The 243,793-nt window shown below is 47.6% G+C and overlaps 1 protein-coding gene across 1 annotated transcript; it reads left to right on the forward strand.

The window, feature by feature from the left end:
* Positions 1-109,912: 109,912 nt before the first annotated feature.
* On the forward strand, positions 109,913-243,403 carry LOC146772276 (uncharacterized). Its single transcript, XM_085639888.1, has 11 exons — positions 109,913-110,065; positions 126,348-126,455; positions 143,977-145,011; positions 164,874-164,982; positions 193,146-193,633; positions 197,377-197,488; positions 201,935-203,394; positions 208,647-208,702; positions 226,843-226,949; positions 242,536-242,625; positions 243,207-243,403. The coding sequence occupies exons 1-10, from the start codon at positions 110,023-110,025 to the stop codon at positions 242,588-242,590; spliced, it is 3,573 nt and encodes a 1,190-aa protein (XP_085496014.1). The 5' UTR covers positions 109,913-110,022; the 3' UTR covers positions 242,591-242,625; positions 243,207-243,403.
* Positions 243,404-243,793: the final 390 nt, after the last annotated feature.

The raw sequence follows: 243,793 nt of genomic DNA on the forward strand, positions 1-243,793 counted from the left end.
GGGTTTTGCGCACAATCTCAATTTTTTCTGAGAAATGGAAGAAGCTGCATAAGGGTTAACAGGAGTGGAAAATAGACTACGTGGTATAGGAGGAGACTGTTGAAAAGGCAGAGCGCGGGTGACCTAGGCCAGGGATACACATTAAAAAAAATATATAAGCAAGCGCGCACACACGTGTATTGTGCTTGGCTGTACGAAAAATGAGCGAACACCGTGACAGGAGGTAAGGCAGGGTGTAAATAATATTTGCACATGGAGCATTCCGCACAAATGTGTGCGTAAGCAGAAGCGACACATTTACAATAAAGCACAATTGAATGAAAAAAGTTTTATAGGAGGAAATGAAAGTGCAAAATAGAGAAAGTTGTTAATAAGGAGAAGTTTAAGCAGCATAGGCACAACGCGAACGAACCGAACACGAGTGGTTGCAGTTCACGTCGTGTGATTTAGCAAACCACGTTTTACTTCCAAAATGAACCTAGGACGGAATTCACGGACAAAAATTGTTTTAAATGTCAATTTGGTATTTTGCAGACGTGCACAGACTTGATGTGCACGTACGTATGTCGAAGTGTTTTCTTTCCATACACACCTAACAGAGCCACAGGTGGACGAGGCTGGTGGATATTATCAGTTGAGTAGAATAGATGCCTCTTGGCTCCAGCTATCTCCTGAACTGCATGAGTGATAAGCCACACCCTTCCAGCAGCAGAGTGGTAAGTGTGTGGTATGAGGCCGAGGGTGCATTTTGGAGCATACATTTGCACATATATCACTTAGGCATGGCATGGAAGTGCACTGAATTTACAAACTGCACATTTTCTTTGAAATGCCCAGTAACTTTGCACAACATACAGTTTTACTGAAATGTATACTTTCAGCGAATATTTGTTATTTTCGCACCTATCAGAAACTTTGTGTTGGAGGCATATGAGCTGCAGATTACACATTGTGCATAGATCGCCATTTGGTGTTGGGCTCGGATGTTTGCAGTTGTTTTTCCTCTTGGAAAGTCTTTGGAAGTCACGAGGTCTGGGACTCCTCCTTTGGATCGTATTGCGCATGGGCTTCGGCTCCATCCTCAGATTGTTCTTTTTCCGCCATCTGGCTCGGATGTGATCTTTGCGCTCCGGTTCCGAGCAGTTCCCAGTTTTTCAATCGACGCGCAATCCTCTCACATTTTTGTGGTATTTTTTGGGATCGCTATCTCCACACTCATCGATCCAGATCTTTGATTCCGGTCATCGAAGACGGCCTTGGCGCCTACCCAAGCTCCGGTCCTGGCTAATGGAAAGGACTCCATTCAAAAAGTGCCCTTAATGTGGGTCCAAATTCCCCCACTCCGATCTCCACGGGGTATGCAACCTTTGCCTCTCCCCTGAACACGAGGCTCGAGACTGTCCGGCGTGCAAATCCTTCTGGTCCAAGAAAACCATTCGAGACCGAAGGGCGAGAAGAACCATGGAACACTCGTCGACAGCGATCCTGGACGACATCTTCGGAGAAAGCGTCGACTCTCCAGAAGGACAGCACACCGAAGATGGCCTCGTCAGCGCCTCCGAGGCCGACGACTCGGATGTTGAGAACATCACTCCGGCACAGAGGGTCGTGAGTACCAATATCCACCCACACCCTCGACGGCATTGAGAAAGACTTTGGGCACACCTTCGCCCTCGCGCCTAGGCACGACCAAGGACACTGCTTCCCACACCACGCCTTCGGGACCGGTAAAGAAGCCTATCCAGCCTTCAGGCGGCTCGGGCTCGAGCTAGCCCACTGTCGGTGCTGAGAAACACTCCTCTGCACCCACGCCGAAAAAGAAAATGGCCTCCTCCTCGGCACCGAGCTCCACACCGAAGCACTCTGCGCCGAAAACCAGCACCTCGGTGCCGACACAGTCTTCAGAGCAGACCAAAAAACACAAAGCCATCGACACCCACACCTCGAAGCCGAAAAGCATCTCTGAACCGAGTGACCAACCGGCCCTTCCAAAGCCGCACAGTTCAAAACCGCGAACTTGTGCAGACTCCAAAACAAAAAGACCTATGGCCCCGATGCCTTCGGCACCGACGGAGCGGGCACTCTCTGAAGAACTATTAGGCCTGATCCATTACAAAAAACACTGGTCAAGGACCCTAAGACTGGACATTTGATGCTCCGCATCAAAAAGAGACAGCTGCCCTGCATCCACTTCCAAAGAGGAAGGTCTTTGCAACCTCCCCTATGAGAATACCTTCACCCCCTTCTCCACCTACTCCCCCACCATTCCCCCACACCCTCTCTGGATGATGATGATGTATATGATGACACCGGGGACGATCCCCATGACCAACCTACAGGGGACCCCACTCCTACAGGCTCCCCAGACCCATGGGATGACTATAACATTCCAGACATCCCCAACGTCCCACAGGATGATCTCTACCCTTCGAGACCATCCCCACCAGAAGACTCAATGGGGTTCAACCAACTACTCCAAAGGGCTGCACATTACCACAGTGTGGATCTCCATACTGACCCCGTGGAGGAGGACTTCCTCCTTGATACCTTCGATACAACACACAGGGCCACTTCCATCCTGCCCATGCTCAAAGGCGTTATCAAACATGCGCCGGAGGTCTTTAAAGACCCGGTCAGAGCCGGGATCATCGACCCTCGCATCGACAAAAAATATAAGGCCGCCCCTACAGATCCTACCTATGCCACTGGTATCAAGCTATCCTGGCTGAAGAGGGGTGAAGCCCCGAAACCGGTCCTAGGATGCTTGATTCCAGTCCAGGGAGGACCTGGCTTGGCAGCTGGGCTGGACTGTTCCCATGAGGCACAGGGTCAAGACTGATTTGCATATGGCTGGGTTCAAGCTGGAACGGCATGGTGAGCAAAAAAACGATGGATTTAGGCCCAGATCTCTGTACTGGGGTGAATGTATGACATTGTTCTGCATTCTGTCCATCAATTGTTTTTTTTGCATTTGTCACCCCGAGTGGGAAGGGTATGCCCAGACGTGGGTCCCGTGCTCTCCATGCCACTGGAATCAAGCTATCCTGGCTGAAGAGAAGCGAAGCCCTGAAACTGGTCCTAGGATGCTTGTTTCCAGTCCAGGGAGGACCTGGCTTGGCAGCTGGGCTGGACTGTTCCCATGAGGCACAAGGTCAAGACTGGTTTGCATATGGCTGGGTTCAAGCTGGAACGGCATGGTGAGCAAAAAAACGATGGATTTAGGCCCAGATCTCTCTACTGGGGTGAATGTAAGACATTGTTCTGCATTCTGTCAATCACTGGTTTTTCTTGCATACATCAGAGGGCCAGCACCACTAGATTCCCTGGTAGTGTCTACTGCAAGAAAGCGGGCAAACTCCCAGGCATCAGGCAAGGCACCACCACCTGACAGAGTCCAAACTCTTGGACGCGTCGGGCAAGCGCACTGCATCCCAGGCTGCCAACATATGGCGCATCGCCAACACACAAGCACTTCTGGCAAGATATGACAGGGCACATTATGACGAACTAGAAGCCATAATGCAACACCTTTCTGACAAATACAGAAATAGAGCCACTGAGCTAATCCAGGAGGGGAAAACGGATGTATGTCGTTACAACGCACACTTTTACAATGCATGCACTTACAACGCATTTTTTACAACGCAAAATCCATTACAACGCATTGCATTACAACGCATGACACTACAACGCATTTTTAAAAACTACCTTTACAACGCATTCCATTACAACGCATACTACCTTTACAACGCATAATATTAAATTACATTTAAGGGAAGTATTAGATAGTATAGGGGTAAAAATTACTTAATAAGTGTTGGATAGTATAGGGGTAAAAATTACTATTCTAACTCCAGGGGGTGCAACAGTAGGGTAAGTGTTGGATAGTATAGGGGTAAAAATTACTATTCTAACTCCAGGGGGTGCAACAGTAGGGTAAGTGTTGGGTAGTATAGGGGTAAAAATTGCTATTCTAACTCCAGGGGGTGCAACAGTAGGGTAAGTGTTGGATAGTATAGGGGTAAAAATTACTATTCTAACTCCAGGGGGTGCAACAGTAGGGTAAGTGTTGGATAGTATAGGGGTAAAAATTACTATTCTAACTCCAGGGGGTGCAACAGTAGGGTAAGTGTTGGATAGTGTAGTGTAATATTATGCGTTGTAATGGTATGCGTTGTAAAGGTAGTATGCGTTGTAATGGAATGCGTTGTAAAGGTAGTTTTTAAAAATGCGTTGTAGTGTCATGCGTTGTAATGCAATGCGTTGTAATGGAGTTTGCGTTGTAAAAAATGCGTTGTAAGTGTAGTGCGTTGTAAAAGTTGCGTTGTAAAGGTTGTTCCCCGGGGAAAACCATCACCATCACCTCCATCCGCTGTGCCCTAGATGCAGCTGAAACCGCCTCTAGGGCAATTAACACCAGCGTCCTCCTCCGTCGCCATGCCTGACTACGGATTTCAGGTTTCAAACCAGAGGTGCAAGCTTCCATTGTGAACCACCCCTTTGACCAGGAACATGTGTTCGGCCCAAAAGTGGATGAGGCTCTAGAAAGAATGAAGAAAGACACTGATACGGCTAAGTCTATGGGAGCCTTACAATCGCATCCCCAGACGCTCCTTTTGCCGCTCTTCCTTTCGAAGCGCATCCAGAGGCTACTCCTCCGACACCTCTTCCACTTCCTATAAAGCCCTTACACAATCCACCTTTACAAGGGGTTACCAAAGAGGCGGCTACAGAGGCAACAATAGCAGAGGCAAGACAAACACCTCCTGCTCTGCCTCCACCCCTACCCAATGACTTCCCTCCACTCCCCCCAGACCATCCCACTCCGGTCGGGGGAAGACTCCAAAATGTCCTTCCTGTCTGGACTACAATCACCTCAGACAAATGGGTAATCCAAATAATTCGATCCGGATACTGCCTCGAACTAACATCTACTCCCCCTCCCAACATTCCACCGAACAACGCCCAAAGTCACAGGAACATTTAACATTACTAAAGCAGGAGGTAATCTCCCTCCTACAAAAAGGTGCGATAGAACCAGTGCCTACCAATCAACAAAATATGGCAGTTTACTCCCTATATTTTCTCATCCCAAAAAGGGACGACACCCTAAGGCCCATCCTAGACCTCAGACCCCTAAATCAATATATACACTCAGACCATTTCCACATGGTCCCACTCCAGCAGGTACTTCCACTGCTCTCCCAAAACAACTTCCTGGCCACTTTAGACCTCAAAGACGCCTACTTCCACATTCCTGTTCACAACGCTCACAGGAAGTTTCTCAGATTTGTGGTGGACGGCCAACACTATCAATTCAAAGTGCTCCCCTTCGGAGTCACCACAGCACCACGGGTATTTGCCAAGTGCCTAGCGGTAGTGGCAGCACACCTGCGACGGCAACACATTCATGTCTTCCCATACCTAGACGACTGGCTCATAAAAGCCAGCTCATACAACCAATGTGTACAATGCACCCAAGCCACTATCCAATTACTTCACGACCTGGGCTTCACATTAAATCACATGAAGTCCCATCTACAACCATCCCTCGTAAAGCTATACCTCGGTGCCACCATAGACACCGCAAAAGCGCTAGCCTACCCCAGTACGGCCAGGATAGCAAGCATTCAGGCTCTCTGTGCCAAATTTCAGCCAGAGCACTCTCTTCCAGCTCGAGTGTTCATGCAACTAATAGGAATGATGGCCTCTTGCATATTCATAGTACCCCACGCAAGACTCCAGATGCGTCCTCTCCAAGAGTGCTTAGCGCGCCAATGGAACCAGGCCCAGGGTCAATTTACAGATCTGGTGTTGGTAGATGGTCGGGCCCATCGCTCTCTGCAATGGTGGACCACCACAAACCTTTCCAAAGAGTGACCATTCCTGGACCCGGTTCCTCAGATAGTACTGACAGCAGATGCATCGCTCTCCGGCTGGGAAGCTCACCTATTACATCACACCATACAGGGCAGGTGGACACCTCAACAAAAGTTACTCCACATGAACTATCTGGAGTTACTAGCCATATTCTTAGCACTAAAAGCCTTTCAAACACACGTCTCAGGCAAGACCGTCTTAGTCCGCACAGACAACATGACAGCCATGTACTATATACAGAAACAAGGCGGCACACACTCTCCACAGCTCTCTCAGCTAGCACAGAGCATATGGAGATTGGCCATACCCCCAAAAAATCTTTCTCCTAGCTCAACATGTCACAGGGGTCCAAAACACTATGGCAGATCTGCTGAGCAGACAAACGCAACAACTTCACGAGTGGGAACTCCATCCACAAGTTCTTCACCAGTACTTTCAAATGTGGGGGCATCCACAGATAGAACTCTTTGCCACCACGAAAACACCAAATGCCCAAGCTTCACCGCGAGATATCCACCCCCATTGTCCAAAGGCAATGCGATATGGATTAATTGGTCAGGCAAATTTGCATGTGCTTTTCCACCTCTCCCACTCATTCCATTAGTGGTGCGCAAACTACAACAGCACTCCCTCACTCTCGTACTAGTAGATCCAACTTGGGCCAGACAACTGTGGTACACCACACTTCTGGAACTATCTGTAGTACCGCACCGAAAGTTACACCTCTCTCCGCGCCTCTTAACCCAGAACCATGGAGAGATCAGGCACCCGGACCCAGCTCAGCTCAACCTTGCTATCTGGCTCCTGAGATCCTAGATATCGGTTATCTAAATCTTCCCCCTGACTGCATGAACGTCATTAGAGAAGTGGAAACGTTTTGTAATCTATTGTCACAACAATAACTTCAATCCCCTAGATGTGTCCATTCAACACACCATAGGCTATTTACTACACCTTAAAAGAATAATTCCCCCCAGAGTGCCACCCTCACCTGTGTGGAACCTAAACATCGTTCTCACCAGACTAATGGGGCCTCCCTTTGAACCTCTACACAAATGTGAACTTCAATTCCTGACATGGAAAACTGCCTTTCTTGTAGCCATCACTTCCCTCGGGAGGGTCAGTGAGATACAAGCACTTACCATTCAAGAACCTTTTCTCCAAATGCACCATAACAAGGTTGTTCTCCATACCAACCCAAAATTCCTCCCTAAAGTCATTTCTCCCTTTCACCTAAACCAATCTGTGGAACTACCAGTGTTGTTCTTGCAACCACAGACTGTTGCAGAAAGAGCTCTCCACACATTGGATGTCAAACGAGCCTTGCTCTACTACATCGAGAGAACACAACCCTTTCGTAAGACCAAATAACTGTTTGTGTCTTTCTCACCACCACACAAAGGCAACCCCATCTCCAAATCTGGGATAGTTTGGTGGATTGTCAAATGCATTCAGATTTGCTACCACAAAGCAAAACGAACGCTATCTGTTCCCCCTAAAGCCCACTCTACACGTAAGATAAGGGCTTCCATGGCATTTTTAGGAAACATTCCCTTAGATGATATCTGCAGAGCAGCTACATGGTCAACGCCGCACACTTTCACTCTACACTATTGTGTAGATGTGCAAACTAAGCAACAGGCTAGTGTGTGCCAGGCTGTACTCAAGACATTGTTTCAAACCACTGCAACAGATACTGGTGGTCGCCGCTAAGGATGGGTACTGCTGTATAATCTATGCACAGTGTGTAATCTGCAGCTCCTATGCCTCGAACGGCAAATGCTACTTACCAGTATGCATCTGTTCTTGGCATGTAGAGCTGCAGACCCACACAAGCCCACTTGGCTTCCTTTATCTGTTCCAGTTTATCTTATTTAGATACAACATACATGGGCATCTTCACTGTTATTACTACGCTCCATCTTTCCCTGCTGGCGAAAAACAATCGGAGGGTGGAGCCGAAGCCCATGCGCAATACGATCCAAAGGGGGAGTCACAGACCTCGTGACTTCTCAAGAGGAAAAACAACTGCAAACATCCGGGCCCAACACCAGATGGTGATCTATTCACAGTGTGTAGATCTGCAGCTCTACATGCCAAGAACAGATGCAGACTGGTAAGTAGCATTTGCCTTCCGTCACACTTTAGAATTAAAAACGTGCCTCGTGTGCACTTTCCTTCATACTGACATATTTTTAATTATGTGTACAATTTATTTCCAGGTATTCAAATGTTGCTGTGTGTTAGGAAAAAAAATCCCAACCACCTACCCTTTCTTTCACACTCCCTGACACCAGATAGGTCACTTTACAAAATCCTCTTTTTGCAGTCACAGAACAAAAAGTTAACAGCAATATCTCTTTGCCATAAGCCGTTTGAACCCTGACGTTGAATGCATTGCAAACGCTCAAGATAACATCAAAATGAAAAGCCTGCTCATTTGCTTCCTGAACTGCAGCATGGCAATTCTGGGGATGCTGCGGCAGTCTTCGCACCCCTACTGCCACCGCCTATGCTTTCCCATGCAGGTCATTGGGGCTGGGGTGGAGTTAGTCACACTCGGTCCGAGGAGCAGCAGGGGTCTGGCTAAAGAATGTGAGAATTCAGAACAGGCCCTTTTCGTATCTGTGAAGGGTCAGTGGAACCGGTAAGCTCTCTATATTTAAGTACGAATGACTGCAACAGCCCCGCCGTACTTTTACCCATCCAACCCGCCACATAACCGACCATTGCTGAGGGCGAATTGGTTCATTAAAATAAAATATGACGAAAATGAGGCGGTGGAATGGCTGCTAAAAAAAGCTAACAGGCGGGGAGAAACCATTTAGGAAGAAGATTGACAATGATCTCCAACGATCAGAATGAGGCTTTAACCAGCCAGAAGATGGAGCGAGTTTGAATAACTAGAAAAAACAAGCACACGAGTGGTGCGCATGCGCGCCACAGCAAGCGATCTGTTTTCAATTATCGCGCCCATGTCTGGGCACGATAAGGCACTGACGCTTTACTTTTGATGTTAAAAGTAAAGCGTGGGTGCCGCGCTTATATCAAAAGTAAAGAAATGTTTTTTTCTATTGCTTTACTTTTGGTATAATCGCGGCACCCGTGCTTTACTTACAACCTTGAAAGTAAAGCGCGCGGGTGCCGCGATTATACCAAAAGTAAAGAAAACATTTGCTTTAGTAGGTGTGTTTTCAAAGTGCTGCTGAAGGCTGGCAGTTTGTGCGTGCACGCTCATGTGAATGCAAGCTTGTTTTTAGCCAGCAGCACTTTGAAAACACCTACCAAAGTCTCTCCGAGCAGCGCATGCGCGCTGACTCAGCGAGACCTAAAAACCACAGGATGACGTACTCTTTTTTTTTTTTTTTCTTTCTTTTTTCTTTAAATAACTCCACTGCAACCAAAAAAATACGTAAAAAATGTCATTTACAGCAACGATCGCTCTAACTTTCACAAATGCGAGACTTCTTGCATTGTAAATGCTTGCTTTAGCTGTCATAGCCTAGGGGAAGATTAGCTTGTAGAGCATGAAGTGCTCCAGATTGTCTTGTACTTTGGAAGCCTGAGACTGGGTCACACAATCCTATTTTTGCACACAAGCTTGGGTGGATGGTGTTTCAGCATTTCCTTGAGGAAGACTAATATTTAGCCTGCTTTCTCGGACATTTCAGATATGATTAACATTGAGTTTGAACTTTCGGAGGCAAGGTACTACACATGTGGATGCCTCTAACTGGTGATAGTTAAGCCCATTAGTGTCACTTGCCACCCCAGCCAAATTGGTGATCTTCTAAGGTGTTATGATTTGTAATGCACCCCAACATACGCTTGGGTAGTCACCTAACCTTTCACCTACATTTTATTGTGCCATTGTATGTTATAACTGGTTTGTGCTGACATTTTGCCTAGTTAGGTGCTGCATAAATGTTGTGTGGTTTTCCCCGAAAACGAGCCTCATTTATTGCGCATAAGGATTCTCTGACTCACAGGATGACACCCATCTTGTGCATAATAACAATGTTTAAGGGTCATCCATTTTGTCATCCTCGGCTGACATGACACAGCACGGTAGAACCCCTGAGGGTACCTTTTTGGGTATATAAACACCATATCTTTGCTGGGGCAGGCAGAGGAGAAATAATTCCATGCTGACACGAGACACTGAAGCTCCAGCACGCAGTGGTCCGACGTCCCTTGCGGGTTGTCATTCCCGAGACCAAGACAGGGTCCTACAGTTTCTCACTTCAGGTAATAGGGTTGGCTTCATCCTAGGGGGGATTCTTGGCTATATACTTAAATACATGCTAGGTATATTTAGGTACATCTAGTTAGGGTTGGCATCGTAAAAGTACGCATTATTATTGTCATGTATCTATATACCTACATATATCTATTATTTTAGCAGGATGGTAGAAATCTACCATCCATTTACTTGTTTGGTGCTTTTAACTGTTTAGATCTGTTTCTGTTTTATGGTTGTTGCAGCACACATTTTTTACACTAGAATGACGTTGGCGCAAATGCTTATTGAAAAGGTCCCCATCATTTATTCTGTGTATCTCTCTGAGACAAAGTGAGCACAAGTGACTGAGCGAAAAGTACTGTACTGTTTTCACGATCCCTGAGGAGTCCGGGTTGTCATGTTAGATAGTTGCCAGAAAACCATTTCCTCCTTCGTAAGAGGTGTTCATAGTGGCTCTGTGCTAGCTGGTATACAGGCAAACCTATTTGGTGGGGTTGTCTAGCATCAGTCTGGACACCAGTCCCACAGTATGTTGTCTTTACGCATTGATAACCATAAACACGGATTAGTCTGGAGCACCCTTTACATAATATACACAGGAGTGGTTTTTCTTTTGGAAAAGGCAAATTGTGAAAAAACGAGCACAAAAACTTGTAAAGTTCACGAGGGCCGCATGCGACATCCGGCCCATATTGAGTATCACTGCTTTAATGCATGGCCTTCTGGAAACTACCATGGCCCTCTTCCTCTCTCCAGCATCAGCTTCACTGTCCCAGTGTGCCCCAAGAACTGAACCCTCTTTCTGAGAGCTGATCCTCCCCTCAATTCAGTCGTGGTCTCCGTGACTAGACAGTCATGCCATAGATTCTTTTACTGAGCCATGACTCTCCAACTTGGACGTAACAGACCTCAATCCCCAACTGTGACAGGCTGGTTAAATCCCTTAGATTCACACTCTACTCTAACCTCTCACTCAAAGAATATATCTGAAAGAAACACGTTAGTTAGATTCCTCACCTTAGAATATCCCCAGGCGTCAGACTGGATCCGGAAGATTTTTCGTCAGCAATACCCCTTGCGTGTCGCTAGGCGTCGTCTGCGGCTCCGCGTCCGTCGTCGGCGTCGTGCGCCGGGATGACGTCGTCGGAGTACTTAGACGCCGCCCTCGCGCGCTGACGTCAGTTCTTCTTTTTTCCGCGCCAGTAAGCGCAGATCCGGGAGAGCTACCCCTTTTAGTCTTTTTTGACTAAATCTTTTTTGATCACTTTTGATCCTTGTCTGTCGACATCTGGTGCCGGTAGGATGCCTGGGTTCAAGGCTTGCGAGGATTGCCATCGACTGATGTCGGTGACCGACCACCACCGCCGGTGCCTCTACTGTTTAGGCCCCGACCACGACGCGGAGTCGTGTTCCGATTGCCAGGCCCTGACTTCGAAGGCTCGGCGGGAGCGGTCCCGCAAGCTTCTCGAGCTTCGCCACTCGGCTCCGCGTCGTGCGTGATCCCGGTCCAGGAGGAGGTCCAAGGATCGCTCGCGGAGCCCTAGCCGACGCCACCATCGATCGTCGGGCTCCAAGTCGTCGGGTAAGTCCAAACGCTCTAAGAAGTCCAAGCGGCGACATCGCTCTTCGGACTCCCCTCGCCGGTCGCGCAACTCGGCCGAGGGTCCCAGTGGTTCCACCCCCGCGGCTCCGGCGGAGCCGCAGGCGCCGCGCCCGTCCCCATACCCTCCGGTCCCTGGGACTAACGCGACGCCGGCGGAGGTCAGTGCCTTCCTCTCGGCCATGAGGAGCCTGGCCCCGCCGTCGACGCCCGCTGGCGCGCCTTCGGGCCCCGCGGGCTCGACTGGGCGACCCTGCCTGCCGGCGGCTTCGGCCCCGGCGCCGTCGACGACTCCGGTCTCAACGCCGCAGGTCCCCGCGGGGCCCATGCCTGGCCCCCGTCGACGCCGGTTGACCTAACCACTCCTCCACCGGCGCCGGTGCATGAACCACCGACGCCGTCACCGGCGCCGCCGGCGCAGACGCCTACACCTCTGGTGCCGCCGACGCCGCTGCCGTTGCTGCCGACGCCGGACGGCGTCCAGCCCCAGTTTAGCCCTATTCCGGACCCGGCGCCGCAACGGCGTCGACCGACGCCGCGTCCGGCGCCGCTTGAGACCCTTCATCTCTACAGTCCGGCTCCGATCATTCCTCCTGTTTATCAGGAATCGGACGACGGGGGCGACTGGGAGGGGTTTGAGGACCCTCTGGCTGTTCAGTCGCAGCTTTCACAGGACTGGGCAGATGAACTGGGGGAGGCCAGTGGTCTTGATACATCACCAGACACTGGATTCACTTCTCCTCCGACTGTGGCTTCGGAGGAGGGTGCAGCATTTTCTGTGGTGCTGCGCAAGGCGGCCGCAGCCCTTGGGCTCGAGCTGCCTGCCGTGGCTGTGAGGACTAACATCCTCACTGAGGTGCTTCAAACCGCAGCAAGCTCCACTGAGCCTCTGCTGCCGTTCAATGAGGCCCTCACTGACGTTCTGCAGGGCACCTGGTCCAAGCCCTCCACAGTTCCTCCTGTGGATAGGAACGTCGCCAGGTGCCACCGCCCTGCTCCGGGCGACCCCAGTTTCCTGTCCCAACACCCCACCCCCGAGAGTCTGGTTATCCAGGCCTCTACCTCCCAATCCTCCTTCCCGACCGCTCCGCCGGACCGGGATTCCAAGAGACTCGAGCAGTTTGGCAAGAAACTGTTCTCGTCCCTTAGTTTGGGCCTGCGGTCCTTAAATACCGCCTGTCTCTTGGACCGTTATTCCCATTCTCTGTGGGATACGGTGGAGGACGTGCTGCCCCTGTGTCCGGAGGAGGTCCGGACACGTCTTAACCAGGCTTTGGCCGATGGGAGGGATGCAGCGCGGCACGCCATACGATGTGGGCTTGACACCACGGATTCGCTGGGCCGGGCGATTTCCACCACGGTGGCACTCCGTCGCCACGCCTGGATGCGGTCCACGTCATTTTTCCGGGGATGTCCAGAACACCCTCATGGACATGCCCTTTGATGGCACTCGCCTGTTTGGTGAGAAGGCGGACAGTGCGCTGAACCGCTTTAAGGACTCCCGGGCTACGGCCAAGTCCTTGGGCCTCTCGGCTCCGCGGGCGCACACCTCCGCTTTTCGCCCCTTTCGTGGCCAAGGAAGGGGCGCCTCCTCACGTCCGTCCAGCCACCAGCCGCAGAACCAACCTGCGCGCGGTCGCGGACGTGGTTTCCGCCGTGGCGGATCTGGAGGACGACGTGGTCAGCCCACATCCACCCCGGCAGCATCCGCCTCAAAGCCTTCCTAGTCCGAGCTTTCAGGCCCATTCCACGCCAGTGGGCGGCAGAGTTCGCCATCACCTGCTCCACTGGCGGTCCATTACATCGGACAGGTGGGTGCTGCAAATCGTCCGAAGGGGCTACTCCCTCCCCTTCGAGACGACCCCTCCAGCCATGCCACCGCAGCTCCACCGTATCTCGGGGGATCATTTGAATCTTCTCCGCGAGGAAGTTTCGGCCCTCTTGGCCAAGGGGGCCGTCGAGCGCGTTCCGAGTCCAGAAGTAGGTCGTGGTTGCTATTCCCACTACTTTCTGGTTCCCAAGAAGGGCAAAGGGGGCCTACGCCCCATCTTGGACCTCCGGAACGTCAATGCCTTCCTCCGAAAGGAAAGGTTCAAGATGTTAACCTTAGCTCAGGTTCTAGCTGCCCTAGACCCCGGAGACTGGATGGTAGCGTTGGACTTGCAGGATGCATATTTCCATATCCCCGTCCTGCCGGCCCACTGGCGTTACCTGCGGTTCACGGTGGGCCACGAGCATTTTCAGTTTACCGTGCTCCCCTTCGGCCTCACCAGTGCCCCTCGGGTGTTCACGAAAGTGATGGCGGTGGTCGCAGCTCATCTGCGCAGATCAGGGGTTCCAGTCTTCCCCTATCTCGACGACTGGTTGTTGAAGGCGGGCTCGCCCCAGGCAGTCGTCTCCCACCTCCAGACTACGGCGGATCTCCTGCATTTGCTGGGATTTTCCATCAACGTGCCGAAGTCACACCTGAGTCCCTCTCAACAGCTCCTCTTCATCGGAGCAGTTCTCGATTCGGCGCAGTTCCGGGTCTATCCCCCGGAACAGCGGGTCCGGGATATACAGGCCCTGATTCCCATCTTTCGGCCTCTATCCTGGGTTTCGGTCAGGCTAGTGTTGCGGCTTCTGGGGCTGATGGCCTCCTGCATCCTACTAGTGCATCACGCCAGGCGGCGCATGCGGGCTCTGCAGTGGGACCTGAAGTTTCAGTGGGCCCAGCATCACGGCAACCTGTCCGACCATGTCTTGATCTCGGAGGGCACTGCACAACAGTTGCAGTGGTGGCTCACGGACCGCGATTGGGTCATGGGCAGGAGCCTCTCCCTTCCCCAACCGGAGCATATCGTAGTGACGGATGCGTCCCTCCTGGGCTGGGGTGGCCATATGGGAGAGGCGGAGATCAGAGGCCTCTGGTCTCCGGCGGAGTCTCGTCTCCACATCAACCTGTTGGAGTTGAGAGCGATCCGACTTGCACTGAAAGCCTTCCTTCCCTCTGTCAGGGGCAGTGTCGTGCAGGTGTTCACGGACAACACCACCGCCATGTGGTATTGCAACAAACAGGGCGGGGTGGGGTCGTGGACCCTTTGTCAGGAGGCTCTGCGCCTCTGGACGTGGCTGGAACACCAGGGCGTCACCCTAGTGGTTCAACATCTGGCGGGCTCTCTGAACGCCAGAGCGGACGAACTCAGCCGCCGGTGCATGATGGATCACGAATGGCGTCTGAACTCCGAAGTGGCGCAAGGTCTCTTTCAGCAGTGGGGAGAGCCTTGGTTAGATCTATTCGCCACCGAAGAGAACGCGCAATGTCAGCAGTTCTGCGCGTTGGAATTTCCAAGGCGGCACTCGCTCGGCGACGCTTTTCGTCACGAGTGGAGTTGCGGTCTGTTGTACGCCTTTCCGCCTATACCACTTCTGCCCAGAGTGCTGAAGAAGATCAGGCACGACCGTCCCAAGTCATCTTGGTGGCTCCGGATTGGGCACGAAGATACTGGTATCCCGAGCTACTCAGTATGTTGACCGATCCTCCGATACGTCTGCCCCTTCGGGAGGATCTTCTGTCGCAGCAGCAGGGGACGGTCCTCCACCCGAACCTGTCCAGCCTCCACCTCCATGCGTGGAGATTGAGCGGCGGCAGTTGATGCCATTCGACTTGCCTCCTGAAGTCTGTGATATCATTCTGGCAGCCAGGCGTCCCTCCACAAAGACGGTATACGCCTGCCGGTGGAACAAATTTGTGGCATGGTGCACAGCAAAGGCTGTGGATCCCCTTTCCGCCCCTCTTTCTGAGGTTCTCCTCTTTCTTCTTTCTCTGGCCCGGCAGGGCTCTGCCCTGGGCACCCTGAAAGGTTATCTTGCTGCCATCTCCGCCTTCTTGCGGCTTCCTGATCAGCCTTCTCTTTTCAAGTCCGCTGTGGTTACACGCTTTCTGAAAGGCATTACTCACACGTTCCCTCCTGTCCCTTTTGTAATGCCTCAGTGGGACTTGAATCTGGTCTTGACCTTCCTGATGTGCGTTCCCTTCGAGCCTCTTCACAATTGTCCTCTTCGTCTTCTGACTCTTAAGACTGCTTTTCTGGTAGCCATCACCTCGGCTAGACGGGTGAGTGAGCTCCAGGCTTTATCTTCAAAGCCTCCTTTTCTATCTGTTCATCCGGACAAGGTTATCCTTCGGCCTCGTCCCTCCTTTCTTCCGAAAGTGGTGACTCCATTTCATCTTGGGCAGTCTGTCACCTTGCCCACCTTTATTCCGCCTCCGCATCCTTCCAAAGAGGAAGAGAGGCTCCACCGTCTGGACCCAAAACGTGCGCTCTCCTTTTATCTGGACCGCACAAAACAGTTCCGGGTGGACGACCAGCTTTTTGTTGGGTACGTGGGCGCTAAGAAGGGGAAAGCTGTGCACAAACGGACCATCTCTCGGTGGGTCGTTTTGTGCATCAAAATTTGCTATTCTTTGGCAAAAAAGGACCCTCCTGTTGGGCTGCGCGCCCATTCTACTCGGGCCACAGCGGCTACTACTGCCTTGGGACGGGGAGTCCCTTTGCAGGACATCTGTCAGGCGGCGACGTGGGCTTCGCTACACACGTTTGCCAGGCATTATTGCCTTGACAGCCAAGTCCGGAGGGATGGCTTCTTTGGCCGTTCTGTCCTCCAAGACTTTCTGGTGTGATCTTGGTTCGCAGACCCACCACCGGGGACGGCATTGCTTGGGTATCTATTCTAAGGTGAGGAATCTAACTAACGTGTTTCTTTCAGATGAACAAGTTACTTACCTTCGGTAACGATGTATCTGTAAGAAACATTAGTTAGTTAGATTCCTCACCGACCCACCCATCCTCCCCGTTCTGCGAACTGACATCTAGGGTTAAGGTTGTCCTTTTCAGGCCCCTAGATTTCATTTTTGGCACCAGTGTCGGTCTTTGCATGGCTCTGCGTTCCTGGCGCGGAAAGCTATGTACAAGAACTGACGTCAGCGCGCGAGGGCGGCGTCTAAGTACTCCGACGACGTCATCCCGGCGCACGACGCCGACGACGGACGCGGAGCCGCAGACGACGCCTAGCGACGCGCAAGGGGTATTGCTGACGAAAAATCTTCCGGATCCAGTCTGACGCCTGGGGATATTCTAAGGTGAGGAATCTAACTAACTAATGTTTCTTACAGATACATCGTTACCGAAGGTAAGTAACTTGTTCTTTGCCAAGAAGACTAAAGCAACGCTGGTCCAATTTATGTCTGGGATAAAGTGTGTTTTTCTGGAGAAAGGTTCAGTTCAAGCCCTGGTTTCTGTTCGTAGATGAAGCATACACTCTTGTAAGACATCCTGCGTCCAGCGGTATGACTTATCAAGGCATTAAAGAAATGTTTCAACCGGCCTTGGTAAATCATACATTAATTTCCCTGGAAATGTGGATTAACTCAAAAGCAACAATGTCACTTAAAAGCCTCTGTACACCAAGACCCCTGTTTATTTAGCTTACAGACTGACACTATCTGTAAGGCAGTTCAAGCCTAGGAACTCAATTGTTGCCTGATTAGAGACTAAATACTGCAGGAGCGAAAAGACAAGCCACCTAAGCATCAGGATCTGTGTGAAACAAGACCCCTTCCTACATCAAAACAGCACCAACTTTTACAATTCGTGAAGAATCTGAAAACTCGCTTCTTAAAAGTAATATTACTGTTGTGTAGTTTCCACTAAACCGTAGGATCTGTACATATGTTTGGACAGCAAACATTGGGTGAGGTGCCTAGACTGATTCCGGGCACCCCCACAGGATATGTTGGCCTAGAGACCAGCCAGCTCACAGTGCCACCATAAGCCCCTCTAACACTACCAAGGAGCGAACAGTTTCTGGCAACCCCTGAGCAGGACAACCCTGACTCCTCTGGGATCGTGGTAACCGATTAGAACCTCTCGGTCAGTCACTTGTGCTCTTTATTTCTCTGAGAAATAGAGAATACACAGTGGGACGTTTTCAATATATTTATTGAACCAACATTATTCTTGTATAAAATACATTTGCTGCGATAATCAGTAGAGACCGAAGCAGATGAAAGGGATTACAAGCACCAAAATAGTAAATAGCAGATATAGTTCTACCATGGTGCTAAGACCATCTATATATGCAGGCATATAACACAAGGTAGTAATCAGGGGTCCTCCTACTATGCAAATTCTACTCTGCGAGTTCCTAGAGTGTGTGTAGGTGTGAAGCCATGCTTACTTACTTGGGCCTAACTCGGGCATATAACACTAACTTAGATCGAAAACTATTCATATTGTGGGAGCTCAGAATTGTTGCATAAAGCAAATCATCCTCCTCCTCTATTACATTTTCTCTTATTTCATACAAATAAGACAGAATTCTTCCATAAAAAGATCTTTTCTATATTGAATACCTCCATTATATTCTTAATTGACAAAAAAGGTATGCCCATTACAATACCAGTTTTTTTTTATATAAACTTCTTACTTTGTGTGTCTTTGATTTCTTGATCAGCAGTCGATGAAACCAAAAAGAACGACAACCGTGAAGCCCATGGGAGCCATGCATGTCTACTGCAACATGAGAAGGGAAATTACCTCAATAAGATGATCGTCTGGAAGTGTAGGTTTTCAAACTCAACCCTGCAGACCTACCAACCAGCAGGTTCATAGAACCACACCACCGCAGTGGAAATTTCAATCAGCCCCTCTGCAGCCCTTTTGTGGCAGAGCCAGGGGAAATGCTCAGCCCTATATGACTTGATCAATAGACAAACCCACAACATGACTTCAGTGGGGGTAGAATGGGAGCCTTCTTCCAGAAGTGGGGGTTGCTCACCTCTGCCTGAAGTGGATATTGAACTTTGTGCAGCATGGTTACTCTATTGAACTCTTAAAACATCCTCCAAGTGTTGAACCAAAAAAGAGAACACATACAAAGGAGTAGTAACAATGCTTGTAGCAGGAAGTGGAGGAACCCCCACAGAATGAAGCAGTAAAAATTTACAAAGGGAAGAGATAAACAAGAGCATCTACTGTTTCTCCTGATGCCCAAGCCAGACAAAACACAGACCCATTCTGGCTCTCCGGTTATTGAACAAATTCACAAAGACAAAGTTCAAGAGATGGAGATTTCAAAAGGTAATTCCTTCACTTTGTCATCAATCAGATGCACCATGGATTAAATGTACTTATAAAGTCAGGACCCAGGGTGTTTACAAATTGTCTTGCTGCAGTAGCGGCATATCTAAGAAGACTGGCTACATGTGTACCCACATCTAGAGTTCTGGTTAATAAAAACGATCTTGTTCAAACAGTGGGAAAGGATCAGAGAGACAGTTGTTCACACTACACAGATTGGGGCTTTCAATACAATTAGAACAAGCATTGGCATAGCCAATAGGTCTTGCCTTTGGGACCTTAGAAGTGTTTAGTTATCCAGCATAATATCCTTGGTGCAACAACATCAACTGTTGCATGGCTAAACACTTCTAAGGTCCCAAAGGCGAGACCTATTGGCTATGCCAATGCTTGTTTTCACTTGCAATTAGGTTGCATGTGCAAGGGCAGTAGGTAGGAGCGGACACCAGAGAACGGTGACCACTATTGCAAAGGAGAAAGATGACCTGTGCCTATTCTGCAACTGGACTCCTATGCCAGCTGCAAACCCGGTCTCACAACAAAAAAACTTAAACCCCACTAATGAACCACTTTAGGGGCTGCCCGCAGGCCTGGAATGAGCCACAGGTACTCCAGATGTGGGACCAGAATATTGTTGTCAGAATACCGCGCACTGAAACATCACTTCAATGGAGTTCATAATATAAACCCTAATTTCAGCTGAATTATATTTGTGAATACAATATTTAGGGCACAATATTTGTCATGATATTTCTGCATACAATATTCTGACGTAGAACCCTCATCCACCAGGAACTTACAGACAATGAAAGCCCCTAACATTACAAATGATGTAGTGTGTAGCTTTTGACAGCCCTCTGCTTTCCCTTATGGTAACTTCAGATAGGGTGACAATAAGGAAGAGCAGCTTGACTGCTGGAAATGGAGGTCAGCACCCCGAGCCCTGTTCAATGGTCTCCCTCGTGAGTGACCTTTGATCCTGGACTACAGTATCAGCGGATGCTGAGCCCGAGACATGTCCTGGAGGTCCCTGAGCTGCTTGTGGCGGGGTCGCGTCTCCAGCTGTGCCGAGGGCACTCCAGAGTCCGCCTGCAAAGGACGCAGTGGACTGAGCAGGAACATTAGCACTCATTCCAGCCCAGCAATGGGGCCTGGAAATAAACACACAGAGGGCTCAGATGCAGAGTGTAACAACCCTCAGTACAGAGGTATCTGATAGAGACTACTAGCCGCAGATTCCTTCACGTAGAATTGTCCCTAGGCGTGAGACTGGATCGGGAAACTTTTTGCCACAGCATTCCTGTGCGCCAGGGGTCGGGGTGACACCACGTGACTCCGCCTAGGCATCGTCCGCGTACGTGACATCAGCGAGGTCACATAAGCCCCACCCCGGCGCGCCTACGTCAGTGTTTTACTTTTCCGCGTGCAACGCGGATCCGGTCTTGCTGCGGGCCTGTTTGGGGCCCTTTTTTCTTCATCATTGTCCTTCTTTTGGTGGAACAGTGTGTGAATGCCTTCGGGCTTTAAAGCTTGCACGTCGTGTGGGCGTCTTATGTCGGCAACGGACCCTCATCGCATTCATATGTGGTGTTTGAGGTAGGACCACGGATTGTGAGGCATGCCAACAGTTGAAGCCGAAGTCGCAGCGGGAGCGCCGATGGAAACTTCTCTTGGTGCGTCTCTCCAGGTCGACCTCCTCCCCTCGATCATCCTCAGCAGACGGCTTCAGATACGGACGTGGTCATCGTCATCACCCTTCCCTGATGTCGCGAGGGCTGGTTTCCGACTTACCGGGGGGGGGGCGTGGACTCTACGCGGGTGATGCGGCCCAGCGTGTCGTCCTATCCACCGTTTCCTGGTGTTGGGGCGTCCAGAGTTCAAATGGAGACATACGCGGCGGCTTTGCAGGCTTCGCTGGCATCTCCTCCTCCTTTCCCTCCTGGGTCGTCGGTGGATCCCTCGCCCTGCGCAGGGTCCTCTGCGGCGGCGCCGGTGGCTCTGGTCCTGCCGCCGACTGGTTCGTATCCAGGCTTGGAGGATGTGGTACTGTTGGGGTGCGGCTCCTCTGGGGCACCTCCTTCAGGCCACGGCCTCACTGCCTTGCCGCAAACTCCTGCGGGGGTCCCTGTGGTGTCGTGGGAGGTCTCCGGGACTCGGGTCGCATCCCTGAGCCCCCCTCGGTCCTTTGACAAGGTGGTCCTGTCTAAGGCCGAGGTGACGCCGCTACGGCGCCAGCAGCAGCTGCTGGACCGTGTGGAGCCACGGGTCAGTGGACCCTCCTCGTCCCACTCCGGATCGAGGCTGAGGGACCACCCCTCGTCCCTCTCTGGGCCCCTCTCATCCCTCCCCACAGGCGGCTGCCTCGTCGGAGGGCAAGTCGGAGGTTGAATCGTCCCAGGTGCCGCCACATGGGTTGCTGAGCGATCTTCGCCTCATTCTGGGCCGCAGAGGGCTTCATGGCACTCCCCAGACCCATCTCGTTCCCCCAAGCAGGTGGCTGCCTCAGCGGGGGTCGGGTTGGCGTCATTCCGGCGCCGCCCTGAGACCGGTGCGGCTCCAGCTCTACTCCGGTCTCCACTGCGGGGTGACTTGGAGGTATCTTGTCCGGTGACGCCGGCTGGTGACGATGTCCTACCTCGGGCAGCGGACTCTACGGCTCCGCACAGGGGTCGTACCGCGGATTCGTCTTCGGACGCTCCTTCTCCGGAGGCAGGCTGCATATTGGTGTCTTCCTCCCCGGAGACTGGTCGCCGTGTGATGTCTTTTTCACCGGCATCGAAGGGCGGCTCCCCACCCTTCCTGAGGCAGAGGTGTTCGTTGGAAGAGCGGCAGGTCCCTCATTCTTTGGCTTCTTCTGACTTCCAGGTCTGGCCCTTGCCCGTCCCGCTTGGCCTCGGGGACGGCCGCCTTAGTTTGCAGCTGTCGCCCACGGAGGAGCTGCTTTCTCCACCGTGGGGCCCTACGGAGGCGGGGGCGGCCTTCGCTCAAGCGGTGTCCACGGCTGTGGGCATCCTGCGCATGGGTGACCCGGTGCCTCACTTTCCGGCAGACCATCTATTGGATGTCCTCCACCAGGGCTCTGGTGGGAGGGAAATCTTACTTCCCTTTGAAGGTTCGCTCCTTTCTTCCTTGATGGGGGCTTGGAGGCTTCCTGCCTCAGGGGACCCGGTGCCTCAGCATCTTCTGCGGCGGCACCTCCTGGCACTGAGTGACCCGGTGTGTCTTTCCCTGTCCGCCAACCCCCTTTTGCGGACTGCTTTTCCCCCCCCTGCTGCCACTGTTGACCCCACCGTCCTTAGAGGCCCTCTGGCTGGACTCTTGGGAGTGTAGCATGTTTGCCTCGACCAGCATGGCCCTGTGGGCCCTTAAAACCTTGTGTGTGCTGGCTAGGACCTCCTCCTGTTTGTGGGACTCGGCTGAGTCTCAGGAATCTGCGGCGTCCCAGGATTCTGGTCCAGTGGACTTACGGCATCACACATTGGATGGCCGGGAGCTTGCGGCGTTTATTCTCCGCTCCGCTCTAGACATCTCGGGAGGTGCTGGGCAAGGCCATGGCTTCCTCAGTCGCTCTCCGTCGCCATGCTTGGCTTCGGGACGGAGTATTCCCTGAGAACATTCGGGAGCGACTCATTGACCTTCCGTTTGATGGCAGCCTTTTGTTCCATGCCCCGGCCGACTCCGCCATCCAAAGACTCTTGGCAGGGCTCCATCCTCCTCCTCCGTCCCCTCCTCAGTGACTTCTGAGTTAGGTTGCTTCTGGGCCTTCTTAGGCCGGTTGTTCTGGCTGTGGAGTGTTTTCTGGCCTTTTACGTTCTTCCTTGGGACTTTGGCATTGTTGGCTGCTGGTCGGCCCTTGTGTTGATGGTGTGTGGGTTCTGCAGGAGTTGTTGCGCAGACTTGGCCCTGAGATTGGGCTTTCTGCTTTGCTTGGGCTGCTTGGCAAGCCTTCAGCAGGGTGTGTTCTTTTCCCCGTGGCTTTTTTGTATTTTCCTCTGCTGCGGAAGTTCTTCCAAAGAGGGTTCCCGTGTCTTGGGACTTAACGTACCGTATGTGGGGTAGTGGTAGCTGTCATATAGCTCTCCATGGCGTTTAGGTAGGTTGCTTTTGCTTCCTGAGGTCGTGTGCGCAGCCACTCGTAGTGGTGTGCCCGGACATCTCCTCCTCTCCCTGCTCCTGTCCTGAGTTCTGGGATGATCCAGTGTTCTCCCTTTCCAGGAGTCGCCTACTCAGCCTTCCTTTGGCCTCGGGCTGTTCTTCTTGCTTCTGGCAGCTTTGACTGCCGGCGCTGTTCTGGCTGGCAGGCTGCTCTCCATCTGGAGTGGGTTCGCCTTCTTTTCCCTCGTTTCCTTGGGCCCTCTAAGCTGCTGCTTCTTCCGCCTTTCCTGCCTTGGCATTGGGCGGAAGCTATGCTGCCTTGTGGGGGGGTGGGGTGCTTCGGCCACTCAGTCCTTGGCCTTGGTTCCTCTGCTGTGAGTGTACGAGCCTCTTCAGCCTTCTTTCCCCTCATACATCCCCTTGGGGTCGGTTGGGTTCTGCTGGTGGGGGTTCCTTGGCCTGGCAGGGGCGAGGTTCTACCTGGTCCACAGATTTGGTCCCCTGTGGGGCCCTCTGTTCTGCATTGGCTGGTAGGGTCCTTTCACAGACCCCCCTTCCCGGGGGTATTGCTAGGGTATCTATTCTACGTGAAGGAATCTGCGGCTAGTAGTCTCTTTCAGATGTAAAAGTTACTTACCTTCAGTAACGATGTATCTGGTAGAGACGATTCTAGCCGCAGATTCCTTCACGGCCCGCCCTTCCTCCCCTGTTCTGTGAGGACCCTTGGGTTGGTCTTTGGTACTCGCCTCCCAGTGAGGGGGCTGTGTCTCTTGTGAGTGCCTTCCTTGTTCTTGACGGGTGGCTCTGTCTAGGGGCGGTTCATTCTTCCTTTGGTTCTTTGGAGGATGGGGTTCCGGTGCTCCAGTGCCCTGCAGCTCTGGCTGCTCCAGGTTTGGGGTGAATTGCTTTCTATCCCTGTCCTCCCTCCCCTCCTTCCATTGCTATCCTCTGATTGAGGGTCCTCTGGCCATGTCTTGCCCTTGTGGGTGGTTACCCTCTAGGTTGGGGTGGCTGGAAGTTTGTTGTCCCTGTCTGTTTTGGGACTGGTCCCATTCCTTGCTCAGGATGGGGGGGGGGGGGGGGGGGGGTTTACTACGTGTGCCATGCATTTACGCATGTTCTTTGCCTCCGGGACACAGGGATGGGAGGCTGTCTATGTTGCCAAAATGAGTTGAGAGAACGCTCGAGCAAAATTCGCAGTTACAGCGCTAAAAAGTCAGACGTTTGTCTCGTGATACACAACAGCCCAGAGTGTGTCAGATTCCAAACCCACAGCCCGTGCAGGCTCCTGAACACCATCGCAGCATATGGAGCATATTTTTTCTTTTTCTAGTTTTTCTTGTATGCTGACTAGCATTTCACCAACTCTGGGATGTTCTAAGCTCCGTGGCAATATTACTCCTGTAGGACAATATGTAAACATCTCATGGTTCACCCTGATCCTACATGTGCATTGGAAGTTGGCGCTCCAGTTTCTCTTAGTATATATGTCACATAACATAATAACAAAACCTAATTCGCTGACCCGTGGAAAGGTCTGTGGTGCTGAACTAGTTTAAATCCTGTTGTAATCCCTTGTATTCTATCACATGATGTAAAATCCAACAAAAACTATTTGGGAGAGCGGGGGGGAAGCAAGTATGGATATGAAATTCTTTGAAGTGTGTGATGTGTTTTAATAAATGAGAGATATTGTTTCCTGCCTCCGCAGCACATGCTAAGCGGACGGCTGAGTGAAAATCATGTACAGTGCGTGATAACTGTTGTCAGCGGTGTTTCTTCGTGCTCTAAATGGACTAAATGACAGCAGAAACCAATCTGACCCAGATCTTCTTGCTGTGAAATAAACTGATCAGTATTACACCGTAGATCTAAAGAGTAGAGGTGGGCGAGCCCGGAGCCTGGCTCGGCTCAAGGTCCTGTCAGAACCCCGAGCCCAGAACGAGCCGAGCTTTCCTTTGGCTTATGCCTGCCTGCCTCCTCTACACAGGAAGTGGTGTTACAGCCAGAACTGACGACCAGGTTCGAGTCTGGGCTTCGCTCAACAGCCTGAGTTTCTCGGCAAATCACATATTCTCCCACTGGCTTCAAACAAGGAGTGTGACCTTGTGTAATGTAACTAACGCGCATGTAAAGCGCTTTAATACACTTAGGGTCGCGTTAACTCTGTATAACAAGCACATGAGTGGTGTGCGCACGCACCACAGCGAGCAATCTGTTGTCAATTATCGCGCCCGTGTCTGGGCATGATAATTGAAAACAGATGTGGCCTGTGCGGCTAACCGCACGCAGTAGGCCATGGGCGGAGCAAAGGCGAGACATGCACCTGCCTTTGCCCAATTGCGTGCTGTCTTTCTTAGAAAGACGCACGCAAAGCCCAATAGCCTGGGCCAAATACATCACCACACACACGAGCATGTGGTGAGCTTTCTATAGCCCATTACTAAAAGTCAAGCAAGCAGCGCATGCGCGCTGCTCTAAGATCGACCTAAAAATCATCCCCAATGCTGGAGAGAACAAGCATTGGCATAGCCAAAGGTCTCACCTTTGGGGCCTTATAAGTGTTTAGCCAGAGCTATTGACTTTGCCACTGTCTTTAAGCTGTGCTGTAGAGAAGTGTGGCTGCTGTGCAGTTTACTGAAAAGTTTTAATAAAAAAGTGTTGGAAGCGTTTTTGTTACCTTATATATGACCAAGAAGGCATTATGTACAACTGAAAGACCATATTAAAAAAAGTATTTACAATAAAAAATGTCCTCGGTTTTTTTTTGTTCTTTCAATGCTGGCAACTTGTTTCTGCCTATTCCAATGGTTGTTTGTTAAACCTTTTTTTTTTTTGAGGGGGCAGAAACAATCGGAGGGTGAAGGTTGGGAACTAGTACCTGTATTATAACACTAGTAGCAGGCAGACGCTAGGGGACAATCAACAGATGCCAGATTCCTAGAGCAGGCTGAGGTGGTAGTGGTTGTGATGGTGGTGACTGGTGTGAAGACGATGCTGAGGTGATGCTGAATGATACTCCGGTCTTGCTGAGTGATGATGATGATGTGGTGGTGTACTAGTGCAAAGGCGATGCTGAGTGATAGTGATGTGGTGCTGAGTGATGCTGTGGTGATGCTGAGTGATGCTGTGGTGGCGCTGAGTGATGCTGTGGTGGCGCTGAGTGATGCTGTGGTGGCGCTGAGTGATGCTGTGGTGGCGCTGAGTGATGCTGTGGTGGCCCTGAGTGATGCTGTGGTAGCCCTGAGTGATGCTGTGGTAGCCCTGAGTGATGCTGTGGTGACCCTGAGTGATGCTGTGGTGGCGCTGAGTGATGCTGTGGTGCCGCTGAGTGATGCTGTGGTGGCGCTGAGTGATGCTGTGGTGGCGCTGAGTGATGCTGTGGTGGCCCTGAGTGATGCTGTGGTAGCCCTGAGTGATGCTGTGGTGACCCTGAGTGATGCTGTGGTGGCGCTGAGTGATGCTGTGGTGCCGCTGAGTGATGCTGTGGTGGCGCTGAGTTTGTTGCACTGTGCTTAAAAACTCTTGTGTAAGGGGAGCTGATTTCTGTGTGAAGCGCTATAATCTCCTTGATTTAAGTTTGTGCTATACTTATGCGGAACAGGCAAGCGGGTGTGGTAATGTAATCGGACAATATCAGGTGAAAGCACTATGTATTCACAGCTCAGGGAGTGCTTCTTTTTATGACAAATCTCCTAATATCACACCCGTTGCGGCTAGGGCTGCGGATGTTAGAACTGGGTAACTAGGTTAGAATCTCGGCTCAGGCGCAGCATCTTGTGATTCCGTGCAAATCGCTTCGTTACACTGTGCTTAAAAACTGTTGTGTAAGGGGAGCTGATTTCCATGTGAAGCGGTATAATGTCCTTGGTTCTAGTTTCCGCTATAATTATGCGTAACAGGCAACTGGGTGTGGCCTAATGTAATGTAATCGGACAATATCAGGTGAAAGCACAAAGCATGGGAGTTGCGTGCGCGTGCTAAAAGGAAATTAAAAAAACATGTGAGTGATGCGCGTGCGGCGGCAAAAGTGAAAGCAGCTGCAGCGTCCCGCGAGTGTTAGGGTGCCTGCGAGTGAGCGAGGAAAGCCAGGTGGTGGCTGTGCGCGTACCCGCAAGCTTTAGGCCACAAGCAAAAGCTTATGGTCGGATTTCTGAAGCCTCCTCACTAAATGTCTCGCCAGACCAGCGCATGCTCTGGCTCAGGCGAGACCTAAAAAGTCTTTATGGTCAAGATTCAACTCCAGAGAGGCAAAATTATTCCCCACTACCAAGGGAATTGTGGCATTGACAGAATAAGCTCATTCTTACCAGAAAGGTTAATCTTTCGACAGTTGGCAACTAATAGTCATGAAGGCTTCTCATATTCCATTAATACCACATGCAAGATTACATATGCGACCCATTCAAGACCAATAGATTCAAACAGGGAGTTGGGAGGATCTAGTGGTTGCTCAAAAGTACAAAAGGAAATGTAGCAGTAAGCAGAACTTTTGTATTGCCAGCTCCTTCAGTGACCATCATTGTATATGCATCTCTTTGGTATGGGGGCAGACGTACATGTGGACAAAACTACTACAGTGTTTTATCTCAACAAGCAAGGGTAGATAAAGTTGTATTTACTGTCAACACAAACCCCAAAAAGTTGTAACTAGTCATTTTAGGAAGGTGGATATCTGACTATGGTTACCCCCAACTTTTTGCCTAGTGTCTAGCTGGTTTTTCGACTTAGTTGGCCTGAGATCCTGCCATTCAGGGTCTCAGGCTGTCTGCTCTCTCTTTAAAATGGACTCCATGTACCCTAGGTACATAACCAATTGGTAAGGATCACCTTATTGGACCCTGTACAGTGTACCCTAGGTACCCAGGGCATAGGTGTACCCTAGGCCTCCCAGGGGCTGCAGCATGTATTAAGCCACCCCTGGTCTGGCCTTCCAATCAGACACAACTGGCTGATCACTCAGCTGGGGCAAGGTCGTGTAATCACCCCTTGCTTAGATAAAGTATACCTATATCTACCCTTAAAATAGACACGTGTACCTATCAGCCACTCCTATGGCAGGCCTTAACCATCCTGGAGGCAGAGTGCTTGGTAACACGTGAGATGGTGCTCTAGCATGAGCTGAGCCTGTCTGCAGCTTTCGGATCCATGTCCTTATAGCTGTTCTATGATATAGCCTACCATATAATCTTAAACGGTTATGGTAACTATGGTTTGGCATTATCAAAACATGTCGTGTAAGGTGTCTAACACTTAGGAATAATACCCCCATACCATTTCTGGTGATGAGGATATTATTCCTCCCTTCTAGAGGGAGAGACATGTTAAAATCCTACTTTGCTGTTTAACTCTGACCAAAGCCTCAGCATCACAAAATGGATGCTGCTGCCACAGACACGAGTCTGACCTCCTGCAGCTGGGAGCCCTCCCAGCCAGGGAGGCCTGGACAATAGGTTTCCTGCTTGGGGAGGTGCTAGCACCTCCCCAGACAGACTTTAGTGTATTGGGGCAGGGAGGGCTGAAAGGAATGAGACATGCCTGGGGCACACAAGGTGCTCCATGCATAGTCCAGTTCAAACCGGTGCTGGGGCACTCCAGCCCCAGCTCTGGCGTGAAACTGGACAAAGGAAAGGGGGTGTAACCACTCCCCTTCCTGGTCCCACCCATAGGAGGGACCTTGCAGGTAGCCCAGCCCACTAGCCCAGTATATCAGTAGCTAGCTGAGCCCTGCTAAATTAGATTAACCTGAATCTGCAACTTGAACAGAAACTCTGGACCTTCGACATTCGACCTCAGGAAGAAGACTGAAGAAATCTCCCTTGTGGCCAAGGAGTGACCACCCTGGGCAACCAGGCACGATCCAGCGACCGCTGCTTGCTTTGCGACTGATCCTACGAGGGACGACTGCAGAGACTGACCAGCGCCGAGACTTCCAGACACCTCTGAACCAGATCCACATCTCCAGCGAAGCTGAGACCCGTGGAGGCGACGAGGGACGTGGGACCGGCGACTTGGGAAAAGTGGCTAGTAAGTGACTAGCGCGACTTCCGAGGCTCCCTCGAGGCTGTGCTTGGGGAATTGAGAAGCCCCACTCCCGAGCACCATCTGCAAAGAAGACCAGCTCCCCACACTTCACGTGTTCTGCGTGGGGCCCTTCTGCACCTGTGTTGCTCGACGTGTTGTCCGGTTGCTGGCCCGTTGGCTAGTAGCCTCTGCGACGACGAACCTTTACTTTCATCTTGCTGGTCCGGCTCCTCCAGACTGGCACCCGCTCCTCTGTGAAAGAGAAGCACCCCAGACCTTCCTGGTCTGCACCAGAAGCAAGTCCTCCATCCTGCGTGAGTTCCGCTTGCCAAGGCTTGTTGGGTCCTGACTCGACTTCGACGCCGCCGACAGCAAGAGCCTTCGTGGGACAGCTCACCTCCTGGTCCTGGTCGTCCTCGACATCTCCTGGTACCCGTGGTGGATGCGACAAGCTTCACCTCTTCACCTGCATCTTCACGACATCGCCTGGTTCCTTCCTGGTTCCTTCCCGGCTCCTGGCTGGTGACCTAGACTCTGTCCCTTCTGCTTGCAGGTTCCTTCCTTCCTGATCCCCACCTTGGGATCCACCGGACACTCTTCACTGACTGCCTGTCAGCAACTTTCCTTCAGGCATCCATAGAAGTCAATGACGAAACCCGACGCAAGTTCACACCTATGCACCCGCAGCCCGTGGGCTAGGTAACTTGGGTACTTCGGTGCTCACAAGGGTATTGACTATCCTAGGGTCTAGTTTCCGAGTCTCGACTTTCTAGCTATACCAGAAGTGTCCTAAAACTGTTAATTTCTAACTGCTAGTAATTCTATCGACTTTTACGCGTGAGTGTTTCCACTTTGTACCTGAATCCCGTGGGCCTCCCACTTCCTAACTGTTGGTAGTGTAGTGTAGCCACAGCGATTCCCTAGGCCTATCCTGTGTTCGTGACAGTGGCCCTTATACCACTTACTTAGTATATGGTTTGCGTGGCCCCTAGGGCCTAACTGTATTACTTACCTGTGTGACTTAATGTATGCTTAAATAAGACTGTGTTGTACTTACCTCGAATCTCATAAAGAGTGCTGAGGGTTTGCTTAGAATAAATACATTCTATTTTTATATATATCTGTTGTGGTGTCCTTTCATTTGGTATTCAAGGGATTACATATGGTATAACAGCTGGCTTCACATGCCATTCAGAGTTTAGCCTAAGACTGCTCTTGTCCATGCTACCACTAGGATAGCTGGTCTATAAGGTTGACTTTACAACCAATCACCATAAGGGTTGTTTGGACTGATACAAGGTGTACACTAGAATTAGTGACATCATAGATCAGGCCAACTTCTCACAGCCATTTCAAAGGAAAATCATTTTGATGGTAATACACCTACCAGGTTTACAAAACTTAGATGCAGGAAAACTAAGCAGTCACACAACCATTTCACACAAATGGGAATCAAAACACCAAGTATTAGACAAGGTCTTTCACCACTGGGGTGCTGCAGAAATAGATCTTTTTGCAAGACCAGAAAACTCAAAATGCTGAACCTTCATTTCTGGGAATCCAAACCACTGGTCTTAGGCAAGTGCCCCATCAATAGACTGGTTAGAGAAATTTGGGTATGCTTTTCCTCCAGTACCACTCATAACGCTTGCAATAAACAAGTGCAGACAATCCTGCAGCCCCCGCCTCATTTTAACAGCACCACAATGGCAAGATGGAATGGTTTTTCAGACTTCATGGGAATATTGCTGAAGAAAGTCACGAAACTACCAACCCTAACAGATCTCCTGTCATTGCAGAAGGGACCGATTCTTCACCTGGAGCCAACCAGTCTCAGTCTTGCAGCTTTGCCCTTGAAGACTGAGGAAATGCAATGCGGCTAAGTGGAAGAGATGTATGCATTGGTGCATCTAAGAGGGTGTTTTGGACATTCTATCACTTAGCATCACAGTATCAAAAGGTTTTTCTGTGCACCACTCATCAAGAGATTCCTGGAATGGACAAAGAGAATAGCTCCACCCTGGTTTGCTATAAAACCCATGTGGAAACTAAATCGGGTACTCGTACCCTGGTGATGGAGGTGGTTAAACCACTGCAGGATTCAGGTTTTCAGACCTGAAAACGGTAATCTTAACCGCTTCAGTGCCCATGACGAGATGGTCTCGTCATGGAGCGCGGTTGCGCTGTGCCCATGACGAGACTATCTCGTCATGAACCCCGCCCGCTAATGCAACGCCCGGCACAGGGCGGGGAAAGGGCGTGGCACTGAAGGGGTTAATAGCAGTAACATCACAGTGCAGGGATAGCAGTCATTTTCTATATAGACCGAATTAAAGTCAGACAATGCAAACAATTCTTTGTCTCCTATCACACAATGGATAGTTCAAGCAATCCAAATATGCTATGTAAAAGCAGGAGTCCACTATTCAAGACAAAAGGGGCAACCTTTGCCTTCCTAGCTAACGCTTCTGTTAACACAATTATGGCAGCCACTTGGTTGTCTATACTGTTGTGTAGTTCTTGTACATCTATATAGGATCTGCCTGTTTAGACAACATACACTGCAGGATTGGTGTCCAGACTGATTCCAGACATCCCCACCGGGTATGTACGCCTGTATACCAACTAGCTCTCACAGTTCCACTATAAACTCCTCTTACCAGGGAGAGAATAGTTCTTGGCAACTATCGAACATGACATCTCTGTCCCATCAGGGATCGTGGATACAGTACTTTTCGCTTAGTCACTTGTGATTACTTTGAGATGCACAGAATAAACGGTGTGGCCGTTTTTCAATAAGCATTTATAAAACAGTTGTTATTCTAGTGTAAAATAGGTGTGCTGAAACGACCATTAAACAGTATCAGATCTAAATGATTAGAAGCACTAAGAAAGTAAAAGGATGGTAGATTTCTACCATCTTGCTATAATCATGAATACTCGCAAGTACATAAAATACATGACAGTAATTATGTGTACTCCTACGATGCAATCCTAACTAGATCTACCCAAGTGTACCTAGCATGTATGTAGGTGTAGAGCCAAGAATCCCCCTAGGATAAAGCCAACCCCATAACCTGGATTGAGAGACTATGGGACCCCGCATTGGTCTCGATGGAGGGATGTTGGACCACTGCGTGCTGGAGTGTCTGCGTGCAGGAACCTCAGTGTTTTGCTTCAGTGTGTCAGCATGGAAGTCCTTTTCGCCTCTCCCTGTCTCAGCAGAGATATGGTGTTTATATACCCAAAGGGGTACACCCTCAGTGGATATACCTTGCTGTGTCATTTTGGGCTATGATGACAGGAGGAATGACCCTTATAAATAGTTATTATGCAGGAGATGGTAGTCCTGCTGAGATTCCAGGAATCCTCATGCATAATGAATGAGGCTAGTTTTCAGAGAAAAACCCTACGTCATTTAGGCATTACCTTAACTAGGTCAAAGGTCAGTACCAAGAACCAATATGTAGTGTAATGGTAGGGGAAATGTAGGTGAAGGCTGTATTCACTACCTCTGTCTATATCTAGGTACCTGTATGAAACATAACAATACACACCTTCATAAAACATTGTGTGAATATTCAAGTCATCAAGGAACCACAAGTGGGTCAAAATGTAACACAAGCTTATTTCAACCCATCCTCCAAGAGGGAAAGAATACCACTACAAAATCCATGCCCAGCAGGTACAGCTAGAAAAAGATTCACAATGCAGAATAAAGCTGTAAACTACCTGTACATGTAGTTCTGCAGCTTGAAGCATTTTCTGGATTCACATGCAACCCACCTCCTTAGAAATTAGGTACCATACAAATAATGTTAGGTGGGGGATATAAGATTTAGACATGTGATATGCAGGCAGCGCAATCAGACATGGACACAGGAACACCAAAAGGCAAAAATCTAAAGATTGTAACCACACTCAGGGACTTCCAGGACGCAAGGGAACAGGAATTCGACGAAATGGTGTCTGACGACTCCCTAGGGGAAATAATAGAGATGAACATTCTGGACCCAATCACTAGAGGGTGGAATAATGCACAGCATGTGAATCCAGAAAAATCTTCAAGCTGTCAACAACACCTACAACATTGAAGTAATCATTTTGTTACTAGTCAGTGCTGTGCGTCTCTGCTGAAGAAGGAAAAAATACAGTGAAACACATCTAGAGATGCACAGCACAGGGGATGTCCACAATGGTGAATACTGCATAAACTTTCAACTGAAGCTGTTCTATGGGGTTATGTGGCCCATAGATACATTGTCAACATTGATAAGTTAGCATGAGTTTTCCCTGCCCTATGCTGCTGCTTTTTGTGCACGCCTCTGCTACAATTTGTTTTTGCGACACTTTGCCTCTGTCCTGTACATGATAAGATTGTTTTTCACGTTCTCAGCTTTCCCTCCAAATTCTATCTGAATATAATGTGCAAGGTTGATCAACAATGTCTTTGTTGTTCTGTTCTGGTCAGGCCCTATTACCTACACAAAACATGTTACCAACAGCTGCAATATGGAAGAATCGTGCTTTGATATAGCGTTGTTGAATGTTTTTGAAACACACTCTAAGAAAGCCATTCCATGGAGCTGAGCTCTGCTGTTCCTATGATGTAAACCTTTGCATTTAGGCTTTTAGGTAGGGGATCAGCAAATAACGCCTAAAGATCTTCTGTTATATAAAATAACTTCTTATTGCCGAGGGGAGGGTGATTAGGCCTGGTTATTTTGCCTTTTTCACAGTCTTTTATAAAATGACAACCTCTTTTGTATTCTTTGGGATTGTAACAATGCTAATGATGCTAGCTTTATGCATTTTGCTGCTGGTCGTGGTTTGCATACTGTTTCATGAATTACTAGTCAAAATAAACATTTTGAACTTATTTAGTGACTCCGATTATTCTTATTGTGGACAAGTACGAGAGAGCGAAAGATTGCCTTGTTCTCGCGACTCCGGGGTGAGTCGGGAGTGCTCGTGTTCTGGGTTGTCTAAACATTCGTAGCTTCTTGATATTTGTAGGAGACCGAATGAGAGACTATTGCTAGTCGGTTGGGATTTTGGGTACTAATGTGGTAGGAGGTACACCCCTATTTACTGAGGTCCTGTTTTCTTGTGCCTAGTTCTGTGTATAAGTAGAAAACCCGCAACATGGCGCCACCAACATTTGGTCTGGTTCTTATTTGCGAGACGCTTGAGTAGTGCTCGTACTGGTCCACAATCCCCTCACTTCTGTTTCTGGAGACAGCTGTGATGGCGAAACCTCCTATATTGACGTTTTTATAGGTTTATTCAAGCTTGAAGTTTTAAAAGGTATATCTTTTCTTATAACCCGAGTTTGCACTGCCACTCTTTGAGTTGTTCTACTGTCTTCTCTATAATGACTGTAGTTGATATTCCGGCTCATAGCTGAGGGCGCACTTGACTCACCTACCGAAGAAAAATTCTCTGGATCCAGTCTGACGCTTGAGGGTAATTCTAAGGTGAGTAATCCATAACTAATCTATGTCTCTTACAGATATATTGTTACCAAAGGTAAGTAACTTGTTTGTTATGTATATATTTGCAAATTACTGCATAGTACTTCGCAGTGTGTGTAATAAATGTTATTTTCCTTTTCCATTGAAATAACACAGATTGGAAAAAATATATTGAGTGTTAGTATTGCGTACTAGTGAATGGTGATTACTAGCCCTTGCCATCTACCCTGAGTAGGCCCTGGACTGCTCTGCGTCACTACCTTGAGTTGAGCACTACAGTGGGCTGCTGTGTTTACTTTGAGGGGGCAATTGTGAACCTATTACTTGCATGGGCCTCTCATCCTGCACAACTGCATCTTGGAACTCCTGAATGTCCTCAGAAGATACATAGCAGACTTCTTCCCAGGATGTCAGCCAAAGGTCTGATACTGGTGACCCTCATTCTGTTGAATCACCAGCAGTGTTTCCCTCATAGTTAGCCATGTTCTCCTCATACGTAAGCATATGTCTCTCTTCATCCAGACTGGGTGATGAATGCTGTTGAGATCTATCACTTTCTCGAGGAAGGCTGCCCTGGAACCTCATAAATCATGGTCATCTCTGGAATTGTGCCAGCTGATCAAGATAAGGTTTGCTCTTCTCTTACCATTTAAAGACTTTCAAGCCTATCGGAGTGATGCACATCACAGCACAATTCTAAGAGTGAGCGGTTACCTCGTTCTTATCTCTCTGATGATTCACCAAATCTTCCAATTTGGTATTTATCCTCCAAGGAATTGGACCGTGGATTCCACAGATGCAACTTGAGTGAATATATTGTCCAGTCTGCTCTCCAATGCAGTAAACCTAGTCTCCATACTGCACACATTTTTACGCAGACTGTCAAAGGAGCTTATCTATACCTTTGCATCTGCCCAAGACCTTCACTAAATCGTTGACAGATTCATCCCCAGAATCTGGCCCCAGAGGATGTGGAATGAGCACAAAAGGGGGGCTGTACATTTAGACCAGAGGTCTTCACACTTTTTTAGGCTGAGCCCCCCCATCTAAACTTTTTTAGACTTCGAGCTCCCCCTCTACCATCACCACTTGACAACAAATTCTGGAAGCTGGTACTCTGCATCAATGCTAGTCATTCCCACCTGCAGAGTCCAGGTCGTATATGGCAAATAATATGGAAGTAAGAGTGTTTAGTAAGCTGCAGTTTTTATACTGCCTGTGGTTAGGTGACAGATGCTTATTACAAACTTCAAATGAAAAGTCTCCTAGAAAAGATGCGCACAAAAAAATTACAATGGTGCATTCTTTTACATATAAAACAACATTTTGCATAGATCAATAAAAACAATTTCAAAACTAATGAGACAGGTATACCAAAGAGACAGCCAATGTGTTAATGGATTCTTGCTACTACAATCCTGAGGTTGTGCTCCACTTCCAGGGGATTATTTGCAAGCTCCTTGCGCCACCAGCGCATCACTTTATGTGATGCACCGGCAGCGCATTTTGTTGCTCCATATTTACAAGGATGGGAAAAGCCACCCTGAGTGGCTTTTCCTGTCCTTGTAAAAACTGCCCCTTTACACGCAGCACTTTGAGGGAAAGGTGCGTTGCACGGGTGTTGCTGTGGGTGTTCCCACGCAACAACCATGGAACCTGACACATTTCCAGATTTACAAAAACCTGGAAATACATCTGAATGCTACTCCTCCCCATGGGATAAATGTATTTTTTTCTCCTAGTTTTTTATCTCTTTCCATGCATGCTGCATTTTGCAGCACACATAGAAAGAGGAAATCACCTCCTGTGATTGTTTATGTGCAGGAAGGTGTCCCTTCCTGCACATAAACAATCATTAAAAAAATGACGGTTTGCAAGTTCTATGTGTGCTAATGCAGCACACATAGAAGTTGAAAAATGCAATTTCAGATTGTTTATGTGCAAGAAGGGACACCTGCACATAAACAATCATCCCCGTGACGCAGGCATACTTGCACCATGGTACAAGGGTGCCTGCATTGGCGCATGGTAGTATATTGTGCGCCAGCGCAGGGGAGAGCAAAGGGATCCACCATATCTGTAGATATGACACATCCCTGTGCTTTCAAAGTGCTGCAGCACGGCACAGCCAAAGGGATTGCGGTGCCGAGCTGCAGCACTTGCTTGTAAATGAGGACCCCAGTTTTGAGTGGTACTTAGAAACTGGCGCGCTCACAAACATTTGTAATATATTGTAATATATTGTTTATATATATATATATAGCATAAACATGACCCAAAGGGATTGGCGCGCTTTACAGGATCATCTTTCACATTACACAAGGACACATTCATTTTTTGTAAGCACAGGGAGATTAAGTGATTTGCCCAGAATCACAGGACGTTGAGCAGATGCTGAGAACTGAATCTGGTTCCTCAGCTCCAAAGTCAGCAGCTCTGGCTGTTGTGCCACATCATTGCCCCTAGATAAGATATAAGGAAAAGGGGGCCCGAAAAACATGCTTTCTGACACAATTGAAAAATCAGTGAATATGTGGAGTATGGCCAGGTGTCGCCGGTAGAAGGTCATCCACAGTTTTTGAAGGAGGCCTAGGGGACATCTACATCAGACACATATGCGATATAAGTGATTCAGGGGGATATACACCTTTCTTCTCTAGCAGCGTCAAGAGCCATTCAGTTGTTAACATAGTTGGCTTATAAAGAAGATAGGCTTCCAAAGATGCAGAAACATGTCATAAGAAAGCATTTATATTTGCCCTACGAAAGACAGATGGCATATTTCATGATATGTGCTAGTATATGAACATTTTAAATGAGCACCAGTGACTTTAATCAAAGGTAGGAGACTTTAAAAAATAAAAAAAGCTCTTCAGACTTACCTGCTGCTGAATGGAATCCTCAGGAAGAATGCACCCGTTAGTAGCAGCGAGGTTACAAACTATGATAACCTTGCATGGGAAGGCTTCAAAAACGAGGTGCAGGTCAGCAACCCGATCTGAAGTTAAGCAATCGGGAGGCAAAAGGCAGCAGTGGTGAAACGCTGCTTTATCACAAAGTTAAAGTATTTTACAGCTTTTTTATGCAAAATTCGCGCCACTCCCTGGCATCTGTACTGCTGTCTATTTCTATGGAGGACGTCAGTGTTGACGGAACTACATGCTGATTGGCTGTTCTGAATGCTCCAATCAGAGAGAGCCTTAACTCGAGATGGGGGCCTGCAACACAGGAAGGAAACGTACTTCCAACGTGGGAAGCAACAATGGAAGGTGAAATGGCGAAGTGAAGTGCGCGCCCCCCCTGAGGTGAAGCTGCGCCCCCCCAGACTTTGAAGACCTATGATTTAGACAGTCTTGTTTAAGTACTGGGCGCAGCAACTTCGGGAATTCCCTGTTATTTCTGCACTTGGAAGAAGCACCAAAGGAACTGCTGACCTACTGTGATAACTCTGATATCACGTCTACTGTAGGAAGCTGTGTTTCTATTGCAGTACTCCCCCACTTTTTGCCAGATTTCTGATGCACTTTGACTTGATGGGCCCTGATGTGCTCTGGGACCCTACCAATCAGGTTCCCGAGGGTTGTGTTCTTTCCCAAAACTGTACCTTTGTAGCCCCAAATGGCACATCTCTGACCACATGTAAGAACCTTGTAAAAGGTACCATGGGTATCTGAAAGAAACACGTTAGTTAGATTCCTCACCTTAGAATATCCCCAGGCGTCAGGCTGGATCCGGAAAGATTTTTCTTCAGTAATACCCCTTGCGCGTCGCTAGGCGTCGTCTGCGGCTCCGCGTCCGCCGTCGGCGTCGTGCGCCGGAACGACGTCATCGGAGTACTTAGACGCCGCCCTCGCGCACTGACGACAGTTCTTCTTTTTTCCGCGCCAGACCGCGCCGATCCGGGAAGAGCTTACCCCTTTAGTCACTTTTTGACTAAAACTTTTTGAGACTCTTTTGTCTACTCGTCGACTCGAACTGGTGCCGGTGGGATCCTGGTTTTAAAGCCTGTGACTCCTGTTACCGACTGATGTCGGTAACGGACCACCATCACCGGTGCCTTTACTGCCTTGGGGCCGACCACGATGCGGAGTCGTGCCCCGACTGTCGGGCCTTGACCTGGAAGGCTAGGCAGGAGCAGTCCCGCAAGGTTCTCGAGCTCCGACACTCGGCTCCGCGCCGTTCATGGTCCCGGTCCAGGAGGAGGGCCAAGGACCGGTCGCGGAGCCGCAGCCACCACCACCGATCGTCGGGATCCAAGTCTTCGGGTAAGTCGAAGCACAGTAAGAAGTCCAAGAGATGACATCGCTCTTCGGACTCCCCTCGCCGGTCGCGCAACTCGGTCGAGGGTCCGGGTGGTACCACCCCCGCGGCTCCGTCGGAGCCGCAGGAGCCGCGTCCGTCCCCATACCCGCCGGTCCCTGGGGCTGACGCGACTCTGGCGGAGATCAGTGCCTTCCTCTCGGCCATGAGGGGCCTGGCTCCGCCGTCGACGCCTGCCAGTGCGCCTTCGGGCCCCGCAGGCTCGACTGGGAGGCCTAGCGAGCCGGCGGCTCCGGCCCCGGCGCCGTCATCGACTTCGGTCCCGATGCCGCAGGTCCCCGTGGGATCCAGGTCTGGATGTCAGTCGATGCCGGTCGACCTCACGATGCCTCCTCCGCCAGCATCGACACCTCCCCTGACACTGGCTTCATCTCTCCTCCAACCGTGGCTTCGGAGGAAGGTGCTACCTTTTCTGTGGCGTTGCGTAAGGCGGCCGAAGCCCTCGGGCTGGAGCTACCTACTGTGGCCGTGAGAACTAACCTCCTCACTGAAGTGCTCCAACCGTCAGCAAGCTCCTCGGAGTCTCTGCTGCCGTTTAGCGAAGCACTGATGGACGTTCTCAAGGGCACCTGGTCCAAGCCCTTCACAGTACATCCTGTGGATCTGAACGTGGCCCAACGCCACCGCCCTGCACCGGGCAACCCCAGTTTTCTGTCCCAACACCCCACCCCTGAGAGCCTGGTTATCCAGGCCTCTACTTCCCAGACATCCTTCCCGTCTGCTCCCCCGGATCGGGAATCCAAGAGACTGGAGCAGTTTGGAAAAAAGCTGTTCTCCTCCCTTAGTTTAGGGCTGCGGTCGATTAACACCACTTGTCTCTTGGACCGTTACTCCCACTCTCTGTGGGATACAGTGGAGGATGTGCTGCCCCTGTGCCCGGAGGAGGCCAGGACACGGCTCGCCCAGGCTCTTGCCGACGGGCGGGACGCAGCGTGGTATGCCATCCGATGTGGTTTGGACACGAAGGACTCACTTGGCAGGGCAATGTCGTCCACGGTGGCGCTTCATCGTCACGCCTGGTTGCGGTCCACGTCTTTTTCCTGGGGATGTCCAGAGCACCCTCATGGACATGCCCTGTGATGGCGATCGCCTCTTTGGTGACAAAGCGGACAGTGCGCTGGAGCACTTTAAGGACTCCAGGGCTACGGCCAAGTCCTTGGGTCTCTTGGCCCCGCGCCCGCAAACTTCCACTTTTTGCCCCTTTCGTGGCCAAGGAAGGGGCGCCCCCTCACGTCCGCCTAGCCACAGGCCGCAGAACCATCCTCCACGCGGTCGCGGATGTGGATTCCGCCGAGGCGGTACAGGGGGTAACGTGCCGGTCCATTCACATCCACCCCGGCAGCATCCGCCTCAAAGCCTTCCTAGTCCGTGCTTTCAGGCCCATTCAACGCCAGTGGGCGGCAGAGTTCGCCATCACCTGCTCCACTGGCGTTCCAGCACTTCGGACAGGTGGGTGCTGCAAATCGTCCGAAGGGGCTACTCTCTCCCCTTCGAGACGAACCCTCCAGCCATGACACCGCAGTGTCACCGCATGTCGGGGGATCACTTGAATCTTCTACGGGAGGAAGTTGCGGCCCTCTTGGCCAAAGGGGCCATCGAGCGCATTCCTGGTCCAGAAGTAGGCCGTGGTTGTTATTCCCACTACTTTCTGGTTCCCAAGAAGGGCAAAGGGGGCCTACGCCCTATCTTGGACCTGAGGAGCGTCAACGCCTTCCTCCGGAAGGAGAGGTTCAAGATGCTCACGTTAGCTCAGGTTCTGGCTGCCCTAGACCCTGGAGACTGGATGGTAGCGTTGGACTTGCAGGACGCTTATTTTCACATCCCCGTCCTGCCGGCCCACCGGCGTTACCTGCGGTTCACGGTGGGTCAGGAGCATTTTCAGTTTACTGTGCTCCCCTTCGGCCTCACCAGTGCCCCTCGGGTGTTCACGAAAGTGATTTCGGTGGTCGCAGCTCATCTGCGCAGATCAGGGGTTCCAGTCTTCCCCTATCTCGACGACTGGCTGTTGAAGGCGGGCTCACCCCAGCAAGCCGTCTCCCACCTCGAGACTACGGCCGACCTCCTGCATTTGCTGGGGTTTTCCATCAACGTGCCGAAGTCGCATCCGAGTCCCTCCCAGAAGCTCCTTTTCATTGGGGCGGTTCTGGACTCGGCGCAGTTCCGGGCTTATCCTCTGGAGCAGCGGGTCCGGGATGTTCAGGCTCTGATTCCCATCTTTCAGCCTCTATCCCGGGTTTCGGTCAGGCTGGTACTGCGGCTTCTGGGTGTGATGGCCTCCTGCATCCTGTTAGTGCATCACGCCAGGTGGCGAATGCGGGCTCTGCAGTGGAACCTGAAGTTTCAGTGGGCCCAGCATCGGCGCAACCTGTCCGACCATGTCTTGATCTCGGAGGGCACCGCACAGCAGTTGCAGTGGTGGCTCACGAACCGTGATTGGGTCAGCGGCAGATCCCTCTCCCTACCCCACCCGGAGCACGTAGTGGTGACGGATGCGTCCCTCCTGGGATGGGGGGGGGCCACATGGGGGAGGCAGAGATCAGAGGACTCTGGTCTCCGGCGGAGTCTCAGCTCCATATCAACCTTTTGGAGCTGAGAGCGATCCGACTTGCACTGCAGGCATTCCTTCCCTTTGTCCGGGGAAGTATGGTGCAGGTGTTCACGGACAACACCACCGCCATGTGGTATTGCAACAAACAGGGCGGGGTGGGGTCGTGGACCCTTTGTCAGGAGGCTCTGCGCCTCTGGACATGACTGGAACATCAGGGCATCACCCTGGTGGTTCAACATCTGGCGGGCTCTCTGAACGCCAGAGCAGACGAACTCAGCTGCCGGTGCATGATGGATCACGAATGGCGTCTAAACTCGGACGTGGCGCAAGGCCTCTTTCGGCAGTGGGGAGAGCCTTGGTTAGATCTATTCGCCACCGAAGAGAACGCGCAATGTCAGCAGTTCTGCGCATTGGAGTTTCCAAGGCGGCACTCGCTCGGGACGCTTTTTGTCGCGAGTGGAGTTGCGGTCTGTTGTACGCCTTTCCCCCTATACCACTTCTGCCCAGAGTGCTGAAGAAGATCAGGCGCGACCGGGCCCAAGTCATCTTGGTGGCTCCGGATTGGGCACGAAGGTACTGGTATCCCGAGCTACTCAGTCTGTCAATCGATCCCCCGATATGACTGCCTCTTCAGGAGGACCTTCTGTCGCAGCAGCATGGGACGGTCCTCCACCCGAACCTGTCCAGTCTCCACCTCCATGCGTGGAGATTGAGCGGCGACAGTTGATGCCATTTGACTTGCCTCCTGAAGTCTGCGATGTGATTCTGGCAGCCAGGCGTCCCTCCACTAAAACGGTATACGCCTGTAGGTGGAACAAATTTGTGGCATGGTACTCAGCAAAGGCTGTGGATCCCCCTTCCGCCCCTCTTTCTGAGGTTCTTCTCTTCCTTCTTTCTTTGGCCCAGCAGGGCTCTGCTCTGGGCCCTCTTAAAGGTTATCTTTCTGCTAACTCTGCCTTCCTCCGGCTTCCTGATCAGCCTTCTCTTTTCAAATCCCCTGTTGTTTCTCGATTCCTTAAGGGCATTACTCACATGTTTCCTCCTGTCCTTTTCGTAATGCCTCAGTGGGATTTGAATCTTGTTTTGACATATCTGATGTGTGCTCCCTTTGAGCCACTTCATAATTGTCCTCTTCATCTGTTGATGCTTAAGACTGCTTTCCTGGTAGCCATCACCTCTACTAGAAGGGTGAGTGAGCTCCAGGCTCTCTCTTCTAAGCCTCTTTTCCTTTCTATCCATCCGGACAAGGTTGTGCTCCGCACTCGCCCTTCCTTCCTTCCTAAGGTTGTGACTGCCTTTCACATCGGGCAGTCTGTTACGCTGCCCACCTTCTTTCCGCCTCCGCATCCCTCGAAAGAGGAAGAGAGGCTCCACCGTCGGGACCTAAAACGTGCGCTCTCCTTCTATCTGGACCGCACAAAACAGTTCCGGGTGGACGACCAACTCTTCGTTGGCTACGTGGGTGCTAAGAAGGGGCAGGCGGTGCACAAGCGGACCATCTCTCGGTGGGTCGTTTTGTGCATCAAAGCTTGTTACTCCTTATCTAAAAAGGAACCTCCTGTTGGGCTGAGGGCCCATTCCACTCGGGCCACGGCGGCAATGACTGCCCTGGGTCGGGGAGTTCTCTTGCAGGACATCTGTCAGGCAGCAACGTGGGCCTCGCTGCACACGTTTGCCAAGCATTATTGCCTGCACAGCCAAGTCCGGAGAGACGGCTTTTTGGCCGTTCTGTTCTCCAGGACTTTCTGGTGTGATCTTGGTTCGTAGACCCACCACCGGGGTTGGTATTGCTGGGGTATCTATTCTAAGGTGAGGAATCTAACTAACGTGTTTCTTTCAGATGAACAAGTTACTTACCTTCGGTAACGATGTGTCTGTAAGAAACATTAGTTAGTTAGATTCCTCACCGACCCACCTATCCTCCCCGTTTTGCGAACCGACATCTAGGGTTAAGGTTATCCTTTTCAGGGCCCTAGACTTTTTTGGCACCAGTGTCGTTCTCTTGCATGGCTCTGCGTTCCCGGAGCGGAAAGCTATGTACAAGAACTGACGTCAGCGCGCGAGGGCGGCGTCCAAGTACTCCGACAACGTCATTACGACGCCGACGACGGACGCGGAGCCGCAGACGACGCCTAGCGATGCGTAAGGGGTATTACTGACGAAAAATCTTTCCGGATCCAGCCTGACACCTGGGGATATTCTAAGGTGAGGAATCTAACTAACTAATGTTTCTTACAGATACATCGTTACCCAAGGTAAGTAACTTGTTCACCAAGGGCGCTGTGACCAGGGAAGGCCACTAAGGGCTGCAGCACATATTGTGCCACCCTTAGAGGCCCTGTACCTTAACATCCACACACTGCCATTGCAGGCTACGTATTTTGTTGCAGAGAACAATTAAGAGTTGGGTGCACTATACCACTAGTGAGGGTACAGTTGCATGAGGACTGTGCCCCTACAGTATCTAAGTCCGTTCTTAGACATTGTAAGTGCAGTAAAGCCATAAAGAGTATATGGTCTGGGAGTTTGTCATTACGAACTCCACAGCACCACAATGGCTTTACTGAATTCTGGGAAGTTTGGTACCAAACTACTCAGCATAATAAACCCACGCTGATGCCAGTGTGGAATTTATTATACCATGCACTAAGTGGGCATCTTTGAGATGCCCACTGAAAAACGACCAGCCCCCGGTGGGTTCCCTGACTGGTATACACCAGCCTGTCAACACGAGACATGTTTATGGATCCCTGGGTTGGGAGCCTTCACTCCCTGTGCCCGGAAACAAAGCTGTTTCTGGGCAGAGGTGGTTACTCCTCTCCCAGGTCAGGAAGAGCCATCTGTGGCAGGGGGGCTTCAAAGACCTTGCCGCCTTTGTAACGCGAACCCCAGCCTCTTCTGCTATAAGGATCAGGCACCCTTCCTGTCTCCCTTCCTTTTTCAGTCTGGAGACAGGCGGGAAAATTAGCACTGCCTAGAAGGTGTGCCCACCTCTGCCAAGGAAGAGGAGGTGAAGGCCACTCTTTAGTGCCCGCTATGTTGCAGATAGAAGGCACTCTTCAATCAGTATTAGGGATTTTGCCCACTCCCCGACATGGGATGAGCACACCTAGGGTGTAGTCACCCTAAGGTCAGTAGCCTATTGGCTACTGACCTCGAGACCCCTAAAACACCCCCTAAATACAGTATTTAGGGGCAGCCCTGAACCTAGAAGGCAGATTCCCGCAACCTACGAAGAAGAAGAATGAAAGAAGACGCCCAGCAGAGGAGACTGCAGAAAAGAACTGACTTGGCCCCAGCCCTACCGACCCGTCTGCAGCTTCCGGAGATCCTGTGCCAAAAATAACCTTGTCCTGCAGTTAGCGACCTCCAGAATCCCTTGGGGGACTGCCTGCCTACAACAAATACCGGATCTCCTGTGAAGAGCAGCTCTGTTCAACAGAATCACCAAAGAAAGACCCTGAGCCTGATGAGGATAAAGATACCCGACACCTGGTACCACCACTGCACCCAACGCCTACGGCCCAAATAGGAGTGTCTCACCAGTCCCAGCGAGGTCTCCCAGCACTCCAGAGTCAGAGTCCACCATAGCTTGACCCCTCCAGGAATCCCCAACGTCGCCTGCAACCTCTGCACAAAGACCCCCCCCCCCAACTGTGTGTGGCCTGGTAAGGTGAAATCCGACCTCAAAAAGCACCCCTGCTTCCGGCCACGCTGAGCACTGGAAAAGAGAACCTGAGGTGCACCTATGTCCCTGAGCCCTCCAACTTACCTGCCCAGATGTTGGTTCCTCCCGGAAGACTTCCTGGATGGAGCCTGCAGCCAAAACCCAAAACAGGCAAATCCCATTGAAAACAACAGGGGACCCGACACCAAATCAGCACCCTGCACTTTGTGTGCTAACTCGATTCCCTCTTTGCCTTGAGCTTAAGTCCAGGAGCTTTGCTCCCACAACCTTGTGGCCTGCTCATGAGCAGCCACCAACAGGATGTCTCCTATTCCACATTGGATAACATTGGGCCTCAGCACTCTGCACCCGGCCGCCCTAGTGCCACTGAGGGTGCTTTGAGAGTACATCTTTGACCCTGGGGGAACCCTATTTCACCCAGAATATCAACTCCCACAAACTTGTACTTAGCTTCAAACCGATAACTCATTTTTCCTCCCTAGGATTGCATTGACTATTTTCCTCTGAAGAAGTTAAAAGTGTTGAGTTGTGTTTGTATGGAAACCTAAGTAACTGTGTTTTAATGCCAAACAGTATTACTTACCTTTTTTCTAGGAAATGTCCCAGTGTGAGATATAGGCATGTCACACTGAGTAAAAACGTAATCCAAAAGTACTCCAAAGAGTAATCTGAAAAGTAATCATAAAGTAACTAGAAATGCCTAATGTCTTGAAATATTTAACAAACCTATAACAAAGTCAATTTCATTCAGCTTGCTTGTTTTTTTCACTCTGGCTTGAAAGTACAATTCCACTTACCTGTGACAAGTCTTGCTTGGTTCTAAAAATAAAATACAACTAAAGAAATACTTTTGATACAAACAATTGATCTGAGTTCAGTCTTTCAGTGTGTGACATCATTTATTGCCTGAGTGTGTAGAATAAATGCTTAACACTACCCTCTATCTGAAAGAGACATGTTAGTGATAGATTCCTTACCTTCGAATATCCCCACGCGTCAGACTGGATCCGGAATGTTTTCGTCAGCAGTACCCTTGCGTGTCGGTAGGTGTCGTCGTGTGGCTCAGCGTACGTCGCTGGCGTCGTAGCTGCCGAGATGACGTCATCGGAGCTACTTAGACACCATATAATTGATAACAAACAAATGCTATCAGTTAAACATGTATTATACTAGCAACCAAAAATACAACTGTCAACAAAAAACAAATTAAAGGAGAAACTATATATTGGGAAAGTAAAAAATCCATATGAAGTGTGAGCACATTTCAGTAGAAAATTTACACACAAAAAAATTGGAAGAATGCTATCTAAGTACTGCGTTTTGATCGCGAGTCAAACCCCAAAAAAACAAATAGTGCCTCAAATAAACCATAAATAAACAAACAAGTAGACGACATGTAACAGGGGCAGGCTCCATAGAAGGGAATCAAACGCCAAAAGGCAGAACAAATATAACAAATGCGACCGAAGAAAAGCACAATTTTACGAACGAGGAGCACTACAAGGAACGAATGACAAGCATTGGCATAGCCAATAGGTCTCGCTTTTGGGACCTTAGAAGTGTTTAGCCATGCAAAACTTGATGTTGTTTAATCAAGGATATTGAGCTGGATAACTAAACACTTATAATGTCCTAAAGGCGAGACCTATCGGCTATGCATTGGGTGGCCTTATAAGTGTTTAGGTAGAGCTATTGACTTTGACCATGTTTCTAAGCTGTGCAGTAGATAAGTGTGGCTGTATGCAGATGCTAAGGGGCTCCCATGTGTTTCCTCCTCGTGCAGAAGATAAAACCATAGCTTCACTCGGAGCGAAACACAGCGCTTCACTGGGAGAGAAACATGGTGCTTCACTGGGATGGGAATATGGCAGGTGCACAACAAGATGACGGAAAAGCAATGCACTGAAGCAGGAAGAGGACAAACAGGAGTACATGACAACGACTGGGAATGGCGACATAAAACAATACATCGAGAATAAGGGCAGGACAGCAAGAGGTCTCAAAAATACATGAATACCAATTCAGGGAATTTTGAGCAGGACAGACAATGGATAGAACTACAAGAACAATAGTTCTCTCAGATAAAGACAGGACAAACACGGGACAGAAACACAAATAAAGCAACGTATTGGGATAAGAGCAGACCAGGAGTACAAGTAAAGAAATGTACTGCGATAAGAGCAGGACAATGACGAAACCAGGTGACGAGAAAAGTAATGCATGGGGGGTGTGGGGGGGAGGATTTACCCCAGACTGCAAGACAAACAAAGAAAAACACGTGGAGAGGGGTACGACAAACGCACGGCTACAAAAAAAGCAATGGCGTGTGAGTTGGACATCCTAGGAAAATAACATGCACAGGAAGGAGCAGCGCATTTCAATGTTAAACTTTACAAATGAAAATCTAGTGCATTAATAGTTTAACTGCATAGCCTTTTTTGAAATATGTAATCTATAACCCAGAGTTTTCCTATGTAATAGAAAGCTAGAGGCAACCACTGGAGCAACTTTAAGCAACAACAAAAAAAAAGTAACCAACTTTGCCTTACCGAGAAAATACAAAACACACGTTAAGGCTCTGTAAATTGAAAGGCACAATGTCTGCTGCCATTTTCTTTAGCACAGAAAAGGACATTGCACAGCACTGGCTTTGTAGTACTGCTGACAGAAACAGGTATTGCCCAGTTCAATGATGCTTATTATATCAATCAATCAATGCATTTATAAAGCGCACTACTTACCCGTGTGGGTCTCAAGGCGCTGGGGGGGGGGGGTGGTGGGGGGGTGCTGCTGCTGCTGCTACTGGTGTTCGTTCGTGGAGCCATTTCTTCTCCAGTTTCCGGCAGGTGCGTTTGGAGGTCTGGAGTTCTTCGGTGAACCAGGTGGCTATCTTGCTGTTCGGCTGGCTGGGGGTTTCTTGAGTGGGGCGAGGGTGTTGGCGCAGTCGTCGATCCAATGTCTGAAGTTGCGGGCGGCGGCGTCTGGGTCGGTGGGTTCGGTGGGTGGGTTCAGGGCGAGGGTGGTGGCCAGCTGGCCCTTGGTGACTTTGCTCCAGCAGCAGCGGGGCAGCTGTTGGGCGCGGTGGTGCGTTGTGGCCTTCTTGTAGGTGAAGTGGGTGCAGCGGTGGTCGGTCCAGTGAAGTTCGGTGGTGTTGTTGAAGGAGATGTGGTTGCTAGCGAGAAGATGGGGTCAAGCGTGTGGCCGGCGGCGTGGGTAGGGTCGGTGACGAGCTGTCTGAGGCCGAGGTTGCTGAAGTTGTTGATCAGGGTGGCGGAGTTGGCGTCGTTGTTGTTCTCGAGGTGGAAGTCCAGGTCCCCGAGGAGGATGTAGTCCGTGGAGGCGAGTGCGTGGGTGCTGACGAGGTGGGCGATGGCGTCGCTGAACTGTGGCCGGGGTCTGTAGACGAGGGTTCCCCTGAGGGTGGTGTTGGGATCATTGTGTATCCGGAAGTGCAGGTGTTCGGTGTAGGAGAGTAGGGTCTGCTTTCTATGTTCACCCCCACTTTTTGCTTTTGCTTCACTGGTTTTCGACTTAGATGTGGCTGTGGGCCTGCTAATCAGACCCACAGCCCAGCTGTTCTCTCTCTAAATTCATACTATGTACTTTAGGTACATAACCCAATTGGTAAGGATCACCTTCTAGGGCCCTGTACAGTGTACCTTAGGTACCCAGGGCATAGGTGTACCCTAGGCCTACCAGGGGCTGCAGCATGTATTATGCCACCCCTGGCTGGCCTTCCATTATGACACAACTAGCTGATCACTCAGCTGGGGCAAGGTCGTGTAATCACCCCTTGCTTAGGTGTAGTATTCCTATACCTACCTTATATATAGACACATGGGTAACCTATCAGTCATTCCTATGGCAGGCCTTAACAATCCTGAAGGCAGAGTGCTTGGTAACATGTGAGATGGTGCTCTAGCATGAGCTGAGCCTGTCTGCAGCTTTCGGAACCATGTCCTTATAGCTGTTCTATGATATCGCCTACCATATACTCTTAAAGTGCCTTATAATCCTCGCGGTTATGGTAACTATGGTTTGGCTTTATCAAAACATGTTGTGTAAGGTGTCTAACACTTTGGAATACTACCCCCATGCCATTTCTGGCAATGAGGATAGTATTCCTCCCTTCTAGAGGGAGAAGACATGTTGAAGACCTACTACCCGGTTAAGGTTAACCAGAGCCCCAGCATCACAAAATGGATGCTGCTGCCACAGACACAAGTCTGACCTCCTGCTGCTGGGAGTCCTTCCAGCGAGGGAGGCTTGGACAATAGGTTTCCTGCCTTGGGAGGTGCTAGCACCACCCTAGACAGGACTTAGTGTATTGGGGCAGGGCGGGATGAAAGAAACGAGACACTGCCTGGGGCACACAAGGTGCCCCATGCATAGTCCGGTTCAAACCGGTGCTGGGGCACTCCAGCCCCAGTCCTGGCACGAAACTGGACAAAGGGAAGGGGGTGTAACCAATCCCCTCCCTGGTCCCACCCATAGGAGGGACCTAGCAGGTAACGCAGCCCCCCAGATTAGTATAAGAGTGGGAGCTGAGTCCCTAGGACTTTGGATTATCTGAAAACTGAAACTTGAACAGAAACTCTGGACCTTCGACATTCGACTACGGAAGAAGACTGAAGAATCTCCCTTGTGGCCAAGGAGTGGCTACCCTGTGCAATCAGGCACCATCAAGCGACCTGCCGTTTGCTTTGCCCAAGTTCTACGAGGAACCGACTGCAGAGCCCGACCAGCGCCTTGACTTCCAGACTTCTCCGACCCTGATCCACATCCACAGCAAAGCTGAGATCCGTGGAGGCGACGAGAGACGTGGGACCGGCTACCTGGGAAAATTGGCTACTAGCTTCCAGCGCAGCTTCTGAGGCATCCTCGAAGTTGTGCTTTGGGGATTGAGAAGCCCCAACCCGAGCACCATCTGCACCGAAGATCAGCCCTCCACACTCCACGAGTTCTGCGTGGGGCCCTTCTGCATTTTCCTACTCGACGTGTCTGTCCGGTTACTTGCCCGTTGGCTAGTAACCTTTGTGACGGCGAACCCTTAACTTTTCACCGCTGGTTTGGCTCCTCCAGACTGGCCCTTGCTTCCCTGTGAAAGAGAAGCACCTCAGGCCTTCCTGGTCTGCAACAGAAGCGAATCCTTCATTCTGCGTGGGTTGCGCTTGCCATGGCTTGTTGGGTCCAAACTCGACATCGCCGCCGCCAATAGCAAGAGCCCGCGTGGGACAGCTCGCCTCCTGGTTCTGGTCATCCTCGACGCCTCCTGGTACCCGTGGCTGCTGCGACAAGCTTCACCTCTTCACCTGCATCTTCACAACATTGCCTGGTTCCTTCCTGGTTCCTTCCCGGCTCCTGGCTGGTGACCTAGACTCTGTCCCCTCTGCTTGCAGGTATCCTCCTTCTTGATTCCATCCTTGGAATCCACCGGACACTCTTCACTGACTGCCTGTCAGCATCTTTTCTTCAGGCATCCATAGGAGTCGATGACGAAACCCGACGCAAGTTCACACCTATGCACCCGCAGCCCGTGGGCTAGGTAACTTGAGTACTCCGGTGCTCACAAGGGTATTGACTATCCTAGTGTCTAGTTTCCAAGTCTCTAACTCCTAGCTCTTTCCAAAGTGTCCTAAAACTCTTTAATTCTAAACATAACTATTTCTATCGACTTTAACGCATTACGCGTGAGTGTTTCCACTCTGCACCTGAATCCCGTGGGCCTCCCACTGCCTAGCAACTGATAGGATAGTGTAACCCCAGTGATTCCCTAGGCCTAACCTGTGTTCGTGACAGTGGTTCTTATACCACTTACTTAGTATATGGTTTGCGTGGCCCCTAGGGCCTAACTGTATTACTTACCTGTGTGACTTATGTATGCTTAAATAAGACTGTGTTGTACTTACCTCGAATCTCATAAAGAGTGCTGAGGGTATTTTGACTAGAATAAATACATCCTATTTTTATATATATATCTGTTGTGGTGTCCTTTCATTTGGTATTCAAGGGATTGCAAATGGTATAACAGCTGGCTGCACATGCCATACAGAGTTTAGCCTAAGACTGCTCTTGTCCATGCTACCACTAGGATAGCTGGTCTATAAGGTTGACTTTACAACCAATCACCATAAGGGTTGTTTGGACTGATACAAGTTGTACACTAGAACTAGTGACATCATATATCAGGCCAACTTCTCACATTGGTGAGCAGCGGTTGGGATCTGACCTTGCTGTTGTAATACCATTGCAATCTTGAGATATCAAATTGAAAGATTACAAGGATATTTGTCAGGTACATATAACATAGCTTATAAATACTTAAGTTCTACTGTACTTAGTTGTTGTAGATTGAAGGGCCTAGCACACCCTGACTACAACTACTAGAGAGGTTTTAGTAGACACAACTAGTGTAGGTAGGTGCACACACCACACCCTCACTAGATCATGTCTCTGAGAGGAGATCAAGATGATTCTCTCTCAGGAGGGGTATATCCTAGAAAGATACCCTACAGATATGATACCCTAACTTTTCAGGAGATGAGACAATTGTGTACCTCCAGAAAGTTAAAACAGGGTTCAAACCCTACCCTCATTTATCTAGTGGAGATCTTAGAAGAGTATGATGCTCAGAGAGCCTCCCAGGATGGTACCTTAGGTACCAATGAGGGTCTACCCTCTACAGAAGACTCCCCTCACAATACTGATCTAGATGAGTCAGCAGGGACTTCAGAAGATGAGGTAGATAGCCAGGTCCAAGTTAGGAGACTTAGCCAGGCTAACTTAAGCCTACATGGGAGTCAGAATGGGGTCCCCCCTATTCAGACCCTCAAGTGGACTTAACCAGAGAAGCAGGAGAGGAAGAACCCCTTCAAGGGAATCTATCCACTCCCATGTCTCTAATAGCTCCAATGCCTCTTCTCACAGGGGAATGACTTCTCCACAGAGAAAAGAGCATCAGGACAGAATGAGGGAAGTCAATCTGAGGATTGAAAGGGAAGAACTTGCCCTTGCCAAAGAGAAGCTTGCTCTGGCCAGAGAGCAAAAGTTAAGTGGGTTAGGACCCACTGGTGGCAGCACTATCCCTAAAGATAGAGACAGGTCCTATGACAATAGAAACCTGAGCAAGATTGTCCCTCCCTACAAGTGTGGGGATGACATCCACAAATGGAGAACTGCTTTGGAGAGGGCTTGCAAAGTACAGCAGGTACCCCAAAGTCAGTGGGCAGCTATCTTGTGGCTCTCCTTCTCTGAGAAAGGTAGAGACAAGCTCCTCACAGTTAGTGATGAGGATGCTGACAATTACACTGTCCTGAAGAGTGCTCTGATTGATGGGTTTGGCCTAACCACTGAACAATACAGGTTGTTGTTCAGGGATACCCAGAAGACACAGACTCAGGACTGGACTGACTTTGTAGATTGTGCCACTAAGGCTTTGGAAGGCTGGTTATTGGGTAGTAAGGTTAAGGACTATACAGGATTGTATAATTTGATCATGAGAGAACAAATCCTTAACAACTGTCAAAACCAGCTGCTGCATCAACACTTGATTGACTCTGACCTAACTTCTCCCCAGGAATTGGGAAAGAAGGCAGATAGGTGGGTCAGGACTAGAGTTAAGCTGAAAAACCAGAACCAGGGCGGTGATCAGAAAAAGGCAGACCAGAAGGGTAATGAGCAGAAATCAAAAGACCAGAAGTCTTCACCAGGCCCCCAAAAGGCTCAGGGGGAGGGTGGTCCCAAAAAGGATAAAAAGAAAGATGGCCAAAAGAAACCTTGGTGTAACTATTGTAAGTCCAATTCCCATTGGTATAGTGAATGCACCAAAAAGGACAAGGCCCCAGCCACCATTGCACCTAAGGCAACTGTACCCCCTAGTCCAGCTGTAAGTGGTGGTTCCCAGCAAAAGGGTGTAATAGGGTTAACCCTGGGAACTGAAGTGGATTCTGGCCTAGTCAGAATACCCACTCAGGCGTTCTGATCTGTGATGGGGACATAGCTTTGTCCTCTACTGTGGGTCCCAGTAACCTGGGCAAGTACAGACAGACTCCTTTGATCAACCAGAGAATGGCTCGGGCCTACAGGGACACAGGTGCTAGTGTCACAATGGTGACACCTGCCTTTGTGGACCCTGGACAGATCATGCTAGGTGAGAATTACCTAGTGACCAACGCTAGCAATGCCACTACATCCCATAGTGTGGCAATTGTTAACTTCTCCTGGGGAGGGGTAACTGGCCTCAAGAAAGTTGTGGTGAGTTCAGACCTTCCTGTAGAGTGTCTGTTGGGAAATGACCTTGAAACTTCAGTGTGGGCTGAAGTGGAGTATAGGACCCATGCAGAAATGCTGGGAATAGATGCACATGTCCTTGCTGTGACTAGGTCACAGGCCAAAAAGTGCAACACTGAACAAGTGCTGGATCCTGGGACAATGGACCAGACACAACCCAAGAGAAAGAGCAGTAGAGGTAAGGCTGTGCCTTCCCCCCTGCCTCAGGTAGAGAATCAGCCCTCACAGGAGGATGATTCTGAGAGCCCTGAATGAACTGTCCTAGAAGAACTGAAACCTGACCAGGTTGAGTTTCTTGGGACAGGGGGACCTTCAAGGGCAGATTTGAGGCAGGCACAATTAGACTGTCCTTCTCTTGAACCCCTCAGACAGCAGGCTGCTGCTGAGGCTGCAGGGAATGCTCAAGGTACCCATAGAGTGTATTGGGATGGAGGGCTACTGTACTCAGAGGCTAGAGACCCCACGCCTGGTGCGTCCAGGAGGTTGGTCATACCATTGAGTTTCAGAGGCTTCCTTCTTACCTTGGCCCATGATATTCCCCTTGCAGGACACTTAGGCCAGAATAAGACCTGGGACAGACTCGTCCCTCACTTTCACTGGCCTCACATGTCAGAAGATACCAAGGAGTTTTGTCGCTCCTGTGTCACCTGCCAAGCCAGTGGCAAATCAGGTGGCACCACAAAGGCCCCCCTCATACCTGTGGTGGGGGTTCCCTTTGAGAGAGTGGGGATAGACATTGTTGGACCAATGGACCCCCAAACAGCATCTGGGCACAGATTCATACTGGTGATAGTGGACCATGCCACCAGGTATCCAGAAGCTATACCCCTAAGGACCACAACAGCTCCTGTTGTGGCAAGGGCCCTACTTGGAGTGTTCTCCAGAGTGGGTTTTCCAAAGGAGGGTGTCTCTGACAGAGGTGCCAACTTCATGTCAGGATATTTGACTGCAATGTGGAAGGAGTGTGGTGTTAACTACAAATTCACTACACCCTATCACCCACAATGCAATGGGCTTGTGGAAAGGTTCAACAAGACCCTAAAAGGGATGATAAAAGGTTTACCAGACAAGCTTAGGCGAAGATGGGACATCCTTTTACCCTGACTTCTGTTTGTTTACAGAGAGCTCCCACAAAAGGGGATTGGCTACAGCCCTTTTGAGCTTTTGTTTGGGCATCCTGTAAGGGGACCCCTGTGTCTAGTAAGGGAAGGATGGGAGAGACCTCTCAGACAACCCAAACTGGACATAGTGGATTATGTACTTGGCCTCCGCTCCAGGATGGCAGAGTATATGAAGAAGGCTTCTAAAAACCTTGAGGCAAGCCAAGAACTCCAAAAAGCTTGGCATGACCAAAAGGCTGTGCTGACTGTGTACCAGCCAGGACAGAAAGTGTGGGTGTTGGAGCCAGTGGCCCCAGCAGCACTCCAGGACAAATGGTCTGGACCCCACACTATTGTTGAACAGAAGGGAGAGGTCACCTACTTGGTGGACCTTGGGACTCCCAGAAGCCCCCACAGGGTGCTTCATGTCAACAGGTTAAAGGCATATGTTGACAGGGCAGACATGGGCTTACTCATGGCTACAGATGAGGGGCAGGAGGAAGAGAGTGACCCTCTCCCAGACCTGCTGACTCAGAACCCTGATGATGGCTCAGTTGATGGTGTGGTCTTTTCTGACAGCCTCACTGATCATCAGCAACAGGACTGCAGACATGTTCTGCAGTCCTACAGACATATGTTCTCTCTGACCCCAAGTCAGACAAACTGGTGCACCCATGAGGTGGACACTGGTGACAGTCTGCCTGTGAAGAGTAAAATCTACAGGCAACCTGACCATGTCAGGGACTGCATAAAGATTGAGGTGCAAAAGATGTTGGAGCTGGGAGTCATTGAACCTTCAGAGAGCCCTTGGGCTAGTCCTGTAGTTCTTGTGCCAAAACCTCACACCCAAGATGGTAAGAGAGAGATGAGGTTTTGCGTGGATTACAGAGGTCTCAATGCTGTCACTAGGACAGATGCCCACCCAATACCTAGGGCAGATGAGCTCAGTGACAGATTGGCAGCTGCCAAGTTTTTGAGTACATTTGGCCTGACAGCAGGCTACTGGCAAATCAGACTAGCTGAGAGTGCAAAGGCCAAAACTGCATTCTCAACCCCAGGAGGACATTATCAATTTGTGGTAATGCCCTTTGGCTTGAAGAATGCACCTGCCACTTTCCAAAGGTTGGTGAATCAAGTCCTTACAGGCCTAGATGACTACTGTGCAGCTTATCTTGATGATATTGCTGTCTTTAGCTCCACCTGGGAGGATCACCTGGCCCACCCGAGGAATGTTTTAAAGGCCCTACAAAAGGCAGGCCTCACTATCAAGGCCACTAAGTGCCAGATAGGGCAGAGCAAGGGTGTGTACCTGGGCCACCTAGTAGGTGGGGGTCAGGTTCAACCACTGGAGAGCAAGATCCAGACCATAAAGGACAGAGCTTTCTTGGGCCTGACTGGGTACTACAGAAAGTTTGTTAAGAACTATGGGTCCATTGTGACACCACTTAATGACTTGACCTCTAAGAAGATGCCAAAGAAAGTTCAGTGGACAGTAAGCTGTCAGAAGGCATTTGATGACCTGAAGCAGGCCATGTGCACTGCACCTATTCTGAAAAGTCCAGACTACTCGAAAGAGTTCATTGTCCAGACAGATGCTTCTGATTTGGATGTGGGAGCTGTTCTTTCACAACTGAATATAGATGGTCAAGACCAGCCCATTGCTTTTATTAGTAGAAGGCTGACCCCTAGAGAGAAACGTTGGTCAGCTATTGAGAGGGAGGCCTTTGCTGTGGTTTGGGCCCTGAAGAAGGTCACATTCGGCGGTGCTGAGGGTGTCGTCTGAGTGGGTGGAGACCTCAAGGGTGGACTTGTGGACGATGGCGATTCCTCCTCCAACTCCATTGGTGCGGTCTCTGCGGGCGATCTTGTAGCCGTCCGAGATGGCAATGGCGATGTCGGGCACCGAGGCGTCGTTCCACCAGATCTCGGTCAGGAAGGCGACATCTGGGGCGGAGGTGTCGAGCAGGTCCCAAAGCTCGACGGCGTAATTGCGTGCGGAGCGAGTGTAAGCAGCAGAGGTGGTTGGGTACTGTCCTGGGTGGTCTGTCGCAGGTGAAGCTGCAGGTGCGGCAGGAGAAGGGTCCGTGGGTGCGTTTCGAGGTGGCCTGGAAGCAGCTGTGGTCTCGGCTGGTGTTGAGTGCGTTTGGGCACTGGCGTTGTATCGGAGTCTAGCATCGTGGCGTTTTCGGGGGCAAGGGGTTCTGGCGCTGGGCGCGGTCCAGGCGCAGACGGGCTTGCCTCTGGCGCGCCTCTGGTGTGCCAGCGGCCGCCATAAGTAGGGAGGTGGGAGGGAAGAGCAGCTGGGAGGAGGGTGGGAACAAGCGAATGGGAGCGGGGGGCGAGGCCGCAGGGGACGCATGGCGGGAAACAGCGAGGGAACAGAAGGCAAGGGGCGGGGCCGCAGGGGAGGCAGTGGCGGGAGAAGGGACGGGGAAAGGGGGCCGAGGACAAACGAGGGCACAGAAAGGAAACAAGCAGTGAAATAAACAAGCAGAGTGAAATACAAAAAACAATTTACAATTACAGTTCAGGCAAAAAAACAGAACCTGCAGTGACACAGCAGCCCAGGGGGGCCTTGAACACTCTACAGCAGCGGCACGGGGACGGGCGCAGTCAGGTGGGGCTGCGCGGCGTGGGGAGCGACCTGTCTGAAACCAGGGTCAAGGGTCGCTCTCACTGCCGCGCAGCGGCCGCCATAAGTAGGGAGGTGGGAGGAGCAGCTGGGAGGAGGGTGGGAACAAGCGAATGGGAGCGGGGGGCGGGGCCGCAGGGGACGCAGCGGCGGGAAACGGTAAGGGAAGAGAAGGGAAGGGGGGCGGGGCCGCAGGGGAGACAGTGGCGGGAGAAGGGACAGCGAAAGGGGGCCGAGGACAAACGAGGGCACAGAAAGGAAACAAGCAGTGAAATAAACAAGCAGAGTGAAATACAATTACAGTTCAGGCAAAAAAACAGAACCTGCAGTGACACAGCAGCCCAGGGGGGCCTTGAACACTCTACAGCAGCGGCACGTGGACGAGCGCAGTCAGGTGGAGCTGCGCGGAGTGGGGAGCGACCTGCCTGAAACCAGGGTCAAGGTTATACCAACATTAGAAGGATAAAGGCTATCATAACAAGGATAGAATCTTTTGATGTGTGAGTTAAACACAGATCTCATCAGTAAATCCTTATCATCAGGCCTTTAAGTGGGCCGGGTCCTGTTGGGTCTCAGACCCACTGGTAATTAAAATGGACTTTGAAATGGGTTCCTTTCAGGCCCCAAATATATATCCTTAAATGTAAAAGTTTTAAAATTTTTTAAAAAAGACTGAAAACCCTCATGGTAAGCCATATCAGTTTGCAGTTTTTATTTCACATGTTTTATATAACCTTGCAGAATTTAAGAATATTTGCTTTTTCTAGATACATTTTTTTTGAAGTTTTATTCATGTAACTTTGGAGTCTTGTATAGTGCGTGCTGTGTACTGAGCCGCCTTTGAAAGGCCTGGATAAGTTAAGATTGTCCGTCGGTGTTTATGATAAGGACAACTAATAGCTCTGGAGCCGAGGCTGAAGGCAAAGTGAGGGTCGAAATATTGACAGCACTTTTAGAGGAAAGATAATGGGTGGTTTGTGTGGTTGCGGGAGTAGGTTATACAGAGGAGCTGAAATACGGCGCTGAAGAACAAAGATATGATGTGTGAGGTCTGCAGAGGGAGGATTTCAAAATGATGAAAGTTGAAAGTAACAGAGGGACTGCATAGGACAGCGGTGTGAAGGGAAAAACTGGAGTTATTGAAACACTGCAAAGACCACTACCTCCTACAAAGACCTTTGTAGTGTTGAATTCACCTTAGTAGTGCTATGTTTAATGTGGAATTGAAACATTTTCACTCCTAATTTCAGTTCTTGTACTTTAAGTCATATCCTTAATTACAGAATCCACACCTCTAGGGAAGTATGCTTCGTTTTGCTTCTTTGGCCACGCCCCTTTGAGGAACTCCCACCTTTACGCGTCATTTAAAGCACTTCTTAAGATGTTTATATAGCAGGGCAGCAAGCTGTTTTTTCGTTTGCCGAACTGGCCAGGTTACCGGCCAACAGTGGTACTAGCGGTACCATGGGTGGTTCCTGGAGGTTGAGCATCATAGGTGAATGGTTTTGTAGCAACAGCATGGTTTGAGGGTTTTGTTATATTTGGGGTACAGGCAGGCTGCTACAGAGGTATAGCATGTTCTGGCACGCGGCAGCAGCATGCAGAGGAGAAGGTGTGAGAACCGAAGCCGAGGAGAAACGGCGTCCGGATAGGGGTTTTCTTTTTTAATACATTTTTATCCCATGCCACCCTGTTCCCTGCCAGCCGCCACTGCTTGGGTTGAAAAGCAGTTGGCACTGGCAAACACTGTATATGACATGGCTGCTTTATTATACAGCCATGCGGAGAGGATATAGCTTAACTGCTAGAGCAGCCGACATTGTATTTGGGGAACCAGCGTTCGAGTCTAAGCGGGAGGCTCAATATCCTGTGATTCTGGGCAAATTAGCACGGACAGATTTAAGTAATTTGAAATCACTTGAATCTCTCTGTACCTAAAAATGAATGTGTCCGACTGTAATGCAGTGCAATTGGAGCTCGTATGAAGCGTTCGCTGTACCTTTGGGTTGAGTTTGCGCTATATTTAAAAGAAAAATATACAGCATAGGGTCTTGCCCTTAATGTGTTTCTGCTGTTGGTATACTGCTCTTTTAGTCTCTTTGTCGAAGAGACCCTTCCTGTGCATTAGGCCATTTGTCACCACCACAGCATTCCTCTCATTCCTCTCGCCCAAGGTTTTCGAGGCAGCAAGGCATGCAGGAACAACTGGATGGCAGAGTACATGCTAAATGGCACTGCTACATTAACTTAGCCTACCTGCTATCACAGGCAGGCAGTGTCAGCCCTGAAGCACAGCAGGCACTTCGCACACGAGGAAAATTGAAGCGGTGGAGTCAGAGAGAGGTATTCCTTCTGAATTTGACACCTCTCTTGCTTTTCCTTGCCTGGCCTCGAGGCAGAAGAACTTGGAGTCGGAGTGTATAAAAAGCAAAGATAAAAGAAATAAATAAATTAAGTTGTTAGTTGAGGTTTTTTTTCTTTTTTCTTTTTACTACGGCTGGGGTCATTGATTGAAGAGCAGTTTAGTTTTGTGTATGGCGTTCATAATGTGCCATTAGTTTGCCTTGCCTTCGGTTCACAAACTCAGTGTCGCGCCTGACAGGCACTGTACTGACAGTCTCAGTTACAATGATTTAGTTCCACACAGGCTTCCTTCACTCTAATTTTCTTAAAACGTTTTTTTTCTCAGTTGACCAGAAAAGGCACAGACACAGTGGCTTTATCAAGCCAGACCTGTAATTAAAGATTAAGAAAAATAGAACGCTTTCTTGGTAGTGGTGTCAGCCCATCTTTAAATTAAGCTAGTTTCTCGTTGCCGCTTCTTGATAATATACAGATTTATTATTATCGTTCAACGTGACATGTTTCAATATGCCAGAGCTGCCGAATTTGGAGCTGGGGAACTAGGTTCGAGTCTCGGCTAGCTTCCTGTGATTCTAGACAAATCACGTGATCTTCCCGTGCCTACTAAACATGAATGTGTCCTTGTTTGGTGCAACTTGTTCTCTTGTTAAGCACCCCTATACCTTCCGGTCGAGTTTGCGCTATATAAAACTGCAAAGAAAAAACAAAACTGGCATACCCCTGTTTAAAAAGCGGAAGCGCACTAAGCAGTATGAATCACACGGTAAATGCAACAGATGAACTAAGACCTTTTGCAGACCAAACCATCCTACTGAAGATTAAAGCTGTGCCATGAAACACATCTGCATACTCCTTTAACGCTTGGGGTAAGTTTTACTTTAGATAAATACATATTTTTAGCATACAAATGCGGTTAGCGGTCCGGAGCGATGGTCTGTGAACCCTATGAGCTGAACAGTTATGTTGCAATGAGAACCTGGAATTGTATTCTTTATTTTTTCTGGGGCTCTTCTACAAATGTTACGGTCTCTGTAAACATGATTAAGGTAATTTGTGACTGCCTGCCCACTCACAAGCTGGCGCATACCACAAGGATTGCCTCAATTGGACTAAATCAGCGTTACCTCATAAGTGCCGAGTGTTGCAGTGGGAGTTATTGGCTGTATCGTGATCTCCAGCAGGGCATTCACACTACGCGAGAGCAGCCGTTCCTGCAACTTGAGAGCACTGCGTGCCAAGCATCACGAGGGCGCCCAGGCAGCACGACGTAGGCTGACTCCGAGACTCGAATGCACACACAGCATCAAGAGGACGTCCAGACAACGCGAAAGTGAAAGTGATCGCGTGCTGCGAGTGATGCGCTTAATGAGCATGACGAGGAAAGCTAGATGGTGCCTCTGTTCGTTAGCGTGCACCCGCGCGTGTAACCGCAAGCTATAGGCCACAGTGGTAGCATTTTCTGACGCCCTTACTAAAGGTCTCGCCAGAGCAGCGTATGTGCTGGCTTAGGCGAGACCTATAAAACGATGGGTGTAAACAAAGCCCACAGAGTATGTCTCGAATAAGACAGCGCATGTGCTGCCTAGGTGAGACCTACAAATACCTATCCAGTGAGTGAATTGCACAGTGTGAAACTGGATAGTCTGCGATCAGTTCAAGATTTTCAGCTTGACCAAATTGTGTGATCCTAAGCAAATGCTTTATTTCATTGAGCCTCCTTTTTAGGTCGAGCCTAGCTTGCTCGACTTTTAGTAAGGGGGTTTTCAAAGTGCTACCACTGGCCTCAAGCTTGCGTGCACGTGCGCGTGCACGCGCGCAGCCGCCATGTGGGTTTCTTCCAAGGCTCATTAAGCCTTGCGTGCCTCTCTCCGCGCTTCAATTCCCTCCCCTACCACAGATCGCGTCACTCTGCTGGCATCCACTCCCCCCCACCACACCCACTGCCACAGCTTCATTTTCGTGTTCCCCTTCTTCCCGCCCCCCTTTGTTGATGTTCACTTGATTGCGATCGCGATCAGTTTCACTTTCACGGGCGGCCACGTCACTAATGCTTGTTTCATTCGTACTTTTAATGTTACATGTCAGTCTGCTCGAAATGTTTGATTATCCGTAGTGTGTCTTCAGGTTCAGAACAAGTTGTGAACGTGTTTTAGCTGCCATACACAACGTTACTGCCCGGCTGCTTTTTTGCCGCTTGCTTGTAAAGTGCACTTTAGGACTCATTTCTACCAGTGGCCCTGACACCAGAGTGCACCTTGAGCAGGGGCGTGGGTACCACTGGCGCAGTGGGACCAGGGCACAGAGCCTTAAAGGGGCCATGGAACCTCGATGATTGTTGTATTTTACTGCCCGATCACCAGTCAACGGGGGCGTTTCCCTTGCTTGCCCGTGGCGTCCTGGCTACGTGACTGACCTTGAGAGGACTTCGCTACTTTATGTACTGCAGGTATGTTTTGAAACGTGTACTCAGGCGTGCCTACGGTTAATGCGTGTGTGTCTATTCGCAGTGTGCGTCTTGTTGTATTTGCCTATCTTGTGCTGGTACATTTGAGCTGTTTATGTACACGTGTTTATATATAGTATATCTATGTGCAGCACATTGATTAGTTTCTATAGTTGCATTCTAGACATGTCTGTTTGCCATAAAGGTACATCAGTGTATTGTGTGTAGTCACTGTAGTTTTGTATCTCGCCTGCCTGTGTGCAGCAGTGTTTGTGGATCTGCACATGCCTGGCGGTGCTTCCGCTGGGGACCCCTGGTTTCACCCCTTTGTTACCCCGCTTGGGTTCATCAGCCTTCCGAAGACACGGGCCTCAGCCCCCCCTCCCCCCTCAGTTGCACGACCCATCTGCATGAAAAGTGCTCGCCCGGCAGGCCTTGGTTGAAATGCTGACCCCACCCGTATCCAGGAGGGTTGGTACGGTCTCCACAATCACAGCCGCGTGTCCCTCCTAAACTTTCATACGAGATTTCAGGACCCAAGCGACACCCCCATCCCCCGCCCCCTCGCCCTATCACTACACATTTATGTAATCCTGCTGGACGTGCCTGTCCTAGAGGACTCCCCAATCATGCTCTTGCACCCTGAACCCAGAATGACCCCCATAATCTAGGGCGCAGCAGAGGCACCGGGGCCTCGAGCCGTGCGGCTCCATTGAACCCTGACAATTGCTGTCTTTTTCTACCCCAGGAGCAGTGAACGGAGCCATTTTGCGTGCTTTGCACCAGGGCCTGTGGCCCCCTCGCCACTCCACTGGCCACAACACTGGTGCACTGTGCGGCGCAACTGGGCAACCGCTGAGCACTGCGGACTATGGGGCCGTTACAGGGATTCAGTCCGATCCCAGGGTCTCACCCAGCGATCCATGAATACAAAGGGGTCACATTCACAATGGCGGCCGGGACGCTGGACAGACAGAGGCAAGGACACTGGACAGACAGAGGCATCTCCCCTGAGACAAGGGCTTTAGCGGGAAGGTGTTGTCTGACCTGGAGGCAGGAGCACCAGGCATTGGCAAAGCCAGTAGATTCCCTCACTACCACCCGGCAAAAGTGCCCCCTCATCCCTCCATAGCCATGGGCATCCGCAGGGGGGGCAAGGAGGGGGTGCTTGCCCTCTCCTGGAGCGCCCCTCCTTGCCCCCCCTGCGGACGCCCATCCTTTTGTCCGTAATTCCGGAGCCCTGCAGGGAGCAGAGCTGTTCCCTGCCAGAGGCCTTAACTCCCTAATGGGGCGCCACGCACTCCTCCTCGCAGCCCCTCCCGCCCATTGTCATTCTGTCTGTGGCTGATTATCACATACAGAATGACAATGGCCAGTTTGAACTGCTGAAGCATACATCCCACCCTGAAGCAATGAGGCAGCTCAGCTGGTTGGGTATGCGCTGACGAGACCAGCAGATACAGAGCAGTGTTGTGTGTGCCATGATCGTGTTTTTCTCCCTAAGGCCATGAAACACAACAGGCTCTGCCTCGAGTGCCACTTGACATCACCACTGCTAGAGGTGGTGCGGAAATACACCCACCCCCTTCAAACTCGTGCTCAATGGCATTCTGGTTCGTGCAGTCCTTTCCTTAATCAGCCATAGGTGAAAGTCCTAAGGGTAAGTGGCAAACTAGGTCTGGACACCAATACCTTCTTTTAACACTGTGTAGCTTGAGAGCACGGGGTCTTCTGAATGAAGTTCTGGGGGGGGGGGGAAGGGGGTCGATGCATTATCCTCCCAACTCAAAAATTGAGGTTGCAGCATAGCCCGGATTTCAGATCCCACTAAAATGTACACAGTCTTGTGTCAGTAACATATCTATCTGCCAGTATGCACCCTATCATGTCTGGCAGGACGTCCCGACCCTGTGTTTCACTGCCTCATATCTCTCTGTACCCCACTCCCCGCGCTCACTGTCTAAAATCCCTCTGTACCCCACACCTCTCGCTCACTGCCTTATATCCCTCTGTACCCCACACCTTGCGCTCACTGCCACAACATATCCCTCTGTACCCCACACCTAGTTCTCACTGCCACAACATATCCTTCTGTACCCCACACCTCGCTCTCACTGCCACAACATATCCCTCTGTATCCCACTCCTCACACTCACTGCCTGATCGCTCATTTTACCCTGCCATTCATCTTCTACGTGTTCTCTCCCCTTCCACTTATTCTACCTCTGTTCACCCCCTTACTTCTTTTAGTACCTTACTCCTTTCTCAATACCTCTACTTCTTTTCCTCTTCAGTAACATCTCTCTGACACATCTCTGCACTTCCTTTATAATCACGCACCCCTCTACCTCACCTGTCTACCTCAGTCTTTATTAATCCCTCTTCCTCAGCTGTCTCTACCTGTCTCTGACACACCTCACCCTCTCTCTACCTGGCCCTCTCATGTTCTACGACTGCGTTATTCTCCCCTCTCCATCTTTGATTGACCTGTCTCTGCTCCTGAATCTTTTTCTTCTACACCTCACTTCTTTGTCTACCCTTCACCCCTCGCTACTCTTCTGTTTGCCTCACTACGGTCTTTACCCGATCCACCTTTCAGTGCCTCTTCCCATTTCGCCTCCCTCCCTCACAGCGCTCTCCTAGCATGCATCTGTTTCTCCCCTCACCACCATGCCTGCCTCTACCCCTCCTTACCTTTCTAACCAGCCTAACTTTCTACCTTCCTGTTATTCCTGGTAGTGAACCTTTCATTTCACACGTCCGGTGGTATTACCTACGCATTCAAATTGAGTAGGTCATTGCTGTGCTCCCAACCCGACATCGAGACCCAGTCCCCTAGCCTCTCAACATGCCCAGATATAACAACAAGCATTGGCATAGCCAATAGGTCTCGCCTTTGGGACCTTATAAGAGTTTAGTTATCCAGCACAATGTCCTTGGTGCAACAACATTAACTGTGGCATGGCTAAACAATTATAAGGTCCCAAAGGCGAGACCTATTGGCTATGCCAATGCTTGTTGTAAATTATCACATATTAGAGCACCTACAAATACATACGTTCATAATCTGCGCTGTACGAAAACATCTTCTCAAATAACTTGATCTAATATGGTGAAATGTTTCTGAGTGTTAAAGAAATACACTTATTTTAATTTTGAAGATAAATTATCATATTCTAACAAGACCTTTGTTGCATGAGTGACATGCTAAATGTTTTCAAGGTTCGTCTCGAGTGATGAATGGGCTGTTGGGGCTAGAGCCGAATTTGTTGGCTCACTACCTGTCAACTTAAAGCCTCGCTCCCACTTCTTCATTCATCACACTGCTATGCCCCTTGGTTCGGCCCCCCCACCCCAAAAGGGGGGGTGGTGGCTGGACCAGGGGCCTTAGTGGAGGCTGGAAAGGGCAGGTTTAAGGGGAGCGTAGGCAGGGAACTGGCTGGGCAGCAGATTAGGACACTGGGTTCAGCCCAGCCATAAATTTAGGCAAGGAATTTGGCTGGAGGTGGTGGGGTATTTAAGCAGAAGCGCGGGTCGCAACACCCTCTTTCTCGTGAGAATGTTACGGAGAAGACCCACCCACCCACCTGCTGAGAAATTCAAAAGTTGAGAGTGAGGTACACTTAGGAAAAGTCCGTCGCAGGGGCAGAGGAGACTTACAGGAGGGTGTGTTACTAGCAGAGGATAGTGATCCTACTTAAACTTAGCATCTGCCAAACAAGAACAGGCCACAAACCGGTAACAGTCAGGACCCAGAGGGTACTGGCAAGCTACCGCAATGGCCTTGGGGGTTGAACCGGAAGAAAATAGTCAAAGTCTGTGGCCCGTAAGAAGTTGGGAGGCCTGATGGCACCAGAAGTGTAAGGTCACATGGTCAGGTTGGAAGCAGGCGCATACCTGGAAGGAAATGCATGGTGGTACCTACCGGAAGTGAAAGGTCACCCGGTCGGGTTGGAAGCAGATGCTTACCCGGAATGAAACGTGTGGTTGCACCGGAAGTGAAAGGTCACCCGGTGGGGAAGTGAATGATGGCCGGCATTGAATGTAGGGCACAGTGCTTCTGGCTACGGTACAGAGGTCACAGGCTTTCAAATAAATTGAAGTAATGCATTTGCAAGGGTCGCTTGTAAGTTTAAGCTGCCGCCTCAATTCTGCCATAACGTGAAATTGGTGTGGTCTAAGTTTGTGGGATCCGGGTGGGGAGACCAGGTGGGGGGTGCCTTCACTAAGCGATGCGTACCATAACGTGATCAAAAACAGGAGACAACACACTTCCAACCAGAGAGTGTGGTGTGATGACCAGAACGGCCGACTTTGGAACTCAACATCCTGTGATTCTGGGCAAATCACTTCATCTCCCGTGCCTACCAAAGATGAATGTGTCCTTGTTTAATGTAACTGATGCTCGTGTAAAGCGCTCCAATACCCTCGAGTCAAGTTTGCGCTATATAAAACTGCAAAACCACACATACCGTACACAGTATAGCTTGCTACCCATTTAGTAAGGTGCTTCAATGTGTCACAGTGTGGTAGGATGCTCTGTATAAGTGTTGGAATAAAATTCTATCTTAAGACATCCCTACATATTCAAGGCTTCAAGTGCAGCTGCATTCACATCTTCAAGTTAAAAGCTTATGGTGTCACTAGTTGATTGTAACTGGATATTGTAGAGACGCGCTCTAGTGTTTGCGAGCGCGCTCAGGGGCATGCCGGGAAGGGGCGCGGTTACGTGCCAGATCGCCGCGAGGCAACGCGGTGAAAGGACGCGTCCCGGCGCTCGGGGCAATAAAGTTATATAGACACCTCACACATGCCTCCTGTGTCTTTCGTGGGGCAAGAATTCACTACAAAAAGTGGCGACGAGTCCGGGATACCACCATAAGGGTCAAAGAAGCAGCAAGTGCCCTAATACACTGAACCTGACTACACCCGGAGCGCGGCAGCGGTGCGTCCCCACCACGTGCACGGAGACCTAGGGAAGGGGCCAAGTGCGGTTCCCCAGCACCACCCTCAGCCTACAGGTGAGCCCAAATGCGCCTGCAAGCACAGCCAGGGGCCCAATAGCCTTAAGGGCAATGCAGGAGTCCACAAAGTCACCAGATGACCTAGGCCAGGAGGTGAAGGTTCCTAAGCACCACCACAAGCGCAGTAGGAAGCTCCAATAAACAACAAGCACCAAGAAGGAGCACCAATCCACAAAACCAAGGCCAGGTCCCGCAGCTTCACCCACAAGCGGTATTAAGGGAGCATTGGGCGCAGCAGTCCAGAGCAGGGCGACCTTGTGCATGCCAAGGGAGAGTAACCAGCGGCCAGCACGCTAGAAGGGAGCAACAGAACTGGCGGCCCCAAGGTCATCGCGAGTAGGGCAAGGATGCCTTTCACCCACACAATCCAGCAGGTCATGAGAGCGGCAGGCACCAGGTAGCCCACCAGAGACAGACAAAAGATAAAGCCCTGTCCAACGCAACAGGGGCAGAATGTGCGCGCAGGCGACGTCGCTCACCAACCTGGTCCCCTTCCTACCCAAGAGAGGCGAGCCGGTGATGCCATGGGAAGATTGGAAGCGGTATTTCTTGAACTACCTAGAGGCCTTAGAAGAAGAAAGCGAAGGAGAGTTCTCCAGTTCAAGGAGAAAGAAAATACTGCTACACAACCTAGGTCCGGAAGGCATCAGGGTATTCGACAACCTGGTAAAGGCGGCCAGACCCGCGGACGACACAAATGTGTTCCAACACGCGCTGGAAGATCTAGACTCTCACTGCCGCCCGGTGGTGTGCACGGCCATAGACAGATGCAACTTCTTCCAAAGGAAACAAAGCAGCGGTGAGTCGATAGACGAGTATGTAGCAGCCTTACAGAAGTTGGCAGTGATGTGCAAATTCGGCACCCTCCATGACGAACTCATCAGAGACCAGATCATAATGCACACCGCTAACACGGCCATACAGGAGAAGTTGTGGGTCAACGGCGAGGCCCCCCTGAAGGAGGTAGTGGCGCTGGTGAAAAAGGCAGAACTATCAAAAAGATGCGCAGAAGCGGCGAAAAGAGAGAGCAGTGACAGAACACCTGTCTGTAGGATATCAGACAAAGACAGACCAGAAACACCTAGGCAGCACACACCGACTAATACGAGATACCAGAGGAAATACTCTCAGAAGGCCACAAGAACCCAGAGACCACAAGGAGAGAGCAAACACACGTGCTACAGATGCGGCAGCCAAAAACACTCGAGCAACGACAAAGCGTGTCCAGCATTCCGAGCCAAATGCTCCTACTGTGGAATAATGGGACACTATGAGAAAGTATGCCGGCGCAAGCTCAGCAGAACGGAGGTGAAGTACGTCGCCCAGGAAGCGAAGGGTGATGACGAAGTCCAGGAAGGAGGAAACGAAGAAGATGAAGTCCTGTGCATTGACGACCAGGTGTTGGGAGTAAACTGCGCGAGATCCAAGAAACCAGCGTTACAGATGGAGATCGGGGGCGTACAAGTGGACATGGTGTCGGATTCCGGCTCCCCATACACCATTATTCAACAAACCATATGGGAAAACGACTTCAAGCCCAGAGTAGGGGAGGAGTTACTTCCCACAGACATCCACCCAGTCACGTTCACAGGAGAACCCATACCCATGGTGGGGTACCAACCGCTCCGATTCGAGTTCAAAGGACGAAAGGCAGAGGGGAAACTGTACGTGGCGGAGAAAGGACCCTCCATACTAGGATGGATGGATCAAGGAAACTTAGGAATACAACTCAACCCAGGCGGGACCACCCAAGTGTTAATGATTGACGCAGCACAAGTACGCGGAGAAAACAGATGGAAGACGAAATATCCAGAAGTATTCAAGGGAACAATAGGACGGTGTGAGAAAGTGGCTCTGTATATACTGTTCCCTAATAGGTACAGGGTGTACAGAGTCCACAGTCCCCCAGAGGCTGATAGAGGTCAAAGTTAGGTATGACCTTACTCTCAAAAGTGGTAGCTTGGTCGAGCAGTAAGGCAGTACCAGAGGACAGTGTAAAGCATTTATTGTACACACTCAGTCAGCAAATGGTTTCACACACTCAATAATTGAACTCTAGGCCAATGGTTTATATATATAAAATATATGCTTGTTTTATTTTTAGAACCACAAAGGGGGTAAAAATATACTTTCTCAGAATGAGAGGTTGAATACAAATACTTTTGTTTTAAGCAATAAATTTGTGTAAACAGTCACAGTTGGTTGCAATAAACAATCCTATTTCCTAAACATAACAATGCATTGAGCTCAATGGTAAATTCAGGTTATTTGTAATAAATTACTTTTCAGATTACTTTTGGAATTCCAGGTCTGGCTCCTAGAACCAGCCTTGGGTCAGTATTCAGAATCAAGTGATGAAAGTCGACTTAATAACTGTAATGATTTTTAAATAATATTTAGCTATTTCAAAAGTTAGCACTTATAAAATATTTCAAAGAAAACATTCAATGGATCTCTATGGCAAGAAATTCAAATTGCAGGTAGAGTACTTTATCGTTACTTTAGTAATCCAGGACTGGGTACCTAGACCCAGGACTGGGGTCCTTATCAAAAACAGGTAAGTAATTTCGTTTGCAGAAATGGTACGATTTTAAAAGAATATTTCAAATTTGCAAAAATAGACACTTAGAAGAAATTTCACAGAAAAGCAGACAATGGTTTCCTATGGGAGAAAAATGAGTTAGAGGTAAGTATAGTTGTGAACACTTTTCAGGGTCAGGGCTGGGCACCAAGATCCAGCACTGGGAGCTCACCTAGGAGCAGGTGAGTAAATTCGTTTTTGTCACTTGGCTGATTTTTGGTGAATTTTTGCAGTTTTGAAAAGTTCACACTTAGAAGATTTTTGAAGAAAAAGCCAGTCAATGTTACCCTATGAGGAAAATGAAGTTAGCGGTTTAAGGGTAAGTACTCGACTGGCAGAGTTGAAATTCCGGGCATGGACTCAGGGGTCCCCCAGTGTCAGGTAGGTACAGTTGGTTCACCCTCAGCGGTTTCAGGACGGCCGGGTGCAGAGAGAGTTAGGCCCAATGTTATCCTATGAGTGATAGGGGGGCCTTGGTTGGTGGCTGCTGTCTGGCAAGCCACGCGGCTGTGGGAGCTGGGCTCCTGGTCACTTACTCAGGGCAAGTGGGGAAGTAGGTTAGCGTAGAGAGGGCACTACCAGGGCCACTCGGGCGGCTGGGTGCAGGGTGCTTTTGAGCCTTCGGGCGCTCAATGGAAATCAATGGGAATGTTCCGGTTTGGAAAAAGGCTGCAGGCTCGGGGACGAGGATGTTTCAGGTGCCACCACCACTTCGAGAGGTAAGTTGGGTAGTTGTAGGTTAGGTGGGTACCCTGGGATTGGGCACAGGGGGCCGTAGGGCGCCGGGTGCAGGGCTGCCTTTTGACGTCGGGAATCTTACCCTCTGCTTGATCGCGGTTGGGGTGGCACTTGGTTCTGAGGCTGCAGGCTTCTTCCAGGATGTCGAGGGGGGTCCTTGGGTGCCGGACTCGGGGTCACAGTCGCCGTGGGGTCGTCCTCAGGGTCTTTGTCCACTCCGGCACTGGCCAGGCTTGGCTGGTGCAGAGTGTGTTGGTGTAACGCCCTGAACGTCTCAGGATCGTTTAACAGACACGATAATGAGAACGCAACCACTTGTGAAGGTTTAGTTATTTTAATGAAGGCAAAAATAATACAAGGAATAAACAAAGGTTATAGTCACTGGAATCCTCCAGGCTAAGTACGTTACCAGCCCACAGCACGGATGGTCCTAACCGTCCTCTGCATATACGCCGATCCCGGCGTATGCCAACAGAGGGCAGAAATGAAATGGCCGACAATGCCAATCGGTAGGCTGTGAGGGGCACGAAGAGTGTTGGGGAGAATCGAGGAGTCAGGGAAACACCCAGCCGGGGTCTCTACCTGAAGGGAGCAGCCGCTCAACCTCTTCCTCAGACTGCACCGGGACGCGGAGTCACCTCCTGGTGATGCGTCACCGATACCCCAATCACAAGCAAAGAAGACTGAACCGAGAGCAGCCGCTCGATCGATCCTGTGGACTTCCGAGTCTGTAACGCGGCAAACACCTCCTGGTGTGCGTTACAGCTGGCAGTCCCTGTATCTCTGGTCGGGCTGGGAGTTACGACTCCAACCAGCAAAAGCGCCACTGCGCTTTGACTCAGCCGAGTCAAAAAGCGAAGCTCAATGGTTATCCGGTAGAGCTTCCGGGTCCTTCACAGGTGACGATGGGGCAAGACACGGCCCAGGGAGTAACGACTCGACCTACCTCCGTTCTTGCCTTACTGGAGCACCACTCCTGAACACTGCTCTTCACTAAGCAGGTACGTCGGTGTAAACACAATATCCGACAGCGTTGTACCTCCCGGTTCCTCCCTTTATAGGGCGTTGTTTTCCTTGAGTTATGTAACAGCTCTCCTGTTTACATAAGGGCGTGTTTTCCTTGTGTTATGTAACAGCTCTCCTGTTTACATAAGGGCGTGTTTTCCTTGAGTTATGTAACAGCTCTCCTGTTTACATAACCTCTCAACCGCTAAGCATCCTGGGAGATGTAGTCCGTTTTCGCTGGTTACCGTTTTCCTCGCATGACAGGAATTCTTGACAGTACATCCTCCCTCTCAGCGGCTCCCCACGGGTCCAGCACTGGCAGGAAAACGCCGATGGAACACGGAGACCAAGCGCGGAGCATGAACCCCTTCAGCCGGTTCCCATGACTGCTCCTCCGGGCCATAGCCTTTCCACGCAACCAGGTACCACAGCTTCCCCCTGCGCCATTGGGACGCCCGTATGCCCGACACTTCATACTCCACCTCCGACTCCACGCATACCGGCCTAGGTGTCCCAGACGGCTTGGAGGGTGCTGGTTTGAGCAATGATACATGAAAGACAGGGTGTATCCGCAATGACTGGGGCAAGCACACCTTCACGTTCACGGGACCCATACACTTGGTAATTCGATGGGGCCCATGTACTTGGGATGGAACACACTGTTCTTTTGAAACCTCATGTTTCTTGTGGATATCCAGACGTAGTCTCCAGTGCGGTACAGTGGCCCGGGCCTTCTCTTCCTGTCTGCCGCAGCCTTGTATCTTCTCTTGGCCTCTATTAGGACAGCCCTTGAGCGCATCAACGTGTCTTTTATGTGTGCCACCCTGTCCGCTGTGGCGGGAATCCTGTCCTCTCTGAACGGATGTAGAAATGGCAAGAACCTGGGATGTTGGCCATAGTTGCTATAGAACGGAGATGACTGTGTGGAGCTGTGAGTGGCGTTGTTATAGGCGATCTCTGCAACCCATAGCAAGTCGACCCATTCTTCCCTGCCCTGGTCCACAAAACATCGCAGATACTGTTTGAGCGTTTGGTTCAGGCGCTCGGTTTGGCCGTCCGTTTGAGGGTGGTGGCTGGTGGACAGGGCGGTCTTAACATGCAGCGCAGTGCACCAAGTCTTCCAGAATTGCGCAGTAAACTGCGACCCCCGGTCCGACACGATCACCCCAGGTAATCCATGCAGTCGTACCACATTCTTTAGGAGTAATGACGCCAATTCCCCGGCCGTAGGGACTCTCTTGCAGGGGATGAAGTGCCCCATTTTCGTCAAGTAATCCACCACCACCAGTATTGCCGTCATCCCCTGGTCTACCGGTAGGCCCACCACGAAGTCCAGTGATATGCTATCCCATGGTCTATCCGGGGTCGGAAGTGGATGTAAGAGCCCTTGGGTTCGGCCATGGTCGGCCTTCATGGTAGCACACGTAGGACACTCCTGTCCCCACCTCCTGACATCCACTCTAATGGTTAGCCACCAGAAATGCCGTCCCATGCTAGCCACCGTTTTTTCAAAGCCCAAATGACCTGCGCATGGAGAGTCATGGCACCAGATGAATGCTTGTTTCCTTAGCCTAGGCGTGGGTATCAATAGGCACCTGCCCTTCAGGGGTATCCCGTCCTTCAGCTGCCATTCTCTGTGACTGAGGAGCCACCTCCGCCATGCGAATGACCTGATCCCTCTCTTTATTCCCCTCAGGAAAGTATCCGGTTGGATAACCCCCAATACCATCCTCGGGGAAATTATGGAATGCTCGGTCGCAGGCAATGGTTCCTTAACTGCAGATTGACGGGACAGGGCGTCCGCCTTCCGGTTTTCCGTCCCCGGCCGATATGTGATGCGGAAGTTGAACCCCGCAAAGAAGATCATCCACCGCAGCTGTCTGGGAGAAAGGTGTCTTGTGGCCGTCATGAACTGTAGGTTCCGATGGTCCGTGTACACCGATACCACATGTCTTGCCCCCATCAACCAATGCCTCCATTCGGTGAAGGCGTCCTTGATTGCGAGGAGCTCCTTCTCCGCAATATGGTAGTTGCGTTCGGCGTCGTTGAGTTTGCGTGACATGTACGCAACGGGATGAAGCACCCCTGTGTCGTGGTTGCGTTGGGACAAGATAGCCCCCAGCGCCACATCCGATGCGTCCGCTTCCACCACGTAGGGGAGATCCGGATCGGGGTGAGCCAACACCGGTGCCTTACCAAAGGCGCTTTTCAGGGCCTCAAAGGCTTTGTTCGCTTCAGGGGACCAGACAAACTCCTTGGACTTCCTCAGTAGCTGTGTGATTGGGGCCACCAATCCTGAAAATCCATCTATAAACCGCCTGTAAAAGTTGGCGAAGCCAATGAAACTTTGGACGTCCTTCACGCTTTGGGGCACCGGCCATTCTTTCACCGCCTTGATCTTTCGTTCTGCCATCTCCTGTCCCTCTGGACTCAGCATCACTCCGAGGAATTCCACGGATGTGACGTGGAAGTCACACTTGCTGAGTTTACAAAACAGCATGTTTTCCCTCAGCTTTTGGAGCACAGCTTTGACGTGGTGTACGTGCTCCTCCACACTGGACGAATAGGTGAGGATGTCGTCGATATATACGACCACGTAGATATCCAACTCCTCTCTGAATACCTCATTCAAAAAGTACTGAAAGGCTGCCGGGGCGTTGCACAGACCGAACGGCATGACGAGGTACTCAAAAAGGCCGAACCTGGTCTTAAAGGCGGTCTTCCACTCGTCTCCGTCCCTCATGCGCACCAGATGGTATGCCCCTTTCAAATCCAACTTGGTGTAGATACGAGCTTTCTTGACCTGTTCCAGGAGTACACTGATGAGAGGCAAGGGGTACCGATTCTTTACGGTTATCGCATTCAATGCCCTAAAGTCCACACAGGCTCTCAGCTCCCCATTAGCCTTCGGGATGAAGAAGAGTGGCGAGGCGGCCGGAGACTTGGACGGGCGGATGAATCCTAGCTTGAGGAGTTTATCCAGGTACCCCCGGAGATGCACGTTTTCAGGCTCCGTCAGGGCATACAGCCTGCCGCTGGGAACGCTGGCCCCTGGCACCAGGTCGATCTGGCAGTCAAACTGTCTATGCGGTGGTAGCACTTCCGCCTTCACCTCATCAAATACATCCTCAAAACTGTGATAAGCCTGGGGGAGAGCCACATCTTTTTCTGCCGCTGTAGCCACCGTCTGACTCCCGCTCTCATCTGCGTCAAGGGATTCCGTTCCTATTCCACAATGCAGGATGCAATACGGTGACGTCAGTTCGATGCGATGTGTTGGCCAATCCACAGAGGGGTTGTGTTTCTGTAGCCACGGCAATCCCAATATGACGCCATATTGGGGCGCTCGGATGATGTTAAAATCGATTTGTTCCAAATGGTTCCTCCCACATCTCATCGGAAGGACCCCCGTGTGCTGCCCGATGGGCCCCGTCACCAATCGCCTTCCGTCTACAGCATAGACGTCTTCGGGTACAGCTTTGGGAAGAAGCACTAGCCCTAGCCTGCATGCCTCGTTGTGGTCCATAAACATGCCAGTGGCCCCTGAATCCACCATGGCCACAACGGGTATCCACTGGTCATGCACTCCCACGTGCACCGTGAGAAACAGGTGTCGTTGTCCCTTAGTGACCGAGTTGGAAAGTGAAGGGATGGATGAGTGACTCCGAGATGCCCCTTCTTTGGTCTGGGAGTCCTCTAGTTTTCCGCCGGTACGTCCACCACGGCTGTTACCGACCGGTTGGCCCGATAACGTGACGTCTTTGGTTTGGCAGGGCATTCACGTACGTAGTGGCCTTTTTTGCCACAATATAGGCACAATCCTTGTTTACGGCGTGACTCTTTCTCCGTGGCTGTGAGGCTCGCTCGTATTGCGCCGATGTCCATGGGTTCTCCCTTGGATGCGGTGGAAGTTTCAGGACTTCCCACTGTCACATAGGATGGAAGGGATTTTCCTTTTCTCCCATGATCCCCCTTTCTTTCACTTAGCCTATGTTCCAGCCGTAATACCAGGTTGATAAGGCCCTCACATGTCTTGGGTTGTGGGTCAATATGAGCCACGGCGTCCTTGAGCTCATCGCACAGCCCGTGATGGAAGAGCGCCGTCTGTTTAGCAACAGGCCACTTGGTTTCCGCAACCAGCCTTCGGAACGCGTTGAGATACTGCACCAGGTCGTTGGATCCCTGTCTCAACTCAAGCATTTCACGGTCCGCCGTGTACGAGTCAGCCCTTCTGTTGAAGACCTTCAGGAATTCCTCGCGAAAAGCACCCCAATCACATAAGATGGGGTCGTCCCTGCTCACCAGAGGTACGGCCCATTGTGCCGCGTTTCCAGCCAAATAGGATATAAGGAAAGCCACACGAGCCTGACTCGTGGGGAACGCCCTTGGTTTGCATGATAAATGTAGCGCCACTTGTGTGAGGAATACCTGCACTGTGTTAGGATCCCCACTGTACCTCTCTGGTGTTGCCAAGGGGACGGCTACCGGCATTTCCACTACTACCGCAGGGGTCTGGTTCGTGAGGGAGGTGCTGGGCGTGAGCGGGTCCAATTGGATAGCATCCAGTCTGGCTTTTACATCGGCTGTTTCTTGCCTGGAGGCAGCCAATTCAATTTGCACGGTCGCTAAAGCAGCCAGCACATCATCAAGTGTTGCCATGTCTGTTATCGACCGGGAGACAGTTAGTGTTCTTAAGGTCGGATATTTTGTAACGCCCTGAACGTCTCAGGATCGTTTAACAGACACGATAATGAGAACGCAACCACTTGTGAAGGTTTAGTTATTTTAATGAAGGCAAAAATAATACAAGGAATAAACAAAGGTTATAGTCACTGGAATCCTCCAGGCTAAGTACGTTACCAGCCCACAGCACGGATGGTCCTAACCGTCCTCTGCATATACGCCGATCCCGGCGTATGCCAACAGAGGGCAGAAATGAAATGGCCGACAATGCCAATCGGTAGGCTGTGAGGGGCACGAAGAGTGTTGGGGAGAATCGAGGAGTCAGGGAAACACCCAGCCGGGGTCTCTACCTGAAGGGAGCAGCCGCTCAACCTCTTCCTCAGACTGCACCGGGACGCGGAGTCACCTCCTGGTGATGCGTCACCGATACCCCAATCACAAGCAAAGAAGACTGAACCGAGAGCAGCCGCTCGATCGATCCTGTGGACTTCCGAGTCTGTAACGCGGCAAACACCTCCTGGTGTGCGTTACAGCTGGCAGTCCCTGTATCTCTGGTCGGGCTGGGAGTTACGACTCCAACCAGCAAAAGCGCCACTGCGCTTTGACTCAGCCGAGTCAAAAAGCGAAGCTCAATGGTTATCTGGTAGAGCTTCCGGGTCCTTCACAGGTGACGATGGGGCAAGACACGGCCCAGGGAGTAACGACTCGACCTACCTCCGTTCTTGCCTTACTGGAGCACCACTCCTGAACACTGCTCTTCACTAAGCAGGTACGTCGGTGTAAACACAATATCCGACAGCGTTGTACCTCCCGGTTCCTCCCTTTATAGGGCGTTGTTTTCCTTGAGTTATGTAACAGCTCTCCTGTTTACATAAGGGCGTGTTTTCCTTGTGTTATGTAACAGCTCTCCTGTTTACATAAGGGCGTGTTTTCCTTGAGTTATGTAACAGCTCTCCTGTTTACATAACCTCTCAACCGCTAAGCATCCTGGGAGATGTAGTCCGTTTTCGCTGGTTACCGTTTTCCTCCCCTCGCATGACAGGAATTCTTGACAGTTGGGTCCGCAGTTCCGGGCTGCTGCCAGGGGTTAAAAATAGGTTTCTTGAGTAGAGCCTCTACTCATGGGAGTCCCAGGGGCTTAGAGCCAAAAGGTAGCCAGGTCCTCCGGGGTTGGTGAGGTTGCTGGCCACGAGAGATGCCGCGCTGGTGCAGGTTCGAGAGTCGACAGGCCGGTAGGGCTGGGGCCTAAGCAGTTGGTGTCTTCTTCTCTTTTTAGCAGCTGCAGGGCAGGTCTTTGTTCTTCTTGCTCTTCTTGTAATTTTCTATCTGGAATCTAAGGAAGGAAGGTTCAGGGTGCCCCTAAATACTAGATTTAGGGGCGTTACAGGTAGGTGAAGGCCAGGGACCAATGGGTCCTTGTCCTGGGGTGGGTACACCCCCTATCCTGCCTCTCTCCTGTGGGAGGGGGGCAGTAGCCTAATCCTGATAGGGTAGGGCCTCCCATCTTCAAGATGGCGAGAGCCCGGAGATGTGCTTCACCTCGCCTCCCCCACCTGAGGGGTGGGGTGGGCAGGCTGGCACATCCCCTGTCCTTGTATGGGGTTTCCGGCCAAGCTTCCCGCCAGAGTGGGGGGTTGCAGTGGCCTGGGGAAACTCCAAATGGCGGCCTGCCTTTGAAGCTTCCCTTTGCTCATCCTGGGGGAGGAGATTTCTCACCTCACCCAGGATGTGCATTGTTGCAGGCCCGGGAGAGCAGGGGCTCTCCCACCCAGGGGTCCAGCAACGTGTCTGCTGTGTGGCAGCCTGGGCAGCCTCAGAGCAGACGTGGATTGTAAGTTAGCTGTAAGGGGGCATCTCTAAGATGCCCTCTGGGGTGCTTAGTACATTAAATCCTACACTGGCATCAGTGTGGGTTCAATGTGCTGAGAAGTTTGATACCAAACTTCCCAGGCTTCAGTGTTGCCAATATGGTGCTGTGGAGCTCGTGTTTGACAAGCTCTCAGCACCATGTACTCTTAAATGACAGCACTGCACTTACAGTGCCCAGGAATGGACCCGGGTACTGTAGGGGCACAGGGCTCCTGCTCCTGTGCCCACACCATAGGCGTAATGCACCCAGCTAGAGGGGTGGCTGACATATGCCTTGGCAGTTTAGGTGATGGGCATGGTACACAGTGATGTGTGCCATGTCGACTCTTTGTTTTGTCCTGCACCCAGACACTCAGCCTGCAAGGGCAGTGTGTGTGTAAGGGTACAGGGCCTCTGAGGGTGGCACAATGAGTGCTGCAGCCCTTAGAGGCCTTCCATGGCCACAAGGCCCTGGGTACCTAGGGTACCATTTACTAGGGGCTGACATGTGGCTAGGGTTTGCCAATTTGGAGTTTGTGTGGTTTAAGGAAGGAACATAGGCCCTGGGTACCTGATTGGCAGGAACCCAGGGTACACTCAATCGAAGTACATTCAGCAATTTAGCAAAAAGTGGGGGCATACCATGCAAGAAAGATGGCACTTTCTCACACAACCCCCCCCCCCCAAACGAAAGGTGATGAGACTAACCTTGTCCTATGGAGTCTTCATTGTCTAAGTGGAAGAACCTGGAAAGTCCATCTGCATTGGCATGGGCAGTCCCTGGTCTGTGTTCCACTTCAAAGTCCATTCCCTGTAGGGAGATGGACCACCTCAGTAGTTTTGGATTTTCCCCTTTCATCTGCATTAGCCATCTGAGAGGTCTGTGGTCAGTTTGAACTAGGAAGTGAGTGCCAAACAAGTATGGCCTCAGCTTCTTCAGGGACCAAACCACAGCAAAGGCCTCCCTCTCAATGGCACTCCAACGCTGCTCTCTAGGGAGTAGTCTTCTGCTTATAAAAGCAACAGGTTGGTCTTGGCCTTCATCATTGGTCTGGGATAGGACCGCTCCTATCCGTAGCTCAGAGGCATCAGTCTGCACTATGAACTGCTTGGCATAATCTGGAGCTTTTAGAATTGGTGCTGAGCACATTGCTTCTTTTAGGGCGTCAAAAGCCTTTTGACAACTAACTGTCCAGTTAACTTTCTTGGGCATTTTCTTGGAGGTGAGTTCTGTGAGGGGGGTCACAATGGACCCATACCCCTTCACAAACCTCCTGTAGTACCCAGTCAAGCCAAGGAATGCCCTGACTTGGGTCTGGGTTGTTGGAGCTATCCAGTCCATGATGGCCTGGATTTTGGGTTGTAAGGGCTGTACCTGGCCTCCACCTACAAGGTGGCCCAAGTACACCACAGTGCTCTGCCCTATCTGGCATTTGGATGCCTTGATAGTGAGACCTGCACTCTGCAGAGCCTCTAAAACCTTCCCAAGGTGGATCAGGTGATCCTGCCAGGTGGAGCTAAAGACAGCAATATCATCAAGATAAGCTGCACTAAAGGACTCCAACCCAGCCAGGACATGGTTCACCAACCTCTGGAAGGTGGCAGGGGCATTCTTTAACCCAAAGGGCATCACAGTAAACTGATAATGCCCGTCAGGGGTGGAGAATGCTGTCTTTTCTTTTGCTCCTGGGGCCATGCCAATCTGCCAGTACCCTGCAGTTAAGTCAAAGGTACTGAGAAATTTGGCAGCCCCCAATTTGTCTATCAGTTCATCTGCTCTTGGGATAGGGTGAGCATCTGTCTTGGTGACAGAGTTGAGCCCTCTATAGTCCACACAGAACCTCATCTCTCTCTTTTCACCCTGTTGATGAGGTTTGGGGACCAGAACCACTGGGCTAGCCCAGGGGCTCTCTGAAGGCTCAATGACCCCTAACTCCAGCATCTTGCTGACCTCAGCTTTGATGCTTTCCTTGACTTGATCTGACTGTCGATAGATTTTGTTCTTGACAGGTGCACTGTCACCAGTGTCCACATCATGGGTACACCAGCTTGTCAGACCAGGGGTCAGGGAAAAGAGGCTAGCATATTGTTGCAAGACTTGCTTGCAGTCAGTCTGCTGTTGGGCAGAGAGGGTGTCTGAAAAAATCACACCATCTACTGACCCATCTTTTGGGCTGTAGGATAGGAGGTCAGGGAGTGGCTTCCTGTTCTTCATCAGTCACCATCAGCATGGTGATGTCAGCCCTATCATTGTAGAGTTTAAGGCGGTTCACATGGATGACCCTTTTGGGTGTCCTGCTAGTGCCCAGGTCAACTAGATAGGTGACCTCACTCTTTCTCTCTAGGATAGGGTAAGGGCCACTCCATTTGTCTTGGAGAGCCCTTGGTGCCGCTGGCTCCAAAACCCACACCTGTTGCCCTGGTTGAAAGTCAACCAGTGCAGCTTTTTGGTCATACCAGTGCTTCTGGAGCTCCTGGCTGGCCTCAAGGTTCTTGGATGCCTTTTCCATATACTCAGCCATTCTGGACCTTAGGCCAAGCACATAGTCCACTATGTCCTGTTTGGGTTCTTGAAGAGGCCTCTCCCAGCCCTCCTTTACAAGACACAGTGGTCCCCTTACAGGATGACCAAACAGAAGTTCAAAGGGTGAGAAACCTACTCCCTTCTGTGGCACTTCCCTGTAAGCGAAAAGCAAGCATGGTAACAGGACATCCCACCTCCTTTTGAGTTTCTCAGGGAGTCCCATGATCATACCTTTCAATGTCTTGTTGAACCTCTCAACAAGGCCATTGGTTTGTGGGTGGTAGGGTGTAGTAAACTTGTACTGCACTCCACACTCTTTCCACATGTGTGTTAGGTAAGCAGACATGAAGTTGGAACCTCTGTCTGAAACCACCTCCTTAGGAAAACCCACCCTGGTGAAGACACCCAGGAGGGCCTTGGCTACTGCAGGAGCTGTAGTAGTCCTAAGTGGAATTGCTTCAGGGTACCTAGTAGCATGATCCACTACTACTAGAATGAATTTGTTCCCTGAGGCTGTGGGAGGTTCAAGTGGACCCACAATGTCCACACCTACCCTTTCAAAGGGGACCCCCACCACTGGTAGTGGAATGAGGGGGGCCTTTGGGTGGCCACCTGTCTTGCCACTGGCCTGACAGGTAACACAGGAGCTGACAAACTCCTTCACCTTTTGGTGCATCTGGGGCCAGTAAAAGTGACTCACTAACCTTTCCCAAGTTTTGGATTGCCCCAGATGTCCAGCTAGGGGGATGTCATGAGCCAAAGTTAGGAGGAACTCCCTGTACTTCTGTGGCACTACCACCCTCCTGGTGGCTCCAGGAGTGGGGTCTCTTGCCTCAGCATACAGTAATCCCTCTTCCCAATAAGCTCTGTGGGTACCACTGACATCTCCCCTGGCTTCTGAAGCAGCTTGTTGCCTCAGGCTTTCAAGAGTGGGACAGTCTCGCTGACCCTGGCACAGCTCTTCCCTAGAGGGTCCCCCTGGGCCCAAGAGTTCAACCTGGTAAGGGTCAAGCTCCATGGACTCAGTTCCCTCAGGGGTATCTACATCCTCTCCAGGGGGAGAGGGGTTCTGAGTGTTTGGCTGTACAGAAGCTGGTCCCCCAGTCTTCTTGCCCTTCCTCTTGGTTGGTTGGGCCATTATTCCAGGCTCCAAACCTACTTTTTCACCCTTCCTCTTGCTCTGTGCTCTGGTTTCCACACACACCAATTCAGGGATGCCCAGCATGGCTGCATGGGCCTTTAACTCAACCTCAGCCCAGGCTGAGGTTTCCAGATCATTTCCAAGCAGACATGCAGCTGGCAACTTTGGAGAGACCACTACCTGTTTCAGGCCAGTAACCCCCCCCAGCCTAATGTTACCATGGCCATGGGATGACTAGTGGTGACACTGTCAGCGTTGGTGACTGGGTAAGACTTCCCAATCAAGTATTGCTCAGGGGAAACCAGTGTGTCTTTCACCATAGTGACACTGGCACCTGTATCCCTCAGAGCTTCTACCCTAGTTCCATTTACCCAGGGGTACTGTAAGTATTTCTTTAAGTTGGGGGGGGCACACAGCCACAGTGGCAAACTCCACTTCTCCCAAGGAGACTAAACTTGCTTCAGTGTGTTCCCAGATTTGAAGATCCAAAAAATGGTCGGGTCGTGCACAGACCAGGAAGGTAACGAAGGTTTGGTAAGTTGTCGGGTGCCACTGAGGTATCACTCTCAAACCCTAAGAGTGTGAAAAGACAAGCAAAATCCATGCGTTGGCTGAACTCAGGCAACGTCCCTCTGGGCACACCACAAAAAGCAAAAGCTTAAAGCACGTTAATTCGTCTGTTTCAATGAAGATGCCGTGCGTGCTTGAAATCATAATATTTAATTGGTGTCTTGACTTTTCTATAATGTTTAGTAGGCTTGAAAATGCAATAAACGATGATATTATACATGCTCCATATCATCTAGTTGCCAATGCCATCCCAATGCATTTCGGGCCCATTTGGCCCTTCATCAGGGGAGTCTAAACAAAAACATACATAACAAAGAATTACTATTCGCAATGAGAGGTACGTCATGCAACAAAAGACAGTGAGGGACCCTGCCAGCATATAGATACACTCTGCCAGAAAACATGGTGGCCACCTTGTTATGTGCTGCAATGCCTAAATAAACGTAAAGGGAACCAAAAGAGTGTGAACTAAAATTGCATTGATCAAAGAGTACTTAAAGGGAATTGCCAGTGGTAACGAAAACGGTGAGCCAAAGTGCCGCATTTCATGCTCGGTAAAAGTGACAAAGTGAAAAGAAAACAAAAGTGAATGCTGCTGTTGTGCATCTCAATAAAACGAGAGCGTAAACCGAGTGCCTATAAAAACTCCGTGCAAAGTGAAATAACGTGCACATTGCTAAACGCGCTAAGTGTTTCAGTTCGTACGAGTATTTACCTTGTACTGAAAATTTCAAGCTGTAACCAAACAGCGGTGCCGGTTCTCGGTCACGAAATGTGGGTGAGTTTGCTCGGCGAACGGCGCGCGTTTTAAATGAAAAGAAACCGGTGTCAACCGGAAGTGACATGCAAGTAGTACGTCCGCTTGGTCATGTGGAACTAGTGGATATCATCGGCGCCATGTTGCAAGTGCTAGTAGATGAACTAAACAGTGACTGAAATGTAAACAAAAAACTAGTTGAGCGTAAAAAATACACACAAATGAACGTGTATAAAAATAGTGTGAGTTGAAACATTGTGGGCATGCACATGCAGCTATACAAAATTTACAGGTAGCAAGCGAATTCCAAGCGGTCATTGAGACCCTTCGGTTTCAGAGAGTCCAGTTTGTAAATCCAGAAGTTTTCGCGTTGTAGCAGAAAGGTGTCATTGTCTCTGCCCTCCATCCTTGATACGGTTTCCAAAACCAGGAATTTCAATTGTGAAATATTGTGTTGTTTCTCTAGGAAATGAGCGGCCACTGCAGATTTTAAATTGCTGGTGCGTATATTGCTTTTGTGCTCCAAAATGCGCGTCTTGATCTTCCTTAATGTTTTCCCAACATAGACCAAGCCGCAGGGGCATTTGAGTAAATAGATGACATTGTTGGTGTCACAAGTAGCATTGACATGCAATTTTATGGGGGTACCCCTCATCGGATGTGTCACATAGTTGCCCCTGATAATGCAATTACAATTGCTACAGTTTAAACAGGGAACTGTCCCGTGGAATGGTGTGGCTGGTGCAATGATCCTGGGACGGATAAGTTCTTGAATGTTTCTACTCCTGGTATATGCAAACATTGGTGGATTGCTGAAGATGCCATGAAAATCAGTTTCGAACGTCAGTATTGGCCAATGTTTTTTGATTGATTGTTTAAACCTATGGCTCATGGTGGAAAACCTAGAAACCATGACCATACGATTCTTTTCTCCACGTGTTGTGGGTTGTAACAGTCTCTCACGTGGCATGTTTCCCACTTTTGTTATGGCGTTGGTGATGACCTCCTGAGGGTAACCACGGGTGGTAAAACGATGTGCCATGGCTTGAATTTGATCATGTGATTCTGAGTGAGCAGACACAATCCTTTTCACTCGCAGTAACTGTGAAAATGGTAGATGATTCTTCAGAGCCGGTTGATGAAAACTGGTGTAGTGCAGCAAGTTGTTGCGGTCGGTGTTTTTTCTGAACAGGGTGGTGGTGAGTTGATTGTCCCGTATTGTCACTTGAACATCCAAGAATGTAACGGTTGCCTCATGAAAACTGAAGGTGAATTGAATGCGGTCGTTGATCTGATTGAGATTTGTCAAAGCTAACTTAAGAGCATCCAATGAACCGAACCAAAGGACGAAAATATCGTCAATGTACCGCAAAAATAATCGTGCATGTTCCTTCCATGTGTTCAAACTCAGAATGAATTTATTTTCAAATGCATGCATGAATAAATTCGCGTAGGTGGGTGCGGCACAATTGCCCATCGATGTACCGGTGAGCTGTAGAAAGAAGTCGTTATTCCATCTGAAGTAGCTTTGATACAGTGTAAAGGTGAGGAGTTCCATCAGGAACACTTGTAAATCAAGATTCAGGTCAGACTGCAGTAGTACTTCTTCAATCGCTTCAATTCCTAAGTCATGAGGAATGGTGGTATAAAGTGACTTGACGTCGATGGTGCACAACCACACTTCTTTGTCATCAGGCAATGTTACCTGATTGATCTTGATTAAAAAATCAGTGGTGTCCTTAACGTATGTGTTCATACGCGAAACAAAAGGTTGTAAGTGTACGTCCAAAAACTTACCAATGGGTTCATGTATGCTGCCCCTCGTGGACACTATTGGCCGTAGTGGGGGATTCATAAGGTCCTTGTGAATTTTGGGTAGCATATGTAAAGTGGGTGTTCTGGGATGTTTGGTCATTAGAAATCTCTTGGTTTTTTCATCAATGGTTCCGTTTTCCACGGCCTTGTCAATGATGGATTGTAGAAGATTGGCAAAACTGACTGTTGGATCCTGAGGTAAGATCATATACGTGTTATCGTCATTCACATGTAGGTCCACTTGAGTTTGATAGAAAGTGAAGTCCATTATAACAAGGGCGCCGCCCTTGTCTGCTTTTTGACAGATAATATTCCGATTGTTAGCCAGCTTATCCAAGATTGCTCGCTCCTTGTTGGTGAGATTCTGAAGTTTGGAACGTTTCTTAAAGTTGAAAGAAAGAATGTCATTTTTCACCAAGTTCTCAAAAAGGTCCAACGTCTTGTGGGAGATTGGTGCTTGAAAAGTACTCTTCGGGCGTAGATGTTTTAGTAATTGAGATTCAGGCTTGTGCTCAGATTGAATGACATTTTCAAAAAAATGTCGCAAACGAAGGTTACGCATGAATTTGAACAAACAGATATCTAATTCCAATTTGTTGGTGTGATATGTTGGTACAAAAGACGTGCCTTTTTGTAGAGTTTTGATTTCGATATCGGTGCACTACACCAGTTTTCATCAACCGGCTCTGAAGAATCATCTACCATTTTCACAGTTACTGCGAGTGAAAAGGATTGTGTCTGCTCACTCAGAATCACATGATCAAATTCAAGCCATGGCACATCGTTTTACCACCCGTGGTTACCCTCAGGAGGTCATCACCAACGCCATAACAAAAGTGGGAAACATGCCACGTGAGAGACTGTTACAACCCACAACACGTGGAGAAAAGAATCGTATGGTCATGGTTTCTAGGTTTTCCACCATGAGCCATAGGTTTAAACAATCAATCAAAAAACATTGGCCAATACTGACGTTCGAAACTGATTTTCATGGCATCTTCAGCAATCCACCAATGTTTGCATATACCAGGAGTAGAAACATTCAAGAACGTATCCGTCCCAGGATCATTGCACCAGCCACACCATTCCACGGGACAGTTCCCTGTTTAAACTGTAGCAATTGTAATTGCATTATCAGGGGCAACTATGTGACACATCCGATGAGGGGTACCCCCATAAAATTGCATGTCAATGCTACTTGTGACACCAACAATGTCATCTATTTACTCAAATGCCCCTGCGACTTGGTCTATGTTGGGAAAACATTAAGGAAGATCAAGACGCGCATTTTGGAGCACAAAAGCAATATACGCACCAGCAATTTAAAATCTGCAGTGGCCGCTCATTTCCTAGAGAAACAACACAATATTTCACAATTGAAATTCCTGGTTTTGGAAACCGTATCAAGGATGGAGGGCAGAGACAATGACACCTTTCTGCTACAACGCGAAAACTTCTGGATTTACAAACTGGACTCTCTGAAACCGAAGGGTCTCAATGACCGCTTGGAATTCGCTTGCTACCTGTAAATTTTGTATAGCTGCATGTGCATGCCCACAATGTTTCAACTCACACTATTTTTATACACGTTCATTTGTGTGTATTTTTTACGCTCAACTAGTTTTTTGTTTACATTTCAGTCACTGTTTAGTTCATCTACTAGCACTTGCAACATGGCGCCGATGATATCCACTAGTTCCACATGACCAAGCGGACGTACTACTTGCATGTCACTTCCGGTTGACACCGGTTTCTTTTCATTTAAAACGCGCGCCGTTCGCCGAGCAAACTCACCCACATTTCGTGACCGAGAACCGGCACCGCTGTTTGGTTACAGCTTGAAATTTTCAGTACAAGGTAAATACTCGTACGAACTGAAACACTTAGCGCGTTTAGCAATGTGCACGTTATTTCACTTTGCACGGAGTTTTTATAGGCACTCGGTTTACGCTCTCGTTTTATTGAGATGCACAACAGCAGCATTCACTTTTGTTTTCTTTTCACTTTGTCACTTTTACCGAGCATGAAATGCGGCACTTTGGCTCACCGTTTTCGTTACCACTGGCAATTCCCTTTAAGTACTCTTTGATCAATGCAATTTTAGTTCACACTCTTTTGGTTCCCTTTACGTTTATTTAGGCATTGCAGCACATAACAAGGTGGCCACCATGTTTTCTGGCAGAGTGTATCTATATGCTGGCAGGGTCCCTCACTGTCTTTTGTTGCATGACGTACCTCTCATTGCGAATAGTAATTCTTTGTTATGTATGTTTTTGTTTAGACTCCCCTGATGAAGGGCCAAATGGGCCCGAAATGCATTGGGATGGCATTGGCAACTAGATGATATGGAGCATGTATAATATCATCGTTTATTGCATTTTCAAGCCTACTAAACATTATAGAAAAGTCAAGACACCAATTAAATATTACGATTTCAAGCACGCACGGCATCTTCATTGAAACAGACGAATTAACGTGCTTTAAGCTTTTGCTTTTTGTGGTGTGCCCAGAGGGACGTTGCCTGAGTTCAGCCAACGCATGGATTTTGCTTGTTCCCAGATTTGCTCAGGGTACACCTCTGATCCCATTTGTATACTTGCTGCCCCAGGAGTGGCTGTACTGGGTGCCTTAGGGGCTTTGTTTTGGGGGCAAGTTACAGTTAGGTGTCCCTGCTTCTTACAGGTATTACACCAGGCCTTTAAGGGATCAAAGTTCTTCCCCCTATATGGTTGGGGCACATAGGGAGTAGTTTGGGTCCCACCCACCTGAACAGGTTTTTGGGGCCCTTTGGAAGACTCAGACTTTTTATTTTGGGGATTCTCACCACCTTTCCCCTGGGGAGGTTTTGTGACCACCTTCTTTTGGTCACCCCCAGTGGTTGTCTTGGTCACCCTAGTCTTGACCCAGTGGTCCGCCTTCTTTCCCAATTCTTGGGGAGAAATTAGACCTAGGTCTACCAAATGCTGATGCAACTTTTCATTTGTGCAGTTACTCAAAATATGTTCCTTTATGAATAAAATGTACAATCCAGTAAAATCCTGCACACCATGTCCAGCTAACCAACCATCCAGTGTCTTCACTGAGAAATCTACAAAATCAATCCAGGACTGGGTCTGGGTTTTGTGAGCCCCCCTGAATCTAATTCTATACTCCTCAGTGGTGAATCCAAATCCCTCAATCAGAGCTTTCTTCATGAGGTCATAGGATCCTGCTTCTGGCCCAGAGAGAGTCAGAAGCCTGTCCCTGCAGTTACCAGAGAACAGTTCCCACAGGAGTGCCCCCCAGAGAGGTTCCTTTACTTTCCTGATATCACAAGCCCTCTCAAAGGCTGTGAACCATTTGGTGATATCATCACCTTCCTCAAATTTAGGGACAATCCCTTTGGGGATTTTAGGGTCAGAAGTTTCCTCCCTATCCTTGTTTTTATTATTGCTGCCACCATTGATGGGTGCTAAACCCATCTCTCTCCTTTCCTTTTCTAGGGCCAGGAGTCTGGACTCTAGATCTATTCTTCTGGCCAGCCTCACAAGGCTGTCCTCTTCACTGGGGGGTCCCCCAGTGTTGTCTCTGGGACCAGAGCCACCTGTGTGGTCTCTAGGTGCCCAGATGCTATGTCTTGAGTTGGAGGGTATGGGTGCCATCTCCTCCCTAGGGAATAGTATGGGGAGGTTGCTGTCCACCTCTCCTGTTTCCCTTTCCTCATCTGACTGGCCATCACCATGTTCAGATGGGTGGTCTTTAGCATACTCAGCCAGGAGCTCCTGGAGCCCTTGTTTGGTTGGATGCTGACCCATTTGTAAATTTTTGAGTTTACATAAGGACCTCAATTCCTTGAAAGACAAGTGTAAGTAAGGTGTGAGGTCGAGCTCCTCCACCAGGTCCATGTTATTATTATCACTAATAGCTGGGTTTGTTTGAGACATTCTAACCTGACAGTTCTAACCCTCTACCCTGACTATAGTGACTTTTATTTTTCTAAAATTCTAATGGGACTTAAGCAAGGCCCTAGCAAGACTTTTAGTAATTTTGGAAAAACCAATCAGAATTCTAAAGGCAATTTTTAAGAGTTCTGTCGTGTGATCAGATGGTAACCAAGTAGTCCAACAAATGCAAGTTTGTATCCCACCGCTGATCCACCAATGTGAGAAAGTGGCTCTGTATATACTGTTCCCTAATAGGTACAGGGTGTACAGAGTCCACAGTCCCCCAGAGGCTGATAGAGGTCAAAGTTAGGTATGACCTTACTCTCAAAAGTGGTAGCTTGGTCGAGCAGTAAGGCAGTACCAGAGGACAGTGTAAAGCATTTATTGTACACACTCAGTCAGCAAATGGTTTCACACACTCAATAACTGAACTCTAGGCCAATGGTTTATATATATAAAATATATGCTTGTTTTATTTTTAGAACCACAAAGGGGGTAAAAATATACTTTCTCAGAATGAGAGGTTGAATACAAATACTTTTGTTTTAAGCAATAAATTTGTGTAAACAGTCACAGTTGGTTGCAATAAACAATCCTATTTCCTAAACATAACAATGCATTGAGCTCAATGGTAAATTCAGGTTATTTGTAATAAATTACTTTTCAGATTACTTTTGGAATTCCAGGTCTGGCTCCTAGAACCAGCCTTGGGTCAGTATTCAGAATCAAGTGATGAAAGTCGACTTAATAACTGTAATGATTTTTAAATAATATTTAGCTATTTCAAAAGTTAGCACTTATAAAATATTTCAAAGAAAACATTCAATGGATCTCTATGGCAAGAAATTCAAATTGCAGGTAGAGTACTTTATCGTTACTTTAGTAATCCAGGACTGGGTACCTAGACCCAGGACTGGGGTCCTTATCAAAAACAGGTAAGTAATTTCGTTTGCAGAAATGGTACGATTTTAAAAGAATATTTCAAATTTGCAAAAATAGACACTTAGAAGAAATTTCACAGAAAAGCAGACAATGGTTTCCTATGGGAGAAAAATGAGTTAGAGGTAAGTATAGTTGTGAACACTTTTCAGGGTCAGGGCTGGGCACCAAGATCCAGCACTGGGAGCTCACCTAGGAGCAGGTGAGTAAATTCGTTTTTGTCACTTGGCTGATTTTTGGTGAATTTTTGCAGTTTTGAAAAGTTCACACTTAGAAGATTTTTGAAGAAAAAGCCAGTCAATGTTACCCTATGAGGAAAATGAAGTTAGCGGTTTAAGGGTAAGTACTCGACTGGCAGAGTTGAAATTCCGGGCATGGACTCAGGGGTCCCCCAGTGTCAGGTAGGTACAGTTGGTTCACCCTCAGCGGTTTCAGGACGGCCGGGTGCAGAGAGAGTTAGGCCCAATGTTATCCTATGAGTGATAGGGGGGCCTTGGTTGGTGGCTGCTGTCTGGAAAGCCACGCGGCTGTGGGAGCTGGGCTCCTGGTCACTTACTCAGGGCAAGTGGGGAAGTAGGTTAGCGTAGAGAGGGCACTACCAGGGCCACTCGGGCGGCTGGGTGCAGGGTGCTTTTGAGCCTTCGGGCGCTCAATGGAAATCAATGGGACTGTTCCGGTTTGGAAAAAGGCTGCAGGCTCGGGGACGAGGATGTTTCAGGTGCCACCACCACTTCGAGAGGTAAGTTGGGTAGTTGTAGGTTAGGTGGGTACCCCGGGATTGGGCACAGGGGGCCGTAGGGTGCCGGGTGCAGGGCTGCCTTTTGACGTCGGGAATCTTACCCTCTGCTTGATCGCGGTTGGGGTGGCACTTGGTTCTGAGGCTGCAGGCTTCTTCCAGGATGTCGAGGGGGGTCCTTGGGTGCCGGACTCGGGGTCACAGTCGCCGTGGGGTCGTCCTCAGGGTCTTTGTCCACTCCGGCACTGGCCAGGCTTGGCTGGTGCAGAGTGTGTTGGTGTAACGCCCTGAACGTCTCAGGATCGTTTAACAGACACGATAATGAGAACGCAACCACTTGTGAAGGTTTAGTTATTTTAATGAAGGCAAAAATAATACAAGGAATAAACAAAGGTTATAGTCACTGGAATCCTCCAGGCTAAGTACGTTACCAGCCCACAGCACGGATGGTCCTAACCGTCCTCTGCATATACGCCGATCCCGGCGTATGCCAACAGAGGGCAGAAATGAAATGGCCGACAATGCCAATCGGTAGGCTGTGAGGGGCACGAAGAGTGTTGGGGAGAATCGAGGAGTCAGGGAAACACCCAGCCGGGGTCTCTACCTGAAGGGAGCAGCCGCTCAACCTCTTCCTCAGACTGCACCGGGACGCGGAGTCACCTCCTGGTGATGCGTCACCGATACCCCAATCACAAGCAAAGAAGACTGAACCGAGAGCAGCCGCTCGATCGATCCTGTGGACTTCCGAGTCTGTAACGCGGCAAACACCTCCTGGTGTGCGTTACAGCTGGCAGTCCCTGTATCTCTGGTCGGGCTGGGAGTTACGACTCCAACCAGCAAAAGCGCCACTGCGCTTTGACTCAGCCGAGTCAAAAAGCGAAGCTCAATGGTTATCCGGTAGAGCTTCCGGGTCCTTCACAGGTGACGATGGGGCAAGACACGGCCCAGGGAGTAACGATTCGACCTACCTCCGTTCTTGCCTTACTGGAGCACCACTCCTGAACACTGCTCTTCACTAAGCAGGTACGTCGGTGTAAACACAATATCCGACAGCGTTGTACCTCCCGGTTCCTCCCTTTATAGGGCGTTGTTTTCCTTGAGTTATGTAACAGCTCTCCTGTTTACATAAGGGCGTGTTTTCCTTGTGTTATGTAACAGCTCTCCTGTTTACATAAGGGCGTGTTTTCCTTGAGTTATGTAACAGCTCTCCTGTTTACATAACCTCTCAACCGCTAAGCATCCTGGGAGATGTAGTCCGTTTTCGCTGGTTACCGTTTTCCTCCCCTCGCATGACAGGAATTCTTGACAGTACATCCTCCCTCTCAGCGGCTCCCCACGGGTCCAGCGCTGGCAGGAAAACGCCGATGGAACACGGAGACCAAGCGCGGAGCATGAACCCCTTCAGCCGGTTCCCATGACTGCTCCTCCGGGCCATAGCCTTTCCACGCAACCAGGTACCACAGCTTCCCCCTGCGCCATTGGGACGCCCGTATGCCCGACACTTCATACTCCACCTCCGACTCCACGCATACCGGCCTAGGTGTCCCAGACGGCTTGGAGGGTGCTGGTTTGAGCAATGATACATGAAAGACAGGGTGTATCCGCAATGACTGGGGCAAGCACACCTTCACGTTCACGGGACCCATACACTTGGTAATTCGATGGGGCCCATGTACTTGGGATGGAACACACTGTTCTTTTGAAACCTCATGTTTCTTGTGGATATCCAGACGTAGTCTCCAGTGCGGTACAGTGGCCCGGGCCTTCTCTTCCTGTCTGCCGCAGCCTTGTATCTTCTCTTGGCCTCTATTAGGACAGCCCTTGAGCGCATCAACGTGTCTTTTATGTGTGCCACCCTGTCCGCTGTGGCGGGAATCCTGTCCTCTCTGAACGGATGTAGAAATGGCAAGAACCTGGGATGTTGGCCATAGTTGCTATAGAACGGAGATGACTGTGTGGAGCTGTGAGTGGCGTTGTTATAGGCGATCTCTGCAACCCATAGCAAGTCGACCCATTCTTCCCTGCCCTGGTCCACAAAACATCGCAGATACTGTTTGAGCGTTTGGTTCAGGCGCTCGGTTTGGCCGTCCGTTTGAGGGTGGTGGCTGGTGGACAGGGCGGTCTTAACATGCAGCGCAGTGCACCAAGTCTTCCAGAATTGCGCAGTAAACTGCGATCCCCGGTCCGACACGATCACCCCAGGTAATCCATGCAGTCGTACCACATTCTTTAGGAGTAATGACGCCAATTCCCCGGCCGTAGGGACTCTCTTGCAGGGGATGAAGTGCCCCATTTTCGTCAAGTAATCCACCACCACCAGTATTGCCGTCATCCCCTGGTCTACCGGTAGGCCCACCACGAAGTCCAGTGATATGCTATCCCATGGTCTATCCGGGGTCGGAAGTGGATGTAAGAGCCCTTGGGTTCGGCCATGGTCGGCCTTCATGGTAGCACACGTAGGACACTCCTGTCCCCACCTCCTGACATCCACTCTCATGGTTGGCCACCAGAAATGCCGTCCCATGCTAGCCACCGTTTTTTCAAAGCCCAAATGACCTGCGCATGGAGAGTCATGGCACCAGATGAATGCTTGTTTCCTTAGCCTAGGCGTGGGTATCAATAGGCACCTGCCCTTCAGGGGTATCCCGTCCTTCAGCTGCCATTCTCTGTGACTGAGGAGCCACCTCCGCCATGCGAATGACCTGATCCCTCTCTTTATTCCCCTCAGGAAAGTATCCGGTTGGATAACCCCCAATACCATCCTCGGGGAAATTATGGAATGCTCGGTCGCAGGCAATGGTTCCTTAACTGCAGATTGACGGGACAGGGCGTCCACCTTCCGGTTTTCCGTCCCCGGCCGATATGTGATGCGGAAGTTGAACCCCGCAAAGAAGATCATCCACCGCAGCTGTCTGGGAGAAAGGTGTCTTGTGGCCGTCATGAACTGTAGGTTCCGATGGTCCGTGTACACCGATACCACATGTCTTGCCCCCATCAACCAATGCCTCCATTCGGTGAAGGCGTCCTTGATTGCGAGGAGCTCCTTCTCCGCAATATGGTAGTTGCGTTCGGCGTCGTTGAGTTTGCGTGACATGTACGCAACGGGATGAAGCACCCCTGTGTCGTGGTTGCGTTGGGACAAGATAGCCCCCAGCGCCACATCCGATGCGTCCGCTTCCACCACGTAGGGGAGATCCGGATCGGGGTGAGCCAACACCGGTGCCTTACCAAAGGCGCTTTTCAGGGCCTCAAAGGCTTTGTTCGCTTCAGGGGACCAGACAAACTCCTTGGACTTCCTCAGTAGCTGTGTGATTGGGGCCACCAATCCTGAAAATCCATCTATAAACCGCCTGTAAAAGTTGGCGAAGCCAATGAAACTTTGGACGTCCTTCACGCTTTGGGGCACCGGCCATTCTTTCACCGCCTTGATCTTTCGTTCTGCCATCTCCTGTCCCTCTGGACTCAGCATCACTCCGAGGAATTCCACGGATGTGACGTGGAAGTCACACTTGCTGAGTTTACAAAACAGCATGTTTTCCCTCAGCTTTTGGAGCACAGCTTTGACGTGGTGTACGTGCTCCTCCACACTGGACGAATAGGTGAGGATGTCGTCGATATATACGACCACGTAGATATCCAACTCCTCTCTGAATACCTCATTCAAAAAGTACTGAAAGGCTGCCGGGGCGTTGCACAGACCGAACGGCATGACGAGGTACTCAAAAAGGCCGAACCTGGTCTTAAAGGCGGTCTTCCACTCGTCTCCGTCCCTCATGCGCACCAGATGGTATGCCCCTTTCAAATCCAACTTGGTGTAGATACGAGCTTTCTTGACCTGTTCCAGGAGTACACTGATGAGAGGCAAGGGGTACCGATTCTTTACGGTTATCGCATTCAATGCCCTAAAGTCCACACAGGCTCTCAGCTCCCCATTAGCCTTCGGGATGAAGAAGAGTGGCGAGGCGGCCGGAGACTTGGACGGGCGGATGAATCCTAGCTTGAGGAGTTTATCCAGGTACCCTCGGAGATGCACGTTTTCAGGCTCCGTCAGGGCATACAGCCTGCCGCTGGGAACGCTGGCCCCTGGCACCAGGTCGATCTGGCAGTCAAACTGTCTATGCGGTGGTAGCACTTCCGCCTTCACCTCATCAAATACATCCTCAAAACTGTGATAAGCCTGGGGGAGAGCCACATCTTTTTCTGCCGCTGTAGCCACCGTCTGACTCCCGCTCTCATCTGCGTCAAGGGATTCCGTTCCTATTCCACAATGCAGGATGCAATACGGTGACGTCAGTTCGATGCGATGTGTTGGCCAATCCACAGAGGGGTTGTGTTTCTGTAGCCACGGCAATCCCAATATGACGCCATATTGGGGCGCTCGGATGATGTTAAAATCGATTTGTTCAAAATGGTTCCTCCCACATCTCATCGGAAGGACCCCCGTGTGCTGCCCGATGGGCCCCGTCACCAATCGCCTTCCGTCTACAGCATAGACGTCTTCGGGTACAGCTTTGGGAAGAAGCACTAGCCCTGGCCTGCATGCCTCGTTGTGGTCCATAAACATGCCAGTGGCCCCTGAATCCACCATGGCCACAACGGGTATCCACTGGTCATGCACTCCCACGTGCACCGTGAGAAACAGGTGTCGTTGTCCCTTAGTGACCGAGTTGGAAAGTGAAGGGATGGATGAGTGACTCCGAGATGCCCCTTCTTTGGTCTGGGAGTCCTCTAGTTTTCCGCCGGTACGTCCACCACGGCTGTTACCGACCGGTTGGCCCGATAACGTGACGTCTTCGGTTTGGCAGGGCATTCACGTACGTAGTGGCCTTTTTTGCCACAATATAGGCACAATCCTTGTTTACGGCGTGACTCTTTCTCCGTGGCTGTGAGGCTCGCTCGTATTGCGCCGATGTCCATGGGTTCTCCCTTGGATGCGGTGGAAGTTTCAGGACTTCCCACTGTCACATAGGATGGAAGGGATTTTCCTTTTCTCCCATGATCCCCCTTTCTTTCACTTAGCCTATGTTCCAGCCGTAATACCAGGTTGATAAGGCCCTCACATGTCTTGGGTTGTGGGTCAATATGAGCCACGGCGTCCTTGAGCTCATCGCACAGCCCGTGATGGAAGAGCGCCGTCTGTTTAGCAACAGGCCACTTGGTTTCCGCAACCAGCCTTCGGAACGCGTTGAGATACTGCACCAGGTCGTTGGATCCCTGTCTCAACTCAAGCATTTCACGGTCCGCCGTGTACGAGTCAGCCCTTCTGTCGAAGACCTTCAGGAATTCCTCGCGAAAAGCACCCCAATCACATAAGATGGGGTCGTCCCTGCTCACCAGAGGTACGGCCCATTGTGCCGCGTTTCCAGCCAAATAGGATATAAGGAAAGCCACACGAGCCTGACTCGTGGGGAACGCCCTTGGTTTGCATGATAAATGTAGCGCCACTTGTGTGAGGAATACCTGCACTGTGTTAGGATCCCCACTGTACCTCTCTGGTGTTGCCAAGGGGACGGCTACCGGCATTTCCACTACTACCGCAGGGGTCTGGTTCGTGAGGGAGGTGCTGGGCGTGAGCGGGTCCAATTGGATAGCATCCAGTCTGGCTTTTACATCGGCTGTTTCTTGCCTGGAGGCAGCCAATTCAATTTGCACGGTCGCTAAAGCAGCCAGCACATCATCAAGTGTTGCCATGTCTGTTATCGACCGGGAGACAGTTAGTGTTCTTAAGGTCGGATATTTTGTAACGCCCTGAACGTCTCAGGATCGTTTAACAGACACGATAATGAGAACGCAACCACTTGTGAAGGTTTAGTTATTTTAATGAAGGCAAAAATAATACAAGGAATAAACAAAGGTTATAGTCACTGGAATCCTCCAGGCTAAGTACGTTACCAGCCCACAGCACGGATGGTCCTAACCGTCCTCTGCATATACGCCGATCCCGGCGTATGCCAACAGAGGGCAGAAATGAAATGGCCGACAATGCCAATCGGTAGGCTGTGAGGGGCACGAAGAGTGTTGGGGAGAATCGAGGAGTCAGGGAAACACCCAGCCGGGGTCTCTACCTGAAGGGAGCAGCCGCTCAACCTCTTCCTCAGACTGCACCGGGACGCGGAGTCACCTCCTGGTGATGCGTCACCGATATCCCAATCACAAGCAAAGAAGACTGAACCGAGAGCAGCCGCTCGATCGATCCTGTGGACTTCCGAGTCTGTAACGCGGCAAACACCTCCTGGTGTGCGTTACAGCTGGCAGCCCCTGTATCTCTGGTCGGGCTGGGAGTTACGACTCCAACCAGCAAAAGCGCCACTGCGCTTTGACTCAGCCGAGTCAAAAAGCGAAGCTCAATGGTTATCTGGTAGAGCTTCCGGGTCCTTCACAGGTGACGATGGGGCAAGACACGGCCCAGGGAGTAACGACTCGACCTACCTCCGTTCTTGCCTTACTGGAGCACCACTCCTGAACACTGCTCTTCACTAAGCAGGTACATCGGTGTAAACACAATATCCGACAGCGTTGTACCTCCCGGTTCCTCCCTTTATAGGGCGTTGTTTTCCTTGAGTTATGTAACAGCTCTCCTGTTTACATAAGGGCGTGTTTTCCTTGTGTTATGTAACAGCTCTCCTGTTTACATAAGGGCGTGTTTTCCTTGAGTTATGTAACAGCTCTCCTGTTTACATAACCTCTCAACCGCTAAGCATCCTGGGAGATGTAGTCCGTTTTCGCTGGTTACCGTTTTCCTCCCCTCGCATGACAGGAATTCTTGACAGTTGGGTCCGCAGTTCCGGGCTGCTGCCAGGGGTTAAAAATAGGTTTCTTGAGTAGAGCCTCTACTCATGGGAGTCCCAGGGGCTTAGAGCCAAAAGGTAGCCAGGTCCTCCGGGGTTGGTGAGGTTGCTGGCCACGAGAGATGCCGCGCTGGTGCAGGTTCGAGAGTCGACAGGCCGGTAGGGCTGGGGCCTAAGCAGTTGGTGTCTTCTTCTCTTTTTAGCAGCTGCAGGGCAGGTCTTTGTTCTTCTTGCTCTTCTTGTAATTTTCTATCTGGAATCTAAGGAAGGAAGGTTCAGGGTGCCCCTAAATACTAGATTTAGGGGCGTTACAGGTAGGTGAAGGCCAGGGACCAATGGGTCCTTGTCCTGGGGTGGGTACACCCCCTATCCTGCCTCTCTCCTGTGGGAGGGGGGCAGTAGCCTAATCCTGATAGGGTAGGGCCTCCCATCTTCAAGATGGCGAGAGCCCGGAGATGTGCTTCACCTCGCCTCCCCCACCTGAGGGGTGGAGTGGGCAGGCTGGCACATCCCCTGTCCTTGTATGGGGTTTCCGGCCAAGCTTCCCGCCAGAGTGGGGGGTTGCAGTGGCCTGGGGAAACTCCAAATGGCGGCCTGCCTTTGAAGCTTCCCTTTGCTCATCCTGGGGGAGGAGATTTCTCACCTCACCCAGGATGGGCATTGTTGCAGGCCCGGGAGAGCAGGGGCTCTCCCACCCAGGGGTCCAGCAACGTGTCTGCTGTGTGGCAGCCTGGGCAGCCTCAGAGCAGACGTGGATTGTAAGTTAGCTGTAAGGGGGCATCTCTAAGATGCCCTCTGGGGTGCTTAGTACATTAAATCCTACACTGGCATCAGTGTGGGTTCAATGTGCTGAGAAGTTTGATACCAAACTTCCCAGGCTTCAGTGTTGCCAATATGGTGCTGTGGAGCTCGTGTTTGACAAGCTCTCAGCACCATGTACTCTTAAATGACAGCACTGCACTTACAGTGCCCAGGAATGGACCCGGGTACTGTAGGGGCACAGGGCTCCTGCTCCTGTGCCCACACCATAGGCGTAATGCACCCAGCTAGAGGGGTGGCTGACATATGCCTTGGCAGTGTAGGTGATGGGCATGGTACACAGTGATGTGTGCCATGTCGACTCTTTGTTTTGTCCTGCACCCAGACACTCAGCCTGCAAGGGCAGTGTGTGTGTAAGGGTACAGGGCCTCTGAGGGTGGCACAATGAGTGCTGCAGCCCTTAGAGGCCTTCCCTGGCCACAAGGCCCTGGGTACCTAGGGTACCATTTACTAGGGGCTGACATGTGGCTAGGGTTTGCCAATTTGGAGTTTGTGTGGTTTAAGGAAGGAACATAGGCCCTGGGTACCTGATTGGCAGGAACCCAGGGTACACTCAATCGAAGTACATTCAGCAATTTAGCAAAAAGTGGGGGCATACCATGCAAGAAAGATGGCACTTTCTCACACAACCCCCCCCCCCCAAACGAAAGGTGATGAGACTAACCTTGTCCTATGGAGTCTTCATTGTCTAAGTGGAAGAACCTGGAAAGTCCATCTGCATTGGCATGGGCAGTCCCTGGTCTGTGTTCCACTTCAAAGTCCATTCCCTGTAGGGAGATGGACCACCTCAGTAGTTTTGGATTTTCCCCTTTCATCTGCATTAGCCATCTGAGAGGTCTGTGGTCAGTTTGAACTAGGAAGTGAGTGCCAAACAAGTATGGCCTCAGCTTCTTCAGGGACCAAACCACAGCAAAGGCCTCCCTCTCAATGGCACTCCAACGCTGCTCTCTAGGGAGTAGTCTTCTGCTTATAAAAGCAACAGGTTGGTCTTGGCCTTCATCATTGGTCTGGGATAGGACCGCTCCTATCCGTAGCTCAGAGGCATCAGTCTGCACTATGAACTGCTTGGCATAATCTGGAGCTTTTAGAATTGGTGCTGAGCACATTGCTTCTTTTAGGGCGTCAAAAGCCTTTTGACAACTAACTGTCCAGTTAACTTTCTTGGGCATTTTCTTGAATGTGAGTTCTGTGAGGGGGGTCACAATGGACCCATACCCCTTCACAAACCTCCTGTAGTACCCAGTCAAGCCAAGGAATGCCCTGACTTGGGTCTGGGTTGTTGGAGCTATCCAGTCCATGATGGCCTGGATTTTGGGTTGTAAGGGCTGTACCTGGCCTCCACCTACAAGGTGGCCCAAGTACACCACAGTGCCCTGCCCTATCTGGCATTTGGATGCCTTGATAGTGAGACCTGCACTCTGCAGAGCCTCTAAAACCTTCCCAAGGTGGATCAGGTGATCCTGCCAGGTGGAGCTAAAGACAGCAATATCATCAAGATAAGCTGCACTAAAGGACTCCAACCCAGCCAGGACATGGTTCACCAACCTCTGGAAGGTGGCAGGGGCATTCTTTAACCCAAAGGGCATCACAGTAAACTGATAATGCCCGTCAGGGGTGGAGAATGCTGTCTTTTCTTTTGCTCCTGGGGCCATGCCAATCTGCCAGTACCCTGCAGTTAAGTCAAAGGTACTGAGAAATTTGGCAGCCCCCAATTTGTCTATCAGTTCATCTGCTCTTGGGATAGGGTGAGCATCTGTCTTGGTGACAGAGTTGAGCCCTCTATAGTCCACACAGAACCTCATCTCTCTCTTTTCACCCTGTTGATGAGGTTTGGGGACCAGAACCACTGGGCTAGCCCAGGGGCTCTCTGAAGGCTCAATGACCCCTAACTCCAGCATCTTGCTGACCTCAGCTTTGATGCTTTCCTTGACTTGATCTGACTGTCGATAGATTTTGTTCTTGACAGGTGCACTGTCACCAGTGTCCACATCATGGGTACACCAGCTTGTCAGACCAGGGGTCAGGGAAAAGAGGCTAGCATATTGTTGCAAGACTTGCTTGCAGTCAGTCTGCTGTTGGGCAGAGAGGGTGTCTGAAAAAATCACACCATCTACTGACCCATCTTTTGGGCTGTAGGATAGGAGGTCAGGGAGTGGCTTCCTGTTCTTCATCAGTCACCATCAGCATGGTGATGTCAGCCCTATCATTGTAGAGTTTAAGGCGGTTCACATGGATGACCCTTTTGGGTGTCCTGCTAGTGCCCAGGTCAACTAGATAGGTGACCTCACTCTTTCTCTCTAGGATAGGGTAAGGGCCACTCCATTTGTCTTGGAGAGCCCTTGGTGCCGCTGGCTCCAAAACCCACACCTGTTGCCCTGGTTGAAAGTCAACCAGTGCAGCTTTTTGGTCATACCAGTGCTTCTGGAGCTCCTGGCTGGCCTCAAGGTTCTTGGATGCCTTTTCCATATACTCAGCCATTCTGGACCTTAGGCCAAGCACATAGTCCACTATGTCCTGTTTGGGTTCTTGAAGAGGCCTCTCCCAGCCCTCCTTTACAAGACACAGTGGTCCCCTTACAGGATGACAAAACAGAAGTTCAAAGGGTGAGAAACCTACTCCCTTCTGTGGCACTTCCCTGTAAGCGAAAAGCAAACATGGTAACAGGACATCCCACCTCCTTTTGAGTTTCTCAGGGAGTCCCATGATCATACCTTTCAATGTCTTGTTGAACCTCTCAACAAGGCCATTGGTTTGTGGGTGGTAGGGTGTAGTAAACTTGTACTGCACTCCACACTCTTTCCACATGTGTGTTAGGTAAGCAGACATGAAGTTGGAACCTCTGTCTGAAACCACCTCCTTAGGAAAACCCACCCTGGTGAAGACACCCAGGAGGGCCTTGGCTACTGCAGGAGCTGTAGTAGTCCTAAGTGGAATTGCTTCAGGGTACCTAGTAGCATGATCCACTACTACTAGAATGAATTTGTTCCCTGAGGCTGTGGGAGGTTCAAGTGGACCCACAATGTCCACACCTACCCTTTCAAAGGGGACCCCCACCACTGGTAGTGGAATGAGGGGGGCCTTTGGGTGGCCACCTGTCTTGCCACTGGCCTGACAGGTAACACAGGAGCTGACAAACTCCTTCACCTTTTGGTGCATCTGGGGCCAGTAAAAGTGACTCACTAACCTTTCCCAAGTTTTGGATTGCCCCAGATGTCCAGCTAGGGGGATGTCATGAGCCAAAGTTAGGAGGAACTCCCTGTACTTCTGTGGCACTACCACCCTCCTGGTGGCTCCAGGAGTGGGGTCTCTTGCCTCAGCATACAGTAATCCCTCTTCCCAATAAGCTCTGTGGGTACCACTGACATCTCCCCTGGCTTCTGAAGCAGCTTGTTGCCTCAGGCTTTCAAGAGTGGGACAGTCTCGCTGACCCTGGCACAGCTCTTCCCTAGAGGGTCCCCCTGGGCCCAAGAGTTCAACCTGGTAAGGGTCAAGCTCCATGGACTCAGTTCCCTCAGGGGTATCTACATCCTCTCCAGGGGGAGAGGGGTTCTGAGTGTTTGGCTGTACAGAAGCTGGTCCCCCAGTCTTCTTGCCCTTCCTCTTGGTTGGTTGGGCCATTATTCCAGGCTCCAAACCTACTTTTTCACCCTTCCTCTTGCTCTGTGCTCTGGTTTGCACACACACCAATTCAGGGATGCCCAGCATGGCTGCATGGGCCTTTAACTCAACCTCAGCCCAGGCTGAGGTTTCCAGATCATTTCCAAGCAGACATGCAGCTGGCAACTTTGGAGAGACCACTACCTGTTTCAGGCCAGTAACCCCCCCCAGCCTAATGTTACCATGGCCATGGGATGACTAGTGGTGACACTGTCAGCGTTGGTGACTGGGTAAGACTTCCCAATCAAGTATTGCTCAGGGGAAACCAGTGTGTCTTTCACCATAGTGACACTGGCACCTGTATCCCTCAGAGCTTCTACCCTAGTTCCATTTACCCAGGGGTACTGTAAGTATTTCTTTAAGTTGGGGGGGGGGCACACAGCCACAGTGGCAAACTCCACTTCTCCCAAGGAGACTAAACTTGCTTCAGTGTGTTCCCAGATTTGCTCAGGGTACACCTCTGATCCCATTTGTATACTTGCTGCCCCAGGAGTGGCTGTACTGGGTGCCTTAGGGGCTTTGTTTTGGGGGCAAGTTACAGTTAGGTGTCCCTGCTTCTTACAGGTATTACACCAGGCCTTTAAGGGATCAAAGTTCTTCCCCCTATATGGTTGGAGCACATAGGGAGTAGTTTGGGTCCCACCCACCTGAACAGGTTTTTGGGGCCCTTTGGAAGACTCAGACTTTTTATTTTGGGGATTCTCACCACCTTTCCCCTGGGGAGGTTTTGTGACCACCTTCTTTTGGTCACCCCCAGTGGTTGTCTTGGTCACCCTAGTCTTGACCCAGTGGTCCGCCTTCTTTCCCAATTCTTGGGGAGAAATTAGACCTAGGTCTACCAAATGCTGATGCAACTTTTCATTTGTGCAGTTACTCAAAATATGTTCCTTTATGAATAAATTGTACAATCCAGTAAAATCCTGCACACCATGTCCAGCTAACCAACCATCCAGTGTCTTCACTGAGAAATCTACAAAATCAATCCAGGACTGGGTCTGGGTTTTGTGAGCCCCCCTGAATCTAATTCTATACTCCTCAGTGGTGAATCCAAATCCCTCAATCAGAGCTTTCTTCATGAGGTCATAGGATCCTGCTTCTGGCCCAGAGAGAGTCAGAAGCCTGTCCCTGCAGTTACCAGAGAACAGTTCCCACAGGAGTGCCCCCCAGAGAGGTTGCTTTACTTTCCTGATATCACAAGCCCTCTCAAAGGCTGTGAACCATTTGGTGATATCATCACCTTCCTCAAATTTAGGGACAATCCCTTTGGGGATTTTAGGGTCAGAGGTTTCCTCCCTATCCTTGTTTTTATTATTGCTGCCACCATTGATGGGTGCTAAACCCATCTCTCTCCTTTCCTTTTCTAGGGCCAGGAGTCTGGACTCTAGATCTATTCTTCTGGCCAGCCTCACAAGGCTGTCCTCTTCACTGGGGGGTCCCCCAGTGTTGTCTCTGGGACCAGAGCCACCTGTGTGGTCTCTAGGTGCCCAGATGATATGTCTTGAGTTGGAGGGTATGGGTGCCATCTCCTCCCTAGGGAATAGTATGGGGAGGTTGCTGTCCACCTCTCCTGTTTCCCTTTCCTCATCTGACTGGCCATCACCATGTTCAGATGGGTGGTCTTTAGCATACTCAGCCAGGAGCTCCTGGAGCCCTTGTTTGGTTGGATGCTGACCCATTTGTAAATTTTTGAGTTTACATAAGGACCTCAATTCCTTGAAAGACAAGTGTAAGTAAGGTGTGAGGTCGAGCTCCTCCACCAGGTCCATGTTATTATTATCACTAATAGCTGGGTTTGTTTGAGACATTCTAACCTGACAGTTCTAACCCTCTACCCTGACTATAGTGACTTTTATTTTTCTAAAATTCTAATGGGACTTAAGCAAGGCCCTAGCAAGACTTTTAGTAATTTTGGAAAAACCAATCAGAATTCTAAAGGCAATTTTTAAGAGTTCTGTCGCGTGATCAGATGGTAACCAAGTAGTCCAACAAATGCAAGTTTGTATCCCACCGCTGATCCACCAATGTGAGAAAGTGGCTCTGTATATACTGTTCCCTAATAGGTACAGGGTGTACAGAGTCCACAGTCCCCCAGAGGCTGATAGAGGTCAAAGTTAGGTATGACCTTACTCTCAAAAGTGGTAGCTTGGTCGAGCAGTAAGGCAGTACCAGAGGACAGTGTAAAGCATTTATTGTACACACTCAGTCAGCAAATGGTTTCACACACTCAATAACTGAACTCTAGGCCAATGGTTTATATATATAAAATATATGCTTGTTTTATTTTTAGAACCACAAAGGGGGTAAAAATATACTTTCTCAGAATGAGAGGTTGAATACAAATACTTTTGTTTTAAGCAATAAATTTGTGTAAACAGTCACAGTTGGTTGCAATAAACAATCCTATTTCCTAAACATAACAATGCATTGAGCTCAATGGTAAATTCAGGTTATTTGTAATAAATTACTTTTCAGATTACTTTTGGAATTCCAGGTCTGGCTCCTAGAACCAGCCTTGGGTCAGTATTCAGAATCAAGTGATGAAAGTCGACTTAATAACTGTAATGATTTTTAAATAATATTTAGCTATTTCAAAAGTTAGCACTTATAAAATATTTCAAAGAAAACATTCAATGGATCTCTATGGCAAGAAATTCAAATTGCAGGTAGAGTACTTTATCGTTACTTTAGTAATCCAGGACTGGGTACCTAGACCCAGGACTGGGGTCCTTATCAAAAACAGGTAAGTAATTTCGTTTGCAGAAATGGTACGATTTTAAAAGAATATTTCAAATTTGCAAAAATAGACACTTAGAAGAAATTTCACAGAAAAGCAGACAATGGTTTCCTATGGGAGAAAAATGAGTTAGAGGTAAGTATAGTTGTGAACACTTTTCAGGGTCAGGGCTGGGCACCAAGATCCAGCACTGGGAGCTCACCTAGGAGCAGGTGAGTAAATTCGTTTTTGTCACTTGGCTGATTTTTGGTGAATTTTTGCAGTTTTGAAAAGTTCACACTTAGAAGATTTTTGAAGAAAAAGCCAGTCAATGTTACCCTATGAGGAAAATGAAGTTAGCGGTTTAAGGGTAAGTACTCGACTGGCAGAGTTGAAATTCCGGGCATGGACTCAGGGGTCCCCCAGTGTCAGGTAGGTACAGTTGGTTCACCCTCAGCGGTTTCAGGACGGCTGGGTGCAGAGAGAGTTAGGCCCAATGTTATCCTATGAGGGATAGGGGGGCCTTGGTTGGTGGCTGCTGTCTGGCAAGCCACGCTGCTGTGGGAGCTGGGCTCCTGGTCACTTACTCAGGGCAAGTGGGGAAGTAGGTTAGTGTAGAGAGGGCACTACCAGGGCCACTCGGGCGGCTGGGTGCAGGGTGCTTTTGAGCCTTCGGGCGCTCAATGGAAATCAATGGGAATGTTCCGGTTTGGAAAAAGGCTGCAGCCTCGGGGACGAGGATGTTTCAGGTGCCACCACCACTTCGAGAGGTAAGTTGGGTAGTTGTAGGTTAGGTGGGTACCCCGGGATTGGGCACAGGGGGCCGCAGGGCGCCGGGTGCAGGGGTGCCTTTTGACGTCGGGAATCTTACCCTCTGGTTGATCGCGGTTGGGGTGGCACTTGGTTCTGAGGCTGCAGGCTTCTTCCGGGATGTCGAGGGGGGTCCTTGGGTGCCGGACTCGGGGTCACAGTCGCCGTGGGGTCGTCCTCAGGGTCTTTGTCCACTCCGGCACTGGCCAGGCTTGGCTGGTGCAGAGTGTGTTGGGTCCACGGTTCCGGGCTGCTGCCAGGGGTTAAAAATAGGTTTCTTGAGTAGAGCCTCTACTCATGGGAGTCCCAGGGGCTTAGAGCCAAAAGGTAGCCAGGTCCTCCGGGGTTGGTGAGGTTGCTGGCCACGAGAGATGCCGCGCTGGTGCAGGTTTGAGAGTCGACAGGCCGGTAGGGCTGGGGCCTAAGCAGTTGGTGTCTTCTTCTCTTTTTAGCAGCTGCAGGGCAGGTCTTTGTTCTTCTTGCTCTTCTTGTAATTTTCTATCTGGAATCTAAGGAAGGAAGGTTCAGGGTGCCCCTAAATACTAGATTTAGGGGCGTTACAGGTAGGTGAAGGCCAGGGACCAATGGGTCCTTGTCCTGGGGTGGGTACACCCCCTATCCTGCCTCTCTCCTGTGGGAGGGGGGCAGTAGCCTAATCCTGATAGGGTAGGGCCTCCCATCTTCAAGATGGCGAGAGCCCGGAGATGTGCTTCACCTCGCCTCCCCCACCTGAGGGGTGGGTTGGGCAGGCTGGCACATCCCCTGTCCTTGTATGGGGTTTCCGGCCAAGCTTCCCGCCAGAGTGGGGGGTTGCAGTGGCCTGGGGAAACTCCAAAATGGCGGCCTGCCTTTGAAGCTTCCCTTTGCTCATCCTGGGGGAGGAGATTTCTCACCTCACCCAGGATGTGCATTGTTGCAGGCCCGGGAGAGCAGGGGCTCTCCCACCCAGGGGTCCAGCAACGTGTCTGCTGTGTGGCAGCCTGGGCAGCCTCAGAGCAGACGTGGATTGTAAGTTAGCTGTAAGGGGGCATCTCTAAGATGCCCTCTGGGGTGCTTAGTACATTAAATCCTACACTGGCATCAGTGTGGGTTCAATGTGCTGAGAAGTTTGATACCAAACTTCCCAGGCTTCAGTGTTGCCAATATGGTGCTGTGGAGCTCGTGTTTGACAAGCTCTCAGCACCATGTACTCTTAAATGACAGCACTGCACTTACAGTGCCCAGGAATGGACCCGGGTACTGTAGGGACACAGGGCTCCTGCTCCTGTGCCCACACCATAGGCGTAATGCACCCAGCAAAAGGGGTGGCTGACATATGCCTTGGCAGTGTAGGTGATGGGCATGGTACACAGTGATGTGTGCCATGTCGACTCTTTGTTTTGTCCTGCACCCAGACAATCAGCCTGCAAGGGCAGTGTGTGTGTAAGGGTACAGGGCCTCTGAGGGTGGCACAATGAGTGCTGCAGCCCCTAGAGGCCTTCCCTGGCCACAAGGCCCTGGGTACCTAGGGTACCATTTACTAGGGGCTGACATGTGGCTAGGGTTTGCCAATTTGGAGTTTGTGTGGTTTAAGGAAGGAACATAGGCCCTGGGTACCTGATTGGCAGGAACCCAGGGTACACTCAATCGAAGTACATTCAGCAATTTAGCAAAAAGTGGGGGCATACCATGCAAGAGAGATGGCACTTTCTCACAGACGGATGACGAAATTCACGCACAAGATACGCCTCAAGGCCGGGGCGCAGCCAGTAAGCCACAAAGTTCGCAACATCCCTTTCAGAAGCAGGGAAGCGGTCCAAGAAGAATTGCAACGACTAGAGAGAAATGGAGTCATAGAAGCCATCGAGAGTGCAGAATGGCTCACACCACTGGTGGTCGCCCAGAAACCCAATGATAAGGTGCGCCTGTGTGTGGATTTGAGGGAGCTCAACAAGAACATCTTGGTGGATAAGTTCCCGCTACCCCGGATAAACGAGATGTTGGCGAAAACAAAGGGAGTCAAGTGGTTCTCAACAGTGGATCTCACCTCCGCGTACCACCAAATTGCGCTGCATGCAACTTGCAACCACCTGACATCGTTCATCACGCCTTTCGGCTGTTACAAGTTTCTCAGGATGCCGTTCAGCCTAGCCTCAGCCGCCGCGGTATTCCAAAAGCTCATGCACCGGCTGTTCCAGAAGGTGGAAGGAGTTCAGTACTTCCAGGACGACATCCTCGTCATGGGGAAATCGAAGGAAGACCACGACGAGAAACTGCACACCGTTTTGGCGATACTAGCACACAATGGTCTCACCGCCGAATGGGAAAAATGCAGATTTGGAATGGGATCAGTGACGTACCTGGGCCATGAAATCAGCGGAAGGGGAATAGAACCGAAACGAGCGAACGTTGCTGCCATCAAAGAAGCGCCTACACCCAAAAGGAAGGAAGATGTTTGTTCCTTCCTAGGCATGGCGGAGTTCTATAGTAAGTTTGTCCCTCACTTCGCATCAAAAATGCACCACTTGAGACAGCTCTTGAAAGAAAAGAACTCCTTCAAGTGGACGCACGAAGAGCAAGAAGAATTTGGAAAGCTAAAACACGACATTTGTACAGCCATTCCCCTTGAGGGGTTCAACCAAGAAGCCTTCTCCATACTAACCACCGACGCCAGTGACAAGGGACTGGGTGTGATGTTAATGCAGAGATCCCAAAACGGAGAAGTCACCACGGTCAGTTTTGCCTCGCGGTCCTTAGCGTTCAACGAGGAGAAATTAATTGTGATAGAGAAAGAAATGCTGGCAACCGTCTGGGCCATGGAACGGTTAAGACAGTTTCTTTGGGGTTTGAAGTTTCTGCTCCGCACGGATCACAAACCGTTGGTGAAAGTTCTGACCTCAAGCGGACATGCTCATGCGACCCCCCACATCACGAAGATGACCCTGAGACTGTTGGATTACGTGTACGATGTGGAGTACCTCCCAGGGTCCAAAAACAAGGTAGCCGACTTTTTGAGCAGAGCAGCCGCAATGGAGCCAGCGGAAGACCAAGTGTCCTCAGAATGGGAAGAATACATGGTGGCAATCACACAAGACCATGAAGGAGCAGTCAGCGCACAAGAGTGGGAAGAAGCGTACGCAGCTGACAAGACCCTAGGAGCAGTGAAGAGTTACGTAACCCAAGGATGGCCAGACAAGAAAGAAGCACCTTAACAGTGAGTTGAGGAAATACTGGGAAGTCCGGGAGGAACTATCCATCGGTGACAATGCAGTGTTCCTACTGAGAGGGGATAAAGTAGTCCCACCGCAACCCTTGGTGAGCCATCTTCTGACCATTCTACACAAAGGACATCTTGGGGTCATGAAGACCAAGGCGAGAGCGAAGCAGGCATACTGGTGGCCAGCAATGGACGGGCAACTGCAGAGGCACGTCAGAACGTGTGAACTGTGCAGTAGGGCAGACAAAACGCAAGTATTATTACGCCCGCCACTAAGGAAGTTCACCGGTCTGTCCAGCCCGTGGGAAATGCTTTCCGTGGACATACTGGGTCCCATTCTGAATGCGGAAGGGGTACCCAAATACGCCATAGTATTAGTAGACAGATCCTCTAAATGGCCTGAGGTGGAAGTATGTGAAACGGTAGACACCGAGACTGTGCTAGCCTTCCTCACGACCATATTCCTGAGGGAAGGAATCCCAAAGGTGATAACCTGCGACAATGGTCCACAATTTGTGTCAGCAAGATGGAACTCATTCATGAACAGAAATGGAATAGAGGTCAAACACACGCCAGTCTACCACCCGGCAGGGAACGGACTAGCAACGAGGTTTAACCGGGTAATCATGGGGTCGGTACAAGCAGCGATAAGCGCAGGACTTAACTGGGAAAAGGAGCTCCAACGCATGCTGTGGGCATATCGTATCATCCCGACTAACACCGGGTACAGTCCATTCAAAATCCTCCGTGGGCGTGATCCTTTCACAAAGGACAATTTAGCATGGAAACAACTCCTTGTACAAAGCAGATGGTCGCCAGCGGGGGTAAGACGCAACATGGACAAGGCGCAAGCCTTATACACCGAGTACTATAACAAACAACGCAACGTCAAGGAGATAACCCTAGAAAAGGGAGAGTGGGTGAGAGTGAAACAAGCTACTCTGAAGAAGAAAGGAGACAGTAAATTCAATCCACCATTACAAGTGGTAGAACCCTACACCAGGTCGGCCCTGTGGAGTGACGGGAAGATATGGTCGCAGGACAGGATGGCGAAGTGCAACAAAATCATGAAGTGGGAAGATCCGGAGGACAGAAGGTTACCGATCTCAGAGGAAGGAGTTGAGCCTGAGGTAGACAGGGGGCTGGAGAATGGAGAGCAAGGGCCTGCCACTCCCAAGAGAGGTAGGGAAGATCATGGTGCATCAGGAGGAAGCGGAGAAGGAGAAACGACCATACAAGGTACCCCAAAGAACTCGGGTGTCAGAGCAAGGGAGAGAGAAGCGGAAGCAGGCGGAGAACTCCCGACAGGAGACCAAAGAACTGCTCAGGTCCCGAAACAGAACTTTACTAGATTGGGCAGAGTGATCAAGATGCCGAGGAGGTTTGAAGACTTTGACACACGAAGCAAGTAAGACTGTAAATGTTTATGCCAGCTGTTGGCCCTGTTGTTGGTGGATCTACAGGGGGGGAGATATGTAGCGACGCGCTCTAGTGTTTGCGAGCGCGCTCCGGGGTATGCCGGCCAGATCGCCGCGAGGCTCCCGGCACTCGGGGCAATAGAGTTATGTAGACACCTCACACATGCCTGCTGTGTCTTTCTTGGGGCAGGAATTCACTACAGATATTAATATTTACATAGCATAAAACTACGCTTTCTAGTTAAGTGTCCTCTTGACATATTTTGATAAGCAAATGAACACACTGTTTGCTGTGTATGTGTTGGTTTATTCACAGTGTGGTGAAAAGGCAGCAAGACTCGTCCAAGATGGCCGGTGCTTTCCGTGTGAGATGAGAGTTGCGCCTGCGCGTCGGTCACTAGTGTTGCTGCTCACTTCCTATACCCTCAGCGCTGGTGTGCGCTACCCATTGGACGCCCGTGCGCATGCGCAGTGTGTGGCGGAGGCGCGCTTCCGTCTGTAGTGGAAGCGTACCGGATGCAGGGGGTTGCAACGACCTGCGGGTCCCCGGCTCTCCGAGGTGAGTCCTCGGTCCTAGCTTCGTGGCGGGGAAGTCCCGAGCACAGGGCTGCTGTAGCTCTACGAGCCCCTTGAGCTGAGCTAGGGCAGGCACTGGCCTGGTCGTCCTGGGTAACCGTTTGACACTACACAACATCCATCAGTAGAATGTTTACAAAGGACAGTGGAGGTTTGTGCCTCAAGGCGGTCTAGAGTCTGCTTATATGGTATTTGTATGACCCTGACCTAGTGTAGCATTGTGGCACTCAAGCTGTCTGTAGACATTACAGATGTGATTATATATATCTGTTTGGAGACATTACAGATGTGGTATATATATCCCCCGTGCATTATAAGGACATCATAAGGTACCAGGGTGTTCCATGACTATATAGCGAGAGATACAACGCAGAGTGTCTTTATTATGTCATGGAACTCTAAGGTTACATGTATATAATATTCTTTTTATGTGATGCGGAGGGTATTTTGTTGCTTATAATAAGTGGTCACAACATCACCCTTCGCTATACCGCTTAAAACCTTAATGGCCTGTGCTTTCATGTTCATTGCAAAGCGGTTTTTGCATTCATGTTCATTGCAGACAGAAAGAATGAAAGCAGAATCTGTAACACAAAATTAAACCTATTAAATAGCGGTCATTTTGAAAAAAGACATTAGGTTAGAAAAATGCTGTACACCAGAAAGTGTTGAAACATGTAGAGATTCTGCCTTTCCTGTGGAGACCTATCCTGTGTAAATATAATTATCGCCATTACTTTCTCGTTTCTAATGATCACTTCTTGTTTTAAAACAATATAGCAGAAGACAAAAATAAATCCCATTCATTTTTTCCTTGTTTAAACTGCAGCTTTAATTATGCCATCTGACCTACCTTTCACCCTTGTTGTTGGGTCTGGCAAAGGGCATTGTGACACCAGAATCATACTGTAATAACTGTTGAGCAGCCACATTATATATGATACATGTCTAGCGACATCACAAGTCTCCTGTATTAAGAAAATTTGAGACAGGATTTTATAGTGAGATTACAAACTCCCTTTTATTTTATAGAGCATACTACCAAGGGTGTGGTGCTGGAGTGATTGCTCGCATGAGTAGCATGCTAGCACTGTGTAGCATGTGTGGTTAGTAGAGTGTTGTCTTACTATTGAGTTTATGTGAACAGTGTTTTCATGTCTTTGGTGATGATACGAGAGCTACATTTATGATATTGGGTCGCCGTGTTTACCACGGAAGTGAAAGGAATTAGTGTGAATGCTGTAGATTTGGGTGTGGAGATCAGTTGGCAGCATTTGTTAGCTCTATAAAGGTCCCTCTGTTGTATTTGTAGTTATTATAAGAGATTCAATCCCGGTTTCTGTATTGGTTCCTGCATAAAGGTTGTTCCCGCTGCAGTCTTGTAAAATGGTGGTTACAGTGATGTGTGGTTGTAGTATGATCTGTTTGGGAAGAGTTGTGTAAGGGATGTATGAGGTCCGTATGTGAGTTGTGGTCTGATGGTGATGCACATCTTGTTCTTTTCATTGTTAGATAAGGCGTTGCGGATTTCACAGCTTCAGTCTTTATGCTGGACAGAGCTACATGGCAAAAATTTCCTTCAGTTGGGCTGAAACATAACCTTTATTAAAATAGATGGCAGAGCGAATGATTGCTTTTCCCACATTTGTTTGCTCGTAGTGAACTCAAACTCACTCTTTCTCTCTCTTTGTGAGGACTTGGACTTTCTGGTGAAAGTAAATGCATTATTGTTATGTACAGTAGATGGAATGCTGGCACGCTTGTTTTTATAAACTGTGGTACTGAAATGTCAACCTGTCCAATCAGCCTTGTTACACACACACATACACGTGTGTATATGTATGTGTATATATATTTATTTGTCTGCGTCTTCATTTTTCTCCTGATGCCATTGTATGCACTGGACGAGTGAGCCACATTGTGGACTTTCTCTGACGAGTAAGCCACATTGTGGTCTCTCCCTCCCCTTCTGGTGAAAGTAACCTTAGCAAAGTGTGTATGTGTATATATATATATATATATATATATATATATATATATATATATATATATATATTCACACCCCCCTTTCTCCTGATGCCGTTGTATACGATGGGCAAATCAGCTACATCATGGATTTTCTCACATAAGAAAGCCACATTATGGACACACTCTCCTCTCCTCCCCCCCCCCCCCCCCCCCATGACCCCTTTCTGGTGAAAGTAACCTTAGCAAATTACATTCTCAGTTTGTATCTATGACAATAATGTAAAGGATCACGTATAACATTGATGACCTTGGTGAAGCTTCAGGCAATGACCTTTTCCTCCACATATACTGGAGGATACTGAAATAGAATTCTTTTGTACTCATTTACCAGAGTTAAAACAATTCAGATAATGGTCTTTCAGCATGCTTTTTGTTTTTATACATTTAATCGGCTATATAGGATAGGATAGGATATGTGTTTGTAGAGCGCTCGTATGCCTGTATACCTGTATATCTATACAGGTATAAAGTCCACATCTCTCTGTACACAAATTCATAATAAGTCAGTGTCTGATTTTTAGAAGTACTGTATTTCATATTTATCCAACCTCTCTTCAATTGCATTTTTCTTATTCTTGTATCATATTCTGATGCCAGAAATGGCTTTGTATAAAGTAGACAAGCCCATAGTTTGACAAATTTGATTCAGATGATTGCCTTTCTGACAGTGAATCAAACATGAATATTATATACTGATCCTAATTAAAAACCACTGAAGAAAAACAAGCATTGTTAAAGCCTATAAATCTCGCTTTTGGGACCTACTGGTTTTGCCAGTGGTTTTAGCTATTAGTAAAGCATCGCCAGTGCATTGGGGCATGACTATAGAATAAAGAAAAAAATGCTTTTGATGTATCGCATCATTTTGTAGGCTCGCACTCCACAGATGGGCAACTGAACTAGCATTTGCAATGCAAAAGGTCTTGCATTTACGAGAGTTTGAGCTATTGGCATTGTAAATGACAATGCCTTTTATTTATGTGTTAGTTATTAAAACATATAAATTAAAGGCGTTGTTATTTACAATGCCAATAGCTTTAACTCTAGCAAATGCGAGACATTTTGCATTGCAAATGCTTTTGGCGCCCGTGCTATTAAATTTTTGAAAAAGCGTAAGAGAGAGTGTGTCGCTAATTTAAACAAGCATTTGCAATGCAATGGGTCTCGCATTTACGCGAGCTTGAGCTACTGACATTGCAAATTAAAATGCTTTTTATTTTTGTTTTTAAAACATAAATAGCTTAATCTCGCGTAAATGAGAGACCTATTGCATTGCAAATGCTTGTTTGTTATGTAAAACCACACATTGCACTAGCAGATACGTGCATTGTGCAAGAACAGAATGTCATCACTCACAGTTTGGCGGCCAATGGCCAGAGTGGTCTAAGCCTGTGCGCCAGGCTGTAAGCTTTGATGGGCAGATGTAAAATATGAATGCCACTACATCACTACAGCAGATGAATGGATGGAGAGAGCTAATGCAACTCCATTGTAAGTATGTATAGCGTATATATTTTTGTTAAAAAAAATGTCTTGGTTAGCGCCAAACCGACAAAACAGTACATAATAGCCACAACAATTATTACATGCTGAACCAGACGTCAGTCTGAGATGGTAACCCAGAAGCAAGTTGACTGCGCTAGAAGGCTGTACTACAGGCATAATATGGTTTCCCTCTACCCCTCATCACCTTTGCCCCTCCGCCGTGAAAGCAGCATTATAAATTTTCCCTGTGCCTGTACTTTTAAATAGTTGCGCTATTTGTCTGGTGAAATCACTGATATTTTCTGGCCTTCTTTTGTTTTGTTTAATTTTTTTATGCAAATGCAACTTACACCATTAATTTGAATCCAGCCACTTATTTAACTTTACAATGCCGCCTTTTTGTTTGTTTTTTCGTCAATGAGTAGCTCCAAAAGAAATGTTGCGCACAAGTTACACCAAAAAGAATAAAGGAATATATAATCAGCGACACTGAGCACAATAAAAAAAAAAAACATAGGTGTGATAGAGGTTGGTGAGTAAGAGGTTGAAATGAAACCAAAACGCCTCCACCAAATTCCGAGAAAAAATATAGAATTGACTTTCATGTCAATGTCAAAACAGTTATTTACCTCCCTACCTTCAAATACACGTTGCCGCAACGATTTCGCCATTTTACTTTCTGAAGGTGCATTATTGGTCTGGAGCCGTGATTCAATTTAGCTGCAACCAGTCATTTGTCTGAACCTGTGGCAGTCCAGCGGGAGAATGCCACATAATGACAAGGCCACACGTAATTGAGAACTAGAAATGTAAAACAGCGCAGTCAAGGAAGCTACACCAGATCCTTCATCAACTTTTCCAAGAAGACTGAAGCAATACTCTGAAACACACTCCTTGAGTGGTAGCACACCTGCTGCACTGTACTATTCCAGAAATTAAATGCCACCTGCAAGGTATGTAACTCAGTTTTTCCCAAGGTAACCTTACATATTTTGTCTTCCTCCTTACTGTATCGCCTAAGAATATCCCTCCCAGACTCTAGTATTCGCCTGTGGCCTGCCATTACACTGCATTTTATACCACTGCAACCTAAGATCCTACATAACGCACAATACAGTCACCGAATAGCTTATATTTCCAAATCAGTGTTCCCCCACCAAGCATCTGAGCTCCAACGGTGTCCAGATTTTTGACCTAGAGCATGCTTAGAACACAATCACATGTATGTACGTGCTTGGAAGACCAAAGAATGTGGAATTTTTAGGTTTGTGAAAGTTCTTAGGGATTGTTAGTAAAGCCCTTGGCACGGTCATGGTACGGCACTCATCAGCACTATCTTGTCAGAAGTACCATTACCCGCTTTATGAACCACAGCCTCTGGAAACCAAACATCTCAGTGCAGCCCAAGAGTCCATAGCTGAATGCCCTGGGCGCCATGCACTTGATTGCCCAGTTACTCCATAGGCTCATGCCCTGCTGCCCCATAGCAGGTGTTTTCTATAACTCTGTGCTCTGCTATCCAAGTGTATATTTTGCCCTTAATGTTCAAAAGTATCACCTACTGCACCTCTTGGGCCCAGGAGTGCTAGGCTATCACACCTTTTCCTGGACGTTCCAGTGTAATGCATCCCTTATTCCCTAGAATTGAGCTGCAAATAAAGCCACTGCACTGTATACACATATTAGCATACACAATTTAAGGATATCTGGGCTGTCGTTCTGGCAGTTCATTTTTCAGCTCCTCGGGGGAGATATCCTTAAAAAAAAAAGAGTGGAAAAATATTAAGGTATTGGGAAAAAATGCAACCGAGTGATGAATGCCAGCGACAAAATGGAAAATCTAGACAAATGGTAGAAAAATACACAAGAGTGAAAGAATGTTAAGGAAATGCACAAATATGAGGAGGGAGGAATAAAAGGAGTGCAATAGTAGGATAAAATGAGTGAGCTATAGAGGTGTAGTGATTTATTTTTTCTAAAAAAAATACAAAGTTCACCCAGACAGGAATCATTCAACAGGACTCCTCCAAGATTTAAACAATGGCAGGTGAAACACAGCTTTGTTTCAGGAAAGGAAAAGCGAACAGGTTTGAAAACAAAATGATTAAATTCGCCTTCTGACACACCTCTGCGAATTTTTAAGAAAGGTATCCTGTCCAGCAGGGCGGGCTGTGACGTGGGGCTCCTCAAGGAAAAGAGCAGAGGTGGCTACGCTGGAAGCTGCGGCGATAGGACAGGACAATGGCTGAGGAAAATGGCGCTTCCGGAGGAAGTCATAGCAGCTATAGTGGCTGAGAAGGAGGTGGGATAGGAAAGGGTGGTAGCCATGGCCGTAGGATGATCGCTGCGGGAAGGTAGTGAAAGGGAGAAAGTGGCAGTAACTAGGTCGAGAACATAGGCGATCTGGGAAGGTGGCGGTAGCAGGGTTGAGAAGAGCACAACAAAAGGAGAAGAAAGGTACATTTAGAGAAGAAGGTAACAGTGGCTCGGAGGAAGGTGGCAGCTAAGGTAGAAGAAAGCAGTAGGGAAATAATTATGCCACTTGTAGGATGTAGAGGCGTTTTCAGAAGAAAAACTGCAGTATTAATAGCAGTGAAGACTGAACAGAGTGGATTAAAGGAAGAATGGAATGACATTAAAAGAGAGGAAGATAAAAACCTTATGAAAGAAGAAAACAAGAAAGGAAGAAGTTTGAGCGGAGGAAGGAAAGGCAGAAAGTAAGAACAAGCGGCCGCGAAAGTGAGAGTAATTGCGGTAAAGCGCGGCGCGCGCACTTGCACTGTAGCTCTAGGCTGGCCTGGTAGCACTTTTTGGAGCCCTCTCAATAAGTCTCGCCAGACCAGCGCAGGGTCAGGCGAGACCTAAAAAAGAATGTGTCATTGTGTAACGTAACTGGTGCTCATGTAAAGCGCTCCAATACCTTCGGGTTGAGTTTGCGCTATATAAATCTGCAGGAGAAAAAAAACTAATGAAAGAGCCAGATGTCTTTCAATGGTCCGACACACAGGGAGTTTCCTGAACTTTGGAACTGTTCCAGCAATAGACTGGACACCAGTTACACCGTTCTGTTCATAGTACAGAGTATATTTAAGCCGCTCTCCGAGGGTCACCCCAATTCAGTGTTTGATGAACCCTGCCGCAGCGCTCTACTCACCAATCAAAGAGAGGCTGGGAAAGATGCCAGGTCGCCCTTTCTTGCATCTTCAGTCCCCTTTAGATGTCCTCGCGCTTCCTTTGGGCCTTTAAAATCCACCCAGGACACAGCCAAGCATCGATCCCCTCAGCACTGAATGGCACCATCTGCACCTTAAGGGTTTTCACTAGCTATGGCGCCTCATTCAGACCTCTAAGACTAGTGAGACCATTTTTCTGAAAAGACTTATTAGCACTACTCTAGCTTTTGTCAATAGATAAGGCAGCAGTATACTTGGAAAACGGGAATGAACACACAGGTAGCCCTCGTTATATTTACTTACACTAGGCTGTGCGAGTGAGCCCTTGAGGCTGAAATAGTACTTATGTGAGGCGACACTTATTTATTCTGTTTATTTGTGCTTTTCATGGAGGTGGAACGGGCCCCTAAGGGTTTCTTAGTGCTTTTCACATAGATGCATTTAAATACTGTAAAAACAACCTATAAATCCAATTATATTTTGAAAATGAAATGTGCAGAAAACACAAAATAATCATTTCAGGAAAAATAAAGAATCTATAAACATAGAAGAAATACATAGAAGCTAAAGCTGTACACCATACAATGACAACATTATTTAAATCAAAAGGATCAATGCAATGAATTACAGTGAGATAGAAGTTGTCTCACTTGGAGGTGGTGAGGGATGTCTCAATTGGAGGTGGTGTATTCAGGACTATTCTAGGCATTGTTAAAAGAAAATAGTAATACCCCAAGCAACAGAATACATCTCCAGAACCAACTTTTGTTTGTCAGTTGATCCACACTTCAATACGCCCAGCCATAGAACACCCCAACATGTCATCTTTTCACTGGCTTGGGCTGTAGGCCGCAAAGTCAACCCCACGACCCCCATACATTTATATAGCGCCTACTACCTCTGACGAGGCATTGACCCCACGTGCAGGGGAGAGAGCCTACACATAAACCGGAGCATGCCCATGAGCATCCAACATGGAGCTCGTAGCGCTTTGGGACAAGCTTCCCCCCCCCCCCCCCCCCCAAAGCGCTAGGAGTCAAAGTAACTGCAAAGCGTGCACGCTACGAGAACGTGTTATATTATAATCACAAAGTGGGCAAGCGCTATGCATGATGGGATCTGAAGGCCGCACATAATTTAAATTGACAAACTACAAGTTCCAGCATGCACAGTGCTACCTGACTAGAACGCTAGATTTGAAGAGCTGAATCTGTTAAAATCATCCCACAGTTGCGCAAGCAAAAAGAAAAAAACTGCTTCGTCTCAAAAAAGGAAAAAAAGAGTTTAAAAAACCAACAAGGAGGTTAACAAACCCGTTTGTTCAAATAGGGCGTGGTGATGTGATAATCCAGGTAAAAAAATTAATCTGTTTGTTCAGTAGGAATGATATCTTTATTACGTGACAATCTGGAGATCACCGAAGAAGAGCTTTTCCTTAAACGTTAGGGGTAACCCTCAGCGGTAGAGAAAGTCATGGAGAACAACATGCTGCTTTCATTGAAAAAGAGGCAGCGCCCTCGTTACATTCCATACAATAAGGGCTGCCTGAGATGGACCTTTTCTGCAAGTCACGCCCCACTCGGACCTCGGCGGCGTCCTTACGCAACGTTCTCTATATACAAGAAGACGGTCAAATGAAGAACTTACATAAGCGCTATTTTCCCAGGTCACTCAGTGTACCTGCTTCTTCAACAATTCACTCTTTACAATAAAGTATCGCACCCACCCACCCCCGACCAGATACAGTGGCGTGACTGAAAAAGAGCATAGAGCGCCAAGACAAACCAAAAAAAATCATTTGGTGCTTTCACCCCCCCCCCCCCCCCTTCCGATCACGATCAAACATCAAAGCGGCTGTGCGGCCGTGAAAGTGAAAGTAATTGCGGTAAAGCGCGGCGCCCGCGCACATGCACTGGCCTGGTAGCACTTTTTGGAGCCCTCTCAATAAGTCTCGCCAGACCAGCGCATGCGCTGGGTCAGGCGAGACCTAAAAATAGTGCTTGGAGGCTGTAATTAACGTCTTCAGAGTAATAACACATGTAACGTGGGTGTCGCCATGGAAGGTTACAAAATGATACAAGGCGGTACTAAGAAGGGGCTACTAAGCCTATTGACCATAGAACAGCAAAGTTTACAGTAGACAATGACACAAGCCAATGAAAAATATGGGCGGAGCTTAAAGTCCCTACCTGAATACAGCATTCCTCGCAGAGTAGCAATTAGGCTGTCCAGGCTCGACTTAAAAATGACAGTGCTTTTTAGGTCTCGCGACCTGCGTTGCACTGCGCAGCAGTGTTTGCACAGGCAAGAGTCCTTTTGTCCGGGTTTTGAAAATCGACCTGGAAAATGCACACGCTCGTGCGTGTGATTTTACCTTTGCGGCCTGCTATTGGCCTTTCTGTGTGTATTCTTTTGTAAAATAGGCACCAATAGGCCAGAGGCGGGCGCATATCTCCGCCCCTGGCCTATTGGTGTCTATTACGCGCATTTCCTGCCATATGGTTTCAATTATCATGCCCAGACACAGGCGCGATAATTGAAAGCATATGGGCGCGCGTGCGCACCACTTGCGGCTTTGTTTTTAGTAAAGGCGATCGCTTTCGCCTTTCTTTTCCCTCCCCTTTGCCCCCTTGTTTTAAGTTGTAGCATGATTGTGTGATTTACTGTGTGTGTAAGCGAATGCATGTGCGCATCAATGAATGTTTTAATAGTCATTTAACAGTATGTATTTTGTAGCTGTGTTGTAAATGTTATGTGCTGAAAAGATTTAAGATAGAGTTATGCATGTTTCTCTTTTGTTTGTATTGAAGTGGAGAACTTGTAATTTAAATACTTTTTTATTCATGTTATTTTTCGAAGGTCAAAACGACTGTCATGATCACTTCCTCTTAGAATTGTCATTCACTCCGTTCAAAGATAAGGAAGAGAGGAGGTGGTGGGGCTAGACCGGAACATTATGCCCAGCCTACCTGCATGCATGAATAATTAATTATTCCCGGCACACACCGTTGACATCACAAACGAGATGCACAAATCACTCTGAAGTGTGTCTAGCTTCAGCCCCTTGAAAACCACGACCATGTCACCCATTTTGGAAAAAACAATGGCAATTCCACAGTTCTTGGCATATTATTGACTGATTTCCACTCAACCTTCCACCAAACCATGCAAATTTACAATATGTGATCAATCAATCTTTGCTGATATCAAATACAGTGTAACCTAAAACATTAATATGTTCGTTCCAACATTGTAAAGGTTTTATGTTACCTTGTCATCCTTCAAAAGCTTGTTAGGTTCAGTGGGACCATAAAATCAACACTCTACTTTTACAACAATGATGAGTTGTTTAAATGGAGTTATCACAGGGTTAAAGCATTCCTGTGATACTTCCAAAAATACCAGCCTGACTCAGGATATACCTTTCTCTCAATGTGTGCTCAATTTGTAAATGTATGAGTGTCTTGTCGTAAAGTTTTGGGCAGAATCTTAAAAAGGTGCCATCAAATGTCGGGTGAGCTAAACAACAAGGCTGCATGGTTTCCACCTCATGCCTTTTTCATCCACCACCTGACACTCTGTGCGCACTTACATCAGTCTTTCCGGTTCTATTTCATCCCAGCTTTCTTTTATGTCAATGTTTTTCCTTAGTCTCCTCCTTCTTTCCATCTCTTGCTTGCTCTGTGTCAGTTTGTTGAAGATAAATAAGTGCTCTTGCCCAGATTTTGGTACCGGTGAGGCCCACCGGCAACCACTGGCTCAAATTAAGCACTGATCTCGTTGTTTCCAGTCTCCAGGAGCCAGCGTCATTCTATACACCCTGCTTAGGTCCTAGTTCTTTTTATGGGTATATCACACCAGGACTCACAGAGACAGAACAAATCTATCCAGCCGGGATATGCTGAGGCTGGAAGCCAACATGCACCAGCACAAGCTGTGTGTAGTTGTGTGTGGTTGTGTGGGTGGCTGTGGTTGTGTGGTTGTGGTTGTGTGGTTGTGTGTGTGTGGTTGTGTGTGTGGTGATTGTGTGTGTGGTGATTGTGTGTGTGGTGATTGTGTGTGTGGTGATTGTGTGTATGGTGATTGTGTGTGTGGTGGTTGTGGTGTTGTGTTTGGTGTGTGTGGTGGTTATGTGTGTGGTTGTGGTGGTTATGTGTGTGGTTGTGGTGGTAATGTGTGTGGTTGTGGTGGTAATGTGTGTGGTTGTGGTGGTAATGTGTGTGGTTGTGGTGGTTGTGTGTGTGTTGTGTTTGTGGTGGTGTGTGTGGTTGGGCGTGGTTGTGTGATTACACATCACATAATTACACTGTATTCAATACAACATAAATACACTCCACATACCACTCAGTACTACATAATTGCACGTCACATAATTACTCTCTACTTAATGCAAGATAAATACACTCCACACAATACCACTCTGTGCCACATAATAACACACATAATTACACTGTACTCAATGCAACATAAATACACACCTTTCACTCAAGTTCGTGCTATATATAAAAAAAAATTGCAATGCAAAAGGTCTTACATTACTGAATCTTTGAGCTGCTATTGGTGTTGCATTATTATTAGCAATGCCAACAGCTCAAACTTTAATAATGCGAGACCTATTGCATTGAAAATGCTTGTTAATTTATTTTTAGTTACTGATCTGAGTTCAATGGGTAAGCAACAATAATGTGTGAAAGCGTTTTTTTTTTGTGGGTGGTGGCGGAAAGCCACACTCTGGAGGGAAGGATCAGTGGGGGGGGGGGGGGGGGGGTGGAGAAACACCGGGGCGCAGGTGGACACTCATACAAAAACGTGAAGCAACAGGGGATAAGGACCACGGGCAAGAAGCAATGCAGGGGTAGTAGTACACTGGTGAGGGAAAGTAATATGGGGTGCTATGGAGAGGCATCGAGAAGCACACGAAAGAGACAGTTGAAGAAAACATGCTCTCTGGTACAGTGCTTACGAGAGAGAAAAAAATAGCACCTGAAAAAGTGAGTAGTGGAAGGACATAGATATGCATCCATGCTCCACGAGAGAGATGGACACAAGAAGAGGAAGCAAAGCCCATAGACATAGTTATGTGTCCATGCTCCTGAGGAGGGGCAAACACAAGAAGAGGAAAAAAAAGCCCGCAGACACCAACGAATAAGAAGCAAGCAAATGAGATTGACTATGAAGCCAACCAATGGTAAACAGTGGGTAGGCTCTAAGCCAACTGTAAGATAACAATATGTTGAGGGGGGCGTGGCCAACTACCGAACATGGCGGACGAGAACTAGCGGAGAGCCGAGCCCCGACACTTTGCTAACTATCCTTACACTGGGCGTTCATCTCTACTCTGGATATAGAGTACTGCGCTGCGGAGATGCCACGGAATACGGCGGTGCTTCAGAAAGTGTAATCAAGCACGGAATCGTTGAAGGAGGAGAAGCGACTCACCCGACTATGCAGCAACACTGGGCGAGACTACCCGACGGTGCCAGAGGGGAAGCGCCGTGGCAACTTTTGGATGTGCAGTGAAGACGGCAACGAGAGGCGGTGATTCCGGATATAATCAGAAACCCTTGTTGTTTTTGATACCCCGGATGAAGCAATGGACTGGGTAGAAGTTACTCTGACACCGAATGTGACACGGGAATCTTCCCAAGCAAGTCAACGGCAGCTGCCTTTATCATAAGACTACCTAGAACAAGCAGACTAAAGCAGAACAACAGCCAGAAAACTCGAGCTGTCTCAGATCAGAATCCTACTCCGGCACAGATCTCAGTAAATCAAATGGACGCTATAAGAAATGCAGCTGCAATGTTAGAACAAAGCGCCAGGTATGGATGGATTACCAATAGAGTTTTATGCAAAGTATATACCATTATTAGTACCTCACTTACAAAGCCTATACAGAGTCTCACTTGACACGGGCTCCCTCCCACCCACTATAACGCAGGCAGTGGTGGTTTCGCTGCTGAAACCGGGCAGGGACAGTAAGGATATGGCAGGATATCGCCCCCTCTCACTGTTCAATATGGACTATAACATTTTAAGCAAACTATTAGCAAACAGAATTCTCCAATTTATACCTAAATTAATACATATGGACCAGTGTGGGTTTGGCCCTTCATATTAGACGTCTGCACCAAGTCTTGTCGAGAACAGCAATAACAAACAACAAGCTGGGGTTTGTATCTTTAGGCTTACGCCAGGGGTTTGATTCCTTACATTGGAGTTACATGTTACGTGCAATCTCGAAGTTTGGCATACCGGATGCTTATGTTAAATGGGTTAGTCTCCTATATACGAATCCAACGGCCCATGCTCGTACAGGTGCTCATATTTCACCACAATATACAGTAGAAAGAGATACTAGGCAGGGGTGCCCGCTATCACTTGTATTACTTATACTAGCCCTCGAGCCGCTAGGTATTAAACTACGCACGGTGGCGGAGCACAAAGGAATATGAATAGGAAATGACACACATCTTATCTCTGCCTATGCGGATGATTAAATATTATACTTCAAGGATCTTACAGTGGACCATGAACCTATCCCTACCACACTCTATAAATTTCAATTACTGTTTGGGCTACCACTAAATGAGAACAAGTCATACGCATACTTCTTTACAGACACCACAAAGGTAGATCCACTACGGTTTGGCCATTGGACATTCCAAACAGCGACAATCACCTTCAATACCTAGGCATTCAGATATATAGAGAACCTGAGAACATCCTAGATGGCAATTTATGCCGGGCAATCACTGCCCTTAAAGCGCAAATACCATTTTGGACGTCACTCCCAATATCAATAGCAAGGAGAGTGGCTATTGCAAAAATGGTGATGATCCCCAGATTGCTTTATTATTTTACGAATCTACCAATCGTGGTCCCTGCCCAAGTATTCAAAACGCTAGATACTCTACTGGTGGAATTGATCTGGGGAAGTGGGCGCAGAAGAATAGGTCTATCAAAACGTCAATTAGGAACAAATGCTGGGGGACTGGGGGTCCCTGATCTGAAAGCTTACTGCTATGCAGGCCAACTGCAGTGGCTTACGTATTGGATAGCAGGGCGCAACCTGCAGGACATAGCTATGTCTAAACGCGAATGGGAGAGAGGGGAATTGCATTAACTTCTATTACCAGATAGCAAAATCCCACAAAATGCGCCCCCATTATAAACCATTGTATTGAAATACTAGAAGGCAGCACTTCGTTATATGAAGGCATTAATTCCCTATGCTTCCAACATACCATTACTGGTCCTTCCTATACCTCTAGGTACACTAACATCGCAACATATAACTAAATGGGCGGACAAGAGCGTAAATACAGTGGGAATGTTATTCCGGAATAATACCTTAAAGACTCATGACACATTTGTAAGGGAGCAAGGTGTGCCTAATACATCATTCCTACTCTATGCAAATATTAGTAGATATGTTCGGACGACATGGGCACCAAATGGGGCAGAACCCCCTGACACACAAACTAGTACACATGCAGTACCTAATGGGGAGTGGTAGCCACCTGACCCGATGGTTGTACTGGGGAATCAGAACACATGCTGCCACCTCATTACAAATACTACAAGATAAATGGAATGCTGATATAGGCCGAGAGTTGACGGATAAGGAGTGGGGATATGTATTGGAATACCCGAAAAAGGTGTTAAGTAATCCAAAGTTTAAATTTATACAACTCCTGATAACGCACAGAGCATATCTGACTCCCCGTAAACTAAGTTTGATGTCTCCGGATACAGTGGACACATGTCCTAGATGTCATGCCCCAAATGCTAATTTGCTTCATATGTTATGGTCTTGTCCAAAAATAGCGCAACAGTATGAACCATATTAAATATGGTTGCCCCTAGGGGCGGAGGAGACTCACTAGAAGGTTGTATTTTGGGATTGAACCCCAAATGTAAGAAAAACGGTCCTACAAATTTGCCAACATGGCATTGTTGTTGGCTAAACGTACAATAACAATGCGCTGGAAGGCGGCGAAACCGCCCACAGTATTAGATTGGTATAATGAGGTGGTCCGGTGGGGTAGAGCCGAAAGTGCAGAACTCAAACGTGAGGAACAGAGAGGATTACGAAAAACACCTATTTCATTAGAATGGAATGGAATGGAATGCTAGACGAGTTTATAACGACTAAGTCACAGATAACTTAGGGATGACATCATTATACAATTACTGAGGACGGGTTATCAGCATAAGAGATGTGAACAGGTTGATACCTCATTGTGTCATATTGTAGGAGCTTGCTCACGTATATGTGCTTAATGCCTATAATTGTACTGTACTGCAATGCTGACTGAATCGAACAAATGCAAAAAGAGCTGTGCAGGGGAAAGGGGCGGGGGTGGGACTTAGCTGGTTTGTTAAAGTTAACAGGGAGAGGGAAATGATCAGCTTACTATGTTATACTGTGTAGACCAAACCACTGGAAATCTCACAGACAATGTATGAAAGTGAAAGAAAGGAAGATCATGCAAACCAGTGGGTATTATCACTGTCGAAACGTGCTATTTATAAATGTGTCCGAGTACTTAATTGGCTTTCTAATATTGTACGGATATATTATATGTTGTAAAGAAGCTGAAACTGATAATTCTAAGAAAATCAATAAAATGTGTTATAAAAAAAAGATATGTTTCTCAAGACACAACACCTGGGCTGTCGTAGTTGAGCCCTAAAATGTAAGCAAAACATTTAAAAACACATTGAGCAATCATAGCAGTAATATAGCAACATAATGGTACCTACTTGTAACACCACTTAATTCTTCACTTGGTTATTTTCCTCTCCTGAATTAGAATTGAAGTTGTGCATCACAGTGCATATCTTGGCTGATGGTCCCTGGCCTGCCCCTGCTGCATATCTACCATTTGAAGTGGGTCAAATTCAGGTTTCTCTCTTATTGGCCAGCTGTTTGCCAGATATCGCACCATCTGTCTTGTTGCTTGATCACAGCACAGGCCATTGCCAAGATGCCCTGGAAGTAGATTCTTCCTACTTTGCGACAATGTTAATCGTTTGTCTTCCGTATAGGGGAGACAGTTCATCACCAAATGGGACATTATCCTATTTCAGGCTGCACTTGTCTGTTGAGCCCAAATTCCTCTTCCAAAAATATAGTTGTATTTGAAAGTAATCAACTAATCTCCTCTCCCATCAGGTATGACTGTGGCATAAGTGAGATATGAAATTGGCCCATTTGATATTAAACATTATCCCTCCTTCCAATCCTTACCTGCCAATCAATTTGTGGATGATGCCAAATGATTGCTTGAAAATTTAAAAGGCAGTAGTCAACATAATCTTAAACATTGCTACTGTCATAAATTATAAACTTTAATAGAATTCTCTGATATCTCATAATGGGTTTTTGATGCTCTGGTTTCCATTTCTTTGGATATCGAGCTACATTCTTGAAATGTAGTTGTGGCACTGTCCTCAGTTACTATGTTCAGAAGTGTGCATAATTAAAAAAAAAAAATCAGTTTTTATTCTACGTTTGTCACTCCTCTTACAAGTGTATACACATCTAAAGCTAGTTCATGTTCTTGATTGCAGGAAAAATGGCGAAAGGACCCCTTTCTCAAGAGATCCTTGATGCTATAATGCAAGAAATGGTTGGAACTTATGAAGTGAGCGAAGCAGATTTTGCAAAGCTTGTTCCAGGTAAGACTGGTTTAGCGAGCGCTTGGAGCATCTCAAGCTATGGAGAAGTGAGACCATCTTTTGAGCCACCTGGGATGGTGAGCTCAGAGAGGTAGAAAGAACGTACACCAATTGGTAGGAAGGCAGAAATATGGGTAGCACCTTCATATATATCGTTTTGTGAATGAGTTGAGAAACAGTAGTTTTAATCTGAGTTGAGACGAACAGGAGATATCGGCACTTGATCTATAAACTGCTCATATGTTTTTGATGTGTTGGTCCCGATCCAAGAGGTCGTAGGTCTTTACTCAATGTAGACCTTATCTTTTATATAATTGATCATGGTAATTAGGTCTCCTTTGTTAAATAGGCTTGCACAGTTGAATCTTTCTTTTACTTCTTTAAAGAATATTGTGCTTTTGGTTGATGAGCAGCAACCTTCTGATTCGAATATTTAAATCCCATGTATTTGTGTTTATCAATTTATTAGCTGATGCATTTACAGAGGTTGAAATGTTCCACATAGTTAGATATTTTTTTTTTTGTCTAATTGAAAATACCAACTAGTTACCATTATGTAATGATTTTCCAGTTGGTTAATATTCACCTCAAAAGTGTTGCATCTGACTTTCAAATGTTTTTTTGTTTGTGGGGGAATTTTTAAAATTGTCCTTTTTAATTTTGTGAAAAACAATCGGTTAACTTCACAGTTGCTGCCAAAAATGTTCTATAATGTAATTCTACAAATAGTGTAGGCTTCAGATTTCCATTTCACATTTATAGTTTTTGGTGTCAGGATGAGAAGTCTTGGGCCATGTAGTCCCCACCAACAGGACAGGTGTTGATTTTCTTATTAAAGGGGAGAGATTCTCCTAGTTAATGTAGAACTATACTCCCGCGGTTCCTCCCCCCCCCTCCCCCCCCCTCCCCCCCCCTCCCAACCCCCTCCCAACCCCACCTCTCCGCTCACCAACTCCAACCATTCCCGGGGAAGACACCTCATGCTTTTGTGCTTCACCTAGTAAACCTTGCCTGAAGTTGTCTCAGGGCAACATGACAGTATGCGGGGAGGAGTCAAGGGGTGTCATCCGCTGTATCTACTATGTCGGTAGGAGTATGTGTAAGTTTAGGATCGCATTTTATCCTCTTTTGAATTTTCAGCAAAATAATGAAATACTGCATTCTAGGATTCTGTCATGGGCTGTTTGCATCAATACAGTTTTTCCTCTCTCCACAAAGCAACGCTGTCTGCCTGGGCCGATTTTGTGACTTCTCTCCTCCATTCTTTCAATTGTGTTAAGTACTGTTATTGAACCTTTTCCTTTCTGTTGGTAAGTTCTTGAGAAAAAGTATCATAGCAACTAAAACCGAGGTACGTAATGTGCAGGACGCCTGATCAATGATTCTGGGACACTTGGAGGCTACACCCCAGTTACTGCATGTAGGAAGCTGGCTCTGTATATACTATGCCAAAGTAAGGTATAGTGTGCACAGATCCAGCGGATCCCCAGAGGTATAGCAGAGGCTAAAGTAGATAATACCTCACTCTCTTCTGTGGCAGTGTGGTTGAGCAGTCAGGCTTATCAGGAGGGTAGTGTTAAGCAAGTGTTGTACACACTCATGCAATAAATGATGTCACACACTCAAAGACTGAATCTAGGCCAATTGTTTGTATAAAAGGTTATTTACTGCTTTATTTCTAGAGCCAAGATTTACTTAGTAGCAGGTAAGGTAAACTCTTCATACAATATGACTTTTCAAAATACAGTGAACACTGGTTTTGTAGGAACATTCAGATTACTTTTTCAATTGAGAAAACGGTTTGTGATCTGTTAAAAAATGCGTGTAATTACTTTTTGATTACATTTAGGTTACTGTTCTACTATGGCATGAAACACACTCCTAGCACAGTTAAAGCAACAGAGGACATTTGCAAGCAGGTTAACTCTTGTCAAGGCAATAGGTTACTTTTTGTGCAGTACAAGACAATAAGACACAGAAGAATTTTCATAGAAAACCCACCATTCAGTCCTATGGAGGAAACAAAGTGTTACGTTTATAGGTGAGTAAATCGGTTTTAGGATTGGAGTTTTGGAGGGTACAACCAAGGTTCCCCAAGGTTCAGGTTGGCACTCAAGGGGCACCACCAGCATCACTAGGGTGGCCGGGTGCAGAGTGCCAATGTTAGCCAATAGGGCTAGTGGGCACCTTGGTTGGGGACTGCTCGCCTGCTGGCCACTTGGTCTCAGAAGCCAAGCTCCTAGGGTTAAGATCAGGACAAAGGGGGTCCCAGGTTAGGACCAAGTCCACACCACCAGTGACGCTTGGGCAGATGGGAGCAGAGTGCTCAGTAGGTGTCGGAAGCCCAATGTGTTTTGATGAAGGATGTCAGTCGCGGAAAAGGACTGCAGGTTGGACCCAGACAACTGGACGAAGGGAACCAATGACTGGAGGATGAAGATGAAGAGTTGCTGGACACCAAGACACAGTCGGTCGGGCACCTCAGGAGCTGTGGGTGCAGAACTGTCCTTTCGTGTCAGTTTTTTCTCACCTTTTCAGGTTGTGGTTGGGGGACACTTTGGGATGAGGCTGCAGGCGTTGAGGAGAAAGTCGGTGGAGGTCGTCCAACGCTGGATCACGGATTAGGATCGCCGAGTGGAACTTGCTGGAGTGCCGGGCCACTAAAACTTGGGCCGTGATGGTTGGGTGCAGCGTGGTGAGGACTTGCGGATCTGTACGGCTCTGGAGTCCTGGCTTGGATTGGTGTTGGGCAAATCCAGTGTCCACAGTAGATCACAGTTCTTTGGGAAGGCAGGGCAGGTCTCCGGGGTTCTTGGAAGCTCCTGGCTGCAGGACATGCCGGGTCCAGGTCGCAGGTGTTTCAGAGTAGGAGACAGATCGGTAGGGCTGGGGCCAAAGTAGTAGTTGTCGTCGTCCTCCTCTTCTTCTGCAGCATGGTTCTTCGGTCCTACTTCTTCTCATGTTGAATCTGAGGAGGGAAGGTTCAGGGTTACCCCTAAATACTCGATTTAGGGGCGTTAACAGGGATGTGCAGGTTGGGACCAATGAGTCCCGTCCCTAGGGTGTCGACACCCACTAGTGTGCCATTCTCCAGTGGGAGGGGGCATAGGCCTCTTCCTGTTGGAGGGGTCTCCCAACTTTAAGATGGTGGGGACTGAGATGTGTGCTTCAACTCGCCTCCCCCACCTGAGGGGTGGGGTTGGCAAAGGTGGACACACCTCCCTTCCTAGCTGGGTTTTCCTGCCGGTTCTCTTGTCCAAAATGGGGGTCCGAACTGGTGGGAGCCACTTGCTTATAGCAGCAAAAGGTTGGGGGTAGCTAACAAAGGTGGCAGTCCTTTGAAGCTCCCTCTTTGAAGACCCTGGCTATCCTGGGGTAGGAGGCGTGACACCTCTGCCTAGGATGTGCTTTGTTTCCAGACTCAGAGAGCAGAGGGCTCTCTGCCCAGGGGCCCATAAACCTGTCTGGTGGTGGAAGATAGCTGGGTTCCAGTCAGAAACCACACCAGAGTTGGTAGTTTTTCAGGTGGCATGCCCTCTGTGTGCATTTTTCATTAAATCCAACACTGGCATCAGTGTGGGTTTAATGTGCTGGGAAGCTTGATACCAAACTTCCAAGTCTACAGTAAAGCCACCGTGGAGCTGTGTAGTTCGTTTTGACAAACTCCCAGCCCATATACTCTTTATGGCAGAGCTTTCCAAACTCTGTGTCGCGACACAGTACTGTGTCGCCTGCCGTGCTTGGGTGTGTCGCGCAACAACGAAGAGACTAGCTCTATTCTTTCTTTCTAGGACCTACGTGACGTAAGTGCGTGACGGACCTGTTTATCCAGGAGTAAGCATCGCCATCCGTCTAATCTGTGATCCTCGGTTTTAAGGGCAGTTAGTGTTTCCTTTCCGAACACTGTCTCTGCGAGGACCAGAGGTCGAAGTGAGCACGATCGGGAGGGCACGGCGTGCCCGTACTTTAATTTCATAGAATCCGTTCCCCAAATTTCAGTTTTTTAAACATGCCTCCCCGACTCGAGAAATCACCACGGCCGATAGGTAAGGCTGGGCTTTGGGGACAGGCAGAGAAGACAAGGAAAGTGTCCAGTTCTCCTGCTGCTGGCAGCTGCACGCACCCCCCTCTCTTTGTTCCCCCTCTTCCCTCTCCTTCTGTCTCACGCCTCCTCATTTGGTGAAAATCGAGACTTCAAGAAACAGGTATTACCTACTCTTTGCTCCTTTCGTTTATTTTCTCCCCTGTGAAATGGATCCAAAAAAGAAAAAGACTTTTGCTGGAAACGTCGTATTTCTGAAATTGTTCAGTTTTTAAGTGCAGCCTCGGGGTGGGGAGAAATAAAACATTCAAAATATGAATAACTAACTCAATCAAGACAGAGTGGTTGTAAGGTGGCCAGATTGATTTATTCACACATAAACACATTAGCGCCACTTTGCAGTGTTTGCCAGTGAAGCGCTACTTTTGTTTTCTCGTCTCTCTTTGAAAAGCATTGCTTTCCTGGGTGGGAATGTGCACTATTCTTGGAGGTACTGAAATACCAGATTTATGGGTGAACTAGAAAACAAAATGTGTACAGCGGCTATGTGTACACGAATGAGGGGCCATATTATCAAGTAACGGTGATAACATTATCGCCGCTTTAGCAGCAGGAAACTGCTGCTAAACCGGCAATAATGGGCTTGATAATATGCCCTCGAGAATTCCCAAATAAGCCCAGGTTCTGGTGTGAATCTGGGCCTCTATGGGAATTCACAAGGGCATATTATCAAGCTCATTATCGCAACTTTAGTGGCAGTTTCCTGCCACTAAAGCGGCGATAATGTAATCGCCGTTCCTTGATAATATGGCCCGTGGTCTTTTGAAGCCATACTGCTTATGTTTTGTAAGGATATAAGCAATGGGCATTGAAACGGGTCACTTCTGGGCGTCAAATGCGCAGTCCAGTCCGCTCCCAATTCCCGGCGCTCGGTACGTTTTTCACACGAGTGGTAGCCCGGTGACAAGGAAGAATGGCGGGAAGTAGATGGTAAGGTTGTGTCATCTGCTGCAGCTGCCTCAAAATGTGCCCAATTACATTTTTTACTTTGAACGAGGTCTGTATGCTGCCGTAAAAACAGAGAGGGGCCCTGCAGAACCTATGTAACCTGGGTCCTCCAAAAGCTTCTGAGATGGCCGATTTATTGTAGCGAAGTAAAAAAAACATTAAGACGGATATTGGAATACTAATTTGAAACCCATAGGAGCAAAGTTGAGAATCAGAAATGTATTAAAGCATTAAAGATAGTGGAAAAGTGTTATTTCAGCAGCCGCCTTCTTGAAACAGATGTATGGCTTATCATAACCTCACTTGAAACCTCTTTCCCTCCCAGCATGCACAGCCCCTTAAGTTTCAGAATGAAAAACTAAGATCGCCATTTTCCTTCGGTTCCCCTACAGTGCCCCTTCCCCTAATTTTGGAACCTACTATTTTACAAATTGCATCTTAGCTAATCCTTCATAGGCTTTAAAAAGGAACTTCAGACATACTTATTTTAGGAGTATCACATTTTGTATGCCCCGCGCCTAAAGCCCCTTCGGAGTACTATGGGCCTGTGTAAAGCAGGCAGTCAGACAACACTGACTGCACAAGAGCATTACGTGGCAGAATGAATGCAATTATGCATAGGGCGACAGTGGAGCAGTCAGTAAGCAGCCTGAAGTCTTTAACCAGCAGGACGTAATTACGAGGGTAAAGTAACACGTGGGACTTTACCAGACAGTACTTTACCAAGTAGGTATTTTTTCAATGTCATAATATTTATGACATTAAAAAGGGGGCGGTTTAAGGGTTCAGGTGGTGGGACGAGATAGGTTTCAGTGTCGTAAGGGTTATAAGGGCTGTTTAGGGTTCATGGGTGGATGAGGGTAAGGGGTATTTAGGGGTTTAAAGGGTTTAGGGATCGATAGGGGTATCCGACCTTCAGAAAGCTTTCTGCGAAGTAGTCTGTAATCATGTTTACATTTTAAACAAGCCACAGGTGGTAGCTCAGCGTTCTAGTGTTAAATGTTAATAATCTGCCTGCTGCACAACTGTCTGTTTTGTTTGCTCATTCTTCGAAACGCAGACAGGCAAAGGGCGGTCAGGTGTTTTTTTTTTTTAAGAATGGGGTTGCCAAATGTGGAATGTGGGCTGCGCAATTTGCCTTGATAAAAAGAAAACAGCTGTTTCGTTTCTGGGTTATGAGAAATCATAATTTTATATTTCTGCTTTTTATCGCATTTTAGGGCTCTGTAAACAAAGAAGCAGTCGCGGCTAATGCCTGGTAGCAGCAGTGGGGCGGGTGGATTGGGGGAAGGGGTGGAAACCACCGGTTTAAATTAAGCACTGCTCTTTTACCTATCTCCATCCTCACTCATCTGTCCTTCTTTCACCTGGTCTCCTCTCTATCGCTTCATGTCTCTTCCCCTCGTGCCTTTCACTCAGTCTTATCGCCTCCCTCCCTCTCATTTTACCATCCTCGCTCGTCCTAAACCTAAACTCTCTTCTTTGTTTCTCTTTCTGTTCATTCTATATCCTTCCTCTCATATCCATCACTAGTCTTCTTGTTTCTCTCCATCTTCACCATCTTCCACTTCTTTGTTCTTTCCCTGCCATCCTTATTTCTGGTTCTTCACTATCTCCTTTGCTCATTCTGATCTCCCTTTCTTTTTCTGACACTTTTTTTCTCTTTTTTCAACCTTTCCTTTCACTAATTTTCTCTCATATGTCATTTTTGATATATGAGAGCAAACTATCTTATAATTTGGTCTCAGTTTTCCAAAATGGGCTTTCCCCCTTCTAGTGTGAACTGGCTTGGGTGTGATCATCGTCACTTGCCACAATGTTGGCCTGGTAGATTGTTTTCCAAAGGCTTCTTTTGGTTCTAGATCTGGTAGTGTACATTTCTCATCCAACTTGTTTAAAGGGTTGGCTGTGCGTGCACCCGCCCTTTTTGTGCCGTAAATCACTGGGGCATGGGTCAATGTGTGCATGATTATATTCTTGTTTCAGGCACAAACTTAACCTTACACCCAGTTTTGCCAGTCACTGTCTTTGTTAGAACAGATTCACAATTTCTTTACTAACCTTCCTGCTTTCTCGAATTTGCTTGAAAATGCACCATTTGCCCACTATTTTTTCAAACTTTTCTCGGGGGGAGAACCGCCCCGAATCCCCCTTAAGTGGCTCGCTTCGCTCGCTCGCATTACCGTGTCACTAGGTCGCGATTGTCTAAAAGGTGTGTCACCAACATGAAAAGTTTGGAAAGCTGTGCTTTATGGCTTCACTGGACTTTCAATGTCTGAAAATGGCACAGACACTGTAGGGTCATGTTGCTCATGCACCTATGCGCTTACCTGTGGTATAGTGCACCCTGCCTTTAAGACTGTAAGACCTGCTAGATGGGTGACTTAGACATGCCACAGGCAGGGGTGGTGGGCATGGCACACAGGTATGTGTGCCATGCTGCTCTTCAGTTTGGTCTGCACCACAACACGCAGCCTGCTATGGCAGTGTGTGGGTGTTAAGGTGAGGGGTCTCCGAGGGTGGCACAATTCATGCTGCATCCTTCAGATGCCCTCTCTGGTCACAAGGCCTATGGTACCAGGGGTACCTTTTACAAGGGACATACAGGTGTGCCAATTGTGGGTAACAAAGGTACAGTTTTGTAAAAGAACACAGGTGCTGGGGCCTGGTTAGCAGGATCCCAGCCCACACTTAGTCGAGTTGACATCAGGTATCTGGCAAAAGATTAAGGGGCTAACTATGCAACAAGGGGCACTTTCTTACACCGAATACATTCCTGTTGTCTCTTTAAGGAACTTTGGGTTGCTTTTATTAAACGTTAGAGCACAATACATATATTCTGCCAGACATCTTCTTGGATATTGCAGATCTAAATAGATATTTACTCTGCTGCCCTCTACCAGTTTTAAAGATGGTCTCAATTTCTTGTGTTTTTTGACTTCCTTTGCTTTTGGGTTGGACACTTCAGTGAAGCTGTTGTTGAAGGTGCTCTCCTTTTATAAAGGGATGCCCACAAATAGAGGCTAACTCTGCTGAAGGGAGATGAACCAATAGTGTGCAACAACCATAGTTAGGTTTCTCCTGCCTTCTCATATTAGGTTCTCTGGTAACAGTGACAACAAATTTAAGTTCAGTGGTACAAGCTTTTTTACCTTTAGCCATTCTGAGCTTGATCGGTCTAAAGCACAGCTTTCCAAACTTTTCATGTTGGTGACACACCTTTTAGACAATCGCGACCTAGTGACACGGTAATGCGAGCGAGCGAAGCGAGCCACTTAAGGGGGATTCGGGGCGGTTCTCCCCCCGAGAAAAGTTTGAAAAAATAGTGGGCAAATGGTGCATTTTCAAGCAAATTCGAGAAAGCAGGAAGGTTAGTAAAGAAATTGTGAATCTGTTCTAACAAAGACAGTGACTGGCAAAACTGGGTGTAAGGTTAAGTTTGTGCCTGAAACAAGAATATAATCATGCACACATTGACCCATGCCCCAGTGATTTACGGCACAAAAAGGGCGGGTGCACGCACAGCCAACCCTTTAAACAAGTTGGATGAGAAATGTACACTACCAGATCTAGAACCAAAAGAAGCCTTTGGAAAACAATCTACCAGGCCAACATTGTGGCAAGTGACGATGATCACACCCAAGCCAGTTCACACTAGAAGGGGGAAAGCCCATTTTGGAAAACTGAGACCAAATTATAAGATAGTTTGCTCTCATATATCAAAAATGACATATGAGAGAAAATTAGTGAAAGGAAAGGTTGAAAAAAGAGAAAAAAAGTGTCAGAAAAAGAAAGGGAGATCAGAATGAGCAAAGGAGATAGTGAAGAACCAGAAATAAGGATGGCAGGGAAAGAACAAAGAAGTGGAAGATGGTGAAGATGGAGAGAAACAAGAAGACTAGTGATGGATATGAGAGGAAGGATATAGAATGAACAGAAAGAGAAACAAAGAAGAGAGTTTAGGTTTAGGACGAGCGAGGATGGTAAAATGAGAGGGAGGGAGGCGATAAGACTGAGTGAAAGGCACGAGGGGAAGAGACATGAAGCGATAGAGAGGAGACCAGGTGAAAGAAGGACAGATGAGTGAGGATGGAGATAGGTAAAAGAGCAGTGCTTAATTTAAACCGGTGGTTTCCACCCCTTCCCCCAATCCACCCGCCCCACTGCTGCTACCAGGCATTAGCCGCGACTGCTTCTTTGTTTACAGAGCCCTAAAATGCGATAAAAAGCAGAAATATAAAATTATGATTTCTCATAACCCAGAAACGAAACAGCTGTTTTCTTTTTATCAAGGCAAATTGCGCAGCCCACATTCCACATTTGGCAACCCCATTCTTAAAAAAAAAAAAACACCTGACCGCCCTTTGCCTGTCTGCGTTTCGAAGAATGAGCAAACAAAACAGACAGTTGTGCAGCAGGCAGATTATTAACATTTAACGCTAGAACGCTGAGCTACCACCTGTGGCTTGTTTAAAATGTAAACATGATTACAGACTACTTCGCAGAAAGCTTTCTGAAGGTCGGATACCCCTATCGATCCCTAAACCCTTTAAACCCCTAAATACCCCTTACCCTCATCCACCCATGAACCCTAAACAGCCCTTATAACCCTTACGACACTGAAACCTATCTCGTCCCACCACCTGAACCCTTAAACCGCCCCCTTTTTAATGTCATAAATATTATGACATTGAAAAAATACCTACTTGGTAAAGTACTGTCTGGTAAAGTCCCACGTGTTACTTTACCCTCGTAATTACGTCCTGCTGGTTAAAGACTTCAGGCTGCTTACTGACTGCTCCACTGTCGCCCTATGCATAATTGCATTCATTCTGCCACGTAATGCTCTTGTGCAGTCAGTGTTGTCTGACTGCCTGCTTTACACAGGCCCATAGTACTCCGAAGGGGCTTTAGGCGCGGGGCATACAAAATGTGATACTCCTAAAATAAGTATGTCTGAAGTTCCTTTTTAAAGCCTATGAAGGATTAGCTAAGATGCAATTTGTAAAATAGTAGGTTCCAAAATTAGGGGAAGGGGCACTGTAGGGGAACCGAAGGAAAATGGCGATCTTAGTTTTTCATTCTGAAACTTAAGGGGCTGTGCATGCTGGGAGGGAAAGAGGTTTCAAGTGAGGTTATGATAAGCCATACATCTGTTTCAAGAAGGCGGCTGCTGAAATAACACTTTTCCACTATCTTTAATGCTTTAATACATTTCTGATTCTCAACTTTGCTCCTATGGGTTTCAAATTAGTATTCCAATATCCGTCTTAATGTTTTTTTTACTTCGCTACAATAAATCGGCCATCTCAGAAGCTTTTGGAGGACCCAGGTTACATAGGTTCTGCAGGGCCCCTCTCTGTTTTTACGGCAGCATACAGACCTCGTTCAAAGTAAAAAATGTAATTGGGCACATTTTGAGGCAGCTGCAGCAGATGACACAACCTTACCATCTACTTCCCGCCATTCTTCCTTGTCACCGGGCTACCACTCGTGTGAAAAACGTACCGAGCGCCGGGAATTGGGAGCGGACTGGACTGCGCATTTGACGCCCAGAAGTGACCCGTTTCAATGCCCATTGCTTATATCCTTACAAAACATAAGCAGTATGGCTTCAAAAGACCACGGGCCATATTATCAAGGAACGGCGATTACATTATCGCCGCTTTAGTGGCAGGAAACTGCCACTAAAGTTGCGATAATGAGCTTGATAATATGCCCTTGTGAATTCCCATAGAGGCCCAGATTCACACCAGAACCTGGGCTTATTTGGGAATTCTCGAGGGCATATTATCAAGCCCATTATTGCCGGTTTAGCAGCAGTTTCCTGCTGCTAAAGCGGCGATAATGTTATCACCGTTACTTGATAATATGGCCCCTCATTCGTGTACACATAGCCGCTGTACACATTTTGTTTTCTAGTTCACCCATAAATCTGGTATTTCAGTACCTCCAAGAATAGTGCACATTCCCACCCAGGAAAGCAATGCTTTTCAAAGAGAGACGAGAAAACAAAAGTAGCGCTTCACTGGCAAACACTGTAAAGTGGCGCTAATGTGTTTATGTGTGAATAAATCAATCTGGCCACCTTACAACCACTCTGTCTTGATTGAGTTAGTTATTCATATTTTGAATGTTTTATTTCTCCCCACCCCGAGGCTGCACTTAAAAACTGAACAATTTCAGAAATACGACGTTTCCAGCAAAAGTCTTTTTCTTTTTTGGATCCATTTCACAGGGGAGAAAATAAACGAAAGGAGCAAAGAGTAGGTAATACCTGTTTCTTGAAGTCTCGATTTTCACCAAATGAGGAGGCGTGAGACAGAAGGAGAGGGAAGAGGGGGAACAAAGAGAGGGGGGTGCGTGCAGCTGCCAGCAGCAGGAGAACTGGACACTTTCCTTGTCTTCTCTGCCTGTCCCCAAAGCCCAGCCTTACCTATCGGCCGTGGTGATTTCTCGAGTCGGGGAGGCATGTTTAAAAAACTGAAATTTGGGGAACGGATTCTATGAAATTAAAGTACGGGCACGCCGTGCCCTCCCGATCGTGCTCACTTCGACCTCTGGTCCTCGCAGAGACAGTGTTCGGAAAGGAAACACTAACTGCCCTTAAAACCGAGGATCACAGATTAGACGGATGGCGATGCTTACTCCTGGATAAACAGGTCCGTCACGCACTTACGTCACGTAGGTCCTAGAAAGAAAGAATAGAGCTAGTCTCTTCGTTGTTGCGCGACACACCCAAGCACGGCAGGCGACACAGTACTGTGTCGCGACACAGAGTTTGGAAAGCTCTGGTCTAAAGAATTGCTATGATAGATTGGGCATGCCTTCCTATAAAGGTAAGATTCAGATGTGAATGTTCCTATTGCTGGGTCCAAACTGAGGTAGCATGGTGGGCAAAAAAACGATGGATTGGGAAGCGGCTGACTAATTCAAGCATTCCATCCATTACTTTGTTTTTGATGCCCTAAGTGTGACTAGTATGCCCAGACGTGGGGTCCCCTGCTCACTGTGCCACTAGAACTGAGCTAAACCTGGCTGATGAGTTCTAATAAGGACAAAACGAGTCCTGTGTTGCTTCTGTTCTGGTTTAGGGAGGACTTGGCGTAGCTGTTCTGGCTCGACTGTTCCCGTTGGAGCGAAGTCAAGACAGATTTGCAGAAGGCTGTGCCCAAACTGATGTGGTATGGGGGGGCGAAAAACTATGGATTGGGATAGGGCCCGAGAAAATGCCAGTGGCTAAGATTAATTCAAGCATTCCATCCTTCACCTTGTTTTGGATGCCCTCTTGAAATGTAAGCTGTTGCAATATCTCCTGGTCAAGCAATCTCCAGATAATGCCGCATTAAATGTCTCCTAGTCACTCGCCTGAGCAGACGCTGTGCTCCCCATTTTTTTAAAACAATTCTCGATAGTGTCCCTGATGTGCCATTAAAATGTATCTTTCGTGGAAATCCTTCAGCTGTAGTCTGGAGGCAAGCACTTGAGCATGGTTTTGCCTGTCGGCCCATGTGGCCTGTAATGGGGAATGGCCCAAAAGAAATCTACTCTGATGTTTAGCCCCATTATATCTGTAAAGGTTCTCTCTTGTGGTTCGTATATAGCCAATTCTACTGTAAATATTATGATTGGCACAGTAGCATTGCGTGCTTATTAGTGTAAAAGTCCAACCACGCTCAACAGTGTCATTAAAGTGGAAGTCATTCCCAGCTTAGTGTTAGCTTGGGGGATGGAGGGTTGTATTATATATCAAATTGGTCATCCAGGATACAGTTCGTATCCCCAGCACATAACAAGGGGGCATCTATATAAGGTAGTCAGCTTTGGCAGGTCCTAAAAAAAATATGTATTGTCTGTGTTTATGGCGCATACTTTGCTAATGCACTTTTTCTTGCCTTCTAATAGTACATACAGCACTACATCCCCCCCGTGTCTATTTCCTGCTGCACTGGCAGCGGCACGTCCCAAACTGTCATCCCCTTGCATACCCTGAACTAATTGCTGAGTATACTTTTCTCCTCCATCTCTTATGTTGCTGCTCAGCCTCGCATGCCATTAGTTGCATCCAAGGTGGAGGAAGTACGTTGAGATTAAATAAAAATTAAAAAAAGAACTACGATCTAAAATTTGGCCACGATGGGGGTTCGAAGGAAGTAATAGATGAGTAGTTAGAGTATGTGAGGTGGAAAGCAGCCCATGGGGCATGAAAAACACGTGCACTTTCATAGAGTGCTAACGGGAAAAAGTAGTTCCCTGAAGGAGAAAAATGGAAGGATACAAGTCACCCCATCAAAGGGGTGGTACAGAATCTACGCTCCCACGAAAGAACAAACAAAAGAAGAGGAAGGAAGGCCATCAAATATGCCGCAAGCAAATAAGTTGCAAGAAATGTAACCCATGGTATGCAGTGCCCTCACCCAAAACTCCACTGTAGGTATTGATATTGTGCACAATGGATCTTCTCTAACTGTAGGAAGCTGGCTTTGTACATACTATACCAAAGTGAGGTATAGTGTGCACAGAGTCCAGTGGAACCCAAAAGGTAGGCAGAGGTAAAGTAGATAGCACCTCACTCTCTATTTGGTGTAGTGTGGTCGAGCAGTGAGGCTTTCTCAGAGGCCAGTGTTAAGCATTTGTTGTACACACTGAGTCAGCAAATGAATTCACACACTCAAAGACTAAACTTCAGACCAATTGTTTTTGTATACAAATATCCTTTTAGTTATTTTATTTTCTAGAGCCAAGCAAGCCTGGCACAGGTAAGCAATAAACACTTTACAGTAGTAATGCCATTTGTAAATAGTTTGAATTGCAATTGTACTTTGATTTGAGTAGTGTTACTGATAATGCAATACTTTTCAGAATACAGTAGATATACTTTGTATAGGACTTTTACAGGTAAGTTAATTTTGAGATTACTTTTCTTACACAGTGCAGTATGCCTGGATACTGCACTGGGACATTTCCTGCAAACAGGTAAATAAAAGCGTTTTTGTTAATTAGTACAATTTTAAAGAATTTCTTTAGGTTTTCCAACTCCACACTTAAAAACTTTACATAGAAAAACAGTCAATGTTATGCTATGGAGGAAAATAGTGTTATCGGTTTAAAGGTAAGTACTTTGTTGTGGGAGTTGGTGTTCTGGGGTTAGCCTCAGGGGTCATCCTCATGGGTCCCTCAGGGCAAGGATGCACCCTTGTTACACCCTCAGCGGGACTAGGCGGACCAGGTGCAGAGTGCTGAGGCCCAATGTTATCCAATGAGGGATAGGGGGCCTCCGGTTGGTGGCTGCTGACGAGCAGGCCACTGGGTTGTAGGAGCAAAGATCCTGGACTTAAGCCCAGGGCAAATGGGGGTTTAGGCCAACACAAAAGTTGCACCCTCAGCGGCACTGGGGTGGCCGGGTGCAGAGTGCTGTTTTTGCATTGGAAGCCCTGTAGCTTTCAATGGGGAGTCTCTGGTTTGCAAAAGCACTGCAGGCTCGGGGACAAAGGTCTTCTGGGTGTGACCACCACTTGGAGAGGTAAGTTGGGATCTTGGGTGTTGGTTAGGAACCGTCGGTTGGGCCACCCAAGGCCGCGGGGTGTCTGGTGCAGGGGTGCCTTTTATGGTCGCATCTTCTTACCAGCTCCTGGTCGCGGTTGGGGTGACCTTCCTGTTTGAGGCTGCAGGCATTGGCTTGAGGCAGGTCAGAGTTCGCCAGGTCAGTATCTCCGGGGAACTTCCTCTTGTGTTGGGCCACTCTAACTCGGGCCGTGAGTGTCGAGTGCAGAGTGGTGCAGACCCGCGGATTCTTGCGGAACTGGAGTCTCTGGTTTGAATAAATCCAGTGTTCACTGGAGACAGAGTCTTTGGGATTGAAGGCAGGCAGGTCCTCCGGGTCTGTCGAGGTTGCTGGCTGCAGGACACACCGGGATTCCGCTGGAGCAGTTTGGAGGTGGGGACAGGCTGGTAGGACTGGGGACCAAGTCATTGGGCATCCTCCTTGTTAGCTTTGGCACAGCTGTTTGGTCGTTCTTCTTCTTCTTTTCTTCTTGCAGGTTTTTGTCTGAGGAACCAAGGTTCAGGGGTGCCCCTAAATACTAGATTTAGGGGCGTTACAGGTAGGTAAAAAGGTTGGGACCAATGGGTCCCTTCCCTGGGATGGGTGCACCCCCTATTATGCCACCCTCCAGTGGGAGGGGGGCATAAGCCTTTCCATGGTTGGCTGGGTCCCCCCCATCTGCAAGATGGCTGGGACTGAGACTTGTGCTCCACCTCGCCTCCCCCACCTGAGGGGTGGAGTTGGCAGAATTGGGCACCCCTCTCTTCCTCACTTGTTTTTCCCGCCAGTTCTCACCCCCCCCCCTCCCCTCCCCAAAGTGGGGTCAGAACCGGTGGGGACCAGTTGCTGAAAGTAGCAAGTGGCCTGGGGAAGCTCACAAAGGCGGCAAGCGTTTGAAGCTTTCCCTTTGTAAACTCTGCCCATTCTGGGGGAGGAGGCTTGGCACCTCGTCCCAGGATGTGTATTGTTTCAGGTGCCCGAGAGCAGCAGGCTCTCGTCCCAGGGGTCCAGAAACATGCCTGGTGGTGGCAGCTGAAAGCAGCCACTCAGCCTGGACGTGAGTGGTGGGTCGTTTTTTAGGGGGGCATCTCTAAGATGCCCTCTGTGGGCATTTTTTATTAAATCGCACATTAGCCTCAGTGTGGGTTTAATGTGCTGAGAAGTTGATACCAAACTTCTCAGTATTCAGTGTAGCCATTATTGTGCTGTGGAGTTCATAATGACAAACTCCCAGCACCATAAACTCTTAATGGCAGCACTGCACTTACAATGTCTAAGAATGGACTTAGACACTGTAGGGGTACAGGGCTCATGCACCTGTACCCTCACCACTGATATAGTGCACCCAGATAGAGGGGTGACTGATCTATGCCGGGGCAGTAGGTTGTAGGCATGGCACACAGAGATGTGTGCCATATCGACTCTTCACTTTGTTTTGCACCAAAACACGCAGCCTGCAAAGGCAGTGTGTGAGTGTAATGGTACAGGGCCTCTAAGGGTGGCACAATAAGTGCTACAGCCCTTAGAGGTCTCCCCTGGTCACGGTGCCCTGGGTACCTGTGGTACCATTTACCAGGGGCGACCTGTGGCCAGGGATGCCAATTGAGTTTTGTTTTCAATGCAGTTTAAGAAAAATAACATAGGCCCTGGGTACCTGATTAGCAGGTGCCCAGGGCACATTCAATCAGAGCACATCAGCAATTCAGCAAAAAGTGGGGGCAACCATGCAGAAAGAGGGCTCTTTCTCACACTAACAGACAGGTAAACGTTGCCTGAAGTCAAAACCCTGTTAGGATCTTTGGTTTAGAGGCCTCATCTTTTGTGTCTGAGACATTTTTGTTTACTGTTGTGGAGCTGCAGACGCTATTTTTTTAGACTGACTTTCTGGTTGGATGTTAAGGAATCCCTAGGTGCAGGAAGGCTTGCCTAATGCAGCAGTATTTTGGGAAGATTTAGCTGCGTTTCTCTTTCTGTCTCCTCATATCATTTTGATATCAAGGGCCGACAGACACTTAGTACCACCAACTCTTTAACATAACCCAAACATGTGCATTTCTAAAGGTTTCTCAGAAGTAAATATTTCCTATCTCGGAATCATGTAAAAGAGAGTGTCCCATTGAGGAGTTGAGAGTGGGGATGTAAATTTAATTACATTTTGAAAAAAATATTATTCATTACTTCTTAAACCATTAATATGTGAATACAGTATAGTCCCAATTATTGGTTTAATTTGTGCTGTTCTTTGTATACACAGACAGTGTAAGGGCTAGCTATGCTAATACATAGACACATTGGTAAACATGATCAATTACATTATATTTCTTCACTTTGTTTAACTCCCTGCTGCTATGTCATGGTATCATTTGCTTGATTTTGGGGTTCCCTGTACAGTGCCGTGTATTGAAGTGAATGAATGTCCATGTATCCTGCAGGACCCCCTTCCACTCTTCTTGGTTCGTTTCTCCTCATCTGTTTGTATTTTCCCTTTCGCTGTATTTGTCCAGTCAGCTACTTGCCTGCACATATTCTCGTTTTCAAGGGCCACTTTCCTTCTTAGTGTCTTGTAGGTACATGGTTTTCTGTGTTTGTTAATTTCTTAAACACAGTTTAATCAGTTTTCACAAATAAACACCCTTAATGTTCAACTGTTTGTTTTTACATCTATATTTGATGGATGCTACTGATTATTAAAAGTGAACGGTGTTTGTATTAAACAGCTTAGTCGGATTGTGTCCCTGAGAGCTTGTGCCAAATTTTTACATGAGCATCAAATTATAAAGTTGAAACATCTCTTATTTCTAACAAAAGTAAAGGATGATCTTGAGAAATTAGCTATATTGGTGTTTACTTTGATAGTCGTAGACTGATAAAATTGCTACTCCTTTTCATTTGGTGTAAATAATTTTCCCTAATGTTTTAATGAACAGGTCCATCAACATCACCGACAAGAAGTCATGACCGTAATAGTCGATCAACTTCTCGAGCAAGGGCTCCGAGTCGCCAACGATCACGAAGTCCCCAGCGATCACGAAGTCCCCACAGTAGGCATCGAGATCACCACAGCCGTTCCAAATCTCCAGACTCCTCCGGTTCTGATGAATTTCGCCCTTCTGGACTCAGTAGGAATGCCAGAAGGCAACTCAGAAGGGCTATGAATAAACCAGAGCCGATGCATCCCAGTTTTGAAGAAGTCCTTGACGAAGCCAAGTTAAAAGAGCTCACAGCTTCGAGAGACGGTGTGTCTAAACTTGGATTTGAGGTAATCAGATGGTCAGGGTTCCATACACTCGTAGGGAATCAGGTTCTCATAGGCAAACGAGCTCAATCTCAACTGAAAAAAGGCTCATGTGCGAAAGTGTTGGCATCTTTCAAGTGCCAACTCAAACCAGAGCATAGGGCACACTGTTATGCACATGTCGGACAATACAAGCACCCAGCTTTACAGAAGCCAGATTTAGACGATGCATTTTATGAGCTTTTGGTGGCGAAAGGAGCTGTGGCAGAGAAGCTTGGTTTCTCTGAGGTCATAAATCCTCTTGATAAGCACTTACTAGCCCTGCAGCTCAGTATTCTGAAGTGTGCACAGCCCATGTTACTAGCCTGCAGTGAGTATGAACTGAATGCACTTCCAAGGCGTTTTACTCGGGCCAAGCTCTTCCGTGACCTTGAAAAGACCATTTCTCTTTGTCGAAAAACCTTGGTACTCCTTGGAATGTCCTATACCTCAACTTCGGCTTTCAGGCAAAACAAAATCTTGGAGACCGTTGGTTTGAGAGACGTTGCACCAAAGCCTTCGGACTTCCCAAATTTAGAGAATTCGTTCTTGTTTGGTAATGAATACATGGCTAAGCTGAAGGAGTGGCTGGAGAAAAGCAAGCACCCGGTTGAGGTTACGTATGGTCTTTTAAGCCAAGAAGAAAAGCGAAAGCAGGCTCTTGAAGCTAAAATAACTGCAAGGAAAGGTAACATAATTGTCTTGGTTACTGTAACTCTCTTGAATTTGACTTTCCTTGGTCCTCGTAAATTTGTTTTGTTCTTATATTTGTCTTACCTCGCTGTTCTCTTTTAAAGGCCATACATAATTGTGTAAAATAAATGAAAAAGAAGCTCTCATTGGAAGAAAAAATAAGCATTAAAACCGCTGCACACTCCCACCAGCACTTGAACTATCCCAAGGCCTATTATATATATCTTTTTAAAATGCCTGGATGTAGATACCGACCCAATAAAACATAATCCTACGGATGGGAAGACCTCCCATATGTGACACAGGTAGATTAACTAGCTGTACGGCTCGAAGATCAGAGAAAGCTAGACAGAATAAGCTAGGCAATGGGTTCTTTGTTTTCCATCTCACTTTTACATTTCATTACTCATTTTTCGACGGGTGAAGTGGGAGCGTACTAGATGTCTCCTTTATTTTTTTTTGTTTAGGTTGCTTTAAGTTGATATTTTTTTTTATATTTTTTGACAATTAATATGAGTTTATCTCCCTAACCATTTGCAGTATCTCTTATTTCTGTTTTATGAGTGCCTGCATAGCACAGACCTTGTTGGAGCTCTGATCCTCATTCTTTTTGACTGTAGGAAGCTGGCTCTCTATTTTTAAAAAAAAAAAAATCTTTATTTGCATTTTGTCAAGCAAACAGTTTACATTCACATGGATGTCTGATGCTGATTGTCCAATTTGGAATAGAAAGTTGAGGCAAAATCAGATACAAATTACAATCCAATAATCAAACATAAAAGGAGAAGAAAACTCGTCAGGCCCGGGTCAGAATATGTAGGAGAAATGTGCTGCCATCCCATTTACCCTGTACTAAACACACCGCCCTGTCCTCCTGGTGTCTGAGGGGGGATAAGCAGCAGGGTCTCCCCTTCCCTGGCTCACATGTGTCCCAGGAATGACTGTCTCTCCTACGTCAATGGCCGGAGGAAGCTGGCTCTCTATATAGTGTATTAAAAAGAGGCACACTGTGCAGAGAGTTCAGGCGACCCTTATTGGTTTACAAGGGCCAAACGCTCTCTTTTATGGTAGTGTGGGCGAGCGGTTTAGGCTTATCAGAGGGTAGTGCTAAGCATTTGTTGTACTCACAGAAGCAATAAATGGGACACATGCTCAAGAATAAATCCGAGACCAATGTAGAAAAATAACACACATTTTTATTTAAATTTCAACACCAGGAACTTCGTGATCAAGAAAGAACTTTTCGAGATGTTGATTTTTACAGGTAAGTGAAATGTTCACTTAAATGCGTCATTAAGCAGTAATGCTTTCCTATTGGAAAAAAGGCATATACTGCATACAGTTTCCAGGGTCCCCTTCAGGACTTAAAGTGATAGGGGATCAAGATTCAAAGAACCTCCAGCAATTAGTCTTTATATGCCGGGGAGTGTCCGTGTGCAGAGGTTCTGTTCGGGTTGGTAGCTTGGCACGCTACACCAAAGGAGCGTGCAGGGGGGGGGGGGGGGGGCTCCTAGAAACAGGCTGCAGAGAGAGACTTTGGGACAAGCCTGAGAGCTCCCTATAGTGGCACAGTGCGTGAGGGCCTTGGAAGCAAGGAAGCACAGTCTGTTCTCAGGAACCCGAGGTGGGGCACTCTGGTGCAGTGGTTATGTTGGCTGGGCTTATGTGTCGAGGGCGCTCGTGGTTGTCGGTCTCAATGGATGAGGGAACAAAAACAAGACAGCTGGGCCACTCTCGAAGTGGGTCTCTGCGGTTCTGATGTCCCTCGACGGATGCTGACTCTTGGAGTCATTTGAGTCAGGATTGGACTCATACACGCTTCAGTTGCTGCAAGGGGTCTGGTACACCTGGTATTGGTGCTTTGCGTCCCAGGTTGGTTCTGGCATCTTCTCACTAGGCGGGAAGGCGGATAAGACCTTCTGGAGCACTGCAACCTCTAACTGGGTTCTGTGGAAATGAGGGAGGCAGAATGGTGGACCGGACTTAGCTGCTCGATGCCTGTAAGCTGCAGGGGAGTAGCTCTTCTACTCCATGGGATATTGCTGACAATTTGCAAAGTGCTGGCAGTGCACCAGGGTTCTTGGCAGATGCACAACGGCAGGACGACTCGGTCCCAGCGATGGTAGGGGCTGGTACAAGCAGGCAGGGTTTGGCGCCAAAAAGTCCACTACTGGTCCTCAGTTCTCGCTTCTTCGCTCTTGTTTGTCCTCTTCTTTTTGTGTCCCTTCTGCTTCCCTGGTGTCAGGAGGGCCACTTTAATACTCAATTTAGGGACATGAAGCTGAGTGAAGGGTAGTTGCCAATGGTGCTACTTACCCCTGTGGTCACTACACCCCATAGATTACCACTTCATCTTGGTAGTGGGCATCATCCTGTCCCAGAGTTCCTAATTTCACCACAACCAAGATGGGAAATTCTTAATTTTCATCTTCACGTTAGACAGCCAAACGTTAGGGGTGTGACTAGCCTGGAGGGGCAACAACCCACCTTCCTTGCATAGTTAATTTCCCACCTGTTCTGGTGCCAAATGGACCTCGGGGCAGGGGGTGGCATCTCTCAGGTCTGGGGAAGCCGTGGTCTTGTATCAGAGGCGGCAGAGACTTTTAAGTCTCTGGCCTTGGTACGCTGATTCACTAGCCATCATGTTTGGAGGAGGTGTAAACACCTCCTGCCAGAGAGGGCATTGTTCCTGACTGCATGACAGCATGGGCTCTCACCTGCAGAGGGTGAGAAACCTGTCTTTGGTGCCAAGTTGGAAAAGTCCAGTCAGCAGCACACTATTCGGTTCAGGGGGTACCTCCAAGGTACTCTCTGGGTGCATGTATTAATAAACCCATCACTGGAATCGGTGTGGGTTTATTAATACAAGGTATTTGATATAAGCACCATAGGTTTCAATGAAGCCATTATGTAGTTGGGTAACTTGTTTGACCATTGCCCAGTAAATGCCTTAAGATGGCTTCCCTGCTCACGTGCAATATCTAGTAATATAACTAACATCACAGGGGCATATATGCTCATGCAGATATGTCTTCACATAAAATGTAATGCACCCTGCCTTAGGACTCAGAGGCCTGCTGTAGGGATGACTTACATTTATTAGATGCAGTGACTTAGGCATGGCACACAGCAGTGTGTCATGTTATGTTTTTACTCATGGTTCACACCATGTTTACACCATGTCACACAGTCTGCAATTGTAGTCTGTGTGGAATTTGTGGCTCTGTAGGAAGCTGCTCTTTGTGTGATGCATCAACAATCTGATATACTATGTAAAGAGTCTAGGGGTTCCCTTATGAGTGGACAGGGGCTTGTTGTGCAAGCCCAAAGTGTTCTGTTGGGGGATAGTGTGTTCGAGCAGCCTCAGGCTTAACACGGAGAAGTGCATGACATTTACAAATACACACAATGAATAATGAAAGACAATACAATTCAAGAAGGAGATCCGTACCAATCTATAAAAAAAGCAAGTAACTTCATATTTAGGCATCAGAAAAAACAATCCAGTGTTGAAATCACTATAGGTATCCCAGTGCATTTCAATGGGGATTGGCCTCTGTAAAAAGAGGCTGCAGGCTCTGGCTAGGACGCCAGTCAGACTGAACAAGCAAGTGGGCTTAGACCATGCGATGATCGGGACGGGGAGGGGGGGGTATGGGGACACCTTTGCTCCTCTTCTCCAAGGCCCAGGGGTACTGTTGCAGGGGTGTCAGGTTTTTCCTTACCGGAGCAGTTGCTGTTGAGGGGGCCTGCGTGCAGAGGCTGAAGGTGACATTGGGGATTCCAGAAGGGATGAAATCACGATGCACTCTAGCTATGGAGGGCTGGGGAACCTTGTTGGCACCAGTGACCTACTTCGCGCCAGCAGAGACTGGTGCAGTGGTGGATTCGGATGTCGGGTTTTGGCAGTTGTGAGGGCTTCAGAGTCTTTTCTTGTGGAGATTCTGTAGAACAGGTTCGCTGTCCACAGGAGGTCTTCTTCAAAGGCAGGCAGTTCTCCCAAGTTTCTAGTGTCACAGATGCAGGACGACTCGACTTTGGTGCCATTTTCGAAGTGTCATGCAGGCAGGTCGGCAGGATTGCTACCAGGTCAGCTGCTTCCTCTCTCTCCTTGGCTTTTGCGGCTCTTGTCTTCTCTTTTCTTAGGTCATCAGTATTTGCCTCTTCGGTGCCAGGGACTCCCGTAAATACTGAATTTAAGGTAGTAGCCAAATGGGCTTCTGACTCTTGGGGTCACTACCTCTCCCTATATGACCACTTCTTGTGGGAAGTTGGGCATAACCCAGTCCCAGAATTCCTAAATATGTCATCACAAAGACGGCGACTTCAGAAAAATCTTGTTCTCAATGTACCCCACCTTATTATTGGTACTAGCCAGTGGTGGTATTCCAAACGGCCCAAGGATGCTAATCTGTTGGTTTTCCTGTAGGAGGGGGTGTTACACCCATTTCACGGACAGGCTTTTGTTCTGGGTATCCTGAGAGCGAATAACTGTCAGCCTAGGAGGTCAGAACAGTGTCTCTAGTGGCAGGTTGTCAGAAACCGTCAGCAAGGACACCAAAGACTGGTAGGTTTTCAGGAGGCACCCTGGATGCATTTATTGGTAAATCCAAAACTGGTATCAGTGTAGGTTTACCAGTGTGAGATGTTTTATATCAAACATCCCTATTTTCAGTGAAGCCATCATGTAGCTGGGGGACTTGTTTTCACCAGTGTCCAGCACATGTTTAAAATGGCTTCTCTGGTCACTTGTACTGGCAGGAATAGGACTGACCAGCACAAATACAGGGGCATATCTACTCATGCAGATATTCCTTCACATGTAATATTTAGCACCCTACCTTAGGGCTGTTAGGCCTGCTGTAGGGGTGACTTACAAATATTGCATGCAGTGGTAGGGGACATGGCGCACTTGGATGTGCGTCATGTCGTGTTTTCACTTTTTGTCTGCACCAAGACACGCAGCCTGCAATACCCACCCTGCATGTACTTGGTGAGGGGTCCCTTGGGGTGGCACAATTCGTGCTGCTGCCCTTAGGGGCCCTCTTTAGTACCTCAGGCCCTAGGTACCAGGGGTACCATTTACTAGGGACTTACATAAGGTGCTAATGGTTTTGCCAATTGGGGGAAACAATTGAACATTTTTATGGAAAGAACACTGGAACTGCGGCCCTAGTTAGCTGGAACCCAGTACACTTCAGTCAAAGTTACATCACATACTATGCATGTACTGGTACTGAGGTCTGGTTAGCAAGCCTTAGTGCACTGTCAGAGTCGAAATGCAGTATGTTGATGCTAAAAGGGGGGCAAATGCCCAGATTCGTACAGCTCCCCATTACCTAAATTATTACTTTCATATCCCTGTTTTTGGTCTTAAATGCCAACCTTTCTTCATCATTTGCTACCAGCCTCATCGAACACAAACCTCTGACTCCACCAATCTCTTGACCACCCCAAAGGTTTACAAGACAAGGGCTGGGGGACCAGCCTCCAAACTGCTCTGAAAGTATGGAACTCAGCACCTGCACTGTTAATTAAAGCGTGCCATTCTCAAAGGCTTAAGCTATTTCATTAGCGACAAAATGCCCCCTTGCATCCAAAATAGACACCAGGAAGCATTTTATACGCAGAAATAGCAGTAAATGCAGCGGAACACATATTGCAGTGCAAGCAGGCGCTTCCTAAATATGCTCATGGGGTTTACATTTCCCCCAAATTACTCCCAGCTTTCATTCCTAGTCTTGGAGAGCAAAGTGCACCCTCATGTCCAAAATGTAAAAGCGGATGCATTTTGCGATTAAAAAAATAGAGCTAAATGCAACAGGACACGAACAGCAGTGTGAGCAGTTGCTCGTGCTCTCTAAACGTGCTTTTGCAGTTGGATTTTTTTCCCCCCAAATCACTTAGTAATCAAATTATTATCGTTGCGTTGGTGTGTAATAGTTGGTGTGAAAGAGTAAAACAGTTCTGCATCTAAGAGTAATACGAAATTACATACATGAATCCTGCATTATTAAAATGACTCCCAGGCCTCATGTTTACCCACATGTAGCAGAGGGTCCAGATTCCTGACTGGTTTCTTTTTTCTTTAAAAAAAAAAAAGCTATGTTTATTGCTTTTATTTTTATTGCCTGTAAATAGCCATACAACATAGACCAGTAATGGTGATTATCAGCATGTGGATTCTGATTACAATCATTCTACTCTTTTTCAACTGAGATTACCTTAGGCAATTGGATTAGCAGTTGCCACAGATCTTTCCACAATAGGTGGGTGACGTCTGCATTATGTGAAACTTCTTTCATGAGACTGGGAAAGTGTGTAAAATCTAAAAGGGGTAGACAACTGAACCTGCCAGGAATAAAGACCGCACCAGCATTGGTTACATGGCCTTTGGCCGTGGACACAACTAGAAATAGGGAAAAACCCTGTGATCAATTTCTTTTGCGTGAACATTTAGAAGTTGTTTTTCTACAAAGACGTCTTCAGATTCAAGCTAACTCTTGACTTCTCTCTGAGGAATACATAGCACAGGACAAACAATCTACCTAAAATAGTTTTTTGTCTTGTTTGGTTTGGGCATTCATTGCCAGCTTGGGCAGTCGAACTACGGTCACTTTGTGTTCAACTCCAGTTAGTGTCTCTGAGTTTATTGAGACATCCAAGCTGCCAGAACCTAGCAATTTGGCAGCGGAGGTCCTGGTGTGTGAGTGCCTCAGGCACCCAGAAGATGTTAATCCTGGGAGGGGCCTGCAAATCTACCACAAGGGCCTGCTTCATGGCAAAGTAAAAATGCTTTCTGCATTACAATATGAACAAATGGACAGAACTTCAGAAAATCTGTTCAGAATGTTGTTTGTTATTTGCGGCACTTCCTAAAGGCAAAGTTGGCATGCACATCTTTCAGCTTACATACAGAACAGACAGCATTCATCTTCATTCAAAATCCTTGTCAGTAACACACTGATCTACGGTCTTAAGAGGATAGTGTCTTGTAAAATACCACCAGTCCCTATGTGGAGACTAAATTGTAGTACTCACTAGACTCTTGGGACTCCCCTTTGAGCCATTGCACTCTATTCAGAGGCAGTACCTTTCCTGAAGGCCATTACGAATGGCAAGTACATTTCAGGCCTTAACACTAGTGTGTCTTTTGTACAGTTCCATAAGGATATAGTTGTTCTAAAGATACATCCTGGTTTTCTATCAAAAGTGGTTTCTGCTTATCATATCAAGCAAACCATGTTATTGCCATTTTTCTACACCCTCAAAAACAGTGGCAGTGAAAGCTTTGCACACATTGTAATTTTTTTTTTGTAACAATTTTTTTTATTATTTTCCATTTCCATCTCAGCATCATCTCTTTCACAATTGATGCATTCAATACTCAGGAGTACTGTGCTCCTCCCTTCACCCCTACATAGTTGTCATATTATGCAACCACAAAAGTTTACATTATTACCCACACTCTCGTTGCCTATCATTCGCCAACTTCTGCCCTACCAGCCTCCTTAATCTCTATTCCCCTTAATCTTCCCCAACTCAATAACTCAATGTGTCTTGATCTATAGGTGTATGCTCTCTGTGCGCCTTTGCCATTGCTCGGCTTCTCTCCCCTTGCCCACACATTGTATTTTAAGAGAGCTCCAATTTACTAAATCGATAGAAAGAAAGTACTCTTTAAACAAAGCAACTCTTTGTTGCTTTTGCATAATCCCACCTTGGAAATCCCATTCCCAAATAGAGATTTGTAAGGGAATGGTCAAATCTAAGGATGTTATGCCAAGGCAAAATCGAACTTGGCGCTCAGTGCCTAGAGCACATTCATTTAGGGGAAACTGAGCCACAATGGCTTCGCTAGGCAATATACCACCCGCAGATGTATGTAAGGCTGCATCATGGTCCACACCAAACACTTACGTTGTGGATATCCAAGCCACCAAGAGGCTCAAATGGTCCAAAGTGTATTTAGAGCTTTATTTCTCACATTTGCCTCATCTGATTGCTAGCCACTGCCTTATGGGTAGTGCACCTCTTTTCAGTGTATGCAGAGCATGTGACCTACAGCGGCACCTGCTAGAAATGGAAAATGTTAATCTGTAACTATTGGTTTGTAGGTTGTACATTTACATACATCCACCCAGCATCCCGATTACGAGCTCATGCTTCAGTTGTTGTTCCGTCATCATCATCAAATACTTTATTCGGCTCAACTGAGCCATAAAAGTCGGAGCAAATAAATGAAAACCACATACAATATAAAGCTTCATGAAACTGAGATAGACCTTTCCTAAAAATATGAAAAACAAGTAATAAAAGATATCTGCACGATGAGAGAATCATTCAGTAATGAGATCTGATCTTTTTGGCACTTAAAATGTATTTTAAAACCGCATGTGTCATAGTTTTGTCTCCCAAGCAGTGCAAATAAGCAAAGGCCACGGCATGAGATCTAGTTTTTAGTGCTTGAATATCAGCCAAAGGAACCACACTCTTGGTGCACTGTAAAATTTGCAAATAAGCAAAAAGTGCAAAGTGCTTTGTTCTGCTGGTAAATGTTCAAAGTGACGGCAGGGGAGAGTCGAAAACCACGTGCCTCTTACTGGGAAAGCTAGCAGAAAGTGTAAAGTTTGGAGGTGAAACAGTGTCAGAAAAAACTTGTACCTTTTAGTTGCAATGACCTGTAAATAATGTGTGAGGCGTCCCGGACTAACCCTCCCCGCTAATCTCTGCCCGGGATCTTTGTACTTTTGATTAAAGAGTTCTTTAGTTTTAGTTAGGGGAATAGTCTACAAACTGTCTGGGTTAAGATAAAATGTTGGTGCACCAAGTCTATTGAAACTCGTTTTAATATACTTGAGCCATGGAATATCCAAGCAGTTGTCCAGTTTCAGAGAATCTCGTAAGATTATATAATGGGCTTCTGGGTTTGTCCAGAGTCTGTGCCATAACCAAAGTGGTTGTAGTTTGATATAATCTTCTATTCATTTATTTATTTTAAAGATTTATAAAGCGCACAGCTACCCAACAGGGTTTCCCAGCACTGAGCAGGATGAGTGAGGTTGTGGCAGGATTGGAGGAGGGAGTTAAACATGACTATCAAATAAGGTCTTTAGCTTTTTACGGAAGGCTAATTGACAGGTCCTGAGTTCCAGAGGAAGAGAATTCCACAATTTAGGTCCAAGGTAAGAGAACGAACGACCTCCCATATGGGTCAGCTGTACTCTAGGAACTGAAAAAAGAGGAAGGCTGGACGATCTCAATTGGCAGGAGGGTAGGTAAGGCTGGACAAGGTTTTGAAAGTATGAGGGTGTCAAGCCATGCTTAACTTGAAACATATAACAAAGGACCTTGAACTCAGTGCGTTTGTTAACTCTGAGCCAGTGGAGTTGATGGAGCAGAAGAGAGACCGAGGTGTGACGGGCCAGCCCAAAAAGCAGACTAGTGGCCGCATTTTGAATGAGTTAAAGACGGCGAACAGGAGCCTTGGCCTCACCCAAGTAAAGTACATTGCCTTAGTCAAGTCTGGAAATCACCAAAGCCTGCAGTACGGTTGTTTGGGCCGCAGGTGAAATTAACCAAAGGATCTTTTTTTAGCCATTTAAGGACCGCAAAGCAAGCTGCTGTGACTCCAGACACTTAGATTTCAAGAGAAAGCTTGCCATCAACGGTAAAACCCAAGTTCTTAACCTTCGTGACCGGAGCAGGTAAAGGTCCCAAAGAGGCGGGCCAATGACTAGCGCCTCAAAGTTCAGGATTGTTCCCCAGGATGAGGACCTCAGTCTTAGAGCCGTTCAACTTTAAAGCATTGCTGGACATCCATAAGGAAATGTTACGTAGTCCAAGCTGAAGTAGTGAGGGGTCCTGAAGGTTGAGCAGATGAAAGAAAGAAAACGATCTGAGTATCATCTGCGTAAGAGAAGATGGTCAAACCAGATTATTCTGCGATGTCTGCCAGGGGGCGAACATAAAGGTTAAAAAGCAGAGGACTCAGAATCGAGCCCTGGGGTACTTTTGATGTTAAGGCTACTGATGTATATTTAGTTGTATGTGAAAAGATAGTAGCGGTCTTCTAGAAAAGAGGGCCGCCATTGCAAGGCCACACCTTCAATGCCTGCGGCTTTAAGGCGATCCACCAGGATGGGTAGGGCGACTGTGTCGAAGGCTACTCTCAAATCCAACAGGATGAGCTGTGCCATTCCACCCCTGTCAAGCTGCTGCCTGAGATCTCCGTCGTCCCAAGCAGAGCTATGACCATGACGAAAACCCGACTGCGATGGATGGAATAATTTGTGCAATGTCACATGTGTGGAGAGTTGAGAATTGATGTGTCTTTCCAGTATTTTGCAAAAGGTTGAAAGAAGAGATATGGGTCGGTAATTTGACCAACAGAGTGGGTCCAGAACAGTCTTTTTCAGTAAAGGGAGCACAAGTGCGTGTTTACAATTTCGAGGCACCTGCCCATAATTTGAAGAGTTATTGAGGTGAGTGAGAATCACACCAAGGGCAGACTCATCCAAAAGTCTGAGCTTAGATGGAGGTAGCGGATCAAGTGGGGAGCCGGACTTAATAGTTTCCAGTAGACATTGAAGGGAGGTCAAATCAAGTGGGAGCCAGGCCTTAATTTGACCAGACTCAACAAATAAGTGGGCTTGGGGGCGATATTGCCCTGATCAAATAGTTGAGTGTTAGGAAAGATGAGGTTGTCTTGCAGGGAGGAGTCGGAATCAAGCTGGCGATGAATAGAAGCAACTTTATTGTGGAAGAACAGTGCAAGTTCGTTACATTGAAGTTGCGAAAGTGAAGGGGAAGGCAGGAACGTGCTTGACGCAGAGAGTTCCGTCACAACTTTAATTAGAGTTTTCTGGCAATTTTGGGCAGTCATAATCTTGTCCGTCTAAAAGGAAGCCCGTATTGATCTGTATAAGGCATGGTATTTTTTCAGTGCCTCAAGAAAGGCAGTCTTAGCCTGTGGAGCATAGTGCTTTCTCCACTGTCTTTCCAGGACTTTACAGTGTTTCTATATAATCAAGGCCAACCTCTTCATGGCAAAAGTCTGTCAGGGTAGAGTGTGGAACTGCCAGGAGTCTTCTTATAAACTTATTCTCCCCAATTTGTAAGGATTTACCAGTAAAATGCCCCATAAGCCTTCACCAAAAGTAGCAACAGACACGCATTTACTATGAAAAATACAAAGCATTTCTGTAGGTTGTTTGCACCCCAGTCTTTTAGAGAATCTAAAAACAGCATCTACTGCTCTTTGGAATTGCATGACTCTTAGGTCCAAGAGGAATTTCCAATTAAAGCCTACGTCAATTGGAATTCCCAAATACGTGAAATACTGAGTTTTCTTCATTTCTTCCCCACCAAGTAAAATCCTTTTATTCTCCGCTAGCTTGGGACTGCATTTCATTACAAAGGAAATAATTCAATTTGTGTTTGGTCCTAGACTACTCATAAAATTATTAAAAGCAAGTGCTCCTGGGATTCTACACAGAAACAGTATTATGTATTTGTAACTTGATCATAGGAGCTCATCCATATCCATAGTTCACATCTACACTGAAGCCTCTCCGCTGGTGTAACATACCCTTTTCCTTAATCCTGCTATTGTATCAGATGCAGAGGTGACTTTACATTGTGTTTTTTGGGTATATGTATACCCTCCCCATGGCGGGATAAGTAACCTGGAAGGGCCCTAACATCCTAGCATCTGCATCCTAGCATCTCCAATTTCCTCCACCACATCTTCTGGTGAGCTGTGTCTGGTTCGAAGGCAAGGGATTTGTACATTTGGCCACACGTCATAGTACTCTTCAAATCTTTTCCATAGTTCTCTGTGAAGGAACTCTCTGAGTCCTTTATAAGTGTTGAGATCTGATGGCTCCATATTTTACCCAGTGATGACTGGGACCAGGTTTATAAGGACACCCACCTTGTGTTAGTATTTTTAACATTCAGGAACCTTAATTGTTACTGATAAAGCCAAGGCAGATAGAGCCACAGGCCACATATTCAGAAGAAAAATGGGGTAAAAGAGGAGTCCACAATCTGGTGCCCCTAAATCTTTTGGAAAAAAAACACACACAGAGTGCTCTTGTCCTTCCCAAACTCCTAGTCTTTCATACAAGTAGGTGATGTATTATTGTAATTATCCTTTGCACCTCGGCCAAACCCCAGTGTTCTTTGCTTAACCGAGTTTTCGCTCAGCCAGTTGTCAGCACTGTAATATCCATAAGCATTGTTTTTTCCTCCACATCTCTTCTTACATTACAAACCTCAAGCAGTTTGCTTATTTCTTTCTCCTTCTTGTCAACTTACCAACTTGTAAATGTAGTGCATTTATATAGTGCTCCGCACACCCCCGAAAGGGTCTCTCAGGCGCTGTGCACAAACCGCTGTGGAACCCTTCCTGGGCTTTCCCTGTGAAGTGCCCAATCCTGGGCACCCCCAAGGTGAAGCCAGGCATCCTAGCGCTTTTGGGGCCGTTGTGGAGATTAAGCAAGCTATTGCCAAGAGTGGCAGAGTGGGACCCATGATTAGAATAGGCATCGAGGCGAGAATTATCGGGTCCGGGGAAATTGAGCCCAAGACCCGCCGAGGCGGGAATTGAACCCTGGTCCGGGCCAGACCTCTGCATCAGGGTCTGCCGCTCTAACCATTGAGCCACACTTCTCCACAACCAAACCGCTTTGAAGAAGTGAAGTGTAAGGTGGAATCCCATGGCTTGTGCTTTGCTCTGCACTATATTCCTTCACTGTTTCTCCAGGTCTGGTTGAGGAGCCACTCAACCATATTGGAATTTTTTTAATTCTTATTATTTCCATTATTATTATTGACTAAATGTTTCTGAAATTTTTTTTTTTTTTTTTTTTTTTTTTTTTGAAACCGTTTATTGCAGTTTGAAAAAGTTACAGGTATGGGCCTACAACCACCCGGCCGGCCGCTAGAGTGACAAAAGCATATTACATACATACAGTAAGAGTCTCTTGGCGGTGCAGATTGGGGAGGCAGGAGACATCAATAGCGCAGGCCGCATAACTCCAAGCCCACAATACGGTTTCCTTTTATCAAAACAAAACAACACAAAAAACCACACCCGCAAGGCAACCCGCAATCCAAAATGACGGCACGAGCTCCGTAAGTGGGGGATCCCAACCAGCAGCAAAACTCTGAAGAGGGGAATGGGAGTAGATCAGGGACTGGGGAACCGCGTGCCCACGGCTGAGGGGGGGGGGGTCAGCTAGGGAGACGGAGCTGGCGAGGCAGCCGGTAGCAGTGGCGGCTCACAAATACCCCCGCGGTAGGCGTTCCAGGGGCCCCAGATTTTCACCCATGCCCCAGGCTTACCCCTCGCCACATACACCACCTTTTCACGAAACATACACCAATCCATATGTTCTTTCCAGGCCAACACCGCCGGGGGCCTCTGGGATCCCCACAATTGAGCAATGTCACGCTTAGCTATCATGTATCCCAGAGTCACCCACCGCGTCTGCGGGACCGAGTAGTCGTTTGGCTCCCACACATTCAGCAAGCATCTCCTCGCTTCCGGCAACAACGCGACACGCGTAACCACACGCAGGACCTCATGCACACCACGCCAGAATCGCTCCACCTTAGGGCACTCCCACAGTATATGCATAAAAGTTGCCAAGGCACCACAGCCACGCTTACACAACCCGTCACCAGCAAAGCCCATACGTAGAAGCCTTGGCCCCGTCACTTAAACCCGGTGAAGGATCTTAAGCTGGACGAAGCGAAGGCGAGCCGGGATGGCCACCTCCTTCGGAGAGGCCACCGCGGAAATCCAATCCTCGTCGTCCAGCTCCAGCCCGTCGGCAACCCAGGCCTCGCGGAGACTAGTCAGCAGGCACGATCTGTCGTTAATCAGCTTTTTATATATAAGGGAGATCGTGCTGTCTGGGACATAGCCATCCAGCACTCTGTCCTCCAGGGGGGAAGACTCCGGAATGGACGCGACATCCGGGAAGACGGAGCCCAGCGCGTGGCGGACTTGGAGGTACCGAAAGTACTCACTGCCTTGCAGCTGAAACTCCGTCTGCAGCGTCTCAAAAGTTTTGAATCCCCCCCTCGTCCAGAGATCTCCCACCGTGCTGATTCCGATCGTGTCCCACTTCTCGAAGCCCTTCGACGTCCACAGGGAGCCCAACCTCTCGGACGCATATAGCGGTGACGCCCGGGTCAAACGGTCCTTCCACCCCATAGCTGCATTAGCCGCGTGCCAGACACGCACCATGACACGCGTCGGTCCCGTCAGACGGGAGTCGGGCGCGCCAGAGTAGAGCGCTCGATTGTAATCGCCACCGGGCAGGAGCATCTTGTCCATTTCAAATGCCGGGTTCAAGGCGGGCCCGTAAAGGCCATGGTTAATTGCAGCTAGTTGGGAGGCCCAGTAATACCGTTTAATATCCGGGAGGGCGACCCCCCCATCGTACCACGGGAGCGTCAATTTAGCCAGAGCAATACGCGGCCTCCCGTCCCAGAACAGGCGCCGCTGGAGGCCCTCCACCTCACGGAAGTAGCGTGCCGGAACCAAGTCCATAGTATTCTGGAGGGCGTACAGAAAGCGCGGCAAGGACATCATCTTAAACAAGGCCGCTCGGCCGAGCGGCGAAAGCGGCAGACGCCGCCAACGCACAACGTCCTCCTTCAAGCGCTGGAGGGGGGGTAGCAAATTCCGCTCGTAGCGGGCCTCCGGGTCCAGAGTAATATATATGCCCAGGTACCGAAACCCCTGGGAGGCAATCTGGATCGGACAGTCTCGTGGTAGGACCGGAGCCTCCCCGGAAAGCACATATACACAGGATTTCGCCCAGTTGATGACAAGGCCTGAGTTGCGACCGAATGAGCGCAAAACATCAACCAGGACGATCAGTGATTTACGCGGGGAGGCGAGATACAGCAGGATATCGTCAGCGTAGAGGGACACGCGGTCCTCATGCTCGGGGGTCCAACGGAGACCACGGATGGAAGGGTGCCACCGCAGCCACTCCGCCAGGGGCTCCAGGGCCAGTGCAAACAGGAGAGGCGACAGGGGGCAACCCTGTCGCGTGCCCCGCCCCAGCGCGAATGGGGCCGAGACTCGCCCATTCACCACCACCTGCGCCAATGGGCCCGAATACAACAATTTGACCCAGCTAATGAAACCCGGCCCAAATCCAAATTTCGCCAGCATCGCCCAGATGTATGGCCACTCAAGCGTGTCAAACGCCATGGTGGCGTCCAAGGACGCCAAGATGGCCGGCTCCCGCACAAATGGGACACGCGCGAGCACCCCGTGCAAGCGTCGCAGATTAAGCGCCGTGTTGCGGTGTGGTATAAAGCCAGATTGGTCTTGGTGGACCAAATCGCCCACCACGCCGACCAACCGGTTGGCCAACACCTTGGCGAGGATTTTGGGCTCCGCGTTCAAGAGCGAGATCGGCCTATAGGATGTGACCCGCTCACGGGGTCTCCCCTCCTTGTGGATCACCACGATTGTGGCCAGACGCTGGTCCGGCGGGAGGGAACCCTGCGAGTGGGCCGCCAGGAACATCGCGCGCAGGTGGGGCGCTAGTACATCCGGGCGTAGCTTGTATAGCTCGATGGGGATACCATTGGGGCCCATGGCCTTGCCGGATGCAACCGAGCGAATAGCCAGGGCAATTTCGTCCGAGGTGGGAGGGGCGTCCAGCAAATCCCTGTCCTCCGCCGTGAGGGAGGGCAGCGCAATGTCCCGAAGCAGGGCACGGGAATCCTCCTCCGAGCAGGGGGAAACCGGGGAGTAGACCTCGCGGAAATAATCCGCAAAGCAGGAGACAATGGCTTCCGGCTCGGTGACACACGCACCATCCATACTCTGAATCAAAGGAACCACACGACTCGCTCTCTCTCTCTTATCCAACCACGCAATCAATTTGCCAGCCTTATCACCCACATCATACAATCGCCCCTGCTGCTCTCTACTGAGGCCCCTGGCCGCCTCCATGACGAGGGCTCTATAGGCCGCCTGCTTGAGGTGTAGAACGTGCAGCTTGGCATCCGTTACCCCACTCCCCAGGTCACCCTCCAGTTCCGCAATCTCGGCCTCCACCCGGGTCACCTCCTCCCGCTCGCGCCGCCGGGCATGGGAGATACAGGAGAGGGCCTCCCCTCTGAGAACTACCTTAAAAGCCTCCCACAGGGAGATGGCCGAAGGGACAGACCCCACATTCTCGTCGAAATATCTCTGTAAGGATTTGATCAAGTCGGCACGAATGGTGGGGTCGCGCAAATACCATGCATTGATTGGAGCCACCCTGCCCTCCCCCCTCGGGAAGACATCAAAGTGTAACAGCAACGGGGAGTGATCTGAAATACCCCGCGCCAGATGGCACACCTCCCCCACCCTCCCAGCATGGGCCGCCGGGACAAGGATGTAATCAAGCCGCGAGAGGCTACCATGGGCACCCGAGTGGAAGGTGTATTGCAGCTGTGCGGGATGCTTTAGTCGCCAGCAATCCACCAGGCCCAGCGTGTCTAAAAGACCGGACAGCCACGCCTGTGCCCGGGGGAGGTCCCTAGGGGGATGACGATCCATGGACCCAGAAGCCACCGCATTAAAGTCCCCTCCAACCACCAGCAGGCCACCCGGAAGGTCCAGGAGGAGGTGTCCCAGGTCCGCAAATGTAGTAGCTTGTAACCCAGGCGGGACGTACACTGATATAAAAATAAACACTCTACCCTCCATTCTACCCACCAGGACAGTGTAGCGTCCCCTCTCATCATGGCGCACCTCATCAATCTCCAACGGGAGCGAGTTCTTGATCATGATACCCACCCCCCGCGAGCCCGAAGTGAAGCCCGAATGGGCCACCAAACGATAGCCCCGCCGATTCATAGCATGAAAGGAGTTACCTATAAGGTGTGTCTCCTGCAGGAAGACAACATCTGGTGAAATACGTTTCAAGTACTGCAGGACCACACCACGCTTAATCCTATCCCCCAGGCCGTTAACATTCCATGACAACACAGTCAAATCCCTACCCCCCATCGTACGTAGAAACAAGCAGTCGTCCCCCACAGAGCATCTCGAGAGCAACAATACAGTAGCAGGTTTGCCTTGCGGTGCAAACAAACAACACACCCCCCCATCCCAACAGAACTCCCCCCTCCCTGCACCCCTGCATGAGCCCAGACAGCCCCCCCAAAGTGCAGTGTGCCTGTCGCCCCATAGATGAAAACTAACTAGTCCCCCAGAGGAGGAGGGAAGCCCCCAACAGACCCCGAACGACCTCCATAGGAGGGGAACATATACGATCAATAAATGGTAAAGGAATGTTGTCCAGAGCAAGGCCTATTATTCACCCCTCAATTCTGATCCGGCGGGCCCTCCCCGCCAACCGCACCCCCCCCCACCCCCCCGGCCCCGATCTCCAGGCAGAGCGTCCAACCAGTCCCCAGCCGCCTCGGGCCGGTCAAAGAAGTGCGTGCAACCATCCACCTCCACCCTCAGCTTAGCTGGAAAAAGCATTGAGTACTTAAGATTCAGGTCCCGTAGGCGACGTTTAACACCGAGAAAACTCAATCGCTGCTTTTGGACCGCCGGAGTAAAGTCTGGGTAGAAATGCACATCCATGTTATCAAGCTTGACCGGTCCCTGTTGCCTGGAGGTCTGCAGGATAGCGTCTCTGTCCCGAAAGTTAAAAATCCGGGCAATGAGAGGCCGCGGCGGGGCACCGGCCTTAGGTCTGCCCCCAGGGACCCGGTGAGCACGCTCCACCGCAAAAAGCTTACTCAGCCCCCGGGGCTGGAGATGGGTAAGGATCAATTCTTCCACAAAAAGATCTGCCGCCTCCGCCTCTCGTCCCTCCGGCACCCCCACAATACGGACATTGTTCCTCCGGGCCCGACCCTCGGAATCCTCCAGTCGCCGGTCCATCAGGGCGCTCGCCTGGCCAAGCCGGCGCACCTCCTTTTGGAGGGCCACCACATCCGTCGTGAGGCTCGTTGTGGTGTGGGCCAGGGAATCGACCCGGTCGTTCGTTTTGGACAAGTCAGCCCTCACAAGACTCACATCCACAAGGACCGAGTCTATTTTTTGCGCTAGGGTGTCGAAGCGCTGGTCCACCGAGGCCTTCATCTCTGCGATGGCGCCCATGACGTCCCGGAGGGTCAGATCCACCGGTTGAGCAGATGCCTCCGTCGGGCCCGCCGGGGATGTGCGCGATGTCTCCGGAGATCCCTTCTGGAGAGTGTAGCGGTCCATACTGTTGGATTGGTGTGCCGGGCCACGGCGGGTCGTCTTCACCTTCGCCCGGTCGCCATCTTGTTTGGTGGACATGCTTGCTCTCCCACCGTCGTGCCAATCTCCTCGAACGGGCCGATAAACCAGTTCACGGGTTCCGGGGGGGGGGAGGGCGACCACCGATCCGCAGGACGACTCACAGCCGGCGGGTCAGCCGGGCATTTGGACAGGGCCACACCACCGCACTCCGCTCCGCAACCCTACCTCGCTTGAGGGCAAGGAGGGCGCAAAAGCGAAAGTGAAAGCGCGGGGTACGCAAGTCGCCCAGCCCTGCCCGCCGTTGTTGTTCACTTTGTCCCCGGATCGCCCCACTACTCAAGTCCGGGGGGCCGGCGCGGAGAAGGACGCAACCTTCGATCGGTGCTCCCACCTATGTCCGGGGTCCGATTTGAGCCCGAAAAACGGGTGGCGCCTCAGCTCGGGTTCACCGACACAGTCCCCTCAACAAGGATAGGATATCGCCAGGATTAATTCAGGAGGTCGCGGAGGTCCTCGGGAGCCTCGCACCTACGCGGCCATCTTGGTTGCGCGCTGGAAAATCCGTTCATGTTTCTGAAAATTGATGTGTTTTTCACTCCGAGAAATCTCACTGAATTACATATCTCTAAGATGTGCTCTTACAAGTGGTTGCTTTTCCTCCATCTGGTTTCATCCAAGGAAACGAAGACTTGAAAGCTATGAGGGTCCAAGGTTCATGTTTGAGTGACCCTGTTTATTTTCATTTTCTTTGTAAAGCCGTACAAGAGAGTTATGGGTTTCTGTAGGGAAATGACCTGTTTTCTTCTTATATTGTCGAATAATACAAAGGTGGGAAGGAACAGGACATATGTAGCATTTCTAATTCCTTGATTGGTACAATATGTTTACTTACCTGGATGCCTTGGCCTTCTTTCCTCCCCCTTGTCTGGTTATCATATCCATGTTGACAGTCTATACAATCAGTCAGAATTCGACTGTCCATTCTGGAACAGCAAGGGACTGCAGCAGCAGGTAAATCTCTCTTTTTTATTTTTTGTAATGTTCTTCGATGAAGGAAGTAGTTATCGTACTACCTGTGGTTGCAACAACTCACATTGCACTACATTGGGTCCATATTCTATCCTGTATCAGTGGATGTAGTAATTAGTGACTATTTAAAATGTTTTTGGAAATAATAAGCAGACTACTTACTCTGGAGTCAGACTTGGTCCAAAATACACAGATGTCAAAAGAGGGCAGACGCAGCATCCCAGTAAATGAATATTTGTTTAGAAGCAGTGTGCAGCCTTGCTCAATTTCTGTCACATGAACCTTACAGAACAAAGATTCACCGCCAGCTTTGCCTTCCTCTGTAAGAAGACACACAACTCTACGGGAGGCCCTTCTCTGCAGGATCTTTTTAGTTGGGGAAGGGACAATAATGTGGCTACTGGAAAATGTGAGCTTATGACAGGATGTGAATGGCCCATTTCTTCTCCTTAAATCACTTGATAGGACTGGCTTAACTGGTATCGTGCAGGTCAAATTGCTAGTATGCTTGAAAGCAAACGTTTTGGTCGATCTATGACAATTTAATTTCGGTTTTCTAGGTCCGAGAGTGGCAGATCCTGTGGCCTTATCAATGATTGATTATCTGTTGGAGTACACAATGAAAAATTGTAGATTAAAAGGCACTCAGAAAGGCAAGCCACAATTTTGGTGAGTGAATCTGAAATGTTGATGCAGAGTAGGAAACCTGTCAGTTCATTATTCAGGTGAGGCATTATTAACAAAGACATAAAACGACATAGCTTTTTTTTTTTAACTCTTTGGTTTCTCACAACCCACCAACTCTGCTATCAAGAAGCAAGTTTTTCACTTTGCTGTTAACAATTTTAATGTATCAGTTCCATGCTTGTTTATGTACGCTTATGTTATTTCATTTAAATATAAAGTACTTGGAGGAAATTAATGTAAAGTTCCAGTTACATGTGATAGGAAATGCACCCCTTTAAATTGCTTTTGGCAATAGTTCAAGTTCGAAATCTTTTTTGGCAATACAATGTACATGGTGCCTTTAACCTTTATATTTTCATTTAAATATGTAGCATGTTGTATTCTCTAGAAAAATAGCTAAGCAAACACATGTAAACATTTCAGTGACACATGGTGTTTTGCATGATAATGGACTTGAGGCTTTTCCTAAAAACAAATTACTTAAGATCTAAAGCGCCCCCCCCCCCCCCCCCAAATCACCCCCTGCACTCCCAAATTTACTGAAAGCAACTTGGCAATTCCTTCTTGTTTGCAATAACCAATACTTTTTTATTGGTGCAGCTCTTACAGCATATGTGTATGCAATTCAAAAGTATAAAGTGTTTTTTCCTTTATTCCTGAGCACAGCTACATATAAATATTGTAACACTTAACCAAGGAAAGTTTCCCCTTCATGCCCTAATTCTACCATATGGAATAAGGTATTATTTGCTCTTATCAATAAGTTGACCAGACTACCAGTTACGCTGCACTGTTGATGTAAAAAAATCTGTCTGTGTGCCATAAGGCAACCCCAAATCCATATGTTGTGAGGTTTCTTCGCAAACAAAGGGGTTCTATTGTAGGTCTAAGAATTTCCTTCTTCGTACCAGCCAGTCTAGTTCATTCAAGCAGCAGCTATGAATGCGCCCGCTCTGTCCTGGTGGTATCAGCACTGGTGCCAAAACAGCATCAGGATGAAGTGTTGCATAAGGGCCGGTTTGCAAATATACCTACTTGGAAGACTGATTAACAGTAGCACCCTAAGACAACCTGTCAAAATCACATCAAAGTTTAGATTCGACACACCCCAAAAGAAATTACCGATGGATAGCATGTCTCCCTATTCCTAATTGACTATCCTGGAGCAAAGCAGGAAATTAGCTTTCCTTATTCTGCTTTCCTTGCACTAAATTCTGTTGTTGGGGACAAAGGATCCTTATCACTCCCCCGAGTGTCCTGACTGGGCAGGTACCAGTCTTTTGGGCACATTGCCATTAATTTCTCCTTTTCCTTTGATGCTAAGAGGGAAGTGTCACTATCAAACAAGTTCAGATCAAATTCCTGCAGATGTTCCCCTCATCTGAGGGAATAAAATAGAGGTCTGGGTGAGCCCGATGATGAAGCATGTCACTGTTAGAGTGAGTGAGGGTATAATAATAAAAGGGTCTCCCTCCCTTCTCACCCTTCAACCAAGGGAAATTACTAAATCAGTTAGGTGTAGATTCTTTTAGGTGTTCTGCTTCTTCTTAGAACAACCCCTCTTTTGTCATTGGTTGTTTTTTACCCCTTTTTTAATCTCTCTTTTTGCTACTTGGGGGGCCTTGTCAGGTTCCAGGAGGGATATATTTTCGTCAAACCAATAAATCTATCCACTCTGTAAGTAAAAATTTGTAAACAATATACTTTGAGATGCACAGCTCTCTAAGAGTCAGTTGGAGGTGGGCAGGCTTCCATGATCCTGACTGGCTGTCCAGGATGCCACACAGAACATTGGCGTTCTTTGTTTGTCCACAAAATTGCATTTCATATGGGGCTCCATCACACATATACACCTGGACCCAGTTATCTATCACGTGCATTCCCCCAACCTCCAACAGTCTTCTGAGTGTTGTCAAACATGTGCGTCCAAATACAGCCTAGGTAGGCCCCTGCCTGTCCTTAGAGGTGTGAAACCCTAGAATTTCCTCATTGTCGCTATCCCAGAGATCTACTGTGAGAAGCTTACCTCATTGTTCCTGATTGGCTGCTTGATAAAACGTAATTAATCCAGTTTCTGTCTATCTGCGTGGCATGATCATTAAACTGGTGTTTGTTTGACCTCCCTTACATCAAACTATTATTGAGACAGGGTGGGTTGATCAGATAAGAGAACACACCAAATTATAACAAAATTAAGCAAATCCATATTTACTGTAGTTATATTGTCATGATGTGCAGGAAACTGGCTCTGTATATACCATACCAAAATGAGTTATGGTGTGCACAGAGTCCAGTGGCACCCCAAACGTAGGCAGAGGTAAAAGTAGATAGCACCTCACTCTCTATTTGTGGTAGTGTGGGCGAGCAGCAAGGCTTTATCAGAGAGTTGTGTTAAGCATTTGTTGTACACACCCAGGCAGCAAATGATCTCACACACTCAAAAAGACTGAACTCAGACCAATTTTGTTTGCATCAAAAATATTATTTTTTCTAGAACAAAGCCAAGCCTGATGCCGGTAAGTGTAATAAATGCTTTGCAAAATCTTATGCAATATTTTACAATTGAATAGAGGTTCAAATACAGTTGGATGAATTACAGGTAAGTTACTGTTTCAAAATTACTTTTCAGTTACGCTATAAATTACTTTACACGTTACTTATTGGATTACTTTATTCAGATTTCTTTTGCTAATTAGTGTGATATGCCTAGATATCACACTGAGACATCTCCTACACAAAAGGTGAGTAAATCACTTTTAGTACATTTGCAGTTTTGTTAATGTTCCATACAAACCAACTCCACTTTTCAGGAAAAAGCAGTCAATGCAATCCTATGGAGGAAAAATTGAGTTATCGGTTTGCAGGTATGTACAAGTTTGTGGGAGTTGTTATTCTGGGATAAGAACCAGGGTTCCCCCAGGGACAAGGATGCACTCTCAAAGCACCCTCTGCGGCATTAGGGAGGCCGGGTGCAGAGGGCTGAGTTGTGAGGCCCAATGTTATCCAATGGGGATAGGGGACCTCCGGTTGGTGGCTGCTCACAAGCAGGCCACAAGGTTGTGGGAGCAAAGCTTCTGGGGTTTAGCTCGGGGCAAAGGGGAATCTTATTTAGCACGCAAAGTACACCCGCAGTGGCCCAGGGGAGGCTGGGTGCAGGGTGCTGGTTTGGTGTCAGGTGCCATGTTGATTTCAATGGGGATTCTCCAGTTTCAACAAAGACTGCAGGCTCGGGAACAAAGATCTTCTGGAGTTGACCACCGGTTGGAGAGGTAAGTTGGGATGCCTGGGGGTGCTGGGACACCTTTGGTTGGGCCACCCAAGGCCATGGGATTTTGGGTCCAGGGGTGTTAGGCGTCTGGTTATTCTTACCAGCTCCGGTCACGGTTGGGGGATCCTCCAGAAAGAGGCTACAGGCTTCGCTTAGAGATTCGAAACAGGTCATAGATCACCAGATCCCAGGTCCGGATCGCCGGGGAGGCCGCCTCGTGGTGTTAGGCCAATCAGGCCGTGGGCGTCGAGTGCAAAGTGGTGCAGATTTGCGGATTTTGCCGGAGCCAGAGTCTGTGGGTGAGCAAATTCGGTGCTCACGAGAGACAGTCTTTCCTGTGGAAGTCAGGGCAGGTCCTCGGGGTTCTTGAGGTTGCTGGCTGCAGACACACCGGGAATTTCCCTGGAGCAGGTTGGAGTTTGGGACAGGCCGGTAGGGCTGGGGCCAAGTCAGTGGGCGTCCTCCTCTTCTTAGTTTCAGCGCGACTCTTAGGTCCTCCTTCTTTTCTTCTTGGTCGGTTCTTGTCTGAGAAGGCAAGGTTCAGGGTTGCCCCTAAATACTAATTATGGGGTGTTACAGGTAGGTAAAGGTTGGGACCCATGGGTCCTTTCTTTGGGGTGGGTAATCCCCTATTATGCAACCCTCCAGTGGGAGGGGGGCATATGCCTCACTCTGATTGGCTGGGTCCCCCCATCTGCAAGATGGCAGGGACTGCGACTTGTGCTTCACCTCGCCTACCCCACCTGAGGGGTGGAATTGGCAGAGGTGGGCACACCTCTCTTCCTCCCCTGTTTTTTCCGCCAGTTCTCCTGCCCGAAATGGGGGTCAGAACCAGTAGGGACAAGTTGCTAAAAGCAGCAAGTGGCTTGGGGAAGCTCATAAAGGTGGCAAGCTTTTTAAGCTTCCCCTTTGTGGACCCTGCTCATCCTGGGGTAGGAGGCTTGGCACCTTGTCCCAGGATGTGCATTGTTTCAGGCCCCCGAGAGCAGCAGGCTCTCGACCCAGGGGTCCAGAAACCTGTATGGTGGTAGCAGCTGAAAGCAGCAACTCAGCCTGGACACTAGTCGTAGGTGTGAGAAAGTGGCTCTGTATATACTGTTCCCAAATAGGTACAGTGTGTACAGAGTCCACATCCCCCAGAGGTTTGACAGAGGCTAAAGTTAGATATAACCTTACTCTCTAAAGTGGTAGCTTGGTCGAGCAGTAAGGCAGTATCAGAGGACAGTGTAAAGCATTTGTTGTACACACTCAGTCAGCAAATAGTCTCACGCACTCAATAACTGAACTCTAGGCCAATGGTTTATATAAAAAATATATGTCTGTTTTATTTTACAACCAACAATAGCTATTAAAATATACTTTCTCAGAATGAGATGCTTTGTATAAATACTTTTGCAATATGCAATTGGCTTTTGTAGAAAGTACAATATGTTGCAATTGGCAACACAATTTTAAACACAATAATGCATTGAGTTCAATGGAAGTTTCAAGTTATTTGCAATAGATTACTTTCTAGATTACTTTGGTGATTCCAGGACTGGATCCTAGATTCAGTCCTCGGACAGTACTTAGAAACAAGTGATAAAAGTCGACTTAGTTACTACTAGGACTTTTAAGTAATATTTTGCTATTTTAAAAGTTGACACAGAAGAAATTTCATAGAAAACAATGATTCCCTATGGAAGAAAATTCAAGTTTCAGGTATGGTATGTTCTCGTTACTTTTGTAATCCAGTGCTGGGTGCCTAGACTCAGTACTGGGACCTTTATCCAAAACAGGTAAGTAATTAAGTTTTCAAAATTTATACGATTTTTAAAGAATATTTAAAGTTTTCAGAAATCGACAGAAGAAATTTCACAGAAAAACAGTCAATGGTTCCCTGTGGAAGAAAATTGGGTTACTGGTAAGTATGGTTGTGAATATTTTTCAGTGTCAGTGCTGGGCACCAAGATCCAGCACTGGGAGCTCACCTAATAGCAGGTAAGTATTTTCGTTTTCGTTACTCGGCTGATTTTTGGTGAATATTTTAAGTTTTGAAAACTCCACACTTAGAAGAAATTTCAGAAGAAACCAGTCAATGTTACCCTATGGAGAAAATTGAGTTATCGGCTTTAAGGTAAGTACTCGACTGGCAAAGTTAAGGTTCTGGGCATAGACTCAATGGGTCTCCCAGGGTCGGGTAGGTACAGTTGTTTCACCCTCAGCGGCACAGGGGCAGCCGGGTGCAGAGTGAGTTAGGCCCAATGTTATCCTATGGGAGGCAGGGGGGCCTTGGTTGGTGGCTGCTGACTAGCAGGCCACGCGGCTGTGGGAGCTGGGCTCCTGGTCACTTGCTCAGGGCAAATGGGGATGTAGATAGATGCAAAGGTTACACTGCCAGGGCCACTCGGGCGGCTGGGTGCAGGGTGCTTTTGAGCCTTCGGGCGCTCAATGGATTTCAATGGGAAAGCTCCAAGATGAACAAAGGCTGCAAGCTCGGGGACGGAGGTTCTTCAGGTGCCACCACCACTTCGAGAGGTAAGTTGGGTGGTTGGAGGATAGGTAGGTACCCAGGAGTTTGGCTCAGAGGGCCGCAGGGTGCCGGGTGCAGGGGTGCCTTTTGGTGTCGGGAAATCTTGCCCTCTGTTGATCGAGGTTGGGGGGGGGGGGTACCTGGTTCTGAGGCCGCAGGCGTTGTCAGGAGCGTCGAGGTGAGTCCTGGGGTGCCGGATTCGGGGTCACAGTCGCCGGGGGGTCGTCCTCATGGTCTTTGTTCACTCCGGCACTGGCCAGGCTTGGCGGGTGCAGAGTGTGCAGGGTTCGCGGTTCCGGGCTGATGCCAGGGATTAGAAGCTGATTTTGAGTAGAGCCTCTACTCATGGGAGTCCCAGGTGCTTAGAGCCAAAAGGTAGCCAGGTCCTCTGGGGTTTGTGAGGTTGCTGGCCACAAGAGGTGCCGGGTTGTAGCAGGAGCAGGTTCGAGGGTCGACAGGCCAGTAGGGCTGGGGCCAAAGCAGTTGGTGTCTTCCTCTTCTTAGCAGCTGCAGGGCAGGTCTTCTTTCTTCTTGCTCTTCTTTGTATTTCGGAATCTGGAATCTGGGGAAGGAAGGTTCAGGGTGCCCCTAAATACTAGATTTAGGGGCGTTACAGGTAGGTAAAGGACAGGGACCAATGGGTCCCTGGCCTGGGGTGGGTACACCCCCTATTCTGCCACTCTCCTGTGGGAGGGGGGCAGTAGCCTAGTCTTGATTGGGTAGGGCCTCCCATCTTCAAGATGGCAAGCGCCCGGAGATGTGCTTCACCTCGCCTCCCCCACCTGAGGGGTGGGGTTGGCAGGCTGGCACATCCCATGTCCTTATTTGGGGTTTCCGGCCAAGCTTCCCGCCAAAGTGGGGGTTGCAAGTGGCCTGGGAAAGCTCACAGAGGCCGCATGCCTTTGAAGCTTCCCCCTGCCCATCCTGGGGGAGGAGATCTAGCACCTCGCCTGGGATGTGCATTGTTGCAGGCCCAGGAGAGCAGGGGCTCTCCTACCCAGGGGTCCAGCAACATGTCTACTGTGTGGCAGCCTAGGCAGCCTCTCAGACCAGACGTGGATTGTAGGTTAGGTTTCAGGGGGCCTCTCTAACATGCCCTCTGTGGTGCTTGGTACATTAAATCCCACACTGACATCAGTGTGGGTTTAATGTGCTGAGCAGTTTGATACCAAACTTCTCAGTCTTCAGTGTTGCCATTATGGTGCTGTGGAGTTCGTGTCTGACAAGCAACCAGCACCATGTACTCTTAAATGGCAGCACTGCACTTACAGGGCCCAGAAATGGACCTGGGTACTGTAGGGGCACAGGGCTCATGCTCCTGTGCCCACACCACTGGCATAGGGCACCCAGCTAGGGGGGTGGCTGATGTATGCCAGGGCAGTGTAGGTTATGGGCATGGCACACAGGGATGTGTACCATGTCGACTCTGTTTTGTCCTGTATCCAGACAGTGTGTGTGTGTTAGGGTACAGGGCCTCTAAGGGTGGCACAATGAGTGCTGCAGCCCTTAGAGGCCTTCCCTGGTCACAAGGCTCTGGGTACCTAGGGTACCATTTACCAGGGGCCGACATGTTGCCAGGGTTTGCCAATTTGGGTTGGAGGTTTAGGGAAGGAACATAGGCCCTGGGCACCTGATTGGCAGGAGCCGAAGGCACACTCAGTCAAAGTACACTCAGCAATTCAGCAAAAAGTGGGGGCATACCATGCAAGAAAGATGGCACTTTCTCACAGTAGGTCGTTTTTCAGGGGGCATCTCTAAGATGCCCTCTGTGTGCATTTTTCATTAAATCCCACACTGGCATCAGTGTGGGTTTAATGTGCTGAGAAGTTTGATAGCATACTTCTAAGTGTAGCCATTATGGTGCTGTGGAGTTCATAATAACAGACTCCCAGCACCATATACTCTTAATGGCAGCACTGCACTTACAATGTCTAAGAATGGACTTAGACCCTGTAGGGGTACAGGGCTCATGCACCTGTACCCTCACCACTGGTATATTGCTCCCAGCTAGAGGGGTGACTGATCTATGCCGGGGCAGTGGGTTGTAGGCATGGCACACAGGGAAATGTGTGCCATGTCGACTCGTCACTTTGTTCTGCACCAAGTCACGCAGCCTGCAAAGGCAGTGTGTGTGTGTGTGTGTGTGTGTGTGTGTGTGTGTGTGTGTGTGTGTGTGTAATGGTACAGGGCCTCTAAGGTGGCACAATAAGTGCCTCAGCCCTTAGTGGTCTTCCCTGGTCAGTGCCCTGGGTACCTGTGGTACCATTTACAAGGGACTGACATATGGCCAGAGAGGTGCCAATTGGGGGTACAAGGTACTGTTTGGGAAAGACAATATAGGTGCAGTAATGCCATTAAGAATATATGGTACTTGGAGTTTGTCATTACAAACTCCGCAGCACCATGATGGTTTTACTGAAAACTGGGAAGTTTGGTATCCAACGTCTCAGCACATTAAACCCACACTGATTCCAGTGTGGGATTTAATGAAAAATGGACTCAGTGGGCATCTTAGAGATGCCCCCTGAAAAATTACCAGCCTCTGGTGGGTTCCCTGACTCGTACACACCAGCCTGCCACCACAAGACATGTTTCTAGACCCCTGGGGTGGGAGCCTTCGCTCCCTGAGCCCAGAAACAAAGCCTTTCCTTGGTGGAGATGGTCACACATCCCCCAGGCCAGGAAGAGCCATATGTGGCAGGGGAGCTTCAGAGGCCTTGCTGCCTCTGTATCGCGACCCTGAGCTTCTCCTGCTATAAGTAATAGGCCCCCTTTCTGTCTTCCCTCCTTTTCGGCGGGAAGACAGGCTGGAAAAATTAGCACAGCCCAGAAGGTGTGCCCACCTGCCAACCTCAGGTGGGGTAGGTGAGGTGAAGCCCACTCTTCAGTGCCCGCCATCTTGCAGATGGCAGGTACTCTCCAATAAGGATTAGGGATTGTGCCCACTCCCCCACGTGGGATGAGCACACCAAGTCTGTAGTCACCCTAAGGTCAGTAGCCCATTGGCTATTGACCTCGAGACTCCCAAACCACCCCCTAAATACAGTATTTAGGGGTAGCTCTGAACCAAGAAGACAGATTCCCGCAACCTATGAAGGACAAAAGAAGACGCCCAGCAGAGGAGACTGCAGAGAAGAACTGACTTGTACCCAGCCCTACCGGCCCATTTGCAGTATCCAGAGATCCTACATCAAATGTCGCCTTTTCCTACACCGCTTGACCTCCAGAACCCTGGTAGGACTCACTACCTTCAACAAAGACCGGATCTCCTGTGAACAGCAGCTCTGTTCAAAAGACACTCCCAAGACAGGCTCTGAGCCTGCTGAGGACAAATAAACCCGACGCCTGGAACCACCACTGCACCTGTCGCCTACGGCCAAGGTTTGAGTGGCCCACCGGTCCCAGCGAGGTCCCCCAGCACTCCAGAGTCCGAGCCCACCGTGGGTTGACCCCTCCAGGACTTCCTGACGTCGCCTGCAGCCTCTGCATGGAGACCCCCCCCCCCGCCAACCACGAGTGGCCCGGTAAGGTGAAATCTGACCTCAAAAGACACCCCTGCATCCAGCCACCCTGTGCCCTGGAGAAGAGAACCCAAGGTGTACCTACCTCCCCGAGCCCTCCAACTTACCTGCCCAGCTGTTGGTTCCTCCTGGAAGTCTTCCTGGACTGAGCCTGCAACCAAAATAAAAAAACAAAACGGCTACTCCCATTAAAAACAAGCATTTGCAATGCAATAGGTCTCGCATTTGCGAGAGTTTAAGCTATTAGTATTGTAAATGACAATGGCTTTTATTTGTTTTAAAAGCCAAAACATAAGTAAATGGCATTGTCATTTACAATGTCAATAGCTCAAACTCGTGTAAATGGGAGACCTGTTGTATTGTAAATGCTTGTTTTACTCAGAGCGCCAAGATTCAACATTCAAAATTAGATCAGTGCAAAAAACCAATTCAGTTCTTTTGTCCGAGAATAATCGAAAAACACATTCTTTATATGACAGTGGGCCGTGGAAGGGACTGCTGAGGCCCCTTCAGTTCACAGCAGCAGAGCAAGTCGAAAATGAGAAAAAATAAACGGCCCACATCAAGCCTCGGGGACTGGGCTTCGAGCACCAGCCCAATACCGCCCTTCCTAATCCTACCCTGGCATTACATAATGGCTACAAGGCCCAGGGAAGGGGGCCCCCACACCTGGACCTTGCTGCCTGATACAGTGCTTCGAGGCCCAGGGAGAGGGGCTCCTCCCCTGGGCCTTGAAACAGGGATGAGGCAATTCCCAAAACAAGGCAGTTCTACAGACAAAGGCTACAGTTAACAAAAGCCAGTTGATCTGGCTGCTCCCTCCTCCCTTCACCCACCTCCTCTTACCTGTGTAAGGCTGGTCCTGGAAACAAAGGGGCCTTCTGTCGCCTGGATACAAAATGCACAAAGGGCGCCTAGAATGGCCGGTACTTAACAGAGGCGCTGCCCCGCCCCTGACACTGTGAGCCAGCATAATTGCTGGCCCAGCTGCTGTGCTGTCCCCGTTCTGTATCTACCTTCCCCCCACCCCTGAATGTGACCACACCCTGGCCGTCATGTTCAGGGCGTAATGTGATCTGGTGGGGCAGGGGGCCCTAGGAATAGGTGGGCTAATTGTGAAAGTGTGGCCTTCCACAGTGAAGCGGGCCCCCTGTTTTTTGGCAGAGCGCGAGGCCCTGGGCTGCTGCCCATACTGAACATGCCGAGCGCCGGCCCTGTGTGCAGATGCCTCAGTCCGACACGTGGAATAAAGTGGTGTACGAGTGTCTCGAGCATCAGCAAAGTTGGTTGCAGAAAGATAATCCGTTGCCCAAAAAGGAAATATAATTCAGACACATTCACAATGTTGCAGTACTAACTTTCCGGTCAGTAGTCCAGAACTATTCTTTTTTCCTGCCCGCCGCAGTTTCACGTGATCTTTACCCTCCCGTATGGCAAGTCTTCTTGAGATTCGCTGCCCAAGTCTGACACTCCTTATCCGAAATGTGGATCCCATCCTCGTCACCAATTGTTTAGTAGAATTCCTCCCAGGATCATTTAAAGACAATATGTTCTCTTAAGAGGGGCTGCAACACATTCAACCCTGGCAGACTCCTCTTTAAACCACTGTCTGAAATTCTCCTTCCACCTGAACCAGTCTGCTGGTATATCTGAGATTCCATATATGAACATTAGGAACCATTGAGCCTTTGTTTCGCGCTCTCACGGGCAGCGTGCAGCCTGGATGCTCAATAACGAGACCGTGTTAGAGAACAGAGGAGAACAGAGCATGGCAGTAGCAGGACGGACGGAGGACAGGTTTTCTGTAGACAGCTTGGCTTTGCTCCACGATGGCACCTTTTGCCATGTAGAAGTCTGAGTACTGCATTCAAGGCCTCCGACCTGCAGATAGAGCTGAATAAGCGGCCGAAGGAGAAGCCAGATCCTGGCAAGTTGGTTTTTGGCAAGACGTTCACCGATCACATGCTGACCATCGACTGGAGCCATGAGAAGGGCTGGGGGAAGCCTTGTATCAAACCCTTCCAGAACCTCTCGCTTCACCCTGCCACCTCTGCGCTGCACTACTCTGTTGAGATCTTCGAAGGCATGTAGGCATTCCGGGGTGTGGATAAGAAAGTCAGGCTCTTCCGGCCAATGCTCAACATGGAGAGGATGGTGCACATGAAATCCTGTTGGTAGGCGATTTTAACACCAAAAATTTGGGCCGTCGACATAATATGGGACAGAGTAATAGCAAATGCGATGAATTTAACAATCTACTCATCACATGTAGGAGAGTGGAATCTGACTAATGGTTGCCCCCAACTTTTTGCCTGGTATTTGAGTGGTTTTTGACTAGTCTGGCTGGGATCCTGCTATCCAGGACCCCAGCCTATCTGCTTTTCTCCCTAAAACTGTTGTGAGTACTCTAGGTACAAACATAATTGGATGCTGGGCATGCCCTACCAGTCCCTTGTAGATGGTACCCTAGGTACCCAGGGCATGGGTCCCCCAGTAGGCCTACCAGGGCTGCAGCACTTATTGTGCCACCCTGGGACAGCCACACAAACTGACACCACCAGACCACTACTGTAGTCTGGGTAAGGTGGTGCTAGCACCCCTTACAGGGATGTAGGTACCCTATATCCCATACCCTTACAACACATATACTCTCATAGGTCACCCCTATGGCAGGCCCTGGTAATCCTACAGGGCTGGGTGCTGAGGTATGTGTGAGGGGGGACCCCTACGTGAGTAGGACCTCTCTGCAACCTTCGTAAAACCGTTACTGGGTTGTTTGTAGTGTAGCCATACCATATACTCTTAACCGCATTATAAGTGAATCGCGTCATCGCGATAACTTGAGAATGGCTACACAGAACCATATCGTGTTTGGTGTCAAACATGAAGGAATCATACCCCCAGTCCAGCCATGGGCATGAGGGTACGATTCCCCCTTGCTAGGAGGGTGATATGGGAAAAGCGGTAGAATTTAGACACCAATTTAAAAGTGCACATGTACCACAAAATGGCTACTGTCCGCCACCTACACGACTCTGGCTGGCTGTTGCTGGGGAAAACCCCAGCCTCGCCATCTGGACAATAGGGCTCCTGTGGCAGGGAGGTGCCAGCACCTCCCCAGACAGGATATGTGGATTGGAACAGGGTGGGTGCACCAAATGTCCATTCAGAGTTGCACGTAGGCAGCTGCAGAGCCCCAATTCTGCATACACCGCCTGGAACCGGTTCAGGGGCATCCTGCCCCTCGCCCAGGCGGGAAACACACAAAGGGGAGTGGGTGTAGCCACCCTTTCCCGCCTCTACTCTGATTGGTAGGCTCTATTTGGGACCATCCCCTAATCTTGGGGATATATGGGAATAACTTTGCCCTAGAGCCTTAGATTCGTCCAGAACTTAACAGAACTGACCTTCGACGAGCTGCTGCCCAGCTGACTGAAGAAATCTCCCTTGGGATAAAGGAGTTATCCCCCTGCTTGGCAGGCACCTAAAAGACTGCAAGATACCCGGTTGGAACTTCGCTGCTCTCACGAACTTCAACGCCTTCCATCAACCTTGAGGTGGGTCTCCAGTGCATCCCAGAGTCCTGTGAGCGTGCCCAGCAAGCCTGAGCACCGTGGACCACGTGGGTGCCGAGATCCCTGCATACCCCGAGACCCCGGCCACCTCTTGCATAGCACACGACCCCGACCAGTGGGGAAGTTGTGCTTTGGCCCATTTCTGAGCCAACCTTCAAGCAGCATCCGTGCCAAAGCTCAGCTCCCTAGTCCGCTCCGGTGGCCCGTGGGAGCCCTTTTACGCACTCCATTTTGCTGCCCTCCGCGGTCCCTTGTCTCTCGACTTGTGGGCCCTGACGGAGGAAAACCTATCTTTCTAAGAGTTCCCCTGGTTGCTCCAGGCCTGTTCTGCGCTCCCTGCAAAGGTGAGCACCCTCAGACCTCGTGGGTCTGCACCAGCAGCTGCTTTGTTCATCTTGCGTGGGTTGCGGTTGCCAATGCTTAGTGGATCCAATCGGGACACTAACACCGCAGCGACCCTCAGCCGACGTGGGACAGTCGCCCTCCAGAAGCTGGCCTCCCTTGAAGCCTCCCGGAGCCCGTGACTGCAGAGCCCAGCTGTACCTTCTACACCTGAAGCACTCGACATCCACAAGCTCCTTCCTGTGAGCTCCCTGGTCACTTTGCTGTGACCCAGACTCTGTCCCCTCTGCTTTCAGGTTCATCTTTATCTTCTCTTCAACTTTAATCTTCACGACTTCAACGACGCTTTCAGCTAGCAGCAGTTTGGACTACTTTTCCATAGAAAATCAGCCCGCGACCCGACACCCGAATCGACCTATGCACCCGGCTTCCCTGGGGCAGGTAACAGTGGTACTTCGGTACTCCCGTGGTGGTGGGCTCCCCAAAGCCTTAAGTCTCAAGCCTTAACTTTGTACTGTTGCTAGAAGTGTCCTTAAGCTTGAAATATTCAACCGCGACATTCTCCATAGGCTAACATTGCGATCCCGATAGCAGCTCTTTGCACTGCACGCGTCTCCCGTGGGTCCCCTTCCTCTTAACTGTGGGTGGATTCTGAAGGGGCAAGCGATCCTGAATGCCCTAGGCATTGCCTGTAGAATTGTCGTGGTTCTTATACCACTATTTTAGTATATGGTTTGGTCCCCCCCTGGGGCCCATTGATTTCTGTGCTATTTATTGTGTTTATAAATGCTTGTTTGAATTGTAACTTTGCCACTAGCCACATAAAGTGACTGTGGGATTCTGTCTAGAATAAATACATATATTTTATATATATACCTGTGTGGGCTACTCTTTCATTTGGTTATTCAAGAGGTTATTATGGTAAAACAATAAGCTTAACACTCCTTCAAGACTTAGCCTGAAGGCTGCTCTCCACAGCTACCACTAGGATAGCTTTCTTTAAAGGTTGTCTTAAACCTATCATCAATAAGAGTCGAATCGGACTGGTGCAAGGTGTCCCTATAACTAGGAACAGCATATGCCAGGCCAACTTCTCACATCACATATGGCCTAAAATCAGCAAATCAGACTCCGGATGCCTGTCCCACATTTAAGAAAATCTTCGTAATCAACTACATCTTCATGTCAAGTGACTTGATTAATCATCTTCAGAGCTTTGCCATCGTAAATTGCACAGAAAGTGATCACAATCTCCTGGTAATAAATCTGAACTTAAATCACCAGACTGCAGATACAGGCCAAGAACTAGGCCACTCCACAGAAGATGAACTAACCAACCTGGTGAAACGAATAAAATGGCAACCACTTAATTCGCCCCAGGTGACAAACTGGCTCAATGAGGTGAACCTCCGATTACAGGAACAGCCGGGGAATTTTCTTTTTCTTTTAGCAAATTGGGATTTCATGACCAGAGAGCTGGGAGCACTCCTTCAGGGCCATAAAGGCTATTGAAAGCGATCTCAACAACTGCCAAGTGACATTAAAAAACCCACTGTCGGAACGAACCATTAATCCCACGCAGAAGAACCTGAGGAAGAAATCCTGTTTGTTTAAATTAAACCCAACTTACGGAAACTTATCGGCAGCAAAGGAAGCACGGAAAACTCATTAAAATAACCATCTGGGCCCTGAGACGCGCTCAGCAAGACGAGGAATGGACAAGGAATGGAAAAAGGTATTCATCATGCTCAAAGAAGGATCTTTAGCTCGTTTTTGGGAGTACGCTAATAGATTAAAATCTCTTGGACCCCCGAGGACAAATGCGGTCTCCGCCCCTGTTTTGGAGAACCATGTGAGACCTCAGTTCCAGACACATAATTTATTATCTACCATGGCCCTAGTTCCATCGAACAGACGTGACCATCAAACCCCAATCCAATCAAGAGACATTACAAGACTAATACAATGCATGAAATCAAGTGGGGCGCTGGGCCCAAATGGCCTCCCTGCGGGGATTTTCCAATCCGCTCGAGCGAGCTGGGCAACATTATTGACCCCACTCTTCAGTACCCCTTATACCCTTGGAAAAACCCCTGAAGCCTAAAAGGGATCAATATTATGCCCGATTCATAAAAAAGGCGATTGGCTTAATCCAAACAACTATCGCCTAATAGCCTTGTTAGACCTGGAAGCCAAAACATAGGCATGGGTCCTCTTGAAAAAATTGGAAAATTGGGCAGAAGAAAACGAGTTGCTCCCTTTCTATCAAACAGGCTTCCGAGGAGGAGCCGCAACAACAGACAATATAATCGCATTATTTGCCCTCTGTCATTACGCAACTCAGCTGCACCAACCTCCACTATTTTGCTGCTTTGTCGATTTAACCGCAGCGTTTGACAAGGTTGACAGACAACTGTTGTGGAAGAAATTCGCGAATTGAGTCATCCCATCCTCACTTTTAACAGCTATAATGTCCCTCTATTCAGAAACCTGGGTGCAGGTGAAAACAGGCCCCACGTCTCTCTCGGCCAAAATCTACACTGCTGATGGTTTGAAGCAAGGCTGTGTGCTAGCTCCCCTTCTTTTTAATTTGTATACTGCTGACTTAGGAAAGGATCTTGTTAATAAATGCTTGGCCCCTCCTCGACTAGGAAATCGTTCTATACACATTCTACAGTACGCAGATGACATAGTCATCATGGATCATACCAAAGGGGGCCTCCAACGAGTACTGACTAGTTTTCATGAATATTGTACATCTAATTATCTTACCTTCAACCCAGATAAAATCAAGATTTTAGTAATAGGTCGGCAAAAGCACAAAAAACATATTACATGTACAGTTGGCATCAGGATAATAACTACAGTGCAGAAGTATAAAGTATTTGGAGATATGGCTCACAGAAACAGCAAAATTCACCGCTCATAAAAAAGATCTGATCCATAAATCGACGGCCATAACTTATGGTTTAACAAAATTGAACAAGAAGCTAGATAGTCCGTCAGCAGAGGCTATAAGAAAGGTGACTCAAGCCTTACTCCTCCCAGCACTCTCGTACGGGTACCAAGCATTTCCGGGTGCTTGTTCAGAAACCTTAGAGCGAGCTCAGTGCGTGGCCTACAAAAGAATCTTTCAACTACCAAAACATGTTTCAAGGGCGAGACTTAGACTGATGCTGGGATTAGTTAAACAATCACTAAACCTCGAGGCCGACTTCTTAAAATACTATATCCGAACTTTGAACTCCCCAGGGGATACCCTAAAAAGCTGCCTCAGAGACACATTTGAAAAAACTGTCTCGCCATGGAACAAGCAGTTCATGAAAGCCATAGATTCCTTTGAAATAAATAAATCAGCACTTGCTCTTACTTGTATTTACTATATCATCTGGAAAATGCGCATCTAACAAACAAGTACAAGTTTCGTACCAGTAGGGCAGCATTAAAAACACTACCCTTCCAGATACCGCTGAATGATTCATATTTAACAAATAAACCTCAGCCCTGCTCAACCCTAAGGCCAGAAGAGAGATTATGTATATGCGATTGCTGGCACTCCCAATCATGGATTTCAGTCGAGCTTGGGCTGATCAGAACACAGGAGGAACATGCCGCCTATGTGAATATAAACAAGAGTCCTGGCTACAACTTCTGTGCTGCTGTCCGACTTTAACAATAGAAAGGAGGCTTCTCCTTAGAGACCTTTGCTTGAAAGAAAAAGTAACCACCTGCCAGAGAGCTTCTGCCCTATGCTTTACACAAAATGACCCTTCTATTCTGGCTCACTGTGGAAGATTTGTTCAAACTATCAGGGGTGCTATGTACCCTGGCTCGGTCCCCCGATCCAGTTCTCGAACTGTTCAAACGCTGATACCGGACTATTTCAAATACAGGCATGCTAAAGTCCATTCACCAACACAGTCGCCAAGTATAACCACTTCTTAAGAAAAAGAGCATCAGCAAAAAGAAAATAAATTAAAGTAGCCTTGGTGATTTGAAAGAGCCAGCAGTGTGACACTTGCTTATGGGTCTAGCCAAAAAAAGAAAACAATGCCCAATTGAAATCATGATAAGAAGCCCTTAAAACAAACGCTGGCATTTTAATTATTGCACTTTCTCAGATCCTGTTTTAATTCTATGAATTGTGATGTTATTACTTTTTTAATGCTCTATTGTAATGTTATGGTTTTAAGTAACTTATGCAGTTAAATAAATACCAAATAGCAAATAAAAGAACATTAAAACCGTAAGTTGGATCACATACCCGGACACGATGTAAAATGACATTGTAAAACAGTACTTGAGTCTTTTTCGGTAGCCTGATCGACTGCGTGTATAGTTATAAACTTTAATATTTATACTAATTGTTAAAAAAATAAATCTTACAGACCGATTGTGAGAAAGTGCCATCTTTCTTGCATGATATGCCCCCACTTTCTGCTGAATTGCTGATGTACTTTGACTGAGTGTGCCCTGGGCTCCTTCCAATAAGGTGCCCAGGGCCTGTGTTCCTTCCCTAAAACTGCATTGAAGCCTAAAACCAATTGGCATATCTGGCCATGTGTCAGCCCCTGGTAAATGGTACCCTAGGTACCCAGGGCCCTGTGACCAGAGAAGGCCCCTAAGGGCTGCAGCACTTATTGTGTCACCCTTAGAGGCCCTGTGCCCTGACACACACACACTGCCCTTTCAGGCTGAGTGTCTTGGTGCAGAACAAAACAGAGAGTCGACATGGCACACATCCCTGTGTGCCATGCTCACAAACACACTGCCCTGGCATACCTCAGTCACCCCTCTAGCTGGGTGCTCTATGCCAGTGGTGTGGGTACAGGTGCATGTGCCCTGTACCCCTACAGTACTCACGTCCATTCCTGGGCACTGTAAGTGCCATGCTGCCATTAAGAGTATATGGTGCTGGAAAATCGTCATCACGAACTCCACAGCACCATGATGGCTACACTGAAGACTGAAAAGTTTGGTATCAAACTTCTCAGCACATTAAACCCACACTGATGCCAGTGTAGGATTTAATTTAAAATGCACGACAGAGGGCAACTTAGAGTTGCCCCCTGAAACTAACCAACAACCCGTGTCCTGACTGAGAGGCTGCATAGGCTGCCACCCAGCAGACATGTTGCTGGACCCCTGGGTAGAGAGCCATCCGCTCTCGTGGGTCTGCAACAATGCACATCCTGGGCGAGGTGCTAGGACTCCTCCCCCAGGATGGGCAGGGGACGCTTCAAAGGCATGCCGCCTTTGTGAGCTTCTCCAGGCCACGTGCTGTACTCAGCAACTGGCCCCCACCGGTTCTGACCCCCACTCTGACGGGAAGATCAGCGGAAACACCCAAGTGAGGAAAGGGGGTGTGCCAGCCTCTGCCAACCCCACCCCTCAGGTAGGGGAGGCGAGGTGAATCACAACTCCGGGCTCTCGCCATCTTAAGGATGGGGAGCCCTACCCAATCAGGACTAGGCTCCTGCCCTCCTCCCACTGGAGAGTGGCAGGATAGGGGGTGTACCCACCCCAGGACAGGGACCCAGTGGTACCTGCCCTTTACCTACCTGTAACGCCCCTAAATGTAGTATTTAGGGGTACCCTGAACCTTTCTTCCTCAGATCCCGATTCCGAAACAAGAAGAAGAACAATAAGAAAGAAGACCTGCCGTGCAGCTAACAAGAGGACGACAAGAATCCAGCACCCAAGGACCCTTCTCGACGCTCCTGACAACGCCTGCAGCCTCAACTCCGGGGACCCCCCTAATCGCAACCAGCAGAGGGTAAGATTTCCCAATGCCAAAAGACACCCCTGCACACGGCAGCCCCCTGTGCCCAGCTCCTGGGTGCCTACCTAACCTACAGCTTCCCAACTTACCTCTCGAAGTGGTGGTCGCACCTGAAGAATCTCTGTCCCCGAACTTGCAACCTTTGTCCATCTTGCAGCTTACCCATTGAAATACATTGATCGCCCGAAGGCTCAAAAGCACACTGCACCCAGCCGCCCGAGTGCCCCTGGAAGTGCAGCATCTGTCCTATCCTACTTCCCCACTTGCCCTGTGTAAGTGACCAGGAGCCCAGCTCCCACAGCCGCGTGGCCTGCCTGCTAGCAGCCACCAACCAAAGGCCCCCTGCCCGCCATAGGCTGACATTGTGCCTACTCTCTCTATACCCGGCTGCCCCTGTGCCGCTGAGGGTGTAACAACTGTACCTACCTGACCCTGGGAGAGCCCTGAGTCTTACCCCAGAACCTTAACTCTTCCAGTCGAGTACTTACCTGAAAGACGAAAACTTGCATTTTCTCCATAGGGTAACATTGACTGGTTTTCACTTGGAATTTCTTCTAAGTGTCGAGTTTTGAAACTTTTAAATATTCACTAAAAATCACCCAATCAACAAAATTACTCACCTGTTATCAGGAGAGATCCCAGTGCTGGATCTTTGTGCCCAGCACTAACCCTACAAAGCAATTACAACTGTGATTTTCCGATAACCAAACTTTCCTCCATAGGATAACATTGCCTGGTTTTTGCCAGAAATTCTTCAAAGTATCGATTTTTGAAACATACAAATATTCCTTAAAAATCGCCTGTGTAACAAAAACGATTTCTTTTAACTGTTTACTGGAGATGCGCCAGGGCTGAATCCAGGATCCAGCCCTGAGTAAGAAAAACCTATGCAAAGTAATTGATATTGCGTTTACTTTAAAATTCCCATTGAGCTCAATGTTATAATTGTGTTTAACTTGTGTTGCCTGTTGCAACAACTGCAACTTTTGCATTTAAAAGTCTATTGCTTATTGAAAGTATTTAACTAAAGCGTCTCATTCTGAGAAAGTACTTTGATGCCTACTTGTGGTTTTAAAATAAAACAACTATATATTTTTATATACAAAACAATGTTTTGTGTGTTCAACAAATGCTTTACACTGTCCTCTGATACTGCCTTACTGCTCGACAAAGCTACCACTTTAGAGAGTAAGGTTATATCCAACTTTAGCCTCTGCCAAAACTCTGGGGACTTGGGACTCTGTGCACACTGAAGCTTACTTTAGTGCAGTATATACAGAGCCACTTTCTTACACAGATGAACACTCTTGATCTTTAAAAAGTAGTCGTCTTGGTGCCCTCACAAGATTACACCCCAATTAATTACACATGGGCTACAAATGTGAGCCCCCACACCAAAAGTTGGAGCGTGTTACCCATTATTCTTGTTTAGTTCATTATGAAAGCCACTTTCTCATCTGAAAAAGCGTAGTGCCTTATTACTAAGTGGCTAATCGAAGTCAAGTCAAAATAAGGATAGCTTTAACACCTATTTTAGGAGTCTATAAACTCTGATTAGTACAGCACGGTACTATTCTTACTACCTGAAAATAAGACACACTGAGTTAGGAATGCAAAGAAAAATGGCTGGTGCATGCATTTCCTCTGGAATGTATCTTGATCTAATTTTCCCAAAAACCTCTACTCTACTGACCAAGCACTAATAAAAATGTCCATTATGGCTGCACAAATATGACAGAACAGTAATTTATCTTGATGCATAAAGTGATTCGGATCCAGTTATTGCTTTCTCCCCCCTCTTAGAAACTACCTCAAATCTGAGCTTTAAACATTTGCATAAACCGAAGGCTTAAGCTAAGACACTTATTCACCTTAGATTGCCTTTTAAGTCACATCTCTTGAGGCACAAAGCTCTACAGTACTGCATGAAAGACCTTGGAAAATTACACAGAATTGTGTCACCCAAAAATTCTATTTAGGCTTTACAACCCATGCATATTTTTCTCTTACACCAACTATCTAACTCTCAAAATAGAATTCAATAAGCACTGGCAGACCCCTGTAAAGCCCTGAAACTAATCAAGGTAATGTGTGGGACAATCAGTTCGACAGTACACAGAATAAATAGTACACACTTTTCTTTCAAATAAATACAACACTAAAATATCAGAGGGCGGTCTGAAAATGTAAGAAAATTTCCTTATTTTCGGTAAAGGATTGAGACAAAAGTCTAAAAGAATTAATTTAGCCAATCATAGGTTGCTCCGTTTATGCAGCAGGGGTGCTGTTTCTTTAAATGTGCTCATTGCTTTCAATGTGTATGCTTCATTTGCTGTCCTATAATGCCTCAGTGAAGTATTTCCAAGCCTTAAAATTATTGAACAAAAGAATGACAGGCAAATACACAAACCATTAGGAGTCCTACAGTTTGGCCTGCATCGACAATATTCCCCCACACGAGACCAGGTTAATTTTTTGTGCCATTCCCCTTATTTTTTTCAAATCAGTCACTCAAACTTGATGCAAAACCCCAGGGAGCTACATGTTTATGTCAACCATATACCTCCCGGAAAAAGGGCACCAGAAGCAGCTGCTTGAGTGCCATAGTAGCAAAACTACACGTTTAAATGTAGTGCCTAGAATATTTTGCGTGTCAAGCGTCCCCTAAATTGATTTGAAAAGGGCAATGTTTCCTAAATTAAATCATCATTTACCCCTTAAATTGCCCTGCCAACACTCCACTGCAGTTGTGTGAGGAAGCTTCCTTGCCAAATGCATGTCGTGAACTGTATTTTTACACAATCTGAAAACAGGGACGCGATTGAGCGCCGCATACAATGTCTGTTATCAGGCCATGGTCAGAACTTCCCTGGATCCTCATGTTGGCAGTAATCCATTCACCCAGTGCTGCGTAGGGTAAACCAACAGCTGTGCTACAAAAGGGTTGGATTTTCATACTTCAATGCAACCCATCCCAGACTACTTACTAATGAATTAGATATACGAGCTGAGCAGTATAATGATTGTACGCGCTTCCAAAAAAATAAAAGAAACTTCCAAAAGAGGCCGCTTTCCAGGCTCACTTGCATGAAATACATTCGAGTGGAGTTTCTTGTGTGCAATACAAAAGTGTGCCACTTATTATATAAACAAATTGACCGCGCTCTGTTGAAGGTGGAAGGGAATGCAAGGTTACACATTTTAATTCTTGTGGCCGAAGAAAGATCCTGCCCTCCTAAATGTACAACATTCAGAATGTAAAAGATTTACAAAAGAGGCTTAAGATATGGTACAGCACTTATCTTTGTCTCGGGAGCATTATCAATTCTGTGGTGCGAAGATCAAGGAAACAAGACCCCTTCGTTTCCTAAGGCAGTGAAAAAAACTTTCACAACAAACAATTACATAAAAGATTTGATCCGCACTCAAAGTATAAAAAAACAATTCCATCCAATAATTGTATTTTGTATATTCCTTTATTCTTTGAGTTATAATTTCTTTCTTCCTAGTAGCCAACGTGTTTCGTCCTATTTAAGGGCTTCTTCAGGGCTCATCTGTTGTCTTTCGGGTAGTTTTTGATCTCGTCTTGCTTTCATCCCCTCTACCTTGTTTTATTCTTTTTGGAACAGGGGCTGATCACTGTCGGGGTGGTCGGATACACCAAGGCAACGTTCACTCGCTCGCTGCCGTTCTTCGGGCAGATTTCCGTCACTCCTTCCGGCCTGGTTTGACTCAGTAACTCTCCTGAGGCCTGCTGCGCAACACGCTGCTTCCGTCTTTGGCGGGCGATTTGTGCTGAGGCTGCGCAGTATGCTGGGGCGGGCCGAGGGTGAAAACAGGGATCATTGGTCCGACTTGGGTCTTAGACTTGATGTTCCAAAAAGAATAAAATAAGGTAGGGGGATGAAAGCAAGACGAGATCAAAAACTACCCGAAAGACAACAGATGAGCCCTGAAGAAGTCCTTAAATAGGACGAAACACGTTGGCTACTAGGAAGAAAGAAATGATAGCTCAAAGAATAAAGGAATATACAAAATACAATTATTGGATGGAATTCTTTTTTTATACTTTATTGAGTGCGGATCAAATCTTTTATGTAACATTCTGAATGTAGCCATTTTCCTTTGATTGACGGATTTCTAAACTCGGCTGTAGTCGGGACAGGACTGTGTTTTGCATCGCGCTTTCACTTTAATGCAAAAATAAACACGCGCCTGCCATTAAAACAAGCAGCTGTGTCCTGCTCAGGGAGAGAGACAGAGGGAAGAGGAACCAAAAAGTGCTTACCCAGTAATTAAAGGCCACAGTCTAACGCCGCAAGCTCACAATCCAGTCTGGGTGGGCGGGGCCTAAAGGAGACAGAGCGGTCACCAAAAAGCCTCACTTTCAATTGGAGGCCAGCGTTTACCATAAAGGATGACGCGCGCCAATCGAAAGCATGGGCGGAGCTTCCACTCCACTTCCGAAATCAACTCGACGACAATAGATCTCGCAGAGCGACAGTGCATGCGCTGCGACGCTAGGCGAGACCTAACAACAGGGCACCCGACTCCAAAACAGCACCCAGCTGCCGCTGCGGGTGCACTGTGTGAGCTAACTCTGATCCCCTTTTGCCCTGAGCCTAACACCAGGAGCTTTGCTCCCACAACCTTATGGCCTGCTCGTGAGCAGCCACCAACCGGAGGTCCCCTTTCCCCGATTAGATAACATTGGGCCTCAGCACTCTGCAGCTGGACGCCCTAGTGCCGCTGAGAGTGCATCCTTGACCCTGGGAGAACTCTGGTTCTAACTCCAGAATACCAACTTCCACAAACAAGTACTTACCTGTAAACTGATAAATTAATATCCTCCCACAAGATTGCATTGACTGCTTTTATTTGAAAATTCTTCTAAGTGCGGAGTTGGTTTGTATGAAAACTTGAAAAACTGCAAATGTACCAAAAGTGAATTACTTGCCTTTTTTCTAGGAAGTGTCTCGGTGTGATATCTAGGCATATCACACTGATTAGCAAAAGTAACTTAAAAAGTAATGAGTATTGTAATCTCCAAAGTAACTGCATTTGAACTTACTTTAAACTGTAAAACATTGCATAAGATTTTGCAAAGTATTATTTCACTTACCTGTACCAGGCTTGCTTAGTTCTAGAAATAAAATAACTTAATAATATTTTTATACAAACAAAATTGGTCTGAGGTCAGTCTTTGAGTGTGTGACATCATTTGCTGCCTGAGTAGGTACAACAAATGCTTAACACTACCCTCTGATAAAGCCTTACTGCTCGCCCATACTACCACAAATAGAGAGTATGGTGCTATCTACTTTTACCACTGCCTACCTCTGGGGTTCCACTGGACTTTGTGCACACTATACCTCATTTTGGTATAGTATATACATTGCCAGCTTCCTACATTATCCATTTGCGATATGCAGTAGATCAAAGTCCTGTTTTCTTCGGCAGAGCATATGGACTGCCCAACTTAGTGAGGAGTGTTTTTTAGAGAGGTGAGAATGAAAAGCAGTACTGTACCTCTTGTTTATGGGCTGTTTAACCAGGTGCCTTGGTCATGTTTTCCTTTATTCTTTTGAGCTGCCTGGAGATTGATGGTTCCAGTTACTGATAACCTATCTCCTAAGGACACTACTCTGTCCACTTAAGTGCTGTTTTTTTCTCACGTCCCAATCTTCCCGAGCCACCTGCAGTAAGATCTGTAGTGGGCGACTGAAAGGGTATTTGAAGGGGCTGAAACCAGCAGAGGATTGAGGCGGTCCTTGGAAAGCTAAAAAGGATGGGGGGTAGCTCTTTATCCTACTCTTTGGCCTCTGAATCTGTGGCCTTAGCATTTGCTTGATGGTCCGTTTACATCTTTCCACTAGCCCATTTATTTTGGGGATGGTATATGGTGGTTCTAATGTGTTAAATCTGGAAAGTCACCTGTTCGATCTTTGGTAAGTGTAGTTTGTGCTCTGATGAGTGATCATTTCTGATAGATCAATACTGACAAAGAAATAGAATGATGGGATCACATATATGATATGCACTCGTTCCCCAGAGTGAAAAAGCTTCCAGACATTTGGTAGTATATTTGACTATGACCAGCAGCTGTCACTGACCCCTGCACCAATAGTCCCACCTATATCATTTCTAAGGAATGGAATCTGGATAATGGGAAGGGATTGTGTATGAGCTCAGACTACACAGGCTTTGTTCTTCAGTTGGCATGTGGAGCATCATTTACAGGAATTAGTTTGTTCCACATAAATTACTGACTAGAATAAGATACTGTGTTTTCTCCACCCCTTAATGACCCCAGGCCAAATATCCTTAGGATTGTTCCAAGAACCTGCAACACAGAACACCAAATTTGTCAAAGGCTGACTGCAAGGTCAGTGGCACGAGTAAGCATTTGCAGCCTCTACAAAACCTAATCTGAGAGCCTGAAGCGTCCTGTCTTGGTATGTGTTTGTGCTCCTGTAAGTGTGGCTGATGAAGAACAACCCTTTACCCTATTCAAAAGATAGGCCAGAAAAGGAAGGCCCAAGTGATGAGGTGGCTTGGTTAAGTGAGTAATGAGGTTGCTGTGTTAAAAATGTTTTGTTAAAATAAAGATTTCCCTAAGTTGTACGTTGCCATACTCGCTCAGCGACTGAAACCCTATCTATCCCTGCTGGTGTACCCTGACCAATGTGGCTTTATGCCCTTGTGCGGGACCAGACACTGTCTTCGGAGGCTACAGCTGGCTCTGGCCCACCGGCACCTTCTTACTCCCTACCTAGCCCTCCTTTTTATAGACTTTGAAAAAGCCTTTGACTCGGTGGACTGAGCATACCTAATGGACGTGCTGGTCGAGATGGGGTTTGGGCCCCACTTTAGGGCTCTGGTCCGCGTTCTTTACGCCCACCCACGAGCACACGTGTTGGTTAATGGGGTGATATCCGAGGCCTTCCCTATTGCCAGGGGGACAAGGCAGGGCTGCCCTCTATCGCCCCTGCTCTTCGCTTTGGTGATGGAGCCTCTGGCCTCCTCGGTGCGGGCCGACGACTGCGGCTGGGAATGGCCCAAAACAGAAGCGGACAAGATAGCCCTGTACGCCGACGATGTCCTGGTCTTTCTGGCTGAGCCTGCGGTCTCCAGGCCGCGGTGCCTTCGGATCTTGCAGTCCTTTCAGCGAGCATCTGGTCTCCGGCTGAACCCCGGGAAGTTGGTACTGGTCCCACTACACTTATCCAGGGAATGCTACGATTGGTAATCCACCATTCCGCTTCGACGCCAATCGGTCAAATACCTGGGGATTTGGGTCACCCTTCTTCCCGAGCTGGGTTGGTCTCTCAATGTAGCTCCATTGGTAAACAGGGCTAAGGAGGATCTCCAAAAATGAAAGACCCTTCCCCTGAATCCCCTGGGGAGGGTCGCCCTGTTCAAAATGATGATCCTCCCCAGATTCCTCTACATTCTTCAAAATACCCCTTTCTGCTTCCCCAGAACTTGGTTCAGGGAGCTGGATAGCCTCGCTACTAAATTCCTTTGGAGTGGGGGGCGAGCGCGTTTGGCCCTGACCACCTGCCGGATCCCGTCCTTTGATGGGGGTATGGGGATGACACATCAGTATCTCTACTTTTTGGCAGAGCGCCTTCTAGTCATCCATGATTGGTTTAATGGGGGCTTGGCAGACCCAGCATATCGGCTCGAGGTGAGTATGTTGGGCCTCCAAAAAATTAAATCCATGATGTATGGGGGAACCGTTCCGTCTCAGTTGCCTGACGCGTTCCGTGTTCCTGGCCTGGCGGGCGGCCCTACGCCACACTCTGGCAGGGAACCTGGCTCCGCGAGGTTAGTGGGTTGCGGGGGTTTAACTCGTGGGACCTTATCGGGGTCTCGCAGCTTGGGGATGTCTGGGCCAACGGCCATCCGCATTCATTTCAGGAACTCCAGACCCGTTACTCCCTTCACCGATCCCAATTTTACAAATATCTGCAGCTGCGGCATGCCCTTCGCTCGCATCTTCCTGACGAGACCTGGCTTCCGGAGTACAGTCCTCCAGAGGCGCAAACCATGTTGGGTGACTCGGGCAGAGGGGGGCATCTCCCGCATTTACCGCGCTCTCATCAACAATACTCTCACCTCGTTGGACAGGTTGAGGGACCAATGGGTGGAGTGGGTGGGCCCTCTTGACGAGGCTGATTGGCGTGACGCCCTTATGGCCCCAAAGATTATCACAGAATCCGCCAAGCTTAGGTTGATCCAGCTTTACTATCTACATGCCGCCTACCTCACGCCCACATGCCTTCATCGCACGGGCTTGCGCCCAGATGCGTCCTGTGCTAGGTGTGGCTGTGATCCAGCTGATTTTTTCCCCATGATCTGGTCGTGCCCTCGCCTGGCGCGATTCATGGGATCCATTGAGGAGGAGCTCACGAAGGTTCTGGGCTGGACGGTTCCCCACGACCCACGTCATTTCTTACTGGGGATCACGGACGGGCTGGATGGGACCAGGAATGAAAAGATCTTCCTTAACACGGCCATGATTGTGGCCAAGCGCGACATCGCGGCGGCGTGGAAATGCCCCGAACCACCCGATCCGGGGAGATGGCGTGGGGGGGTGGACAGGTGCACGACCCAAGAAAAATCCCTGTATGTCGCAAGAGGATGCCCTAGGAAATACTGCAAGATGTGTGGGAAATGGTTGGGTACCATGGACTGATTACCACAATTTGTCTAAAGATTTGCGATGGTGTATGCCCGAACGAGCAGGGGACTGTGGGATGTCATGCTGCTGTGAATGTTCCTGACTCATTGTGTTCCGTGCTCAGCTAATCTTCTTTCTCTTTGTTTTGTACGTAATCTTTTTCAAAACAATAAAAACTTGTTTATCAAAAAAATCAAGATTTCCCAGATTTACTAAGGGAAATAATTCAAAAGTATGTGGTCTTTGGTGACAGATAGCCATACCTGAAACGGTTGTTACTCATAAGTCTATTTTCAGCTGAAGCAGGGATAACGTTTGATTACTGTTTGTATAATAAATATTAGAATCAGTTTCTCTCTGTCATTCGCCACAGAAAACATCGTCTTAGTATCTTAGATAAATCTGTAGATCACTCTGTAAGCCTCCATATCATTTATCATCTCATGTTTTTTTTTGTAGGTTTATGTTTGATGAGAGTACATATGAGTATAAATATTATAGATTAAAACTTTTGGAAATGCAAAAGTTAAAACAAACCACGAGGGATTCAGAAGTTCAAGCTGATGCATACCAGAGGTCTCCTGAAGATCTCGCAAATGAGTCGGTCAGAGCCATGATACTGGCAAGGAAAATTGCAGCAGCAAAGAAAAGATTTCGTAAAGTCATCCCAGTTCGCAAGAAGAAAAAAGTTAGATTCACCAAAGGGACGCAAACAGATTCTGAAAAATCTCCTGTTCAGATTTCTCTTCCCAAGACAACCTCTGTTGTGACGGAGTTGGAGCTTCCACAATGTGTGATATCACAACAGACTCCGTCTTCTGACCCTCTGGCCAATTCTAAGGTACCTTGCACTTCCAAGAGCCCAGAAAAGACAGAGAATCCCAAGTCATTTGCTTCTCAAAACATTGTGGAATCCAAGCTTTCGTGTCCGTTACGAACATCAGAACGTAAGTGTTTTGTATTTGCTGTGCATCATTTCAAAATAAATGGGTTTCCTGAATAAGTTTCAGAGTAACAAAATTGTTTGCATGCCAGCCTCAAGTAGCACTTGATGTCTCACAATGGCGAAGTAAAAAATCTCATTGTGGTTTTCCAGTGTTGTGGTTAGCGGCCTGATCTGGCAAGCTCTCTTTTTGTACTTCACCTTAATCTGCTTCACAGTTTTATTAAATGTAACATCAGGTTAGGAAAATGTACGGAGATGTCAGATGCATTATTGGTAGTGATGTACAGTAGAAAAAGAACATTTTATATTTTCTGGTTTTATTCTTAAACAAAAAAAAAGTATTTTAAATAATGCAGAGTAGCTTAAGTCTTGGGCATGACATCAAGATGGCAATGGAAGTGCCCCTCCAAACAATAATGTAGGTTGAGGCCAGACATTTAAGAAAGGTGTATTTATACTTGGGTCATGTAGAGCGCTCTATCAGCTTTAGTAGGGTATCATGCCTCTGAATATGGATAGATATATCAAAATTGCAGAGGGCTGATAAATTTAGGGAAATAACTACGTTTTCCGCAACTTTCTGAACTTCAGTAACCCTGATTCAGGACAGAGGTACAGAGGCCGCTTATTCCACCTTTCTGCATCTGCAAACAAAAAGGCTCTGTCACCCATAAATGTTAGGTGACATTTTTGGGTCATAAGAAGATAAAGATTCACAGATTTTAATGCATGAGAAGGAAGGTACAACTTAACGAGATGTAGAAGTGGTGAAATATTGGGACAATAAATCTCTGTGTGAATCAAACAATTGGATTTAAAAAGAATGCCCAGAGAAGAGGCTAAAATAGGGGTGATATGATTCCTGCAGGTGATGCAACATGCCTACCTGGATGCTTAATTCTAAATCGGCTGTAATTTATGGTCCAGAAAGGAGGGAAGACCCAGGCAGATGTGAGGAAATTAAAGCATTAAAAATTGAAATCTTGTCAGCCAGGCCAAATATATAAAGAACACAATTCCGAGTATGCAGGTGAAAAAGGCAAGAATTCACCACAAATGAGACCTGGTGTGCTAGAGTTAGTACTGAACCATTTTTTATTCCCAAATCCTTCTCCGCTTTCACAGGAGGGAACTAGACATGATGAAGGCCAGAATGAAAGTTCAGAGTCTCTGGGAATTTAGGTGAACACAAAATCTCTCTCTTGTATCTATTCAGTTTGAGAATTTCCTCTGTTCGAGCACTGCACAATAAAGAGGCAGCTGCACCTGGAAGAACCCGGGCAGTCAAGATGTGCATATAAGATTGATAACAAGGCAGAATTAGTGTTTGTACTGATAATTAGACTCCCTGGAGTACAGGCACATGTCTGCTTTTTGCCATTTATATAGTTCAGATTTCAGGGTCAGGCATTTTAAACATTTGCTCTTCTGCAGAACTGGATGAAACTCATACATTGGTTGCAGTGTACCAAATTTGGATTACAACGCATTCTAATTCAAAACATTGCATGGGGATCCCTTATAAAAGAATAAACGTATCAGGATGTTTCCCCATGCTAATGCTTCCTGACTAGTTGTGTAGCTGCATTTTTACCTTGCGCAATCCCATTTAATTCCAATTTGTCATGTTTTAGTGGGTTTGATAACTAGCACCACTCTATTGTAGCATTTGAGACTAAAAGAGTCAAATTGTGCCCATAACCTAAAGCAGTAACTAGAGTGAAAACGGTCACTTTAAGGATTCCAGACTTTGCTGTGTTCCTTCACGCCTTTGAACGACAATGTGTTTCTTCTACTTGAATAGCCAAGATCTCCAAACATAGCAGTTTTCTGCTGGGGATAATTTTGACTGAACTTTGAGATTTTTGTGGGTTTTCTTGTATTTTACTCAAGCTGTGTTTTTAAAAAACATTTTTTTAACATTTATTATATCATTTATGTGCAAGTTTTTTCCCCTATCCCTGATTAGTAAAGGTGCTTTCCTCCCTTTTATGTTATCTTAATCATTAATCATTATGCCAGATTTGTGCATCTCGTAGAGGCAACAAGTCAATGAAGCACAAATATATTTCTGTCATTTACCTTTTAAACTCAAAATCCTTTAAGAAGCTTAAAATAGTTTTGTATATTTCATGTAGGCAAGAGGGAGTGGATTTGTGCTTCAGGACTAAGAAAAGTAGAAAAATGGCATCTGGGTCTACCTCTTCTATTGGGGTATCCCTCTTCCTTCAGGCCTGGATGCATGAATTGTCCATTTCACATTAGCCTTACCTAGTCAAACACACCTCTGACCAGACTACTCATTGCCTTCAGTCCTGCTCAACTTGATGCTGATGGTTGAGCTCAGTCAGTTTATTATTTGTGCCTCTTTTACCTTGGAGGTCCAGAACACAATACAGAATGTTGTAATCCAAAAGGGAATCAACTGTTTATCTATCATCAGATCCTGCAGAGCATGTCTGAGGCCATTTCTTGGGCTCGTGGGATGGTCAGTGCTTACTCTGCAGTGTCCTTTTGCTGTACACTAATATCCCTGGGAGACCAGTACAATTGCACTCCAGTTGTGTGTATGTATTGGCATTTATGTTGCATAAACTTAAATGATGTTCTTTACATTACTTGGGGGTATGGAACACCATCTTGGGGATCGTGCACATCAAGTAGAGTTTACACAAATACAATTCACACATTAAATGTTTAGGCACAGTGAGATCAAGTGATTTGCTCAGAATTACATGACGTTAAGCAGAGCACTGAAGCCAGGTTTCAAACCTGGGTCCCCTGGTTTCAAAGTCTGCAGCTCAACCACTAGGCCATATCTCCTCCCATTTAGTTAACCAAGATAGTCGATTTGGGTACTCTCTCTAGTTAGTGAGAACAAGCAGTCAAGACTTCCTCTAGGAGGTGGTAGGCTGAGCAACTCTGATACAGTATATGACAATAAATAACACTTCATTGTCAATTCAGGCTACAATCTTAAGAAAGAGAAAATACTTCTATTTACAGGTAGGCAACAAGAGGAGTTAAAATCACATGCATGTGCCGATAAGAATATCCAGTTTGTATCTAACAAGATGAGTTTTAAGACTAAGAGATGGAGAACTGTAATAGTTCCTGATCCTTGGCATCAGTCTTTAGTAGAAAGCTGTGCAAGGCATTTCACTCTGCAGAGTAGTCTTGGGAAGTTGGTCTAATTTTCTCAAAAACTGGTTACATTCATGTCCTTAATTCACTGTGCATGGTCAGTTACAGCACAATTCATTGAAGCAACTAAACCACCGTCATTGTCGAAAGATGGCTCTCCAATGTCTCAGAACATGTTTGGGGCTGCCAAAATTTTGCAGGTTAACTGTATGATTAAGTGAGGTTTGTGTTAACGGAGCATCTATAACCCAGCCCGTTTACAAATCAGCAAAGAAACGTACAGAGGGAGGGCAGTAAAATGAAAAAAAAGGAATCCATATTTAATTTATGAATGTAAAATTTGAAAAGTGTTCATTTTTTAAATTTTTTATGGGTTGCCATTTTAATTGACGTCTCTTGCAGCCAGAGTCCTGGAATGGTTCAACTAATAGCTAAATATCAGGCTAAAGTGTTTCTCCCACCTGGTGGCCTGCATTGATATTGTCTTTGAGGCACAACCTCTTCACGTGACCTTTCAAGACTAATCATTAGGTAGATTGCATGTTTACTCCTTAACCTAGGACATGCTAATAGATAGAGGTGGTATTTCTTTGTTTGCAGTTGATGCTGAAACAAAAGAAACTGCTGACAATTTGGCCCGCTTTCTTGTTGAAATGGGACCTGAACTGGATGGTTTCAATTTGGACAATGTGGCTGGTAACCCAGAATTTTGGTATGTATTCTAAATAATTTGTTGCGTTTAAAATAATCCCTTATGCTTAGTTCATGTATTATTCGTTTACCTTATGCCTTGTACTTCTTTTAACCATTCTGCTGCTTGGTGCTTCTTTTTGCAGCTCCTGGAGTTTGGTCCGTGTCTTAGACCCTTGATTTGAAGAGTTGCTGTGTTCACGAAAGGCAGCTTGCCTGTTTAGTCCAGTAAATTCCTGCATTCTCTGCTCACTTGCACTGTTCGCAGCAGGGGGTTTTGTAAATGTATTTATTGGTATTTATTCATTAGAACAGTGTGCATGCCAATAATTATATTACGGCAGAGGGAAATTTGTGTCAAGTAAAACATAGTATATCAGAAACAAATGCAGCTTTATGGGCAGTTCAGGTTTCACCAACATCTAATAGGCGTATGATGGAAAAAAAAAGTATCTTCAAATTCATGTCATAATCCGGTTTTTACCTTACTTTATTGCAGATTGTGGCCATTCTCCTTTCTCCCGCTAATTCTCCTTGCTTTACTTTTTTTTGCACTCACCGATAATTGGGTCGGTGGGGAGCAACAAATGTGTAACAGTACTCCTTTTTGCTGGAAGTACACACAAACTTACAAATCTAAATCATAGTTTCTTTCTGTTTAGGTTTGGATATAGTCCAAGATTGCTGTTCCCGAGGGATACTTTTTCCTATTCCCCTTGGTGTTTCTGGTTTTAATCATAGTTGCCTCCCAGAACCCTTTTGCCTTAGTACAAAACCATATCATATGCAATTGATTCGTAAACTGTACGACACATGGGAGTCCCCTCTGCCTACTTGGGTGGTTGTGGGGGGAGTGGAGGGGGGTTGATTTGAATTTAGAGACAAAAAATTAAGTTGGTATCCTTATCTTGATTTATGGTAGTACAGAAAATCGAATCTAGAACGGATGACTCCTGGCCCCAATAGAAGCACCGGTAAACACCAAAAAAAGAGAGCATGCTCATCAATTCATCTTTTAGAAAATTAAACAATATTTTTGAAATACTGCAACCTTTGGATTAAAAGTTTGATTTTTGCATATTTTTGCTTGTTAACTAAAAAAAAAGTTGTGCATTTGATGTAGACTATCTTCAGCATTTTGTTTATTGTTTTGAGGTTCAAATGATATAATCTGCTGTGGTGGGGATCCACTCTTACAGTATTGATCAAGTGGGATTCAACAGAAGTCACAAGGTTAAGAACCACTCATAAAGAAGGTCCCTGTGAACTTTCAGCATCTGGGCCACACCTCCGGTCTATATGGGTAGTTCTTATGCATGATTACTCTTATGTGGCACACACTATAAATATATTTCTGTTGCCTAAGTTTGAATCTTACATTCATTAATTTCGCTTTATTCAACAGCGTAGTCATACAAGATTTGAATCCAACACTCCTTACGCTTTCTATGGTGTGAGCAATCACTCTGCTCCATTCTACATCAGTTAAAGGGTCTGACAATTCTCTGTCGTTGGTATCTAATATGGAGCTGGCTCACTTGACATCATCTCCTTGAGGCTCTATAAAGCAATGAAATATATTACCAACACTTCCTAATTGAATCTCTTCTGACCATATGCTGCCCTACATGGTAACCCGCTCCATTCTCTACCAGGTAACCCACTCCCTTCTCTCATAACCTCAGTTGCCAACCATGAAGAGTAGAAAAGGAATTGATGCAAGAATATCACAAATTTCTCTTTGATCTTTTTCAATGTTTAAAAGCTTATGTCGTTATGTCACAGTCATCAATCCTGTTAGCCACTACATGGGCATGCAACTATGGAATGGGGTAACCCATAGGACTTTATGCATGACCCAGATTTATACATATGTGCTATTAAGTATGAATTCCTGTAGTCCCTACCATTATAAGATGTAAATACGTAACTAATATGAGTTCGCATGGCATCTGGAAAGTGATATTTTCTCTTGATTAGGGGGTTCGTCATGCCAAAAAGATGTTGCATCTGGGATGTCACATAGTTCATTCTAAATCCAGGAAGTCCTCCACTTTTCTCATTAGGTACCTTCATTATATCTGTGTTCTCTTGTCCTCTTCTCCACCCAGATCAGCGAAACAAGTAATCTGCTCCATTTCATAGGGGCAACTAGAAAGTAATTGACTTTCTGACCCCCTTCAACACACTGCAAACGTTCCATTAACGTGTGTCTGCATTGTTGAGGGCAATTATAATCTTGAAAGTGTTAAGCCTTCTGTCTACCAGGTGAGTCCCTAGTCTGGGAGATCCCCACTGTTCCGTGGAGGAATTCCGGAAACACTCAATTTATAGCTTTCTGGGCACATCAAAGATTCCCCCTTCTTTTGGACCTATAATATGGGTTGGTGAGGGTTCTAATCTTTGAGAGCCATGACCGCATCCTCACAGATTGTTGCCCCTTGCAGTAAAACCACTGTGTGAACAAGATGTGTGCCACTATCAAACACAGCTATTAGCTCACCCCATTTACGTTTTAAATTAATCACGTCTGCTTCAAGAGTTGTGTTGTACCATGCCCCCCACCTACTTGATTTAGTCCCTGATGTGCAAAATATTGCACTATAGCTGCTGTCCGACTCCATATGCCCCACTGATTCACACACTCTGTAGTACTAGTTCCATTACCTCCTGTTCTTCAGTCCAAGATGATGCATTACCCCTGTTAATGTCAAAATACCCTTGCATCTCTTAAAGGACTGTGCCGTGAAAGCCTGTGTCCTGCAGTGCCTCTTTCCGAAGCTGCCGGATTTGAGTCCTATGGAGAATTCTTATCCATTTGTATCTCAGGACTACAGTGGAGTGGCCAGACACAGTACTTCCCAGATATTCCGTCCCTACCCTTACCTTTAAATAATTTGTAAACCAACGCCAGCAAGCAATTTAGCAATCACCCCAATGCGGTCAGAACCTCTCACTTCTCTTGCCCCACAACACCTACATACTACCCTGTTAATGATGCTCATGCAATGCACGGGTGTCTATGTGACATCCCAATGCTCGCAAACCATCACTGGTTGTACCTGCAAATAGTTTTTGGCATTCTTTTGTTAAACATAACCAAAATAATTATTTAACCCTTTTTCAAAATCTTTCTGTAAAAATGTAATACAATATTTTTTCCCCAACAAATTTACTTCTCACTTACCTAACTTTCTTTTACACTTTTGACCTTATTCAAACTATGAATCGATACACTTTTTGGGTGCTTGCTCCACATTTCACCTCAGCTATTTCTTTGGAAACGCCTGCCGTTTTGACCTAGGTTCATAGGATAAAGCTCTACTATTCAGCCTGAAGCCTGCTTTAAAAGTGCTTTCCGATTACATTGCAGTGGTAGCTGCAATTAGATGAAACTAAAGATCTAAAGTTCCAAATGAATTGTTTCTGACTTGTCCTTGGGCTCCGGTTCTTAAACAAGCTGTAGCTCACTGCATAGTCTCTTGCATAGGATTGTGTACGGTAATCATTTGATTACAGAGATACCCAGAACGTATTCTGTTTGAACAATTTCTGCTGGTACAGCTTTGTTCAGCAGTACTCCTGTCTTAGATTTCTTTTGCTGTCACAATGTGATCAAAGCACATATTTTAAAAGCAATACTATCTGCTTTTTGACACTCCAACAGGTTCTAAAAAGGTGCAGACTTCCCTAAGCAGTGTTTTCTCTAAGCTTATTGAAGTTCTCCTTTTTTGAGAGAAACAACTCGTAATTTGTAGTTCTCCGGAAGTTGTAATTTCACAAAAATGTAATGACCTTCCCTGATTTCCTTGGGTTAGCATAGTCTGTGGCCTTTTCTCATGGTGCTTTAGAAAAAATGGGTGAACTGGCATGCCGCAGGGCATTAGGGCTGCTGTAGGAATTGGTCCTGAACCGGGCGATGCCTAATTTTCCTAGTTGACCTAGCGTACATTTTAGGTTGAAAAGATAACTACTGTTCAGTATTGTTGAGCTATATTTTATTTCTAAGTACATTTTGTAAGTTTTGCATGGATCCCTTGGGTTCAAGGAAGTCCTAAGAGTCATAAATGTAATGAAGATGGACATGATGAAAAACTATGGTGGGGGTAAAAAAATCTTCACCTACAGTCATGCACTCAAAAACATCATTACAGACAGCTTCTAGTCTCCCTGATGCCCTAAAACAACTAATAAATCCTGTTCTACCTCCATACTTAGTCCCATAGAACAGCGCTATAATAACACCAACCTAAATATCAGGAAAGACTCTATTGGCAAATCACCCACTTTTCGTAACTATTGTAAAGAATGGAAGCTGGCTGGCAAAGCAGTCCTACTTTAGCCTTGAACTCATCAATACATTGCAAGAACTAATGGCTTTGTCAATGCATAGTTTTCCTGATGCCGGATACATTGCGTATCTCTGAAGACTTGTCAAAGCTTATCTTTCTTTTTATTGTGTTTGTAGGTTTTTGAAACAAAAACAAAGTCAAGCTTATCAGTACTTTTGTAAGAAGCTCACTGAATTCCGCAAAGCCAGTGGTGTGGTCTACGATCCTCTCATCTCTTACAACCGCAGAGAAGAAGCCACTCAAGGCTCTAAATCAAAAGATTCACAAAGCTGCGATCCTAAACACCCTGCCACAAAACCTCCGGTTATTGAATCTTCTGACCATGGAAAAGCAGTCACTCCAGGCTCCGAATCAAAAAGTTCACAAGGTCACGATCATAATAAAAACTCTGCCACGAAGCCTCCGGCTATTGCTTCTTCTAAACATAGAGAATCGAACACTCAAGGCTCTAAATCGAAAGGCTCACAAAGCGGTGGTCACAACCCCCTTGCTACTAAGCTTCAGGTCACTGAAACTTCTGACCGTAGAGAAACAGTCACCCAAGGATCTGAATCAAAAGTTTCACAGAGCTGTCCGCCTAAACCTGCAGCTGAGAAGCCTCCAATCATTGAAATAGATGATTCTGATTGTGAAATCATTGAGCCTCAAATGTATGTGCCGAGGGCTTCTGTGCCTCAAGAGCTTGCAATCAAGGGCTGTGGATCCCAGGCCACCAAGTCGAAACAGCCAACCTTCCTGGATGAGCCTCTAGTCTCATATTGTTCTGAAGACGAAAACTCTGATTCTGAAGACCCGTCCCAGTCAAACCCTGAAAAAAGCCATGAGCTTTCAGTTGCTCCGACCCAAGATGGTGAACCCGGTCATCCTGTAGCCCAAGTGCGGAAGCCTTTGCCCATAGAGAGGAATCCACAGCCCGTACAAACCCAACATCTTCAGCCTCAGCGATACCTGAAGCCTCATACCCCGCTGCCACAAGGACCAGTGCCCTTACCTCGTCTATACTCCCTCCCCCAAGGACCAGTACCTCTTCCTCCTCCACCTTCCCTGCCTCCTCTGCCGCTGGAGCCTCCACCTCCTTTACCTAAGGAGCCAGAGCCAGAGGATACTCCTCCCCTATATACAACCTTTCATCACAGTCTGCCTCAGGATCTTCACCTGGATATAAAGCCTGTGCTCCTTCACCCCTCAAATTCAGAGGCCCATTCAGCCATCTGTCCAATTCCTAAACCTCTTCCAGAACAACATTTACCACAAGCTAAGGAGCTTGCAAGTTTTCAAGTGCCCTACATAAAGTCTGAAAAACTTGACCTTGAATGTGAATACTCTGGGCACCCCAGTGTGGGTGCCAGGCCTTGGTTTCAGTCCTCGGAAAGCCAAGGGCGTGAACTTGTTACTGAAGAGAAGCCGTCTCAATCTCTAGAGGGAGTAGTACTTAGGCCAGAAGAGAGCCGAGCTCCCAAAGAGGCGATGAAAAGTGCATCTCAAACACCATCCCCTCTCCACCGAAAAAGATGCGGACCTTCAAATGGAACCGCTCTATCGCCCAAGAAACTGTGTGCTGGAGAAGAACCCACAGGCAAGTATATGAGCTGCATTTTCAAAGCATGAACTTTTAAACTGTTATCTTCAAATGATGAATAATTTGTTTAAAACTGGTATGGCTATGTTTCTGTGATAGGGTCTTTAACGCGCTCCATAAATGCTACAATTACAATTAACCAGTTAAACTTGTCACAGGAATTTTCAATACCATGTGCTTGCAATTTAAGTTCCTACACGAGTTTGAGAATGGTCTGTGCTTCTTGAAACCACTGAAGACCATTGCATACTGAGCGTGAACAAAGGCAGGGTACACGCATTTATTACTTTATACTTTTGTTCTATTTTTTCCTTATTTTTAATTGCAATGGCCTTCAGTGTGTTTGAAGGTCACCTGTTGGTCAAAGAGGATCGCTCCCAGATTGTCCTGAAGAGATCTGTATTTTCTTTCATTTCAGGCTCTGGCTGCAAGGTTAGTGTCTTGCTTTTATCACGGAAATTGTTTTACTGGCTAGAGTCGTTTGCAACTTTGACTGAAGTGTACTGGGTTTCTGCTAACCAGACCCCAGTACCTGTGTTCTGTCCCTAATAATGTTCAATTGTTTCCCCCAATTGGCAAAACCTTTAGCACCCTCTGTAAGTCCCTAGTAAATGGTACCCCTGGTAACTAGCGCCTGAGGCACTAAAGAGGGCCCCTAAGGGCAGCAGCACGAATTATGCCACCCTAAGGGATCCCTCACCCAAGTACATGCAGGGCTGTTATTGCAGGCTGCGTGTCTTGGCGGAGACAAAAGTGAAAATACAACATGTCACACATCCTGGTGTGCCATGCCCCCTAACACTGCATGCACAATTTGTAAGTCACCCCTACAGCAGGCCTAACAGCCCTAAGGCAGGGTGCTGAATATTGCATGTGAGGGAATACCTGAATGAGCAGATATGCCCCTGTGCTGGTCAGTCCTATTACTGCCAGTACGGCCCACGCTGGGCTGAATATGTCCTTCACAGACCAGAAAAGGGCAATAAGAGCAAAAGCCCAATCACTAACCTTTGCATACAAACAGTTGCAAAAGAAGTTGAGCTGCCCCTCTTATAGTCACCTCCTGAAAGAAATGGCAGCACAACTATTACCTGCACTGGCTTACGGCCTAGAAATATGGCATGGTCAGGAATTTGATATCTTAAACAAGTTTCAGACCAAGGTGTACAAAGCAGTCTTTAACCTCCCAAAATCTGCATCACCAGCTCAGATCCGCATGGAATTTGGCCTCCAGAACCAAAAATACCAGAGAAAAATTACTTTTGTTGAACTTTGTTGGAAATTCCACTCTTCAGAACCTGGATCCCTGAACAATTTATGCTGGGCAGAAATAAAGGCCCAGTTCGATCAGAAAATATCCAACACACGGGACGAATATTTGAGATCAGCTCTGGTGGAATTAGAAATCCAAGAGTCATGGTAATGCAAGATGGAAAGGGTAGCATTTAACAGAGTGTGTAACGGTACTGCGAAGAAATTGTCAATTTTGGAAGACAATTATTTTTTTTTAGTAAAATGTCGTCACGCCTGGTCGGTAATAAATTCTTATTCACAATTTAAACCTCAAGCTTACTTAGCAGCACATTTCCGACTTGTGATAAAATAGAGGTTCATGCAGTACCGATTAGGAGAACATGACTCTAAAGACTTGTTACCAGCCTGGAAAGGCAAACATGAAGACGAAAATTGTCGCTTATGCGGTTACCATAAAGAATCCATATGCCACCTGATGTGTGTCTGCCCCATTGTAAATGATGCAAGAAGGACGTTATTAAAACCGATTTTTAATGAACTTAACATTCGAACTTGCAGGCAGGCCGTAACCTGCTGGATGGGGTTCATCAAACATTTTAATCTGCAGAGGGGTAAAGTTACTCACATTGATTCGGTACCCACCTTCGAAAAGCGGACACTAAGTGAACAAGGTAACAAAAGTGACTGTAAATTTGCACTAATATGGTGTTCTTTTTTAACTTTTGTAATTGGTAGATTTTAGACATTTTTTATCTTGTGCTTTATGGTTGTGAAAGACCAAATAAAGGTTTTTTTCTTTTTTTTTTTTAACTATATTACTGCCAGTACAAGTGACCAGAGAAGCCATTTTAAACAAGTGATGGACACTGGTGAAAACAAGTTCCCCAGCTACATGATGGCTTCACTGAAAATAGGAATGTTTTGTATCAAATATCTCGCATTGGTAAACCTACACTGATACCAGTGTTGGAATTACCAATAAATGGAGACTGGCGGGGGGGCTCGAAGCCACACTGCTTGCAGGTAGGTAAATCAGTTGAAGGGGCCATGCTTTGAGGGTGAGATCAAGCATGGGGGGGGGCACAAAGCTGCACTAAACCTACACCACCAGCGGCACAGGGGTAGCCGGTCGCAGGGTGCAAATTCAGCATTGGGCATCCAATGCTCTTCAATGGGGAGCTTTCTTCCAGCAAACAGGCGGCAGGCATCACACCAGAGTAGCAATAGGAGACCAGTGACAGCAGAGGTGAGTAGAGATGTAGGAGGCCATAGGGGCACCGTTGTTTCAGCTCACAGGGGCTTCGGGTGAGGGGATGCCTTTAGACATTGGGTTCTTCTTACAGGGAGCCGGTCTCAGTCAGGGAGAGCCTCTGGATTCAGGCTACAGGTGTTGTTGTGGAGTCCAGGAGGGGTCAGCCAACGCTGGACTTGAAGTCAGGATCGCTGGGGAACCTGTTGTGGGTCGATGGTCCACCTGGATGCGGGCCAAAGGCATCAGGTGCAGAATGGGCAGGACTCGTGGATCCAGAGGGCATCGGCGTCCTTTGTGTTGTTTCTTGGGGACAAAACCGCTGTCCTCAGGAGTTTTGGTCTTTGTCAGAGTTCAGGCAGGTTTCTGGGAGTCCATTGCTGCAGGATGGGCATTGTCTTCTCCCAGGGTCTTTGAAGCTGGAGACAGGCCTGTACGGCTGAGGCCAAGTCACTAATCGTCTACAGGCTTTGCTGCACGGTATCGTCTTCGTTCTTCTTAGGTCGCAGGTATCTATTTTTTATTTTGAGGGAGCCTCCTAAATACTAGATTTAGGAGTATTTTATGGGAGTAGCAGGTAGGGCCAATGGGCACCTCACCTGGGGTGACTGCACCCTCTATTATGCCACTCCTTTGGGAGGAGGGCACAATCCTATCTCTGATTGTAAGAGTCCCCTCATTTTTAAGATGGAGGAGACTGAAACTGTGCTTAACTTCGCCTCCTCCACCTGAGTGGTGCAGTTGGCACCATTCTAGTCTTTTTAGGTCTCGGCTAGCGAAGGCTGCGCTTGCGCAGTCTTGCTCGCGAGATTTAATGTTTTCAGTGGTGGCGCTTTAACCCGCCCCTCTTCTTCCCTTTTCTCCATTGGCTGGCCTCTTAAATGCTGGTCAGCCATTGGAGAAGAGCTTTGTCTCTCCAAAGAAGCCCCGTCTTTTTCCGATTCGGGGGTGTGTTTTTTCACTTCTTTCGCTTCTTTGAAGCCCCGCCCCTTTCCGCCCCTTTTACACGTGGTGGGCGTGGTTTTTTTTGTTTTTTTTTTGCGTCGGAAGATTCGTCTATTTTGTGCGCGGTCGGAGCGGACGTGGGGTCGCCTCTTCGGCTTCTGCTGTGCCCTTTAATTCACATGAGGAAACATACTCGCGCATTCGTTTTTAGTTCATAAACCTATAATGTAATTTTTTTCTTTTCCTGTTTTGAGACACCACGGAGGGTGTTGCAACAGGCTGCAGGGCTTTGCACAACAGAAGCATATTTAAAAAAAAAAAACATTGCACGGATACTGGGTGTTGAGGCACACACGTTCGGGAAATCACGAGGCGCATCTAGAAACCGTGTGACGAAGATCTAGAAACCGTGTGACGAAGGAACTGTAGTTTACCAGGCCCTGGGTACCCAGAGTACTACTTACTATGGACTTACAGGGGGGCAGAAGTACCTATTGTGGATATGTTTGTAGGGAAAAAGCACTGGCACATGGGGCCTGGTTGGCAGGGACCCTGTGCACTACAATCGAAACCACGTCAAATACCAAGCAAAAAGTGGGGGCTAACCATGTCAAAAGAGGCACTTTCTCACAGACTAACCAACACACGAGCTTGGGACTTTGAATATCAAGGCTTTGTTGACAGGTTTTCTGCCTAGGTAGATTTTGGTAGTTTCAGTCTAAACTACGGTAGTAGATCTGTTATACTTTTCCATGTGTTTGCTTTCTGTCTTGGTCAGTGTTGCCCAAGAAGACTTTTGGGATAACTCTTCCAGGCAGTTGCTGCACTGCCTTGCGTCTCTGTGTTAGCTTAGTGCAAGAGTCTGCTCTTTGAATCCAGGTGGGCCATACACCGGCAGGCAGCTCTTTTGTGTATTTCTACAACCTTTGTTTCCACTATTATGTAGTGGGTCAATCGTTTGCCATTTGTTGATGATTGTGGAACCAGCAATATAGCTTGAATATAGGGAATGAAAATGTGTGACATTTGACTTTAGTTGCTTATCTAGATCATCATGATGCACATAGAGACTATTAGACTCTGCCTCGGTTTGATTTGGTCTGATGTTTGTCACCTAATAAAGACAGTCATTTTCGCAATTAAAATTCTTTGGATGTATTGTAAAAAGAATTCTATTGGCAAAATGGAGTACAGCTTTTAGTTTGATACCAAGTAAAGCCTATCATGTTGGGGGAAGTAGTGCCGTCGTTTTACATTATATTTGTGGGAAACAGTGCATCGTGAGCCTGCCTGCAAGGGCACCAGAGGCAGGCGAGCAGTTCATTCCAGCTTTCCACAGCGACATGAGGTCGAGTTCTTCAAGTTGAAGGACAATAAGCAAAATGATGTTAAATGTAGTTTGTAACATTCCACTGCTTCCCTAATACTTACACAATTTACAAAAAGGTTGATAATACGGCCTAAGTAAAGGATACAAAGAGATTCACAAAATGTCTTCAACGCTATCTGTGTAGGACGGCTAAACACAAAGAAGAATCTAGCATTTGCGCTTTTAATTCCCATGCCCATCTTCTAACAACATTTTGGACAATTACAGACTATATCTCAACTAAAAACTATTTCGGATCACCACCAATTGTCAATTCTGCGATGTACAAAACTCGCCTGGGTCTCTTTATTTGGGTGGATTTAATTACATTAGTGATAATCTGTTGTGCAGTGTCATTGAGCAAGAAAATGCTGCCACTTGTTATTTGGTTTAATTTTCATATTGCAACCTTGGTTTCTATTTTACTTTTAGCCCCAGACAACGTTGGAATTCAAAAGTCAAGAAATGGACAATCAATTGAAATAAAGGTGAGATGAGCAGAAGTTTCCTCTATGCTGGTATGCATTTTTTGGGTTCTATCTTGATTTATTGCAGTTGTACAATGTGAAATACATTTTGTCGTGACATAGAGTGTGTCCACAAGGAAAAGTACAGTACAAGTGAAGCAAATTTAAAAAAGAGGCCAATGTAATTCCTTCACCCTTGCGTCAGCATGCCTAGCGCCAAACAAAATGGTTTAGAGGGTCTTTGCGTAAATCTCTTCAAAGAATTAAAGGCCCATGTTTCAGCACAAATGTTATCCCACAGGTGAAAAGACTTGGGGACCACCAGGAGCATGGCATCACCACCTGAAGAGGTGGTGCGCTTGTATACCAGATACCCTGGTGCTACTTTAGCCAATAACTGGCAACCAGTGCAAATGTCTTAGACCTAATAACAATATGCTGGGTTTCGTCAGTTTAGAAATTAAATGTCGGGTGTCATTCTGCACACACTACTATTTTTAAATTGATACTCTAGCAGACCCACATACGGAGCGGTGGCAGCAAAGTTTATAAATCGTCTCAGCATGGTCAACTTGGAGGATTAAATGGTGCAACTTTCTTCAACACTGAAATTGAAAAAAGTTTCTTTAGACACTATGAAGAGTTTGCCATACCAAGAAGGTTTTCAGCTTTATACAAGGGATACTTTTCCCATATTTGTCAGAGGTAGACATGAGCAGGTCATCTTTGTCAATAAGCGATGAGGATCTATCACAAAAACGTAAGCACTTTTGGACTTATTTCTGTTTAGCTGCAATATATTGTGAGCCACAACTCCTGTGTGGGCAAACCCCTTGCTACAGTGGATAAATAGAGCACAGATGTTTCCATTTACTTCCGTCCATTCCTGGTTGAGGTGTTTTTCTTTTACTAGATTGGTTAAGCAGTGCATTGGATGCTTTATGTTGTTGTTGGTTGACAAACACACATAGTCTCCCTTTTTCGTTTCTGAAAAAATGTCATCTGGTGACTTGTATATCCTGTCCAGGAAGAGGCCACAGAACTACAATCTTATAGTCTAAGGTGGGGTGGCACCAAAAGAGACCATTGACTTAAACTGACAGATGCTGTTAAGACTGCTTCTTATTGGACGCAGTCACTGCGTCTGCAACATCTAATCATACCATAAGATGGTTGCCTGCCATTTTGTACCTCATTTTATACCAGTTGCTTGCACAGAGCTAGGCTGCTTGTAAGTATTTGAAGGGAATTTGGAAGTGAGTCCCAAAAATTGTTTGGTGCATGTTGTCCACTAGAATTGGCTTATGGGGCAAAACTAAGAGAGAGACCATTAGCCATTTACCCAGCACAAAACCCTTCTCTCAATATTTTCTATATTTGCACTTGAATTGGGTCAGATTCAAGTGATGAACCCCTCAAATCCTGATGCACACTTACTCCACGGAAATTCCCACTTATATTGCATCAATATTTCTCTACTGTTTTTAGCTGTTTCCTGTGTGGCATAAAAGTCAGTTGTTCGTCAGATATAGGTAAAACATTATTTATAAATTATCTCCGCATCAATTTGTCTTCCAGCTACCTATGTATTACATTAACATGTGTACACGGCGTAAGGTACATTTAGGTAGTAGGAAATACAGCTATCAAAATATAAATATACTGGTAATTTATTAATATTAATTACCATCTTGTGAACCTGTTGCAAGCATTGCAGTCTAATGAAGCAAAAAAGCATGTTTACCTGAGAAGAGGGATTGTTGATAACCACAACTTAATTGTCAATTAACATGAGCAGTTAATGTGTTCCTCTAGGTGTGACGTCAACAAAAAATAGTGCACATTCAACTACAGTTGGTTTTTATTTTCATAAGCCAAGAGATAGTTTCGAAAAGTAATGCTGTAGACCTGAACAAAAACTGTTTCAGTACATCAGGTTAAAAAGATGACGTCGCACAATATCAGTGAAAACCAGTTCAGCCATTGCTTTCATTGATGACAACCTGGTCATCTGTCCATAATGCTTAGAGCAGCATTACCTCACAGATTATCAGTGACAAAATGTCAGTTAAAGTGAGGCATAACATTAGAGAAATTGGTCTGCCCTCTCATCCTCTCAAGGAAAAATAAAAGACTGTGTTCAATTTAGACTCAAAAAGGCTCTTAGCAAGTAGTCCAGATTTTTCCTCTACGAATAGTTCAGGTGTTGACGCCATCAGGATCCTTTCACCCTCTTCTTTCCACTGTTCTCAGCCCTCACCTCCTCAGAAAGGATGCTCCTGCTATTCTTTTCTATTGTTTAAGAATCTAGATGAAGATTCCATAATGGAGAACACCGTTATTTGCCTGAAATATCAGTTCTTCATAGGTATTTCATTACATGTATATACAACTCACATTTGTTCCATCAGGGCCGCTAGTATGGGAGAAGGAGGTTTTGAGGCATTACTTCCTTCACCGGATTGTCAAAATGAACCAGGGACCAACTGATATGGTGATTAGGGGTCGGCAGAATGTTTAATTTCGCCTGTAGAATTGGCAGAATTTGGCGAAATGCGTATTTCTGGCCAATTATCGCCAATGGCCACGTGGCGGAATATTTTCTGTGAGGCTGTATAAATGCAAGCAAGATTTGTCCTCCCCTGGCACCATTTTCTAATGTGTGGTCGAGATCAGAGGATTGCTTCTCAAGTAGATTTACTGCTGCTGGGGTAGATTTTGTTTACCCCAGTATTGGAACGTTCATAGATTCTCATGCTTTGTATCATTCCCCGTCGTCGGAATGGGAGCCTCTGTATACAAAAATATATATATATATATCAATTACTCGCTTCACCCACGCCATCGAACTCACAGCGGGTGCCTCCGGACGGGGGGTGAGTCCGTCATTGTTGCACAACAACTACGATACGAATCTTCGGAGCACTCTCGGGAATTCAAGTAAGATTTATTAAATGTAAATGCATTTCGGCATCGGCCTTCATCAGTACAAATAAATCCATGTTTCAAACACAGCTTGGGGTTTCTTTTAAAAGCAACAGTGTCTTCCCTTATTGGTGCGGCTCATGTCAACTCTGATTGGTGACATTTTCTTTTCAGGGGTGTGTCTCTCAGGGAACCGGTGGCCTCAGTTTCCCACAATGCAGCAATACTTAATTCATTGTGTCCCAATCGGTATTCTTCGCAGCGCCACTCCTGTTCCCTTCCATCTCATCGCTGCTAAAGTTGCTCAGTAATTTTATCACTTGCCGTGTTAAATTTCCCTCGCCTGCTGCATGTGGACTTCACGGGAATAACGCAGGTAACACTCTTATGGCAGTTTACCTTGGATTTGCATAATCCACATCCTTTCGGTTTGGCGCTGTTCCTGCTTGCAGTGGTTCAGACGGCGAACATAAATCAATTACTCGCTTCACCCACGCCATCGAACTCACAGCGGGTGCCTCCGGACGGGGGGTGAGTCCGTCATTGTTGCACAACAACTACGATACGAATCTTCGGAGCACTCTCGGGAATTCAAGTAAGATTTATTAAATGTAAATGCATTTCGGCATCGGCCTTCATCAGTACAAATAAATCCATGTTTCAAACACAGCTTGGGGTTTCTTTTAAAAGCAACAGTGTCTTCCCTTATTGGTGCGGCTCATGTCAACTCTGATTGGTGACATTTTCTTTTCAGGGGTGTGTCTCTCAGGGAACCGGTGGCCTCAGTTTCCCACAATGCAGCAATACTTAATTCATTGTGTCCCAATCGGTATTTTTCGCAGCGCCACTCATATATATATATATATATATATATATATATATATATATATATATATATATATATATATATATATATATATATATATATATATATATATATATATATATATATATATATATATGAATGTAAATTCGTCTTTTGTGCTGCTGCCTCGATTCGACGAAAGAACGGACCCAAAACTTCGGTGCCAATCACTGAATCTTTATTTCATTAATTTCATACTCTGTATCAGTCCGCCATGACGCGTTTCAGCCCCCACTCGGGCCTTGATCACATGACACGTTGCGGTGGGGAATAGCAGAATTTAAAGGGGAAACGGCGCCGGAAACAATTATATCATAGACATCAAAAAGTTACTACATGGCAATGATTTCGATCTTACTGTTTAAATACATATAACTTCGTGCGCAATTGCGGATGATTTACATTTCATACTAGTATCTACAAATAAATAATTAAATAATTAAATGAAAATACTATGTACATATATACAATATAGAAAAATATTTTAGATAAAATTTCATATCAAAAATAAATTACTAGCATAAATACTATATACACCAGAATTTGTTTTTCTAATACATCCACTGCTACTGTTTAAATACCCTAGTAGCTAAAAGAAATTTATTTTGGTTGCGCACTGCGATAATTTGTGATCTCTTGCCACGATTGCGCCCCAGTGGGCCTTTGGTCTTAAATCTAGTTGCTTTCCTGGAATCCTCCTCCTAATTATACCCCCTAAGAAATCTGCTAACAATTCAAACAGATATTAAGTGTGTGAAACCTTATGTTTCATTTAATCACTAAAGGACAGGTGATTTCTACCCTATCCAATCATTTGTTCCCCACTTTACACTTAAATAGAGACTGCCAGTTAATGCCTCGACATTATCAGATTGGGAATTTTTTGTTACAATATTTTATGGTTTTTTCTGCATACTGTTATTAGTACGCCATTTTAAAAAAGATGTACCTCTAATTATTCACTATATTTACATTATGCTAATTTCATTGATTTCTCCTTTTCACCTACTGGAATTATCCCTCTATCTAGTATTCTCCATCTCCACCCGGGAATGGAAAAATAAAAGGGAAAAGTGAGAAACTAACAAAAAAACTCCTGTTAAAAAGATGTTGTAGCGAGCTTCCTATGGGTACACCCTGTGAACCCTTCCTGTGTCCCATCATACAGTACAAAGAAGAGAGAGATTTTCAAAAGTGGAAAATAAATAGTTGACAGACTGTAGATGTTGGCGATACATATATTGTATTTGTGAAGACTAGAGGCATGTAAAAAAGTCTTCACTAGAGTTGAGACCGTTTGGATTCTTCGTATCTAACTCTAAAATGTATCTAGTCTCAAGCAGTCTTAGCTTGGCCTCTCGGTTGCCACCTCGTTTTAATGGTAAAACTGTATCGATAACATAGTATTGAAGGAGGCTTGGGTTATTACTGTGCTTTCCTTCAAAATGCCTCGCCACGGGATAGGCCTGATCTTTATTAGAAATCGCCCTGATGTGCTGCAAAATCCTTTTGTGGACTGGTAGCTTAGTGCTGCCGACGTATTTAAGTCCACAGGGGCATTCCAAAACATAGATTGCAAATTCTGTTTTGCATGAAAGTCTTTTGCCAATCTCCGTGGGTGTAGTTTTGAAAGGACTTTGGAAATGTGTTTTGCTGCATCCAAATTTACATGCTTTGCAATTTACGCATTTCCTAAAGCCCTTCACCAGTGACAACCATGTACTTGGCAGGGCCGATTCCGGACTGCTGCTCACCAGACCATCCCTTAAGGAAAATGCTTTCCTAAAGGTTATGGCAGGTTTGGGGTTGATAGTGCTGCCAATGACTGGATCTCCCTGTATTAGATTCCAGTTGCGGCTGAAGATTCTCCTTAGTTCCTGATGTTGTCTATTGTAAGTGAGGATGATTCTCGATTGGAATGTGTGCGATTTGTCCCCCATTGTCTCATGTCTTGGTTTAGGTAGCAGTGCATTGGATCTGGGTATGGCTCGTGTTTTCTGGATGGCCTCCTTAATTAGTCTGAGGGGGTAACCTCTGGCTAGAAATCTCTGTTTACTAGCCTCCTGTGCACTTTGACAGTCAGAGTCAGAGCTGCAAATGCGCCTAATGCGAAGCATCTCCCCATAGGGGATGCTCCGAATAAGGTGTGAAGGGTGGTGGCTTGAGGCATGCAGAATGGTATTGCCTGCAGTCAGTTTTCTGAATAGTTTAGTGGAAAGTGAATTATTATTATTGGTAATTTCCACATCTAAGAAACAGACTGTTTTATCACTGATTGATGATGTAAATTCAAGGTTAAGCCGATTAACATTCAGTTTCTCCACATAATCCTTTGCGCTTTGCTCAGTTCCCCTCCAAACAAAAAATAAATCATCAATATACCTTAGATACAAAATAACATGCTCCATTGTGATGTCCATGTGTTCACCATAGAGGACCTGCTCCTCCCACAAGCCCATATGCAAACATGCATAGCTAGGAGAGAAGCAGGCCCCCATAGCGACACCCCTGATCTGTTGGTATATTTGGTTGTCAAACAGAAAGAAATTTTGTTCCAAACATGCAGAAATCATCATCTTGAGCATTTTGTTATGCGCTGCAAACGACATAGGCCTTAGATTCAAATAATGTTCTATTGCCTTGAGACCATCTCCATGTCTTATCGAGGTATATAGGGACTTCACGTCCATAGTCATCAAAAGCATATCTTCGCCCCAAGATACAGTCTCAATTTTACGTAGGAAATCTGAGGTGTCCTGTACATATGATGGCAGACTGCGGACCCACTCCTGTAGGAAAAAGTCTATATATTTAGAGGTGTTTTCCATAAGGCTATTAATTGCAGAAATTATCGGTCTCCCTGGTGGAGTCGTTGTGCTCTTGTGCACCTTTGGGATTAAGTAAAAAGTTGGAATAACAGGAAATTCCTTCTTCATGAATCGATATTCTGCCTCAGTAATTAGCCCCCCACTTTTCCATGCCAAAAGTTTCAAATAATGTTCTTGCCAGGATGACTTCACCACGTTAATATTGCTTTTACGGTAACACGCTATATCATCCAGTTGAGATTTTGCCTCATCCATATATAGTTGACGCGGCCATAGGACTATATTGCCCCCCTTGTCTGCCTGTCTCACAATGATATTATTATCAGCTCCCAATTTCTTAATGAGATTCCAGTAGACAAGGTTCTGTTTATTCCTGTTGCGGAATGTCCTATTGGTCATAGTGTATAGCTTTTTTAAGTCTTGGGTTACCAACTCGTGGTATACATATATATATCACAACCATAGAAACAAAAGAGAAAAAATAGGCCTAGGCCTCATCTCATTTTGTAGTATATCACCCTCTTTGTGTAAAAGAGCCCAAACATTTGCCAGGACCAATCAGCACAGCCTCACCCCTTGGAACCTTCCTGAGAGAGCTCAGAGCCTCAGATTTTTCTACCACACGTTGTGCTAGGGAGTCTCCACTGAGCTCTGCTCAGTTTCTCAGAACTTTACTATTAGACATCTTTATTTGCCATCTTTTGTGACATTATGTCAGAAAAGGAGAAGAAAGCCTTATTCAGACCTTGTGCTTCTTGTGGGAAGAAGAGACTTTTTGTGGAAGATAAGCATGAAAACTGTATTTACTGCCTATACCCGGAACACAAGGCCACAGACTGCAAAATTTGTCGGACCTTCTCTACCAAAACCTTGAGAGACAGAGAGGGTCGGTTGCTGACGTGGCTGCAGAAGCTGAAGACCAGGACGGAGGTTCTCTCTTCGGATGAAGAGGATTCAATTTCTGGCACCTCCTCCAGGAGATCTAGGAAGAGGGGTAGGTCATCTCCCTCCACCTCTGCGGAACCCCCTCTCAAAGCCCCTCACGGGATCTCTGAAAGGTCTGAGGAGGCTGGTCCCATGAAATCTCCTCACGGAAGTGTAAAGGAGAGGCAGGGACGGGCTGCTGGTGTGGACGTAGCCCTTAGGGACAAGAAGGAGGTTACAACATCTTCTCCTCCGTCCCAAAAGGAGAAACCTGTGAAGAAACATGCTGCAGGAACTCCTCAGACAGTTCCAGTGAAGAAACAGCGTCCGTCGACGCTGGCTAAAGCAGGTACGTCGACGACGATCTCGATAGTTAAGACTGTTTCCATGGGGTCGTCGACGGGACCGTCGACGATATCTACTTCATCGTCTACGACGGCTTCTTTCTCGTCTTCGACGGCGGTGTCGACGACGAAGACCACATCGACGATGACGACGACGACGACGAGTTCGTCGATGTTGATGACGACGAGTTCGTCGACGATACCGTCGACTGTTGCCCCGTCGACGATGAAACATGCTCCGTCGACGAAGAAGAAGGCCCCGTCGACTACCTTACCGTCGACGACGATTCCTGTATCGACGACGACCTCATCGTCGACGACAATTCTCGCCCCGTCGACGACTGCTACCCTTCAGTCGACGATGTCATTGTCGAGTTCGTCGACGCATGGAATCCCTTTGACAATGACTCCGTCGACGGGGCCGTCGACGACGAAGAATTCGGGATTTGCCATCCAGAGGTTAAAAATTACGCCGGACATGACTTCCCCCTAGGCGGGTCACGCCTTTGCCACCATCCATGCTTCTCGATGACTCGGAGGAGGAGGAAGAGGATGGGCAGTATGGGGACGCCTACAGCCCTTCAGACCTGAATGTGAAACAGCAGGACACGGATACTGAGGAGTTTTATGGTCCAGAGGTGCAGGAGGAGCGACAAGCTTTTCACAGGAAGTACATCCCCGCTCTCTGAGGCAGGATATGATAGCCTTGCCAGTGGCTTTAGTGACGGATTTTCAAATGATGTTGCAAGACTATAAAGCTCGTTTTCCGTCACTTCCAGACGTCACACCGGTGCGCCCATCTACGTCTGTGGTACCGCGAGACATGGCAATGGACTTGCCTCCTCTGCCTAAGGATATACCTCGTACCACTTCAATGGTGGTACCGTTAGTGGTTCCTCAGTCTTAATATTCGGAACCTGCCAATCAAGACACACAAGATTTGGATACAGATGATGACGATGAGGGGCATGTGATCCCCCTTACTGATCCAGGGGATCCGGATGGGGACCCTGATGACACTGGTATGCAGGATCCGGATGCTGTGGGCCGGGAGACAAATATATCGCCTCCAGCAGATATTGGTGGTTTCCATAATTTGATGGAGTGGGCATCCAAGAGGTTTGGTCTGCCCCTTACAGTGGAGCAGTCGGACTGTTTCCTATATGACTTTAAAGCACAATATAGAAAGTCGGTCAGATCAATTCCCATCATAGAACATGTCTGGGATGAGGGAATTAAAACGATGCAGAACCCAGCGACGGTCATCCCGGTTCTTCCCCGGCTGGAGAAGAAATACAAGGCCCCTGAGGGCAGTCCTGCATGTCTCCTAGGACAACCTAAGCCGGATTCCGTAATATCTCAGGCCGCGCAGAGCAAGTCCAAGAATACGTTCACTCCATTAACCACGCCTCCGGATAAAGAAGGCAGGAGGCTGGACAATGTGGGAAAAAGATTCTCCACCATGGCCAGCTTGTTGGTCCGTGCGGCTAAGTCTTTGGCTATTCTAGGCAGGTACGACCGCCAGATGTGGTGCGACATGGAGCCGTTTATGGACCAGCTACCAGAGTCGAGTCAAGAGGAAGCCAAGCAGGTTCTCATGGAAGAGGAAAGATGCTCTTCGGAAGTCATTGACTGTGCGATGGACATAGCCTCTACTGCTTTCAGGGCTTTGGCAGGGTCAGTGGTCTTGCGCCGTCAAGGCTGGTTGAAGGCGACCTGGTTTCGCCAGGAGGTCCAGAATAAGATCTTGGACCTTCCCTTTGACGGGGAGATGCTTTTTGGTAAGCATGTGGATGACGCCCTCCAAAGCATAAAAAAGGACACGGACACAGCGAAGTCCTTGGGGTCTTTGAATTATCGCAAGGTGCCATTCAGAGGAGCACGTGAACGAGGGTTTTCTACTTACAGAGGAAACCAACGTCAGTATTCCACACAATCAGGACAGTCCTATAAAGGTCAATACTCCAGCCAACGCCAAGGTCATTCGGCGTCTTACTCTCGTCAGTCCCAGAGAGGACGTCAGAATCGTCAGGGACGAGACAACGCCAAGAGGCAATAGCGGCCTCCTGGCTCTGGCTACTGTTCCTCCCCTACCAAGAACACCGGTTGGGGGCAGGATCTCTTTTTGTCTGGACAGCTGGGTTCTTTTAACATCGGACCGGTGGGTCTTAAATATTGTTCAGAGTGGCCATACGTTGGAGTTCCAAGATCTTCCTCCAACAAGAGCTCCGGACGCCCATCCATCAAAACATCTCCGACTGTTGCATCTCGAAGCCCACCAACTTTTCATCAAGGGGGCGATAGAGCCCGTACCTCTTTCGCAAAGGGGCAACGGGTTTTATTCCAGGTTCTTCCTGGTTCGGAAGACGGAAGATACATGGTGTCCTATACTAGACCTAAGGGAGCTCAACACCTATCTCATCAAACTCTCTTTCAGGATGGTCACTCTCCAGGATATTCTACGGCTACTGAATCCGGTAGATTTTTTGGCGTCCCTGGATTTGGAGGATGCATACTTCCACGTTCCGATCCACCCAGCTCACAGGCAATATCTACGCTTCACAGTAGGCAAGAGCCATTTTGAGTTCAAGGTGCTTCCGTTTGGCCTTCGGTCGGCACCTCGGATATTCACGAAGATGCTGGCACCAGTCGCGGCCTTTCTAAGGAAGCAGTCCTTGGAAGTGTTCCCATACTTGGACGACTGGCTCGTCAAGGCTCCGTCGTTCAAGGCAAGTTCTCAGGCCGTGCCAACTTGCATACGGTTGTTCGCCCATTTGGGTCTTCAGCTCAACAGGTCCAAGTCGGTGCTGATACCCTCCAGGTCACGAAAGTTCCTTGGGGCTATTCTGGACACGAAACTATGCACGGCTCGTCCTTCGGAGGAGTGTCAACGCAAACTGACCGCCTCCGCTCGTCAAATGCTGCACAGGAGATATGTATCGGTTCGACGGTACAAGTCCTTACTCGGATCGATCTCATCCTGCATACCTTTAATACCGCATTGCAGGCTTCATATGCGTCCTCTGCAGGAGGAGTTGGACAAACAATAGCGCCAGGCAGAAGGGTCGTTCAACGACAAGGTGTGGTTAACACCTGCTATGCGCAAAGCCTGCGAGTGGTGGCTGGTGAAGGAGAACATCGCAGGAGGATTATCGTTTCGGATTCCTCCTTCGCCTATGGTGGTGACCACAGATGCTTCCTTAGAAGGATGGGGAGCTGTACTCCAGGAGCTTCAGGTCAGCGGTCACTGGAGTCCAGCAGACATACTACGCCACATCAATCTTTTGGAGCTGAGGGCCATTCACTTAGCCTTGCTGGCGTTCCTTCCCAGACTTCAGAATCGTGCAGTGCTGGTCCGGACAGACAACACGACGGCCATGCACTATATCAACAAGCAAGGGGGAACAAGGTCGCGGACTCTGTCCAAGGAAGCTCAGACGATCTGGGATTTTGCGATCTCTCACAAGATCACTCTGCAAGCCGAGCACCTAGCAGGGTGTCTCAACATCACAGCGGATGCTCTAAGTCGACAGACGGAAGTGACTCACGAGTGGGAGTTACATCAGGCCACGCTGGAGGCAGTGTTCGAGAGATGGGGTACTCCGACCATAGACCTCTTTGCGTCCCCGGAGAACGCCAAGTGCCGGTTTTATGCAAGCAAGGTTCCCCATCAAGGGTCTCTGGGGAATGCCCTTTCGATTGCTTGGTTCGGCGCATTTTGCTACGCCTTTCCTCCCATTCCCCTCATTCCTCGAGTTCTCAGGAAGGTCAGGGCGGAACCATGCAAGATGATTCTCATTGCTCCAGCATGGGCGTGGCAGTTCTGGTTCACGGAACTCCTGCTTCTCTCCCAGGATCGCCCGATTCGCTTGCCACTGATTCCATCTCTGTTGTCGAGGGATCAGGGGCAGGTGCTCCATCCAGATCCGAAGTCACTCCACTTGACAGCGTGGCTCCTGAACACAGAGAATTCCGTCATCTGAATCTCTCCAGGGAGTGCAGGGATGTTTTATCTCAGGTGCGGGCGCCAAGCACTAATAAGACATACAGGGCAAAATGGAAGAGATTTTGTCTGTGGTGCCACAGGAATAAACTCCATCCTTATAAGTCCCGGCCAGATTAGGTTTTGCCTTACATCCTGTCTCTGGCTAAATCAGGTCTGGCGCACTCTTCTGTCAAGGTACATCTGGCTGCCATATCCCGTTTTCGACAGAAGACATCGGGCCATCTCTATGGTCCGCAAGGATTGTTAAGCAGTTCCTTAAGGGGTTATTTCGGATGTATCCTCCGGTCCGACCACCCCCTCCTATCTGGCAGCTTAACCTAGTACTGGCTCAACTGATGAAAGCGCCCTTTGAGCCAATTCACAAGGCGGACTTGAAGTTCCTGTCGTGGAAACTAGCCCTTCTCTTGGCATTAACTTCGGCTAGGAGGGTTAGTGAATTCCAGGCTCTCTCTATAGTGGAGCCTTTTCTGCAGTTCAAGAGGGATGTGCTAATTTTGAGAACCAACCCAAAATTCATCCCGAAGGTGCCTTCGGAGTTTCATCTGAATGAACCCTTTTTTTAAACTCCTTTTTTCCGCGTCCTTCCACCCAGGCGGAACGAACATTGCATTCTTTGGATGTCCAGAGATGTCTGAAATTCTATCTCGAGCGCACACGCTCTTTCAGGAAGTCTACACAGCTATTTATTGCTTACAGTGCACCACGGAGGGGTTTGCCGCTGGCTAAGAGTTGCATTTCCCGCTGGATTTCCAATGCAATACAATATTGTCATCAGGCTGCGGGCAAACCTTTGGATAAAAGGGCCCGGGCTCATTCTACGAGAGCGATGGCGTCTTCAGTGGCTCTTTTTGCTGGAGTTGCGATCAAGGACATTTGCAGGGCAGCAACGTGGAGCAGTGTACACACCTTCACGAAGCACTACTGCCTGGAATCGGTGGGACGAGATGAAGCTGGTGTTGGTCAAGCAGTCCTCCGGAATCTTTTTCAATGAGAGGTGAGCTTTCCCTACAATCCCTCCATCCTGGTAAGCACATTTGGTTTCAGTAATGATTGTTTTTTCATGTACACTGAGGTGGTTGTGTAAGGCCATGTGTCTTCCAAATGTGCTTTTCTGATGTACTGCTTACTATTCTGATACAAAGCATGAGAATCTATGAAGGTTCCAATACTGGGGTAAGAAAACAGGTTACTTACCTGTAACTTTGGTTCCCCAGTATTGGTAACTTTCATAGATTCTCATGCGCCCACCCACCTCCCCTGGGAAAGCTCTGCCGGTTTACTGAGGTAGTGGCTGTTGGCACAACGGCTACGAAAATCTGAGGCTCTGAGCTCTCTCAGGAAGGTTCCAATGGGTGAGGCTGTGCTGATTGGTCCTGGCAAAAGTTTGGGCTCTGTTACACAAAGAGGGTGATATACTACAAAATGAGAAGAGGCCTAGGCCTATTTTTTCTCTTTTGTTTCTATGGTTGTGAGATATATATATATTTTTGTATACCGAGGCTCCCATTCCGACGACTGGGAATGATACAAAGCATGAGAATCTATGAAAGTTACCAATACTGGGGAACCAAAGTTACAGGTAAGTAACTTGTTTTCATTTGAGCGGCAGCACCATCAGCTGGCATGGCTGCGCTCACTTGCACATCGCATGGTGCCGGTCAAGCTGATTTTTAGCCTGGTCATGCTACCTGTGCTAAATTGCAGCACGAGATGCATATTTTCGCCCTAGGACAGAAGTCTGCGGAATCTTGCAGAGTTTTTATGTAACTCCGTAGAATGAAATTCCACGATTTCAGTCCACCCGTTGGTGATGCAAGTTGGGATTGTTGTGGCCCTTCCACATAGTTTTTAAACCCATTTGTATAGTTTCCATTGTTTTTATAAAGTTGATTCTCATTAGATAATTGACATAGTGCCTCCACATGGGTGAGATTAGTTTGTATTTTGAGAGATGCTTTTCTCTTTATTGAGGATGCGTTCAGATTTTCTGCATGTATGTGAGGATACGCTGAATATTAGGAATTTCACGATGATACACTTGATGGAGAAATTGGTGTTATAGGTAACTAATTGGTTTTCTATAGTTTGCTACTCCTAGAAAATACCTTAGATTCTGTGGACATTTTGTAGTTAAGTAATGCAGAAGTAATGCATAATTAAATGGAGTTTGGTTTACGAAGGCATCCTAGGCCTCTGGAGAAATTTTAAAAAGGCACTCAAATCACTGCTTCTTAATTTTTGTGTACTTTCGTATAAAGTTAATAAAACAAACTGCTTTTTTTTGTGCTCTTGCCAAAAAGTTACTGAATGTAATCTCTGTTAAGTATTATAATGGACTGGGTGAAAGAAACAATTTTTATTAAATGTGCTGTATGAAAAATTCCCATCCTTTTCTGTTGCCTACTGTAGTTTTTGGAGTACATCACAATCACAGTCCCATTGCTAGCTGTGAAGATGGTTTAATTAGTTTTGATTCCTCACACCCTATTAAAACCTTTCAGTTCACACCTCAGACTTACTTTCTTGTATGCAAGGATTTATTCTCACTTGATATCCTCTCGCCATTTCTTTTGCAGCGTTAAGACTATTGTTCCATTTTCTTTTCATTATTCATCAGTGGCATAGCCTCTGAATTGAAAATGAATGTGTGTGGTACACAATGGCTCACCATTCAGGGATACGTAGATTTGCCTAGCACGGCATGGTTTCACTTTAATTACAAAGGAACACTGCAGTAGAGCTCTTTGAGATTTTAATTCTGTTTTTGTGCTTCCTGCAAAGATTTATTTCTGGAACCGCATTGAGAGATGTGGCCGATGCTCGCAGCCTTTTGAAGTGGCTGCAAATGATGTTAAACTTTATCCCTTCCTGTTGATATTGTCTGGAATCAGATTAACTACATTTGTGTTTGCCAAGCAAGATGTTAGATTTTACTCCAAGCTTACCAATCTTACTTATTGTTTGCATCAAGCTTGCTAAACCTAGATTGTCTGTTTTAGAAGGTACTGGACACAGGGTGGTTTGTCTTATTGCTCAGGTCTGAACTAAATGCTAAAGACCCATAAACTTGCGTTGCATGAACGCCTGACTGACTAGCAGAGGGTATATGTCCGTATTAACAGGTGACATTTGAGTTTCAGAACCGCTGGAAATGACTGCCTTTCTTTCCCCACTTCCATTGTGTGTTCTTATTTTGTTCATGATCTGTTTAAATTTCAAGTTACATTTAAGTTTGTAAATAGAAATAAGGCAGTGACAATGCACATGCCTGCATCTACTTTTGCATCTACTTTACAGAGAATATCCTTCTCTTTTCTCAACTGACTGCATGCTTGAGCAAATTAGCTGGCGGATGAATGTCCGTTAACTGGTTAAGATTTGCCCCAAACAAAACCTTGCTTACGGGATTGGAAGAAATGTTTGGTGGAAACAAAATTTAAACTTTTAACCATTCAATAATAAACTCAGTTTCTTTATTTGGCGTATGCAACAAGTAATCGAAATGATGAAAAGAAGCAAAATTCATGCGTTGCTAGCTGCTCAAACCTGTGGTTGACATGGACTTGAAGATATTGTCTTGTGGCTTAGAGGATGCCTATCATATTTACAACTCTTAGTTGTGATTCATAAAGATGATTGTAGAGATCCTCATCATATTTGCTCACACAGATCAAGCGTCTGCACTCTTACTGCTTGCCTCCTTAAAACATTCGCTTCTATACTCGTGCTGCTCTAGGATTCTGGTTATTGTTGTTCAGGGTACTTGAGGTGCAAGTGGTCGCCGTCAGTTACTGCTGGTTGATAGATTGGGTTGTTAACCCTCATCAGCGAGGCCAGGCCTGGTGTACGTAAACACACCGGCAATGATCCAGTCATTTACATGAGGCCTGCACCACATCTTCACTTCTGAGGCTATGCCAACTGGAGTGTACTTCACAAATCCATATTCCTTCTACTTCAGGCATTACAAATAATGTATTTGTAGCATGTGTGGCTCTAGATATACATGCTTTGCATACTTCTGCCATCTGCTATTAGGCTTAGACATTAGAACTTGTTTTCCGTTGAAGAAGCTTCCAATCATAGGATGTTGTGACTGTTGTATAGTTTTTTCAATGCAGATGACCATTGACTCCACTTTAGATTGTTTTGGAAGTGTACAGCAACAGCTCAGAAATCAACACCTTCTTGCAGCTTTTTGGGCCTAACTATTCTGCTCCTCGAGGTAATATCTGGAGAATAATCACAGAGCGCGGTTCCCCCTGATGGGTACACTACTGTCCGTTGATCTACTGCGTCGCCTTGATGCCCAGACATGCAAAGCCTGGGTGTTCCCGGTGCAATGCAAAATATCCTTGGACAGACGAGTACAGCATTTGCGACCTCTACCTCTCCAATCACCATTACAAGTTGTCCTAAGAGGTCTGCATCACCTGTTGGTGTAAAAGACTCAGAAGTACCAAAGGGAAAGGCGTTGGTCACACTCACTGATGTAGCAAGGCATTCTCCAAGATATATGAAACTTTCAGTGAAAACGACCTGGTCAGCATCGTGGATCCCGCTGTCATCCCAGCTGCCCAGTCGACACCCAGCTCCAAAACATTGTCTTTGAATGCCTCCAAGGAAGAAGACCAAGACAGTACATATTTGGCTTCAACACCGACAGGGCCATATGCGACGAAAACACCAAGGACCGTGAGAACTACCACAGTACTGAGCCATAGGTCAAAGCCCTATCCACACAAATGTACTTCCATCGAGACAGGGCACTGCTCCTGCAGGAGTAGAGCCCTGAGCGGGGCAGGATAGAGGCCCGTGTCTTTGATCCACAACTATTCTCGGTCTCTGGTCAGCAGGAAGAAATGGCTTTGAAGCCGAGCAAGGTCCCACTGAAGGGCGCTGAGCAGCAACACTCAACATTCTCTTGCCTGAAAGACAGCAGGCCTTCCTCTTTGGACCTGAAATGATGCATAGAGCACCTCTGTCGGCAAAAGCATACTTAGTCCCAAGCGGACACCTGGGCCCTCTTTGACCATTAGATAAGGAGTCCGGAGCACGCATCCTAAAGAAACTGGCTGAGAACCTCAATGTCTCGCAAGTGCCCTATTCTACACCCAAAAACTGGTAAGATTTATGCTAAGCTGCCCCCTGGTATTCTATTGACTACACTGCCCCCAATTCCCAAAAAACAGAAGTTAACTTTCGAGGATGAACTCCCCTTCCGCACACCACGGCACCCAGTACCGAAGAGGCATACGGACAAGGCAACACGCCATCCTCAACAGCCTTTCATACACAGGATCTCACCACCACCACCACCAGACTTCAGTCCATTCCTTCTCCAACTCAGGTAGTCCATATGGGGATGGAGACCCTTTCTGCTGGGGCAGGGGACAGGGACGACCTTTGACATGTCGACACTATAGATGCTCCAGACCAAGAGCCAAACCATCTCTGCCATATGATACTGCATATCTTGCTTTAATTCAGAGAGTGGCCTTCAACAGCAGACTTTTCACAAGCCCCAGGCAGGCAGTGGATATTTGTGGGAAAGTTACAGGAGCAACAACAGCAATGGCAGGCATTGGTTGGCTAGACAGTTGAAAGTAAGTATTATCTGTATTATCTACCCACAAGCCACCGCTGGGAAGAAACTGCTTTACAGTTGATGCAAAGCATCTAGATCTACAGCCACACATGCTACAAAACGGAAATGTTACCCATTAAGCATCTGTTTGTAGTGTGTATCGTTGTAGATTCACATGCATCTACCCTCCTCTCCAGAAACTGGCATCGATGGCACATTTCTTAAATTACACATTATTTACCCACTTACCATGCACAGAGCACATTATTTTAGTCTTACTGTATACTCCATTTTCACCCGCTGAACGTAAATGTAAGGTAGAGTCTGTGTCTGTTGGCATAGTGGTGGAGTGACACAACATCCTGTGACCCTGACCTTCGTCAAAAAACAACACTTTGTAGTATCCTGGCCCAAAACTAGATGGCAAGATTTTGCAAAGCATGTGAATCTACAGTACTGCATGCTACGAGCAGATGCTTACAGGGTACGTAACATTTTCCTTTTTAATTTTTTTTTAATCTGCCTAATCTAACAATACTTTTATGTCTCCTAGGTTGCCATGCTGTACATTATCCTTTGTTCAGTGTAACATGGGCCGGAGGATTCCTGAAGGGGAGAAGCCTACTAAAATATCATCACTGAAAAATGACCTAAATCTTGATTATTTTTCTATTTTCCACAGAAAGAACCTAATCAGACAGAGAAAGAAGTAGATTACCAGGTGAGACACATCAAAGAAGAACCCAGCTTCGGTTGGGAAGAAGGGAAGAGTGCAGAGCCTGGTCCCATGTGAGTAGCTGGAGCTCTTTATCGAAGGCCAATGTTGATTGTTGTTCTTATGATTTCTTGTGTGACTTCCCTCAGCAGATTCCAGACTTTCCGAATCGCCCATGTCTGGTGGAAAGTTTTTATCATTTACAGGCATCTGCTACCAAAGGCCACAACTGTTGTTCTTGTTGGTGAGGAGGCCCAAAGTCTGCTACCCTTGAGCCAGACTCACTCTTCTTCCTCCACCAAAAGCTCAATTGTGGCCATTCTACTGAAGACACACTGTTCAAATATTTTTCCTACAGTTCTGGAGGAAAAAATGTTTTTATCAAAGTTAACATATTTTTCTTTCTGCTCCTGCAGTTTATTTTCTGTAGGAGTCTCATATTTCTTAATTTTAGGATCTCGGTTGTACGGTTATGCTGTCAAACTTGATGCCAGTTGTGGCCACAAGTCAGCAGGCACAAGAGAGACAGTGACCGACATCCATGCCTCACCATAAACCCGACTTGCCATTCAGTTACAGGATCTGAAAAGAGGGGTTGTAAGAGAGTTGAAGGGACACACATTGGTGGTGCATCCTCTGAACAGAACCAACTTTCTAAACAGTTGGTCTTAAACGACTGCTGGGAGGAAGATCATCAGTTCGTCTTTCCAGACTCACAGCATTGTGCTGAGGATCACAAGTCTGATACGCCTCTTAATCTTTGCAGTGTGTTTTTCAGGCCGGTGCTTTTAAGTAAGGTTGGCTGCACAAGTTCACAGATAGCATTAGAAGTTCGTTAGACTGGCGAGGTCAATGTCAGCTTGTTTATCGATATCATGTTCACCATTTCCTCTTCTAATCGCTTTTTGATAATTTAAATTCATTTTTTAGAATGGTAAATCCTTGTTTAAGTGGATTTACGACACTGAAATTCTTGCTTGCGATCTGCGTTTTTAAAATTGACTTAAGCTCATTATCACTTAGTGTCATTAACTTTTTGAAGCGTCACACTGAACCTGCTGTGGACAAGTCTTCTATTGTAGGGCAGAAGAAGCATTTTACATTGGAGAGCGACGGTGTGATCAGAAAATGTTCTGCTCGTTTGGGGCTTGAACAGCTCATACATTGATTTACTACTGGATACAAAAATTAAAATGAATTTGTTGATGCCAGCCTATGATCTCCATTGCTTTAAACCTTTCTTGCTAATGAAAAATTGCTCTTTTTTGAAGCAGTAGGTCTGCTCAACAAACCTCTCTGCTCTGAATTCACACACAGAATTTTCTCTTCGAACCGTTTGGGGCTGATTATAAGGCACTCTAAATGTGAATTGTATGTTTTTTAGTGCGAATGAATGCAAGATGTATGTATGTATATATAAAAAATTTATAGAGCGCACTATGGGTCAAAAGGGAGAAAAAGAGGCTCCAGGCTGCTACAAACAGATGCAGGGATCAAATAGCGAGAGGGAGAAGGATTTCCGGGGCTGCAAAGATCCAAGTTTTCAGCAATTTCCTAAAGGTGGGTTCTGAATGAAAAAGTCTAAGATGTGTGGGAAGAAAGGTCTAGGCTTTTGCTCCGAGGATAGCTACAGATTTTCCAGCTTTAGTGTTACATCTGAAAAGATGTAATTTATTGAGGTGGAATGGTTGTTGAAGGTATACCAGACTGACATCTGCACAAGGAGAATCACTCCTACAGCAAGGGCCAATCAGTGACCATCATTCTTACTCACAGTAAATCCCTAACAGTAAGAGGTCCGTGTGTGAGTCTTACCTTGAAGCTGCGAGGGTATGTCCTCCTAAACTCTGCCTCGAAGTGAATGACGGCCTGAAAAGAAACTGCTTTTCCCAGCTACTTCCCACTTGGGAGTCACCTTTAACGCTGTGTCTTATGTAAGTCACTGTCCTGCCCTGTTTCATGCATTGTGGTAATAAAAGAACAAGTCTGGGTGAGCTCTCATCTACTATTGCACAGTGCAAAAAAATGCCTTTGTAATTTTTCTTCTTCTATAACATTAGGGTTCCTTGATAGGGCCCGAACTTGAGCTTCACTTCCCTGAAACATGTGCACTTCATTCAGCATCTTCCTAAAGAGATCAAAATGTGAATGTGATTCAGACCTTTGCCTGACGAGCCATGTCTAAGATGGCATTTCCTTTGATTTAAAACATCTGAGGTAACATTTGCACACCCATAACTGTTATCCCTTGATATGCCTTTGCTTCAGGATGCAAAGCTTTCATAAATGACTATGGGCCAGATGTGTTGTTCCTGTTGGTAAACCAGGGATTAGCAATTTGCAAATGGAATGCAATTTGTGATGCGACCTATATGCTAATACGTTGAATCACCAATTGTCCATTCACAGCAGATTGCAAAACCATCCACATAAAGAATATTAAGTTGCAGGTTGCAATTTGCGACCTCCTGTGATAGGCTGCCAGTGCAGGGATGGAGGCTTGCAAGGCACAGTAGAGCCTAGTATCTACATTTGCTTTGCAAAATATGAAACATTCTTTAAAATCAACCTGTGCTCGTTAAAGAAACAATGGTGATTTGAAAAAAGAGAAAGGAAAGCCAGTTTCCCCGTTGAAAAGAAATCAGACGTCTGCCTGCTCCCCCTCGTTGGCGCTCGGCATGATGTACAAATCAGTTACCACTGCAGCTCAGGGATCGGTAATGCATTGATGGTTTGTGACCACAATTGGAGTCACATATCATTCATCAGTTTCTTTTAGAATCTGAAATGGTACGAGTATGCCCCTTTCATGCCCCCGCCTGTTTGCAATTGTGAAAGGTTACAAAACCTTTTACCAGTTAAAAATAATGTTCGAGGCATATGAGCTGCAGATTACACACTTGTGCATAGATCGCCATCTGGTGTTGGGCCCGGATGTTTGCAGTTGTTTTTCCTCTTGGAAAGTCTTTGGAAGTCACGAGGTCGGTGACTCCTCCTTTGGATCGTATTGCGCATGGGCTTCGGCTCCATCCTCAGATTGTTTTTTTCCGCCATCAGGCTCGGATGTGATCTTCGCGCTCCGGTTCCGAACAGCTTCCAGTTCGACGATCGACGCGCAATCCTCAACCCAATTCGCGGTATTGTTTTCGATCGCGATCTCCCCACTCGACGCGGCTCTCATCGGCAAGAACCTTCGATTCCAGTCGTCGTCGACGACGGCCTTCGGGCCTACCCAAGCTCCGGTCCTGGCTAATGGAAAGGACTCCCTTCAAGAATTGCCCTCGATGTGGGTCCAAATTCCCCCACACCGATCTCCACGAAGTATGTAATCTCTGCCTCTCCCCTGAACACGAGGCTCGAGATTGTCCCGCGTGTAAGTCCTTCCGGTCCAAGACCGAGACCGAAGGGCCATAAGAACCATGGCATACTCGTCGACGGCGATTCCGGACGACATCTTTGGGGAAGGCGTTGACGCTCCAGAAGAACACCACACCGACGAGGGACTCGTCAGCGCCTCCGAAGCAGACGATTCAGATGTGGAGGACATCACTCAGGCACAGAGGGTCGTGAGTACTAATCTACCACTAACCCCCCCCCCCACACACCCTCACCGGCACCGAAAAATGCTTCGGTCACGCCTTCGCCTCCGGGCCTAAGCAAGACCAAAGACACTGTTTCCCCCACCGCACCTTCGGGACCGGTAAAGAAGCCGATTAAGCCTTCCAACGGCTCGGGCTCAAGCCAACCCACCGTCGGTGCCAATAAACACTCTTCGGCACTGAATAAGAAAATGGCCTCCGCTTCGACACCGAGCCCCGCACCGAAACACTCGGTGTCGAGAACCAGCTCCTCGGTGCCGACACCATCTTCGACACCGACAAAAGCACACAAGGCCACCGACACTTCGAAGCCGAAATCCATCTCGGCGCCTACCAAACAATCAGACTTTTCCAAGCATATTTTCAAACAACGAACCAGCACGGATAAAGCCAAAAAAACAACTGCCCCGACGCCGACGGACCGCCAACCTCACCAGAACTCTTTACACCGGATTCATTACAAAAAACACTAACCAAGGATCCTAAGGCCGGACATTTGATGCTCTCCATCAAAAAGAGACAGCTGGAAAAACCTGCTCCGCCTCCACCTCCAAAGAGGAAGGACTCTGCTACCTCTCCTTTCAGAATACCTTCCCCACCACCACCCCCTCCACCTTCCCCCCTCCACCGTCTCCGCCCCACCTCATCATTCCCCAACACCCTCTCCGGATGATGATGATCAGGGGGACCCATATGATGACATAGGAGACGTGCCCCAAGATTTACCTACAGGAGACCCCACTCCCACAGGCTCCCCAGACCCATGGGACGATTATAATATCCCTGACATCCCTAACGTCCGACAGGATGATCTCTACCCTTCCAGACCTTCCCCACCAGAAGACTCACTGGGGTTCAACCATCTACTACAAAGGACGGCAGACTATCACGGTGGTAGATCTTCATACCGACCCCGTGGAGGAGGATTTCCTCCTCGATACGTTTGACACCACACATAGGACTACCTCCATATTGCCTATGCTCAAGGGAGTTATAAAACATGCGCCAGAGGTCTTTAAAGACCCAGTCATAGCCAGGGTCATTAACCTGCGCATTGAAAAGAAATACAAATCCGCCCCTACAGATCCCTCCTACATCAGAGGGCCAGCACCACTAGATTCTCTGGTAGTGTCCACAGCACGTAAAAGGGCCAACCGCCAAGCGTCAGGCGAAGCACCACCACCTGACAAAGAGTCTAAACTCTTGGACGCATCAGGCAAGTGTACTGCATCCCAAGCTGCCAACATATGGCGTATCGCTAATACACAAGCGCTACAAGCCAGGTATGACAGGGCCCATTATGACGAATTAGAAGCCATAATGCAACATCTCCCTGATAAATACAAACCTAGGGCCAACAAGCTAATTCAGGAGGGCAAAACCATTACTAATACCTCCGTACATTGTTGTCATGCCCCGGAGTCCTGCCTGCCCCGGAATTCCTTCCTATGGAGAATATGGGCATGTATAAAAGGAGCGTAAACGCTCCCGAACGCGCTTAGCGTTCTAGTTCTGGGCCCCATTTCCGTCCGCAGACACTCGCCTGACTTCCGGTTGTTGTTTCTTCCTGTTCCCGTAGTGTGTGCGCTTGCCGGCGTTCCTTTCCCCGGAACGCGAGTATTCCTCCTTCGAGTCCTTTGATTGTTGTCCCCATTAGTCGGACTTCAGGCCCCCGTAGTTGCAGCTATTCCCTCCAGCTGTCTTCTCATTGCCAAGGAGAAAATATCAGGTACACCGAACGCGGAGTCGCGTTCACATCTCCGCCCACCGGGTGCTTTTCCCGGAATCTCAGAGCCAGCGAAGCCTTCTCCTTTCCAATCTGAGCTTCGTGCCCACGCTCTGTTTTGGCAAACAAAGAGGCATTTTCTTCTTAGCCTCACACCCATTTCCCTTTTCTGTCTCGCTCCTTGATAGTTTTTCATCCCTCTTTTTGTTAGTTCTTCCTTAGCCCCGTCTACGCTTGTGGGGGTTCCTCCTTTAAGTTATTATTTAGTGAATACGTGGGAAGACTTGTGTGAACCACTCGGTGAAAACGGATTGCAGCGTCTGAATCACGGTAACGGCGCTTTGGCGCTGCTTTTTGTTTCTACTTCTCATGAAAGCCCCGATCTATGTGAAAAGTCAAAGAACTGTGTGCAGGTTAATTATGGTTCACTGACCTATATGATTTACTTCTACATTAGGTGTAATCCATCCACAGACAGCTGAGGTAATCCTTACACGTTTCCTGTTTCACCATATTATAAGTTCACCATATCATAAGTGGGGGTAAGTGGGGAATCTTACACGTACATAGTTATGTGAAGAAACGTAACGTTAGCCTGAATACCATGCTTTCTTTTGTGCAGGATCCTCTTTAAGGTTGTTCTACGTATGTTCTGGTCATCTGGAATTGGCAGCAGGATACAGTAGTATTCTTACCGGCTTAGCAGTAGAATGGTATGAGAGACAAGGGATTGGAATTAAACATTGGAGAAGTCTCATGCTTGCAAAATTGCATTAACCTTACTTTCTCTGCAGTAATAATCAGCCTCACCTGTACCAGACGTGGAGCCCTTGGTCTTCCTGAAGTTTTCCCGCCTTCCCTTGTTTTGTTTCCCTGTTTTCCCCGGGTGTGCCCTCCGTTTCTCTAGAGTTTGATAGAGTCGGGGGGTCGCCGGGGAAGGCTGTGATATTCTCTCCGAATTCCTGGCGCTCCTGCGGAACCTACTGGTATTCCTTACAATTGTGCCCTAGATGCAGCAGACACAGCCTCCAGCGCCATTAATACTAGTGTCCTCCTCCGTCGCCATGCCTGGCTAAGGATCTCAGGTTTTAAACCGGAGGTACAAGCCTCGATCCTCAACCATCCCTTTGACCAGGAACATCTCTTTGGCCCAAAAGTGGATAAGGCCCTAGAAAAGATGAAAAATCCATGGGAGCCTTACAATCTCACCCTCCCAGGCGCTCCTTTCGCCGCTCTTCCTTTCGGAGCACATCCAGAGGCTACTCCTCCGACACCGCTTCCACCCCATATAAGGCCCCTACCCAGTCCACCTTTACAAGGGGCTACCAAAGAGGCGGGTACAGGGGCAACAATAACAAAGGCAGAGGCAAGACCAACACCGCCCGCTTTGCCACCGCACCTACCCAATGACTTCCCTCCACTCCCCCAGACCATCCCACTCCGGTCGGGGGCAGACTCCAAAATTTCCTCCCTGTCTGGGCTACCATCCCCTCAGACAAATGGGTAACACAAATAATTCGGTCAGGCTACTGCCTAGAACTAATATCTACCCCCCCCAAACATTCCACCCAGACAACGCTCAATGTCACAAGAACATCTAACACTACTAAAGCAGGAGGTAATCTCCCTCCTATAGAAAAGGGCGATAGAACACGTGCCTACCAACCAAAGAAATGTGGGGGTCTATTCCCTATACTTTCTCATATCAAAAAGGGACAAAACTCTGCGGCCAATCCTAGATCTCCGGCCCCTGAACAGATACATACACTCAGACCATTTTCACATGGTCACGCTTCAGCAGGTACATCCACTGCTTTCCCAAAACGACTTCCTGACCACTTTAGACCTAAAAGACGCTTATTTCCACATTCCAGTGCACAACGCTCACAGGAAGTTCCTCAGATTTGTAGTGGACGGCCAACACTACCAATTCAAAGTACTCCGTTCGGAGTCACAACAGCGCCACGAGTATTCACCAAGTGACTAGCAGTAGTGGCAGCACACCTCAGGAGACAACACATCCATTTCTTCCCATATCTAGACGACTGGCTAATAAAAGCCAGTTCATGCAGCCAGTGTGTACAACACACGCATGCCACCATCCAGCTTCTTCACCAACTGGGCTTCACAGTAAACCACGCAAAGTCCCATCTACAACCATCCCACACAAAACAATACCTCTGGGCCACCATAGACACCTCAAAAGCGCTAGCCTACCCCAATCCTGCCAGGATTACAAGCATTCAGGCTCTACGTGCAAAATTCATGGCACAACACTCCCTTCCAGCTCGAGTGTTTATGCAACTAATAGGGATGATGGCCTCTTGCATCTTCATAGTACCTCACGCAAGACTCCAGATGCGTCCTCTCCAAGAGTGCTTAGCGCGCCAATGGAACCAGGCCCAAGGTCAATTAACAGATCTGGTGTTGGTAGACGGTCATACCCATCGCTCTCTGCAGTGGTGGACCACCACAAACCTTTCCAAAGGTCGACCGTTCCTGGACCCGGTTCCCCAGATAGTACTAACAGACGCATCGCTCTCCGGCTGGGGAGCTCATCTATTACATCTCACCATGCAGGGCACATGGACACCGCAACAGAAGTTACTCCATATCAACCATCTGGAGTTACTAGCAATATTCTTAGCCCTAAAATCTTTTCAAACACAGATTTCGGGCAGAGCAGTCCTAATCCGCACAGACAACATGACAGCCATGTACTATATTCAAAAACAAGGCGGCACACACACTCCACAGCTCTCTCAGCTAGCACAGAGCATATGAAGATGGGCCATACCCCAGAAAATCTTTCTTCTAGCCCAGCATGTCCCAGGAGTCCAACACTATGGCAGATCTGCTCAGCAGACAAACGCAACAAATCCATGAGTAGGAACTTCACCCACAAGTTCTACACCCGTACTTTCAAATGTGGGGGCATCCACAGATGGACCTCTTCGCCACCCACGAAATCACCAAATGCTCAAGCTTCGCCGCCAGATATCCACACCCATTGTCCAAAGGGAATGCGATATGGATGAACTGGTCAGGCAGATTTGCGTACGCTTTTCCGCCTCTCCCACTCATTCCACTAGTGGTGCGCAAACTACAGCAACACTCCCTCACACTAATCCTAGTAGCTCCAACTTGGGCCAGACACCCGTGGTACACCACACTGCTGGAACTATCTGTAGTACCGCACCAAAAATTACGCCTCTCTCCACACCTCTTAACCCAGAACCATGGAGAGATCACACACCCGGACCCAGCTCAGCTCAACCTTGCGATCTGGCTCCTGAAATCCTAGAATTCGGTTATCTAAATCTTCCCCCTGACTGTATGAACGTCATCAAAGAAGCTAGGCGACTCACCACTAGGGCGTGCTACGCCGCCAAGTGGAAACGTTTTGTTGTCTATTGTCACAACAACACCATCAATCCCCTAGACGTCTCCATTCAACACATCATAGGCTACTTACTCCACCTACAAAGGTGCAATCTAGCCTATACGTCCATTCGCCTGCACCTCGCAGCTATAGCAGCTTACCTACAAAACAGGCAACATCTATCACTCTTTAGAGTTCCTGCCATTAAAGCCTTCATGGAAGGCCTTAAAAGAATAATTCCCCCCAGAGTGCCACCCTCACCTGTGTGGAACCTAAATAACGTTCTCACCAGACTAATGGGGCCTCCCTTCGAACCACTACACTAATGTGAACTCCAATTTTTAACGTGGAAACCCGCTTTTCTCGTAGCCATCACTTCCCTCAGAAGGGTCAGTGAGATACAAGCATTTACCATTCAAGAACCTTTTCTACAAATGCACCATAACAAAGATGTTCTCCGTACCAACCCAAAATTCCTCCCTAAAGTCATTTCTCCCTTTCACCTAAACCAATCTGTAGAACTACCAGTATTCTTCTCGCAACCACAGACCGTTGCAGAAAGAGCTCTCCACACACTAGATGTCAAACGAGCCTTACTCTACTACATCGAGAGAACACAACCTTTCCGTAAGACCAAACCACTGTTTGTCTCTTTCTCTCCACCACACAAGGGCAACCCCATCTCCAAGTCGGGGATAGATAGGTGGATTGTCAAATGCATTCAGATTTGCTACCACAAAGCAAAACGAAAGCTATCCGTTCCCCCTAAAGCCCATTCTACACGTAAAATAGGGGTTCAATGGCTTTTCTAGGAAACATCCCATTAGATGATATCTGCAAAGCAGCTACATGGTCAACACCGCACACTTTCACTAAACACTATTGTGTAGATGTGCAAACTAAGCAACAGGCTAGTGTGGGCCAGGCTGTACTCAAAACGTTATTTCAAACCACTGCAACAGATATGGGTGGCCGCCGCTAAAGATGGGTACTACTATATAATCTATGCACAAGTGTGTAATCTGCAGCTCATATGCCTCGAACAGAATATGCTACTTACCAGTATGCATCTGTTCTTGGCATGTAGAGCTGCAGATCTACACACGCCCACCCGCCTCCCCGGCTACCTTTATCTGTTCCAGTTTATCTTATTTAGATACTACACACATGGGCCTCTTCACTGTTATTACTACGCTCCATCTTTCCCTGCTGGCGAAAAACAATCTGAGGATGGAGCCGAAGCCCATGCGCAATACGATCCAAAGGAGGAGTCACCGACCTCGTGATTTCCAAAGACTTTCCAAGAGGAAAAACAACTGCAAACATCCGGGCCCAACACCAGATGGCGATCTATGCACAAGTGTGTAGATCTGCAGCTCTGCATGCCAAGAACAGATGCATACTGGTAAGTAGCATATTCCTTTCCTACTGATAAAAGGGCTTTTGTACATTGAGAATGGCCCTTTCACGTTTGTAAACACTGTGATTTTGCGAATTGCAAGGTTTGCAATTGTAAAGGGCCTTGTACATCTTGCCCTGTGTGGCTGTAGGGCAGGACAAGCAGCTGTAGTAAACCTGGCACTCTCTTTCAGTTGAACACTTGTTGTCTTTCGAAGTAAGACCTACTCGTGAAATCACTTCTGAAAGACGGCCTCAGGCTATTCATGCTTTTTGCTCATATTCCTCGAATGCTATCTTCTACCATGACAAAGGTAGATCTTAAGATTAAACTCTGTTGTTGTTATTCATGGTTTGCTTTAATAGGGAATCATTTTCCAGTTGGAACGATACATGAGTTTTTGTGCATGCTTCACTAAGCAGTATTTTGCAGCTTCTGGCACCACATCTCTGAGGTGGTCTTGTGCCCTTGATTAGCATTTTTCCCTGTGTTTAGTTCCTCTATATGGTACTATTAATGTACTGATTCCAAAAGTGATATTAAGGTTGCACAAATCAACGAATATATATGGAACAGTGACCTTGTAAGGCTGTTTACCATTTTTCTCTGTGGTTTGCTCATTTATATATTGCCACCTACACACTCATTCCTCCGGTTCTAATTATGCACTGCCTGTCATTGATGGGTTTGTTGCACAGGATAATGCCCTTCGGAGGGAGTCAGGCCAAATACATGGACACTGGGGCACATGCCCATCACGGCCGCATACCAGGTCGAACCAAATTTCTTTTTTTTTAAATGTGGCTCTCCTGATATCGGCGTGATTTTAATGGCCATTCTCCATACAGAGGACGATCCTCGTAATTTCACCTCTACAACTACCAAAGGTTGGTATTATTTCTTCTTCACTGCATAAATGAATAGTGCATCCGGCAAACTGATTCAAGTCTGAAGGCTATCTGTTCAGTTCAGATGTATGTGCCACGGTAAGGTTCGGGACACCCCCATTTTTCATATGTGGTTGCAGCGACTAACTGGTCCCTATGATATTGTTAATACTAGACATGTAGCGGGTTACATTCTTCAACCTTCATGCATATACATGATCGTATCTTCATACACACGGCTGGACTGCCCTTTTATTCCACCGGGTATTGCCTTGGTGGACTGGAGCCTTTGGAAGCATCTGTGTGAAAGCAGAGTGTTGCTGCTCCCCAGGTAATGACAGCAGGCATGAGACAAGAGTGTGGCTGGTTAGGATAGATTTGCCAGGGCTTTGTTCAGTTCCCAGTCGGCCCTATTCATCCATTGTGTTCATATTCAAGGATTCTGCCTTCTATATGAGCGTCAGGTGCCATGCCAGATAAATCATACGTTTTCTGGACTAGGAATAAGCGTGTGTCTATCTCACCAGTGCGACTCCTGAGCTTGTCAGGGTACTTAAGGTATAAGTCAGTGATTATCATGTAAATTGGATAGCCAGTATGGTCGTATTCCTCCGTGTTTTCTTCTGAACAAAGTTGAACGTTGAAAATGAGTTTGGCACAGTTGTCCTATGAGTTTAATGTTTCCTTTCCTCCGACTCTCTAGTTGTGATGTATTCACAACACTGAAGTTAAAAAATGTGTCTCAAGAGGAAGGAAACACTCAGGAAGCAGCCATTCACTATTTCAGCAAACAGAGGCATTTGTCCCCCGACTTTTCTCTGTTTGGGCAATATACCAAGATGTCTCTTCTAGTGGTCTCCCAGTAGGTTTTTGTGTTCACTATATCTACTCTCTCTCATGTCCTCCCCTCCTGGAATCCAGCAACACCCTTTGATTCACCACGTGTGCCACAATAACCGAGCTCTTGCATGCAGGGACACCACTGCTATTTCTGGGAAACTTCTCCTCTCTTGGTAGAAGATTGAATTTTTCTAACATGTCCTCAAAGTCGCCTGCTCGCCATTTGGTCTGAAGGATATGGGGAAAAACAAGGGAGTGGCTTTCATGACTTTGTATATTTTGAGTCTAGTACTCTACAGGTGCTTCTGTAATATGGCACATCAAACACACAAAAGGTGAAGGGAGGATGCTGGCAATAAGTCTAACAATTGGCAATCGCTTGGGATAGGTAGCACCCCAACCCATCAGTCTTTCGCTCACCATAGCGCCTCAGATTCGATTAAGTGATATGCAAATCAGTCTTGACCCTGTTCTAGTGGGAACAGGCCATCCCGAACTGCCAAGCCAGGTCTTCTTGAATCCGGAGCACAAGCAACACAATACCGGGTTCGTCCAGATTAAGACTCTTCAGTCAGGTGTAGCTTGGTTCCAGTGGCACTGTGAACAAGGGACCCACTCCTGGGCATGTCCTTGGGTGCTTGTGTTCCGGTTCAGGGAGGACCTAGCTTGGCAGTTAAGGCTGGACTATTCCTATTGGAGCAGGGTCCACACCGATTTGCATATAACTGGTTCAAACTGAGGTGGCATGGTGTGCAAAATAACAGTGGACTGGGAAGAGGCCTTGAGTAATTACCAGTGGCTGAGATTAATTCAAGCATTCCACTTACCACTTTTTTGTATACTTTATTGTGTTACTAGAGCGAAACCGGTCCTGGGTTGCTTGTGTTCCAGTTGAGTGAGGACCTGGCTTGGCGGTTTGGGCTGGACTGTTACCACTGCAAGAGGGCCAAGAATTATTTGCATATAGGTGGGGCCAAACTGAGGTGGCATGGTGGGCAAAATAAGAATGGACTGGGATGCATTCCATCCATCACTTTTTTGTATATTTTAGTGTCTGTTAAATGGCTAACAGCCCGGTATTTAGCGCAACTCAATTCATCAAGTTAAGGCCATGCACCTCGCATACAAGGAGTACTTCACTGTCCCAGCCAAATGTATGAGTGAGAAAGGAAAGGCCCTTACCTGCTATGCAGGACTTGTGTGTATCTCTAAAAGTTGACACCACCCATGTTAAGGTGCTCAGATGTAACCAGACGGAGCCCAGTGCAGAAATGCAGGTTGTTGAGGCAGCCATGTGCTGCCACCTCCACATCCTCTTATAGCGGGACCCAAAACAGGCAGGCAATGGCACCTGCTTATCTTACAGTGCTTACAGAGGTAATTCATGATAGTCTGTGTTCATGGCATATGAGCCGTAGATCACATGCTTTTGCATACTCCTGCCATCTAGCGTTGGGTCCGGATGTTTGCAAGTTATTTTTCTTCGAAGAAGTCTTTCCAGTCACAAGGTTGGTGACTCCTCCTTTCGGTGATAGTGCGCATGGGCATCGACTCCATTGAAAGATTATTTTTTTCCACCATCGGGTTCGGACGTGCGTTCCGGTTCGACACAGTTTCTCGGGTTCCCCTCGGTGCACAATCCACTTACCCTCGATGGTATGGTTTTTGATTATGTATTTCCCTTCTCCGTGTATTGTATATAATACAAAAACTCTTTTCGATCGGGAAACTCGTGGAAGGCTGTCGGGCCTACCCGCGTCTGTCCGCCTCGCAGTCGATGGAAGAGACTCCATTCAAATTCTGCCCTCTATGCCACACAAAGTTCCCGCGCACTGACTCGCACAAAGTGTGCAACTTGTGCTTATCTCCGGAGCACAACGAACAAGACAGCGACGCGTGTAAATCTTCCCGCTCAAAGAAAACGCTCTGCAACCGATCGACGTCGTGACATGCAGAGCCAGAACACCGGCTTCACTCCAGACCTCTTCAGAGAAGATTCCGAACAGGAAGCCTTAGATGCCATAGGAGTTGAGGAAGAACAAGAAGAGCCTTCGAGTCTGGCTCCTCTGAACGTGAGCCACCTCCCCTTCCAGCTCACGTTCAGCCAGGGGTACCGACGGACAGAGCGGTGCCTCACTTCCTGAGCGGATGCCAGTTGAGGTGAGGAGCATACCCGCATAAAGCCTGGATTGTGTCCAACACTCCTGTGACAGTCAACTACATTTTGGACCCACAGAAGAATGCAGATTGTATTGAACCAACCGCTTTTGATTGCGACCCTACCTGTTTTGCACATATAGCACATTATTTGCAGGAGCGATTCCATTTCTAAGGTCCTGATGAAAGCCTGGATCAAAGGATCCTTAGGCTGAAACATGTAGACCTGACATCCTTGTGGACTTTTTTACAGTTATTTGTTGGAAGCTGTACACGCACTGTTTTAGTTTTGACTCCAGGATAGCGCCTATTAAACCTGTTTATTATCCTCGTAGCCAAAATTAAATCACCTTTTTTCACACACAATTGTCACATGCACTGCAACTATCACCCCTAAAACTAAATCTGAGGCACCACATCTTCGGATTATAGTAGATTCCATCTTATGCGACTCCTTGAAACATCTGTGAGTTCCCTTCTATTGCTGAGAAGGTTGTAGCCCTCAGGCGCACTAGGGTTTGCAACCCAGTGGAATCCCAGATGATGAAGCATGCCACTTCGGTGGGGGATGGGATTCTATCCTTTTTATAAGGATTCCCTTAAACAATTCAGATTAGTCAGTTGTTGTTAGAGTTCACTTTTACCAGCCCAACAGTTTTTCTTGTTTTTTGGAAATCTATGGTAGCCCAACAGTCCCCTTCTGGCTGTTGTTCCTTTCGGCGCTCCTTCTATCGTGGGGTGTCAAGAATATCTCTTCAGACACTGCCTCTACACCGTACAAAGGCAACAATTAGCCCTCTGCTTCCAAGGGTTTTTCCATAGGGGGCTACAAAGGTAACAGTGGTAGAGGTAGAGGTTCCAACACACGCGCCTCCCCCTCCAATACCAAACAGTGACTTGCCTACACTTCCCCCCGATCCTTTAACACCTTTCGGGGGGCGTCTTTCTCAATTCCTACCTTTCTGGCAAGCAATACCTACAGACATATGGGTACTAGGAATTATCCGTTCTGGTTCTTGCCTGGAGCTTACCAACAATCCTCCAAACATTCCTCCACGTTCACACAAGATGTCACCAGACCATATACACCTCAAACAAGAGGTCCAATCTCTCCTTTTGAACGGAACCATAGAACCCGTACCACTGCAATATCAGGGGGTCGGGCGTATACTTCCTGTACTTTCTCATACCCAAAAAGGACGGTTCTCTCAGACCTATTTTGGACCTCAGAGAATTAAATCTTCACATACAATCAAATCACTTTCACATGGTGACGCTTCAACAAGTGCTCTCACAACTGGGCGACTTTATGTTTACTCTAATACAAAAGGGGCGAGTTTGTAGGTTGAACACTGTTTGTGTACGCGTGTGTGTGTTAGAGTTTAGGTTGGGTCAACATACAGTTCCCATTCAATGAGACTAAAATTCCTAAGCCATCTGCGGTAGACTTGTTCGGTCATGTAGCATTTTCTTTTTGTTTTACAGTTTTAACTATGAAACCCAACAACATTTTATATTTCGCAATTAGTGATGTATGACCCTGCTGGCGAATTAGTTTGCAGTTCTGTAAATCTGTCTCATTGATTTGTTGTTTCAAAAAGTTATTCTGGTTATCTTTTAAAGCCATTGGCCCTGCATGAAGAAAGCTAATCATTCCTTTAACACTACAGAGTTTCCACCTCCGTAGAGGATAGCGCGACTGCTGCCCAGCACATTCATGAGTGACGTTGTGACTGGAATCTTCACATCCAGTTAAACAGGTATGTTACTAGCCATGTTAGAATGAAATTGTTTGCTGTTTTTGTGATTGAGTGGTGTTTTCTGAGTGAAAAAAAACTCCCTTGGAAAGTGCATTTTACTCTGCCAGATAAAGTCATCTAAATACATGGGGCAAATATTTCTATTGCGTTGCTTCATTTGGCTACCCATCGCATGAATACATTTTTGTCATACAGGTAAAAGACAGAACAGTTAGTTTGAGTCCTCAAATTACATCTCATTTGCTTCATTTCCCATATAAGTGGAAGTGGCTTGGGGCTATCGAGTGTTTTTTTTCCCTTTAAAAATACTTGTATCCCTATGTTTGACCCCTTCAATGACCCAAAATTCAATTGGTTGAAAAAAATTAACACTATCCTGCACTTTTGGGGTGTTATGAAAGGACTCTGTCCCACCAAAACCTTTCCCATTCATAGACGGTGCCGATAGCTCACTTGTTAGACAGAGGATGACCTGTGTTGTTGGGAAACTCGGAAATACTTCTGAAATAAGAGATTAAATGAGATGAAAATGCGATTTATTTAAACGAAAAATAACTGTGGTTTTTTTTTTCAAATTGTAGAATCTCTTCGATCAAGCCTACCCGTTTATGAAAAAAGATGACTTTTCCTTCAGTCCTGTGTTTAGTATTTGGTTTCAAAAATCAAATGTTCTGCCTGTACGGTTTGTTTTACTAATGTGGGCATTCCAGTAGTCACTAGTGGAAGAATCTTATTCCATTGTATGACAATACAGTTTTAATAAAACTCTTTAAAAACATGTAAGCCTGGGTCATTGCCTTTAACGTGTCATTTATTTTGCTTTTGAGTTTGTTTTGGTGTATTTCAAGAAACATGACCGAGTTTGTTTTTCTATACAAGGGGCCTCAAGTATTTCAGTGTACCTCACAACAAGACTTCAGAGTCCTTGAGTATTCTACAGCAAGAGGTCTCACCATCTCACTCAACTGGTTTGCCATAGCGCACCTGGGGTAATGCTCACCCTTCTGCATACTCGTTCTCAGCTTCCCCCAGCACCCCCCCCCCCCCCCCCCCGGAAGTTCTGGGTACATTGTTTTTTAATATTAGTCATTTACTTTATTTTTCAATCTGCAACATTAGGAGGTTTTTTGTCTTGCTATTTTTAATACAAGGTCATTCTTGACACTGG

Source organism: Triturus cristatus, chromosome 12, assembly GCF_964204655.1.
Source record: "Triturus cristatus chromosome 12, aTriCri1.1, whole genome shotgun sequence".
Lineage (NCBI taxonomy): Eukaryota > Metazoa > Chordata > Amphibia > Caudata > Salamandridae > Triturus > Triturus cristatus.

Excerpts from the sequence above, each read along its gene's own strand:
- LOC146772276 (XM_085639888.1), top strand. The coding sequence starts at position 110,023 with ATGCAGGGGGTTGCAACGACCTGCGGGTCCCCGGCTCTCCGAG. Across the intron at positions 145,012-164,873 it reads TAAAATAACTGCAAGGAAAG|GTCCGAGAGTGGCAGATCCT; the intron begins GTAACATAATTG and ends TCGGTTTTCTAG. Across the intron at positions 197,489-201,934 it reads GCTGGTAACCCAGAATTTTG|GTTTTTGAAACAAAAACAAA; the intron begins GTATGTATTCTA and ends TTGTGTTTGTAG.